Source organism: Mya arenaria, chromosome 16, assembly GCF_026914265.1.
Source record: "Mya arenaria isolate MELC-2E11 chromosome 16, ASM2691426v1".
Lineage (NCBI taxonomy): Eukaryota > Metazoa > Mollusca > Bivalvia > Myida > Myidae > Mya > Mya arenaria.
Genome location: NC_069137.1, coordinates 39,029,390 through 39,299,560, shown reverse-complemented (window position 1 = coordinate 39,299,560; position 270,171 = coordinate 39,029,390). Strand labels below are relative to the sequence as shown.

At 34.6% G+C, this 270,171-nt stretch overlaps 12 protein-coding genes and 4 long non-coding RNA genes across 26 annotated transcripts; 8 read left to right on the top strand and 8 right to left on the bottom strand.

Moving 5' to 3' along the window:
- Positions 1–29,023: 29,023 nt before the first annotated feature.
- On the bottom strand, positions 29,024–34,781 carry LOC128222457 (uncharacterized). Its single transcript, XR_008259145.1, has 4 exons — positions 34,668–34,781; positions 32,001–32,164; positions 31,113–31,184; positions 29,024–30,910 (listed from the first exon to the last, which is right to left on the bottom strand). It is a non-coding gene; the product is annotated as an uncharacterized LOC128222457 (long non-coding RNA).
- Positions 34,782–34,848: 67 nt separating this feature from the next.
- On the top strand, positions 34,849–37,539 carry LOC128222456 (uncharacterized). The gene is made up of 4 exons (XR_008259144.1): positions 34,849–34,958; positions 35,908–36,001; positions 36,813–36,915; positions 37,365–37,539. It is a non-coding gene; the product is annotated as an uncharacterized LOC128222456 (long non-coding RNA).
- Positions 37,540–54,934: 17,395 nt separating this feature from the next.
- LOC128222339 (interferon-induced protein 44-like) lies at positions 54,935–61,902 on the top strand. The gene is made up of 3 exons (XM_052931318.1): positions 54,935–55,092; positions 59,571–59,742; positions 60,830–61,902. The coding sequence occupies exons 1-3, from the start codon at positions 55,036–55,038 to the stop codon at positions 61,150–61,152; spliced, it is 552 nt and encodes a 183-aa protein (XP_052787278.1). The 5' UTR covers positions 54,935–55,035; the 3' UTR covers positions 61,153–61,902.
- An 857-nt stretch (positions 61,903–62,759) lies between these two features.
- LOC128221260 (interferon-induced protein 44-like) lies at positions 62,760–69,288 on the bottom strand. Its single transcript, XM_052929799.1, has 7 exons — positions 69,134–69,288; positions 67,448–67,974; positions 67,092–67,189; positions 66,490–66,687; positions 66,190–66,333; positions 65,559–65,730; positions 62,760–65,417 (listed from the first exon to the last, which is right to left on the bottom strand). The coding sequence occupies exons 2-7, from the start codon at positions 67,971–67,973 to the stop codon at positions 65,098–65,100; spliced, it is 1,458 nt and encodes a 485-aa protein (XP_052785759.1). The 5' UTR covers position 67,974; positions 69,134–69,288; the 3' UTR covers positions 62,760–65,097.
- A 595-nt stretch (positions 69,289–69,883) lies between these two features.
- Positions 69,884–76,644, top strand: LOC128222196 (interferon-induced protein 44-like). Of its 4 annotated transcripts, none has more exons than XM_052931106.1 (7): positions 69,884–69,952; positions 72,083–72,625; positions 72,800–72,867; positions 73,057–73,254; positions 73,557–73,700; positions 75,071–75,242; positions 75,547–76,644. In XM_052931106.1, exons 2-7 carry the CDS (start codon positions 72,097–72,099, stop codon positions 75,867–75,869), a joined length of 1,434 nt encoding a protein of 477 aa, XP_052787066.1. In that variant the 5' UTR covers positions 69,884–69,952; positions 72,083–72,096; the 3' UTR covers positions 75,870–76,644. The 4 variants fall into 4 exon arrangements, with proteins under 4 accessions (XP_052787066.1, XP_052787064.1, XP_052787062.1 ...); XM_052931104.1 differs by lacking the exon at positions 69,884–69,952 and adding an exon at positions 71,529–71,595; XM_052931102.1 differs by lacking the exon at positions 69,884–69,952 and adding an exon at positions 71,808–71,903.
- Positions 76,645–84,646: 8,002 nt separating this feature from the next.
- Positions 84,647–85,425, top strand: LOC128221624 (uncharacterized). The gene is made up of 2 exons (XM_052930228.1): positions 84,647–84,944; positions 85,211–85,425. Exons 1-2 carry the CDS (start codon positions 84,647–84,649, stop codon positions 85,423–85,425), a joined length of 513 nt encoding a protein of 170 aa, XP_052786188.1.
- Positions 85,426–94,996: 9,571 nt separating this feature from the next.
- Positions 94,997–107,310, bottom strand: LOC128221171 (homeobox-like protein HDP1). Of its 3 annotated transcripts, XM_052929643.1 has the most exons (8): positions 107,064–107,310; positions 102,408–104,266; positions 100,800–100,924; positions 100,214–100,325; positions 99,444–99,575; positions 97,723–97,830; positions 95,637–95,844; positions 94,997–95,326 (listed from the first exon to the last, which is right to left on the bottom strand). In XM_052929643.1, the coding sequence occupies exons 1-8, from the start codon at positions 107,140–107,142 to the stop codon at positions 95,046–95,048; spliced, it is 2,904 nt and encodes a 967-aa protein (XP_052785603.1). In that variant the 5' UTR covers positions 107,143–107,310; the 3' UTR covers positions 94,997–95,045. The 3 variants fall into 3 exon arrangements, with proteins under 3 accessions (XP_052785603.1, XP_052785606.1, XP_052785605.1); XM_052929646.1 differs by lacking the exons at positions 94,997–95,326; positions 95,637–95,844 and adding an exon at positions 95,872–96,030; XM_052929645.1 differs by lacking the exons at positions 94,997–95,326; positions 95,637–95,844 and adding an exon at positions 96,040–96,215.
- A 3,524-nt stretch (positions 107,311–110,834) lies between these two features.
- LOC128222424 (solute carrier family 46 member 3-like) lies at positions 110,835–129,302 on the top strand. Its single transcript, XM_052931410.1, has 6 exons — positions 110,835–110,905; positions 117,629–120,705; positions 121,037–121,134; positions 122,718–122,801; positions 123,921–124,077; positions 124,985–129,302. Exons 2-6 carry the CDS (start codon positions 119,597–119,599, stop codon positions 125,064–125,066), a joined length of 1,530 nt encoding a protein of 509 aa, XP_052787370.1. The 5' UTR covers positions 110,835–110,905; positions 117,629–119,596; the 3' UTR covers positions 125,067–129,302.
- A 1,308-nt stretch (positions 129,303–130,610) lies between these two features.
- LOC128222286 (solute carrier family 46 member 3-like) lies at positions 130,611–138,264 on the top strand. Its single transcript, XM_052931250.1, has 5 exons — positions 130,611–131,719; positions 132,018–132,115; positions 133,952–134,035; positions 135,121–135,277; positions 136,768–138,264. Exons 1-5 carry the CDS (start codon positions 130,611–130,613, stop codon positions 136,847–136,849), a joined length of 1,530 nt encoding a protein of 509 aa, XP_052787210.1. The 3' UTR covers positions 136,850–138,264.
- Positions 138,265–143,825: 5,561 nt separating this feature from the next.
- LOC128222035 (coronin-2B-like) lies at positions 143,826–195,367 on the top strand. 6 transcript variants are annotated; one of them, XM_052930783.1, is made up of 19 exons: positions 143,826–143,880; positions 145,189–145,229; positions 159,161–159,355; positions 160,853–160,969; positions 162,784–162,933; positions 163,693–163,857; positions 166,510–166,632; positions 171,037–171,141; positions 171,554–171,650; positions 172,091–172,203; positions 173,498–173,611; positions 174,978–175,034; positions 176,421–176,617; positions 178,301–178,404; positions 179,217–179,335; positions 179,977–180,228; positions 182,180–182,269; positions 184,541–184,561; positions 187,708–195,367. In XM_052930783.1, exons 2-19 carry the CDS (start codon positions 145,215–145,217, stop codon positions 187,852–187,854), a joined length of 2,181 nt encoding a protein of 726 aa, XP_052786743.1. In that variant the 5' UTR covers positions 143,826–143,880; positions 145,189–145,214; the 3' UTR covers positions 187,855–195,367. The 6 variants fall into 6 exon arrangements, with proteins under 6 accessions (XP_052786743.1, XP_052786744.1, XP_052786746.1 ...); XM_052930784.1 differs by lacking the exon at positions 145,189–145,229; XM_052930786.1 differs by lacking the exon at positions 179,977–180,228.
- Positions 195,368–216,207: 20,840 nt separating this feature from the next.
- Positions 216,208–216,986, bottom strand: LOC128221623 (cilia- and flagella-associated protein 251-like). The gene is made up of 2 exons (XM_052930227.1): positions 216,983–216,986; positions 216,208–216,575 (listed from the first exon to the last, which is right to left on the bottom strand). Exons 1-2 carry the CDS (start codon positions 216,984–216,986, stop codon positions 216,208–216,210), a joined length of 372 nt encoding a protein of 123 aa, XP_052786187.1.
- Positions 216,987–218,600: 1,614 nt separating this feature from the next.
- On the bottom strand, positions 218,601–219,804 carry LOC128221170 (uncharacterized). The gene is made up of 2 exons (XR_008258907.1): positions 219,698–219,804; positions 218,601–218,713 (listed from the first exon to the last, which is right to left on the bottom strand). It is a non-coding gene; the product is annotated as an uncharacterized LOC128221170 (long non-coding RNA).
- A 553-nt stretch (positions 219,805–220,357) lies between these two features.
- On the bottom strand, positions 220,358–229,139 carry LOC128221621 (CD109 antigen-like). The gene is made up of 14 exons (XM_052930226.1): positions 229,085–229,139; positions 228,249–228,392; positions 227,923–228,058; positions 227,148–227,324; positions 226,491–226,572; positions 226,207–226,363; positions 225,519–225,599; positions 224,760–224,931; positions 223,465–223,607; positions 223,087–223,149; positions 222,171–222,280; positions 221,746–221,801; positions 221,003–221,094; positions 220,358–220,468 (listed from the first exon to the last, which is right to left on the bottom strand). Exons 1-14 carry the CDS (start codon positions 229,133–229,135, stop codon positions 220,358–220,360), a joined length of 1,575 nt encoding a protein of 524 aa, XP_052786186.1. The 5' UTR covers positions 229,136–229,139.
- A 602-nt stretch (positions 229,140–229,741) lies between these two features.
- On the bottom strand, positions 229,742–231,042 carry LOC128221168 (uncharacterized). Its single transcript, XR_008258906.1, has 3 exons — positions 230,938–231,042; positions 230,034–230,151; positions 229,742–229,851 (listed from the first exon to the last, which is right to left on the bottom strand). It is a non-coding gene; the product is annotated as an uncharacterized LOC128221168 (long non-coding RNA).
- Positions 231,043–241,652: 10,610 nt separating this feature from the next.
- Positions 241,653–248,421, bottom strand: LOC128222653 (uncharacterized). The gene is made up of 11 exons (XM_052931749.1): positions 248,400–248,421; positions 247,977–248,032; positions 246,929–247,086; positions 245,694–245,719; positions 244,507–245,044; positions 243,898–244,023; positions 243,601–243,640; positions 243,226–243,310; positions 242,589–242,679; positions 242,163–242,407; positions 241,653–241,803 (listed from the first exon to the last, which is right to left on the bottom strand). The coding sequence occupies exons 6-11, from the start codon at positions 243,901–243,903 to the stop codon at positions 241,749–241,751; spliced, it is 522 nt and encodes a 173-aa protein (XP_052787709.1). The 5' UTR covers positions 243,904–244,023; positions 244,507–245,044; positions 245,694–245,719; positions 246,929–247,086; positions 247,977–248,032; positions 248,400–248,421; the 3' UTR covers positions 241,653–241,748.
- Positions 248,422–256,037: 7,616 nt separating this feature from the next.
- Positions 256,038–260,088, top strand: LOC128222065 (uncharacterized). Its single transcript, XM_052930846.1, has 5 exons — positions 256,038–256,237; positions 256,788–256,934; positions 257,723–257,809; positions 258,567–258,691; positions 259,121–260,088. Exons 1-5 carry the CDS (start codon positions 256,129–256,131, stop codon positions 259,457–259,459), a joined length of 807 nt encoding a protein of 268 aa, XP_052786806.1. The 5' UTR covers positions 256,038–256,128; the 3' UTR covers positions 259,460–260,088.
- The last annotated feature ends 10,083 nt before the right edge of the window (positions 260,089–270,171 follow it).

Sequence of the window (270,171 nt, the reverse complement as noted above, 5' to 3'; positions counted from 1 at the left end):
GCAACTCGTAAATTTTGGAAATACATCAAAATGTTCAGCAATTCTGCTAAGTCATCCACTAATGTATTTGAAATGTATCTGAAAATTCGTTTTTTGATCATTTTTCAAATATTTCAAATGAAGCTGAGGGTCAATTTAACATTAGAGACCATAATATATCGAGAGACGAAACTCTCTCCATTGATTTTCTCGACTGCGAAATATCAATAGAAGAAATTGTCAAAACCATAAAGTCGCTGAAGCGGCACAAAGCCTGTGAGTTCGATAGAAATGTTGAGGATTTTTTTATTGACAGTAACGATTTTATTTCGCCTTATTTTTGTACTCTGTTTAACTATATATATGATAATTGTATTTATCCGAAATGCTGGACTTAAGGCGTGATTGTCCCTATTTTAAAAAAGGGAGATAATACTAATCCGGCAAATTATAGAGGCATTACTCTAGTAAATGTCACTGCCAAAATATATTCACTAATATTAGGAAATCGAATTAACAAATGGTGTGAAAATAACAATAAATATTATGATGGTCAATTTGGTTTTAGAGATGGTCACTCTACAGCTGATGCAATTTTCCTTCTTCACGCTTCTATACAAAAAGTCCTTTACAAAGGTTCCAAACTGTGGTGCGCATTCATAGATTACCACAGAGCTTTTGACACAGTTAATAGAGATGCATTATGGGTAAAATCGATTAAATCAGGTATCAGCTGTAAAATGATCAACATGATCAAGTGTATATATAGCGACATCCAATCCTGTATAAAAATAGCTAGAGACAATAGCTATTCTCAAATGTTTGATGTTACAATCGGTTTGAAACAGGGGGAGCCTTTATCCCCCCTTTTATTTATATTATTTATAAATGATATATATAAAAATATTGATTTCAACTCACTCTGTACTAAAGACCTTGAACTGCTATCTATGCATATGATACTATTTGCTGATGAAAGTGTGCTTTTTACTACTGATGCAGCCAGTCTTTAAGCTCAGATTAACTCTATTTTTCATTACTCTATCAAATGGGGTTTGGAAATTAATGTTAACAAAACAAAGGTTTGTATATTTGAAAAAAGGAAGCAATATATAAATATTGAGTCTTTTATAGATAATGAGATTATTGAAGTTGTTGATAATTTTACGTACTTAGGTATTAATTTTATGTATTCAGGAAATATGTCTAGTGCTGTTAAGATGTTACATGATCAAGCCCTTAGGGCATATAATAGTCTCCTGATTTTGTTCGATCGAGTCAAATTAGATGTTAAGACCTTGTTTTCGTTGTTCTATGTACTATGATTGTGCCCATTCCTTTATACGGGTCAGAAGTCTAGGGAGTTAATAATTTTGAAGAAAATGATAAACTGCAAATTCGTTTTTTAAAGCATTTACTTTGTGTCAAAAAACAGACTCCTAAATATGCTGTATACGGTGAATTTGGAGAAATACCATTATCTATCGTTTGCAAGGAAAAGGGCAATCAAATTCTGGTTAAAGATTATGAAAAATGGTGACTCTCCAATAAACTATATGTATCTCGATCAGTGTAATAATATTAATGGCCCTTGCAGGGCAACTAAGATGAAATCTATTATAAACCATTTAGGATTTAATTTTCTTACTGATAATTTTAATGTTAATGCCGAATACTTTCCTTTGTTAAAAGCTTGACTCCTTGACCAGTTTATCCAAGATTGGCGCGGATCGATAAATAGCATGACTGAATTAAAAACATATTGCTCACTGAAAACAAATTTTGAATACGAAGAATATCCTGATAGAATTAAAAACGATAATTTACGCAAACATATTTCTTCCATGAGGTTGTCTGCTCACAAGTTAGAAATTGAAGTCGGTAGATATACCGGTATTGCAAGAGAAAACAGACTTTGCAAATGCTGTAACGCTAATGTTATAGAAAATGAATACCATTTTGTATTATGCTGTAGTAAATTTAGATTCTTACGCTTAAAAAATCTAGGAAATATATCATGGCCAAATTTAAATATTTTTAAACGACTAATGTTAAGCAAAAGACAAACTAAGATAGCCACCTACATTAAAGAAGCCATGAATTTAAGAAATACTTTCCTTGTACAATAGTAATGCTCCTTATGTTAACCTTTGTTTATTTATGTTTTTTCCTTCTAAGTGTTTAACAATTTATATTGTCATGTTTAATAACATGATGTATATTTATTATTATTCCGTTACTCTTTATAGTTGATTTATGTTTTTGCCATATTTATGTTGTTAATGGCCAAAGGCTATTTTATGCCGATCTGCCAATAAACTTTGAAACTTGAAACTTGAATTAATAAATTATACTGTGAGATACACGGCGGCTATATGTTTTGCTTAGATCACTTAGTTCAGTGGTAATTCAAAACATTCCTTCACTTGGATGGTAATGATGCTTCTGCTGCTGCTGCTGATGATTATGATGATGATGATGATGAAGATGATGATGTTGATGATGATGATGATGATGATGGCGACGACGACGACGATGCTGCTGCTGCTGCTGCTGATGATGATGATGATAATGTTGATGATAATGCTGCTGCTGCTGCTGCTGCTGTTGCTACTGATGCTGCTGCTGCTGCTGATGATGATGATGATGATGTTGATGAAGATGATGACTATGATGATGATAATAAGCCCATTGGAAAAGATAAACTTATATATTTATTTGGCTAAAGCCCAAATAAGTTATACAGTTGTATCTCTAGTCAATTCACATTCAAAAATTTTGACCTATGAAAGTGAACGAAATCCGCCAATTTGTAATATTTCAGACTTGTTGATGACGCCAACAGGAAATAGGAAAATAGACTGTTCATTACTCTATTTTTGTCAGGTGCATAAAGATACCGTCTGGATCACAGTTTAATCAAAGAAATGCCTGATGACTTCTAAAGTTTGCTAGTAACTTCAAAAGCTGTATTTTCAATGTTATTACACATTTTATTCTAATTTCATTTTCTATTTTGTTTTAATATCAATCAGTGACGTATAATGATTTCGTCTTAAACAACATTTTAGCTTTCAAGTTCATTTGATTTGCGATATTTAATACTGGAGAAGAACAAATTATTTGTTTTTATGGCAAAATATTAGTATACTTATCCGTCTTGCAAAGTCGACGATTTTGCTCAACTTCTTACAGAAAACATCAAGAAGCGCAACTCTTGCCTAACTATAAATTTTGTAAGAAGTCGTAGTTGTCCGTTGTTTATCGGTTTATGAAAACAAAGTAGTCAGACTTTCATCGTGGCCTGGTTCTTATCAATTAATAATACAGTACACATTCCTTTTATGCCATGTTGCCTGATATTATCAACTTAAAACGTAAGTGATACTCCACATACATGTTAGCCATGTTTGTTTGTTTAAGAATGATTCATAAGAGAGGGAAACTTTCTATTCCATGAAGCTTCTTTATTTGTAGGTTCACAACTTGAGGTTTATATGTCGTCCATATCAAGTGGTACATGCCCATGGGACGTACTCACTTTATTCGTCCATTATGCGAGCAACATCTGAAAATAGTCGTAGCACACCGTCAGGAATTTGTAGTAGTATTATAGTGGACAGGTCACGTGAAGTAAACGGAGACCATCGTTTTCCTGTTATGAGGTCATCTATATATTAATATCTAAATCATTGTGTACCAGCCAATTAATCAGATAAAGAAAAGCAAACTATTTTTATGAGAAAAATAAGAGATTATTTTTAAGTGAGTCTGCCAGATTGTGGTAATTAATATTTTTAACAATGCTACCTTTTGCATCTTCCACATGTGTTTATTCAAATTATAAGATTATTTGCAAACGGCCCATTGATAGATCTAACCTTACCAATTTCACCTTCTGGTTAGTTTTGTTTAACTAGGATTGTCACATTTGGGAAGTCATTTCTGATATCATAAGTAGATGAATTCAAAGTATGGTGGCCCATTGCTCAAGCGTGAATTTGTCACAAGGAAGAATGTATGCAGTAACAATTATTTTCCAAAGCTAAACATCTGTATCAGGTGTGCCTCTCGTTCAGTGTCAAGTTCAAATGTCGATGCAAATTTGTGTCAAAATACTAGTTGAATTCATTGGCATCAGTGCACTACATTTTTTATTTACAATTTTAAAGAAAAAATAGTATTAAATATCGTCAAACTAAAGAAACAAAGACTGTATATTATAGTATTATTGCATTGAATGAAAAATGCAATGTTTAAGAATGAACCATTTTAAGTGATATGTTTGATAATCTTCTAGTTCAATGGCATGATTAGCTAGTCTAAACACGCGACATTTTACTGAAGATATATTTTATCTAAACATGTTTTATTAGTGTTAGTTATCTCAAGCTGTCTAGCCAGTATTTACGCACAATGACAAACCGACAGTTTAGGAATTTAATGCGCATTTAAAATCCTGATATCGAAGATTAAAAAGGGACAGATAATTCGACCATCGTTTCCAGTCCTCAACCGTGCTAATGTCACAACACATATGGTATGTATCTTCTGGTTATACCAATATCACAACAGATCCAGTTTTTTATCAAATCATCTGACGTACACTGCACAAAGACCTATGTTGTCTACACTTGCATCTTCAGACACCATACCTTCCCTCCCTTAACCTCTTCACTCCTTTTTCTACATAGTTCTTACGTCTATTTCCCAGCGTCTTATCTGCTTCTCCACCTATTTTAGTTATGGCTTCGATATTGCAGTCTTCAAGAAGGTCTTCAAAAGACCTGAAGCGTCAGATACAGTTACGAATTATTCCATCAGTAAGTCATTCAATGGCTGAATTTTATGATTAACTTACCTTTGATTTAAAGAGATTTATCAGTGGCAAAAATGATATTTAAAACAGTTAAATAACATTTTTGTATTTTTTTAACCTGCTATCAATTCCAAATCGAACGTCAGCGCGCACATAGGTGATGCACAATTCAACAACGTCATTTCCGAAATAACGGTAACTTTGCTTAAAAAGAGCGCGCTTTTATGACAAACCACAATTCAATGTCATGTTATGTCCCTTTAAATAAGTATTGGATATGAGTGAGTTTAAAAAGATAAATTATCTACTTGTAAGTGGTGCTTAGCACACGTCGAGTAGGTAATAAATTGTCCACTGTACATATACTAAAAATACAAAATATGTCCTTTACAAATAATCATTATGCATGAGCATACAGATACATGCAAATACGAACAATAATTGACTGATTTCAGCTTGTTTATGAGCCATATTTAATAATCTTTTCAAATCATAAAAAAATATTATTATTTTTTTTATAAAGCACGGCCGGCACTTCAATTCCATTTGAAAGATCTTAAATAAAGAAGAGCAAAACAATATGAAAAAAAAAACAATTGGAGTACAGATACTTGACTTAAGAGCACCGCGAGCGGATGTCAACGCTTGTCTTATTCTTGCCGATCAGTGGTCATCGAAAGCCATATGCATGAGCTTTTCAACACATCTGCAAATAAAAGTGAATATCTGCTCATTTTGTTTTATTTTAATATCTTTAACCGTTTTGTATTGTCTGTATTCTATATTGCTGATGTGTATGCACAAAGACTCGGACGAAAACCCAAAGGCTTTGGCGATACTTTTATCCTAACAAACATAAAACGAAATTAGATTAAAAGGGTTTTTAACGCTTTTTGGCCAGTGGGTTCTTTTGTATCGTTTTTATCTTATTTACTCAAATCTGGGGAACAATCTATGGTTATTCCATATATTGAAAATAACGAGACTGGTTAATACAACATAATTAGTTCGACTAAAAGACATTATTTAACATGCACTTTAATATGCACTTCGTTGCAACAATTAAATTCTATTTTTTCGTATTATACAGTAGTGGGAGAGAAACTTAAGCACAATTTAATTTTCCTTATGTTTGACAACATGTTTAATGAGGGTCAAAGTGTTTCCTTAATACCTTTTTTATCTCGGTGAACAAGCATACATATAGGTTATCATTCAAAGTGTTACCTTCGATAACGTAAGGACGTTTATCGAGGTATCAGGTAAAGAAACACGGAAGTTTAAATAGACCAGGGCTACTTGATATTTTGTTTTATCAGAGGTCGCTTTACCAGGTTTTTAAAATCTTGAATTAAATTATAGTTGAATCAAAGAATGAATCGATTTAGTTATTTTATTGTTACAATTTTATATTGTTTGGGAGTAACTAAGAAAGGTACTGTCCTATTTCATTATAACAATTGTTTAACTGAATTATCCGTAAGTTCCTCATTAGCTTGACTTATAAAAAAAACTTGTTTGTTTAAGTATTCAGTATGTAGCTAGTGAGAGCCAAAATTCATATTTTACGCTTGGCAAGATAAATCGTTTTCTGTTCAATTGTGAAATATCTACTTTTGATGTTTACATGAGAAATATATTACGGTCTTACACTGCAATGAACACATTTTATCTTTTACCTTTAAAATCTTTTTATTATATATCTTAAAAGGGTATAAAATGACAATGATTCACATGCTACGCTATTAAGTAATTTTTACTATATATACACGCTCAACATAACGTCATTTTCACAATATAAATATGGTCTAAGAATACGCGGTAGGCGAAAAACACAAGCACAGCATGTTACGGAATTTTAAAGGAATAATCGATGAAAGGAAAGCAAAATTAGTTTTGCCGTGAATAATACGTTCCGCGTTTTAGTTTCGAGTACTACCACGAACTGCAATATAGTACCGGAAGTTTACAGTCGGTGAAGTCGAAATTTGTTAAAATTGTTGTTACTTACAAAAGAACAACATTGAATAAAACATGTAGTAAAATATACACAAAAGGCTATGTGGAATTTTAAAAAAATAGATTTAGGAAGAGTTATTTCTACCACTACCGTAGCTGTTCATCATCATCATCATCCTAAATAAAATCCGAAATGTCAACGGATTTTTGCCAAAAGAGCAAGAGGCCGAAAAAAGTGTTTTTAACCATGGGCCTGAAATAGTGAGGGGCCGAACTGGCCGTCGTTACCTAATGCTCGTATACGGAGCTTGTTACCAGTCAAGGTTTTACTATAGAACAGTTACATAATAATTGGTTATCTAGATATTATTTGTGTTACCAATTATCTATAATTTCACTTTTGGCTTCTAGCAGTTATTGGTTATCTAGTAATGGTTTGCAAATTCAACTTAAAAGTAACATATTAACTGTTTAACTAGATAAGATTCGTGTAACCAGTTATAATAAATATATTTATAGTAATCATAATGATAATCAAGGTCGTAAATTTGGAGGACGAGATTGATTTCTGTATTGAAATAAGTTATATATGTATATAATGCGAAGAACTACAGAAAAAGCGCAGTAGCAAAAAGTTTAAATATAAACCCGTTTTAATGACAATGGTCGATCCCAAAGACAAAGAACATAAAAACAAAATATCACAAACAAGAGATATGGACGAACAGCACAAAACTGCACAAACGGCACATTGCATACATACTATAAATATAAAACTAGGTTTGTTTATCAAAATTTGTTAGGATAATGAATTTACAACATAAATTCAGTAGGCAGTTAATTAAAAGGATACGAAAAACACTACTGCTACAGGTTCGTGTAATTGTGGGCTACTTTTGTAAACTACATTATGAAGATGTACAATGTACATGGTTAAGAATGACATTTGTGATAGAGGACGATAATAAATCCGAGTATTAACGACCCTACCAGTTCACGTTCGTAACCTCCCTTATTACTCTGTATGTAAAGTTTTTTTTCAGGTTGAATGAAATATATTTAACTACCGCATGACCAAAAATTTGCAATTACTGCTTCTGAAATATTATTTAATCATAGTGAATTGTTTACACACACATTGATGTTGAAAACAGAAAGAAACACTATGCTCGATTATGTTAAGTTGCTCTGGTGAGGCCGATATTGCTTTAATTTAGTATAAATTGATGCCTGTTTCGACAAGTGTGAGCTTATGTGCCAGTTTTTTTAACTGGTCCCTGTAGTTATCAATGTTTGTTTCGTTATCTGTCTTGCAGATCATGAAAGTCCTTGTTCTCAGCTATGATTGAAATTTGTAAATGAGAAGCAACCTTCGTCATTGATAGGGGAATATTATATGGAACACGTTTTTGTTTAATTTGTAACTTGTCAGTATTTGTTATAAGTGCTCTAAAAAAATAAAATATTTAAAATAATTATATGCATATCAACATATTTTTGTGTTTAAATTAAAGGTCAGGGAGTTTTTGTTTCACAAAATGAAACGGGATGGGACGAGTCTTCATGTACATTGGCGGAACTAGATATAACCTGCAGTGATGATGGTTCTTGCGTTGTTACAAATGGTTCGGATTTTCTTATCAATACAAACGTTCCAGACAATGGTTTTTGGATTGGATTTATCAAGACATGGATAAGTTATGCTTATGTTGGTAAGTAAATATACGAAAGCGAATAGATAAGCATATACGTAAGAAATGAAACCTCTCGTCCGATTTTATTTTTTTTACTCTATTCACAATATGTTCTTTCAGAAACGATCCAAGTAAATCAAATAATTTCATTTATGTAGAGTGTTAACAATTCAAACTTTGTATTTCATTCCTTTTGGTGAAATAACGTGCCTATCAGAGGAAAGCCATCATTGAAAAATAGAAGTGAATTACTAGGGAGTGGAAACATCAACTTTAAGTTCTACTTTTTTAATCAATTATAGTTGCTTCCTTTAGATCAGAAAGGAGTGCATCACTTCCAAACCAGTAATTCATGTCTAATGTTATAGTTTAATATTGCATTAAAATTTCAAAAATCAACCACATTTTTTTTTGAAAACATATCTACTACTGCAACATCAACACCACACATCTTTAAGGTATTGTCCCGAAAGGTCTTCATGAAACGGGTCAAAAATGTCTAAGGCGTAGAGCCGAAATATCAAGGGACCAACATGTCTTAATAAAAGTCTAGTATCCCGAATGATGATGCACTTTTGAATAAACAGCTAGGAAGGTCTGGGATATAAAATTGTCAAAGGTAGAAACAAGACATATCCCGTTAAAATCTGTGTTGGTGTGCCAAATTATCATACAGTTGAACATCGCTATTCAGAATACCGTGTATCCGAAATTATCATCTATTTCGAAATTACTTTTAGGTCCCAATTTTACTCCTTGTTTGTTTATCTAAATTTTTAATCTTTTATTCGAAATCGCTAGTTCGAAATAATCGCTATTCCGAAGTAAACATAACGGTCCCGATTTGGAATTGCACACCTACTTATCAATTCTTATTTCGAACTCGATCATGTCATAGTTTTTCACACCAAACTTTTAACGCACTCAGGCATCGGCTTGGGGTGACAATGGATCACAATAAGCGCTTGTTGAAGAAATTCATTGCACACGCGCATGTTACAAACATCGTTGTCAGAAAATGAGCGATTCATTTGGGGGGATGAAGTGTGTATAAATTTGCTAGTTAACATTATTCGAAAATGATTCATCAGATTCGATTGCCGCATTGCTTACTGGACCCGCTACCGAACAATCCGTGCTATTTTCCGAATGCATTTGCATATGTTGTTATTTTGTTTTAAATGTTTAATGGTGTTTTAATAAAGAAGTATAATAACGAATTATTTGTCATTTATTAAATATAAATCAACAAATAGTTTTGTATACGAAAGATCATTCAAATCGTATTGCTAACGTGTAACCGACATTGCAATCTTTACGATATAGTATTTCATGTGATCTATAATTCGCGAACGCTGTCATTTTCTGAAATTTGTGTTTTACACTGTATCTTATTCCAACAGATGAAATGCCGTTGGTTTTGAATCTCTTTTTGCTTGACCTGGTCAAAAGGAAGCTTTGTATTAGTATTTGCTGAAATGAATTATTCTCCACGGGTGTTACTGATGTTTCTTTATCTTACATTTCATAGAGCAAACTTCTTTGTTTTGAAGGATGTAACCAAGTGAATGTTGGATTCGAATACTCTGTCCCAACTCTTGGGGAATGTAGACGTACAACAGGTTGCCAAACGTTCGGAATCAGAAATTCAACAGAGGTGAGTAATTCATGGTCAACTTAGCATGGCATTGCATTGTTTATGGCTATATCGGATTATATCCAATTCATAAGATGCAAAACATTTATACAAATTAATTAGCCACTTAGTGCACTATATCTATTCAACTAATGCCTTACCTAACATAACATGTATTTATTTCATACATGATCTCTAGCAAAAACTACAAATAACATAGCAAAGTTAATGTGAAGAATATATCCTATTCATAAAAAGCAAACATTTATACAAATATAGGTCATTTATTTACCGTTATACGTGTCTTTAAAACAAAATTGAATACATTTCCCAAGAAAATCATTCAACTTCGTAGATGCACTCACTGGCAGAACAAGTGCGTTTGCCATATCCATAGATAATTGTATAGAGGAAATATTGACACTTAATGTAATTATTGAGAGAGTCAGACCTTTCTTTGGAACTATTTCAGGGATTACGATGTAAGTGTGCCAGTAATAACCATGTAGATTCGGGAATATGTAGAAGTATATGCGAAGAAGCGGATCAATATCCTTGTGGCGACACTACCGACACAACGATGTTCTCAATTTATACGATTGAAAAAGGTAATTGGAACGATTGGTTATTATTCTAAGGTCAATTTTCAAACTACAAGATTATATTATATATAAATGATTCCAATGGGAAAGCATTCTTGTCTGTTTTGTCGTTTAAGTACAAAGTTTTTTGTTCTCTCTCCCCTAAACAATCACAATAGGCTTGAAAGACTTGTCAGTCATATACAACATTAAATATCGCTTAAATATTGATTTCACATTGCTGTGTAAAGTATTTTACATTTAGGAAAATACATAAAAATGATTTCTGGAGTGCGTGTGTATACATTGAAGGGAAGCAGCTAAGCGACTTTCACGTAGTCAGAATCGCATTTGAGTACTTTGTATGTGCCTGTTATATCAACCGTTATCTTTCAGTTCCTCCAAGCAGCCATTCACAGAACAATACAAACAACTGTCTTCTGTCCTATTTTGCACGAGCAGATTTTGATTGGGGGTCATGCAATTTTAACTCATCACCAGCGCTATTATGCAGCGACACCAACTTTCTAGGTAACTAGTTTTACTTTTCATTATACCACATAAGGCAATTCTTGAATGATAACAATGTATATAGTAAGCATCTGATTAAAATTTCAAAACGTATTGACCTGGTGGGAAGGAATAAAAACAAACAGACTACTGTTTTCTTCGTTGAGGTAATTTATATGGAACATGGTGTTAGATAACAAATTGAGCCAAAAGCTTTACACTTGCATTCCTTAAACAAAATTTGAATGGTGAAATACTCCTTAATATGTTACATACTAGTAATTGTACATTTAAAATCATTATAAGCCTCACTAACCAAAATAACATAGATCCAATTGAACATGACCTGTTGTTTATCAGTTCCGTAGCCTAACAATCGTACACCAATACGCAACTCCCTTACCCCCTCCATTCTGAAAAAAAATAAACAACAACAAAAACAAATTTCAGTCAGTTTATAGTCGGCTTGTCGGATGGGCGATCTGTTGCAATTTTAACACAATGCTTACATCTTTGGTATGTATAAATGACCAAGTGTTCTTTTCCTCAAACAACTGCCGTAGATTTACTAAAATGACGAACGATCTAAAACAATCAAAAATTGATTTACCTCCAACTGATTGAAACCTTTAACAAAAATGAGTAACAACGCGTAACATTATAAAAGCTATGTGATTTATGACAAAGAAGACGGTCCAAAGCTCGAGGAACTTACGGAGAGCCTTACTAGCACCCAGCCTTATTTCGCCCTTGTGAAGTTGCTATGACAGTATAATCAAATAGTATATATACATACATTCACTAAAATGACAAACTCGGTACTAATACCAGACAAATGACGACAATATATACCAAAACTCGCACAATATCGACCAAAGTTAGCCAATTGGAGTTTCTGCGGTTTTAATTTGCTTAAACATTTGCCAAATATAGGATAAGGTTTTTGGACAATTTCCATTGGCTGTCGATACTCGCCCTTTTTTGTCATCGATCTGCAGTATTGGCCTCCCCCCTACGGGATCAGGCTAATACAACAAACCTCGGACAAATAACTGGGTCAATATGAATATGAGAGGGGAAATACTTACCATTTTCATTGGATGACGAAACTTGCACTCTTTTATCATCGATCGGCAGTATTGGACCTTCGGGATCAGGCTAATGCAACAAACCTGGGTCGATATGAATATGAAAGGAGACGCACTTAGATCTGCGCCCCAAATTACACCTTATTGAACGTCAAACCTGGAACCGCTGATATGTGTTTTATACTTTTAACTTTCTGTATTAGAAGCCCAAATCGAGCATTTATAAGTCGAGCACATTGTAAATTGTTATTCAGATACATTCTTTTGTTTTAGATCAAAATCAAAAGGCGCAGGCGTATACATGTTTATATCAGAAATGGGTTACGGCTGTTGACGAATGCTTCGTTGGCAACCACTTCCCTGCTACGATACAAAGTATTATAAATGCGCAGTTTACAGACCAGGGCGTCCAGTTCTACTGGACAGGAATAATTAAAAAAGAATCAATTATATCTTCGACTTACAAGTTAGGTATGTTCATCATTCCAATTATCAATGCGATCAGAGTTATTTTATCTTCAGTGAGAACATGTCGTCACCTTAGTGCAAGAACTCAAGATTTGCTTCTATTTCTATATGCAGTTATTGAGTTATTGCCCTAAGTTGACGATGTAAAGGCTATTATATAGTTACATCGGTGTTACGACTCTCTTTCCACATAATGTTCATGTCATTATTCTTAATTTTGATAAATATATTTAAAATGGTGTGTAAGCACTTGGACATTGTTTTGTTTATCTAACCTATATTATTGTATTTTTTTTACATTTCTTTGGATTAAAGATAATTAAGGTGACGTTGTCCAAAAGCAAGGCAAACATAAGGGCAATGATAACGAACAGACTCAAGTTTTCATAAAGAAAATTGCAAATCTTCATTTAGTTGTAACTTTCCTTCTATTCGAGTATTAATGATGAACTTTGTAACTATCATAACGAATGGAATACAGATGATTATTTGTAATCTTATAAAAGTGTTTTTCTGAGTCGGTTTTTCTTTTTGGGCTCCAGACTGTTCGTTTGCAATGTATATATTGAACATTTTTAAAGCTATTCGAACGATTAAATAATTATTATACATGTATATGTGCAAATATTGAGAGTTTCCACGATAGTTTCGATCATCCTTCGTGGTGCCTTAACTGGACAATTACCTTACAGATAATAGCACCAATCCACCTGTGACGTTTGCATATGTGGAAAAGATAAACCAGACCGTTTACGTCAGATTTGCTAACAAAACTGAATCGAGAAAAAGTTTGTGCGCAGGAGGTAAAGGTAGGTTCAGTATGAGGAAAATATGCACATACTAAATATTAGGGTGTGTAAGAGGTTAATGTTTGTTATTTTGTAGCGTTGTGTTGTTCGGCCTGGTCGGTCCCTTGACCTTTAAACAGAAAAATTGTTAATCATTATATAACTGAATTTGTCCCTGTAGTTGCTATTGTTTGGCTTTGCATATACATATATATTTATTTATTATTTATATGTATGTGTGTCTTTATTTACTTCGAAATTGAAGAGAGTATACATAATGAATACACTGTCGTAAATGCACTACGTATATGTACATATATAACGCAACACTTACAAGTACAAAACAATTATATACATCAATCTTATCTCGTAGATGCGTATTGTGGCTTAATACATTTTATTCATAAACACCATATTTTTGACAATAATTTGATTCAATTTCATGGAACGTATTTATTTAATCCTTATATCATGTATACGTAAAACCAAGTATACAAAACTACAAAACTAGTCAATGCTACTTGAAAGATTAGGTGTAAATATATAGTTATATATGAATATATTGTGTTTTAACGAATTGTTTTCACTTCCGTTGAATTCCAGCTTTTCAATTATTAAGATACCTTAAGGCGACGATCATGTGACATTGACAGTTATAATATTTTAACAAAATAAAACTTAATATTATCTTATCATATTACCGTGTTTAATATATTTTGTGCTTTTTATCCTTAATCGTCTTATTCTCAATAAAGCTTCATACTTTTAATGCTTGTCAAAAGGAAGCACAACTATAATAAGAGAAAGAAGCGTTCCTACGTTTCCCAAATTGGTATTGCATGTGCTAAAAATGTATAAAATTCCTGTTGTATGACTTGCTTATGTAATAAAGAGATTCCTATCAAGAAAATCTACGCTTTGCTTGTACCGTTTATTCTTGATATTGTGCAAAACGGTAAACCAGATTATACTTCAGATGGAAGAGCTTTGTTACCGTTTTTACATTCCTTCGTTATTTGTAGACTTGTGAAAAACTAGTTTGATTGCATTTCTTTGTAGGAGTTTCCGGTTATTATCTTAGCATTATATCTGAAATGTGTGTGTGCGTGTGTGTGTTTGTGTGTGTGTTTCATATCATGGTGTGGATTGTTAAAACGTTTCATCGAATAGTGATTGACCAGACTCTGCGCATAATATTTGTGCACTAAAAGTTTGATCGACTTAGACTTTCGTCCAAATGTAACTTTCGGCTGGCAATACACTCATTAGGAATGCACTTATAGTCAATAATGAATATCCATTTTAATTAACACTTTATCCAGGAATGACTTCTTGTAGCAGTTGCCTATTGACATTCTAGATTGTTTAGTACGATACACTCTATCAAGTACATAAAAAGCATTCAAGTCAAAAGTATTTGCAACACATCAATAGAAACAATAATAACAACCAGTAGCCAGATCTTCAACCTAGATTCTGTTTAAAGGCACTAAGATCCAGGCCCAGTCTTTACACATTATATGATTACTTGATTTCTCTCAGATGACGCATCGCCAACACCCTCGATAACGACAGGAGAGACACAACCAACGTATTCTGGATCGACTACAACACCAGTCAAACCTACAAAAGGTATTTGATATATTTTTTTAAAACTTGAATGAATAAGCATCTATTGTGTTTAGAATCTACCTTGCATTGTCCAATGATAAATAAGTTGAATCTTTTAGTTCAAGAAATGTGTATGGTAGCGTGCTTTCTGACATTTTAACTGAGCGGTGTGTATTATGTGATAACGAGCATCGGATTAATTTTATCACTGTAGGTTTGTCGGTTAAAAAGAATAAAAATACTTCTGAATTACAATCATCAGAATAACGCATACTTAGATTTGTTTTAATACAAACAGATCATAAAAAATAATTCAGTAAAAAGACTATATGCGAAAAGATGACGCCGCAATATTGCTATATGGTCATCGCGTCATTTCCTATTTCAGCGCAATAAGAATCCAACTGATTAAATCGTTTGATTTAAAAATAAAAAGGCAATACGGCTATTTTTTTTCTTGAGATTAAGATGCAAAATGAACTTCTTTATTCAAATAAAAATGTAGCATAACAACAAATTGAGGAATTACAGTATTGTTTGTTGGAGTGTACCAATTTAGAAAATAAAACATCCAATGAAGTTGTTTCCAGGTAGTGAAGCATTTTGAACCAATTAACATCGTATATCAGATATGTGAAATAAATAGAATAATAGGTTCTAAATGTAACCTTAATTGCCATTATAAAAACATTTTATAGTTATGAAACAATTTAATATACCGTCTAGTAGGTACATATTGAACATCTTGATTAGCGGCAAAACGGTCCAGGCTTTTTGCTTAGCATGGGATTCAAACTTTATACAATTTCATCGGAAACAAGCTCAATAAAGACGCAAGTCACACAGCCAACATATTCGGAATCAACCGCCACACCGGTCAAAAGTACGAAACGTTATTGAATTATTACTTAAAACAATCATCGTTATTGTTTTCCTAAAGATATTGAGAATCTATTGCGTTTCGATCAATAATGAATACCTTGATCCAACAATTGCAGGAAATGTTTCAGCGAGCATTTTAGAACTTATTGACATATTCCCTGGAAAGTTCAATAGAAATGTGTTTTATATTGCAACGAATGTACTTTTCAAACAAGCTCTTCCGTTTATACATAACTAAAACATATTTCGGTTTCACCGGCACTACTTACATTTACATTCGATGCGCTTTAATTCCGTTTGGAAAGAAAATATCAAATACTGAGATAATATTATCCTTTGAAATTGTTTCGTCTTACACGTTTAAAAGAAGTCGTGTCTTTTGTGAATGTATCAAAACATCGTGTTTAGTGTGCCTTATTTAAGCTTCAAGGGTAAAGTATAGAGGATAATTGTTTTAATTAAGGATCGTCACATACTTCACCGAGTGAGCCCTCAAAACTACATTTTACCAGCGGTGTATCCACAAGTGATGTTTGATTTGAATTGAGACCGGGCTAAAATAACAAAACTGTGAGAAATATCAAAATGTTATTTCTCAGTGAAACATTTATTTCGCCGATCAATCTATAAAAACAACCAAGAGCAAATAATAATAGAATACAGCTGAAGTAGTTAAAGCATAATAGGAAATTTCATTGTAATTCAATATTTTCGATACGTGATTTTTACCCATTGTACTTACTGACGTACCTGTTATATTCAATTCATGAAACACATATCAGAATATATATTTCGTAAGTTGTTATTAACCTGAGTTTTGATTTACCATACTAGATTCAACATCGCGTGCAACGTCTACTGTTTTATTGACATCAACAGATAGCGTCGAGATATCAGATACACTTCCAACAGTGAATTCAACTACAAAGGCAAAATCGTATCCCGTACCCGAAGGCAAAGAACAAGGGGGTATATATTATGGTTAACCACATTGTTTTAAACTCATTAAATTTTTAAGAACATATCATTTTAAGAACATATCATTTTTAAACGAGAAAGTATCAATCCAGGTGAATTATTACATACTATGCATCAAATCGAATGATATTAGTTTACATTCAGAATATTTATGAATATGTATTGAGCAAAACTTTCTTTCTTATGATAAAACTCATAAGCAATAAACAAAAATGGCATGTAGAATGCATTTCTTTTATCAAATATTGACTGTGGAAGATTTGTTTCACATCCACGAACGATTGTGACGATATAAATTTACTATTTTATATTATTTTACAGGATCAACAGCAGGTCTAGCTGCTGGTCTGTCCATTTCTCTGGCATTGCTTTTCGTTGTCACGATTATTGTGCTGCTCTTCTTAAAAAGAAGGTACATTTATTTGCGGTATTTTATTTTTTTATTAATGTCAAAATGCATTACTACGCACCAACTTAAAATGGTGTTTCCATAAAACTAATGTAAATAGGTTTTTTTATATCAAAATAATTAGGGCGACATGTCTTTACCAGTCCTTATCAGTTGTATTCATCATAAAATGTCCACATCCCTTATAATGATCTATATACTGTTGTAGTAAATCAAAGAAAGGTTTATCTAAGTTATGCCAAGGTTTTGTTAAAAGGACAAGATCTAAAACATGACGCAATGCAGTTGAATGTTGAACATGATTTCATAGTTCAAAGTGTATTTGTTGAATGCTTATGTTACAAATAAATGCATTTTGCTCGTTTGCTTAAAACAAGAGATATTTTCGAAAATATACTTGATGTCGTCGCACGTGGCGGCGGTGTGGTGGTAAACCTTTGTCACAATAGTTGAAGTCGTCAGAGGTAATGCAAAGGTCCATAATATGTAAATTAATGTTCCTGACTAATATTTAAAACCCTTAAATAAATGCTACGTATGTTTGACCTCGCAGGGGACTTAAACCAAACTTCTGCAAACATAATGATGACAAGAACACCAATACTGCAGACAATACGACAGAAGCATCATTTGTAACAACATCGATAGGTGAATCTACTAAAGACACAATGCAGGACTTAACAGCATCAAATCACTCGTACTTTGTGCCTGAGAAAAGATTTGAAGTAACAAACAAAGAGGAGATCGATCATTATGCAGACCCAGATATATCCGATGCTGACCATCATGATTCGACGAAAACGTCGCAGAAAGATACTGGTAACAATTATGACACAGTCGATAGCAAACAAGCCTCAGCTAAGTCTGGACTGACTAAGCTCAATAACAACTATAACAAAGTAACTTTACATCAAACTGATGTTTACGATCATATTCATCTCAATGGTAGGCCGATTATGCACGACAAGCAGACGGAAAATGAATACGATATATCGAATAACGTTATCGACGGCAAACGCGATAAACGTTATGATGATGACAGTGACACCTATAACCATTTGAACAAGCAAGATTTGAAGAGTTCTGGCACAGGTGAAGTTTATGGAATGCCAAATACAGACGCCGACAATGATTATGATACTTCCGGTGCACTAAAACATATCAATACAGCTACAAAAGATCAGCAGCCTGAATATGCCGTGATTAAAAAGAAATGGTAGAATTATGTTCCAGTTTAAGGAAGTTGATGTACACGATATAATAACTTAACATTTATAAAATTCCATGTCTGATGGAAAAAATAAACGTTGCCTGCCATAATTCATTAATTGCCATCTTAACCATGACAACTGTTTATTTTAAGGAGAGGACAGACCCAACTAGATATCTCTTTAATTCCATTATTGTTAATGTGTCGATTGGATAACTTACTGTTTGGAAATTAAACTTAGTAAACCGCGCTCACCAGTCAGTTAAACAAAGCATTTAATGATTGTAATGTCATTTTGAACCGAAATGACTACCAATTTGTATCAACCCAACAGCGACTACGGTTAACCAGTTTCAACTATTTAAAGAATTATGTTTTGCACCGTTTTGTTTTTTCGAGCGTTGTTTAAAGCTTTGACTGATGTGAAACCAACAAAGGCAAAATTGACCATTTATGGAATGTAAAGGTTATGCGGTAGTTATTGTCCGCAAATGAAATATCTGTCATCGTTTAGCCAATTGACAATCAAAAAACTTTGTGTAAACAATTATGATGTTGCCAAATTAATACCTGAAACGATCAACCAAATCACAAAACGACATATTGTGTATAATTTTGTCTAAGTAACATGATCTTAACTAAATCTTAATGATAAAAAATGGGCGGAGTGAGCGTAGAAGTGTAGAAGGTGCGTACCATTATCATAAGCGAGCATTCGATGTTCTAGCCACACATTTGTTATAATAACTTGTCGACATTTAGTGATTCCAAGAGAGGACTGAATAATATAAAGATATTTGTTAATTTTGATATCCGATGTGTAAAAGATACATACCATGTATGATTTTAAAATATATGATTTAAAATTGATGAATCAACATGATTAAGAGTAACTGTGAATTAATTGTTAGAAAACACAACTCACGTTTTTAAATGTTTGTATTCTTATGTATTATTAGTGTTCGAAGGCCATTTATTACAAAAGAAATTTAAACTTGAACTAGTAACCAAGAAATATATCAAATGTCAATGACATAAACACATATACCACTCTAGGCGCTCACATCACCGCCATTGGTCTAATGGTGTATACTCAACAGCGCACGCGTTTCATATTCATGTCGCAAATAGGAGCATCGCCCCGTTATGTCACGTTTCGGAGAATGGTTTGCAGATATAGTTACATTAAAACATTGTATATGATTATATAACCATGCGTTGCTCTTGAGTGAAATAATATTTATTTATTTCGTTAGTCAATGTATTGGTAAAATCGCAACCAGCATAGTGGTTATTTTAAATTGTTGGACTTTAACACAGATCATCATCCTTATCGCTCTGTTTGTTTCACATTATTATATTACATTGATTCTTTTGATGTTGATTATTTTAATAATTCATTCTAGTTGTATTCTAAAATGCATATTTCTATGTCAGCGGCCAGGTGAAAAAAAAATAACTAGGTATGTAGCCCCCATTATATTTAGCGGGGCCAATCTAGTTTTACAAGCTTAATACATTTAATAATAACATAGTTTAACACTTTATATCGATTGTGATATCAACTGCTCATTATCTTTTCTTTTTTCAGGTATTCATACATTTATTTATTTATTCGCCATGTATATATGCATAAGATACAATATGTCATAGATCAAGGGTTGTTTCTGATTTATATCATTGTGTATAGTGTGTGAGCTGTTCAATACGCAATAAAATATGTTCGATCCTGTCCAATAGGGTAGCATTGTTCGAACCATTTCGTTAGTCGGAATTTAGTAATGTTTGAATATCTTTATGAAAAAAAACATATTTGAATCAAAACAATATAAGCCACGTTAAATCGCTGAGTGGATTTAAGCACCATGCTTACGTGTGGGATTAATTTTGAGACTACTTAAACATTTGCACATGTATTTCAGAAAACGGCAGTTCTATTTATCAGTGAACTTTTCACATAAGATTCCGCAAAAACAAAATACGTTGGTCAACCTGTATTTTACTAATGCTGCAAATGTCTTTAGTAGGCACCGTCTCCTTTTTACATATGAAAGTCGTTCTTGTTTTTACTATATCTATAAATATTTTGATTAAATCTTAAATTGAACGACCTAGTAAATCGATTATATTACAAAAGTATTGTCTCATTCATCTGTGTAGCCTTCATGCAATTTGAAACTATCTTACGAGTTTATATTACAAACGCGGTCTTCGTGTGTATTAGTAATGTAGGCAACTAATAATTGGTTCTTAAGAGGAGTACCTTTAAACATTAACCGTTCAACGGTTTTGATCATCAAGTTTTCATGAATTACGAAACTCATTGTCGATACAACCTATTCATTTCATTTAATATAAACATCTCGAATAACTTCCGGAAGATTTACACCTGAGCATTCCTAAACTATAGTTTGGCTATGGAAATAGTACCCCGGTTGTATCAGGCGTGCAATTAAAGTTAATTCGATTCAACAATGGTGTAATTTTAAGCTCGAAGTTATCAAATATATAATTGATATAATTTCTTAAATTTGCTAGAATTAATTAAGCAACGACAATACGTTTTCAAATAACAAATATTATTTATTTTTATTTAACGAAATTGTAATTGGAAACGGCTGCACACAACTAAAAATGTCAAGCAATTGGTTGTAAAATTCAAAGCATTTGTATGAATATTGTAATTGAATATAGGGTTTATAAAATGACGCGGTTCCTGAAAAACTAAACATTATTTGTTTTTTATTAAGTATGTTTTCATATCTCGGATTATAAATATGTACAAAAAACACTAAACCTAGACACATGCCTTCTGAATGCATTTTATTCACGCCATTGCACTTTTAATACATTCCTTCACAATTGTTTGTCTACTATCCATGCACATTAATACATACACACACATGCATCTACTATGTTACACACATTTGTACACCGTCAATCTCTAATTTGTTTTTCCACTAGCTAAGTTCATGTCGTCATCTGAGTGCAAGAACTCAATATCTGCTTCTATTTCTAAATGCAGTTATTGAGTTTTCCCACTAGCTATGTCCATGTATGAGTTCGCCAATTTTGCGTCCTGGCGTGAACAACACCTCATACATAAAGATCCCTCTTCGAACGAGAAGTGGCTTCCACTTTCGAAGAAAAATATAAAATCTCGTTTTAGACCGTATCTCCTTGGCATATGTAAAGAAATTTCGACAAATGCTTTTCTGTCTGGACGCGTAATACGGATGCCTTCGTGGTCGATGGACATGTTAGCTTTCCCAACTATTCCGTATAATGTTGTTAAAGGATTATCGAGATCTTCACTGACAATGTCCCTAGCTGAAAGAAATAAATTCATATACAGTTTAAAATATTTCTTCTGGGAGAATAATTGAGGGGGCACTTAAAGGTGAATATTTAACTTAACCGGTAATGCAGTGTTTATGAGTTAAACACGTCTGGGTCTTTACATTAATACAAACACATATTTGTATAACTGTAGGAATAATCAGTTTAAATAACCAGTTTGTTGCATTAAACAATGTTGATCATTATAGCATAACTGTTAATTATATTAAGCATTTTAGTCCAAACAGAATTAATTCAAAATCAAAATCATGACTTTGTGACAACAACTAATATTTTGATATCACATGTATTTTGCGCGAGTTGTCGCCCTTAAAATGCAGGGTTCAAGCACAAAGATTCTAAAGTATTTTTCTATGCATGGATAATATTCCATCGAACGTGTATTCAATATTTACAAATTATTATTTTAAATAATAGTTATATTTTTGTACAAGCGAGTAATATGTGCTTGGTCAGATGTTAGAATTTGAATAAAAACAAGATCGTTTGGCAATAAGGTTTTAATTCAGTATTAAAGATGCCACCTTTGGAAGATTCTCGAATATTACAATCTTGTTTCCGCACGATGTCCTTATTTCCATCATCCTGTCATAAACACTATCCGTTTCTTTGATCCATGTTGTTTGCTCTTGTCAAGAATTGTGTGGTATTTGAGGATGCGGTCATGCATTTTCACACAAATGGTACAGAAGCTCACTGAATCCGAGTTAATTTCATTTTCCTGGCAACTTGTACACGGGAAATCATAAATCATGTCACTATCCATCGTAATGTATAAGTACATAGTCGCGGTTCAATTGATTTCATTGCATTCGATACTTTTCAGTGTTTGTTCATTGCATGAAATTCAGAGCTAAAGATACCATTTTTCAAGCAGATCGATGACACGAATATTCAAAATATTCAAGAACAATCTTAAATATTTTGATTTACAAAAGCTGAATTGAAAGGGTATGGTTTACCATTTTTCATTAATGTTTATTGATCGTTATTCCAAAGCATTAATCGACCAATTAACCCTCTATATGAACCCTATAAATACAATCAATACATTCAAAATACGATTCAATCATTTAATAAGGCATTCACGTAATAAATATTTGCAAGCAAATGTATGTTTCTGTATGAATTAATTATTTAGCACCCTTAATTACATGCTCAATGCATTTAATAACTATAAAATACAACACGTTAAACAAATAAACGTTAGCGTTCTTGTCAACGACGCTCACGAAACGTTAAGTTTTAATTTATTTATTTTACAGCCATTGTGAAGTAAGTCGTTACAACATTATATGAATCACTCTAGTTGGCACGATGTTACGTCGGAGTGTGGTCTTGTGATCTGGGGGAAACCAAAATACCCGGAGACAACACACTTGTCCGGCTTGGTGACCACAATCCAAACTCCCAGGCCTCGAATCAAACCCAGGTCGCCTAGGTAAGAAGCGAGTGTGCAACCATTGCGCTGAACAGAAAATCACAAAATGTTTAAAAATTTGAGACAATTCATGCTACGTTCATATGGTATGGCTAGTATTAACCACTAGTAGTTTAAGGAAACAGTAGTCGCGTGCTCAAGTTAACTCGTGTTTCAGTTTCAATGCATTAATCCCGGTGACCGTTTCGAGTTACAGTAACGAGATAATTGCTAATATGTGACCTTTGTCTTATAGTTATGAAGTTATTGTAAGTTGGTGACCGTTTTCATGTTAAAGACTCGAAGTTAATTTGTGGGTGACTTTTGGTTATATAATAGGCACTCGTAATACACCACAAACAAATTACACTTGCATCAAAATATACCAATGAAACAGGAGGTTTCTCTTCTACAAGTCTTTGAGATATTGCACTTTGATTAAAAACAAAAAAGAACATACTATTTGATACTATTGGATAAAGTACCCACACTAATTGAAAATCACCGTTATGAAACGAGTCCTCATTATAAAAAAAATATATCTTAAAACTGGTTGATTTCTAGCCTCATGTTTTACAGCACTAATTCAGTAAACTGTTTGTGCATACCATCAGTGGATTTGTCATCATAAACAAGTCATCATTAATCTCACTAAAAGAGCTTCTTAAGTCACACTTTACATGAAAAACAATTCTAATTCTTCCAAAATTAAAATGTAAACTATCGGTGGCATTACATCCCCTTGTATGAAACAAATGAAAAATTTAAGATATTCAGGAGTCGTCTGTTTTAGTTCATACAATGCTTTAGATTTCTTGCACAATTTAAAGTATGTTTTGCCACAAATTCCCACCTAAAACAAGTTTACCCATAGACACTTTTTACAATATTTTATGCATTTTAATATATAGAAATGCTCGTTTAATTTTACTCAGCATGTAAAAATTGCACCATCCTCGCAGATTGCTTTGAAAGAACATGTAGCCAGAAATATCCCAGAATGCGGCAGAGTTGGACGCCCGCCCGTTGTTTGACTGGATTGTGCCCCACTCAGTGAATGTCACATCAGCTTCATCCAGATAATCCCATTTTCCGTATTTGTGCAACAATGAAGAATACATGCTAGACTCCCCTACGTTTAAATTTAACTTCAGCAAATGGAATGGTCGGCTTCGTGTATGGAGTCGTCGAGGCGAGCATCATGCACACGTTTACGAATAGGAAAGTGAAAGATTGGGATGCTGAACGGTTTATATTTGGGGAGGTATTACAGTTCGGCATAACTGAATAACAAAATAATACGCCAACGTCAACATCCATCGTCTAACGCAACCAAATAAGGCAACGCGTTAATTAAAGAGAGGAACGAATTGTTACTTATCAGACCCTTACAGAGGCACTGACGACATACCTCTATAGGACTTTGTCTGAGGAATTCGGTTTGACGGTGTTGCTTTTCACGATTAATTTATTTAACATCTTCATCATTGATTTCTCTATACCCTGTTTAATTTGACAGAAAATATATCAAATACTTACGCCGACCATTTTGTGAACATTAGTGTATTAATTGTCTAATTAAGAAGACTATACTAGCTTTTGTTGTTCAGTGTAAATAGTGTCACTGAAGAACGTGCTCGATCAACAAACATAGTTAAATGGTATGAATGGCAATGTCAAAACATGTGAAAAATGTCTCATGACCAGTATTTAACCCTTATCGATTTCGAGATCAAAATGTCAAGATCACGATGCACCTGAAGTGATATATCGATTTTAACTCAAGAAATGTAGATTAATCAGCTAAAAAATGATATGTTGGCGCTACCATTCAATAATTTGTTTTATATAAGAACTTGATAGTTGGTATGTCAGTTGGCCATGACTGGTAACTTATATTGATTTGAAATCAGTAGGTCAAAGGTCAAGGTCGTGGCAACCTTCATGTGAAAAATATATTTCCGCTCTATTCATTTAAAACACAAGTACCAAGGATCTTAATAATATGTATCCCAGCTGATGATGACTAGTTGATGACTATTGCTTTTGGGATCAGACGGTCAAAATGTCAATTGCAAGGTAACCTTGAAATGAATAAATCAGTTTCCCGTTTAATAACTTAAAAACTCTTACATCAAAGAACTCCATACTGTGTATGCCAGTTGGTCATGATAAGTTGATGACCCATATTGATTTTGGGTTCAATATGCCAAAGATCAAGGTCGAAGTAATCTTAAGTGAACTAACAGTACTTGCGCAATAACTAAAGAACACTTGCACCCAGGATTTTTGAACATAAATGGCCCTATTGATTTTGGAATCATGAAGTCAAAGGTCGAGCACACAGATGCATTGAGGGAAAGAACAGTTTCCAAAAATATCTCAAGAACACTTACACCCAAAAACTTCACACAGATCCCCCTTTTTATCATTACGGAAGTAGATAAAAAAAACTTCATATTTGGTATCTCATTTGGGCATTACTAGTTGATGACCATACCCCTTTCGATTTTTAGATCAGTAGGTCACAGATCAAGGTTGCAGTAAAATATCGCAATGACCGGAGGTTAGCGCTTCATAACCATAAAAACTTCATTTTTGTCAGTTGACTGGTAGATGACCCCTATTGATTTTCTATTGAATTTAGGCCATAGGTCATGGGTTAAGGTGACCTTGTGGTAAAATATCGGTTTCCACTTAATAACTTAAACCGCTTGGACCCACGAACTTCATATTTGGTTTGTTAGTTTGCCTTGGTAAGTAAATGACCCCTTTTGATTTTGAGTTCTGCAGTTTAAAGTCACAGCGACCTTCAGGTTAAAATCAATTTGTCGGTCACTAATCTATACGTCACCCTTCTTTCTGCTCAAAAACTAAATAACGATTGGATTAGACCTTCATAATTGGACCCAGGAAGTTCATCCTTAGTATGCATGTGGGTCATGACCAGTAGATGACCCCTTTATTGGTTCGTCTCCTGTCCATAAGTATAATTTCCATGTCAATACTTGATTATTCCGCACAAACGACCACGCAATAAGGGAGGCAAAACAAATGTTTAGTTGTATCGGGATTTTACAGAGACTAGCTCACATTTATGTCTACATGTATACAATAATTTAACAATGAAGAATATTCTTATATTCAGAACCCGAAAATAAACTTGCACAACGTTTCATAAGTCTTTGTCGGGTTTTTATAAAAACAACTCAATTAAATCGTTATCAGAAAAGCAATTATTGTCTTGTTCTTTTGATGGAGCGGAGACAGTCAAAGGACGCCGGATTTTGTTTGACAGAGCTTTCACAAACGTCGGTGAGGTCAATGTACATTTTCGGACAATTTATAATACACTTGGGACTTTGATACTCTTTTTATTGCTTTACAAATAGGTTATCCATTGTTGTTGCTATCAATTGCTATTAATTGCTGTCCATACGATTGGTGTGTTTGCATTTTTATCTTTGAGTTATCTTTTAGGATGTAGAGAGCAGATGAATGAATTATATACATTCGCAATCGTTTTATTGTAGTAACATTTTGATATTATGTGACCTTTAAAAAGTACGGATCAATTGCTTCCTACTGATAACAAATTTGTTTGTTATAGTATAATATGTACACAAGATTTTTAACTCTGCACAAAAATCACCCTTTCAAATGATAACAAAAAATACGAGATAACCGAGCTTCTTACAGTCCCAAATATTGGGTTTGATACCTAGTCTCGATATATATTTTTTTATAAATGTTATTTAAATCTGAATAAAGTTTAATCATTCGTTTTTTTTTTTTAATTTGAGAAATTGGTTACATGTATAATGAATTTAGATAAAATAATTTTCAATTGAACAGGTTGTTCAATTAGGTAATACATATTGGACCGCATAAATACAGCTTCAAAATGGAAAGCTCTTCACTCGGACAGTGAATGACAATTAACTGAATATAACATCACGAACGTATACATCTTGGGATAAAAATTTGTTAACATATCAGCAGTGTTTTCACTAACCAAGCTACTGACAGTCCATATCCGATGACGAGATCCTTCGTGTATTAACGCGGGTCATTACCATTGTATATTCGATTTATATTCCTAACATGATCATTAAAATATAAAAGATATGAAGTTATTGCTCAATAAGATATGTACATTTTGGGATAACGTTACTTACATGTCTGTACATTTACTCTGCAAATTATTATTATTCGTTTTTACTATAAATTAAGCAGACTTCTTTGATGTTTACTTCAATGCAGTGCGTTTGACTTCAGTGAGTGTATTGGATGTAGTGTGGCAAAAACTATAAATCTCATATAACATATTCCGACACCTGGTGTAAATATTATGGTTTAATTTAGTTTGAGATTTTTTTTTCATTTAAGATAAAATTTATGCATCGGAATTGTCAAGAGGTAAATTTGGGAATTAATTACAACAAATTGTATTTCTCTCTTATATCCAATATTTCGGAAACATAATAAATACGTTCTTTCAGACAAATTAACATGTATAAAATGATATGCCAATTAACAAAGAAGAATTTGGCTCAATTGACTTTTAATTTTACACAAAATTGTTAATTTCATTTGCCAAAGTCTGACATAATCCAGTCAGCAAAGTTATGTCGCTTCCATATATGGAAAGTAAATAGCATTTTAGTAACCAGGAAATGCATTTAAAAATATTTTTTGGCAACAATATGAATATTCTCAAGATATTGCTAAAATATGTTTTACTTTTCAGTTTTGTTTTAACTCAAATTAGCATAATCATAATCAATTGTTCAAAAGTCTTAATTGTTGGCATTCTTCATCACTATCATTACTATCCGCTTTTGTACTCGATTGACATGTTCGGTATTTTCGATCGACATTGCATGCCATTGCAATCATCAGCGTAAACATCTTGTCTGTAAAGTAATCAAAGCTATGTTTACTTTCTGAACTTGTACTGTCATTTTGGGTTCAAAACATAACGGTATATCGTTTTTATCTGGCCTTATATGTCAGATGAGGGCTTTGTTGACATATCTTGTAAACTGACAAGTGGGTAGCATTTTTGCATCGGTATTTGTTGATAGTTGTCACTCAAACGTGTTTATCTTTATTCTAATTGGTCTATCACTTGGGACTGACTTTGTATTAAAATGATAAAATGCAGAGTGTATTACAACGGATACTATGTACATGACCTTATTCTTTACCTGCTGTTTTTGGCTGTAGCTACGCAAACAATAGCGACATCAAGTGTTCGAATTTAACTTATAGAATGAACAAGTGCATTCTACTAAATAATACATAACATGTTTATGTAGTCCACCTTTTTAATAATGTCTACTTAAGTTTATGCTAGCCATTTACTTCGTGCCACTAATCTTGCGTCAATGCTACAGTGGGGGTTTCTGTTTAGTTCCTATTGAGTTTTTTGGTCAACTCTATCCGTTTAACGCAAGATAAGGATTGCAGAAACGTATCAGTTGTCATTGCTTAAGAATTTACTAGTTTGAATGAAATAATTTCTTTTCGACACATCCTTTTCGCTCATCTCTGTTTTAACTCTCTATGTCCATCGTATCAAAATACATAATGGTCATACATTAAAAAACAAACATTTTAGATCTGATATTTATTTACCAATGTCGATTGGGCATCTAAATAACAAGCTCAAGATACGATTCAATAACATTAGAAATGCTCAAAGGATAAAGTTTAGTCAGACATTTCGATCTCATCATGTGAATAAGTAATCGATGTAAGATAAATGAAGATAACAGTCTTAAGAAGTACAAACATTTTATATTATTTTATACGGATGATGAAAACTGTATGTGTCAATATGAAAAACACTTTCTTATATTCGTGTCAAAATCGAAATTCGGATTCGAAACTTTTAACTAATGTAGTTGTTTCTGTATTTTGTCAAATAAATATTTAAATGAAAATAAATTAATATTTGTATTCCTGATCCTATCGCACAAGGCATATTTAACAATATCACTTAAGTGCAAAGGCGCTGTATCAGGTAATCTGCATTAATTAAATGTTCCTAGCAAAAATACATTAACAGCTGCTTGATAGATTGTGATGATTACAAAACGGTTTGATTAACACATTACAACGTCATAGCACCAAGCGAAGTTTTATAGAATAGAATAGAATAGAATCAGCCATTAGAAAGTAAATTATGTTTATAAGGTTATAACGAAGCAAACATGTATTATTTTTAAATTTCACTCAAGGTAGTACTCAAATTTATCAAACCTTGAACTATTAATAATACAAGAAAAAGAAATAAACCAGCAGACATGTTAAGATATGGAACCTAGTTGCTTGTTTCAGTGGACGATCTTTATAAACTCCACTAAGAGAACTCCTAAGGTATGTTTCTCAAATGATCAAACCAAGAGTGAACTATTTACCTTTGGTGGTAATAGGGTGGATATTAAAAAAGAGCCACACTATGGGTTGAGGCAAAACATCCTTTAGCTTTAATGCATCATTATAGTGCTCATTTAATTATTAAAACAAACAATAAAACTACGATTTGTGTACAGAGAAGAATTATAAGTGATATTTTGGCATCTTTATAAGAGGAGAATTTGTTTCCACGTAGCTATTAATTGAAGAAAGAAAACATTTATAAAACATTATCTATTTGTATCTTTTCACAGATCATATGTTTGTTTATCATTGAAATCAAGTAAATTAAACATGATAATAAATTAAAAAATAAATCCAAATAACCTTCCATCAACCTAAGGTGTGCCTCTTTAAACTGCAAACCACATTTGTTCTCCTTAATAAAGTCTAGTTTTAGAAATATACCATGTTTAACTTTATAACGCGTAGCGTTTATGTTCATAGTTTTCGCGTATCAGAATGCTAAAGAAGAGCTTGAACCTGTTTATTCAAGGTCTAAGTCGAACAGCAAAATCATCTTAGTGTCTTTTAATCATTAGTGCAATTTTATTTGTATTTTTGGAACTTGATATTACAGAAAAGAAAACTAAAACTTGGAATCTGTGACGTTCCTGTAGATTCATGCCCTTTGGTGTTTCGAATAATAATGTCATCTTATCAACGACCGTTTCATACGATGGTCTTTTCGAATCCTTAATTCTTAGTCTTAGAGTGATATATTGTTGAGCTTTGTTATTTCAATTTGCATCATAAAACATCAATTCGATATCTAAATCTCGAATCTGATATCAAATATAAAATATCTGATATCTGAATATCAAAATATAATAGCTTATTCAGACAAATTACATGATATTGATATATTTTGTTGTACGTTCGTTGATTATGTGGCTTAAATATATTTTAATTCAACGGGCCTAACAACATGAATATGACAGCATTATAAATGTGAGTTCAGTGAATACATCAATTATATCGTGTTGAAACCTGCATCAAACTCAGTATCTCGATTTGACATTATCCTGATGTTAGAACTGAAGCATGTTTGATACATTTTGAGTAAATCTGTCATATATGTCTCCATCCGGTGTTCTGAAAACAAATCATTGTTTCTAAAACAGGTTTGACTTAAAGTGATAATTTAAAACATAAACGTTCCATGAATTAACACAAAACATACAATCTGAATAACAATCGATTTTAAAGAAACTTGCCTTATGAGTACAGACGAAGCTTTCTACAACATGTTAAGTATTATGCAAATCATAATAAAAAAAAAACACATAAAACTTACCCACTGAAATTACAAATACGCCAGTCCTTTTCTGTCTCATGTTCGTGCCCTTTTTGGCAAATAAAAATTTGTCTGAAAACATGTAAGTCAAATTAGGTACAAAAATTGTACAATAAAAGATTTAGAAATCCCGTGTTAAAGTTCGACAAAAAAGTAACTTTAATTTTAAAGTTGTTTTCTTGCTCTAGGCATGCTTCGGACTGGAATGTTTCTCATTCACCTCGAATTAACACATTATGGCGTGATAGTTTGTTATCGCTTACCAAAAATCAAATGAATAACCAAACTTGTTCATTCGTTACGCTTGTTTGCTTTAAAAAGGATCTAGAGTAGATGCCGTAGTTTGTTAAGTCAGATATCAACAACGACATTTGTTCAAAGTACTTATTACTATCTCAGTTTTCTATTTATCGTTCACAACTACATGGCAAATGTATAGAGGTGTTTAAGTTATGAACTTCAATAATAATGTAATCGTAATGTACGTTTAAGCCATGTTTTACACATTGTACTTATGTTTGTCTAATGATCTGAAGTAAAACTATGGTTAGTATGCTTAAGTTTAGGAGGAATCGGAGATTGTAGTAATATATATGCACAATTCATTCGAGAATACAATTTATACTATTAAAAAGTACACAGCTCAATGCAATTAAAATTCTTTTATATGCGTCTCAAAATATATATCAGTTTAAGAGAGCAAATCGCAAAATAACATTTTTTAAAAGCATCTATGGAAGAGAAACAGGAATTGAACAAATATACTTGAACATGTAGAGAAACAACTTGTTTTTAAAAAAATCGGTAAACGACTTGACTAATAATTACGTTCAAGTTAATATCAGAATTAATTATATATTTCTAACAGCAACGTAATATATCCTTTACCTGTTACAAACGTCAACTTCTCTTTTTTGGTGATGAGTGTGCCCCTTTTTACAAAGGTATCCATTGCAATCATCACGTTCTTTTGGAGAAAGATGCGCATGGTTTTGTCGGCATCTGTATTTTGTCTTAAAGATACTGAACATTGTTTCCTTGTCTGAAATTGTCTGAAATGATAAAGTTGTATACGAACTTTGTTTTGAAATGCATACTAAGATTGGTGTATAAAACCTCAAGATGTCTTAATGGTGTTCTATGACACAAACATTTTCATTTTAACAGAATACAAAGGTTAAGATATTAGTTTGAAATTTGACATTGGGTGACAATACATTCATACCAGGTTTAATACCACTGTGTAAATGCGATTATTTAGTTGAGTTTAGTGCTCTTTCGAAAGTTGTTTGACTAAATCCGAATGTTTGACATCAGGCGTTAAATGGGCTTGAATTAATTACAAATTGATCTTTCTTGAAAGTTTAAGTCAACGGCTGAAGCATGTTATATTTGAATTGGGAATGCACAGTTTTGTGTATGCACATATCCGTTTATTTTATAATCATCAACTGTTAAAACATGTTGAATCTAACTTCTGTAAGAATAATATAAAACTTTATTTTCAAGGAATATTTCACTTATCTGATATTGGTAAGATTTGTTTGTTTTATGTAAAGAGATAATATTATAACATGAAAAATAAACATGTATAATTAAATTGGTTTTAGTTAAATAAAGCCTTGTCAATCGATAAATCATAAAAGTGCCGTCATGCACACGCTCAACGAACTTAATACGATACAAAGCCCGTATGGTCTCCGTACAATCGTAACTTCTGTTCATATGCCTTTGGGCCTAGTACACTCTTTGGGAAGATGAAATCGTAGCGTATCCGTGCGGACATCGCTGACAATTTGTGCTGAGGTCGCAAGGATCTCAGTTATACACCACAATGACTCATCAATAATGTCGCAAGGAACTCGTTTGGCAGTCATTGCAAATTCCCCGCCCGTCGTCCTTTCTATAGCACGAATTACTTACGTTGACCATGCGTTCACCTGCGATGGTTCGACGAGCGCCGTGTTCCTAACCAGCACGGTTACATGCCTATTGGTCCCGTATTGAGTTGTTTCGAACGTTTGCCTGCGATAGTCGTCCAAGCGCCGGCTGGTTATTACGGACCTTTCGGTGGTCCTATCCACAAGAACATCGTGCGATGCCCGTGACAGCTCTAACGGGTCCTTGAGAGCTGTTCCCGCATCGAGAGCTCGGCGAAACAATTTCACTAATCCGGGCGATGCTCGCAAATGTCAACGATGTCCGAACGGATCCGTGCGATTTTACAAACTTTCGACTGAACACCTTTTCCCACTAAGCTCAACGCGTGGATGTGATCAGGGTATTAGTAGATAGTAAAGATGGCAACGAGTAGTAAAATTATTACTCGAGTACTCGGACGATCGTTTGATCGAGTACTCGGGTACTCGATTACTCGGAAAAAAATGAATATGTGTTCGCGAAGACAAGATTGTGTATACATGTATCGTTAATGGCGTATATTGTGCGTCCGTCGTATTATTGGTCATTTTCACCTTTAAAGTAAACTTTCATTACGTATTTTAACAAAAAATGATATAAAAATAAAACAAATGTTGTTTCAGGCTTTTAATTTGTTTTATTCGTTTCATTTTATACAAGTATGCACTGCAGAAATGAACAACAATCAGAATTACAATGAACGGAAATAAATAGCATATATAAAAAAGTGAACGAAATTCAATACGAAATTCAGTTTTTTAGTTGTTTACTCTACAATTTTATTTTTTTGAAATGATAGTTTTTCGTACTGTGTAATTGTTGTTTACCTCATTAATATTCCTACTTCTTGATTGTGATAATCATTGCCAAAATAGTTAAAATACGTCTATTAAGAAACCAATTTTCGTAACGGTCGATACTCTTTCGCTCGTTAGCGTCCATTGTTTAGTGAAAGGTCTCTAATTGGTATACAATAGAATTGTGTAGGTCAAAGTACCGCTATGAAAACTTCGCTAATTGATATCAGTGCTAATTTGAAATAGGGGTCCTTTGATGACAGTTTGCAACTATCCCAACACTTGTCAACTAATTGATTGAGGTCAATTGTATACACAGCGGGGATTAGATGGATCGTAAATTGTCCTATTGGCAACTAATTAGATCTGATATATTATCTGTAAATCGTGTATTTGGTTATTTTTAAAGATTTTTTTTTTAAAAATTCCGAGTACTCGAGTAGTGATTCGGTACTCGAGTACTTGGACGTTCGATCGAGTACTCGGGTACTCGTTGCCATCCCTAGTAGATAGCATTGAATTGGATGAGGATATTTAAACGTAGCTCAGAACAGTGTCTGACTAACATTTCCGACCAAAACATATCCAAATCGAAGAAATAAATTCAAAAACTCCGTCCAGTTACAGCTCTACTTTACAACCCCTCATTTCCAACCTCAACATACAACAACATTTAGGCCGATAATGTGTAAAATAAATTAAATTGAAAAGGAACACATTTTCGTATAGGATAGTTTTTAGCTTTGTTAACGTCTATTAAAAAAGTTTATTAAATTATGAAACATTTTTATCATAAAACAATAAATTGAGATACAAAAAACTTACGATACAAACGCACCTTATCACTCTCCAGAGAGCGCGTCCATAAAGGTGAGTTATCTAACGTATGTAGCCACTTGTACCTGTCAAAAGATAACGCTTAAATTTTCTTACTTGCATAAATGTTTGGCATGTGAATCACAGTTCCTTTTACGCCGGGCAACCTCCGCATGCACGAAATTATTAGAGCAATCCTTTATGCATAGTGAGCATGGTAGTTTGTCCGAGTTGAATTGGTTTAAAGTCAAATCGAGGTAATGAACACACATTTGTTTCATGTAACTCACTGGATCGTGAATAAGCAAAACAGGTTTGTGAATTACTTTTACAATTTGTCAGTTTAAAATAATAAACTTCAATTTTGCATAACAACAGAAATTTTATTGAACTTGTAATGCAACAACGACACATATGTATAAATAACACAAATATTAATTTATTAAACTTATTGTAGAGATTTTGATAAAAATATTAGATATTGCTCCTTTAATTAAAATTGCGATTTATGATATGATGAAAGACATTACGAAACTTAAATTGCTTATTCATACATATTAATGTTTATTTTATTTATTGCGGATTATATACATGTGTGTGTGTGTGTGTGTGTGTGTGTGTGTGTGTGTGTGCGCGCGTGCGCGTGTGTGTGTTTGTGTGTGTGTGTGTGTGTGTGTGTGTGCGTATGCGAGCGCGCGTGTGTGTGTGTGCGTTCGTGCGTTCGTGCGTGCGTGCGTGCGTGTGTGTATGTGTGTGTGAATTAAAATTTACTCCTTTGAAGTCGAATTAATACTTGTATAGGCTCTGCTCATACCAATTTGGACCTTATTCTTATACATAAGGGATCATAAATATAAATGTAGTGCATTCATAGTGTCCGTTTCAAATAGAGCAACTGTGACAATACCACAATGATTCCTCAATTTATTTAATATTCCATGATTCTATTCAAGTAACACACGTGTAAGGTAAAAAAGCGAAATTTGTATCTTGCCATAATACAAAAAAATCATCAATTACCAAGCGACCTTTAGAAATCCTTTCAACATCCGACTATGTTATTATTTAGTCATTTCTTTTTATTTCGGGGAGCAATAATATAGCAATTAAAACAACAACAACATATTAGATCTGGACGAACTCAGATGTTCAACAACAGTTGTTAACGCCGTCGAAAAGGTATCCTATTTTTTAATTCGTATGCGTTATCATTAAACATTTACCAAAAATGAAATTTTGTTAAATTGGTGTTTCTTTTTCAGCATTTAGTACAACGATGCCGTTCGTCTGTGCACAAGGCCACGAGCATCAAGACAAAAAAGGAAGAAATGACTGTAACAAGTACCATACAAAAAAGTGTGTTAATGTTATAATTGGTTGCTTTTTAAATTATAAATCATTATTTATGTACGATATAATTTCAGCCTGAACGATTGTAAAACTTGTCATGAGCCCTCAATTAATAATGGTAACAGTATTTGACAAAGAAGACAAATTTATTAAACACATTATTTCAAAATAGCCTCTGCTATAAATGGAAGGCAGCTACTAATATTATAGAACTCTTCTAATTACGGAATTGATCAATTAAAATCACATTTAATCTTAATTCTGGAATTTCGTAAAGAAATACGAGGGAGATGTTTCCCCAGACTCGAAACAAGCACCTTAAATCTTTAATAGTAGTGATATAATGTTACTGAAATCTTGCTGCATCATACAAACTCGATTCACACCTCAAGCATTGCTGATGTTACCTTTGAATTAAGGCATGGTTCATCTATCATTGAAAACATATGCAATCTGTATCAAAATGACTAAACACTTACCGGCAATTTTGTCAATAAGTATCCACATGTTGACCATTGGAAGATACACACGTAGCACCGTCGGCACTACAGTTGTGCCTCAAGCAGATATATTCATACTGGGCCTTAAGCAGATATATTCAGATAAACATATGTAGATGATGAGCCTTACTTCAACTACCTTAAATTAAAACTCTGCTCATTTATGTTAATGCATATTTCTGTTCATAACTTCAAAACACGTAACTATTTAATGATTATAAAAAAGCAAGGTCAATTCCAAATTTTGCAAAACATATTTAATTAAATCCAAAATAAGATTTAACACTTTGTGCTCTAATCAATGAATGTTAACACAGGTTAGATCATCAACTGGAACTGAATGAACAGAAATTCAGACATACCAAGGAAATGATTGGTTGTCATCTACCTGCTTCTTTCATGATAAACCATGGTAGAAAGGTATGTTTATCATCATCATAAAGTAAGGGAGTATTCTTGTCATCTAATTAGACCATTCGGCGAGCTGTTTGTATGCACATTAAATGATATCACAGTGCACGAGATACCAGATGGGATTTTATAGTCCGACAAAATTAACTTACATTTAAGTTCTTTGACTTAAAAGTCCATAAATATCATTCGCTCGGGTTTGGCTCTATGATGATACTACTTTCTTTGTTTAATTGTGCAGCCTGGTTACACAGATGAATACACAGTCTTAGAGACTGTTTTTTATCATCAAGCGAACATAAATTGTACTAAAACATTGATGTCAACTTCAGATGCTACGGGCAAATGTTAAACGCAATAATCAATTAGAAGTTCTGCTTAGCAAAGTTAACAAAGTAATGTTTGAATTGTCTTTGTACAAAAACATATTTTAAAGGAAGTTATTTCTTTTATTTCAGTCCAACGTTCAGGCGATAGAGTACTAGATCATCGTGATGTCGTAGACGGAATTTAACAAACCCACATCAGATAAATCATTAACTGTTATTAACATGCTGAAAACGTTTGCTTGGTCCGCAATATTACCATTTAACTGATATGTGTTTAGAGCCTTTCACACTGTATAAGTGTTAGGGGTGGAGGTTGGGGGGGTAAGGGGGTAATGCTTTAAGATTTCATGTTTTATTTAGTTTTATGATCACAAAAAACATGCTTTGAAATATGTTTAGGTGCGCTAAAACATTAAACAAATTTTCCGATGTTTTTTGTTCTTCTGTTTGCTCAAAATGCATTTTTTTTACGGAATAGTCTGTTGACATGTGGTTTAAGAGATGAGATGTTTTCAAAGTGTTAACTGTTTAATTATATGGAACACCTGGCACTCTTGGGCCGGGTTCAATTCTTATCACAAGGATATTCTTTGTAAATGACATCTACATGAGTATGTATACCAACTACTTAGAGTCTTGCGGTTTCAAAGAGAAAGGTGATAAAACATTTTAATATAGAAAAATATTGATTTTGGTGTGATCCCTGGAGCAAAACACCTTTTGACCCAAGGGACATAATTTGAACATTTTTGGTAAATGATCGCTACAGGTGGATGTTTACTATATAAAGGGTCTAGCCTTGATGTTTTAGAGAATAAGATATTCAAAGATTTTTATAAAACATTGAGTAAACTTTTGAAGCCTAAGTCTGGGCCACTTTTAACCCATGGTTCTTAGTTTATACACTTGAGTAAGCCATGCTGCAGCTGCTTGGCACAACCGAACTTGCAACTAACAGATAAACAATGTTTTACACTGATAACCATGCAAAATGCATGTAAACATACATTTGAGGCCTACACAACTCTATTTGTTTTAATTATACCGTGTTTGAAATGATATACCCTTTGAAAACACCCTGATGAGAAGCCGATAAAAGAGTGGTTTATATGCGGGTCGATTTTAAACGATATGATGCGATATAAGGTAAGGAACAGTATTTAACAATTATATATCAATGTATTCATGTAGAAAACATATATCGTATAGCTAACCGAAATGATTGCACTCATTAATAAATAATCGGGTTGTCACATATGTTTGCGTCTTTCTCGAGTGGTAAGTAATAAACAATTATCAAAACAAATATCAAGACCAATCGCGACAAAATGCTTGATTAACCGTGTTTTCTGTTAATATTATGTTGACACATATTATAGCATGATTTTTTCTTAATGTTTGCAGTCAAAGAGAATATGTTGTATTCCTGAACCCCATACAACTGGCTTTGCTGAATACGTTGCAATTGAAATACATTGTACTGCAAGTGGACAAAGTACTGCAGCTGAAAAAATGATATAGAAAGATATGGTAAGGAAGTTTAATAGATAAATCACTTTCACATCTTTAATAAGATGATTCGATGAGTTTGGTTATTGTGCCATGCACATTCTAATCATTAGATCTTTCATTAAAAAAGTTTTTAAATCAATAGGTTGAGAACTGCTCTGGACAATTAAGTATGTACATAAACAAAGGTCAATAACTAAAACAATACTACAGCCTGAGTAAATAAGCGTTGCGCTTCTGCTCAATAAGATTTATCTTTATATACAGTTTGAAGCCAATTCCTGACATTATTTTTGAGTTATGCTTCAGACAAAAAAATAAGAATGCAAAAAACAACATCAAACGACAATAACTTAAACATACTGCAGCCAGAATAATGGGTTTGCCTTAACTCTCAATGCGATCTATATGTACATGAAGTTTAAAGTCAATACTTAAAATACGTGAAGCACTTGTGTATGCCCCAGAAAAAGTGTAGTGTAAAATGAGTGAAAAAAAAAGAAATTAGAATCGTTCCTATATGTTCTACATGAACATGCGTTTACAACATATGTACCAAGTTTAATTTGAAAATCCTGAACTGTGTTTGATTGTGTTGTGATTGTGTTATGCGTGTATGTTTAGCTTAAAAAGGAGAGTACCTTTCATAGCTAGACTTACGCGCTTTATATAGCATATATGGAACTGGTAACCTTAGTTAAAAATGAATAAATGAAAATATTGTGCCAAACAAAGCTTAAGGATACATGAAATAAGTTTAATTTGCACAGAATGAACCATCAACACATCCATTACAATTTTCACACACATGGGCATGAATGTTACCACAAGTTAAAAAATGAAAACAATATGATTATAAATAAAGGAAAACATATTAAAATTAGGAAAATTAATAAAACTGCTTTTAGAAAGCGTTAAACAAAGTATATTAGTACATCTTCCAAAGCCATGTTCATGTGGTTTTAACTTGAACACAAGAAAATTCCAAGGGGAGGCAGAAGCACTAACAATAAAATAATGATGGAATGAACAAATTTCAGAGCAAAAATACAGAACAATTTTCAGTGAAATAATTATGGCATATATACATTAAGTAAAATATTTACCACACATAGAGAGTTCAGGAAAATAATGACATTACATCTATTATTATTATTTACAGCACATATATATTTATTTATATAAATAAAAAATTCTGAAACAAGAGGAATCGAATTGGACCAAGAAGATTTACTATCGGAAATGAATCGAAAGCTTATAATTTCATTTACGAATTATTCATATTTTAAACATAGTATTACCATAATTTAAATGATTTAACCTAGAATCAGAAAGTTTTATCCCAAAATACTTATGGGAACATTTCTAATCACGCATAAGGTGTTTCGTCTTATAAGCAAAACAATATATTATAACAATAGGAGACATATAATAATTACACATCAGCTTCAAAATGATGCACAGCACATGATGTAAGTCGCTTTAGCAATAAATCATTTTAAAGGCATATCTTAAAGTTGTTGAACTTCAATAACCTGTTATACCAAAAGTTTCAAGAACATATCATATTTAATTGACTGTTCACAAGAATGAAATTTACATAACATTACAAACGATATCAAAAATGCTTTCATGCATCGAGCCGGAATCCCTGGATTTGCAGATGAGACATGACCCACTTTGCCATTGTAATTTTGAAAGAATTTGTATAGATTTTACCATTTACCGCCATAGTGTTAGAGAGTTTACCTTTATACAAAATAAAATGTAATTACCGGAAATCACATAAGCCACATCGATTTTGGACAACAACTATCGATTGTCGCCGACATCAAATCGTCAATGACGATTTATTTATTTTACTCGGTATTCGCTGAACGCTAATATATATATATATGTATTTATTTACTTGAACTGGTAGTGAATGAAGCAATGCATGGTAGAGTTATAAAATGTATATTAACGTTTTATCTAAATAATAACACCCACATCTCTTACAATCATTCCATTCATTTCGAGTAATTACCATTGAAAAGCAATAGTCTAGAAAATATCTGAAATCCAAAATCTACAACGATTACGTGATTTCTGATAAAATACAAAATTCATCTTATTTGGAGGCGTGGTTTATTAAAAGAATATAATGGCAAAATAAAATGAAAAATATTACCCGTTTCGACCTGAAATAAAGCGCATAACATTTATTTTCTGTATATTTAGGGATAATCCAAGCATAAAGAAAATCAACGATAATTGCTGTCTCGGAAACATGTTGTCCCTTATCTTCCTCGTCTCCTGTGCCAATTAGTCGATCAACTGAAAAGGTGTACATGTAGTCGTAAATCTGATCAAAATGCAGATAAGTATGTTAATCAAAATCTTTGAAAGTGTATTAATGTATAATTATGTCATCTTTTGGATTTTTTGCGTATATTTAACTCCATACATATACAACAAAAAAGCATTCTGGGTAAGTTAAAATGTAAAGTATTGCGGGAATGCCGTACCGAATTTCACACAGGGCCATTGTTTGACCAACACATATTCTTGTCCTTTTTAGATTCTCCAAATCAGACTAGCTTTCCAAATAAACAATATATATTTGCATTTTGAGTCTGTTTTAGTGCATTTAGGATGTATGTAGGGAAAAGGCGCTCACCTTAGTGTATCAACTTTACCCTGAGAAATTTGAAGAAAATCCCCTGAATAAATGAAATATGTATGAATGAATTAGTGAAATTTAACAATATTTCTTTTAAGTTTGACTTTCGTTTTGTTATATGTGTTGCGGTGGATGTTTTTCTTGTCCATGACTTGTAAATCAAATTCACATGAAAAAAACACACATTATTTTGCTGCATCAAATGCGTAACAGTAAGTCTTGTTTTATTGCTTTATACAATTGCTAATACAAAGAGAAAGCAAAATGTGTAAATACATTCAAAACAAAAATCAATGACCAAACCTAAGAGGTCTTCTTCTACTATGTCATTAGAAAAATGACCTTATTTTCGAATCAAACATACTCTCACGATAATTCAGTTTGGATACATTTCCATAACTTGATCCTGAAATACTAGATAATTACCATAGGTTGCCGTAAAAGAAATAAAGTTGGGCTGGCTGGACCGTCTTTATGTCTCCACGGGTTTGTTCCCAATAATAATGACTTCTAATAAGAAATGGAATAGTTTGATAAATGGCGATCCTTACCACAAAATACAAATAATTAATATTTCATATCTGAATTTTAAGTAATATTCATGTGCGTCAAGGTGCTTTTATGGGACATGCAATATCAACGAGACTAGTAATATTCATGTGCGTCAAGGGTGCTTTTATGGGACATAAAATCAACGAGACTAGTAATATCATGTGCGTCAAGGGTGCTTTTATGGGACATACAATATCAACGAGACTAGTAATATTCATGTGTGTCAAGGTGCTTTATGGGACATGCAATATCAACGAGCTAGTAATATTCATGTGCGTCAAGGGTGCTTTTATGGGACATGCAATATCAACTAGACTAGTAATATTCATGTGCGTCAAGGGTGCTTTTATGGGACATGCATATCAACGAGACTAGTAATATTCATGTGCGTCATGGGTGCTTTTATGGGACATGCAATATCAACGAGACTAGTAATATTCATGTGCGTCAAGGGTGCTTTTATGGACATGCAATATCAACGAGACTAGTAATATTCTGTGCGTCAAGGGTGCTTTTAGGGACATAAAATATCAACGAGACTAGTAATATTCATGTGCGTCAAGGGTGCTTTAATGGACATAAAATATCAACGAGACTAGTAATATGCATATGCGTCAAGGGTGCTTTAATGGGACATAAAATATCAACGAGACTAGTAATATGCATATGCGTCAAGGGTGCTTTTATGGGACATAAAATATCAACGAGACTAGTAATATGCATATGCGTCAAGGGTGCTTTTATGGGACATAAAATATCAACGAGACTAGTAATATTCATGTGCGTCAAGGGTGCTTTTATGGGACATAAAATATCAACGAGACTAGTAATATTCATGTGCGTCAAGGGTACTTTTATGGGACATAAAATATCAACGAGACTAGTAATATTCATGTGCGTCAAGGGTGCTTTTATGGGACATAAAATATCAACGAGACTAGTAATATTTATGTGTGTCAAGGTGCTTTTATGGGACATAAAATATCAACGAGACTAGTAATATTCATGTGCGTCAAGGGTGCTTTTATGGGACATGCAATATCAACGAGACTAGTAATATTCATGTGCGTCAAGGGTGCTTTTATGGGACATGCAATATCAACGAGACTAGTAATATTCATGTGCGTCAAGGGTGCTTTTATTGGACATGCAATATCAACGAGACTAGTAATATTCATGTGCGTCAAGGGTGCTTTTATGGGACATACAATATCAACGAGACTAGTAATATTCATGTGCGTCAAGGGTGCTTTTATGGGACATACAATATCAACGAGACTAGTAATATTCATGTGCGTCAAGGGTGCTTTTATGGGACATAAAATATCAACGAGACTAGTAATATTCATGTGCGTCAAGGGTGCTTTTATGGGACATGCAATATCAACGAGACTAGTAATATTCATGTGCGTCAAGGGTGCTTTTATGGGACATGCAATATCAACGAGACTAGTAATATTCATGTGCGTCAAGGGTGCTTTTATGGGACATGCAATATCAACGAGACTAGTAATATTCATGTGCGTCAAGGGTGCTTTTATGGGACATGCAATATCAACGAGACTAGTAATATTTATGTGCGTCAAGGGTGCTTTTATGGGACATGCAATATCAACGAGACTAGTAATATTCATGTGCGTCAAGGGTGCTTTAATGGACATAAAATATCAACGAGACTAGTAATATGCATATGCGTCAAGGGTGCTTTAATGGGACATAAAATATCAACGAGACTAGTAATATGCATATGCGTCAAGGGTGCTTTTATGGGACATAAAATATCAACGAGACTAGTAATATGCATATGCGTCAAGGGTGCTTTTATGGGACATAAAATATCAACGAGACTAGTAATATTCATGTGCGTCAAGGGTGCTTTTATGGGACATAAAATATCAACGAGACTAGTAATATTCATGTGCGTCAAGGGTGCTTTTATGGGACATAAAATATCAACGAGACTAGTAATATTTATGTGTGTCAAGGTGCTTTTATGGGACATAAAATATCAACGAGACTAGTAATATTCATGTGCGTCAAGGGTGCTTTTATGGGACATAAAATATCAACGAGACTAGTAATATTCATGTGCGTCAAGGGTGCTTTTATGGGACATAAAATATCAACGAGACTAGTAATATTCATGTGCGTCAAGGGTGCTTTTATGGGACATACAATATCAACGAGACTAGTAATATTCATGTGCGTCAAGGGTGCTTTTATGGGACATACAATATCAACGAGACTAGTAATATTCATGTGCGTCAAGGGTGCTTTTATGGGACATACAATATCAACGAGACTAGTAATATTCATGTGCGTCAATGGTGCTTTTATGGGACATAAAATATCAACGAGACTAGTAATATTCATGTGCGTCAAGGGTGCTTTTATGGGACATAAAATATCAACGAGACTAGTAATATTCATGTGCGTCAAGAGTGCTTTTATGGGATATAAAATATCAACGAGACTAGTAATATTCATGTGCGTCAAGGGTGCTTTTATGGGACATACAATATCAACGAGACTAGTAATATTCATGTGCGTCAAGGGGGCTTTTATGGGACATACAATATCAACGAGACTAGTAATATTCATGTGCGTCAAGGGTGCTTTTATGGGACATACAATATCAACGAGACTAGTAATATTCATGTGCGTCAAGGGTGCTTTGATGGGACATACAATATCAACGAGACTAGTAATATTCATGTGCGTCAAGGGTGCTTTTATGGGACATAAAATATCAACGAGACTAGTAATATTCATGTGCGTCAAGGGTGCTTTTATGGGACATGCAATATCAACGAGACTAGTAATATTCATGTGCGTCAAGGGTGCTTTTATGGGACATGCAATATCAACGAGACTAGTAATATTCATATGCGTCAAGGGTGCTTTTATGGGACATACAATATCAACGAGACTAGTAATATTCATGTGCGTCAAGGGTGCTTTTATGGGACATACAATATCAACGAGACTAGTAATATTCATGTGCGTCAAGGGTGCTTTTATGGGACATACAATATCAACGAGACTAGTAATATTCATGTGCGTCAAGGGTGCTTTTATGGGACATAAAATATCAACGAGACTAGTAATATTCATGTGCGTCAAGGGTGCTTTTATGGGACATACAATATCAACGAGACTAGTAATATTCATGTGCGTCAAGGGTGCTTTGATGGGACATAAAATATCAACGAGACTAGTAATATTCATGTGCGTTAAGGGTGCTTTTATGGGACATACAATATCAACGAGACTAGTAATATGCATATGCGTCAAGGGTGCTTTTATGGGACATACAATATCAACGAGTCTAGTAATATGCATATGCGTCAAGGGTGCTTTGATGGGACATACACTATCAACGAGACTAGTAAGATGCATATGCGTCAAGGGTGCTTTTATGGGACATAAAATATCAACGAGACTAGTAATATGCATATGCGTCAAGGGTGCTTTGATGGGACATACACTATCAACGAGACTAGTAATATGCATATGCGTCAAGGGTGCTTTGATGGGACATACACTATCAACGAGACTAGTAATATGCATATGCGTCAAGGGTGCTTTGATGGGACATACACTATCAACGAGACTAGTAATATGCATATGCGTCAAGGGTGCTTTTATGGGACATAAAATATCAACGAGACTAGTAATATGCATGTGCGTCAAGGGTGCTTTTATGGGACATAAAATATCAACGAGACTAGTAATATGCATGTGCGTCAAGGGTGCTTTTATGGGACATAAAATATCAACGAGACTAGTAATATTCATGTGCGTCAAGGGTGCTTTTATGGGACATGCAATATCAACGAGACTAGTTATATTCATGTGCGTCAAGGGTGCTTTTATGGGACATAAAATATCAACGAGACTAGTAATATTCATGTGCGTCAAGGGTGCTTTTATGGGACATACACTATCAACGAGACTAGTAATATTCATGTGCGTCAAGGGTGCTTTTATGGGACATACACTATCAACGAGACTAGTAATATTCATGTGCGTCAAGGGTGCTTTTATGGGACATACACTATCAACGAGACTAGTAATATTCATGTGCGTCAAGGGTGCTTTTATGGGACATACAATATCAACGAGACTAGTAATATTCATGTGCGTCAAGGGTGCTTTTATGGGACATACAATATTAACGAGACTAGTAATATTCATGTGCGTCAAGGGTACTTTTATGGGACATACAATATCAACGAGACTAGTAATATTCATGTGCGTCAAGGGTGCTTTTATGGGACATAAAATATCAACGAGACTAGTAATATTCATGTGCGTCAAGGGTGCTTTTATGGGACATAAAATATCAACGAGACTAGTAATATTCATGTGCGTCAAGGGTGCTTTTATGGGACATACAAATGTGCGTCAAGGGTGCTTTTATGGGACATAAAATATCAACGAGACTAGTAATATTCATGTGCGTCAAGGGTGCTTTTATGGGACATAAAATATCAACGAGACTAGTAATATTCATGTGCGTCAAGGGTGCTTTTATGGGACATGCAATATCAACGAGACTAGTAATATTCATGTGCGTCAAGGGTGCTTTTATGGGACATGCAATATCAACGAGACTAGTAATATTCATGTGCGTCAAGGGTGCTTTTATGGGACATGCAATATCAACGAGACTAGTAATATTCATGTGCGTCAAGGGTGCTTTTATGGGACATAAAATATCAACGAGACTAGTAATATTCATGTGCGTCAAGGGTGCTTTTATGGGACATAAAATATCAACGAGACTAGTAATATTCATGTGCGTCAATGGTGCTTTTATGGGACATAACATATCAACGAGACTAGTAATATTCATGTGCGTCAAGGGTGCTTTTATGGGACATACAATATCAACGAGACTAGTTATATTCATGTGCGTCAAGCGTGCTTTTATGGGACATAAAATATCAACGAGACTAGTAATATTTATGTGCGTCAAGGGTGCTTTTATGGGACATACACTATCAACGAGACTAGTAATATTCATGTGCGTCAAGGGTGCTTTTATGGGACATACACTATCAACGAGACTAGTAATATTCATGTGCGTCAAGGGTGCTTTTATGGGACATACAATATCAACGAGACTAGTAATATTCATGTGCGTCAAGGGTGCTTTTATGGGACATACAATATCAACGAGACTAGTAATATTCATGTGCGTCAAGGGTGCTTTTATGGGACATGCAATATCAACGAGACTAGTAATATTCATGTGCGTCAAGGGTGCTTTTATGGGACATAAAATATCAACGAGACTAGTAATATTCATGTGCGTCAAGGGTGCTTTTATGGGACATAAAATATCAACGAGACTAGTAATATTCATGTGCGTCAAGGGTGCTTTAATGGACATAAAATATCAACGAGACTAGTAATATGCATATGCGTCAAGGGTGCTTTAATGGGACATAAAATATTAACGAGACTAGTAATATGCATATGCGTCAAGGGTGCTTTTATGGGACATAAAATATCAACGAGACTAGTAATATGCATATGCGTCAAGGGTGCTTTTATGGGACATACAATATCAACGAGACTAGTAATATTCATGTGCGTCAAGGGTGCTTTTATGGGACATACAATATCAACGAGACTAGTAATATTCATGTGCGTCAAGGGTGCTTTTATGGGACATAAAATATCAACGAGACTAGTAATATTCATGTGCGTCAAGGGTGCTTTTATGGGACATAAAATATCAACGAGACTAGTAATATTCATGTGCGTCAAGGGTGCTTTTATGGGACATACAATATCAACGAGACTAGTAATATTCATGTGCGTCAAGGGTGCTTTTATGGGACATACAATATCAACGAGACTAGTAATATTCATGTGCGTCAAGGGTGCTTTTATGGGACATACAATATCAACGAGACTAGTAATATTCATGTGCGTCAAGGGTGCTTTTATGGGACACAAAATATCAACGAGACTAGTAATATTCATGTGCGTCAAGGGTGCTTTTATGGGACACAAAATATCAACGAGACTAGTAATATTCATGTGCGTCAAGGGTGCTTTTATGGGACATACAATATCAACGAGACTAGTAATATTCATGTGCGTCAAGGGTGCTTTTATGGGACATAAAATATCAACGAGACTAGTAATATTCATGTGCGTCAAGGGTGCTTTTATGGGACATAAAATATCAACGAGACTAGTAATATTCATGTGCGTCAAGGGTGCTTTTATGGGACATGCAATATCAACGAGACTAGTAATATTCATGTGCGTCAAGGGTGCTTTTATGGGACATGCAATATCAACGAGACTAGTAATATTCATGTGCGTCAAGGGTGCTTTTATGGGACATAAAATATCAACGAGACTAGTAATATTCATGTGCGTCAAGGGTGCTTTTATGGGACATACAATATCAACGAGACTAGTAATATTCATGTGCGTCAAGGGTGCTTTTATGGGACATACAATATCAACGAGACTAGTAATATTCATGTGCGTCAAGGGTCTTTTATGGGACATGCAATATCAACGAGACTAGTAATATTCATGTGCGTCAAGGGTGCTTTTATGGGACATGCAATATCAACGAGACTAGTAATATTCATGTGCGTCAAGGGTGCTTTTATGGGACATGCAATATCAACGAGACTAGTAATATTCATGTGCGTCAAGGGTGCTTTTATGGGACATAAAATATCAACGAGACTAGTAATATTCATGTGCGTCAAGGGTGCTTTTATGGGACATGCAATATCAACGAGACTAGTAATATTCATGTGCGTCAAGGGTGCTTTTATGGGACATGCAATATCAACGAGACTAGTAATATTCATGTGCGTCAAGGGTGCTTTTATGGGACATGCAATATCAACGAGACTAGTAATATTCATGTGCGTCAAGGGTGCTTTTATGGGACATGCAATATCAACGAGACTAGTAATATTCATGTGCGTCAAGGGTGCTTTTATGGGACATAAAATATCAACGAGACTAGTAATATTCATGTGCGTCAAGGGTGCTTTAATGGACATAAAATATCAACGAGACTAGTAATATGCATATGCGTCAAGGGTGCTTTAATGGGACATAAAATATCAACGAGACTAGTAATATTCATGTGCGTCAAGGGTACTTTTATGGGACATAAAATATCAACGAGACTAGTAATATTCATGTGCGTCAAGGGTGCTTTTATGGGACATAAAATATCAACGAGACTAGTAATATGCATATGTGTCAAGGGTACTTTTATGGGACATAAAATATCAACGAGACTAGTAATATTCATGTGCGTCAAGGGTGCTTTTATGGGACATAAAATATCAACGAGACTAGTAATATTCATGTGCGTCAAGGGTGCTTTTATGGGACATAAAATATCAACGAGACTAGTAATATTCATGTGCGTCAAGGGTGCTTTTATGGGACATGCAATATCAACGAGACTTGTAATATTCATGTGCGTCAAGGGTGCTTTTATGGGACATGCAATATCAACGAGACTAGTAATATTCATGTGCGTCAAGGGTGCTTTTATGGGACATGCAATATCAACGAGACTAGTAATATTCATGTGCGTCAAGGGTGCTTTTATGGGACATGCAATATCAACGAGACTAGTAATATTCCTGTGCGTCAAGGGTGCTTTTATGGGACATGCAATATCAACGAGACTAGTAATATTCATGTGCGTCAAGGGTGCTTTTATGGGACATACAATATCAACGAGACTAGTTATATTCATGTGCGTCAAGGGTGCTTTTATGGGACATAAAATATCAACGAGACTAGTAATATTCATGTGCGTCAAGGGTGCTTTTATGGGACATAAAATATCAACGAGACTAGTAATATTCATGTGCGTCAAGGGTGCTTTTATGGGACATAAAATATCAACGAGACTAGTAATATTCATGTGCGTCAAGGGTGCTTTTATGGGACATACAAATGTGCGTCAAGAGTGCTTTTATGGGACATAAAATATCAACGAGACTAGTAATATTCATGTGCGTCAAGGGTGCTTTTATGGGACATAAAATATCAACGAGACTAGTAATATTCATGTGCGTCAAGGGTGCTTTTATGGGACATGCAATATCAACGAGACTAGTAATATTCATGTGCGTCAAGGGTGCTTTTATGGGACATGCAATATCAACGAGACTAGTAATATTCATGTGCGTCAAGGGTGCTTTTATGGGACATGCAATATCAACGAGACTAGTAATATTCATGTGCGTCAAGGGTGCTTTTATGGGACATGCAATATCAACGAGACTAGTAATATTCATGTGCGTCAAGGGTGCTTTTATGGGACATAACATATCAACGAGACTAGTAATATTCATGTGCGTCAAGGGTGCTTTTATGGGACATACAATATCAACGAGACCAGTTATATTCATGTGCGTCAAGCGTGCTTTTATGGGAAATAAAATATCAACGAGACTAGTAATATTCATGTGCGTCAAGGGTGCTTTTATGGGACATACACTATCAACGAGACTAGTAATATTCATGTGCGTCAAGGGTGCTTTTATGGGACATACACTATCAACGAGACTAGTAATATTCATGTGCGTCAAGGGTGCTTTTATGGGACATACAATATCAACGAGACTAGTAATATTCATGTGCGTCAAGGGTGCTTTTATGGGACATACAATATCAACGAGACTAGTAATATTCATGTGCGTCAAGGGTGCTTTTATGGGACACAAAATATCAACGAGACTAGTAATATTCATGTGCGTCAAGGGTGCTTTTATGGGACACAAAATATCAACGAGACTAGTAATATTCATGTGCGTCAAGGGTGCTTTTATGGGACACAAAATATCAACGAGACTAGAAATATTCATGTGCGTCAAGGTGCTTTTATGGGACACAAAATATCAACGAGACTAGAAATATTCATGTGCGTCAAGGGTGCTTTTATGGGACACAAAATATCAACGAGACTAGTAATATTCATGTGCGTCAAGGGTGCTTTTATGGGACATAAAATATCAACGAGACTAGTAATATTCATGTGCGTCAAGGGTGCTTTTATGGGACATACAATATCAACGAGACTAGTAATATTCATGTGCGTTAAAGGTGCTTTTATGGGACATACAATATCAACGAGACTAGTAATATTCATGTGCGTCAAGGGTGCTTTGATGGGACATAAAATATCAACGAGACTAGTAATATTCATGTGCGTCAAGGGTGCTTTTATGGGACATAAAATATCAACGAGACTAGTAATATTCATGTGCGTCAAGGGTGCTTTTATGGGACATACAATATCAACGAGACTAGTAATATTCATGTGCGTCAAGGGTGCTTTTATGGGATATAAAATATCAACGAGACTAGTAATATTCATGTGCGTCAAGGGTGCTTTTATGGGATATAAAATATCAACGAGACTCGTAATATTCATGTGCGTCAAGGGTGCTTTTATGGGACATAAAATATCAACGAGACTAGTAATATTCATGTGCGTCAAGGGTGCTTTTATGGGACATACAATATCAACGAGACTAGTAATATTCATGTGCGTCAAAGGTGCTTTTATGGGACATACAATATCAACGAGACTAGTAATATTCATGTGCGTCAAGGGTGCTTTTATGGGATATAAAATATCAACGAGACTCGTAATATTCATGTGCGTCAAGGGTGCTTTTATGGGACATAAAATATCAACGAGACTAGTAATATTCATGTGCGTCAAGGGTGCTTTTATGGGACATAAAATATCAACGAGACTAGTAATATTCATGTGCGTCAAGGGTGCTTTTATGGGACATACAATATCAACGAGACTAGTAATATTCATGTGCGTCAAGGGTGCTTTTATGGGACATACAATATCAACGAGACTAGTAATATTCATGTGCGTCAAGGGTGCTTTTATGGGACATACAATATCAACGAGACTAGTAATATTCATGTGCGTCAAGGGTGCTTTTATGGGACATACAATATCAACGAGACTAGTAATATTCATATGCGTCAAGGGTGCTTTTATGGGACATAAAATATCAACGAGACTAGTAATATTCATGTGCGTCAAGGGTGCTTTTATGGGACATAAAATATCAGCGAGACTAGTAATATTCATGTGCGTCAAGGGTGCTTTTATGGGACATACAATATCAACGAGACTAGTAATATTCATGTGCGTCAAGGGTGCTTTTATGGGACATAAAATATCAACGAGACTAGTAATATTCATGTGCGTCAAGGGTGCTTTTATGGGACATAAAATATCAACGAGACTAGTAATATTCATGTGCGTCAAGGGTGCTTTTATGGGACATAAAATATCAACGAGACTAGTAATATTCATGTGCGTCAAGGGTGCTTTTATGGGACATAAAATATCAACGAGACTAGTAATATTCATGTGCGTCAAGGTTGCTTTTATGGGACATAAAATATCAACGAGACTAGTAATATTCATGTGCGTCAAGGGTGCTTTTATGGGACATAAAATATCAACGAGACTAGTAATATTCATGTGCGTCAAGGGTGCTTTTATGGGACATACAATATCAACGAGACTAGTAATATTCATGTGCGTCAAGGGTGCTTTTATGGGACATAAAATATCAACGAGACTAGTAATATTCATGTGCGTCAAGGGTGCTTTTATGGGACATAAAATATCAACGAGACTAGTAATATTCATGTGCGTCAAGGGTGCTTTTATGGGACATAAAATATCAACGAGACTAGTAATATTCATGTGCGTCAAGGGTGCTTTTATGGGACATAAAATATCAACGAGACTAGTAATATTCATGTGCGTCAAGGGTGCTTTTATGGGACATAAAATATCAACGAGACTTGTAATATTCATGTGCGTCAAGGGTGCTTTTATGGGACATAAAATATCAACGAGACTAGTAATATTCATGTGCGTCAAGGGTGCTTTTATGGGACATAAAATATCAACGAGACTAGTAATATTCATGTGCGTCAAGGGTGCTTTTATGGGACATAAAATATCAACGAGACTAGTAATATTCATGTGCGTCAAGGGTGCTTTTATGGGACATAAAATATCAACGAGACTAGTAATATTCATGTGCGTCAAGGGTGCTTTTATGGGACATACAATATCAACGAGACTAGTAATATTCATATGCGTCAAGGGTGCTTTTATGGGACATAAAATATCAACGAGACTAGTAATATTCATGTGCGTCAAGGGTGCTTTTATGGGACATAAAATAGCAACGAGACTAGTAATATTCATGTGCGTCAAGGGTGCTTTTATGGGACATACAATATCAACGAGACTAGTAATATTCATGTGCGTCAAGGGTGCTTTTATGGGACATACAATATCAACGAGACTAGTAATATTCATATGCGTCAAGGGTGCTTTTATGGGACATAAAATATCAACGAGACTAGTAATATTCATGTGCGTCAAGGGTGCTTTTATGGGACATACAATATCAACGAGACTAGTAATATTCATGTGCGTCAAGGGTGCTTTTATGGGACATAAAATATCAACGAGACTAGTAATATTCATGTGCGTCAAGGGTGCTTTTATGGGACATAAAATATCAACGAGACTAGTAATATTCATGTGCGTCAAGGGTGCTTTTATGGGACATACAATATCAACGAGACTAGTAATATTCATGTGCGTCAAGGGTGCTTTTATGGGACATACAATATCAACGAGACTAGTAATATTCATATGCGTCAAGGGTGCTTTTATGGGACATACAATATCAACGAGACTAGTAATATTCATGTGCGTCAAGGGTGCTTTTATGGGACATACAATATCAACGAGACTAGTAATATTCATGTGCGTCAAGGGTGCTTTTATGGGACATACAATATCAACGAGACTAGTAATATTCATATGCGTCAAGGGTGCTTTTATGGGACATAAAATATCAACGAGACTAGTAATATTCATATGCGTCAAGGGTGCATAAATGGGACATAAAATATCAACGAGACTAGTAATATTCATATGCGTCAAGGGTGCATAAATGGGACATAAAATATCAACGAGACTAGTAATATTCATATGCGTCAAGGGTGCTTTTATGGGACATAAAATATCAACGAGACTAGTAATATTCATATGCGTCAAGAGTGCATAAATGGGACATAAAATATCAACGAGACTAGTAATATTCATATGCGTCAAGGGTGCATAAATGGGACATAAAATATCAACGAGACTAGTAATATTCATATGCGTCAAGGGTGCATAAATGGGACATAAAATATCAACGAGACTAGTAATATTCATATGCGTCAAGGGTGCATAAATGGGACATAAAATATCAACGAGACTAGTAATATTCATATGCGTCAAGGGTGCATAAATGGGACATAAAATATCAACGAAAATAGTAATATTCATATGCGTCAATGGCAAGAGCAAATGTTTAAAAGTGCTGAAATAGGGCATTACATTTATTTGGGATATTATATATGTGCTTTAATGGGACATTAAATTGCAATAGACTTTCAAGAACATTTGCATAAATGTTGCTTACATTTGGCAATAAGTTTGCAAAAAACGTACTTTAGGGGAGCGTGAATTGGACACAAAATTGAAATCAGAATTGAAAAAACATATGCTTAAATGGTGCTTCAAAGGGACTCAAATAACTGGCGTATGCAGTGTCAAGCTTGAGAATGTTGTTTTAGAATGAAATCCTAATAATACTCAAGGTTGGGATTGGTGTAATGATTTAGGTGTTCGTCTTTTGCCAAGGAGAGTTTGAACTCCACTATGGATACTATTCATTACATCACAAAATAGACACAAGAACAGGTTAAAACCCACAGTAAACGGGATTAAGCTATCAGCTTTCGCCAAAATTGAGCTTAAAGAAACGCGTATATTCTAATAAAACCAAAACCGTATACATAGTTTTCATACTTTGTTTTGGTATTCTACAATGTACTTGTTGATAATATGTATATCATTTCCAGTACAAGTCTTACCCAGTTCGTCAGGGAGACGGATCTTGTCTCAAAATCCGGTTATGCGATACACCAGGTATCGGCGAACATTCGGCAATGGACATTGTAAACCTGCACTTCCTTCTAGACGGACACTTACCGAATTTATTTCAGGTTAGAATTTAAATAAATCAACACACTCTTATATGCTTAATGTTATTATGCGCCCCTTCGAAGAAGAGGGGTATATTGCTTTGCACATGTCGGTCGGTAGGTCGGTCGGTAGGTGGGTCGGTCGGTCGGTCGGTGCGTCGGTAGACCAAAGCTTGTCCGAATGATAACTCAACAATTCCTGGATATATGGTCATCAAACTTGACATGACGGTTGGGCCTGACCAGTAGATGACCCTTATTGATTTTAGGGCTCATCGGTTTAAAGGTCAAGGTCACAGTGACATTTAATTGTAAAATAATTTTAACGCTTGTCCGAGTGATAACTCAGCAATGCCTACACCTATGGCCATCAAACTTGATATGGAAATTGGGCCTTTTTGGGGGCCATCCGGCCAAAGGTCAAGGTCACAGTGACCTTGAATGGTAAAAGGTTGTCCGTGTGATAACTCAAAAATGCCTGCACCCATGGCCCTCATACTTGACGTGGATGTTGGGCCTGACCAGTAGCTGACCCCTATTGATTTTGGGGCTCATCGGGTCAAAGGTCAAGGTCACAGTGACCTTGAATGGTAAAAGGTTGTCTGAGTGATAACTCAAAAATGGCTGTACCCATGGCCCTCATAATTAACTTGGAGGTTTGGCTTGACCAGTAGATGACCCCTTTTGTTTTTGGGGGTCATTGGGCCACAGGTCAATGTCACAGTGACCTTGAATGGTTAATGGTTTTCCATGTGATAACTCGACAATGCCTGCACCCATAGCCGTTAAACTTGAGTTGGAGGTTGGGCCTGAACAGAAGATGACCCCTATTGTTTTGGGGGGTCATTGGGCCAAAGGTTAAGGTCACAGTAACCTTGAATGGTAAAAGGTTGTCCGAGTGATAACTCAACAATGCCTGCACCCATGGCCATCAAACTTGACATGGAGGTTGGGCCTGACCAGTAGATTGCCCCTTTTAATTTAAGGGGTCATTGACCAAAGGTCAAGGTCACAGTGACTTTGCAGTGATTTTTTTTCGTCAATTTTACTGCCGAATATCGGCTGTTTCCCCTCGCCAAAAAATGTCCATTTTTCCCAAAAAGTCGTCATCTATTCCCAAATTTTGTTCCTTTTTTCCCAAACTAACTGAATAATTTTAAATTGTAACTGGCAAATTTTATTTGAAATTTGTATTGATGTTATTTCTATTGGAGACGCGATTTTACATAAACGATTTTATAAATTCGCGCAGACGCTTTATTTTGCACGGAATAATCGCCCAGATGACAGTGACGTTTGTTTTTGTTCCGGTTTTAAAAAGACGCTTTATTTTGTACGATAACATCGCCCAGCTGACCTAGAGTTTGTTTATATTCCGGTTTAAGCTGTCAAACGTTTAAACATGGTATAATTTCCAAAATGTCCCACAATAGCCATAGAAATAGAAAGCTGAGATAAGCAAAGAATATCTGAAACAATGAGTCAAGATCATTCCATTTAAATATCTATATGAAAAAGTTTTACTACATATACACAGTGCTGTTTTAGTACAGTTTTACTGAGTGACAATATGTGACAGTTGTATTAGAATTTATTGATAATGTTCATTAATGTGTTTCTCTGTTAGACCATTCCATTTGATGAGAATATGATTTCTTACTGAAATATTGCTGTGTTTGTATTGAGCAACAATAGAAGACATTTGTATTGGGGTTGTTAATAGTATATCCATGTGCTTCTCTGTTAGCCTCAGTAACAGTATTGGATGGCAAAAATGAGAAAGACTAGTCTTAATGTGTAACACCTTGTGACTTTTGTTTTATGTAGTTCTGTATCTAAAGTTTATGTTTTATAAAGTTATGAATGTGTAGCACCTAGTTTTAAATGTATTTCCCCTTTAATGTATTAAATGACATTAGTAAGAGCAAAAACATAAGTAATTACAGTATATGTTTAACAACAATTCCTTTTTTCCCAATTTGGAGACTTAACGCGCTTATTTTCCCAATTCAAAAGGCACAGGCGGTAAAATTATTTTCAAAAAAATCACTGCTTTGAACGATAAAAAGGTTGTCACAGTGATAACTCAACAATGCCTGCCTTCATGGCCCTCAAACTTGACTTGGAGGTTGGGCCTGACCAGTAGATGACCCCTATTGTTTTAAGGGGTCATTTGGCAAATGGTCAAGGTCACAGTGACCTTGAAAGCAAACTTGATCGTTCCTGGACCTATGGTCATCAAGGTTGGGCCTGACCAATAGATGACCCCTCGAAGACTTTGGGGGTCATCGGGCCAAGGTCAAAGTCACAGTAACCTTTAATGCAAAAAAGTTAACAAATCTTCTTGCAGTGATATCTCAACAATGCCTGAACCTATCATCATCAAACTCGACATGGAAGTGTGGCCTGACCAGGAGATGACCTTTATTGGTTTTAGGATTCATTGGGTCAAAAGTCAAGTTCACAGTGACCTTAAATGCGAAAATGTTTCAAGTGATAATTCGACAATGCCTGCACCCATGGCCCTCAAACTTACTTTGGATTTGTGTCTGACCTGTAGATGACCCCTTATGATTTTAGGGGTCATCGGGTCAAAGGTCAAGGTTACAGTGGCCTTGAACAAAAAAGCTTGTCTGTGTGATGACTTGTCAATGCCTGCACCCATGGCCCTCAAACTTGACATTTAGATTTTTGATGACCAGCTGATGACTCCTATGGATTTTGAGGTCATAAAGTCAAAGGTCATGGTCATAACACACTCTATCCTCAAACTATGAATGTTCATAATCTTAAAACTGCCTCAACGGCATCCAATGTCAGTGACAAATCAGCTGTCATTTCGGTATATGCATATTTCATTCAATTGTCCATATAATCCTGATAACATGGTGCTCAGGGGGGAGGGGCATAATGTTTGACAAACATCTCTTGTTTTTCTTCCTTTTAACCAACCTATATTTGCATCGCTATTAATTGTTTAAAAGTCAAAGTTTCTTGACAGGGTTATATATGGTAACCTTTCAATGCAGCTGGCGTAAATGATAACTGGACCTGTCCTTCGTCCCCCGTGTAGTCATTTACGTCCTGTCTTTCGTTAACATTGTAGTCGTTTAAGTCCTGTTCTTCAGTCTGAGAGAAGTTGTTTATGTCCTGGTGCGTGGTTCTCAGAAAAATCGTTTTTGTCCTGGTTCTTCGTTCACAGTGTTGTCATTTATAAATGTCCTGTCTTTCGTCCACAATGTAGCAATACATGTCCTGGTTCATCGTCCACTGTGTAGTCGTAAATGTCATGGCCCTTCATCTACAGTGTATTCGTTAATGTCCTGGCCCTTCGTCCATAGTGTAGTCGTTAATGTCCTGGCCCTTCGTCCATAGTGTAGTCGTTAATGTACAGACGGTTCGTCCACAGTGTAGTCGTTAATGTCCAGGTGCTTCGTCCACAGTGTAGTCGTTAATGTCATGGACCTGCGTCAATAATGAAGTCATTAATATTTTAGCTCTCCGTCCATAGTGTAGTTGTTAATTCCCTGAACCTTAGTCCAAAGTGTGGTCGTTTATGTTCTAGACCTTCGCCCACAGTGTATTCGTAAATGTCCTGTACCTTAATCCACAGTGCAGTCGTTAATGTCCTGGACCTTCGTCAACAGTGTAGTCATAAATGGCCTGGGTCTTCGTCTCCAATGTAGTAATTTAAGTCATGGACCTTTGTCCAAAGTGTAGTCCGTTAATGTCCTGGACCTTCGTTCACAGTGAAGTCGTTAATGTCTTTGCTCTCCGTTCACAGTGTAGTCGTTAATGTCCTTGCTCTCCGTTCACAGTGTAGTCGTTAATGTCCTTGCTCTCCCGTTCACAGTGTAGTCGTTAATGTCCTTGCTCTCCGTTCACAATGTAGTCGGTAGTGTCCTTGCTTTCCGTTCACAGTGTAGTCGTTAATGTCCTTGCTCTCCATTAACATTGTAGTCGTTAATGTCCTTGCTCTCCGTTCACAGTGTAGTCGTTTATGTCCATGTTTTCCGTTAACAGTGTAGTCGTTAATGTCCTTGCTCTCGGTCGTTCAGAGTGTAGTCGTTAATGTCCTTGCTCTCCGTTCACAGTGAAGTCGTTAATGTCCTTGCTCTCTGTTCACAGTGTAGTCCTTAATTTCCCTTGCTCTCCGTTCACAGTGTAGTCTTTAATTTTCTTGTTCTCCGTTCACAGTGTAGCCATTGATGCCCTTGCTCTTCGTTCACAGTGAAGTCGTTAATGTATTTGCTCTCCGTTCACAGTGTAGTCGTGTATGTCTTTGCTCTCCGTTCACAGTGTACTCGTTAATGTCTTTGCTCTTCGTTCACAGTGTAGTTGTTAATGTTATTGCTCTCCTTTCAAAGTGTAGTCGTTAATGTCCTGGTTCTTCGTCCACATTTATATAAATGTAATTATTTTTTCTATTAAATGTTGTACGTATAGTGTTTGAATTTCTCTCGTATGTATATGTATCATTATTTCAAATGTCATTTCAGTTCATTCCTTCTCGCCATGTGAGCATCAAGACAGCTGGACTTATTCAACAACCAACTCTTTCCGACGAAGTCCACAGCGTTGCTTTTGTATTAGATGCCTCAACCCTCAGCGATATGTCGCCAGCAGTCACAACTTGGCTGAATGACTGCAAGAAAATGGTACAAGAAAAAGGTATTTTAATTGATACGATACAGTATACACTTGGGGAAATACATTATGAAGATGAAAATACGAGTTTTCGACTGTGGCTTTCTCTCGTACATGGTTGTATTTTCAAGTATTTTTGTATTTTTCATCGTAGTATTTAATTGTTCTTTCTGTTTTGTATAAAAACAGAATTTCCTAATTTTCATGTCTTACATATGTGTAAAATAATACGGTAAGTGTTGTGATATTTGAGCGAAACTTGTTTTATTTGTTATATTTTTATGTCTTGTTCCAATATTCATTTGTTGGTTTCCGTCTTACCATAATGTCTCTAGGTTTATAAAAAGTGTTTGGCAATTAGGCTTGCCCCTGTAGTTTAATGGTTAATCTAGAATTATTGATATTAAATCTTGGGGACTGACGTTTGAAAAGCGGTAAAATTCTACTTCAACATCTTTATTCATTTCCAAGGCATGTCCCTTTAACTGACAGTCCTTTTTGTTACTCTCTTGGATGCGATCTTCCTGATTCATTGCTGATATTTCTAGTACAAAGCAACAATAAATGCGATCTAACAGTGAAACAACAAATCCGATCTACCTGTTTCACTGCTTATATTACTAGTTTATGACAAAACTAGATGTGGTCCACCTGGTTTAGACAACTAGATAAACATAATATAAAGCATTTACCTTAAACATCTGAATAACACAATGCTAGGTACACTATAGGTTTTGAAACGGTTATATGTCGAACGAAAATTATGTAAAAATGCTAACAAAATGATTGTTTCAATGATAAACCGTCAAAGATTTATTTCAAAGCTGTATTGATTCTAATAATTTAAAAATCCTTTTTTGCCAACAAGCATTGGTGAGGCAATTGAAATTTTATTTTTGGGCTTGTGTTGATGGATTTATGTAAATAAGGAGAAAGCTTTAACTCTGTCGACACTAGGTAGTTAGTCGGAAGCAGTCAAATGGCTTTTAAATTCAAACCTTTGTTTCTTTTCTTTACCAATGCAAGGAGAGTTGCTTTTGAAACAAACTAGGCATTTTAGCCTCCTTCCTTAATTTACCTTAACATGATTTCATATGATTTCGATTTTCAGGCATACCACTGGTGGTAATTCTTACACAAATTGACAAACTTCACGAAGAAGTAGCAGACAATCTGGCAGACGTTTTCAATCATTCAGACGTCAAGGCCGCTGTAGACAAAGCATCCGAGACGCTAAGTATTCCACCAAACCACGTGTTTCCGGTGAAGAACTACCACACTGAGGTAGAAACAGAAGTGTCAATAGACTCACTTGCTCTTATGGCGCTCCAGAAGATGATTTTCATGGCCTCGGATTTCCTGGAGGAGCGCATGTTCAGCAAAGAAGAATGTCCAACGGAGCCGAACGAAGTGACCGAGTCTGATACTGCATAGACTTTGAACAGTCTTGGAGATGTTTGGTAAAGAGATTACCATACCCTAATCCAAGAGACATATTTCAGTACACAAAACTTAGTATTATAGGGTAAGGTGATACCCGATCAGTGATTTTTTTTGTATTGATTAACTGCCCATGCCTTTTTGAGTCGGACAATAAGTCTTTAATTTGGGGAAAATAAGATTTACTAAATTAAGATACGTTTTAAAAATATTTCATTTACTCCATTGATAAACATTTTAAGAATTGTTTACTCGCATAAACATAATACCCTTGTCATTGGACCATTTTAGAATATTTACACTAAGTATGTTGATTTACAGATCTAGATGAAATATTTCAAATGACATGATTCCATATATTTCGTAAATTCCAATATAAGCATAAAAGTAAAGGAGCACTAGGTTGTCTGTGACTGTAAACGGAAATCCCGAATAGAAGACAGATGAAATGTTCAACAAACGGATTAGGTTTTTTTGCCATTAATGGTACATCGTATTGATCATTTATCATGTATCGATTAAGCTATTTTAATGAGTGTGTGGTCTGTGTGTGGTGTTCATATTTGTGTGTGTTGTATGTTTGTGTCTATAGTTCATTGTCATGTTTTACAGGTTTTATTTTGAATGTTTGACTAATGAGCTTGTCTATGTAGTTTTTGCTGTATAATTGTATCGTTGAAATGCCTTTAATTGTGTTTGCAGTCTTTTTGTCTTTTTCGCCACATAAAGTGATATCGAACACTGCTTGTTTTGTAATCAAATCATTTCTGCTTAAATATGTAATTTAAATTAGTATATGGATTATGCAATGGAAACATCGTCTCATCAACGGAAATATAAATAAGAAAACTTAAATGTTTTCATTTAACAATAAGATATCACAAACATAAACTGAAATAAAAATTATCATCTATGAGAAGTAAATAATTTGGAGGATTACACAATCACGTTGCTGCTGCATTTAAAGGAACTATTTAAAATTGGCAAATACTCTTGAAAAATAGTTCTAGGCCCAAATGCCAGTATTACAAATCGGGCGTTGTAGTTAAGCTCAATAACTGAAAAATTTCGCCATGTAGAAAATTTCTAAAGATGTTAAAATAGTGTCTTTGAAGTCATTGACTATGAAGTTAATTGTCTTTGAAAGACAAATAATTCGCACTCGCACAAGTGAAAATACTTCGTATATACTGTTAAAGCGTGTTTGGATAGCGAAATTGTTGGGACCCCGATATGGCCATAGAAGTGCAACATAAACCTATTCCGTCCAGTCTCCGAAAGTGCTGACGTTTTAAACGGCTTCAGTATTGCATATATTCTAAAATCATCATCGAGGGTAATATTTGGTCTAGTGGTATGAGTGTCCGCCACACACCTAACAGGTGGACTTTATCCCCTTCAAGGGTAATCCTCATTATTTCTAAAAATAAACACAAGTACTGGTTTCTATCTAGGAAACGCACTCGAGCATGACATCACTATAAACCTGTCAGCTTTCATCAAAATCGAGCTAATTTAGAATAAACCTTAAAATAAACTTCATTGTTGTCTAAATTAAAACTGAAAGGTGCGAAAATGGAACGAATAATATATTGCACTGATGCTTTTCAATTTTTATCTTAATATTTTGAACATCCGAAATAAATAACGCACTCAAAATTTTAGTCACCCAATCGGTAAAATACCATTGTCTAAAACAAGTGAGTACTGCGCACAACAGCAACACTGACATTGAATAATTATACAGCGTTATCTGCACGACTTATTCACATGTTAAAACGTAAATAACATCAAACTTATATTCCAGTCTTCAGATACGAAATTTTAGTTTATATATTAGAATGTACATAAAACACACAGTTATGCGAAAATACATAATAATGGAAAACACATAGTTATGCGAGAATACACAGTTTTTTGAGCGTGAAGAAGAGTGCATTGAGAAGTAGTTGTAAAACATATCTAAACATTGTAAAAACTGTAAACATACACGCAAGTGCGTTGTATGCAAACTAATCAAATTATTTTAATTATGAAAACAATACTTCAACACAGTTTTAACATTATAACGTATATAAAACTGTAGCCACAACATTATGGTTAGATTTTTCTTCAAATATGTTAGTACACATCTTACCAATGTTAAAACAAACGCAAGTACAATGTATTCAAATTAACTAACAACTTAATTATGAAACCAAGCTTTATCTTTTAGCTAGTATCTAAAATTATAGACAATACATTATGGTTAGTAATATTTCTTCAAATATGTTAATACATATCTTACAAATGTTAAAACAAACGCAATTGCAATGTATTAAAATTAATTCAATCGAACTAATTATGAAAAGAATGCTACAACATAGCTTAAATATTAATACAGTATCTAAAACTGTAGCACAGCATTATGTTCTTTACTTCATCTTTTGAGTACATATCTTACAAATGTAAAAAAAAAACTCAAATGCAATTACATCAACTAGAATGTAAAAATAATGCTACAACAAAGCTTTAACATAGCTTTAACATTAAAACAAGTATCTAAAACTGTAGCCACAACATTATGTGTTTTTTACCTCAGCTGTTTAAGTATATATCAACAAATGTTAAAACAAACGCATATGAAATGAATTCAAATCTAAATTATGAAAACAAGACTACAACACAGCTTTCAAATGAAAGAAGTAAAAACAAACGCATATGCAATGTATGCAAACAAAGTAAAGCAACAACTTTATCATGAAAACGAAACTAAAACAGCTTTTGTATAACAAATGCATCTATTATCTCAGCAACAACATTATGATAAGGGTTGTTTACTCCTCTCCTTCAAGAGGATTAAATAAAACCCAAAACAACAACATTAATTAAGTCAGAACCCTGCAAACCAAATACTATGGAAATCTGATCAGCAAAATAACTTTAAAGTTACGTTGAAAGTGATATTTTCCGTCACGCATACTTTTAAATAAATCACGTATTTTCCTGTATTACAAATGTGTACATTGCTTTATTTTTATTGGTCAGAAAACATATAAATCCGCATATTTGTGAACAAACAAGAAATTTTTTATTTGCAATATTCTAGTAAGTCAAAAGTGTAATTTCTTTCTTATTTTAACGATGAAAGCGTGGTATTGTGTCTTGGTGTTTTGATTAGAAACATTTTTAGACGTTCGAAACTTAATGTGTTCAAACTTGATATGTCACTTTTTGAAGTGAAAAAAATCGTTAAAAGTATAGGGTTTTTGTTGTAATTCTTACTTGATGTATGTTAAGTATGCATTTTACGTATTAACGGATTAAAATAATATCGGATGTATCCATGATTCTAAATTATTCCGGGTAGTACATTTCTGCAATGCATGTAGCGCGGAAAGTGGCACTGCTTTGCGATATTCGGCACATCACTAGAGCAGATGAAACAGGTAAGTCGTTTTTGCTATTATTCACTGGAAAACGTCTCTGATAAAAAGAGTCTGACACTCGTCATGATATAAAATACACACTTTTATTCAACTCGTCACGAAATTATGTAAGGCTCGCTTACTCACATAGTGCTTGACCTCTGTGAAGAACATTGTCTATTGTATAACGGCACACACGCACGCACGCACGCACGCACACACACACACACACAAGACAACATATACAACTTAAATGATTTTTAAAGCTTCTACAAAACAATCAGGTTGCTTAGAAACCATGTCATTGATTTCGGTAACGATTGATGATGTGGTTAAAACGATACCTTCGACTTTTCTTTCTAGAAATAAATACATGTACCATATTATGTATTTTAGGCTGAACTAATATACAATGGTTTCCTGATTTTGTGGACGGTTTGTAATGGATTGACAAAACATCCAGAAATAACATTTTTTTAAGTTTTGTCTTCATTGTTAATTGTTACTGTCGCTTCATCTGTAAAAAAACAATTTACGCAGAATTAGATTCTGTCACGGCTAAATCCGCTTGATTTTCTTTGCTACTGGAAGTGCGTACGTCCAAAACATCCGATGCCAACAGTACCATCTTCCGAAGCGCCATAAGAGAAAGAGCATTAACTGACATTTCTGTTTCCACCTCGCGGTAGTGGTTTTTCACAGGGAAAACGTGGTTTGGTGGAATACCCAGCGCCTCGCTGACCTTTTCTACAGCTTGGTTGACCTCTGGACGCTTAAATACGTCAGTTAGGTTGTCTGCAATTTCTTCGTGAAGTTTGTCGATTTTGGTCAAAATTACCACGAAAGGTATGGCTAAAATTAGAATCATTGTAGCGATCTTAATTTCGAACTGAAAAACAATACTGACACATCAATTTATTTAATTCACGTCTGAACATGTGATAGAATCTGCATCTCTACAGACTGTGTACTCAACAGAAAATATGGTCATACCTTTTTCTAATATCAATCTTTTGCAGTAGTTAAGCAAAGATGTGTCTGTTGAAGACATTCCATTGACTGTGGAGGCGTCTAGCACAAGAGCAACGCTGTGAATTTCTTGTGCTAGTGCAGGTTTCGAAATATAGCCGACAGTCTTTGCGCTCACATGTCGCGACGAGGAAAACTTAACAAAAAAAAAGATATGCAAGAGTGATTTAAGATTGAAGCATCGAAAATGGCAATTGTTTCGTTAGAGTTAGCTGCTTTGAAGTTCCACAATATAAAAGTAGATTGGAAAGGACATAGTGATGACGCTTCATCGATCTTATAATTTCACGCGTTCCTTTGAAAATATAAAGGTAAGAACTTTGATTTTATCAAACAAAGTTTAAGATCTTCGTTTGTTTAATACTAATTCACACAAACGGAAAAAGCGATTTAACAGTTTAAAAATTGTAAATCTACAGAAAGAATTCTGCCCAACCTTCAAAGCAGTATGCTTTTTGGTTTAAAATGAAAAAAAAAACATTGTAAAGCTTCAATTCATTTCCAGGTTACTAAGTTGAATAATCTATGTTGTAAATCAGTAAAACAGAACTCATTTTTTCTAAATGAAAGAAATCAAGACTAGGATCTTAATGACCTCAAATGATGGCGGTATATGTCCGTCCAAAAGAAAGTGCAAATTGATTGCATCTATTGAGGAAGTGTCTCCAAGGCCAGGCGTGTCACAAAGACGGAAGTGCAAAAGCGAACCGTCCGTCTCGCGTACTTGATAAGGTATGAACTGAAATTGATAAATGTATACATTTAATATATGGACATATATGCATTGAATGGATGAGCTATCTCTTTACGTAAGGTGTACATCTATATAATAGTATGTTATACATTGACTATTTTCTATCAGTAAAGGGTTATTACTTTGAACATTTTGTTGTACCTGTTTGGTAAGCCCAGTTTCCGAAGTACCAACAGGAGCCTTGTGCATGACCCTACTGGTGAAAGCGGACATGGCAGTATTGATGAAGCTTGATTTTCCGGCCCCGATTGGACCAATCAACAGCAAACGAAAGTCTGTGACGTCAGTTCCAGTCTTCGGTCTGACTTCTCTGATTTCCTGGCAGAGGGATTTTACTGTCTGCAAAATAAGCGTTACACACATACTATTTAAGATAACAAAACCTTTTTATTTAAATGAATGACTGTTTTGTTAAGATTCTACAATGATTAGTGCTTCCGAAAGATTTCTCGTTCAGAGTATATTTGAATGTTAATACATTTTGATAATCTGACTTCATCCTATGTTTGAATTGAATTATATATTTCCTAAATAAAGGAATATATCCATAATTAAATCAAAAAGTACTATTGTTAAGACAAATACATAAAATATCATACTATAATAAATCGACATAACACGATACACATATTTTCATAGACTATTTGTCGACAAATGGCGACTGGCTTATCCCAATTGACGTATTCTCTTAAAACGTTATACTGTTGTCCTTTATACAGTTCCACCAACTATCAAAACTGTACCTCATCAGTTAAGTCCAAAGCGTTTCTCCAAATGTAACCTGTACATTGCGTTTTCTTGGTGCTAATAAAAGCTTTCGTTTCCGGGCGTAGTTTAACATCTGTAGATAAGTTGATAGTTGGTAATGTTAAAACATAATTTAAAAAGTTCTTTTCAAATAAAAGTGTTAACGACAGCTATAAGTTATTATTTGGACAATATTGTTTAGTTGCAAAATACATACTATATCGTTAACCGGTTCTTAAAACATATGAATCAGAAATGAACAGAAAACATTTTTCATCGATGTGAAATAAATGAAAAGTGAATGAACGAGCATTGATTGAAGCTAAATAGCAATGTTTTTGGGGGGTTTTACCGTTGACAGAGTAAACCTCAATCTCAGCAGTCTTCATATGTCCGTTGTTTATATTTGTGTTTGGAACACTTTTGTCCTTAAAATAATTATTTAGAGAAACTCTTCCATTTAGACAGAAGTATCCTTCAACAGACATCGCCACGTCACCGGTAAATGTTAGTAAATCTGGGCAACCAAAACAAGGACCGTCCTGTGCTTGAAACCGCAACGCCTTTGAAGCGTCTTTGGGTCGAAATGTATTCAAAACAAGTTTTCCTGAGTACATCAATTGAAAGATAAACGCGCTCTCATCTTCCATGTATCCTCCATTGCTCTGCCAACTAATACCAGCGTACCCGCCGTACACGGAGCCCTCTGGGTTATAGAGAACCGTCACGGTGGGTCCCTGGTTGTCGCATGTTCGGTGAAATTCTTGGGCACTGCATTCGACCCGTGTGATGTTGTATATGAGTTTAAAAGTCTTGGGTCCAGAACCAATCCAAGTTTCGAGTTGATCCTTTTGTTTTTCAGTTAGCCGTCCCGCCATTCTGAAACCAATATGATATAGGGCTCAAAACGAGCCTCACATGTGTATTGTGAGATTCACAATTCAAACTATTAAAAACATTTCAGGCAGTTCAGGTGAACTGAGTGGCGCTTTAAAGAACAATCAAACCCATCCGCCCGTGCAAAACTTAACTTTAAATGGGTATTTTTAGGCATGCGTAAGTCTTCAAACCATTTTCAAACATGTAGTGGACATTAAGAAAACAAAATGTGTCATTCGTAAATTGTAAATTAGTCACACTTAATGTGCCCCTGATAACAATGCTAAAGTTTTTAAAAAAAAATTCAGTTGATCCATCTCATCTTGAGGCAGTTTCCCGCCATTTTGAAACGTTTACCTGGTAAATATCGAGTACCACTTGCATGAAGATTAGACGTAGGCAATCGCAAACTGTAATCTTATGTTATTTTGTTAAATGTATCATTAAACAAAGTGTTGATCGATAGCACTATCAATTACAATAAAATCTATCAGTAGTAATTTAAATTACCTACTTGCTTGTATCAGTATCAGTGCTTATATCTTATCATGCTAAAAAATTCAAGCACGGCTGTGAAGACGATTCAAACATTTCTTATAACAATTGCCTGGGCTTGAAACCAGTTATGATGTGTTTGAGAGCACCAGTGAACGAACGTTTTCATGGTTGGGAACTATCCCATACAATGGTGACCTTTTTGATGATATACCAACATATTATTTACCTCTAATCTGCTCAATAAGATAATGATCGAACGCAAAGAGCTCACCTAATAAGGCCACATATACGCTCCTTTACATACTATGCATTTTGTACACATTATTAAGCCTAGAGTATGAACAATAATCTATTTAAATAATATTGGCGTAACACGTAATAAATCAAATCACTTTAGATATTAATACAGTATATACACTTAAACGAAATATTATAACGCTTAGGAGTTATTGCCTTCCCCTATTGACACAGGAGATTGTATTTTATATACAATCGCAATCAAAAAACAAGGCAATAACCTATATATTTTAAACTGTACATATAAGTTCAGATTCAAAACATTTACCAATCGTTGTAGGACAGGTACTATCGTAATGAAGCATTTAATCTGGGAAAGCTTTTTGGCAAATAATGTTTACTATTAAATAACCAATAACAATACCTGTTTTTTTAGATAAGCCCTTAAACACGTTTCTTGTTCAAACTAACTTCCAAGCGTTATTTTTCAAAAGCTTAATCGGCACTGCAATGTATTCCAATTAAATGTAATTAAATATCTTAAATCTCGAAATTCGAAAAATGTATATGCATGACAAAAGGTCTTCAATCAACTTTAAAATTTATAACTGATTTGGAAGCTATTCAAAAACTTAATACTTCTGTTTTGTTCAATTGGTTGGCATCATTTGCAATGTGAACAAAGGCGTCAATGATCGCGTAGAAGAAAGAAATACCCTGCTATCTAAATATAATATTATCACATTTTACGAATGAATAAAGAAAGGATTGAAATTTGAAGCAAACATTCAAACAGAATCAATAACCGAAGGTTGAATACTTTAGGAAACGTTACAAAAGTCTATCATAGATTAAGACCATTGTTGCCATAATAATCAGGGCGCTCGGCTTTATTACGCCGCTTTGAATATGAGATAAATAACTAAAAAGCGTGCATGATTAATTAACTATTTGCATGATAGCGATATAACAATAAGTAAAATTCAAAAGATGCCTTACTAAATTACTTGATCTTACTGGCTTACGCAAAGATATGACGCACATGTATTGAAATTTATGTTCTGAATGATTCCCAATATTTTGAAAACTATAGCATTATGAGCAATAGCAACATTGAATCACTTTTACATTTAAAACCCATGATTACTTATCTATAATCAACTGCAAAATGTTTGCTATATTTTTTAAATAATTGATTCAGAAAAAATTGCCTTAAAAAGGATATCAATATTAACAGACAAAGGTAGGCAAATTTGACAGCTTATACATCAAACTCTTCATTGGAATATGAAACTTTTCAAGGTATTGTGAAAATCTTAAACAACTTCTTGCAAATTATAAATCCTCAAATGAGTGGAACTATATCCGAAATGAAGCATACAAAATAAGGGGCTATTCAATTTACGGGAGTGCAACTTCGGGCGTAACTTTGTCTGACACACGAAAAATATATAGACTTGAAAGTTGGGGTGAGGTCCTTCACTCTGTGAAAGGCTATTTTTAGTGCACTCTGGTTGTAATTTGTTTATATCGTTTTTCCGGTTATGACATAGTAGTTTGCTAAGGCAATGTTCGTGACCTTGCTACTTGTAATTACAAATGACCTATGGCATATTACTGCTCAATGAGATATGTTTAAAATAATCAATCTATTTAAAGATGCACTCTTACTCCCAAATAAGATTAACCACAATTAAAGCAATTGGATTGAAAGGATACCGAGTTTAATTTGAAAGAAAGGTACAGGAAACAAGGTTTTTCTACCTTATGAAACGATTGTCGATCACAGTAAATATTTAAACACTCACCAACCTTTTTTTTGCTTTTTTAGCTTTTAAATACACTATTACAATCTTGTTATAAGTTATTAAAATTTTCCATAAATGCATTATTTAGTAAGTGATTAATGTTTGTTTCACATGTGTATGTATTGATTTTGAATAAGAGTGTCACTTTAAAGTCTATTTAATGCTGCAATATGTTTAAAAAAGAAACTAAGAATAAGCATTTTTGCCTTATTCTGAACCTTATATCAACAAGTATCTACCATGATAAACGTCGCTTTTCTCCACGAGTCACATCAGTTAAATATTGTATTCTTGTCCTTACACAATGTTATGCATGTAATTGTATAATGAATAAAAACATAAATAAATTTGATAAAACAATATTTGGCCAGCATAGGATACATACGTTCTCAATGCCAAACTGCGAAATATAAGTATATATACATGAATATGTAAATAATGTTTCGTTTCAGAGGGCTTTGATCGATATGTTCCATTGTTTGAGAACAATCAAAATGTTCGATCATTTCGACAACAAAACTACTAACAATTATAGATCATTAACGGCAACACGCATTACAAAGATATAATATATACGTAAGTTTTCACGATAATACATAGTACTAGTCTCGGGTTCGATTACCCACTAGATATTGACCTAAAGTGTATGGAACATTTTCCACACATTTATTGTCTGCAATTTGGTTGTTGGGGGGAATACGTTTTTTATTAAATCCGTAACATGTTTCTGGCTTGATATCATAATTTATTGTTCTGCCGAGGTATACCAACTCATCAATTATTAGAACGTTAAACCTTTAGAACTCTATTTACCATCATTCGAAATGCGTGATAAAACAATGTATTCTCACTTGAACATATATTCACAGATGCGTCTTTTATGTATTACATCCAATTTCGTCTTGCTAAAGTATTTGAATAATCAAACTGTAACGAACAAAAATCCAGTTGTTCTTGGAAGTAAAACCGATATAACAAATACGACATAAAAGAGTAACGTCCCCTAAATTTCTGAAAGTGTACTTTCGCTTTCGATTTAATTACAGCGGTGGTAAAGATTTAATTAACATAAACACAGGTAATGTAACACTGATGAATGCTATGAAATATTAATTTCCATTATGCTTACGTGTATATATATGCACATCAATTGATTGTTTATTTATTTACTTATTTTATTCATTTTTATTTTTAGAAATGCACAAATTTCAATTTACAAAATCATAGTTTTGTTTTGTTTATTTATTTTGGCGAACAGAATACATATATTTAACACAGAGCGGGTTTTAAAAACATTTACTGGAATGAAAAGGGAAAAATGCGTGATAGGAATTAGTAATATCTGAGTCTGATTTTCGTTAATAATGGTCAAGTTCATAACAGCAGGTCAGTATCAACGATGTAGAATGACATTTGAGGCTTACAAATGGCTGGGTTCCCGAAACGGCAGTGATTCCATGATCGGGAAGGTGTTTGGCTTTTTATAGAACAGTTCCAATAACCGTGCATATATACTATACCAATAGGCAATACTACACATCCTACATAATTTTATATATTTACAGCCCCGGTTTTCAGAATGACAGGAAAACTTACCGAATATCAGATGGACCAACTGGAAGCTTTTATTGGATCTGGACCAAAGGTATTCCGGCTCCTGTACAGCATAACCAGGGACGGTTGCACCGCCACTGAGTTCCACCGGAAGTGTGACAACCAGGGACCGACCGTGACGGTTCTCTACAACCCACATGGCTCTGTATATGGTGGGTACGCAGGCGTCAGTTGGCAGAGCAGCGTCGGTTTCCACACCGAGGATAAAACTGCCTTCATCTTTCAATTGATGAACTCGGGAAAACGTGCTGTGAACATATTTCGACCAAAAGATGCGTCAAAGGCCATATATTGTAATTCAAATGACAGCTCAAATTTCGGATATCCAGATTTTAAAGCCTTTTCAAACACTGTGCCTTTGAATAACGACGGAACATTTAGTCTGAATGGCAGTATTTCTCTTGGACACTTTTATCATAACAATAACGTCTCGAACAAAGACATAAACAATGGAAGCATGGTTGTCACGGAAATGGAAGTGTATGCTGTTTTCGGTGAGGTTTTTCTCTTGCTTTCCATTATTTTCAAACTTTAAAATCTCAGATTTAAGTGGATTATGTTTGTAAACGTAAGTCAATCCTCTTAAAGTTTTTTCTGGAACTATGTTAAACTTATGTCGCAGCCTAGAGCATAAACTGAACACACTTAAATTTGGATTTTACCATCAGCAGATTACCCTCGAAAATCAACGGACACGCACAGAACATGGCGAAAAACACCTGCTCTCACTGATGAGGTATATAAGTACTATCAAATTGTTTTATTTTCGATTTGATGGATGTATATAATAGTCCCAATGCTTCGGTACACGCCAGGTTGACCGAAGCGTTCGTTTTGGATAATGTACGTTTTTGTAATAGTTTACCATCTCTTTAACCTGTCTGTGCTATTTTTCTTAATGTTAATGGTTCTTGTCCTGTTTTAGTACATTTCAAAGTTAAAAGAAGAGCTTGCGTCAATAACTCCACCAAAAGGAAGTGGAATAACCGACTTCCAGTTATTACTTGTTGGCCCTGTCGGCGCGGGAAAATCCAGCTTTATCAATACCGCCATGTCCCCGTTCGCCGACAGAATTATGCATAAAGCCGCCGTCGGTACTTCATCACAGAGCGTCACCAGAAAGGTACGGAATGGCACAAAACGTTTTTGATGGTTGTCTTATTCTTTGAAGCTAAGATATGATAAGTTTGTTCTGGAAATGAAACAAAGTAAAGAGTCTTAAATAGTAGTGGTTCTAAAGGCCATAATCTAAATGATGCTGATAAATCAAAAGTTCCATAAATGAATCAGAAATCCTTGTATACGCTCATGATAATGCATAAAACGACATTCGTCCAAACAAAAACTAAACAAAGAACATTCCAATGAACAGGTTTCTGTCTTCAACATAATGATAATCATGACGCATTAATATATTGTTTACAGTACATAACTTACCCAGTACGCAAATCTGGCGGCTCTTGTCTCAACCTCAGGCTTTGTGACACGCCAGGTATCGGGGACCATTCGGGATTAGATGCGTTAAACATTAACTTCCTGCTAGATGGTCATGTTCCCTCCTCCTTTGAGGTACTATTATATCATCAACGAATCAAATAGTATGAAGCTTCCGGTTAATTCATATGTAGCAAAGCTTAAAGCTATTGTTTTGATTAATTTGTCGTTTGAGCTAATTTCACAACAGGGGCTTCTATGAAATACCATTGCTGAAAAAGAGTGACACATTTGCTTTCCCAATTTTAGCTCTACTGGCCAAAGGCGAGAAGAGCTTATGCGATGGTAATGTGCGTCCGTGCGTCTGTAAACAATTGTTTGTGAACCCGATACAGTCTTCAGTTGTATCTCGATGGAACTTGTACAGTATCTAGATCTCCATTAGAGCTCGGTTCCTTTCGTAAACCAGCCAGATCCGCCCATGCATGCCTAGATTATTGGCCTTGATAGTATAAAAATGCTATTGTGTAAACAATTGCTTGTGAACACGATACAGTCTTCAGTTTTGATTTTAAGTCTATTATTTAGCCAGGTCCATATGAGCGAAGTCTATTTTTATCCAAGTTTACATGTCAAGTCACAATTGCGTGTGAATGTTTGTTCAAATTATGCCCCTGGGGTCATTACTGGCCATGTCCCCGGGTTCACAGGTTTGGTATACTTAAATTGGGAAATGTTAAAAACCTTTTTGTCTGAAACAGCTGTGCAGATCCGTGCTATTTTGAACACGGCTTACATTCAGTGGTCCACTACCATGGTTGTTCAAATAATGCCCCTTGGGTCAAAACTGGTACTGCCCCGGGGGTCACAAGTTTCCTAGAGATTTATTTAAGAAATATTTTCAAAATCTTCTTGTTTCAAACACAAGGCCCATACCTTTGCTATTCGTTGTGGAGCATCATATGATGACCGTCTAGCAAAACATTTAAAATAATGCCCCTTGGGCAAAAGCTGGCCCGACCCCTTTAGACTTTTTTATTTTTTAAAGCTACGGCAATGAAATTTTGACCATGTGTACAGTTATGCAAACGAGCATCAATGTTGTCCTCGGATGTCCTTGACTTTGACCTTTTATACCAACTTTTTATTTTTAAAGCTACAGAAATGAAATTATGACCATGAGTACAGTTTTGAAAGCAAATATGTTTTACCCTCAGATTACCTTTACTTGGCACATATTAAAATAGTTCATGCAACTGATCTGCTTACAACACTCTGTCCTCAGATGTTGAACGTGCAGCGTTTTTAGCTAACCCAAACACAAAAATTGAACTATATATTTGTTGCCTATTACCCATACGTACAATTCTCTGGATTGAAAATGACCACAAGAGCCATGCCAGTGGAGCATAGGCCCTCTTGGGCCTCTTGTTTTATGATTGGGCATGTGTACCCTGTTCTAAAATGTAAAAATAACACGTGTTCACGTGTATATGCTCTTGCAGTTCTCTTGTTCGCGCCACATATCAGCAAAGACGCCTGGGTTTGTACACCGCCCATCGTTAGCTGAGGAAGCCCACTGTGTTGCTATTGTGCTGGATTCTTCTACAATACGTGACATTCCCGCAGTGACCATGACCTTGTTAAACGACCTCAAAAACCTTGCGCTAGAAAAAGGTACGATGTTCATGACTTATATAGATATAAACAAATTATTGATATTAACATATTATTGCAGAAATTAATCCGTCATTGTAAAATTTTATTTTTTTCAAATAATATGATACAAATTTAATAATATGCAAATTAAGGCTGTTTTGATGTGCCATACTTTACATGGTCCTCATACTGACTTCTTTCGAATTTCAAACCTCTGTCACGTCCACTGATCGACATGTAGGTCAACACGTTTCTCTTCAACTAAAGTATCCACATTGTTCTCTTTTATGCCTTAAAATCAGTCTTGTTTTATCATGTATAGGCATACCACTTGCGATTATCATGACCAAAATAGACAAGCTTCACGAAGAAATTGCAGATAATCTTGCTGACGTTTTCAAGCGTCCAGAGGTCAAGACTGCTGTTGACCAAGTCAGCGAGGCGTTTGGTATACCTCCAAACCACGTGTTTCCGGTGAAAAACTATCACAGCGAGATGGAAACCGAGATCGCAGTGCACGGGCTAGCACTCCTAGCGCTTCGGAAGATGCTTTTTATTGCTTCAGATGCCCTGGAGGAGCGCACTTCCGCTAATGAAGAGAGGCAAGAGGCTACCGCCGACGTGACGGAATCTGATACTGCCTAGCGTGTTAAATCTTGGCCTCAGATATATTCACAGTTAACAATAGCGACATATACTAATGTCTTGATGCATTTTGGCAAACTGCCCACTTAAGAAAAATCGTGTTATTTCATGCACAGAAGGGTGCAACAAAGTTATATTTTATCAAATGTAGGGACATGGAAGTTTGCAAACAGACATTGAAGATGTAACTTGTTTGTGATAAAGATACAGTCGACATGGTTAAAATCATTTGATTCCCCTTAATCCACCGTCAAAAAGTGTCAACCACATTAGTCGTTGAATGAGTCCTTTAAGGTCCTCTCTATTTATCTATCCCGATATGGAAGAACTTCTTGTTTGTGTAGCTACTATTTTACAGAAGTATTGAAGATTTTGTGAAACACTTCATGAACTTATAAATGTAGGTACTGTTACACAGGGGTATTTTAGTGGTTGCTAAGGATTTCTTGGACTTTGAATTGTACGTGTATGTACCCCTTAACAGGAATATTAGAAAGGGTGCGAAACATAACTTCTACTTGTACAAGTAGCTACGCCTTAACATATATTACCATTTACCGGCAGTGGGTAGCGAGACATCGACGTTGAATTGCGGCAAACGGCTCTTACTTTGAGAAGTAATGACGTTGACGTCAGATTCTGACGTTTGAACTGCGGGGCGATACTGACCTCATGTTAATGAAAAAGCTGTAGTTTCCATTATATTGTATGTATCAGTTTGAAATTTTATATGTCATTTACAGCTGAAATATATTTTATAGCGAGCTGACGTTCGTTGAAAAATGTTAAAATGTGTTGATTTTATTAAGCAATTCCACGAACTTCTGGTTATACCCTCGTATGTAGCTATGCTGTAACTGAGGTACAAGAGAGGTTGTGGAAATTCTCAACTCAACTTTATTTAGTACATAAAGACATCCGGCCCAAAATACATACTTTTATATATATATACATCATTAATTACAATACAGTGGTTTCATTGCTTAATACAAATTGTAAACAAATTTCAATATTAATCCGCCATTTTTACTAAGTAAAAAATAAATATTGTCACTTGTCTAATAACAAAACTATTATCTGAATGTAGGAGTCTGTAAAAGGCATGTAGGTCAGCTTCGACCCCTATACCAGCCATATAAAAACTGACTTCTTGCAGTAGAGAATCTCGGGCATATCAAAAACGCATGAAATTCATCTGCTAACAATAGCCTTTTCTCGTTGATTAAGCAGGACGCACATATTCTGTCATTTCTTTCTATGTTAAGATGCCGGCCAACTTCGATATTTAACCGGTGACTTGAACACCTAAATCGCGCGAGCGCACGAAAACAATTATGTGACAGGTTTATGGTAATATATTGTTCCGTATTGAGTAAGGATTTAACATGTTTATAGAGATCGCATCATGAAGATGTACTAACGGTTTCGCGCCATCCCTGATTCATACAGTTGATTAAGCGAAGTTTAAATTGCAGTTGAAAGTATTAATGTCGCCTACGTCTTGCCATAGCCAGACGTAGCCAACTCCATACGGAAATAATATTTCTCTTTTAACTTTTGTTACCCAATTGATTCTTCCAATATCGTCTTGACGTAGTGCAACATAATTTCTACTTGCACATGTAGCTACGCCTTAACAGAGGTATTAGAGAGGTTGTGAAACATTACTTCCATTTGAATATGTAGCTCTACGCCTTAACAGAGGTGTTAGAAAGGGTGCGAAACATGACTTATTTTTGTACATGTAGTTATGCCCTAACAGAGGTATAAGAGAGGTTGTGAAAAATAACTTCTACTTGTACATGTAGCATTTAACTGAGGCATTAGAAAATATACCGAAGTAACGATCGTTAAAGCAAACATGGCGGCGGCCAAAGTGACCGCCATGATGGTAGAAAAATGCGTCCATGGCCCTTCAAAACGGTGTACGAAGTCAGTTATCAACCCATCTACCGTCGGGGAAGTTCTTGCCGAAATTAACGTGGGGCATTCGAACTTGGAGACTGCTGGATTCACATGTATTGCCCATCGGGAGATTGGTGACGAAAATCCATTTGAGGTATAAACAAACACGATCAACAATGAGTTTCAATATAGAAATATTGCTGCTACATTGTGTAAACTCCTCGAATAAACAGACTGTCAAGTCTTAATTCCAGTCACACTTGTTGACATCGAATTCGATCTGTGGAAGTTGGTCATCTCTTCTTTCCAAGCATGTTCGGAAATTGTTAAAAATGCACTTGTTGTAGATCACCATAGACTCGATAGATCCATTTCCCAATGAAAGCTTCTCTGGTGCAATTGTTTGATGGTTTGTGGTGCTTTATGAAAGTAGTATGCCCATGCACCATTTAAAAAACCCCAGCCCATTCAACCTTTTTTATTTGCCATTTAACAGGTTGGATAAATATTCCCGATGAAGGAACATACCTGGAGTATTATATCCCGATGCAGGTATTTTAAAAATAAAGAACTGTGTGTATTCTCACTTTGATAGCCAAAATCCACTACAACATGAAAATGCATGATCAGAGTAAAAGAACATTACACCAGAGCTGTAAACCTATCCATAAACAGCGGTGACAGACTCATCCAGCCTGTCCTTGGAAAAGGTAGGTCGCTAATGCAATATAAGGGTACGGCGGACATGCGCTTTTGGGATATATTTGCACATGTTTGACGTTTCACGCGCATTCTTTTGTTCGCAGTATATTGGTGTATATTTATTCATCGGGAATACACCCAAGCCTGTTAAACAACTAACTAAAGTTTGAAAACAGCCACACATTGCCCTGTGTGTCCATTTTGGCTCACCTGAAGCTATCACTGATGTGGACTTGAAACGAATGTACAGGACAGCTTTGCTCTTATTTGATGATTGTTAAATGAAGGGTACAACACCTGAGTTGTACAAAGGAAATATGGGAAAATAAATACAGGCATTGAACTGCCATTTCGATTTTTAACAAGGACAACAATTTAGAAACTATTAAAGGGACCACCACACATTGCAGTTGTCAGATGTTAAATTTGTATCAAACTGTTAGTAGTGTTCTGTTTTGTCAAGCAAAACTGTATATAGGATCACGATTCGAACCTGGGTTTAAATCTCAGTACGCGGTTGCGTCGCGAGAACTAGACCATCCTAGCGATATAATATGATTGAACATCTTAGAGAAGTTTTATGTGATATAATTAATGACAACTTAAATTGTTCCACTAAGATTTACTGCATATATAGAAAGAATGTATACAATGTGAATATATACACATGTATGACCTCTGATGTATGTAACAACTGTAGCGACTGGAGGAACAAGCCTACCTACCTACCATTTTTCTTTGACCAATGCTGCCTAATCCGCACATACTTTGTCAGCTTTATATTCCTCGCAATGTCAACGGTTTTTTTTCTAGATGACACGTTAATTGTAAATTACCTTGTTGACGAATGCTACCTAAACCACACATTGTTTTCAGCTTTATATTCCTCGCAATGTCAACGTTGTTTCAAGCTAGAGATGACATGTATATTGTATATGACCTTGTTGATTTTCTTTTTTCATGTAAAACGTAACTCTTTGCATTTCGAGCACAATTAGTATTGGTAACAAAGATATATTGGCACAATGAGTATTGGTATCGTTTATAAATTGACATAATGAGTATTGGTATCGTAGATAAATTGACAAAATGAGTATTGGTATCGTAGATAAATTGACACAGTGAGTATTGGTATCGTAGATAAATTGACACAGTGAGTATATGTATCGTTTATAAATTGACATAATGAGTATTGGTATTGTAGATAAACTGACACAGTGAGTAATGGTATCGTAGATAAATTGACACAGTGAGTATTGGTATCGCAGATAAATTGACACAGTGAGTATTGGTATAGTAGATTAATTGACACAGTGAGTATTGGTATCGTAGATAAATTGACACAGTGAGTATTGGTATCATAGATAAATTGACACAATGAGTATTGGTATCGAAGATAAATTGACACAGTGAGTACTGGTATCGTAGATAAATTGACACAGTATTGGTATAGAAGATAAATTGACACAATGAGTACTGGTATCGCAGATAAATTGACACAATGAGTACTGGTATCGTAGATGAATTAACACAGTGTGTATTGGTATCGAAGATAAACTGACAAAGTGAGAACTGGTATCGTAAGTAAATTGACATAGTATTGGTATCGAAGATAAATTGACACAATGAGTACTGGTATCGTAGATAAATTGACACAGTGAGTAAAGGTATCGTTGATAAATTGACATAATGAGTATTGGTATTGTAGATAAATTGACACAGTGAGTACTGGTATCGTAGATAAATTGACACAGTGAGTATTGGTATCGTTGATAAATTGACACAGTGAGTATTGGTATCGTTGATAAATTGACACAGTGAGTATTGGTATCGTTGATAAATTGACACAGTGAGTATTGGTATCGTTGATAAATTGACACAGTGAGTACTGGTATCGTAGATAAACTGACACAGTGAGTACTGGTATCGTAGATAAATTGACACAATGAGTATTGGTATCGTAGATAAATTGACACAGTGAGTATTGGTATCGTTGATAAATTGACAGAGTGAGTAAAGGTATCGAAGATAAATTGACACAGTGAGTACTGGTATCGTAGATAAATTGACACAGTGAGTACTGGTATCGTAGATGAATAACTACAATGAGTACTGGTATCGTAGATGAATTAACACAATAAGTACTGGTATCGTAGATAAATTAACACAATGAGTACTGGTATCGTAGATGAATTAACACAATAAGTACTGGTATCGTAGATGAATTGACACAGTGAGTACTGGTATCGTAGATGAATTAACACAATAAGTACTGGTATCGTAGATAAATTGACACAGTGAGTACTGGTATCGTAGATGAATTAACACAGTGAGTACAGGTATCGTAGATGAATTAACACAATGAGTACTGGTATCGTAGATGAATTAACACAATAAGTACTGGTATCGTAGATAAATTGACAGAGTGAGTAATGGTATCGTAGATAAATTGACAAAATGAGTACTGGTATCGTAGAAAAATTGACAGAGTGAGTACTGGTATCGTAGATGAATTAACACAATGAGTACTGGTATCGTTGATAAATTGACACAGTGTGTATTGGTATCGAAGATAAATTGACAGAGTGAGTACTGGTATCGTAGATAAATTGACAAAATGAGTACTGGTATCGTAGAAAAATTGACAGAGTGAGTACTGGTATCGTAGATGAATTAACACAATGAGTACTGGTATCGTTGATAAATTGGCACAGTGTGTATTGGTATCGAAGATAAATTGAGACAGTGAGTACTGGTATCGTAAGTTAATTGACACAGTATTGGTATCGAAGATAAATTGACACAATGAGTACTGGTATCGTAGATTAATTGACACAGTGAGTATTGGTATCGTAGATAAATTGACACAGTGAGTATAGGTATCGTTGATAAATTGACATAATGAGTATTGTTATTGTAGATAAATTGACACAGTGAGTACTGGTATCGAAGATAAATTGACACAGTGAGTACGGGTATCGTAGATAAATTGACACAGTGAGTACTGGTATCGTAGATAAATTGACACAGTGAGTACTGGTATCGTATATGAATAAACACAATGAGTACTGGTATCGTAGATAAATTGACACAATGCGTACTGGTATCGTAGATAAATTGACACAGTGAGTACTGGTATCGTATATGAATAAACACAATGAGTACTGGTATCGTAGATAAATTGACACAGTGAGTACTGGTATCGTAGATAAATTGACACAGTGAGTACTGGTATCGTATATGAATAAACACAATGAGTACTGGTATCGTAGATAAATTGACACAATGAGTACTGGTATCGTAGATAAATTGACACAGTATTGGTATCGAAGATAAATTGACAGAGTGAGTACTGGTATCGTAGATAAAATGACAAAGTGAGTACTGGTATCGTATATGAATAAACACAATGAGTACTGGTATCGTAGATAAATTGACACAATGCGTACTGGTATCGTAGATGAATAACCACAGTGAGTACTGGTATCGTAGATAAATTGACACAATGAGTACTGGTATCGTAGATGAATTGACACAATGAGTACTGGTATCGTAGATAAATTAACACAGTGAGTACTGGTATCGTAGATGAATTGACACAATGAGTACTGGTATCGTAGATAAACTGACACAGTGAGTACTGGTATCGTAGATAAATTGACACAATGAGTACTGGTATCGTAGATAAATTGACACAGTGAGTACTGGTATCGTAGATGAATTGACACAATGAGTACTGGTATCGTAGATAAACTGACACAGTGAGTACTGGTATCGTAGATAAATTGACACAGTGAGTACTGGTATCGTAGATAAATTGACACAGTGAGTACTGGTATCGTAGATGAATTAGCACAATGATTACTGGTATCGTAGATGAATTAGCACAATTAGTACTGGTATCGTAGATAAATTGACACAATGAGTACTGGTATCGAAGATGAATTAACACAATGAGTACTGGTATCGAAGATGAATTAACACAATGAGTACTGGTATCGTAGATAAATTAACACAATGAGTACTGGTATCGTAAGTAAATTGACAAAGTGAGTACTGGTATCGTAGATGAATTACCACAATGAGTACTGGTATCGAAGATGAATTAACACAATGAGTACTGGTATCGTAGATGAATTACCACAATGAGTACTGGTATCGTAGATGAATTACCACAATGAGTACTGGTATCGAAGATGAATTAACACAATGAGTACTGGTATCGTAGATAAATTAACACAATGAGTACTGGTATCGTAGATCAATTGACAAAATGAGTACTGGTATCGTTGATAAATTGACACAATGAGTACTGGTATCGTAGATGAATTAACACAATGAGTACTGGTATCGTTGATAAATTGACACAATGAGTACTGGTATCGTAGATGAATAACCACAATGAGTACTGGTATCGTAGATAAATTGACACAATGAGTACTGGTATCGTAGATAAATTGACACAATGAGTACTGGTATCGTAGATGAATTAACACAATGAGTACTGGTATCGTTGATAAATTGACACAATGAGTACTGGTATCGTAGATGAATAACCACAATGAGTACTGGTATCGTAGATAAAATGACACAATGATTACTGGTATCGTAGATAAATTAACACAATGAGTACTGGTATCGTAGATGAATTAACACAATGAGTACTGGTATCCTAGATAAATTGTCACAATGAGAAATGGTACCATAGACAAATCAAACACAATGAGTACTGCTATCATAGACAAATCAAACACAATGAGTACTGGTATCATAGACAAGTCAAACATAATGAGTACTGGTTTGGTTGATAAATTGACACAAATATTGATTTCTTAGATAAATTGACACAAATACATGTATTGGTTTTGTAGACACATATATTGGTATCGTAAGTAAATTGACACACGTTTCGAATAATAAATGTGTTAGCATCTAAGAATAGGGTTAACTTGAAGATTCATATAAGTGTGTTTTTTTAACTATCTACAGTGGTGGATTCTTTCTTTCGTAATTAGTTATAGATAAATTGAAACATAATTTATTAAGTAATGCTGTTGGTAACTAAGAGTCTGTTAGCTTGAATACATATACTTTTGGTTATATCATCACTATCGAAAGTAATAGGTACCTTCTTTTTGACTTACAGCGCCTTACAAAATGTATCCATACATATTCCGTCAATGGGGTCTATTCATGATTGAGTCAACTCAGGGTAAATAGTGTTCCGACGAAACTTTCTTTCAATGGTATTCCAGGCGCATCTGTTCAATTTTGTCCTCTGTTCCCGGACAGAAATGCAGACACGCCATCTTGAGAATTTCCATTCGACATTCCCGGAACCACAACACGTAAAAACAGGTGTCGAGTACACAGTTAATTGTATAAACACTGTCAATCAATAGCCGATGCAACAATGTGGTGATAAAACCAAGGGATATAATTATACTTATAGCAATAGACGTTGAAATTATTACAAGTAAATATGCGAACACAATCATTGTTGCCTTATAATGTTGTAGGAATTTTGTAGTACTCTTGAATCGTCCAGCTTTTGACGGAATATGCTCCATTCGCACAATTCAATATATGTTTATGTAGCAAATGATTGACAAAATAATGACGCTGAAAATTGCTACAAAAAACATTGTTAAGGTAGCTTTGTAACATGATCCGATGACGTCGGACCACGTAAAATTTGGCGTCGTAAGGTAACATGCACCAATACGTACACATTAATATAAAATCGACATAAGAAGCAATATGCAAAATACAATTTTCTTAACATTTGATGTGGTGAATATTCTCATATAAGAATGTGGCCAGGTAAAAACTACAAGTCGTTCAAGACACATTATCCCGACCATTAAATCGGCTTGAAAGGCAAAGTTGCCGCTGATCAATTGAATCATTATGTAAGCGGTTTGGCCATCGTTGAATGTTCGAACGGTAAATCCGATCACAGCTAATACATCCATCGTTAGCAGGACACTGGACACGTAACAATATTTACACCTCAACTTCCATTCCTTCAATGAACTGCCTTTGGGCAATTGCGTTCATCAATCGATGAACGCAACATCTTCGGATATGTTGGGATCGTGAGTCATCGCGTATTAATATTAACAGCGTACTACTTTTATGAATGAAAAGTTTTGCTGCAGACGATTAAAATGGCTGACGCTGATTTCGGCACATTTGACACTGATTTCGGCACATTTGATGTCGATTTGTTTAATATGCTATCAGAACTAGATCTTCCATTGGTTTTGAATGAAGTTACCGGCTTAGAAAATGTAGACGCCATACACACAGGCAAGGAAACCAAAAGCGAAACTAAAAGTGAACCTGAAACTGGGTCACTCAGTCGATTTAAACCAAAAACAGAAGAAGAGGTTAAACACATTGAAGACAAAAACCATGCAGCTGAAACAAAGAAAAATACTCAATGGGGCCTCAAAATAGTTCAAGGTTTATTTCAATGACAGATTTATAAAGTTCACAATAAATATTTGCATGTATGTGTTTTATTTTTTTTAATGTTTACAACTTTGTGTGCACATTTGATTAAACGATAAAAAGAAATATACACACATCAAACTTATTTTGTTTGCCTTACATTTTATGTGATTCTATGGCAGTTTTTTTATCACAGAAGGTCCTAAAGTTTTGCTTAAAATAACACACTTCCACTAAAATTATTTAATCAAAATGGTACATGATTCTTTCTTCCCCAGACTGGCACTTGTCTGTACATGGGGATGTCGTTGATTTGGCCACAGTTGAGGAGGAACGTCTTAACAACCTGTTGAGGAAGTTTTACTGCGAGGTAGCACCTCAGGAGAAGAAAATCAAGTCTGCTGAACTGCAACTGAAGGTTTACCACAAGAACACCATGAAAAACATCAGGGCTGCTCTCAATCGTCACTTGAGCGATATTGGTATGACTTAAACATACTTATACTAAATCATTTTCAATAATAACACTTTTTTAATCAAATTAAATTTATTTACTTTGTTTTTAGTTTGATTGTGTAAAATTTATTTTTTTAAGAGATGTTCATGTTTTTATTTCTAAATCCGGCATCGAAAACCCTGATTTTTTTTAAATCTTGCAGGCAGCAATATAGATATTGTCCATGGCCAACTGTTCAAATCAGCAAACCGCACACTCAATGGCCTCCTCAAAACCCAGATGCGGGAAGGCCTATCTCTACCTACAAAGCACAAAAGTATTATCAGCAATGGTGATTTGTCAAGACTTGCTGATTATATCAGGTAAAAATTCTAGCATACCCAAGGGCGGTTATAGGATTTTATATTTTACAGTCTGAAATGGCAGATTTCGTTGTTTTCTGTTTAATTCGGGTATATAAAAAAATACGCATTAAGTCTGTTATAAAAATGACACTAAGTATAATAATTGGTAAAGAAATATGATTTAACATACAATATATCTCAATATTAGCATATTATGTCCTATTTAATAAATCATTTTGCAAAATTGTGAAAATATACCCATTATTATTTGCAGCAAAGCCGAGACTTCACCTTCAACACTTAGGCATGCAGTCTGGTATAACCTTGCGATTCACTTTGTCAGCAGGGGCTTGGAGTTCCATCAACAACTGAAGCGGGACTCGTTTGAGTTTCTGTTTGATGAAGATGGTTTGGAATATGCGCGGCTTACACATGAAACACAGCAGAAAAACTTCCAGGGAGGAATTATCAAGGATGAAGCGCCTTCTGACAGGAGGATGTACGCCACTGGGTCCGAGGCATGCCCGGTCGCTCTACTAAAGGCACTTGTTGCGAAAACAGATCCATCTGCAGAATTTCTTTTTAATTCATGCAATAAGAATGCTTTGATGTCACCCACCACAACTTCCATCTGGTATATTAAATCACCGCTCTCGGCCAGAACATACAGCCTCTTCATGGGAGATATGTGCAAGCAAGCACGCACAAGTGTGACCTACACTGCCCATAGTCTAAGAGCTACTGCCATCCAACAGCTCAGTGACACTGGTCTGGATGCCAGATATATAATGTACATGTCTGGTCATCGAAATGAAGCCTCCCTGCGGTCATACACCAGGGAACCAAGCGCCGATCAGAAACGCTTCATGAGCAATGTCCTCCATGGCATGAACGCCGGAGCTGCATCAAATTCATCTGGACCTGCCGTCCAAGCTCTTCTTTCCCCACCCACTAATTCATTGTTGCCACGTCCGACTGCCACTGCCACTGCGCCATTCCCTAGATCTTAATCTGATGAATCGTCCCAGCTTGCTCAGATTTTCACCAATGGCACATTCAATAACTGCAGCATTCAAATAGCAATCCATAAATGACACAATAAAATGAATAATAATCCCATCCGGCATGTGTACACTTCGTTCTTAGCACAACCTTGACGTTGAAATGTGTATTTCTTGTTATTGTTTGAATTATATGAGCAGACGAGGATGTATGTTTAAAAGTGTTACCTTATGTTTTGTTAAACTACTTTTTGCCATTAACGTTTCCATTTCACGTAAAAACCTAGTTATATTTTTGAAATTTTTTTTTTACCGTAACAATAAACGCGTTAAGGCCACAACAAATTGATCATTTGTTCTACGGATTTTGCAAAAAAAAAAAAGTAGGAGCGAGCGAGCGAAAAAAAAAAACTTTTTTATATTTAAGGTATTTCAGAGGCGAGCGCAAAGCGAAAAATAAAAAATAAATAAAAACGTTTATTTCTTACCAAATTTATCATACAATTATGTCAAGAAATGCTTTTTAATTGCAAACATAGGTTCTCAGTTATAAATGAAAAGGTTTAGATCGTATCACATGAAAATCTGTCTCAATATTTAACAAATGGCAATAAGATCCAGTGCTTAACTCTTAAGTTCAATTTAAACGTGGATATATTGTAAAGACAACATTCCTCATAGTTAACGTGCAGTTATTCGAAGACCAAAACTTTTGTATTCATTCCGTAACTTACTATCACAAGAAACATTTTAGACTTGCCAGAGTAATTCAACATTTGAGCATTTCCAAATATTGGGTCAGGTCTAAATTTGAACCTATTAAAGCACATGATAAGGTTGTAGTTACTTTGACATTGCGGAAGATCGAAAATGTAAATAACACAGAGAACAATTTAAAAAAAGACATTGTGGATTAAATTGCGGTACATCATAATTAAAGCAGCACCAAACAAATCTGCAAATGTTGCACCGGTCATTATATAAGAGCAGGTGGTGGAATAAAGACGTTTTCCTTTCAAGACCTCGCCTTTGCCATGAACCTGCGGGTTAAAGGTCCGTGCCTTGAAAAAGAATATCATGACGGCCTCCATAGCTTTAATGCCCGTAAGAAACAGGCCACTTTAATCACAGGCCACTTTACTGGACTTTCAGTCCAGCCAACCCCTGGTAAATCCACCACATTCACCCGGCTAACCCTGGTATACCCCCGGACACTGGATGGGGGGATGGGGGAATATTTTAAAACATTGACAAGTCCTACTATTTTTATCTGTTTATAACAATTATGAGTATATGAAAACTGAGAAATGCATTTTAGAATTAAAAAATTACTCACGAAAACATGTTCAATTGTTGTAAGTCGTGTGTCCAAGTATTTTAATATAAGTTTTGCACTCAAAATCCGATTTAGTTATTATTTAACACTAATATTTGAGTACAAAACAATGAATTACTAAAACACACTTAAATAATTATTGCCTTCGGCGCTGTGAAACTGTTGTTGTTTACTGAAGACTATAATCCATTGACTATGACACTGATTTTCATTTAAAAAGTGTATTTTACATTACGATAACTGAAAGTAACCTGAATAATACCGGAAATAAATAACAACGGTGCGACCTGAAAAACATTCCCAATAAAAAAGACTGTCAACAAATATAGGCTGTTTTGCGGTTATCCGGACCTGATTTTGTTCTGACACGAGGAAAGTTTGCTCACAAAGAATGTAAAGCATGGAAATACCTTCAAAAAAAGGCGAAGTCGACGTTGCAAGTTTAAATTCTATGTAAAAGAACTTCAGAAAGTAGAGGAAATTTAGAAGTAAACAAAAAAATAATATGCGTGGCCAAAAAGTATGTGCGGGCGCAAAAAAATGTTTTGTTTTGTTTTTTCGTTTTTCGAATTTTAGGTGCGGCAAATCCGACGAACAAATGATCAATTTGTTGTGGCCTAACCGGTCGGGTTGTTCTATTTATGGAAAGGGTAAGAAGAATTACCGAAATGTTTTTAAGGAATGAAAGGAAGTTTTTTTAAAACAATTTTTAATGAAAAAAATGAACTATTGGTGTAAATATAAGTAATGAATTGCGGGGTTGATGTCATTATCGGGGATATGAACGCAATTGGGATGGTCAAAGTACGCGTGGAGTCCTTCGGACTCCACACACATTCATTCCTTAATTAAACGTCTTAAATCTAGTAACATAACGGATGCAATCAAATTATTATTCCGTGTTGATCTATTGTGTTTTCATCTATAATACTGGCTACATATCATATGAGAGTTTTGAAAAGAATAATTCCATTTTACGACTAAAACAAATAAAACGAATCGGGGCCCAGGTGCAATTATACATTCGATTTCCATTCCTATAAATTGTGTTACTCGTTATATTGACCTATTTTACCGCAAAACAACAAGAAAACCCTATAAAAATTATTGACGAAAAAAATATTGCAAACGAGAAAAGAAAACAGCCGTTACTTCTAAGTAAATAAATAAATAAATAAAATAAAATAAATAAATGAATATATATATTAAATAATTGAAAACAAACTTGTTTTAATTTTGCAAATTCACATGTTTCCATTGGCAAATCGGCATCTTGTCTTTGGCCATTTACACATAGAATAATTCTTAATATAGCCAAGACACAAACATACAGAAAGAAATAATACAAATGTGCTGGCAAAATAAGATTAAATTAAATAAAAATTTACCATTATCATCACCTTTTTGATCAGTACTATTATCACTGATATCAGCATTAAATTTTTAGAAAATATTACCATGGCCAAGATTATCAAACACACATTTGATTGATGAACATTTGTATTATTTTTTATTTCTATTAAAATCATTTTACAAATTTCATTGTTCGATAAAAACGTTTAACATATGTTAATCTGGGTTATTCATGATCTTAGCCCGGTAGCCCAAGGCTCCATTTTTAAAAAGAACAGAGTGGGAATCTACCCAGCTCACCAAACACAGCTGCATTCGAAGCCTTGGGCGTACCTACTAAAAGCAATTTACAAAATTTGAGTCAACTTATCACAACACATCATTTGAGTTGTTAATCCCCCATACCTCTGAGCCATACAAAATATTTGGTATGACATTTACAATCATTACCAACATCATCACAATTTTGATCATTACTATTATTTTTTTATTTTGTTGATAACCTTAACAATTTGACAAGACAACGAATTATTGAATTTTATTTTATTCCATGCTTTCTACGTATATCACTTTAAGACGGGAAACATAGTAAAAAGTGAAATGCTGACTCAACAGTATTCTGTGCAAATTATTAACATTTACGTTATGCGCTAAACCATTGTTGAAACTACCTCTTTCAATTTACAAAAAAATGTGAAACTCTCAATTGTGCCAAATTATGTCTTAGTCTATATCATAATCGCAATCTATTGTTTTCGTATTTAAAATAGCATTTAAATATTTATCATATTCCGTTTTGACATGGACAATATGTCACTCCTTTGTTGTACGTATTGATATCTGAGTCTTTGCAACAAATTAGTTATATATTTAATATCAGCATTAAAATCATAGAAAATATTACAATAGTCAAGATAATCTAACACACGCTTGATTGATGAACAGCATAGGTTATCATTATCATTAATAGTTCATAGAAAATATTACAATAGTCAAGATAATCTAACACACGCTTGATTGATGAACAGCATAGGTTAGCATTATCATTAATAGTTCAATTAATTTCATTATGGAACATAAGAAATCTGGGCTATTCATGATGACATAGTACATATAACTCCACACATGCACGTACCCATTCGCAACCGAAGAGGGAATGAAATAAACAGGATATATTCGCATGTGCCAATAATATATTGCAATACCACACAACACAAAAGCAACATATTTAACTATTGGTCTCGTCTTGTCAAAGAATACTCCGAAATGTAAACTTTATTTAATTTAAAACAAGTCATTCGTCCCTTTATGAAAGAAAGGGCTAAGTCAAGCAGTAGGAACAATTTCAATTGATCTGTAAACTTGACTGTTTTCTCTGTAATTATTGCGGTTCCAATGAAATGCGTAACAATTGTATAAAGATGTTGAATAAATACCTGGCGTTTTTCGGTGTTCTCTTGGTCCGGTTGAGTGCGATGAGAGCAAGCAGGCTAAAGGCGATCAGCGGAATGTTGACACACGTGAACAACACCTTCATCCACGTACTGTAGTCATCCAAGCTTGACAGAGAGGTCATGTTCACTGCCTGCGTTTCATTTGTCAAATACATCGTCCAGTTGCTACTTGTACTATTAGTGATAGCCATAACCGACGTTTAAACGTTCTGAATTGGTTCACGTAAGAATCCTGCTCCTAAGTTCAATTCAAAGTTAAGTTAATTTATTGTTTATGTCTTTGATTAGGGCACAGCAGCTGAATATGCCGGAATGTACTGCCGCATGTAAAAAAAAATTCCGTTATCATAGTCTTTAAGAGAAATGTCTTGGTTTCACATATTTACTGTAAATTACAAGGAGTACATAACTCCTTTTTATATACAAAGAATTGTTGAGCATGTACCACCCTAAACCTAATTGCCTTTTATAAAAATCATAATAATCACAACTTATACCGTGAGCATTGTTATTAAGTATTGTGTCCACACACTCTGTGTGTGATAAATGGCAACTTTTACAAGAACCGGCAGAAATGTTAGTCAACCAACACATTTGCATTATAAGCATACTAAAGATATCACTAGTTGTTAACTACAAACTGTGGAAATAGTATTTCAATGATGGACTTGTGATATACAGAACGCATATCAGGTACCTCATTAGCACATTTTCACATTCAAGACACGTCAACATTTGTTACCATGATCATCAAACGTTGTCAAGTACAGACTGTAATTTGTCTATGCTATACTGACATCATTACAATACGCATCCATTCTGGTATACGCCTTTTTACAATTCTTGAAAGAAAATGACATGGATGAAATAATCCATACACTGCCAACTTCGCGTTTCTTTGCAGATTTCGCACATCGCTGCGTTTTACCTTTACCGCGGACATTATCTTTTTAATATAATTTTCACTACCCAAGATATAAGCATAGATTTTTAACTCGACCCAAATCTACAAATCACTTGGTTCGTACACAAAACATAGTTTGATCCATGAAAATTATGCCAAAAATTTGCAACTGTGAACGTATTCAGACGCTAAACAATTGTCACCTTATTCGTAAGAATCTACATTTCGAATATCCTCGTTAAACTTGTGTGCTTGTGAATAAATAATACATTGAATAATCCGTTTTTAATCGTTTTACTGTGCTTTGTAATCTAAGTATTTCCAGTTTTTGTATATGTGACACTAAACCATACTTGTAATATTTGTTAAGAAGTAAATGAATTTAACAAATCACATTTAAACAAACACTTTGCGCAATGATAACTTTTTTGAATACAAACTAAATTCAATTTTGTTTTAGTAATTTTGACACTTACAAAAACGTACAAGTATCTCTATTCTTCCAATAAACCCCCGTGAAAAACAAACGGAGCTACTTGTACAAACTCTTCCTAAAGCCCTTTCGCAGATATGTTTTGGTATCAATGTCCTTATTGAACATACTTTCAACAGAATAGAACAGACACTTTATTCGACTTATACGATTGTACATCGTCGTAATACAAAACGTTATATTTAACAAACACTACGCAATCGAGTGAAATCCTTTTCTCGAGCACGCTTCAATTTACCTGTACAATCTTCTATTTGTACCAACGGTACCTGTTAAAATACATTCATATCGCGGTAAGCCGCATCAAAACGATATGCCGCGTGCATGTTTTCGGAAGTCGTACGCGGTAGCAGCAGATGTACGCGATGATAACGCACACCACCGCGTTGGATACCGCGGAATATATCGCAGCGATGATGTAATCTCGCCCGCAATGGCAACGCGTTTTTTTGCAAAAAAACAACAAAAACGTTTGGTTTGTAGTGTAGTGCTAGGGGAAGAAATATGTAGCATAGTGATAGGGGAAGTCATCCAGACTAGTTTCACAGTTAAAATCGAAGCGTAAACGCACACACTGGGCTGTGCTTCGAGGAAAAATAAAAGTTTATATGTATTACTATATGTTAATAGTTGGTTGTATTCACAGGGTGGAGCATATTAATTATAGCGTTATATATACTATTTTTAGTGTTGGCATATACACAATGGAGCTCATCTTCATTATCAACTTGGTCACAAATTATACAATTACGTTCAATTTATTGACAATTATGGGTCGCATATCGGCCAGTGCTTAATGGATGTACAGACATAAAATTGAAAATAAAGATTTTAAGTTTCAATCCTTATCAAATGCGTAGTTCAATATTTACTGGCACACATCCAAAGGTCAGTATTTTTGCTTTTCGTTATCGTTAAATATGAACCCACTTTTAAAAACACAAACATGTAAAGTGTGTTACATTCAAGATTTCTTGTAATGATGTTGAAAGGGCTAAACCCTGTTTCAAATTATGATGTTCAGAATCTTACGAACAATTCGAACGATGTATTTTAATTTTCTCGTTGTAGGACTTAAAAGTTTTGAAGCATTTTTATAACTTAAACACAAAAGTTTAAGAAGTTTACATTCATGTGACCTACTCACTGATTTCTATTTAAAGTGAGGGTGTCAACCCCCGGTCCATGGAATCCGTAGAACCATTTATAGAAGGACTGATACCAAGGAGTCGGTTGTACGAAACCATTCGGAACTCCTCGGCCATTTTTTTCAAAAAAAATTTCGGATGTATGCAGGTACATCAGTTGAAGTAGTTCGTAAAATTTTGAATTATATCATTAATTAAATGTAGTGTTTTAGAGTTGTATTTATTGATCTAAGTTTAAGTTGATTGCCATTGAATTGAATTATTGCAAACATAATTAAGAATTCCAAGAGTTAAGTCACAAAGTTTAACTGCTAAATGAAATTACTACGCGATCTACTTGCAGCGGACTTAAACGTACCACTTTTTGAGTATGTAAACCGTCCAAATACATCCGAGGTTGTTTTCGATAAAATGGCCGAGGAGCTCCGAATGGTACGAAACTTGGTGAACATGTCCACATGTTATCTTTTGGTTAGTTTGCACATATCAATGATTTGATTGGTTGATATTATTAGTATTAATATCTTCTAATAAATATTGACCATTCAAATGTTCGGTTACATTTAAACAACCCAAAGAGTTAACTAGTTGTATACAACTGACCGCTAGATATGGAATAGTATAGTATCCAACAACAATATATGGACTTACAATCGTCTTACACTAAGCCCGCGAACATTAATAATGTTGATAAAATCTTGTGTATTTAATCGTCGTACGAGACTTATTTCCACAATGGTAATGTTTTTCATGGCTCGAGAGAAGCCAACCATGTAGTCAGTGTTGCAAACATCTGGTAAATGCTCTGATAAACAAGTCGGTATGTTTTTCGTGGCTCGAGAAATGCCAGATGTAGTCAATGGTGACGAATTACTATCCACTCTCTTGAACGAGTTGGTATCTGAGCGAAATGTCAAACGCTGCCCGTGTACAAAATCGTAAATCCACAGTGCGGGCCAACGACATGCTTAATCATATTATGAGTCGAACAATTTCCACTGTTGACCAACATTCCTACGAAGTTTCATATGTGTAGGTCTACTACTAGTGTAGCCATATTTATCGCAAGACTTTTATACATCTTTTTCAGCCATGGTTTTTACAAGTCCAGGGACATAACTCTAGTTTCAGGTGTGAAGGTGCAATACATTTGGAGCTAAATCCATAATAAAACTTTCAGATATTTTTTAATAAGTCAAGGGCCATTACTCTTGTTATATACAGTCGAACCCCTTAGCCTCTGGGACCGGTGAAAATACATAGAGCCTAGGGGAATGCGAGCCAAGTGGGAATGCTTACTTAAAGTATAAAGAAATTGGTTCTGTACATCCATTCGAGCCAACGAGGAAATCGATCCAAACGATGTCGAGCCAACAGTGTTCAACTGTACGAAGTAAAATGCCGCAATAGTTGCAGGTGAACAATTTTACATGATGAATAACATTACAGTGTAGTTGCAATTGAAGTCGCTATTATCTATTTATGTAACAGGACGACAAAAATACCACGCAAGGCTAAGTACATTCCCGACTGTTTTTCTATGGAAAACATACTAAAAAAGAGCAAGCAATCAATAAAGTAAATCTCATTTAATAACAATAAATAAATTTGTTCCCCATACGTTCATTTTGAAATTTCAACATCAAAAACGTATCCCTCCCTTCTTGCCCGCTCTAGCAATCTCCTCGACTCCAAAATGAAAGTAGAAAAGTTAACTCTTGGATATTTCAACACCAATTGTTCCATAGTTGCCAAGGTAACCTTGTCACAACGAATAAGTCCGAGGTATTCCAAATACGCACACTGACTGGTTACACTTTTAACACCAATGTCAGTAATATCCTGACACCAGCCTATGTCAAGACACTTCAGGAACGGGCAGTTTGTGGCTACTGCTGCTATGCCTGCAATGTAATATTATTATTAGTAGTAGTACATTGTAGTAGTAGTACTAGTTGTAGTGGTAGTGGCAGTGGCAAAGCTACTATAGTCAACTTTGATCACACAAGGACGCCTGGAGCCGAGCTAGAACCTCCAGTGATCTGATGTTTCGAACGACCCATTTAAGTCTTTTATAAAATGTCTTACAATGTATTTGCAAACATGTATATACACATATCAAGCAACCTTAAAAGCGAAGCTACTATATACACATAGCATGTACATCGTTATCATTTTATTATAAAATTAAGTAAAACCATAAAAGCAACAAACCTCTATCACTTATACAACAGGAAACACAGTACAGCCTCCATAATCCCGGCAGATTCTTACTGAGAGCCTCCAAGCAGTCATCATTAATGATTGCATTGAGAGAGAGGTTCAGACATCTGATATTCTTGCAATGGGACGAGATATAGGTCACAGTGTCTGGCGTCAGTCTTGGCAGATTGGAAAGGTCAAGGTTAGTCAATTTTGGCAGCTGAAACAAAAGAACATTGAATGTAAATTGAGTTTATCTTACTATCCACAGACAGTCAGCATTGATGATTGATTTCAGGGAGAAGTTCAGACATGTTAAATTCTTGCAATGGGCCTAGACATAGGTCACAGTGTCTGGCGTCAGTCTTGGCAGATTGGAAAGGTCAAGGTTAGTCAATTTTGGCAGCTAAAATAAAATAACATTGAATGTAAATAGAGTTTATCGAACTATCCACAAGCAGTCAACATTGGCAATTGCATTGAGGGAGAGGTACAGACATGTGATATGCTTGAAATGGGCTGAGATATAATGTAGGTCACAATGTCTGGCGTCAGTCTTGGAAGATTGGAAAGGTTAGTCAATTTTGGCAGCTAAAACAGAAGAAAATTCAATGTAAATTGAGTTTATCCAACTATCCACAAGCAGTCAACATTGGTGATAGTGTTTTGGGAGAGACTCAGACTTGTAATTATACTGATATCTTTGCAATGGGCAAATGTCTATAGTGTCAGTCTTGGCAGATAGGATAAAAGGGTTAGCTAATTTGGGCAGTTGAAAAAAAATAGAACGTTACATGAAACCTTATGTTTATCTAACTATACACAAGCAGTCAGCATTAATAATTGTGTTCAGGGAGAAGTCCAGATATTTGATATTCTTGCAATGTGCTGAGATAAAGGCCAAAGTGTCTGGCGTGAGTCTTTGCAGATTTGATAATAGGTTGGTTAAATTGGGCAGCTGCAAAAAGAGACCAAAGTTATTAATATGAATATTAAATTTATCTTAATATCCACAAACAGTCAAAATTGATGCTTGCGTTCAATACAAGTATGTATATTAATATCCACAAACAGTCAACATTGATGATTGTGTTCAGGGTGAAAGGGGAGTTTTTTACTGGACTGTAAAGAAACTTGAGGATTGTGAATTTGACAGAAAATACTAGGGATTATGTTTAATATAAGTAATAAGTTTCAACTTCCAAATGTTTAAAGTTTGTGTGTATTCATAACCAAATTAACCAAAGTTTGAACCAAAGCAAAAGACAAACTTTACAGACTTGAAAATTAAATTCATAAAAGGCAGTAAACATAACTTAGCCATGTAATATCTCACTAATCTTGGTTCTTACCTTGCCAGGAATAAACAAACAATCTCAGTTCTTGCCTTTGCCAGATATAATCAACCAACCTTGGTTCTCACCTTGCCAGGAATAAACAAACAATCTCAGTTCTTGCCTTTGCCAGATATAATCAACCAACCTTGGTTCTCACCTTGCCAGGAATAAACAAACAATCTCAGTTCTTGCCTTTGCCAGATATAATCAACCAACCTTGGTTCTCACCTTGCCAGGAATAAACAAACAATCTCAGTTCTTGCCTTTGCCAGATATAATCAACCAACCTTGGTTCTCACCTTGGCAGAAATAAACAAACAATCTCAGTTCTTGCCTTTGCCAGATATAATCAACCAACCTTGGTTCTCACCTTGCCAGGAATAAACAAACAATCTCAGTTCTTGCCTTTGCCAGATATAATCAACCAACCTTGGTTCTCACCTTGGCAGAAATAAACAAATAATCTTGGTTCTTGCCTTTTGCCTGATATAATCAACCAACCTTGGTTCTCACCTTTCCAGCAATAAACAAACAATCTCAGGTCTTGCCTTTGCCAGATATAATAAACCAACCTTGGTTCTCATCTTTCCAGGAATAAACAAACAATCTAAGTTCTTGCCTTTGCCAGATATAATAAACCAACCTTGGTTCTCACCTTTCCAGGAATAAACTAACAATCTAAGTTCTTGCCTTTGCCAGATATAATAAACCAACCTTGGTTCTCACCTTTCCAGGAATAAACAAATAATCTCAGTTTTTACCTTTGCCAGGTATATTCCGCAATCGTCGGAGATGCCGCATGACATCAGGTTAAGGTTACGCATGTCTGTACAGCTTTTGGTTATCGATGAAAGGCCAGCATCTGTCACCTAGGCATGTAAATAAGGGATTGAAAAATGGTCTAAAATCATAATCAATCATTTGAAATTATTGGTAAACAAAAACCAATTTTTGTTTTAAATAATTGAAAGCAAAATTTTCTGAAGATGTTAAAAAGAAGATACATTTGTAACTAAATAATAAATGAACATGAATGCAAATTCCTACGTTGTAGTTTTGTTATCTTTAAATTGAATATTTTTCTCAGCAATAAAATATAATATATTATAATTACTCATCAGCTGCCAATATTTATCCTTGATAAGTTGTCCACAGGTTATCTTTTGGCTAGGCAACGATTTGATTGTTTAGTATTTATTATTGGATATATAGTGACTAATCAATATACATTTTGGACAACATTGTCCAAACCAAAAAGTAACCGGTTTCACACAATTGTCCATGATAACAAAATTATGCATACAGTATATAACTGTACACAGGGTCGTCCTACATTTTTTTTTAAACGGCCATAATTCATTCCAAGTTTATGCAATAGATTATTGGCAACCTCATGCAATCTTAGGCCATCGACTCACTCACTCATGAGAGCTTAAGCAATTAATTAACAGCAAATTTAATCTTTAACGATTTACTCTCAAGATTTATATAATTTATGTAATTGATTATCAGAGACCTCAATTGTAAACTATCAATTCCCAGGTTATGCAATTGATAATTGGCAACATCAATCGTAGACCATCAATTCTGAGGTGATGCAACTGATTATCAGGGACCTCAATCGTAGACCATCAATTCCGAGTTAACAATTAATTATCAGCCACCTCAATTGTAAACTATAAATTCCTAGGTTATGCAATGATTAACAGCAATCTCATTCATAAACGATCACCTCTGAGATAATGCAATTGGTGATCAGTGACCTCAATCATAAACAATCGACTCTGTGGTTATGCGATTGATTATAGGTGACCTTAATAGTAAATAATCAACTCTAGTTATGTAATTGATTATCTGCTACCTCATTTGTAAACTACCACCTCCAAGGTAATGCAAATGAGGATATGAGACTTCAATCTTTAACAATTGATTCCAAAGTTATACAATTAATTAACGGCAAATTCAATCGTAAATGATCAACTCTGAGAATGTAGTTGATTATCGGTGACCACAATTTTAACAATGAAGGTATAAATCAGGAAAATTTACCCTGCAACTCTGATCTAGCTTTAGTTTTTATTATTTTGAGCAAAACATTGAAGATGTTATTATTGTCATATCCGTAACCATTGGACATTTTTAAAGATATATATTATATGTCAGAACTGCAAATCCTAACATATAGGGAAAATCTATAAATCACGAAAAATTACTCTGCTTCAGTGACTAGACAGCTTTAGTTTTTAGTATTTTGGGCAATACAATGTGGAATTAATAATTGTCATATCCGTAACCATTGGACACTTGTTAACATATATACAGTACGTAATAACTGCAATTCCTAGCATGTAGTGAATCAGAAAAATTAACTCTCCTACAGTGACCTACTTTTGATAAAAAAAAATATATTTTGAGCAAAACATTGTAGAAGTAATTATTGGAATGTCTTATCCGTAACCATTCACAAATCAAGTAGACATACCCTGCTGCAGTGATCAAGTTGCAGCTCTTGAAGTTTGGAGCAATACCTTGCAATGATCAACATGGTCCTGTCCGTGATTTTGGGGCACTGGTTCAAATGAAGTGTACACAGTTCAGGACATGATGGAAGCAACTGTAAAATAAACGTGGCTTATGATTAATTGAGATATGTCACAGAAACATGACAAAGGCCCCAAGTTGGACCCAATTATTGTATGAATAGCCATTTGTATTTGTATTTTTTAATATATATACAAGGGCATGAACTTCATGAAAACATGGCTAAAACCCTATGATGTGATTTACCTTCATGCCATGAAGGTAAATCACATCATAGGGTTTTAGCCAGGTTTTCAAAAAAAACAGGGTACTGTAGAAAAAGGACAGTGTGCTAAGGTAGAAAAGGACATAATAATTATAGTGTCTGGCATTGCAGATTTCGAAAACTATGAACACAAAAAAGAGAGAAGGAAGTGTGCTTTATTTAAGTAATAATAAGTTTAAACTAAGTGTGTATAAGTTTATAATAATATTTTAAGCTTTAATCAAAACAAAAGATTTCTTTGATTTTCTTAAGCATTTAATTCTACAATTCTATGATAATCTGGACAACAGAGGTAAAAACATATATGCAAAAAATATAAATTCATAGACATAAATTTGATAAAATGTATGGGATTTTTGTAAAAAAAAAATCAATTACACAAAGTTGAAATATTTCCCTTATGAATATGACCCAAGGCCTGCCAATCATTTGAATGTATCTCTTACCATAGTGAGTGCATCATCTGTCACTTTACAGCAGCCATCCAAATACACATGTCGTAAAGCCAGGCTCTGCCTTTCGGCACTCTCAAATGCTGAGTCCATTATGTCAAAACACCTTAAAATACAAAATTGTAATTTGAAAATCCAAAAGAATATGTCCTTATTCCTATGCACAAAACAAGTATCACAAAACCTATTCACTTCTTCAATAGCTGAGTATATATGGTCAAAACACATGAAAGACAGACCCAGCTTGCAACTGCAACTCCCTGTACACAAATGTAGATTGCAAACAAACACACTTATTTGGAGTATAGCAGCCTGAGCATGCGTGCTGTAAAAAAGGCGCCGACATTATTGGCTTTTCACCAAGAAATAAACTTTATTTTATTTAAGTTTAGAGTTATGGTAAGCACAAAAAATATCCTGGGCTTTTAATAGGACATGCGCGCCTAATAGGACATTTACGGTATGAAATAACTTTTGTGGAATAAAATAAAATTGGAAAATTGATATTGCCTCTTCAAAAGAAACTTTCGCTACAACTACAAGTCTTCATTTCTCTTTGCACAAACTAAAAATCACTCACCTGATAAGTTTTAATGTAGTCAATCGAGTGGCGAAGTTCAACAGGTGAAGTACCCCATAAGATGAGATCAGTCGACAGTCTGTCAGGTTGATGGTTTGAATCCTGTCATTGCTTTGCCTAACCAGCTACAATGTACAAAGTTGGAACATAATAACGTTTACACTCAACTGGGCAGGCCACATTAACATGCATGTATTAAGTATGTTTTATGCAATTATGCAAGTATTGAGTATAAAAACTTCCAGCAATTATCACATACAAATTATATTTTACTGTAACGACCATGTATGAACTATAAGAGAGCTGCAGAGTGAACATCAATGCTCGTCTGTTGTTTCATTTGATCAAGGGGCATAACTTAACAATTATTCATGCCAGAGTAATGGCCCTTGATGAACATACATGTATGTGTGTATGCTTATATATATAGAGATATTCAAACGGATTTTGGTACACATGTTGCAAGACACATTATATGTATATTATATACAAAGTGTGTCTAGCAACATGTGTTCCAGGTCAATATCCATTTGAATATCTTGAGAGTTCCTTAGCTACATGTATAGCCAAGCTCTTATACAACAACGCCGACAATGAAGGCTATAGGACAATACCTCAATTTAAAAAAAAAAATAGATGTGCTAAAGATTATAAGAAATGTTGAAAACTATATAAATCTCGGCGGATTAGATTCGCCACTAGAAAGTTTTGTCAATGAGTATTGCTGACTTTCATTACCACACAGGAATGGTTAGCTGTGGTGCCTAAATAACAATTTTATTAACATGTGCATGAATCACGATATTATACTTCAGCAAAAAAAATGGTTTAGTTAGGTTAACATTCTTTTCAAAAACAGGTAGGCTTTTTTTTAAATTAGCCTTTTAATATATTAGAACGTAATTGTCATAAATGGAGAATGGTGTTAAAGTAATCTTCAGTGTAAAGCTTTAAAGGTTTTTAACTACATATCAAAACAATTTTTTGTAATATTTTCTTTTCTTTTTAAAACAACTGACTATAAAATCGGTAGGGTCGGTGCCTATTTTTTAGGTAGGGTCGGGTAACCTGAACCAAATGTTTTTTTAGACCTAAGTTAAAGTTACTCAAACATGTATATCTGTTGTCTTTAAATGCGCACAATATCTATAGGTCACAGGTGTCCGTCACGTAGCTTGATCACTAAAATACATGGCCCTTCAGTTCTTTGATAAAACAAAAAATAATTAAAATTGATAAAATGACATTTCAATAAGTTTATTATATACGTATATATATATATATATATATATATATATATACTTGTATATAATGACATTTTTTTAAGTTATACTCTTAGAAATTTATTGAAATGTCATTTTATTAATTTTAATTATTTTTTGTTAATAGTTTTTTTTATCTGGCCTAACATTTTTTATCTGCAGTCAAATTATATATTTTTTGTAATCATCATTAAAGGTAAATGAGTTAAAAATGATAATGCATTAAAATAAAAAAAAAACAACCTATAATGAGGCTACATTGTATATTGTGTGCCTTTAAAGCCTACTTTATGTCTTGTGGAGTTTAATTAATCAAAATTTAAATTACAATAAGATGTTACCTCACCTTTAGGAAATTTTCATCTGTAACTCGATGTTGATTGGTCAGGTTGACAGCCAACCAGAGATCAGCATCACGGGTTACATTATACCAAGTTGTGCAGACACGACAAACAACCCTTAACAATTCATACACATTGAAGTTCTGAAAAATTTGCACTAATAGAGGGTAATGTAGATCATTTATGTTAAGTTTATTAGCACTTGCATCATTTTCTTTTGTGCCTAACAATTCAACATTCAGACTTGAGTCTATTGCAACTTCTGAATATTCTGCAGTTTGACTAGAGTAGGATGATGCAGTCTTGCTCTTTCCTATTGAATGCAAAACATCCTTGGAGGTTTTTGGCCTTGGCAAATTAAAATCTGAATATGATCTGCTACTACCAGGATTTTGAGAAGTAAATGTTTCAGTCACTCCACTCCTTTCAAAACTTGGATAATTTCTCCTCGTGTTGTCGTGCCTATTTATTGCATTTGCCATTACACTGTTTGAAAACATTTCAATGAAACCTGAGTCAGAAAGCATGTCAGCAACATGGCTAGTGTTACCTTCAAGCTCCACAGGTCTCTTCTGAATAGGTCTAACAGTTTCATTCCCTTTGACCTCATTTAAATTGTCATGCTGATCACTCTCAGGCTTTGCATTAACGAATTCAGGCAACCTATTGGTCTGTCTGCTTGAAGCAGATGGATGAATACTAAATTTAGGTTTTTCTAATCTAACATTATTACAATTGTTCCTGTTTCTCTCTATTTCATTATCATCTTTTAACTGATTCTCAAAACTTTCAACTTGTTGTTCATCATCATCTTGATGAAATAATTCTAAATTTACACACAATTCTTCTCCTGCACTTGTCTTAAAACCTTCTGCACTATAAGTACCTAATGTCCTTGTCCTTGAACTGTTTTCATTCACATTAGATGACCCTAATTTTCCATCAAAACTTTCTAAAGTTCTATCATGTATGGTATGTTCTTTGTCATCACTTTCAAGCTTAAACAAAGATTTCTGAACACCACTCTTGCCTATTTCCTTAGCACTTTTCAGAATCTGATTGCTCTCAAATGTATCTTCAACAACACCATACAAATCATCACTAGCATCAATAACAGCTTCATTTTTCTCGAGTTGTTCACCTCCTCTAGCGCCTAAAGACTGATCCAATCTTGTACCAAAGGTGCCAATAGCAAGTTTCTTTCTTTGATAATTATTCTCTGCCATAGCTTGAATATTTTCAACAGAATTAGAAGAAACTGGGCTCCAGTCCGGAGCCAACTGTGGTTTGAAGCATGTGTTTTCATTCACACTGCTACTTTGCATTCCTTTAATGGCTTTCTCTGAGTCTCTTAATTCTTTATTCACTTTAACATTTTCACCACTTTCAGTTTCATCTTCTCCACTATAATGTATGTTAACATTGTTATCATGCATTTCTTCAGTTCTTCTTTCATTTTCTTTACAATCATGTAAGTTAACATTCAATGTATTAAAATCATTCAATTCTTCAGTTCTTTTTTCATTTTCTCCATTATCAAGTATGTTAACATTGTAAATATCATTCATTTCCTTCGATACCTCGATCTGTCCACTACCCCTTTTTTCATTCCCTTTACTATCATGTTCTTCATCATTGTTTACATCATTCATATCTCCAGTAACTCCAACAATATCCAAATTATCAGGCCTTTGAATTGCATTATCATCTTTAAGAATAGAACAATTTTCTCTAGATGAAGCAACATCTACATATTGTTTTTCCCTATTACATAAGCTAGAATGACCAGCTATGCTTGCCACAAATCCATCCGATAGTTCTGAATTCCCTTCGGCTGATAAGGAAGTGATGGCCATACCAGTTTCTGTAACAAGAAGAATAGCATAGGAACATAACTATATGCACAGATTGGTACATGTTTATAAGTGCTTCAAGTTGCAATCGACCAATGACCTCTAGCTTTGAAGGCAAAAAAAATTTAAAAGTCAAGAAAATAGATTCAAGATCAAATATGAGACAACTATTTTTATATCTAATATGAGTAACAAAAACATTTTAGAGAGAGAGAGAGTGGTCTAGTGATATAGGTGTGTGCCTCTCACCCAAGAGGTTATGGTTGCAAGCCCCACCAGGTTGAGAGTGGCCTAGTGGTATAGGTGTCCGCCTATAACCCAAGAGGATGGGGGTTCAATACCCACCAGGGTGAGAGTGGCCTAGTGGTATTGGAGTCTGCCTATCACCCAAGAGGATGGGGGTTCAATACCCACCAGGGTGAGAGTGGCCTAGTGGTATAGGTGTCCGCCTATCACCCAAGAGGATGGGGGTTCAATACCCACCAGGGTGAGAGTGGCCTAGTGGTATAGGTGTCCGCCTATAACCCAAGAAGATGGGGGTTCAATACCCACCAGGGTGAGAGTGGCCTAGTTGTATAGGTATCCGCCTATAACCCAAGCGGATGGGGGTTCAATCCCAACCAGGGTGAGAGTTGCCTAGTGGTAAAGGTCTGCCTATCACCCAAGAGGATGGGGGTTCAATCCCAACCAGGGTGAGAGTGGCCTAGTGGTATAGGTGTCCGCCTATCACCCAAGAGGATGGGGGTTCAATCCCAACCAGGGTGAGAGTGGCCTAGTGGCATAGGTCTGCCTCTCACCCAAGAGGAGTGGGGTTCAATCCCCACCAGAGTGAGAGTGGCCTAGTGGTATAGGTGTCCGCCTATCACCCAAGAGGATGGGGGTTCAATACCCACCAGGGTGAGAGTGGTCTAGTGGTATAGGTGTCCGCCTATCACCCAAGAAGATGGGGGTTCAATACCCACCAGGGTGAGAGTTGCCTAGTGGTATAGGTACCCGCCTATAACCCAAGAGGATGGGGGTTCAATCCCAACCAGGGTGAGAGTGGCCTAGTGGCATAGGTCTGCCTCTCACCCAAGAGGAGTGGGATTCAATACCCACCAGGGTGAGAGTGGCCTAGTGGTATATGTGTCCGCCTATCACCCAAGAGGATGGGGGTTCAATACCCACCAGGGTGAGAGTGGCCTAGTGGTATAGGTGTCCGCCTATCACCCAAGAAGATGGGGGTTCAATACCCACCAGGGTGAGAGTGGTCTAGTGGTATAGGTGTCCGCCTATAACCCAAAAAGATGGGGGTTCAATCCCAACCAGGGTGAGAGTGGCCTAGTGGTAAAGGTCTGCCTATCATTCAAGAGGATGGGGGTTCAATACCCACCAGGGTGAGAGTGGCCTAGTGGTATAGGTGTCAGCCTATCACCCAAGAGGATGGGGGTTCAATCCCCACCAGGGTGAGAGTGGCCTAGTGGCATAGGTCTGCCTCTCACCCAAGAGGAGTGGGGTTCAATCCCCACCAGGGTGAAAGTGGCCTAGTGGTATAGGTGTCCGCCTATCACCTAAGAGGATGGGGGTTCAATCCCCACCAGAGGAACTATCACCAGGCATCTCAACAAGTACACAGTATTGGTTTCTATGAAAATTTCAGAAATGGACTAAAAAATGATTCATATCAGCTGTCTTCAAAATTGATCTGATAACCATTTAAAAATGTACTAGGATATGCTTTTTTGACAAGGGCCAACCATTGGAAAACACTTTGATAACTCAGGAGTAAAGTGTGCCACTTGCCAGGTCAAACCCAGGAACACCTGAACATTAGCATGATGCTCTATTGACTCTTGACTTTTTTTATAATAAACATTGAATCATTGATATATTGCCTTTGTTTGTATTTCATTATAAAACAGCTGACATTTTACAAGGTTTTAAACCATGACCTCTGATGTCATGCTCATGAGCAATACAATGTAGCGTATAATTATTTGACATTTTTTATAAAGGGTAAACAATAGTAAGTGATGTTTTGCGAAAAGAGGCAAAAAGGCCTTTAACCAGGGCTGTGAACATTGAACGCATGTGTGATCACAGTCTCTTTCAATATTGATTTTCAAAATTTAAATAATAACATGTTTCTGGAGAAAAGTACAACGTATAATCAAAAATTGTCAACAAGAGCAAAAGTCACGTTCTGAATTTCTTATGGTAAGCTAAACATTGTATTTGAAACTTTTTCAAATATTTTCTTGGAAGTAGATTTATTGATGCTATAATAATAGAAATTATTATTCAAACAAAATTAAGTTTAGGACAGATCATTATCAGATGTCAGCGGCATAAACCCATCAGAGGAAAGCCGAGTTTGTAATTCCTCAGTCGCCTGATCACCCTCCAAGGGTCTAACATACAAAATATTTGGAACGTGGACAGACTAAAAAATTCATTGTGTTGGGCTGTTGGCAGTGATAGCGAAAATCCGCTGAGGGAAACAGAAAGTTGGTCTTGTTCATTGAGTGTACTGTAAATATTGAGTTTTACTCAGTTTATTTGAAGATATATTAGCCTCTTTCCGAATACTAATCAATATTTACCATCCAAATAAATTTCACAGACAGACACATTTGATATGACACCTGACATTCCACACATTATGCGACCCCACATTTGTCATTTGTGAAATTTCTGTTGTTTGTGCATCCAGCCATCTTAGTATACCATGACAACCAAGGAAACAGAAAGCTATGATAACCAATGAAACAAAAAAAATACACACAGGTATCAAACAATGTTCATGCTTAACATGTGCAGTTTATTTACCTTCATCTGTGTTGACATCTTCCATTTTTTGTCTTTTGACACTCGGAATCGTCCGATTAGATTTTCTCGTATTGTTCATGACATTTCATTTAACTTATCAATTTATCCTGAGTGTGGCAAGTATAATGCGCTTATGGCATTATGAATAACACATATTCATTTTTCAACCCGGTTCTAAACTAAAACAATGCATATTTTAAGTTTTCATCTGATATTTTGACCTTTTTGGTTATTTTTCTAAACCGGATGTGTGAACTACGTCATCAGTTTGGGAGTAGAAAAAGGCCAAACCCGGCGACCGATTTCTTAAACTTAACTTCGGTTCAATCTCACACCCGGTGTTCTCCCCTGACACTTGAACCAGATGTCAGAGACTTTGACCAATATTATTACACAGTATAGGAAAAAAGCGCTGCATAGAGTTAAAAAAGCGGCCATTCGTACAAACACTATACAATACCGGACCTGAACAGAAATAAAGATCATAATAATAAATTAATTAAGCCATAAATCGTACAGCATGAGTTTGAAACATAAATGTTGCATTTATGTTACAACACTGTTACACATATAATTGTCATCTCATATAAAGGATTGGTTACTGACATCATAGATTGTTTTTATACAACCATTGTATTTAGAATTTCCTTATTGAGTACCAACGGAATATTCTTGTGTTACCTTTCACTCTTATGAATATGATCCAATACAGCAATATCAAGAGGGCCAACGTAAAATATTTTTGCGGAATCATAAGTGAGGGACATACATGTTAGATGTGGAACAAAATGGAGGTATGTGTTATCGGAGTATATTTTGACATGGTTAGTAAGTGTATGTCACTTTTATCGCAATATAAATACGCCTACCCGGAGGCCAGACGTGTTAAAGCTTTTTCGTGTTTGAACCTATGTTTCTAGAGACCACGAACCAAACTAACATGCGCTAAGGCCGGGAATAGAATCCGGAACGCCTTGCGTGAATCGATCACGCGCTATAACCATAGCGCTTACCGGACAATGATACATTGTAGTACAAAGCAAACATGCATTTTTTTCTTTCGTAGATATTTTTAATACTTATAAAATAATATTTTTTTCTGTTGAAACATTTTTCGCTTGACAATCTTAATGCTATTTTTTATTTGCTTAAAATATTCTTAATTCATTTTGAAAATACAAATGGTATATTTCACCCATTTTGAATTGAAAAAAAGGTTATATTGACTAAGATTTATATATTTAAGTAAGTAGCTCAACGAGTCTAGGCGTGGTGGTGGCGCAGAGTGTCTCAAATGTTAAAATTTTTAAAACTATATACAGTGTCATGTCTGGTGAAGAAGTGTCAGATTACTCCGCTAAGAGCAACCTGAATGCATCCATGGTGGGCGCAGATACTGTGCTAGCAGGTAAGAGGTTCCACTGTCCGTGGGAAGGAGTTTGCCAGTACCTGGTCAGTAATTCGCTCCTGGAATAGCCGGTGTTGGCCCCTGGTTCGCGCATCGCCACTTTGGAGGTACCTGTCTGCGTTGATGTCTACAAGGTTATTTCGGATCTTGTACATCATGAGCAACTGGCTGTGTTTTCGACGCTGTTCGAGGGACTCCCAGTTAAGGACTTTTATCATGTTGGAGACGCATCCTGGGGTCTTTGTAGAATAGTCGTTGAAGACAAAGCGGGCTGCTCTACGCTGGACCTGCTCAATGGCTTTGCTGTGGTTTTCCTGGTGTGGGTCCCAGACGGTGGCTGCATTTTCAAGTGTGGGGCGGACCATGGCCTTGTATGAAGCTTCCTTGACAGGTGGCGTGCATTCCCTCAGGTGTCTGCGTAGGAATCCCAGTGTCCGGTGATGCTTTTGATGTTGACTATGTGCTTCTCCCAGGAGAAGCTTTCAGTGATGGTGACTCCAATGTATTTGCTGGCGTCAACTACTTCAAGTGTGTGGCCATGGAGACTGTATTTGGTGTCTATGATTTTTCGACAACGAGGGACGATTCTGATGACAGTACACTTATTGGGGTTGAAGCTCATTTGCCACTTTTCTTCCCACTTTTCCAGTGCCGCGAGGTCTTCCTGGAGGAGTTGTACATCATGGTCGTTCTCGATCACCTTGAAGACTGCACTGTCGTCAGCAAATAACTTAGATGATGATGATTTGATCACCTCTGGGAGGTCATTGATGAAGGCTAAAAACAACAGAGGACCAAGGATTGTCCCTTGCGGAACGCCGGATAGTGCATCTGCTGTTCTTGACTTGGCACCATCAAGAACGACTTGTCGTTTTCGGTTACTTAGGAATGACCCATCTCTTGACGTTTCCCCTAACACCGTAGTGGTCCAACTTGTGCAGTAGGCGGGCATTGGGGACTTTGTCAAAGGCTTTGGCAAAATTCAATAGAATGACATCTACTGTCTTCCCTTTAGCAGTGTTTGAGGCGATTTCTTGGATTGTGGTAAGGAGCTGTGTCTCACAGGAGCGTCGCTTACGGAAACCGTGCTGGCTGTCGCTCAAAATAGTGTGCTCGTCAAAGTGCTGTATGACATTGCTGTGCACTATGTGCTCCAAGAGTTTGCACGTTATGGACATCAAGGACACTGGTCTATAGTTAGATGCTTGGTGTCGGTCGCCCTTCTTGAAAAGTGGGACTACCGAGGCATCCCGCCAGTCTTGAGGTACTTCACCTAGGTTGAGCGAAAGCTGAAACAGCTTTGCTAAGGCAGGGGCTAATTCTGTAGCAGCTGCTTTCAGGATGATGGCTGGAAGCTCACCAGGACCAGTGGCTTTCTTGGTCTTGAGGTTCATCAGCAGCTTGTGTACACCCTTCCAGTCAACTGAAATGTTCGGCATAGATGGTAAGCCGCTTTGTCACATGTCTGGAATGTTGGTGGTATTTTTGCGGGTGAATGCAGAGACAAACTGATCGTTAAGAATGTTAGCTCTGGCTGCATTGCCGCTCTGGAGGAAACCATCGTTGTTTTTCAAAGGTGCAACACCAGTACTCTCCTGTCCCTTGCTTTTGACGAAAGCCCAAAACTTCTTGGAGTTGTCCTTGAAGTCGTGACTGACTGTGTCAACAAGGAATTTCTTGTTGGCCTTGTGTATCTGGTATTGCACTCCTTTCTGCAATCTCTTGTACCTATCTAAGTCCCGTTTCTGGTTTGATCTCGCTTTTTTATATGCTCTCTGGTTTTTTTCTAATTGTTCTTTTAATTTCGGTGTTCATCCATGGGTTGGTGTGTGGTGATGTTGTCATTTTGGAAGGAACCCGTTTTTCAATGGTTGTATGTATGGTGTTCTTTTATCTTGCCCATGAATCTTCAATGGAGGAATCATTCATGTTTATTATGTTTGATAGGTCTGATAAATCGTCCTTAATGCCTTGGAGGTCAGCTTTCTTCCATAAAAAGATCTTCCTTCTTGGTGGCTTGGGATGACTAGCACTGATGGTAGTATCAAATAGAACAAAATCGTGGTCACTGTTGCCAATGGAGGGCATGGGTTTGCATCGTTGTTTGAAGCTGGGGTGTGTTGTGAGTATGATATCCAGGGTGTTATGTTTTCTCGTGGGAAAGTCTACGATTTGCTCAAAGCTGTTGTCTAATTGACCAAGCATACACGTTCACCAGGTGTAAGTTATTTTTTACTTTGAGTTTTGTAGTCTTATAACTAATCTACCTGAGTCTAGGAAGGGAAAATAAAAAGTTTGGGGCCTTTCAGTATCCGGTTACCGGGTTATAGAAAAGTATGGTTCCCTGGGCATTGGTTCCCGGTTTTATCAGGAAGTGAAACCAGCAAAATGTAAACAAACAGAATGATGTTGCATATGAAAGAAACAAACTAAGGTATGTGTTGATTTGTTGAATCATGTATTGGTTGCACAGCAAATTACGTGGAACTTACGATATTTACATGAAATATGTAAGCATGTTCTGGGCACAGACTTCTGAATCTTTTGTTAAACTTAGTTATTATATAAACTGTTAAACGAAACACATGATCATGTACACAGTATGTGACGATGTGTCATTTTGTCAAACGTTACCAACACATTGATTGCATTCTCTCTAGTTAAGTTAAGGCTTAACACTACGGACACTATGGGCTATTTAGGATTATTCAGATTGATGACGGACAGCATATTAAGCCCTTCACCCCAAGTCCAAATAATTGTACGTTGACAGATTTTTTTTACGATTTTTAATATATAGCAAATCCTTCACGTACAAATTGTTTTATACGAAAAGTGGGTAGTTATTCTGATCGGGATTCCGGGTTAAAGCATATTGCTTTTATAAAATATCATAAAAACAAGAAATAATACCAGATAATGTAATTTTATATCAGTTCCGTACACAAAAAATAAATATCCAACGAATAATTATGAGTTTGACGGGGTTTTCTTCATTTCATTCTGTCAAAACATAGTGATACACATGAAGGGCACCTGCAAAGCTGCAGTTCACAATTTTACAACAATCGGAACATTTCGGCCATGGCCAAGTCGTTACAATTGTATTTATGGGGTCTATCTCCAAGCTTATCAGAGGTGGCCGAATTATTACAATTGGGCCGAGTTGTTCCGCTTGGCATAATTGTTGTCTGTGTCAGTCAACTTTTGTATTATTGGAAAGGTAAATAATGTGTTTTAATGCATTAAATGCTTGTTTTGTGCCAAATAGCTTTGCACTTACATGGTAAAATATTAATATAAACCTTTATTATCCATTTCAACCATAAAATACTTCACTTAATACAATTTCAATATTTTTCAAACCCCCCTATTTTTTGCACAAACCCGTTTAGACGTTAGGGATTGGAAGAATCCTGTATAACACGTCTATTATTTTAGACTTCTACTTCACCCCCTACTATAGTCCACCTAAATGGCTGTCAATCAGCATTTTGATGGGTTTTTTTTACTATGGCAGACTCGAGACACAGTTACTGGAACACAAAAGCAATGTCAAAATAATAGAAGAGTTTCCTAATCGCTCATTATTGCAGCAACCCCTTAACCCCTTCAGTTTTTATTTCAAATTCCTTATTCAGGTTTTTCTGTATGACAAAAACTTTGACCTATCAAAATTTCATTACACAACTGCGTATTTGCATACAGTTATCTATGCACTTGCACAGTATTTTCTGTACAATGACTGTAAAGGCATTTCATGCGAAATAAAAGTTTTTTTATATATATATAATAATATATATATATATATATATAATTGCCCCAAGACAAACTGACTGCGTGACAAAATGTCTTTAAGACGTTGGTTGAAGTGATTTAACGTCTCCCTTATTTGCTACTGTAAATCTTCATTTTATTATTGGATAAAGGGGCTATTTCATGTTTTGTTAAAATGCAATTTCTTTGGATTTTTTTAATACCAAAGGCAAATAAATAAAATCATTACAGTGTTAAAAGTAAAACTAAGATACTGACAGCTAGAATTCTTCAACAAATGATTTTGAACAATGTTAGTAATGCGATTCAGCAAAATGCTGTAGCATGATTGGTTGATATACATTATCAAGTGATGCTACCAATGTATTCAATAAAGGTTAAAATATCTGTCAGCTTATGTACTTATCCTTTTGTGTGAGTGGATATGGTATCAGTTTTCTGGAGAAAAAAAATACCAGCGTGAGTTTGCTCCCCACTACTACTAGTCTACAACTGGGTTGTATTTTATACTTTATTTTATCTTCTCTTTCAGTATCAAAGAGATGTATAATTTAAAATATAAATACTTGTTTTTTAGATGCATTTATGGAAAAACTCATTTTTGGTGCCAAAACATGAGCGAGTCCCTTTAAAGCATCATAATAATTTATAAAGAATGTAAAACATTTTCTTCCTTTGCTCTTCTTGTGATTGGTTTGGGCTGGTTTTTCCTTAAATTTAAATAAGGCCAATATAAATTAATTGCTAGATTTTTATCCAAAATTTTATGTATTACAGTAAATGGGGGTGGGGGGGGGGGGGCTTATTTTCTTTTTCTTTGATAACTTACTATTTCATCATTGAAATTCATTATTGCATAAGAGACCATATACATGATTCTCTAGATGAGCCACAAACACCATTGTAACAATTCTCCATTTTTACAGGTGAATGTTTACATTGACACTGGCTGGTATGAATATAAGTATGAATATAAGCCATTCTTGGACAGTACCAGGCCGATACGCAAATACAAGGCCAATTTCAATATTTTTATTGAACTGAAATTTAAGGAGCAGCTGGAAAGATTTTAGGGTGTGGGCGGGGATGAAAATCTAGCAGTCAATTTATAGTCGCCTAACAACATTATAAAGGATTTATTGATTCAAAGTTTTGGAAAAAAAGAGTATAATTTTGAGCAATGACAAGACATATGACTTAGGTTGTTTAATTTAATTGTGTTATGAGGTTTTGCCTTTCTATCCTCAGGCTTAAATTTTATTGTCAGTGATGTGGTTGTGCGCAAACAAACCAGTTTATAATCTATTATAGTATAATTTTCCTTGAATGTTTTAAGCCGGTATTGCCCTTAGCATTGAATAATATCAATCTTACAGATGTTATCTTCATTGTACATTTGTGTATGTGGATTTTCATGTTCATGCTTTGCTTGTTTGGTTGTGTATGTGGTACTGTTGTGACCTGGTATTGCATAATATTATATAATAAAATTATTATTATATAGCGCCACATACTGTTACATGTATACTGACTGGTTTATGAAGCTAGCTATTTAATCAATTTGATGGTCAGCCAGCAAAGCATTAGAGGCCATGCATTTGATCTCCTCCAAATGCATAAAGCATATTTGTGCTGTATATGTTACAATACACTCAGCAACTAAAATAATTAAATAACTTCCTTGGTACCATAATATGAAGCAAAATCCAATTCCAAATTAGAGGTGTTACCAGTTCTTGCATATCTATTGGTTTTTCTACCGGCTCGCTATAGAGCTGTCTCTTATATAGTGACAATTGAGATGTCTTGGGCTTAATATTCACCAGATGCATAATGTATACGTGTACAATCTTTTTGGTGTCTTGTGTATGATCATTTATTTATAACTTGACATTCATCATGGTCAGTTCTTTGCTGCTTCGTTTGTTCCTGTAGTTTCCTGTGTAATCCCACCCTTGATTCCCCATTGCATACTGTGTATTCCTTTATTTTGAGCCCCAATCCTACGTAACATGTAATTCTAAAAAATTGTATGAGACTGCATAGCAAATTATGCGCATTCCACATTCTTGATTTCCCAGTATTCCGTAAAAAGCAGGTGAAATTTTGAACAAAAATGCTCAAACTCCCTAGAATTCTGAAGAAAAGTCAATTCCCCTGGAATGGTCTCAAGAAATATGGCATGTACATGTATGTACTGAGTGACTCCAAGCACATTTAATCATTTGCGTGACAAGTTAAAACAAGAGCTTTATGCGAATGAGTTTAATAATTTTTACAAGAAGGCCCTCGAGTGATACTTCTGTGAATCTGCAGGAGCAATGTTATTTCCCGCCAAAACTTTGAAATTAAAATATATCGTATAAATGCAAGCTGTACATTATACTTTAGATTGAGTTTGGATTGGGTGTTTGTAGACTTTAATCTAAATTATCAAATGCATCGTAAAAAGGCAAGTTTTACATTAGATTTTAGATTGAGTTTGGATTGGGTGTTTGTAGACTTTGATCTAACTTGTCAAATGCATCGTAAAAAGGCAAGTTTTACATTAGATTTTAGATTGAGTTTGGATTGAGTGTTTGTAGACTTTAATCTAAATAATCAAATGCATCGTAAAAAGGCAAGTTTTACATTAGATTTTAGATTGAGTTTGGATTGGGTGTTTGTAGACTTTAATCTAAATAATCAAATGCATCGTAAAATGGCAAGTTTTACATTAGATTTTAGATTGAGTTTGGATTGGGTGTTTGTAGACTTTAATCTAAATTATCAAATGCATCGTAAAAAGGCAAGTTTTACATTAGATTTTAGATTGAGTTTGGATTGGGTGTTTGTAGACTTTAATCTAAATTATCAAATGCATCGTAAAAAGGCAAGTTTTACATTAGATTTTAGATTGAGTTTGGATTGAGTGTTTGTAGACTTTAATCTTTATTATTAAATGCATCGTAAAAAGGCAAGTTTTACATTAGATTTTAGATTGAGTTTGGATTGGGTGTTTGTAGACTTAAACCTAAATTATCAAATGCATCGTAAAAAGGCAAGTTGTACATTAGATTTTAGATTGAGTTTGGATTGGGTGTTTGTAGACTTTGATCTAACTTGTCAAATGCATCGTAAAAAGGCAAGTTTTACATTAGATTTTAGATTGAGTTTGGATTGGGTGTTTGTAGACTTTAATCTAAATTATCAAATGCATCGTAAAAAGGCAAGTTGTACATTAGATTTTATATTGAGTTTGGATTGGGTGTTTGTAGACTTTGATCTAACTTGTCAAATGCATAGTAAAAAGGCAAGTTTTACATTAGATTTTAGATTGAGTTTGGATTGGGTGTTTGTAGACTTTAATCTAAATTATCAAATGCATCGTAAAAAGGCAAGTTTTACATTAGATTTTAGATTGAGTTTGGATTGGGTGTTTGTAGACTTTAATCTAAATTATCAAATGCATCGTAAAAAGGCAAGTTTTACATTAGATTTTAGATTAAGTTTGAATGTAATGTTTGTAGATATTAGTCTTACCTGTCTTGACTGAATTTTCGTTGTTTATTTTAGGTATACAGCTATCAAACTATGTACCTGACTATGCATTTTGATTTAGATAAGCATTAATGAGCAGGTACATTGCTTAAAGTGACCCTCTTATTCAAAATCAGTTCATACACATGCATATCAAAAACATAAATTTTGACTGATAAACTAAATAATGCATTTATGAAAAATATTAATTACTGATAACAAGATTGTAACCGTGTGTACAATAGCATAAAACGCAAAATTATTATATGATTGGTGAATGCTCAAAGATTTACTGTGATCCACTTTCGTCTCATAAGGTAGAAAAACTGTGTTTTCTGCACCTTTTTTCCAAATTAAGCTCCGTATCATTCATAAGAACCATTGTTTTCGACATTTATTCATCCTTTTTGGTGTATTTAAACATTTGTATTAATTGTGTTAAAGCTAATTTGAGAGTAAGAGGGCACCTTTAAGCATTAATGAGCAGACCTGTATCAGCGAGATCGTTCATCGGGCACTTTCAGAGCTCGTGACTCATTCGGAGCTCCTCGGCCATTATTTTCAAAAACAACCTCGGATGTATTTGGACGGTTTACATACTTAAAAAGTGGTACGTTTAAGTCCGCTGCAAATAGATCGCGTAGTAATCTTATTTAGTAGTTAAAATTTATGACTTAACTCTTGGGAATCGTAATTATGTTTGCAATAATACACTTCACTGGCAATCAATTTAAACTGAGAGCAATGAATACAACTCTTAAACACTACATTTAATTAATGCTTTTATTCAAAAAGAATACGGACTACTTCAACAGATGTTCCGGCATACATCCGAGGTTGTTTTTGAAAAATTGGCCGAGGAGTTCCGAATGCTCGTGACTGTCACTAGAAGTTTGCAACACGAAATTATTTAGAATGTAGGGCAGTATCTTTGTGTATGCAACATATATTTTAACATGTTCAAATATGTTCTTAAGGATGTTGGTATGTTTGTTATTTGTAATACCTATCCAGCGGGGTTTTCATAAGTCACAATAATGAGCGTAAAGGGATATTTTTTAACATTACATTGGGACATTCATTATGTTCCCGTAGCGTAGAGTCGCCAAAACAAAAACAAAATCATCAAAGACTCTGAAGCGGCTGCTTGTATGGACTAGGTTTTCGTATACATGCGTATGGTACATTTTTGACAGTTCATGTTATTATGGAAAACAAAACTTTCGATATTCAGTCAGACCGATTTACGGTAGAATGACTTTTTTTCTGGATATACATGTACATTTAACTAGAATTTCTGTTACATTATATAGCGATCATTTAGGTCACTTCCAGTTTTCTGGATAAACATGCACATTTAACTAAATTTTGAGTTACATTGTATATAGTTAACTTTGAGTTATTTAGATTGACATGTACATTGAACTAGATTTTGAGTTAAGTTGTACATCGATCATTTAATTCACTTCAAGTTTTTTTACCAAAAAAATCCGATAGGTATTGAACTTAATTCATTAAATTTGATTTTCCATCAAAGCAAATTTACGACGAATTTTAAACTCACGATTTTAGACACGAGTTATAAAATGGGACCTCTGATGATAAGCATAGGGTTATAATTTAGAACATTACATCTGGAACGTATATACATGTACTCTATTTATTACCACTTGACCTTACATAATATGAATCATATATACTTGTTTAACTGTTCACTCAAAGACGAGACGGTAAAACGTTATTGCATTTATTGCATTTGATTACTTTCGATATATCATGTTTAAGACACTGGTATGATGATACTATGTATTGCTGTATTGTTTTACAACCTATTAAACAAGAATCTTGTGTCTACTTTCAGATGTGCCGTTTTATTGTTTGACAGGAGAGTAAAGGACAGTAGATCTTTACCTGATATGTCTAATGGATCTCAAAATATGACTCAAGATTCGTGATATTTGCTCTGAAAGGATCGCCCTTGGATTTTAATTGAAAGACCATTATTATATACATATACTAGTTATATACAGTTATGACCACTGGCACAAGGATATGAAGTAAACTAGAAAATCTGAAATATGGACAGTCAACAAACTGGATATTTTTGATACGAAAGACCTGCATACGCTTCATAAACATTTTGAAGAGATCAACGGATAGGCAGACATAATTGTGGTAAATGTTTTAATAAAAGTTTCTTGACAAAACATGATATGCATCAGAAAAAAGATAATATGGTCACAATGATACAGGACATACTACAAGGAAAAAAATCTTAGCATTGTTCAGTGAAAGTTTTACAGGAAACAGTGGAGTAGTTTGTTTTTTGAAAGAAAATTATCAAGTCGCATGATGCTACCTATTGCTTATACAGTGAAGCTTAAGAAATATAAACTTCAAAGAACGCTGTTGTAAGTAGAGGTTCGTGCTATGGAACTGTAGAAAAGAACGGACAGAGATGTATTTATAGTTGTGCTTAACCTCAACAACAAATAATTTACAACTGTGAATTTATGCATATGAAAAAATCTGAAGAAAAAACGACCAAAGGAAACTGCAGATGATAGTAAAGTATTAAATGAAATGATTTGAAGACACATTGACAAAACGCTCATCCTTAACAACGAATGAATTATTACAAACGTGCATGTGACTGAGTATAAGTAGAACGCTCTTAAAAAGGAAAGATTAAAGAAAGATTGCAGCTGTCTATGTTATCCACATCATTGTCATGAACTTTTAAATGCGTTTGTGTATGGCTATATTGAATACTAATTTGAATATGATTACATGGACATGATTTTGATTTGAGCTTTGGACGGAAAACGAAAGTGAAAAACCAGGTTTTTTGGAATGCCTTAACATTCAAATGACGTCACAGGTCACATGTCCGAAAATCTCAACCGCGGAACTTGCAAAAAGTTTCAGTTAGATTGGATTTGAATACATGCACAAGTTACTTGCAAACACGATTTCAAAATAAAACCGAACCATGAAGACAAATTGGGTACTAACTTATAACTAAAATACACAGAACTTTGACAATTTTTATTGGTTATGATAACTTTTAGTAAAAAAAACATGAACAAGAAATGAAACTCCTTCTATCAATAAGTACAATAAAGTTATAAAAACACTGAATACTTTAAAACGGAAGACATTAAGTGTTACACAATGAAAAAAACTTTAAGCTCACTCTGAACGTTTAAGTATCCTTATACATGTGAACACATCCCGGTTTAATAATGTTAAACCCTACAAACTACCCGAAACTAAGGAAATTAATTCTGCACTCGTGCACATAATGAGCTATTCTGAATGCTGTATTATGACTCAATGCTCAATTATGACTTGATGGCCTTCGTTCCATTCGTGTCGTCTACTTGTGATATAACGTAGTGTCTTAAAGGTTTTCTTGAATTTGAAACACTTGTTTTAAAAGTGGATTGAACTGCATTTAGAATATCAGTTGTTGTGAGAAAATGAAATGGAGATTGAGGTAGTGAATACTATTTGTTTAAACATTGAACATTGAATTGAATGAAATAATATTGTTTAAGTAAATGGAGTCACTGAATTGATTGTAACATTAAATGCTTGGATGTACCAGATATTGTTCCAGTGTTATAGATGTCTTTTAATAGACACCTGTTATCGGACTTTTGAAAATTGAGACCGTTTAATGAAAATATCACAAGGAAACTGTTAAGATACACGATAAAAGGCACTTGCTAAAACCATTTGGATAAATCAGAATAATAATTAGTAGACTTCGGAATAGAGCGAAATTAATGGTTGATTGAATTAGTATTTCTTAGCTTATACAAATATGGAATTAGAAAAAGAGGGCGAACCTTTTGGTTCAGAGAATGAGAGCACACCGCTTCTTCCTGAAAACAGAGATGAAACTGCAACAGAAGTTCCAAGTAATGTAGAGTTAGGCTTTACCCTGCGTCGATGTATGCTTTTGCCTGTTATCTTGGGTTATTTCCTAGAAGGAGGCATGTTCATGTTTCTGTTGCCGCAGTATACGCAGCACGTTTTTAAAGAGAAGTACACAAGACACGACCAATTCAGTTTGAACACAACTTACAACGCATGCGCGAATGTCAACCAATCGGATCCCGAATACCAGATATACTTGAAAATCCAAAGAGAAACTGCAAAATGGACGATATATTACGCAATCGCTTCACTTGTGCCTACGATTGTGGGAAACATCGTTTGGGCGTCATTGTCTGACATTCTTGGACGAAAGTTTGTCCTATACTTGACAATAGCTGGCGCAATCGTGAGCATTGGATCTTTTGCACTAGTAGCAAATTATAAATTGAGTTTATACTATATAATAATCGGTAAAGTTCTCGACGGCTTAACGGGATCATATACTGCTTTTCTTGCAATGATGTTCACTTATACTTGTGATATAACTGTAGCCGGCAAATCTAGAACAATTGCAATCGTGTTCATGGAACTATTACTCGGACTAACCGTAACATTAGCGTCCATGTATACAGGTTATTTTATTGAAGCGGCGGGATTTTTCTGGCCTTCATTTATGGCAACATGCTTACTTGCAGCTGCATTTCTGATTCTTGTAATTTTCGTCCCAGAAACTAGTGGTATTCAGCACCAAAGAGGTTCACAAACAGAACAATTGACAGCTTCAGCAAGGGTAAAACGTGCAATGCTTAGCACCATAGAAGCCTTCAAGTTTTATTTCACGAACGATTCCAAAGTAAGACGACTGAAGTACATCTTATTGATCCTTGGATTTTTGTTTTTGACCATCCCATACCTCAACCGAGGAAGTATGGAGATTTTGTACCAGTTGGGAAAACCATTTTGTTGGTCTTCCAGGAAGATTGGATGGTTTGCTTCCCTGAAAATCTCTATAGCTTCTGTGTTTGGAGTTGCGGGCACATATCTTTTACAGAGGTACTTAACATTTATTTTTAAGTGTTTTATTTGTTAAGGTTTTATTCTGCTATTCAGAATTGTTACAAATATCTACACTTTCCGGTAAAAAAACCCCAATGAAAACATCGTTAAAATTAGTATTCACTGTAATCCAGACATTTGCTATTACTATCACAGTTTGGTTTTACGTATTTAATTTTGAAAGTTAAACTTACTGACATTCAAAGAAATGTACATCTTTAGTTCTCTTTAAACATCTGTATATCTAATAATGTATTTCCCAACATGCTTTTCTTCATACACGGGTCAAATGCAACAGTTGTTGTTCAATATGTTTTTGTTCATACAGATGTATGAAAGATGACATTATTGCCATGCTGGGAACGGCCATCGGGATTGCGTCCTATGTTGTGGAGGGTTTCGCACATGGTTCCATCATCTGGTTAGGTGAGTCCTGTAACATTCTCTCTGTAAATATTTGTCTTTTGCAGAAACTACAAGGCTTCAAATTTAGCTGTGTTGAGCGTTTGTTATACCTTGTGTCCATGGACAGTGTTTCATAAGCCTTATGCACCTAAACAATGTCAGCAAGGCCATGTGTCTCTATATGCGTACTCCTACAGTGTCTGTTAGGCAGTGTGCTTCTATACAGTGTCTCTATATGCGTACTCCTACAGTGTCTGTTAGGCAGCGTGCTTCTATACTGTGTCTCTATATGCGTACTCCTACAGTGTCTGTTAGGCAGTGTGCTTCTATACAGTGTCTCTATATGCGTACTCCTAAAGTGTCTGTTAGGCAGTGTGCTTCTATACTGTGTCTCTATATGCGTACGTCTACAGTGTCTGTTAGGCAGTGTGCTTCTATACTGTGTCTCTATATGCGTACTCCTACAGTGTCTGTTAGGCAGCGTGCTTCTATACTGTGTCTCTATATGCGTACTCCTACAGCGTCTGTTAGGCAGCGTGCTTCTATACTGTGTCTCTATATGCGTACTCCTACAGTGTCTGTTAGGCAGCGTGCTTCTTTACTGTGTCTCTATATGCGTACTCCTACAATGTCTGTTAAGCATGTGCTTCTATACAGTGTCTCTATATGCGTACTTCTACAGTGTCTGTTAGGCATGTGCTTCTATACTGTGTCTCTATATGCGTACTTCTACAGTGTCTGTTAGGCAGCGTGCTTCTATACAGTGTCTCTATATGCGTACTCCTACAGTGTCTGTTAGGCAGTGTGCTTCTATATTGTGTCTCTATATGCGTACTTCTACAGTGTCTGTTAGGCAGTGTGCTTCTATACAGTGTCTCTATATGCGTACTCCTACAGTGTCTGTTAGGCAGCGTGCTTCTATACAGTGTCTGTTAGGCAGTGTGCTTCTATACTGTGTCTCTATATGCGTACTCCTACAGTGTCTGTTAGGCAGCGTGCTTCTATACTGTGTCTCTATATGCGTACTCCTACAGTGTCTGTTAGGCAGTGTGCTTCTATACAGTGTCTCTATATGCGTACTCCTACAGTGTCTGTTAGGCAGCGTGCTTCTATACTGTGTCCCTATATGCGTACTCCTACAGCGTCTGTTAGGCAGCGTGCTTCTATACAGTGTCTCTATATGCGTACTCCTACAGTGTATGTTAGGCAGCGTGCTTCTATACTGTGTCCCTATATGCGTACTCCTACAGTGTCTGTTAGACAGCGTGCTTCTATACAGTGTCTGTTAGGCAGTGTGCTTCTATACAGTGTCTGTTAGGCAGTGTGCTTCTATACAGTGTCTGTTAGGCAGCGTGCTTCTATACAGTGTCTGTTAGGCAGCGTGTTCGATACAGTGTCTCTTAGGCAGTGTGCTTCTGTACAGTGTCTGAAAGGAATTGTACCTATATACAGTGTCAGTCTGTCTTTATACAGTGTATGTACGTATTTTCATCAGTGTGTGTATCGGCAAACGCTGTCTGTTCATTTTCAAACGTTTATAGATTATTATGGAATTTAATGATTCCTCATTTCTTAATAAATTACATTTACCTTGAACATAACAGTTCCCGTCCTCAGTGCCCCTACCGGACTTCCAATCCCGATGATTCGCAGTCTGATGTCGGCTTTGACACCTGCTGACAAACAAGGTAAGTGGAATGTGATCGACCCATACTTCTTAAATACTTTACATGCAATTGTTTTCCCTAATGAAGAAGCGGGTGACATTCATGTATTTCTATTTGTTGAAAATACTTCCTTGATTTCGTTGAAAATACTTCCTTGATTTCGTTGAAAATACTTCCTTGATTTCGTTAAAAATACTTCCTTGATTTTATGGCGCTCTTTGTTGCATGGAGTTGAGTTACCTGGAGGGAAAAAAACCTTGCGATTTATGTATTTTTTTTTGTTTGCTATTAAAGTTTTATATGCACATACATTGGGTACTTGTACGAAAGTGTAAACGTGTATGACTTGTTCTATCATATGAGTTATGTGCAATGTGTAAGCAGCCGGCTTTCGGTTAATCAATCCTTTCTATGTGTAAGTAACTATTCTAAACGACAAAATAAAGTTATTGTCAACAACGACACATTCAATCATTGAGGGTTTTTTCACAAGTTCTGACACTGGTTCATACTTACGAATTACAATTTTACGGAACAAATAACAATTTTACTGAACAAATAACAATTTTTAGACTGGTTCCTATTTACGAATAACAATTTTACTGAACAAATAACATTTTTAGACTGGTTCCTATTAACGAATAACAATTTTACTGAACAAATATTTTTTTAGACTGGTTCCTCTTAACGAATAACAATTTTACTGAGGAATTATCATTGTTTTCACCGGTTCTTACTACGCGCGAGATTGCGTCATTGCGGTAAATCCCGGGGATATTTTCCGTGGTATCCAACGCGGTTGCTACGCATACCACCACGTTTATCTCCTGCTACCGTGTAAGACTTCCGAACAGCTACCTTGATTTCCTTTAATAAACTCCTCGCAACGCCGCGTAAAGCGTTGACTCCACGATGCGGGGGAACGCGTGTCATATTATTGTAATGAACGGCGTGCGATATGCTTATATCGTGGGTATTGTAAAAAAAATAGAGTTTTAATCAGGTAACGTCCTCGGACAGGAAATACCACGGCGCATAGCTAAAACCTGCTAAGAGCGTGGTTGGTAGTGTACTTACGAATTACAATTGTTTACACTGGTTCTTCCTTACGAATTACAATTCTATACAATTCATTTACAGGTGCGTTGTTTGCCAGTATCGGTGCAGTGGAGACCTTATGTGCTCTGATAGGATCCGTGAGCAACAACGCCATCTACTCAGCCACTCTGACGATTATGAATGGTTTTGTGTTCGAAATCATGGCTGCCTTTACCCTTATAGGTGTTATTTTTCTTGTGTAAGTAGTATCAGCGGAGGTTTCAATCTTTAATTGTGTGTGTTTTATGAATTGATTTATGTTCTAGTTAATTGTTCCTTGACGATGATCATTATCGTAGTCATTTTTTAAGGAAAATGGCACGCAGCCAGATATTAGTTAGGACCTATATGCCATAAGTAAACGTTTGATATGGGTATAGCTTCTCTTCAGCGACGTTGGCCATATTGTGTTCGAGATAATGACTGCTTTGACCTTGATTTGAGTCTTTATTCTTAAGTTGAACCTGACATGGCAAACATAGGAATACATGTATATACAGTCAGGATTCGATTAGTTCAAAGTATTTGAGTATATATATATGTATAAAGTTAGTGGGAAGGGGAATTTCGAGATCATGAGTTTTTTTCATGTTTTTTTTACTGAAATTGTTTTGAAATGCGGCTACCAAACCCCGATATCACAACAAGACTCGAGTCGAATTTCAACCCCAATCTTAACTCATTTCAACGCATAAGGTCTTTGTATGATTAAATTTACTCTACGCTTTTTTTAACCCCGTTTTTTACTCACATGATGTCTTGTCTGATGAATTGTTTCAGGCAATATTTAAAAAAAAACATTCTAGAGCAATAGATGTACTTGAGTTATTGCTTAGAAACAATGAGTTGTGCGCAGATTTAATTTTGCTGTACAATAATGTTTCTTTGGAATCTTTTAGTTGTGATCATTAAAGTTCAACATAATAATGCATTGTAATAAAATAAAAATGAAACAACCTCAATTGTGCGTCTTTAACACCAAATGGATTGATCTGATGTTTTGGGAATTGTTTTTATATTTATTTCATATTAGTATCATTTATTTCCACGAACAAAATTAGTTTACATACATATGTACCAATTTGTTGTTTGTTATCTTGTTTCAGAGCGTACATATTCGTAGCACGGCTTATGAAAGACACAGACTCGAGGGATGATATCACCATTACTGTTACTGCAGATCAGTGAATGGATGTGAAATATGGGGAATTATTAGTAATCACGAACATATAAGACAGCTGCATGTATGGGATGTTCTTTTAAGCTGATATACTTGGACCTGTTTCATTAAGATATCTAAGTCTTTAGCCTGCCGCTGCATCAGAGTGCTCGAGAACACCCGTATAGTTACTGGCAGAATACATTCCAAAACTGTTCTTACGGGTATCTGTATTGACCAAAACGAGTTTACGCCTGCGAATAAACGCTCTTAAGCCTTACTGTCTTATGGCCGGGTCCCGTTTCAATACAATATCTTAGTCGAAGAACGTTCGCTGCTTAAGAGTGCTCAGATACCCTCGCAAAGTCACGAGCAGAATCTATGTTATTAATGTCCTTACATACTTTTATTGAAACGCAGTTATGCCCAAGTTGGGGTTACACCTAGAAAGTTACGATCTTTAGCCTTCTAATCCTTATTTAAAAGGGGCCGTCGTGAACAATGCCGTTGTCAATCGGAGTTACGCCTAGAAAGCTACGATCTAAAGCCTTCCGATTTTTATTGAAAAGGGGCCCTGGTGAATGATGCAATTTGTAAGTCGGGGTCATGCATAGAAATTTACTGTTTAAGTCTTTCGATATTTATTGAAAATGGCCCTTGTAAATACATGTTTGTAAAAATATTAAAGCTCAATTCTTGTTTTGTCTTTGACATTAAAACTTTTTTATTTATACTAGTTTAGTTTATCTGTTGATTTAATTTGCATTATAGTTTTATTTTTACATTGTTAACCGGAGTAGTGATTTGCTTGAAATTATGATCTTATTATTTATTTCTACAAATTAGTTATTTTTTTATTTATTTTTGTTTTTCGTGTTGTTTTTTTTGTTCAATGATTTTATTATTTAGGGACAATTAATGAATAAAATTATTCACACTCAATAGATTTTTTTAAAACTTATATTTTGACATTTTTAATATTCAGGGACCAAAATCAAACATTTATTTCAGAGGGGTTGTATAAATACTATAATACCACATTTATTTAAATATATTTGTTCTACGGTAGACGGTCAGTTTTATGTTTTTGGTTTATATATCATATTATAGTGTTTCAAAACCGAACTCCGGTATAGAAGCAACTGTTGATCTAAATGAAATGTCTATAAAGCTGCATTCTCACAGTTTGACAAATTTGACAATTGTTTCTAAGAGTCAGCTGATTTTTGCACCAATGCTTTCAATTCAGACATATGTGTTAACTCACAATAAAACAGATCTCAATTGGTCGGAAAGCTGCCAAATAGTTCATTTTTCTTAAAGCGTTAGTTACCATTTTAATCATAAACATCAAATTTCGAGCGTAAATATTACATTTTTATCAGCACTCTTATATCACCAGTTCTCTGACGTACACGTAAAACTTGGCTCTTTCAATGACAAAAACAATAAAAAGTTGTCAAAACGGTCAATCTGTGACAGTGCAGCGCTAATATCTTTGTCAATATCAATAAGTTATAAAAAAAATACTTTTTAAAGTCATTTATATTTATGAGATCTTGCACTAATATTCATATCTAATTTTGAATTTCTTTTAACACATTATTGATATGAAAAACTGCCGTTGATGATATTTTTTATTTATTGTTTATATATTTACTTGCCTGACGTTCTCACCAAATTTATTTAAAGTCATTTGGCCTGTATTTTTGTTTCTTGCTGTTTCATGCATTATTTTCATACTGAATACATTCTGGTTTCTTTTTTGTTTCTTGCTTCTTCATTAAGTATTTTCATAATTAATGTATTCTGGGTGTTTTTGTTTCCTGCTTTTTCATTCAGTATTTTTATACTTTATGTATTCTGGTTTCTTTTTTTTGTTTTTTTCTTGCTTCTTCATTCAGTATTCTTATAATTAATGTATTCTGGGTTTTTGTTTCTTGTTTTTTTTTCATACAGTAATCTTATACAACAATGTTCTGCTGTCCATGTAATGATGTTGACAAAATAAACCTTTTAACTCTCTGTCAAAACCAATCTGAATTGTTTTAAGTAAGCAATGTTGAACACGTATAAACCTTTTAACTCTCTGTTAAAACCAATCTGAATTGTTTTAAGTAAGCAATGTTGAACAAGTATAAACCTTTTAACTCTGTTAAAACCAATCTGAATTGTTTTAAGTAAGCAATGTTGAACACGTATAAACCTTTTAACTCTGTTAAAACCAATCTGAATTGTTTTAAGTAAGCAATGTTGAACACGTATAAACCTTTTAACTCTATGTTAAAACCAATCTGAATTGTTTTGAGTAAGCAATGTTGAACACGTATAAACCTTTTAACTCTATGTTAAAACCCATCTGAATTGTTTTAAGTAAGCAATGTTGAACAGGTATAAACCTTTTAACTCTATCTTCAAACCCATCTGAATTGTTTTAAGTAAGCAATGTTGAACACGTATAAACCTTTTAACTCTCTGTTAAAACCAATCTGAATTGTTTTAAGTAAGCAATGTTGAACACGTATAAACCTTTTAACTTTATATTCAAACCAATCTGAGTTGTTTTGAGCAATGCAATGTTGAACAGGTATAAACCATGTAAACTTTATATTCAAACGAATCTGAGTTGTTCTGAGCTATGCAATGTTGAACACGTATAAACCTTTTAATGTTATATTCAAACCGATCTGAGTTGGTCTGAGATGTGCAATGTTGAACACGTATAAACCTTTTAATGTTATATTCAAACCGATCTGAGTTGGTCTGAGATGTGCAATGTTTAACACGTATACAACTTTGTTAACTTAATATTAAAACCAATCGGATCTTAATTATGCAATTTTGAACAGGTATAAACCATGTTGACTTTTTTTGAAACCAATCTGAGTTGTTCTGAGGTATGCGATATAGAACACGTCTAAACCTTGTTAACTATGATTAAACCAATTTTATTTGTTTTGAGCTATGCGATATAGAACACGTCTAAACCTTGTTAACTATGATTAAACCAATTTTATTTGTTTTGAGCTATGCGATATAGAACACGTCTTAACCTTGTTAACTATGATTAAACCAATTTCAGTTGATTCGAGCGATTTATGTTCAACACGTCTAAACCTTGTAAACTATGATTAAACCAATAACTATGATTAAACCAATTTCAGTTGTTTTGAGCTATAAATGTTCATCACATATAAACCTTCTTGACAATATATTAAAACCAATCTGATCTGTATTATGCAATTTTGAACACGTATAACCATGTTAACTTTATGTTTAAACCAATCAAATATTTTCACTTTTGCAACGACTGGTTATGAAGCTTATTGTCGTAAATTTTGTTTTGCTTTTAAAGTCGCGTGCTTAAAAATAGTGGTTGTATTTGTATGTTGTATATAGATGATAATTAGCAACAGAATATTGAGGGCTCAGCGAAAAACAGTCATAACTCTCGTTAACGGCTCAATGGAAGGGGATCTAATTTTCATATAAATTTGGAGATTTGCGTCCTTTTTGAGCTAAGGCCTCGAATTTTGTTAAAGAACTGGTTATTTATCCCTCTGTATTAAGATTTTCTGGGTGCTGGATATTGTTGTAATTATAACTATTTATCGATTTCATTGTCAGAGCTTGGGTCATCATTTTTTACTAAGAAGTGTTCATACATAGATAAAAATAATCGGGTATAGACCTTCATCAGCAATTTATGAAACACTTTTACTCTGTCCATCTTGGGCGCAGCCGATTTGAACGTAAAGTGTACAGAGATGTGTACAAAAAATGTTCCCCGATCGTGACGTCAATGACATCGACGTCATGTACAACGTCAAATGTATAGACTAGCTATTTCGCAAATTGTTGATGAAGGCATATGCACGAACTATTCATCACATATATTCAAATGGCATTGTGATAATCCGTCACTTTCCTATGGAGAGAAAACAATAAACATTTACAATTTTAAAAATATTTGAAATTCTGTATGTAAAACAGCCTACATTTTTGTCCATTTTGTTTGATATTTAAGTTATAAAGAATATAATTTGTATTTTTTGCACAAAGAGGGCTGCAAATTACAGGAATTGATGTTTACTTTATTTATTTTAACATTTTTCGATTATACTGTTTATCCATTTCTTGTTATGTTTTTTAATGTTATATTAAGATATATGCAATTCCGTTCTTTTGTATGATTCATTGTATTTTAGTAAAATTTGAGGCATTCAATGCATTTTATAATTTGATCTGATGAAAAATAAATGACTGACCTGCAATGCTTTCCATGTTTTGATTGATTTATACTGATTTTATTTAGCTCGATAGTGCAGATTGCAGTAAGTTGGTGTGAATCATTGTCGCGTCAGTTTCCACTGTAATAACCCAGTACTGATGCGCTTTATTTAGGCCAGACAAACCCAGGGTCTTGAGTACCGAACACTCCTTCAGCTTTAATACTAAAAATACGTGATATAAAATATTAAACGATTTTGTGATTCTACATACTAAAATATGCCAAATTATATCGCGTACCTTTGTGGATTTTTTTCAGAAACTTTTTTTTATTAATCGAAAATCCTCAGCCATTTTCCATCGAAAACAACCTCGGATGTATGCCGGTACATCAGTGGAAGGAGTTTGTTCATTTTTAAATAATGGTGTTAAGTAATTGTAGTGTTTTACATGTTTGTTGTACATATGTATATCAAAGTTTAAACTGTTTGCCAATTAATTAAAGTATTACTTAAATAATTAGGATTCCCAAGAGTAAAGTGATTAAGTATTACTACTCAATTGAAATTACTACGTGATCTACTAAAGTGTAAAGATTTCTGACATTGTAAACCGTCCATATACATCCGATCTTGCTTTTGATGGAAAATGACAGGAGTTCCCAGCACAAGCAATGTTATTTCCTGCAAAAACTTTTAATTTAAAATCTTACTTATAACGGCAAGCAGTACATTACCTGTGAAATAAAGCTTGAGTTGTATGCTTGTCTTAACTGGATTTTTTTTAATTGTGGAGTTATGTGTCAGAATATTTCATCTGGAACGAATAAATGCATTTTGTATGCTACAACTTTAAGTTCAAATATGAATTATACGTTGTTTTCTTTAGACATATTAAGTTTTATTCATTGACTGGATGATACTAGTGCTGTATGAGTTTTCTAATGAACACGTAAATGCTGTATCTACTTTCCTATGTGCCAATACATTTAACAGGTGCATTATTTACAAGGAGAGTACTGGCCTATTGTTTGAAATGGATCACCAATTGTGACAGTGGCATCGGAAGCTCGCATGGACCGGAAGAAGAAAAAATTTAAGTCGAATAAAAAGGGATATCCTTGGAGTTGGATTTTGATATAAAGTATAATTACAAACAAACGCTGATGCCTATCTTGAACATCAAACACTTATTTGAATGAATAGCACAAGTAAATGTTTAGATACACAATATAAAGACACATGCCTACACCATTTGGATAAAATCAACACAAAAATAAGCAGATTTCGGAATTCTGCGAAATAAACAATAGATTGTTTTATTATTTCTTAGCCAATACAAACATGGCTGTAGAAATAAATGGTGATTTACTTAGTTCAGAGAATGAAACAACACGACTTCTTGTAGAGAATGGGGGTGAAACTTTAACGGACGTTCAGAATGATATAAAGTTAGGCTTTACCCTGCGTCGATGCATGCTTTTACCTGTTATCTTTTGTTATTTCCTAGGAGGAGGCATGTATATGTTTCTGTTGCCTCAGTATACGCGACACATTTTTAAAGAAAAGTACACAAGACACGACCCATCCAGTTTAAACACAACTTACAACGCATGTGCGAATGTCAACCATTCGGATCCAAATTACCAGATATACTTGAAAATCCAAAGAGCCACTGCAAAATGGACTATATATTACGCTATCGCTTTACTTGTGCCTGCGATTGTAGGAAATATAATTTGGGTGTCATTGTCGGACATACTTGGACGAAAGTTTGGCTTTTACTTGACACTATTTGGCGCAATCGTAAGCAATGGAACTTTTTCGGTGGTTTCATACTTTAATCTGAGCTTATACTTTATAATAATCGGTAAAGCTCTCGACAGTCTAACAGGATCGTATATTGCTTTTCTTGCAATGATATATTCTTATACTTGTGATATTACTGCACCCGACAAATCCAGAACACTCGCAATTGTTTCCATGGAGCTATTAGTAGGAATTACCGTAACATCAGCGTCCATGATTACTGGTTATTTTATTGAAGCAGCGGGATTCTTTTGGCCTTCATTGACGGCAACATGCTTACTTATAATTGCGATTCTGATTGTTCTATTTTTCGTCCCTGAAACTAATGACATTCAGCAACGCAGAGGGTCACAAACAGTACATTTGACAGCTTCAACAAGAGTAAAACGTGCAATGCTTAGCATTCTAGAAGCCTTTAAGATTTATTTCACAAACGATTCCAGAGTGAAACGAATGAAGTATATCTTACTAGTCCTTAGCTTCCTGTTTCTGACCATCCCGTACTTTAATCGAGGAGGAATGGAGATTTTGTACCAGATGGGGCAGCCATTTTGTTGGTCTTCCAAGAAGATTGGTTGGTTTGCTGCCCTGAAAATCTCTACAGCGTCTGTGTTTGGAGTTGCTGGCACATACCTTTTACAAAAGTATTAAACGTTCTTTGAGAAGAGTTTTTTTGCATTCTACCATGCAGAAACTTAACGAATATCTGCATTTTTTTCCGGTCATATACCACAACATTTATCGTTTATATTAATACTTAGGCAATTGTTCATACTAGTCCAGTTGGTTAGAGTATTTATTTCTTATTATTTAAAGTTTAAGATAGACAATCAAAGAAAAGTACATCTTTCGTTTTTTAAATCATTCATATACTTTAAAATGTTTTTGTCATACACGGGTCAAATGAAATATGTGCTGTACAATATGTTTTCGTTTATTTAGATGTATGACAGATGACATTATTGCCATGCTTGGAACAATCATCGGGATTGCCTCGTATGTTGTGGAGGGTTTTGCAAAACAGTCCATCATCTGGTTAGGTGAGTCCTGTAACATTCTCGTTTAAGTTTGTCTGTTTTGTTGTTGGTTTTTATGAAGAAAAGTCGAAGCATTGCCTTTGGGTCGACGGATTCATCATGTTATAATCTTAATCACCCATGGCAATAGAAAGAACGTAAGCTTTATGTGTTATGGCTGTGGTTTTTAAGGTTTGAAGAATTTCATTGAAGTAAAGCAGTACTTGAATGACAAAGATTTTTTTGTGCAAATAACCAGTGAATATTTTTGTGTTTCAACGAACTATCGGATGAGATAGGTTTTACGATACAAAGTACAGATTCATCTACAGTTTGCTCTGACCTAATATGCTTGGTAAATATTGTCTTATGTCTGAAAAAAAAATAGCGGACACAATCAATAGTGTGGGCAAGCCCAGTTCAGACAGCCCGTCCGAACATTAGTTGGACATCCCACAGCTTCATCTTCATGACAGAACAATGTTTCACAAAAAAACCCAGCTGAATTAAAGGAAATAGTTCATCCTTGATCAACTCCTTCTCAGCATAACGGACATTAAGCGCTAGATTTACTGTACGTTTGTTCGGTGCTGGCTATTTTGATAACCACACGCTTTAAACAAATGCGTTTGTATGCTGTTTTAGTAACTTAACTGTTTGCAATATCCTTTGTACAGCATATAGGATTTAATAGTTAAACTGCATTTTAGCATGCATCCTTATACAAATGCGGTTGTGGTGACAGTTTAGCGAACATATTCCCTTCCGCATTTAAATACCATAAAGGGATCATTGTTTATGTGGTTATTAAATATACAGCACTGTACGCCTACCGGCTATATTTTATATATAACATCATTATCTGGTACAATGAAACAACGAGTAAACATGTTACTTTTATTTGTCCGTTGATAAACGCATTAAATGAAAACTACTCAACCGATATCTTTGTTGCGGTAATGCCGCGTCTCATGCAGTAACAAGCAAGTATAGTATTTAACATTGATATATTTTACAGTCATCGATTTGTAAATAATAAAACTAAATATCTTAAAAAAATCCGTTGCGATACGCATTCAATAAAAAAATATTTAATTTATTTCTAAAGGATAATCTTTTGTTAGATGTCTTAATGCAAAAGCTCTGTACACTAAATATACTATTTAAGTATTGTTTGTTTCTGGTGTGTCTTGAATTTTGCTTTTTGCATATTTCGCCTTTGTTTACGGTATTATATATCGAATAAGCAAAATATACAATACTGAGATCAGAAAACAATTATAATCGTTCCGATATTCAAAAGAAACTTTGTTTTGTCACAGACAATACGCGTATGTATATAAAACCCCATTACTCTGGCTTTAATAACTGTCCATAAATATATATGCCCCTGTCGACTACAGCCCTTTTGTACCTTTTTTGCCTCACACAAATATATCTAATCAAATATCAGTGTCCCCAAGACCATGTATACTTAAACGGTGACTACATGGCCTTGTGCCTTTAACCAAGTGTGTCAGGTCTTGTGCCTCAAAAATTGTCTACAAGGTCGTTTACCGTTAAACAGTGTATACACGGCCTTTTTCCTCTTAACAGTGTCTGTTTGGCAATGTACTTCTATAAAGTGTAAGGCAGTGTGAATCTTTAACAACGCACGTTAGGCAGTGCGCCTCTAAACAGTATATAGAAGGCCTTTGGAAACAGCTTCCATCGTTAAATCTCAATAGTTACAATTGTATTATTGTCAGTGTATGTATAGACAAATGCTATTAGTACATATACAAACGTACAAACACTAAAACGGTATTCAACCATATAAACTCTTTATAGAGTAAACAGTATTCACCTTGAACATTTCAGTCCCCGTTATTAGTGCCACTTCCGGACTTCCTATCCTGATGATTCGCAGTCTGATGTCGTCTTTGACGCCTGCTGACAAACAAGGTACATGGAATTACTCCTAAAATATTTCACGTACGGCATTAAATCTACATTTTTCACGCAATGCATTAAGTGTACTTATTTCATGTAATGTATTAAGTATACTAATTTTATGTAATGCATTTAGTAAACATATTTCATGTAATGCAGTAAGTATACCTATTTCATTTATTGCATTAAGTATACTTATTTCATGTAATGCATTAAGAATACTTATTTTAGGTAATGCATTAAGTATACTTATTTCATGTTATGTATTAAGTTTACTTATTTCATGTAATGCATTAATTATACTTATTTCATGTAAGGCATTAAGTATGCTATTTTATGTAATGCATTAACTTAAGTTAAAGGATACATATTTCATGTTATGCATTTAGTATACTTATTTCATGTATTGAATTAATTATAGTTATTCCATGTAATGTATTAAATATACCTATTTCATGTTATGCATTTACTTTACTTATTTCATGCTATGCATTAACTTCCAGATGTTAACTGAATAAATGCAATTGTGTAACCAGGAGGAAAAATCACACGGAACTAATGTTCATTTCCTAATAAGTATGATAATCGTGTTTTCTTGTGGACATGCATGGGTTAATTGTACGAAAACGTTAGCATGCATGACTTTCGTTCTTTCATATTTTAATATTGTATTTGTAAGTTACCATCGGTTAATCCTTTCTATGTCTTCCTTAGTTAGCTATTCTAAACGACTCTCTACTGGTATTGTCAACAAGGACACATTCGAACATTGATGAGTTATTTCACCAATTCTGAAACTAGCTTAATCTCGAGCCTGGAACCCGAGGTACCTGGTCAAACGCGACACCAATGAACGGTTCTCAACAATACATATTTCCAACGGTACATGGATAGTCGCGATCGCACTGCGGGTTCGTGAGTGGCGGCCGTTCAAAATTCTCCCGAGCATACCTGCTGACCTCGAACCCCGCGCCTGCCTGCTGACCTCGAACCCCGCGCCTGCCTGCTGGCCTCGAACTCCGCGCCTGCCTGCTGGCCTCGACGAGGCGAGATTAATACTGAATACAGTTACGAATTACAACTGTTTTCATTTGCAGGTGCATTGTTTGCCAGTATCGGGGCATTAGATACAGTATGCACTTTGATCGGAATAGTGAGTAGCAACGACATCTACTCAGCCACATTAACGATTATGAATGGTTTTGTGTTCGAGATAATGGCTGCCTTTTCCCTGATAGGAGTTATCTTTCTCGTGTAAGTAGCATCCGGTGGAAGTTATAGTTATAGTCTTTGTGTGTGATGTTAGTGTGTTGTTATAGGTACAGCAACTTATAAGCGGTTTTGACCCTAATGATTCGTTTTGTGCTAGAGATAATTGCTGCTTTGACCATTTGACCTATTTGTTTAAGTGGAATACAACCAATAATATTTAGGAGTTATTGTCCATGATATTACGTTTGGTATGGATATGGCATCTCATTAGCGCTGATGACCTTTTTGTTTCCGAGATCATGGCTGCCTTGACCTTCAATATAGTAATCGTTGTTATGTAAGTGGAATCCAACAGGAAATGTATAGAAAGACAAATAGTCTTTATTTGATTTGTAAATAGTCATTCAGTATGTAAATGTTTGCATTTGTTACAAAATTGTTTTTGAAATGTGACTACCAGAATAACAGGTTATTTGTACATTTTGGGATGTTCCCACAAAAATCAAAAGAAGCAAATATACAAAAAGCATCATTTCTAGATAAAGCTATTTTAATTCGAAGTGTGAAGTCTGTTTGGTGTGCTTGTACGTCTATGTTTTTGTACGTGTGCATGTCTCATTCATTAACGTTTGGGTCATACATTATGACCATAAACAGGGTTTATATGAAAAATATAACTTGGCTTTTCCCTGTAGTTTTTTATATTGTTTTATTTGTGTCAAATAATATTTCACGTGAAAATGGTCATGTAAGTTTAAATTGATGTAGATGCTTACACTGTGTTTCAAAATTACTGCGTATTTGTATTTAAATAGAAATGACAGAATTAGTGTAGTGTAGTTCATATAATATATTTATGAAACGCATCAGGGAATTTTGTATCTTGTGGAAATAAATTGACTTTTATATTTTTATACATATCAAACGCAAGATAAGAATTTGGACGGGGGATTAGAGATGTATAAAAGAAGCGTTTTGTTTATTTTAAATATTTTATTATTCGCGTACATAACCATTGTGTCTGTGAAGAAATAAATGACAGTTTTGCTTATTAAATGCACCGAAGTTTAAAGCTGCACTCTTACAGATTGAACGTTTAGACAAGTTTTTTTTATATTTTGTCTTGGATGTTTATGCGAAAATGCATGTAAACCAGTCATATAAGAAGGCTGACAAAATAGACCGCAGATGTTTACATTTAAGTTCAAAATTTAAAGTTTTGTGCATTTTTCTTAAACCGCTAGTTACCCGTTTAGCCATAAAACATTAATATTCGAACGGAAATATGAAAATCTGCAGTCTGATCTTTTGGCAGCAGTCTTTTATTACTGGTTTGCAGATAATTTCGCAAAAAGTTGCTTATTCCAAGACAAAAAAAAAAAAAAAAATATATATATACAATTCAATTCAGACGCTCAATCCTTACAATCTGATTCCAATTTTCCCTGGACATGGCTCATACATAAATTAACAAAATGCTTTGATTTGAGATCATAATTATGTACCAAATTGCTGTTTGTTTTTGGTTCCAGAGCGTACATATTCGTTTCACGGCTTATGGTAGACACAGACTCGGAAGATGATATCACCAACAGGGTTACTGCAGATGAGTGAATGGATGTGAAATATGGGGAAATATTTGTCATCACGAACATATTATACATCTGTGAGATTTGCTTTCAGGCTGGTGAATAGTGAAGTGGTTTCAAACATGTTTGTAAAAATATCAAAGCTTTATTCGTGTATAGTCTTTGACAATAAAACTTTTAACCCTTTTAATTGTACGTGTGTATGTTTTGAATACTGTCAATTTTATCTGCGGTGAAAGTTGATTTTAATTATAGTGTTATTGTTAAATTGTTCACCGGAGTAAAGATATGCTGTATTAATGATCTTAATATTTAATTATTTTAAATTAAATACAAAATAAATATTTATTTTTGTTTCCCTGTTGTTACCAGTTCAAAGATTTGATTATTTATGGACAACTAGTAATTAAAATTATACATACACTATTGATCTCTTAAACTTTAATATCTAAACGATTTTATTATTCAGGGAACAAATTCAAACATTTGTTTCAGAGGGGTTGTATATATGTGTGTGTGTGTGTGACATTTATGGAAAATATTCATTATTGATAACAAGTTTGTAACCGTGTATTTAATAGCAGAAAGCGCAAAAATATTATTAAATGATAGGTGAATGCTACCCGATTGACTGTGGTCTAATATAGTATTATAAGGTAGAAATACTGTGTTTTATGCTCATTTCTTTCAAACTCAACTCGGTATCCTTCATAAGAACCATTGTTTTCGACATTTATTCATCCTTTTTGGAATATTAAAACAATATTATTGATTGTGGTAAATCTTATTTGGGAGTAAGAGTGCACCTTTAAACAACTAAAACCCTTAATGAACAAATGTATTGTACAGAGTACGTCGGCCGGGGTTTAGTTCTAGCAGAATATTATACTGTATTAATGTTAACCAATGATGTCATAATAATGACTTGATTGTAATAATGAATAGTAATAGTAAATTGGTAATCATAGTTTAATCGACAATTTTAATATTATTTTAATATATGTCAGGTTATTATATAGATAAATTACGTTTGAACGGTTTAATATTTTTTTAAATGTAGGTTGCACTATAAACATCAGGCCAAAAAAGAATAGCGTCCATTTCATGTAACACTGCAATTGAATAGGTGAAGTGTGCCGTGTACATATAAGCTACTTAATAAAAAAGAAAGACATGAACATTTGTAAATAAGTTTAAAAGTAAATAAAAATATTTTAAGATTGCTTTATGCAATAATATGTTGCTTGATATCCAATTATAGACATCGAATAGTTATCTACGACTTAATCTCTTATTAAAACTGTTTATCCATATAAATAAAACACGCCTTCGATTGCATTTAATGGCTTCATCGTGTGTATGGTCACATGTTTCGAAGTTGGAATTATTTGTTGTTGTATTTGTTTGTACTTCTTATCAGTTATGACTTAGCCATCCCTTATTCAAGGGGTATCCAGTTCAGGTATTTATGAATACCAATAAACCTGTTTTAGTTAGATGTTGTCCTATTCATGGATGCATGCTAACACGGTCCGTCCACTTCCTATATCCATCGTTGGTCAATTCTCGGTACAATAATGTAAACGTGCGCGAAGCATTACAATAGTTATTCACCTGCGACAGTAATAATAGATACAATAGTACTTTAAATTACATGTGCTGGGGCGGTATTCAATATAGATTTTATCCTTATCCTTAGACATGCCTCAGTGATTCCATTCAGTCGATTGGTCAATTTATGTTACAGTGCAATCAAACAGCTTAGATTTCACTCTTAAATCTAAGATTGATACAAGTTGTTTATGGAATATGACCCCAGGGTGCGTTTTTTTACTAAGCACGCACCTTGGTTTCATATAATAGTAGAAATTAATTTGCTTTCAATGTACATTCACATATCATTAAGGACATAAAAATATATAATACTATGTTTACATTTTTGAGTTGTCAAAATCAAATGTTCTTTCAAGGTTTAGATATTTTTCAAAACATAACATTGATAAATTATTAAATAGATCACACATGTATTTGTTCTTTCACCTTCACGTTACCTTTCCACAGGTGACCATTGGGCAGAAGAAATCTTCCAGAAGAGCCAAATGACTTCAACAAAGTGCTTACATTTAAAAGATAAAAGCTTAAATAACCTAGCCGTAATTGCGAAATTAATACAAAATACTGCTCTTTATGCCAAAACATTCTGTGAAAAAAATACACCCTTAATTCTTTGTGTGAAAAGTTATATTTGTATGATCAAGTGAAAAGAAACAAATATGAAACAATCTTATTCCCTAGTTTCTAGTCGAACTAAATCAAAAGCGTTTAAATATTTATTTTACACGGATTTTATATTTATGATGAAAGTAATTTACATTGTGCAGGTGCAATCAAACATTTGTTTGCATTTGCAATGCAGTTAACTATTTTGTGGTTATAATAAATCTTAAAATTAACATAACCGCAACACTGCTTCTTGATAGTTTTGATATAAAAAAAATAATGTAAAAATCTTTTCATGATTGAAGATGCTTAAGTGGGGTTTCACCACAAATATAGTTTGTTGTTTTACCTGAGCTTAAAATGAGCCGTAAATGTTACTGAATTTGATTTTTGAATAATTTAAGTGTGTAAAAGGTAGGGTTTTACCTTATGGAAGGATGCTGTTCCCTAGGCTTGTATTCAGTATAGTTCTTAATTGGATCTAAGAACGATGTAGCTAATCGGATTACTTGTTTATAGTCACTGACCAATAGAGTGAATGAAGTCAAAGATGCATTACCCTAAGATTAACTTTAGTTGCATATTGAATCCCTGTCCTACATTGGTAGCACCTCTCTGTCCTCATGGAAAGCAGCATGTGCACTGTTCTGTCTTCGTACACTAAAATGCTATCATAATCTTAATATCCTTAGTTCTGATTAAAACATATACTATTAACGCCTATAAATACATATATTTTTAGAAGTTAAAACATAGTATAACTTTTATTAAATACCATTTCTAACATTTGTGTCGGATTTTGGTTGAAGTTCGTCTTAGCCAGATACAGTATGTCACTTTTCTGCAGCACCCTGCCCTTTTCCGAAAAACGTTTACATACGCTTTTATAATTGAAATTCTATGACTTGAAATAGCTTATACTTATAAAGCAAGTCTTTTTGTATTACTTTAAAATGATAAAGAATGAAATGTGTACCTTTTTTGCTCAAAGATGGCTTCAAATGAAAGGAATTGATGTTAACTATATCAATTTTCCCATTTTGCGTTTATATTGTTTATCCATTTCTTGTTATGCATTTGAGTGTTATATTAAGATATATGCAATTCCGTTTTATGTCTGTTTCATAGTGTTCTGTTAATAAGCTAAATTTAATTGACCTGCAATGCTTTTATTTATTCCCATGTTTGGAATGACTTATATAAGGTTCATTTAGCTCGATACTGCAGTAAGATGGCATGAATCATTGTCGAGCGGTGTCCAATGCAATGATGCCCAGTACCGATGCCCTATATTTGAGACCAGACGAACCCAAAATATTATTTAAGACCAATGGAGATGGACACCTTTGTATACCACTTGACCATCGTCTATCTAGCTCTAAAACTAGATATCTCAAATGCATCTACATCTATTCAGTCCACTTCGTCGGCAGTCCCGATTCTCTATTTCGTTTTCACTACATTAGTACCGTGTGAAAATCAACGTTTTCGTGAATATTAATGCGGTAGGGGAGAAAACTCTTAGTAATGCAATCGTAAGATTTACGCTGAAGGTATACACGGGTTTTGCTAAGAAATAGAGAAATGAAAACACACAATTTCATTGGCTTAGATTTCACTACTCGGTGTAAATAAATACTACCTCTTACATTAATTGTTCATAATTACGGTATTTTCCTCGAGGATTAAAAGAGCGTAAATGTGTACCGGGAGTATCCGATCATTATATTGGTTATACACTACTAATTCATTTCATTTTATGTACATAGCCTCATAGGCAGCACTTCAGATTGGAAAGAAATCCCATTTCTAGCATTCCATGTTTATGACAATCTATCATTTTCTTTAAATTCAGTTTAAAACTAATTGATTTAAACAATACAAAGGTAGGTATACGTGTCGCGTTTACCCTAAGCAAATTCACTCTCTTTGAAGTTAATAGCAGTTATTTTAATACCGGAATCCATGTTGCATCAGGCCGTAAGTAAGCACAGTTCTAGTCCAACAGAAAATATTTTATCTCCGAGATATTCATGATTTTTATTTCTGTCTGATTGCATGTATTGAACTGAATTCAAACAATAACGACTTTAAATTATATGCATTGCTCAGACTTAAACAAAATATCAGTCTGAAGTAGCATTGAATATCTTAAATATCATATGCCATGTTTCTGAGAGGCTTCCCAATGGATTTTGGTATGAATTCCATGTGATTTTGATATTACACCAGGGGATTTTTACGCGGCAAAATTTTGCGCAATATCAACATTTACAATATAAGAATAAATACATAAATACACTGGAATTAGTCACCATGGATTTTCATGGAATTTCACACTCATAATATTTTGGATGCTTTCCACTGTCAACCTTAAGCAAGTTGGTCGGAATTCCGGGGGATTCCCCCCCCCCCCGCCGGGGGATATGGCATTTATGAATATGGAGAGTGCATGGACCACATAAGGGTTCTTGTCACTAGGTATAACGTATCTATTTGCAGTTCACACGATTTAAATTGTTCCACGTCCTTCAAAATAATGCAAACCCCGGTTTTAAACGTTTGGAAAACATGCGAGATTTGTCTGTTGTTATGTGGAGGATCTGTAACGAGTCTTAATATATTGCACGTATATTTTTTCAACGAGTTCAGGAAATTGCTAGTTAGCGAGCCTTACTAACATATTTCCTGGACGATTTGAATAAAACTGTGTATTTTATGATGACACGTGTCAGATTCCTTTATCAATGTATATAGTTGCTCCTTTTATTGGGTCATTCTATACCTACATGTAACCATCTTAATCTCTGCCGGGCTACTCTCCTGACAATATCACTGTAACGAGCATCGATAAACACCAACAGATCCCTTCAGAGAAAAGCATGCTCAACCCTGAAGAGGCCCGCTGGTCTTTATATACAGTAAATTCTCAATACACGCAGAGCCCGGGCTTTGCTAATTTGCATATTACCAACCAAGTTAACATATGTACTATGAATTAACGTACTTCCGTTTATAACGGAATGATTTTATGAACGCACATCCGCCGCCTACAGCGGACCGTTACACTGATCCGCCGCCTACAGCGGACCGTTACATCACTATCAGCATCAACCACTGTGTAGAAATGTTAATTAAATATATGCCAAAATCCAGTGTGTGTATACCACGTGATAAATTGCGTCATAAATGCTGCGTCGGAAGGCAATATTTTGCTCTGAATGAAGACTTTAAACAAAGATAACTTCAATATTTCTTCCCCATTTTAAATGAAACATAGCACAGTCTACGCTGCTTACGGAACCCGGCATGCGGTCTTTTACCAGAGTTTGATTGAGAGTTTAGTTTCTTAAAACACTTCGACAAAACTTTTCACAGTACGGCCGTCTGACGGAGCACTGTCAAAACGTAATTTAGGGAAAAGGTTTGTCGAAGTGTTTATTGACACTAATCACCTTATCAAACTTCGGTAATAAAACGAAGGCGGGGCTCTTTAAGCGGCATAGACTGCCCTTTGTTTTATTTAAAATGCTGTAGTAAAAGAAAGTGATTTAAGTCTTTATTTTAAGCAAAATGTTGCCTTCCGATGTAGCATATATGATGAAATTTATCACGTGGTATACACACACTGAAATCGTTACATCTCACAAACTTGCCGTAAAAACACAAAAGTTGTTGTATGACACTCGAAAGATATTTATGATATAGAAATTTGAAACAAAAATATAACCATGGCATTAGCCCTTAAAATTTAAAATTGATAATTAATTTTTAAAATGCCGGCTGAACTCTCTCTGACTTTTGAATACCACATATTGTCACGGACCTATAAACCACTTATAGGTCCGTGATGTTGTCCATTGGCAAAAATAGGACGAGGATTGATGTTCTAAAATATGGGATACACACATTTATGAGGCTCTAAAACGTCAACTATTTTTTGGGCCGTAATGTTACGAAGTCTTTTATCGGTTTAAACGTTGCCCAGCATACGTCATATGTATGTATGTATTTCTTTAGACCTTGCGATCAAGGATAACCCGTGAAAGTGCAAGCACTTATTTCCAACGGGGTCCTTTGTTTTTGCTGAAGGGACAGCACGCTGAAGAGACAGTGGTGGGATACAAGGAAGTCCGGGTGCGAGACCCTAGCTCTTTTTCGAAGAGACCCCTTGGTTCTTTTACGTGCTCGGTGTAAAGCACCGATACACGGGGTACAACTTTCCTGGGTTAAACCAGTACTGAGTACACCACTTTTCCAAGCACTACCCTTTAAATGCCAAGCGCCAGGCAAGGGAGCTACTTGTACCAACTTTTAACGTCTTTTGGTATGACGCGGCCAGGGATCGAACCCACGACCTCCCGCTCCGTAGGCGGACGCTTATCCACTAGGCCACGGAGACGGTTTAAATATACAACATACACATATTTATTTGGCTCGAACACGTAAAATCATAACCTTTTGGAATGTAACGGTACGAAGCGTATCATAACGTAAAATTAACGAAGCTCAGGATTCCGTACTTATTGTTTGCTTCATTTAGTCATGCGGATTAAGAAATGTGAACGCGCAGTTATGCAGGCTGTATCAAGCTGGATTACCCTGCGTTGCTCCGTTAGAGCAGCACCAAGAGTGCGTTCCCTGCGTTCTTATATTCTCCGAACAGTACCGATAACGATTGAGTTAGGGGAAGGAACTCCAGACTAAAAGAATGTGTTGCACCGATAGCGTTTGGAAAACTATTGTGTGCTACCAGCATATAGCCTAACGATAAACGCCGACGGCAATATTATTCCGAATGATATCAACAAAAATCGATAGGGAAAATATTGACAGGTATTTATCTTGTTACATTATTTTATAGTTCTCATTGGATTGCATGTGATTTAATAGTTTAACTAGTCGTGGTTGTTGATCAAATCATACGCATTATAATTTTTTTTATAAATATTCTGCAGTAAACTCGATAAGTTCTCTAATATCCAACGCAACCGGTGTTTACGTGTATGTACGCCCTAACAATTGGTCCTATGGACCACTAGTGTTTACTTATTCTGATTGGTGTAAAGGCATTGAGCATTGTGTTGAGCAACTTAATTTTAAAACACTTTTCTTTCCAGACAGTGTTGTTATTAAAATTTGCGATTGACAGTGCTAAATATTAGTATATAGAACTGTAGTTCTCTATATTACTATTAGTATGCTCGCAAACCCTGTTCTGGTAAAGAGGTAAAACTAGCCACAATAATGCGGGTTAGACAAATTTTTTGAGCATTTGAATTTTTATTCCCTTTCATGCTCTATGGGTACATTGAATCATACCAATGTAAAATATATCCATTGAATGTGACTCACGAATAACACTGAACTGAATTGTTTGATAAAAAACATAACTATATATTGTGATGCATTCTAATATAGTAGGATTCAGGTACAGTATAAAAATTTTTGGACACAAAAAAGATTTTTTGTGAAATATAGCATTGAGGTATTGGCTAAAATTTGTTTAAATGCCAGCTGAGCTGGTCTGACGATTTTAGAGGCCCAACAAGTTTTTATTTATCACAGACATTCAGCATATGACTTATTTTGCAGACTGCTATTACTTTTTACTAATGTAGTAATTACCTGAAGAACTTATACAGATCAGCTTCTGTCAACTTTTATCGCTGTTTTTGGGTGATAGTGACATTTTCTATTTGATATTTATTGGGTGTTTTATCTTTCTGCAAAACATTCTTAGCGCCTCAATTTTGGCTACGAAAAGATCAAGGGCACTATAGGCACGTAAAGTCACCAAAACAAAAACATTGTCTGAAAATTCTGAAGTGGCTGTTTATATGGATTATGAAACATACCGGGCTAAATGTTCAAAGTTTGAATTTAACTTAAAACCCTTAATCTTTTTCATAAGCATAATTTAAAAAAAAAATTCTTTTTCCGACTTGTTCAGTGGTCGAAATCAACACAAGCTAGCCCTGCACTGGTAAAATGTCTTCCGGGCCTGCTCAAGTTCTGAATTTTATATAGCAAGGCTTGTTCAAATTTTTTATGCCAAGCAATGATATCTGAATCTGGGCTTGTTCATTCAGAGTCTTTTCTAATTTCACTTGTTGTTCATATTGGTTATTTAAATGGTTTCAGATACAGAAGGCACAAATCTCTCAGCCATGAATCAACAAGAGGTTTTTCAGCTTTTGAATTTGATTGATTTGATTTCAATGTTTTTTAACTGTTGCTTGTTTTGTTTAAGAGACCCAATGATACTCAATTTAAATTGAGTAAGGGCCCTGCATGGCTGCTTGTTTCGTTAATAACGAATGTTTCTTTCGCTTATTGTCAGTATAATACTTATCAATATAAATGACTTCAAGAATGCTAGAAATGCATTTAAATAGCACTGTGCATGAAGTGTTTCAAAGTCCGTGAAATCTTAAGTAGTGTAAAAATTATGTTAGGATCAATTATTTTTTTTCAATGCTGTGTTATGGCTAGCATGATTGTGTTTGGCCTGTTATTTAGGCTTATAAGTATGTTTTGCTGAAGAAAAAAAGTAAAGGATTTGTCATTGGAGGGTGCTCATGTATGCTGGTCTCCATGAGGGCAGAAGGGTGTTTCCAACATACATGTAGGACAGGGGGAAGCACTCCTCCATTTAACTCTACAGCTGAAACTCTAACCAATTACCCTGTAGTATAATTGTCTAACATTGAACTATGATATAAAAAATACATATCTTTAAAGGAGTGATTTATACCAAGCCTTTTGGGGCATGCCATTAGCAGGAAATTCTCAGAAGATTGATTACAGAGTTATGGCCCTTTTGTTCCTATTGTGTACATAAAGATCATGTTTCATCATAAATTTTGGCCTGATCAGGATAAATTTTCACAGGAGTGATTAATTTCAAGCCTTCTGTATGAAGTATGACAATTGTCAGGATAGTTTTTTTCCAGTATATATCAGTCTTAATGATATAATGTGCAAGTCTGTGAAACATGTTCGGCGAATTTTGTATGGGCCCGCAGCTCTTTTGTAAAAAATGGCCTAGTTGACAGGCATATTTTGAAATTTGAGATGAATTAAAAGCGAAAAAGACCTAAAAATGAACTATATGTGAACTTTTCGTTGTTTATTTGCCTTAGCTGTAATTAATCAATTTCTCCTGGTTGATGGCACGAAATATCAACAGAAGTCTGCCATTTCCAATATGCAATCATGACGTAAACTGATGGATATAGCTATATGAGTAAACATGAGTCAACACTCTATGTATGTTCGGACAGGCAAATATTTTTTGGACTGGCTAAAACTTCCAACATGCCCATTATGGACACTGGCAGAAATTGTACAATTTTGGAAAGATTGAAACATTTTATTTTTTTTTGGAAGAAAATCATAATGGTTTTAAAAACATATGGTAATTGTTTATTTTATTAAATATTTTTTCGAAAATATATGTCATATAAAGACTGATATGTTTAAAATACATTGTTTACGACTGAATTACAAATGTAACTACATGTTTTTCTTTTTTCGCATTAAACTACTTGATCTCCTTTGATCACAATGGAATGCTGACACATCAGTATACATGCAAAAAAACTTCCTCACTCTATTCAGCATTTCAAGTGACTTGTGACTAGTGAAACTCTACTTGATTCTTAGTTTGTTTTAAAAATGTCATAACCTTTCAAACGTAACTGAAAAGATAAAACTTCAAGATTTTAAACAAACTTGTAATACTGGAAGGAGAGGAAATGTGACATTGATGACTTTTATGTCGGTTTATCAAAATGTTTTACTGTATATGTACATGACTAATAATATTACATACAATAAAACTTATTTCTTAAGAAGCCTTTTCCAAATCAAACCCAAATTTTTTAAGAATTTTACTAGCATTATATCTTGGACAATTTCGATAATCAGCCATATCGCCATTGCCACTAGAGAGTTATTGCCCTTTGATTATAGGAATTACCTAAAATTTGTTTTGTCCTCTAAATAAGTTTAGAAGCCTTCAATCATCCAATCATCACTAAATTTGCTAAAATTTAATGTGTATTGGTATTGTTAAATATCTTGGACATTTTCGATAACCAGCCATACATGTATTTGTTTGATTCAGCCCAAGTGTTATCACCCTTTAATTATATAAGTGCCCGAGAATTGGTCATGTCCAATCAATAACTTTAGAAGCATTAGTCCAATCATCAACAAATTTGGTCAGAATTGGCATAATTTTTCAGTCAGTTTCGTTAACAGTTATGACACTTGAATTGCCAAACACTGTATTTACAGTGTATTGCTCTCTAAACTTGGCTTATCATACAACCACTTATCACTTAACTTGGTGTCCTAATAAGGATGAGGTATTTTGTGACAGTTAGCGCTCTCGTTATTTACTAACTACATGTAACTTGACACCATCGACATCGTTTTGTAATTAACTAATTAATGATACCAAGATTTATAATAATACACCAGGATACATTGTAGATGATTATTTTAACACAGGCGTACCCAGGCACATTGTGATTTATAATAGTAATTGTATTGGCAATCGAATATAGTCAAAATTGCATAGTTTTCAATAATAAACTAAGGAACAGCCAATTTCAAGCAAATTATATACAAATGATTCTTCACTCTTACAAATCATCACTCTTTGTTTAATCATCACTCTTTGTTTAATCATCACTCTTTGTTTAATCATCACTCTTTGTTTAATCATCACTCTTTGTTTTGTTTGGAAGTTGCTTCATGTCTCAAAATAGATCAATAGACTGCAGTTATAGGTTGACTCATCTCCAATAATATCTATGGCGATCGATCCGAATGATTGATCCAAAGATTTGCAGAATTTCCAAGTTTTCTAGACTAGCTGTTCCGAGATTTTGTTGTTTATCCATAAGAATTATTTTCTATTTTTTTGTACTCTATAAAAATTTTATAAAAATATTTTTAATTAATTGAGATACAATTTTTTTTCTGTACTTATGTACAATCACTGATGAAAAATAGGTTGATCATCAAGTCAATTTATATGAATGAACCTGCCAATCAATTGATTTTTGAAAATTATTATCCTTTTTTCTATTCTATTAAAGCTGGACTCTCACAGATACCATTTTTACAACTTTTTTATGTTTGTCTTGGAAAGAGCAAATTTTTGCATAAATATCTGCAAACCAATGATATAAGATTGCTGGCAAAAAATCAGATTGTAGATTTTCGAAAATTAATGTTTCTACAGTGTACGAAATTCAGCTTTGAATCCACTAGCCCATTCGGGCTACCAGATAGGAAATTTTACTAGCCCGAAACCAATTTCACTAGCCCAAACTTAAACACTTAAAAATTTCAGTCGTTCGGAATAAGTTTTGGAAGTTTAATTACGATTCCGCAACGAGTCCGATCATCTAATCTAGCACGCTCATACAGTTTCAATAAATGCTTCCAAATCTGAACAATGTGTCAATAATAAATTATAGTCATACTTATATTAGTGTAGTCATCAAAAGTTCAGTAACTAATAAAGTTTTCAAAAAGGTATTACGAGAAAAAAGAGAAATATATTTTCTGAACATATCATTTATTTAATGGAAAGAGTTATGCATGTTCTGTAAGTTCTGTTATCCAATGCATCCTTGTCAAATCTGATATGCACCAGCGATTGTGCAATGACATTTTTTTCTTTTCAACTTTCAGTTTCACTTTCAAGTTTCAGAAGTAACAACAAAAATATATGGATGTTCATATTGCCATTATTCCTATAATTGTTCTTTAAAAATTAATGGCAAAGCTATTCAGACAACGAGTTAAGTATATCCGACAGTTCTCCTTTCACTTTGATTAAATTTGTCAGGAAGTAAGCGGGCACCTGTTTCCTCCGCATTTCAGACAACTTTTGTAGAATGATTATGTTCTGTTCGCATTAAAAACTAAAATATCTTTCTTTTAGCTAATAAATAAAATATATTTAAATGAAATAAACAAAACATCAATGTTGATATTGCTATTTTAGCATTGTTGATTTTCATAGCCATCGTTGTTGTCAAAAACTGCCGACTTTATCCGTTAATTTACATAATGGGTGGAGTTTAAATGACGTCATAGAGTTTGACTGCTGCTATACAGTGTTCGAAATTCGCGGTAGCCCGATAGCCAGAGGCTACCAAATTTCAGCTGGGGCTACCGATTTTCCACAGAAACTAGCCCGACAACCACGTAGTCGGATTCACCGAAACATTGAGCACATGGCTTGAGCCCTGAATAGCAGAGCAATTAGCTTTTTTATCATCGTAAATTTCGGCGAATCCGACTACGCCGTTGTCACTCCAGTCGCCTTGAAGGACGCATTCTTGAATAATAAGGCTTTGCGTATAAAAAACACGATGCGTAACACGTTTAATTGGCAGGTTTTTTTTTAAATCACAAGGAAAAAACGGTAGCCCGGTCGGGCTAGTTTCTGTGGAAAATCGGTAGCCCCAGCTAAAATTTGGTAGCCTCGGGCTATCGGGCTACCGCGAATTTCGAACACTGTTTCTAATGGTTTAAGAAAAATGCATAAAAGATCATATTTTAAAATTAAATATAAAAATCCTCTTGAAATCTAATTTTTTGTCAGCAGTCTTGTTATAGTTAAAAATGAAGCACTGTGATGATGCAGGCATTTATTTAAAGATGTACTCTTAATCCCAATTAAGATTAACCACGATTAAAACTTTTGTTTTAATTTACCCAAAAGGAGGAATAAATATCGAAAACACTGGTTCTTATGAAGGATACTGTGTTTATAATTTGAATGAAAGGTGCAGCAAACACGGTATTTCTACCTTATGAGACGATAGTTGATCACTGTAAATCTTTTAGCACTCACCAGTCATTTAATATTTGTGTGTTTTCAGCGTGTAATCAGTATATTTGATATTTTCTATAAATGCATTATTAAGTAAGAAGTTAAAGGTTTATCACTCAAAATATATGTTTGTTAGATATTAGTATGTACTGATTTTAAATAAGAGTGTTACTTTAAGAAAAATCAAAGAAAACATCAAATTCAAACGACAGCAGATATTCAGCTGCAAAACATTAACACTATGGTATTTTACCAAAGGGTCAGTGAAGGGGAATTCTGGCCCCAATTTCTCAAAAGTTCTGAAGCATAAATGGCTTAAGTACCTTATAAATTTTATTATTAATCCAAACTCCTGACTTAATCTGGATTTTACTAAATTCAAATTTATAGTAAATTGTGACAATTATTATGAAATAAAGTGTGGCAATTAAATGATTTGGACTTGTTATAAGCTAAGAAATATTAACTGACAGCTGGAATTCTTCAGCAAATGTTGGTATTTGATCAAATATGCTCTTTAAAGATCACATTATTTTCATAAGCGTTACTAACAGTTTTGAGCGATTGTAATGTTGCAAGGTTGAATAATAAACATTATCATGTGATGTTATCAATGTATTGTTAAAAGGTTCAACTATCCATGACTGCTGTATAAAGTTGTAATGGCTTAATGGTTAAGCTAGGCATCGGTTTCCAAATATTTTCTAGACAATCATTTAATATACATATAATCAGCGTGAGTTCGCAACCCAGTAAAACCAAAAGATATATTTCAAATTTTTTTTGTGCAATTTGGATGTACCTTAGATCAAAATAATGATAAAATGAGTGTTTTCAGATGCATTATCAGGAAAAATAATTTTTGGTCCAAAAACACGAGCAAGTGACCCTTTAAGAAATTTAATTATTACACAAATTATACAAAAACAAAAACCATTCAGCGTAACTTAATTAATTCTGTTTAATAGACTTAAGATGCCTCAAGAAATTAAGACCACACTGTTTAAAAGTGTTAAAGGCCGAATATTTAAAGTGACACTTGTATTGAAAATCAATGCATACACATGTATATTATAACAAACATAAATTTTGACTGATAAACTTTTAATTACTTACTAAAAATGCATTTGTTGAACATATTTATAATTGATAACAAGATGGCAACCGTGCATTTAATAGTTGAAAACGCACAAATATTAAATTACTGGTGAGTGCTAAAAGATTTACTGTAATCAACTTTAGTCTCATAAGGAAGAAATACCACGTTTTCTGCACCTTTCTTTCAAATTAAACACAATATTTACTCATCTTTTTCGGTTTATTAAAACAATTGTATTAATTTAGGTACATCTTATTTGGGTGTAAGAGTGCATCTTAAACATTTTATTTTCACAAGGAGTTGTAAATTTAACTGAAATTTCAACAGGTTAGTCTAGATAAGAAAATAGCATATTATTCATATCTTTGTTATTTGGGGGTACCACTTGACCTGAAATTGTCTAGCTTAACTCGCTGAAGTGCCTTATTTGGTCACTCCAATATTATTTATATATGTCTCTGAGTTTAAGCTTTTCCATGATATATCATTTGTTAAATTGTCATGATATAAAATAAGAAACACAGTCAAATATATTTTTGTGTTTAGAACATGTATAGTTACAGGGTATTAACAAACATACCTTAATTCCCCGATGGGGGGCAGGGGAAAAAATCCCCCAAATTCATCCCCCCACTACCCCCCCATATCCCCTGGAATATTAACAGAAAAAAATACACATCAAAAACTCCTACAAATTCTTCAATTTTATGGGTGACAACATCAATTTTAATTTTCTTGAGCTTTAAATCAAGCCAGTTTTAGAAGGGAGATAATGATGCCCTGCCCTTTTTTGTAGCCTTTCTGATCCCATTGGGATTAGCATTTTTTTCAGCAGTGTCACACATTAGTCCTATTGATGTTAATAAAAGAAATATTTTGTTTTATTAAAATGTTAGTAATTACATATATATATGTATGAACCCTACATATTAGAAAGCTGAAAACATTTCATTCAAACATTCATTCAAACACACATTCTTGTATTTCCTTTCAAATTCATTATGATTTATAAATATGCATGATCTAATCACAGGCTGATACAGTGTGCTGTTATTCTGCAGCACCCCGCCCATAGTCTGAGTTGATCCATTAAATATTATGCATAAATTTGTTTTGCTGTGTTTGTTAGTTCACGATAATAATGAAAATGTTCTTGATATTATGTGCAGGCCCTAGAGTCGAGATTTATAATGTGGTCTCTGTCAAGTGCATCATTTGTGGCTACGAAATAAGAGAGTCATAGTTGACTTTGCAAATATGATAATATACAAGCATACAAATTGTAGTATTTTTATATAAACAAAAAATATTTGAATAGAAATGCATCTCCTTTAAATAATTTTGGCAAGTTTCAATTGGGTACTTAAATCTCAGTGAAATTTAATGAAAAATAATTTGTTGTTCAAAAAATTGTTTATTGTGGCTTGAGAAGCAATATTGGCCCAGTTGTCTTTCTACCATATTTGTCCTAATAGATCTAGACCCACCCTGTTAAAATTGTCTTTTTACCATACATGTCCTTAACGACCCACCCTGTTTGAATTGTTTCTACCATATTTAGCCAAATATATCCACCCTTCTAGTATTGTCTTTCTACCATATTTGGCCGAATAAACCCACCCTTCTGGAATGGTCTTTCTACCACATTTGTCCTAATAGACCCGTCCTGCTAGAATTGTCTTTCTACCATATATTTGTCCTGTTAGACCTACCCTTCTAGAAGTGCCCTGTACCATAATAAACCCTGTAACCCTGCTAGAACTGTCTTTCGACCATATTTGGCACAATAGACCACCCTGCTAGAATTGTACTTCTACCATATTTGTCTTAAAAGAACCATCCTGCTGATGTCCTAGGTTGTGTTAGGCTGCTTTGACAAGTAAATGAAGTTGAGGTATTGTCTTCAAGCCTCTAAGCATCTTTTTAGCTCACCTGTCACGTAGTGACAAGGTGAGCTTTTGTGATCACTCTTCGTCCGTCGTCCGTCCGTCCGTCCGTCCGTCCGTCCGTTCACAATTGCTTGTGAACACAATAGAGGTCACAATTTTGACCTAATCTTGATGAAACTTGGTCAGACTGATTATCTCTATAAAATCTAGGTCAAGTTCGATATTGGGTCATCTGGGGTCAAAAACTAGGTCACTAGGTCAATTAGTAGAAAAACCTTGTGAACACAATAGAGGTCACAATTTTAGCCTAATCTCAATGCAACTTGGTCAGAATGGTCATCTCTATAAAATCTAGGTCAAGTTCGATATTGGGTCATCCGCGGTCAATAATTAGGTCACTAGGTCAATTAGTAGAAAAACCTTGTGAACACAATAGAGGTCACAATTTTAGCCTAATCTCAATGCAACTTGGTCAGAATGATCATCTCTATAAAATGTAGGTCAAGTTCGATATTGGGTCATCCGCGGTCAACAACTAGGTCACTAGGTCAATTAGTACAAAAACCTTGTGAACACAATAGAGGTCACAATTTTAGCCTAATCTCAATGCAAGTTGGTTAGAATAATCATCTCTATAAAATCTAGGTCAAGTTCGATATTGGGTCATCCGCAGTCAATAACTAGGTCACTAGGTCAATTATTAGAAAAACCTTGTGAACACAACAGAGGTCACAATTTTGACCTAATCTTTATGAAACTTGGTCAGACTGATCATCTCTATGAAATCTAGGTCAAGTTCGATATTGGGTCATCTGGGGTCAAAAACTAGGTCAGTAGGTCAATTAGTAGAAATACCTTGTGAACACATTAGAGGTCACAATTTTAGCCTAATCTCAATGCAACTTGGTCAGAATGATTATCTCTATAAAATTTAGGTCAAGTTCGATATTGGGTCATCCGCGGTCAATAACTAGGTCACTAGGTCAATTAGTAGAAAAACCTTGTGAACACAATAGACTAGTTCACATATTCTTCTTCAGTTTGCTGTAACTATATTTATTGTTCCATATTTTTTTTATAAGCAAAATTTGCTGTAACTTTGTGATTTGTCTTTAGGCTTTTCAAGCATGACATGACGTTGATTCAATGTATCATAATGTGTCATGTGCATCACTCTGGTTCCTAACTTGAACATTAAGGATTTAAAGTTAAATCTGTTTCATGTCAATAACATAAAAAGCCTTCAATGTCAATAACATAAAAAGCCTTCATCCCAATGGCTTGTAACTGCCTAAGATGATTGAATACAAAATACATGACCATCCCCTGACTATTAGTAGATTAAAGGTCCTTTGTCTTGAAAATGTCAATTCAGTTTCTTCTCAGTACCTCTAGAACCAATTGTCATAGAATCTCCTTAGAAACTTTTACTTTAAACAACATATCCTCTGAAACCAATAAGCAGATTTTGACAAACCTTCACAGAAATGTTCCTTAGGTGGTCCGCTGCACAACATAGCTGCCAGAGCTGAAAGATGAAAAAGCCTTTAAACGACTTCTCCTGAGAAACCAATGATCAGATTTTGATGACACTTTGACAAGTGTTCCTTGGGTGGTCCTTGACCAAAATTGCTCAAATGGCTCCGGTTGGCTGCACAACATGGCCGCCAGAGCTAAAAATAGAAAAACCCTTTTTTGACTTCTCGTCAGAAACCAATGATCATATTTTGATGAAACCTGACAGAAATGTTCATTTAGTAATCCTTAACTCAAATTGCCCATATGGTTCCAGTCCACTGCACAACATGGCTGCCAGAAATAGAAAAATCTTTAAACGACTTGTTTTCAGAAACCGATTATCAGATTTTGATGAAACTTTGCAGAAATGTTCCTTGGGTGGTCCCTGACCAAAATTGCTCAAATGGTTCTGGTCAGCTGTACAACATGCCTGCCAAAACTAAAAATAGAAACCCTTTAACGACTTCTGGTCAGAAACCGATGATCATATTTTTATGAAACTTGGCAGAAATGTTCCTTGAATGGTCCTATACCAAAATTGCCCGAATGGTTCCAGTAGGCTGCACAACATAGCCGCCAGAACTAAAAATAGAAAAACCTTAAATGACTTCTCCTCATAAACCAATGATCAGATTTTGATGAAACTTGACAGAAATGTTCCTTGGGCAGTTCTTAACCAAAATTCCCCAAATGGTTCCAGTCCGCTGCACAACATGGCGGCCAGAAGTAAAATAGCAAAATCTTTAAACGACATTTCTGAAACAGATAGGCAGATTTTAACAAAAACTTGACAGAAATGTTGCTGGGGTGGTCCTTGACCGAAATTGCCTAAATGTTTCTGGTCCACTGCATAACATGGCGGCGCAGCTAAAAATAGAAAAAGTTTTAAACGACATCTTTTCAGAAATCGATGATCAGATTTTGATTAGACTTAACATAAATGTTCCTTGGGTGGTCCTTAACCAAAATCTATCAAATGGGTCCATTCCGCTGCACAACATGGCCGCCAAGACTAAAAAATGGAAAAACCTTTAAACAACTTCATCAAAAACCAATAATCTTATCTCAGTAAACTTGACAGAAATGTTCCTTTGGTGGTCCTTGTTAACTCAAATTGCCCAAACCGTTCTGGTCCGCTGCACAACATGGCCATCAGAGCTAAAAATAGAAAAATCTTTAAATGACTTTTCTTCAGAAACCGATGATTGTATTTCTATTTAACTTGGCGAAAATGTTTGTTAGGTGGCCTTTGCTTGAGCCTGTAGGCCAGTGCAGCACAGGCACTGATGTGCCTCTTGTTTGCAAAAATCTTAAAAATATGTCACCAATGTGCTACTATTCAATATAATTTCATGTTCTCATTTGCAATTGGCTGACTACTATTGAACGTTTCACATTTGTACTCAACAGTATGTGCAGTCTACACAAATAATAGTGTACATATTTGTACATTTTTGTTAGCCTATCTGTCTGTCATAGTTACCTTGGCACAAGAATACTATTACTGACACATTTAAAACATTCAAAAACCAACGAACTTAGAGCTCAGTTGTTTCCTGGAAAAAGTAAAAATGTTGTCACCAACTACATTGTGTCTGCATTGATGTTATCATTGTCATTATTGATGTAGTTCCCATTCACTTACAATTGTGACCATCACCTTCATGTTACCTTGACGTTAAAAGTCCAGTGTTAGAACTGTTAATGCCCTCAGTATTTGCAGCTAATACCAATCCCTATTCAACAAAACATTTCTTCATATCATTCCCTTGAACCCATCTTTTCCATCATACTTTTCAAGGTTTGTTCCCACAACTTTTTGATGCATTCTGTTGATTTTGAAGATGTTTGTTTTTATAGAAAATTTGGCACAAGTAAATGTTTAATAAACACATTAATAAAACCCTTTGAAGATGTTGTTTGTATTTTGTTTGCTCATTAATATACTATGACAACTTCCATTCATTCATGATTGTTAACAACAAAGTAAACTTGTCGCCTGGTGGCATCCATTAATTACTAACAATTAAGGAAGAACCAGTAACTCAAAATATTGATGCATTGCAATCCTGAAAGTCCCAATAGTATGGATCGATGGCAGGTAAGCGATACAGGGCCACCATGGCCCTATGGTTAGCTCACCTGTCACGCAGTGACATAATGAGCTTTTGTGACCGCTTGATGTACGTCGTTCGTCAACATTTTGCTTCGAACAAAATCTCCTTAACCCCTTGGCCAATCATGATGAAACTTGGCAGGGATGTTCCTTGCATGAAGCTCTACCAAAGTTGTTCAAAGACATGGATTCCATGCGAAACTCTGGTTGCCATGGTAACCGATAAGAAAAACTTAAAAAAAATTCTCCTCCAAAACCACAAGGCCTAGAGCTTTGATATTTGATATGTAGCATCACCTAATGGACCTCTACCAAGATTGTTCAATTTGTGCACCTGTGGTGAAAAGAGGCCTCACCCTGGGTGTCACAAGTTTTACATAGGCTTATATAGGAAAAAACTTTAAAATTTTCTTGTCTGAAGCCACAAGGACTAGGTCTTAAATATTTGGTTTGAAGCATTGCCTACTGATAGGGTCATGTGGGGTAAAAAACTAGGTCAGTGGGACAAATAAAAGAGTGGCCTCTAGGGGCCATACTTTTCATTGGATCTTTATGATAATAGGTCAGAATGTTCACTTTATTTAGCAAAGCTACAGGTGAGCGATACAGGGCCATCATGGCCCTCTTGTTTGTTGGCTTGGTCGGCATGCAAAAACTAATTAACCTTGGACATAATAGTCAAAAACCGTTCAAGATATTCAAACAAAACTTTGTACAATGCTGATGTTGCCTGAGACAATACGCACATACATGTACAGCAAGACCCATAACTCTGGCTTGTATAATTGTTGAGTTAATTTATAATGCCCTTTTCTCAACTGAAATACAACAGACATAGTGTATCATCCTGTGATGCTCTTGTTTATTCTTTGAATCAACTTATTTTGCACTCATGACTAAACACTTAAAAATAATATTATCGCAAGATAAGAAAACTTGATGGTACAATTTGTAACGTTTTTTATTCCCAAACCAAAATGCTAGTTTGCGGCATGGTTGTCACAAATCTGCCACAAGTTTGCACCAGCTTATTGCAATCTAAACATGATCGCATTTCCTAGATATTATGGTTGTGTATGCGAGCGTGTGCGCTTGCATGGAAATTAAGGTTGCAGATAAGTGTTGTTCGCAAACTTTCCGCAATCTTAAATATCATTGAAAAACGTTCAGCCCAAAGTTAAGGAAAACCCTGAGAAATTATGCCTTCAAAGAAAAGACCCCTTAAACATGCCCTCTGCTATGTGGACAAGTACAGTACATTAGGCTAACTATTCAGGCTACCTTATAAGCAATGGAAACCCTATCTTTAACCTGTCATTACAAATATTTACCCAAGATATACAGGACTTCAATTATGTGTAAATTTGGTGATGTTTAAAATGAAATCTTTTTGTTTTATCAAACTTCTCTGACAGGTTAAGATGTTAAACTTAAAAATTTTAACACCGTAGTTTTCTTTGAAGGATATAAATTGCGACTTTTATATAAACAGGTAAACAGTAGCGTTTGTTTTTGTAAATGTTGTATGAATGTTTCTTTTCAAGTTGAATTGTTAAGTCGATTTTGTTGAACATTTGATCAGATGTTTAATAGTCGTATATAATTTTGCAGTTGGGTGACTCCCATAATTTGACAGTTAAAAGTGTAAATTCATAAATGTGCATACAGAACATCCTTGTTGAGAAATTATTGATTAAATTGCGATTTTTATAGCAATTTCTTTACAGTGCATTCTTGTACATTTTCATTTTACGTTTATGTTTAATGTATGCTTTGTAATGTTTGTCAATGGTGGAAGAATTCTTAAGATCAATTGAGAATAGATAGTGATAAGTTAAGTGATGTTTTACGCTTTAATTTACAGGGAATTATAAATGGTATTGTGTTAAAAAAGGAAAGTATTTGCATCTTTTGTTTGAAGTGCTGTTCATAATTCAAATATTAATTGCTATAAATTATAGTGCAGGATCTTATATAAAGTTTTTTTAGTACTTGTCTGTATTTACCCAAGTTGATCTGACACAGTTGCTTAATCATTTGATTTGGGTAATTACATACTTATATAACTCTTAAACCAGCTTAGTGTTTGAGATTATATTTTGTCTACTGGCCCTGCTTCTGTTGAAATCTACTGATTCTACTGTTTAAAATCACTCATTGATGCTGCATGACTATTGATTTACCAAATAAAAAAACAAAACAATGACAGATATGGAAAATACTACGTTACAATTCCATTGGACAAAATATAATTGTGAACACTAAATAATTAGTGATTTAAGTAAAGTACTTTGTGAGGTTCAAAAACAGTATGATGTTAAATGAAGAGGAAAAATAAATATTGCAGTTTTCATTCTCTATAAGAAATTGCGGCGATTCATTTTTTTTCTAAATGGCTAAAAGTTAAAATCTGTGAAAATGAAATATTTTCATATTTCTAAGTTCTGCTTTCAATAAGTGAAATATATGATCAGAATTGCAAATGTATCTACTAGATTTTTGCCTTATGCAAGCATTATTTTTAGAACATGCCTTTTCAAGCTGTAAGACCATTTTCATTGGTTGGAATGTTTTAGCCTACAGTTGGTAAAATGTACATATGAATAACTCAAGGACGTTTTCCTTTTCAGATGGCATTTCGAATACGATCTTCAAAGTTTCGCCATGTTTATGGCGTCTCACCAAGGAAAGATAAATGTTTTGAGAATATTCGGCTAACGAGGAATGCCCATGACAGTAACTTTTGTGCGGTGAACCCCAAATTCCTCGCAGTTGTTACAGAATCTTCAGGAGGTGGCTCTTTTGTGGTCTTGCCTGTTAACAGGGTGAGTGCAACTAGAAATGCTATAAATAGCGTACTGGTAGGACTGTGTCAAAAAAGGGTTAAAGGGTTAAGGGGTCATGAAGGGCGAATACTGTGGTCATTGTTTCTACAAAGGCCAAAGAAGAAGATGTGTGGTTACGATTACTGATCTTGTCCAAAAGAAGGTAGGATAGGAAGGATTTTTAATTTTTTATTTCAATTTATTAAACAGGTTTTCACATGTTGAAGTACTGATTATTAGAATGACGAACGTCGTTGTTCGGCGGGTGGCCGGGCAGCGTTAAACTCACCTATGAAACTGAATAATTTCAGTAAGGGTTGATATATCTTGACCAAACTTGGTCTATAGGAAGAGTGTATGGATGCCTTTCATGGGATTGCTTTTGGGGTCCCTAGTTCATTATGTTTTATGTTTAGAACATTATTGTCAACGTTGAGGAATGGTGTAAAAGTCTTCAGTATATAAAGCTTCAAAACTACATATTAAAACACACGATTTTTTATCTTATTCTTTTTAGTATTATAAAAATTATTTACGACTATAAAAATAGTAGGTTCGGCTCCTTTATGTTAGGTAGTGGTCAGGTAGCCCGAACCAGAAGTTTTTTTTATTGGCATATTACTTTTCATTATCAGTTAGTTTTAGTGCATTTTAAAACTCATTCTGTAATATGCACAGAAGCAATGCATATCGTCAGATGTGGAGTTCTGCTATGTGATCAATAAATCTAAACAATTTATATTGGCAATCACCGATGTTTATTTAAACCTTCGCAGAATCCAGCAACTCTGTGAAAATTGGCAGATATAAAGCCCTCATCGTTACCAAGGAATTAGGTTGCAGTTACGAGTGCAGTGGACTGTATTATAAATACAAAGAATTGCTTGTAAAAACATTGTAAACTTATGTATTATGCTGTGTTTTCATAATAACCTGAGTTGACAACAACAAAGCTTCAGTATCTCCCCGTATCAAAATCTTCCTGCATCAGAAAGAGAATTGTCAGTCTGAAGTATAATTTCCGTCAAAAGAGCTATTTGCAAGCTCTTAGAATTGCTTTACAAGGGAGATCACTGCTTTAGAAATTATCCATATCGATCACTGATATGGATGAGAAATTATCCGAAAGTCGGTAAACCGTGTCGGTAAACATTGACTCGACAATTTTTTAATCATCAAGCCCGATGATTTCATCGCCAATCGAGCTATCTTAAAGATTTTTTTTGTAGCCTGGTTCTTTTTCGTCGCCTCGAGGGTTCGGGCAACAATTTATTTCGCACACTGCTTCCTACCCTACTTGTGTCAATTTTATAAGTCAATAGGATATTCAGTATGCCGGCAATCATTTTAATCATATTTAGGGGAGAATATCTGTATATTTTACCGTAAAATTCACTATATCGTTAGCCATCATGATGAAATTTAAAATTCATAAGTAGTGGCTTTACTAAACTAAATTTCAAATTTTGTTTATTGACAAGATAGCTGTATTTTCAGACTGGTCGTGTGGACATAAATGCCCCGAAGGTTTGCGGCCATGCTGGGAATGTCCTTGACATTAAGTGGAGCCCGTTCAGGGACAATATCATTGCATCAGGATCCGAGGATAACACTGTAAGTTGATATTTTTCAAGTATTCTCATAGAAATGCCATTGGTGTTTTTTTCTGTTAAGGTGTCGTCGGGGCAGTGTTGTCTGCATGCATAAGCTTAATTAACTTTGGCCATAATTCAAAAAACGCTTAAGGTATTCAAATGAAACTTGGTATACATGTACATGTTTGCCAGAGACTATATACCCATCATAAATCCACACGCAATACATATCATAAAATACGGTAGTCTGTATTCCACTCTTGTTACATCACGTCATAACAAGTATTGTTGCGCGATGTTAAAATGACGTCACAAAACAAAATAGTGCGTTGTTAAAATGACATTTATTATGAAAACATGTGGCATTTAATTGATCTAACCAGTAATGTATATAATATAGGGTTATTAGCAGGGCTTCTAAAATTTTGGAACCTCAATCGGTCCGGACCCGGCCACAATCGGTCTGGACGCGGCGACACCCCCCCCCCCCCCCCCCCCCCCAAGAAAATAGATAAAAATAAAGGCCTTTTCAAAAGTCTGATTATTTAAAAATGTCACACATTTTCGCGACGTCTTTTTTGTCAATATTTTTTCCCGATATCGCAATTCCTAACAGGGTTCTAGAGCTGCATAGCCGATTCAGATAGTCATTGATTCAAGAATAATTCAAATGAGATTCTCATCAAGTTCTGCAGCGTTTCTAATAAGAACGACTGCGATCGTAAATAACTGTGGCTGTCGGGAAGCGGTCAGACGACAAAAAGTGGTATATGACTTGGTTCGCATTAACAATGACATATGCAATTTACAAGAACAATTTAAATTTAACAGTTTGGTAATCAACAAACGGATATATCATGTAATTATAGACGACGACATAGCATATTCATATTGCCATGTGGAAATATGGACCGATTTTAACACTTAATCAGGATAGCTGCAAGCACACAATTAACACATAGTTTGTTTAATTGTGTCTTTTGCGACCTACCAATACACGTGATTAGACCGATTGCAAGCGTCTGCTAATTAACAGATAGGCTATGGAGTGATCAGTGTAGCGTAAAAAGCAGCTGGTCGCATTAGTCACATGGTAACTAAGACACTTTTATGACCTATTGGGGGTAGTTTTGAATGTGTGAATGACTCATGAATATTTGTGTATTACAATTTCTGCAACTTTTACTGGCCTAGTCGTTTTGGACCGAAATTATAAAAAAAGGAGAAAATTTCGGACCAATTTTTTTTGCACTTTTTGTAACTGAAATCGGTCTGGCTTGGTCAAAATTGGTCCAGACCGTCAAATTGCCGGTTTTTAGAAGCCCTGGTTATTAGTACCGCATTTTGATCCGGAATGTCGTATTCCACTCTCATTGATTTTTGCAGATTTTGATTTTACTCGGCTTGTGCCTCGTGAATCCGAATAAGACCTCCCGCATCAAAACGCAGTACTAATAACCCTATTGTATTGTAAGGCCCATAACTCTGGCATTGATAACTGTCAAGTTATTTCCCAACATCCAACAAGTGACCAGCGGGAGTTAGGTTCCCATATGCGACATGTCAATTGTGTGATAGGAGAAAGATGCATACACATAAATAGAATTTAGAACTTATAGTATATTAGTGTGGATTTGTTAAGTAAAAATAGTGTTTAATCCTAACAATTTTGCAAATGGAGCTTGTGGACTTATATGGCAATATTGACTGCTTGGCCAGTGATAGTTTTTGAATACAATTTTGCGAATTTTAAGATGATAGTACACAAATGTACACTCAAAAAAAAGTTCTAACAAATGTTAAATCTGAAAATAAAATAACTTCATATTATAGGTAAAAGTGTGGCAGATTCCTGAGACCGGGTTGTTAGCTAACCTCACAGAGTGGCAGGTTGATCTCCATGGACATGGTCGAAGGGTCGCATACATAGACTGGCACCCAACTGCTGAAAATATCATACTTAGTGCTGGGCTGGATTTTAAGGTGAGGTTTGGTTAGACATAGACTGGCACCCAACTGCTGAAAATAACAAACTTAGTGCTTGGATGGATTTTAAGGTGAGGTTTGGTCAGACATAGACTGGCACCCAACTGCTGAAAATATCAAACTTAGTGCTTGGATGGATTTTAAGGTGAGGTTTGGTCAGACATAGACTGGCACCCAACTGCAGAAAATATCATACTTAGCGCTGGGCTGGATTTTAAGGTTGGGGTTGTGTAGCTAGACTGGCACAAATGAGGGTAAATATCATACTCAATATCAGATCAAAGTTTTGTATGTAGACTCACACGTGTTAAGTGAAAGGTGGATTTAATTGTTAGATTTAACAAAAAAAGGTGTTGTATGTAAACTAAGGCACCCCATGGCCACAATTACCATATTTAGTGAAGAGTCTGTTTTAAAGGTGATTTTAAGGTAAGCTTTTGAGTCAGTTTTTGTATAAACTGTACTATACATTTATAAGCTGGCACCCAATAACTGAATAATATACTCATTTTGGGGTTGGATATTAGTAAAAAGTAAGGTAGTTAATACAGGATGGCATCAAATGGCTGCGATTATATTTATTTATTAGTCAGAGTAGGGCTGGACTTTAAGGCAGTTATAAATCATTTTTATAACAATTTATAGGAATTGATGTTTGGGCTACTAAAAGTATAAAATATAAATAGCCCAGAACTGGATTTTAGCTGAAGTATGGCTGACGCAAAGAATATACAATATTGTTTCTCTTTTTTTCAGTGCATTATCTGGAATGTAGAGCAAGCAGAACCAGTCAACGTTGTAAACTGTCACACAGACCTTGTCCAGTCTATATCCTGGAATCGCGATGGTTCGCTATTTTGTACAACCTGCAAGGACAAGGTGTTCCGCGTCATAGATCCCAGGGTCGGCGACTGTGTCTCGGTGAGTTGACTTGTTTACAAAATTTGATGTTCATTTTTCAATGATAAGGAATTCCATAACGGGAATGTGCACTGTATTGTATGTCATACATGGTTAAAGTGCTTGATTTAATTTCAACTTGGGTCGGATAGATATTGACCATTCGATACACATTTTGGCCAACTGTATGCAAACCAATGAAGTAAATACAGTGGAAACTCACTACACCGGATCTCCACAAAACCGGAATCCTCGGGATACCGGACTTTTTTCAGAGTCCCGGTTTTCCCCTTCTATTTTCAATGTAAAAAAATCCCTACAAAGCCAGAACCCCGGAATTCCGGATTCCGGACAAAAAATCGAGAAAATTTGTTAGTTGTCAACGTAAATTTTCCTCACAAAACCGGACGTTTATTTGTTCAAACATGTCAAAATAATTTTGTGTATTAGGAATTTGCGAATCGTGTGTCACTTTGTTTTGACGGCCGGTGTGTTGTTAATATTGTATTACACCTGCGATGTTGTGTTAACTCGATAATCTATAATGTGTGATGATAGCGCTGTGGAATGACTGTCATGCGATAATCAAACGATAATCAAACTTGTAAAAAGAAAATTGATTGAAACATTTATTTGTTTGTTGCAGAACATAAAGAACTAGAAACGGTTATTTAGTGATCATTTTGGAGGGTTGTTTTATCTAAAGACTTCTATGATTTTATCAAATTAGAGCGGTGCGTTAATTAAACTATCAAACATACTAAACAAGCATTAAATTACCCGAGTTGTTTTATTTTAAGACTTGGAAAAAAGATGAATATAAAAACGCAGAAATGTTTTATTATGCTTATCACTTTTGCAAGTGCTTTAATCATGTCTCAACCGCCGTCTAAACGTCGGAGAATTGAACTGTCCCTAGAGGACAAAAGCCTTTAAAGGTTAACTCAGTTAATATTTTGAGTAAACTTACTCCGTACATCAAATCATCACTAAACCGGAATCCTCACTAAACCGGAAATTTTGCTCAGTCAGGACCTTGTCCGGTTTAGTGGGTTTCCACGTTATAAATATAAAACACATTTTGTGTTATCAATGTTTTTTTTCAGCATAATTCTATGTTCTAATTGTAATCTAAGCAAACGTCTATGTTCTCAATGTAATCTAAGCATAAGGCCTAAAAAAATAAATTGTGTGGTTCGGGTCACCCGACCCTACCTGGAAAATATCGCTGACCCTACTGTTTTTTTGGTGCGACTTGTGAAAAAAAAATACTCCAGAATGGCGGGAGTTTAAGCTCATAACACCCGAGATGAGTTTCGAAAATGTAGAAATAATGTTTTTGTTCGAGCCGGGATCTGTATCCGAGATTGATATGTCAACATCCAACAAGGGGCCATGGACCCGTTTGTATGAAGAACAACTGTACGATATTCCTGTCGTACAATTTATCAGGAAATTCTCAAACTTTTCGCTCTTCTGAGTAAGGTATATACAATGGAACAAAATGTCTCTTGGATAAAAGTATAAGTTTTCCCACACATAAGATTGAATGCCGGTCTAATTTTAATATACCCCACCCACCACTGCAGGACAAGGTGTGACCCATTTCACTTGTCATGTTGTCAGATGCAATCATAAAAAAAATAGTTTAAATAAAATAGCAGCAGGGCAAACATACTACGTAGTATTGAAAGGAAATATAAAATACTGGGAGTTCTGACATAGGCTGGTGCCTGACAAAATGTGACTTTCTTTTAAACTGGGACTGAAACCTGTGTCAGTTGCCATTTGTACAGTTTATAAATTATTCCTTACTTTATTTCTTGGAGAATGGCAGAGAAATGTTTTTGAGATGCTGAAGCAGGTCAGTATTGTCACATATAATTATCAATGTTTTGCTTTTGGAAGGTGTGTGACGAATGACAACAAAACTGGCAATGACACACCACCTTACTGCAGCGATGCTCAGCAATGTCCTTATATAACTGAAATTCTGTTGAAAAAGGACAAAAACAAAGCAAACAAACCTGTACCAAACTCAAAAAAACTAAAAATATATAAAAAAAATCCCAACCTACCCTACCTATTCTTGGGGACCATGTTACCCGAACCACACAATTTATTTTTTTAGGCCTAAGCCTGTTATCTCAATGTAATCTAAGCATGAACATTTGTCACTGTTATTAATGTAATCTAAACATAAGTCTATGTTCTAAATGTAATTTAAGCATAAGTCTATGTTCTCAATGTAATCTAGGCGTAATAAGTCTATGTTCTCAATGTTATTTAAGCATAAGTTCTCAATGTAGTCTTAAGCGTAAGCCTGCATTCTCAGTGTGATCTAAACGTAAGTCTTATGTTCTCAATGTTATCAAAGCATAAGTCTATGTTCTCAAAGTAATCTAGGTGTAAGCCTGTAATCTAAGCATAAACCTATGTTCTCAATGTAATCTAAGCATTAACCTATGTTCTTAATGTAATCTAAGCATAAACCTATGTTCTCAATGTAATCTAAGCTTAAACCTATGTTCTCATTGTAATCTAAGCATAAACCTATGTTCTCAATGTAATCTAAGCATAAACCTATGTTTTCAATGTAATCTAAGCTTAAACCTATGATATCAATTATAATCTAAGCATACGCCTGAAGTATGTTCTCAATTTAAATTTCAGCAAAAGAAGTGCATATTTGAAGGTATCCGACCCTCCAAAAGTGTGTTCGTAGGGGATACTGGTCAAGTGTGTTGTACCGGATTTACAAGGCATGGGGAACGGGAGATTGGTATCTGGGATATAGTAAGTGTAATTTATTATATTATTTCTTCTCCTTTCTGTAAGTTTTCATTGCCTACAAAATATATCAAGGGCGTAGCTAGGCCAAAAAGATGTTACACTGAAGCTTGGGGTCAAGACCTTATCCCCTTGTCCTCAAATATATCACATGAACAGGGGCATAGCTAGGCCAAAAAGATGTTACACTGAAGCTAGGTGTCAAGACCTTACCCCCTTGTCCTCAAATATATCACATAAGCAGGGGTGTAGCTAGGCCAAAAAGATGTTACACAGAAGCTTGGCGTCAAGACCTTACCCCCTTGTCCTTAATTATATCACATGAGCGGGGGTGTAGCTTGGCCAAAAAGATGTTACACAGAAGCTTGGCGTCAAGACCTTACCCCCTTGTCCTTAAATATATCACATGAGCGGGGGTGTAGCTTGGCCAAAAAGATGTTACACAGAAGCTTGGCGTCAAGACCTTACCCCCTTGTCCTTAATTATATCACATGAGCGGGGGTGTAGCTTGGCCAAAAAGATGTTACACAGAAGCTAGGCGTCAAGACCTTACCCCCTTGTCCTCAAATATATCACATGAGCAGAGGTGTAGCTAGGCCAAAAAGATGTTACACAGAAGCTTGGCGTCAAGACCTTAACCCCTTGTCCTCAAATATATCACATGAGCAGAGGTGTAGCTTGGCCAAAAAGATGTTACACAGAAGCTTGGGGTCAAGACCTTATCCCCTTGTCCTCAAATATATCACATGAGCAGGGGTGTAGCTAGGCCAAAAAGATGTTACACTGAAGCTTGGCGTCAAGACCTTACCCCCTTGTCCTCAAATATATCACATGAGCAGAGGTGTAGCTTGGCCAAAAAGATGTTACACAGAAGCTTGGGGTCAAGACCTTATCCCCTTGTCCTCAAATATATCACATAAGCAGAGGTGTAGCTAGGCCAAAAAGATGTTACACAGAAGCTAGGCGTCAAGACCTTACCCACTTGTCCTCAAATATATCACATGAGCAGGGGTGTAGCTTGGCCAAAAAGATGTTACACTGAAGCTTGGCGTCAAGACCTTATCCCCTTGTCCTTAATTATATCACATGAGCGGGGGTGTAGCTTGGCCAAAAAGATGTTACACAGAAGCTAGGCGTCAAGACCTTAACCCCTTGTCCTTAATTATATCACATGAGCGGGGGTGTAGCTTGGCCAAAAAGATGTTACACAGAAGCTAGGCGTCAAGACCTTACCCCCTTGTCCTCAAATATATCACATGAGCAGAGGTGTAGCTAGGCCAAAAAGATGTTACACAGAAGCTTGGCGTCAAGACCTTATCCCCTTGTCCTCAAATATATCACATGAGCAGAGGTGTAGCTAGGCCAAAAAGATGTTACACTGAAGCTTGGCGTCAAGACCTTATCCCCTTGTCCTCAAATATATCACATGAGCAGGGGTGTAGCTAGGCCAAAAAGATGTTACACTGAAGCTTGGCGTCAAGACCTTATCCCCTTGTCCTCAAATATATCACATGAGCAGAGGTGTAGCTAGGCCAAAAAGATGTTACACTGAAGCTTGGCGTCAAGACCTTATCCCCTTGTCCTCAAATATATCACATGATCAGAGGTGTAGCTAGGCCAAAAAGATGTTACACTGAAGCTTGGCGTCAAGACCTTATCCCCTTGTCCTCAAATATATCACATGAGCAGGGGTGTAGCTAGGCCAAAAAGATGTTACACTGAAGCTTGGCGTCAAGACCTTATCCCCTTGTCCTCAAATATATCACATGAGCAGGGGTGTAGCTTGGCCAAAAAGATGTTACACAGAAGCTTGGGGTCAAGACCTTACCTTCTTGCCCTGAAATACATCACATGAACAGGGGCGTAGCTAGGCCAAACAATATGTTACAGTATTGCCTGGGAGTTGCAGACCTCTTCCCCACTTTCCCTAAAATAGTTTACATGAACAGGGGCGTAGCTAAGCCACACAAGATGTTACAGTATTGCTCGGGAGTTGAAGGCCTCCTCCCCACTTGCCCTCAAATAGTTTTCATGATCATGGACGTAGCTCAGTCAAAAAAGATGTTAGTATTTCTCGGGAGTTGAAGGCCTTTTCCCTACTTCTCCACAAATAGTTCACAAGATCATAGGCATAGCTAGGCAAAACAACATACTACAAACAAGCTAGGGGTGAAAGGACGCACGCCCACCTTCTTTTGCCTCATTTTTAGCATGCCTATTTGAAGAATAAGGTGACTTATACTACTCTGACACCCTAGCATAGGCGTCACACCTTGGTTAAGGTTTTCATGTAACCACATTTAAGTCAATATCTCAGCAAATACATCATGTCTTGCATTAAAACTTAAAGGCCTTGAAGCTTTCTATAAGTGACCCCCATAATCTGTGCACAGTACACAACCTCTGTGTATTGATCTTAATCTCTTTGCCTTGATCCCTCTTATCATATCTCTGATCTGAGTATCCTGCTGTGCAGTTTCTGAGGTTTTATTATAGAAATGGACCCTAAATGGCCCTGATCCAATAAACAAATACACAGGAAATTGCCCCCTACTGTGACATCAGTGCAATTAGCAGAAGATGCACAGCAGGGAATTATCATGCCAAATATTCCTTTAACTAGGCCTTTAAAACATGTCTTCCCAACTATCAGACACACTTTAAATAATCAAGTTTGAAAACAAATTGGATTACTGTATCTTAAATATAATGCAAATTATCACCCTTTATTATTTGACATAGATAATAAGGTTAAGGTTTTGCATGTAAGCACATATAAGTCAATAACTCAGCAACTACATGACATATTCCATTGAAACTTTAGACAACCCAGACTTGATCATGCATTTAAGGCTAATTTTGTCCCTTTTTAGCTCACCTGTCACGTAGTGACAAGGTGAGCTTTTGTGATCACTCTTCGTCCGTCGTCCGTCCGTCCGTCCGTCCGTCCGTCCGTTCACAATTGCTTGTGAACACAATAGAGGTCACAATTTTGACCTAATCTTTATGAAACTTGGTCAGACTGATCATCTCTATAAAATCTAGGTCAAGTTCGATATTGGGTCATCTGGGGTCAAAAACTAGGTCACTAGGTCAATTAGTAGAAAAACCTTGTGAACACAATAGAGGTCACAATTTTAGCCTAATCTCAATGCAACTTGGTCAGAATGGTCATCTCTATAAAATCTAGGTCAAGTTCGATATTGGGTCATCCGCGGTCAATAATTAGGTCACTAGGTCAATTAGTAGAAAAACCTTGTGAACACAATAGAGGTCACAATTTTAGCCTAATCTCAATGCAACTTGGTCAGAATGATCATCTCTATAAAATGTAGGTCAAGTTCGATATTGGGTCATCCGCGGTCAACAACTAGGTCACTAGGTCAATTAGTACAAAAACCTTGTGAACACAATAGAGGTCACAATTTTAGCCTAATCTCAATGCAACTTGGTCAGAATAATCATTCTATAAAATCTAGGTCAAGTTCGATATTGGGTCATCCGCAGTCAATAACTAGGTCACTAGGTCAATTATTAGAAAAACCTTGTGAACACAACAGAGGTCACAATTTTGACCTAATCTTTATGAAACTTGGTCAGACTGATCATCTCTATGAAATCTAGGTCAAGTTCGATATTGGGTCATCTGGGGTCAAAAACTAGGTCAGTAGGTCAATTAGTAGAAATACCTTGTGAACACATTAGAGGTCACAATTTTAGCCTAATCTCAATGCAACTTGGTCAGAATGATCATCTCTATAAAATTTAGGTCAAGTTCGATATTGGGTCATCCGCGGTCAATAACTAGGTCACTAGGTCAATTAGTAGAAAAACCTTGTGAACACAATAGAGGTCACAATTTTAGCCTAATCTCAATGCAACTTGGTCAGAATGATCATCGCTATAAAATGTAGGTCAAGTTTGATATTGGGTCATTCACGGTCAATAACTAGGTCACTAGGTCAATTAGTACAAAAACCTTGTGAACACAATAGAGGTCACAATTTTAGCCTAATCTCAATGCAACTTGGTCAGAATGATCATCTCTATAAAATCTAGGTCAAGTTCGATATTGGGTCATCTGCGGTCTACAGGTGAGCGATACAGGGCCATCATGGCCCTCTTGTTCATTTGACTTAGACATTCTGGTTATGGTTTTGCATTTAATCTATTTATACAGATCCATGCATGGTTTTTAAAAAAAAACTCAGCTGAGACAGTGACAAAATATTCTTATAATCATGTAAAATGACGTATTATCATCCTCATTCTAGCTCGTATTGACAATTCTAGGTTTGTTTTGTGGAAATGATGTATTTGCGAATTTTTGGACCATTTGGTGTCTACCTAGTATAACAGTCATAACAACAGTCTGGCATGAATATTTATTATTGTAACTATCCTTTTCAGCGAAACCTGTCCAAAGAGTTAAACAGGCGGAAGGTGGATAGCTCCAATGGTATCCTTATGACGTATTACGACCATGACACAAAGATGGTCTATGTAGCAGGAAAGGTATGTATTGGCATAAATTATATATAGTCTATCAAGCCAATCAGTGACCATTGTTGCATGTTATAGATTGTCATTCCAGCAAATCAGAGCCGAGAGTTTCATGTCATTTTTTGCTATTTAAGCTTATCATCAGCCATAGTTGAATGTCCTCTATTGCCATTCCAGCTAATTAGCGTCCAGAGTTGCATATCTAGCTCTTCTGTTGCCATTCCAGCCCATGGCCATCAGTGCTCTGATAATCATCATTTTTATCTTTTCTGTTTTTGAGAAAAAAAATCCTGGTATTGTGATAACCACATTTATCGTTGGTGTTTATACCTTAATAAGTGTCACTAACCCACAAAATTTTACCAACAGCCTGAACATGACTTGCCTGAGGAACTTATCTCAGAAATATGCTCCTTTTTTTCAGGGTGATGGAAATATCCGGTATTTTGAAATAACCAACAAAGACCCGTTCCTTCATGACCTGAACAATTATGTCTCATCAGAACCACAGAGAGGCTTGGGTAAGTACCTCGTATGTATGAAATATTGATAATTTTATAAATAAACTAATACCCTACTCTATAAATAGTGTTGTGAATATGGCTCTTGTAGTAAGACAATTGACTGTCAACCCAGGGGACGCAGGTTTGATCACCCATCTCATCACTAAAATTAGTTTAAATTACTAACCCTTCTTTTGAGGGATATTAAACATTGACAGTGCTATAAATTTGAAAGAACAGAGTTGCTCAATCTTGGATTAGGGCCATATTCGCCTCACTTTTTATAGCCTAGGGTATTGGTTTATTTATATGAATGCCATTAGCTTCTGTGATGTTAATAAATTGCAAATCCAAAATGGAGTAGAAATTGTTCTATTTCAGATTTGATGTTCAAGCGAAAGGTGTGACTCAAGCAGGACAGTGTGTCGTAATGATGTTCTACAATTGTTTTATTTCAGGTGTGATGCCTAAGCGAGGGTGTGATATCAACAGGTGTGAAATAATGAGATTTTACAAACTTCATGCCGCCAAAAACTTTGTGGAACCAATCTCAATGATTGTGCCTAGAAAAGTAAGCCTGGCTCGTGTTATTTCCTTATTCTGTTCTATTGCTTGATGGACGTAAATCCTGATAATTATATTTGTCAACATAGTTGTCTCAGTTGGGGATGTTATTTAGGCATAAATACTTTATTTCATATTTCTCAGTCAAATGTGTGCTAAGAAGACATTAACCCTTCTATAAAAGTGAATGCCATCTGAGCTGAACTCCCACAATACTGAAAATGGCATACAATGACCAAATCAGTAAACCCATTTTTGAACTCTCCAAAATATACTCTTTTTTTGTAATGTTTTTTTTCTTTGTCCTATAAGGCTATGTTTAACAGTCAAAAAACTTTTAAAAAGACATATATCTATTTTTTTACTGCTTATGATTTCACATAATTTGTTGATATATATCCCCTGTTGAATGTTTCAATAGTTATATCTATTTCTACAACTTCTGTTTCATACTGGAATGCATTATATTGCCACATCAACCCGCCATGACTAGTGCAGTTCCCCTCTCAGTCACTGATTATTCAGATAACTGACTGAAAACAGAGACTTCATGTTGAATCTTTCAATGTGTGCCATTTATAATCTGATCAACCCATGTTTTACTATCAAACACCTTTGGTCACATTCACTAACGCAACTAGTGCAGGTCCCCTCTCAATCACTAATTATTAATAGTGGCCAGAAACAGAGACTTTATGTTGAACCTTTCAATGTGTGCCATATTTAATCTATCTGAACAACCCATATTTCACTGTTAAGTATCTTCCAAGAATACTTCTACCGAAAACTGAAAGTGCCATTCCCTTCTTTTGTGCAGATGAATGGAGTTAATAATTTATTCTTTCAATGTGTACTGTATGCAATATTATTTACAACCTCCATATCTAACAGCCTGATATTATACAAAAATACATCTATCCACCAACAGCTTGGTCATTGCACCTCTAAAAGTTCCTGAAAAGATAACAGGCCAAAGAAATATGTTCTTTCAATGTGTTTTGTATACAGTCAATTTATAACAACCCCCTACATTTATAGGCTGAATACATTGACTTCTTGGATTAAACAATATCTATTTTAATATCATATAATACTAAATAACTACAATATAGCAATTGCAATGAGACAGTATATATAGTCTGATTGAATTGTTAAATAAGAAAGAAAATTGACAGAATTAGGAAGAAAGCTAAAACCTTAATATGTGATATCTCTCTTCTGTCACTCCTTGAAAAGACTTCATGTTGTACTCTTTCAATGTGTTCTGTATATAAATTAATTTTTCATCCCATATTTCACAGTCGAACATCTTCCAAGAAGACATCTACCCACCAACTGTTAGTGCCATCCCATCTCTTAATGCTGATGAATGGATAAGTGGGCAAAACAGGGACCCAATACTGATCTCAATGCAGGTAGGTAGAATTGACAGGAAAGAAAATCATGCCTCCTTTTACTGCTTTTGATGTTTTTGAGACTACTATTGGCCTATTAATGTGCGTTTAAAGGGACTATACACCAGATGGTCAAAAATAGTTAAATACAGTTTTTCCTCAGAACAAGCCTAGAACTGTCAATGTGAGCTGGTAGGAGGCCGATCATACATCATTTTACATTATTGAAATAATTAACATAACAATGAAGTAGCTGTCTCATTTGTGTTTCCCTGTTTAAAAATAGCGCATTATGGTTTCCTAGTTTAAATCAGATTTGTTTATGAGTACAGATAAATATATCAAGGCTCTTTTTAAACTTACTGGGATTTAGGTGGTAGACAAACCCAGTAACTTCTAATTGGAAAAAATGCTCAAAAACTGCGAAAGATGCATGTGTCGTAATAATGTTGTACGCAATGATGTCAATTTTATGTAAGTTTTTGACAATATTCTGTTTCTTTTCAATTGTATCAATTGGTGTCTAGTCTCTTTAAAACAGTCACCATTCAGGGACCTTTATTCTGTTTCATTGCAGGTATAATATATGCATTTTGTGTTTGACCTATAATCATTATTGAGCTTTACACTTTAATTTGTTTGAAAGTTATTCTGTTTCTCTTGAACAGTATCTTACATGTTCACTTAAAAATCAGTTTCAATACTGCTCTTGCATCTCTGAATGTTGTCTATTCTTATCACGTTTTAAAAACAGCATACTTTATTCTTTATAAGTTAAATGTAATACAACTCTATAAATGTTTCAGATTCCCCCTACATTGTTGTCAGATTTCTAAGTATGTTATGCTTTTTTATTTGCAAGCCAACCATACCTGCATTAAACATTTAGGTTGATTATTATACTGACCAGTTTTCAATGACTGAAAGCTCCATTAACCATGATGTTAATTTCGGATACCTGATACTTATATATTGTAACAGTCAGTTGAAAGGATATTATTTGCAGTTATTAATATGAAAATTAATGACCAAAACTGCATTATACATCAAGATATTTGTGTTTGTATTTTTTTTCCAACTTCAACTGAAATTAGACCTAGAAATAACCCTTTTTGCCAATTAAGCTTTTATTTATACTTTTTTCAAGTTTTGTTTTTGTTTTCTTTGTCTGCCCATGAAACTCTAAATTTTGGTCCCAAAAAAGGGCCAATAAAAAACACTAGCAGTATGTGCCAGAAAAAGGGATGAAAAAAATAATGGGCAGGGGATGGAGTCAGGGAGGGAAAATAATAATGATATGGTATAGATGCAGGTATGGTTACACTAAGTTATGTCGCAGTTTCACGGTATGTTGTGATGCAATGTTGTGTTTCCATGGTTACCGCAGGACCAAAGAGTTGTCAATGACCCTTCAGTGCTTCCATCCAAGGCCAACAGACCAAATGTAAGCTGATTATTTTGTGGGATTTTTTTTTCACAAAAATTATTTGATTTGGTTTATAGCTACCGGTAGTTTGGTTTTTAGCCTTGTTGTCATTGCCAGTGGCGGTTGCGGCTATGCAACATACAAGAACTTAAATGGACCCAAAATGGCCCTGAGCCAATAAACAAATAAACAGGCAATTGGCCCTTACTGTGACATCAGTGCAATTAACAGGAGATGCACAGCAGGGGATTGCCATGCCAAACATGCCTTAAAGCAGCTGCACTCTCACAGATTTACCATTTTTACAACTTTTTTATTTTTTGCCTTGGAAAGGGCAAATTTTTGCGTAAATATCTGCAAACCAATGATATAAGATTGCCGACAAAAAAATCAGATCATAGATCGTCATATTTCCATTCGAAAATTAATGTTTTATGGCCTAAACTGTTACTAACGGTTTATGAAAAATGCATAAAACATCATTTTTTAAACTTAAATATAAAAATCTGCAATCTTATTTTTTGTCAGCAGTCTTATCTTACTGCATTCCATGGATGTTTGCGAAAGTTGGCTTGTTCCAAGACAAAAAATAAAAAAGTTGTCAAAACGTTCAATCTGTGAGAGTGCAGCTTTAAACTAGACCTTTAAATGTTGGACATTACTCTAATACCTATTCTTGATATGCAAATGAAACTTGGTACATATGTTGACAAAGACAAAACACACATGCAAAGCAAGGCCCATAACTATGTATTCAATACTTGTTAAAGTTATAACCATTTTTTACCAAAATACAACGGCTTTTGCTCAATGGTGCATCATGTTGGTGATTATGACAGTCTTTGTTATGAAAAAAGTACACATTTTCCGCTGTAGAATTTCCCATTTTATAGAGTGTAACAAATGTATTTATACACTGTTATAAGCTTTTTGCATTTGCATTGCATGAATTCAAAACCAGTTACACATTATTATGTAAAAAAATCTTACAGAAAGCAAACTTTCTCAATAATTATTTCAAATTTATAACCATATGTTTAAATTTCATTGAGATTTGTTGAAATACAGGTTGAAAAATTGCTTTGAAATTATAACAGGAAATTCTTTTCTGTTTTTTAAATGAATATATTTCATCATAGAAGTTGATGCACAAGGTTTATCTGTTTGAATTTACTTTATATTACAATGTAATATAATAATGATAATAATAATAATAAAACAGTCACATTTATAAAGGTTTTTTTCTAGCTTAAACCATGAGCAAAGAAAGTTAAAACTTCCTTCTTAAACCTCCATAAGTTCCTAATAGTATGGTTTTCAAAAATATTGTTAAATAGATATTTCATTTCTTATGAGCTTTATATTTGATTCATTTGTATATGAAACCAATTTTTATTCCAACAGGATGAAACGATTAACCACACCCCAACCATCACCACCTATAAGGTTATGCCCTCCTCCACAGCCTCCTCACAGCAACGAGGTAGCCATGGCGAGACAACCCATTCAAGACCAGAGATGCAGAAGATGCCAGCGTCGTTGAAGAACATCAAGAGGCTGAGCACTTGTGAGGATATTGTGACATTGAATCCTACTCCTAGGTAAACTACAATGTTTTTTTTTTGTTTATGAATATTATACCTTTTAATAAATTTAGGGACATGTGTAAGGTTTAGCACCCCCAAACTTGTTTGGGACTTGTGAATTCTTACATAGTTTTTACTAGTGATGTTCCGATGATCGATTATAATCGAAAATCGATTGGTTGGGCCTGAAATCGGCGACAATCGATAGTATTTAGTTATAAACGATTATCGAAAAAATAATAATAATGCAAAAAAAATAATATTAGTAAGTGTTCAGATGTTATCTTTAACAAAATGCCTGATGAAAGCCACAATGAGCAAGAAAATGAACAATTTTTTATATAACAACACTTAATAACTTCAGTCATAGACATAAGGTATATGCATATAATGATTAAGAGTTTTATACTGTACATGAATAAAACTAAAACTCAGTTACTATCTAGTATTTTAAAACCGATTGTACTATCGATAATCGGTTACTTGAGTGGAACCAATCATCGATAGTAAAATTGCAACCGATTCCCAACACTAGATTTTACTGATATGGCAAAGTACATGTAGTTTCCTTATATAAGATATGAAATATTTTGATAGTTGTTTTTTGGTTAAATAATAAAGTACTTGGACTTACTTAAAGCACCAGTAAGGTCTTGTTAATAATATTTTATCATTGACAACATTCATTAAACAATTTATTATCTGTAAAAAATATATTCCCTCAAAAGGGGTATATAAATTTGCACTTTTCCAGTATCCCTAAAAAGGGCCAATACAAGTAAGGACTGCTTATCAGCAAGTTGGCTATTGACTTGGATGGGTTATCTGGACACCGGCCTATGTGTAAATGTAATATTGGTTAAATTTTAACCTTCTGGGCTTGTCTTTGTAATTTTCATGGCTGTATTATTGAAACCAAGAAATAGTTATTTTAAGACTATACTCATACATTGTGTCAATCTTTCTCCCCCTTAAATTGAAGAGACAAGATTATGAAACTTCTACAAAAGCAGCAAACAACAATGTTAACAGAATCTTAAATGCATTCGTCAGTATGTGTATTTTGACGGTTACAGACCATTCCATACCGATGTTAACAGGTGACTCCAAGTAGATTCTGAGCCAGTTATCCTCGGATATCAGTCAGTCAATCACTGTCTGGGGCTGTGTGTACAAACAATGAGCAAATGCTTATGATTGTGTATGGAAGACTTCTATTAGTTATTATAGTATTTGCCAAATAACTTATTGGTTATAAAAATTGCTTTTAACAAATGCTAGTTATAAGACCTGATCAGAAAATTTATACAGCAAGGTGATATTTGTCTGCTTCATGAGCAACACAATCATAGACCTTGGGCTGAACTCAATAATTATTTTCAAGCTCCCCATTAAAAAGTTTTATTGGAATGAGAAAAAAAAATAAAGATGTTGGTATGGAAATCATAGGAAGTCAATTTGAAAAATAGCCTTGGCAAGTTTTATCAATTTTTAGTAATGAACTTTAGTAAATTTATATTGAATACTCATGTGTATGATATTTTATTTATATCATAAACAGTTATTTTATGAGTAATTGTCCTTAATATATAAAATATGATTGTTATTGATTTATGACACAACATTAAAAGTAATAACACTAGTAATATATAAAAAATATATAATAAATGACATTATTTTGTACTATTAACTTTGCAGTCAAAATGAAACAAAAAGCAAGGAAAACCAGACACCTGATGTTGTGGATGTTCAGAAGGATAAAGCCTTTGTCAACAGTAAGATTGCAGCTTTCGAAAATAAAGGTAAGTGCCAAAATCTGGAGAAAATTTGGTCACAATTTAGTACCAAAATTCGGTGACAAATTAGAACTAAAATTTGTTGACAAATTAGTACCAGAATTTGGTGACAAAGTAGGACCAAAATTTGGGGATAATTTAGTTCTTAAATTTGGTGACAATTTAAGAAAAAAATTGAGAGACAATTTAGTGCAAAAACTGGCAATAATTATGTAACAAAATTTGGTGACAAATTAGTACTTAAGTATGGTGACAATTAAGTACCACAATTTGGTGAAAGTTTAGTATTAAAATTTGGTGACAATTTAGTACCAAAATTTGAAGACAATTCGTTACTAAAATTTAGTAACAATTTAGATTATGTTCAACTTCTTTGCTTTTGATGCATTGCTTAATGTAAAGGGGTCAATGCTCCCCCTCCAAAAAAGAGAGAGATAATGGGAAATTTTTAGCTGGGTAAAGGAAAAATATTAACTTTTATAGAAGGGGAATGAGGCGGAATTTTGGCCCTAAAAACCAACTGCTCAAATACCCTGTTCAAGCATTCTTTATGCTAACAATCAGACTAAACTTACAATTATCTGTCACCAGTTAAATGATGCATGTATATACCCCCTTAGCCATCTAGTTTTATTGCTTATTTCGAGATATAAGCACTTGTCTTTCGAAGGAACTAAAATTGATTTATACACCAGGACTTACTGAGGTGTGCCTTTGTACGCCCCTGAATGTCCCATCATCTTGACAGAACATCAGTGGAGTTATACCCCTTGGATTGGCGAAAAATGAATGTGCATATGCTTACTGTTTTTCCTCAGGGTCATCAGAAAGCACTGAAGTGACCTCACCAACCAGAAGAACAGTCAATAGGTCATGGTCAGCCAATCAAGAACCTCCACCAGATGTAATAGCCAATGGGATTAAAGGAAGCAATGAAGTAAGATGCTATATTTGGAAAATGACATCATATTCTAGTATTACCAAGTTCTTGATGGTTTATGGATGACATGTATGTTTGAGAAAGTATATTTGGTTTAAAGATTGCATGGTTTTGCTAGGCTGCTATTTCTTTCTCTTAACTTGACTGCTTATAAGATATAGTGCATCCTATAAATGATTTTTTTTATCAAACAGAGTCTATTTAAAAAAAATGGAATTGTTTATTTTGGAATTAAATGGAATTTTGTCTATTAAGTATTGTCTTAAAATTACCAGCTTTTATGTATGAGAAAAATGCATACTTTTCCAGACAATTCCTTTGAAAAACCGGTCTGTGTAAATGCTTGGTGTTTTCTAAATGCAATGTGTTCTAAGAAATGGTTGCTTTATTTTTGTAATTTGAAAAGATAGATTCAATGCCTGCTTGTTTGAAAAGTATTATAACTAAATGTTGTTTTGGGGGTAAGGATTAGAATAACAATATGTTACGATAATATGTCAGATTGCAGTGTATTGTTTTATGCTTGTTTTCTTTCTTTAATGAACTCAAACTGATATAATATCTAGACTATTTTCATGTTCTAATGCTGTGTTACTCACAATTTTTCTATTTCTCAACGCATTGTGATCTCTTTTTAGCCGTCACACAGCTTAAGTGTCCAAAATGCTGCAAAATTCTTCGAACATCGTGAAATTGAAATTATTGACATTAAACATGTTGAAAGTAGCAGCAGCCAAGGCAAGGGAGACCACTCTAATTCATCAGTATCCAAGGGAGATCACTCAAATCCCAAGGGAGACAATTCATCACCTATTAATAAAAGTAACAACTCTCCGCAAGGGAGGTTGATACTAGGGGAGATTAAAAATGATGATCAGAGCAAAGCTAATGTGAGTGGCTTTTTATTCTGCTAGTTAGTGATATCTTGTAGCATGCCAAATGACCTCCAAGTCTCTACTTTTGTGTCAGTCTAAAATGATCATCAACCCAAAAATATTGCAAAATGGAAAAAAATATTTTTTTACATTCAGTTTTCGGGTAATTTGAAGGTGGAGGAATTTGGCATGTGTTTTATGCTCACAACATATATTGTAAGAGGTTGTGGATTATCTTGATTTGAATCTTGATCTTGAATTATTACAAGACTGAAACTGATTTAAATCGTGGCTCCTGGAGCTCCAATACTTCTGGACAATGCAAAAATCTAAAAGAAATCCACAACTTTTTGCATACTCTGGAGATGGGTAAAAGTTTGACAGAAATGGGATTGGTTAGTTCTATGTAAGAATATGTATTATTAACATTCAAAGTAATATTAATGCACTAAGTAAATGTTCTAACTAATTAAAACTATATTTGTAGTTACATATGTATGTATAACATTTATAGAATACTTTGGGGGGTTTTATCAGTTTTTTAATGAATTAAAGGCTAAAATACATTTGTAGTTTCTGATACATGTACATTTATCTCATATAATTTATATGTAATATTTTCTCACATATCTTTATATTATAAAGAAAATAGATTGCTACTTATATCTCTTCATTTCTTTCTTAAATCTCTTGTATTTAGTCATTAAAAAAGAGTTTAATTGGAGTGACTGAAATTGAAGCGAAGGAATATTTCTGTGACCAGTTTTGATTAAATTTAGAATTTCCACGGTATCTTAATGAACCCTTTTCATTGATAAACATATATATATATATATATATATGTAATATAAATGTAGAATTCATTTTCCTATTTTAATTCTTTCTGACTTCTATAACTACACTCACAAGATATGAAAAAAATAGGATTTAAAAAAGACATCCATAGTGCATGAGACTCTATTCTTTAACAATTCAATTGCCCATTACTTTCCAAAATGGCTTATCAGTCATCAACCCTCTAATTGCTTTTTTGGTTTTGATAAACAGAGGAGGTATTGTGGTTACATTGTCGTCATCTGCAATGTTGTTACAGAAGATTGAACCTTGGCCATAACTCAAGAACTGTTCAAGATAATAATAGACAAAACTTGAGACACATGTTGCCAAATACATAACGCACATGTATAGCAAGGCCCATAACTCTGGCTTTATAATTATCAAGTTATGTCCCTTGTTTTTCATGAGAAAAAACAACACACTCAAGCGTTGGCTTTTGCTTGGTGGTTCCCCTTGTTTTCATATGGCACACGATGGAAGGTAATGGTCATAAAGGTCACCAGTCAACGTTTGCAAAATAATAAGTTGACTTTTGTAATAGTTATAAAATAATTTATATTATTATAAATTTATTTATTTGCATAGAAAATATGTTTGTGTTATCAAATAATTTATCTTCGACACATATAAATATTTGCTTTGGCAAATGGTCCTGGCTTTTCTCAAAATGACATTTAACCCTTTCGATTGTATTGTTAATATTTTTGGTGAAACTCTGAAAGGCGCCCGCTCAATATTAAGGTCACAGAAAGAAATTTCTCAAACTCTGTCTATAAGATTTTAGATTCTTTAGACTCTTAATCCATATTGCTGTTAATCTTTTCTACAATATCTTTTATAATCCTTGGGCCGGTTTTCAAAAAGCATCTTAAGTGGATTTCTTTACTTTTTCATAGTGAAATAAAAAGAATTGTAAAAGTGGTTTTTATATACAAGTATTTTTTTTTTCAATAAGGTCAATAACAACTTTAGATTTTTTTTTTATTTCATATGACTAAAGAGATAATAAAAATAGGAAAGTGACTTAAGTAAGGAAATGACTTAAGAAGTTTTATGAATATGGCCCCTGTTCTACCAATCTACTGCTACATGCAAATGATGTACACTATCCTCTCATACCTGCTTGTAGACTGTACATGTAAAGAAGACATGGTCACCTATTACACAGCCAGAGCGCACGTTGGAAGAAGGAGTAATGTCCCCTGATACTGACCCAGAAGTAAGTTGGTGTGATGTGAACTCTTGTTTTGTCCCTCTAAACTTTAAAATGCATACCATAGAGGTTTTTTGTGTTCAAAATGGGTTAGAGTTAAAGAAATAAAGGTACGAAAGATGTACGATTTTGTTATTAACAGGTGATGTGGCTTTGGTTAAATTTTTAATATTTGATTTTTTACTTACAAGGATTGCCATAGCCATAGGTTTTATCAATTCATTCTCAGTTATCCCTACACTCTCGCTCAAGGTGGGTTAAGGGGATACATATTCAGCCTTTCCGTCTTGTATGTTTTTGATTTCAAAAACTATGTTTTTGATTTCAAAAACACAATGATTAAGTTTTCTTATATTTTTATTGAGTGTAAATATTTAAGGATTTATCACATTTTTCTTGCTTTTATGCTGTATGAACCCAGTAGGGCACGCGAGCAAATTTCCTGAAGTGTGCCAGCAAGGAAAAAATACTTATATAAATTTACATTTTAAATAATTTACATTTTAAATAATTATTCATTATTATAAAAATAGCAGTATCTCCTGCAATTGAGTATTTGTTTTGAAAGAAATGTAACCAACAACTTACATATGTATATAAAAAAAATCTGATTTTTGTAACGTTGTATATCAGTGATCAAATGACGTAGCGCTAATCCAATCGGAGGGCAATATTGAAACAAACAATGATGTTACAACTCCTTGTGTGTTTTACAATATAAAGGCCAATATTTTTGTAATAACTACAGAAACAAGTTTCATCTATACTAAGGGCTGAGCAAATGTAAATATTTTGCTTTATATACATTTTTTAAAACATATTTATGCCCCCCTTCGAAGAAGAGGGGTATATTGCTTTGCACAGGCATGTCGGTATGTCGGTCGGTCGGTCGGTCAGTCGGTCGGTCGGACGGTCGGTCCGTCGGTAGACCAAAGCTTGTCCGAGTGATAACTCAACAATTCCTAGACGTATGGTCATCAAACTTCACATGAAGGTTGGGCCTGACCAGTAGATGACCCCTATTGATTTTGGGGGTCATCGGGTCAAAGGTCAAGGTCACAGTGACCTTTAATGGTAAAATAATTTTAAAGCTGGCCGAGTGATAACTCAACAATGCCTGCACCCATGGCCCTCAAACTTGACATGGAGGTTGGGCCTGACCAGGAGATGACCCCTATTGTTTTTGGGGGTCATCAGACCAAAGGTCAAGGTCACAGTGACCTTGAATGGTAAAAGGTTGTCCGAGTGATAACGTGACAATGCCTGCACCCATGGCCCTCAAACTTGACTTGGAGGTTGGGCCTGACCAGTAGATGACCCCTATTGTTTTTGGGGGTCATTGGGCCAAAGGTCAAGGTCACAGTCACCTTGAATGGTAAAAGGTTGCCCGATTGATAACTCAACAATGCCTGCACCCATGGCCCTCAAACTTGACATGGATGTTGGGCCTGACCAGTAGATGACCCCTATTGATTTTAGGGGTCAAAGGTCAAGGTCACAGTGACCTTGAAAGCAAACTCGACAATTCTTGGACCTATGGTCATCAAACTTGACATGAAGGTTGGGCCTGCCCAGTAGATGACCCCAATCGACTTTGGGGGTCATCAGGCCAAGGTCAATGTCACAGTAACCTTTAACGCAAAAGAGTTAACAAATCTTCCCCCACTGATATCTCAACAATGCCTGAACCTATGATCATTAAACTTGATATGGATGTTAAGCCTGACCAGTAGATCACCCTTATTGATTTAGGATTCATAGAGCCAAAGGTCAAGGTCACAGTGATCTTGAATGGTAAAAGGTTGTCCGAGTGATAACTCAACAATGCCTGAACACATGGCCTTCAAACTTAACTTGGAGGTGCATCTGACTTGTAGATGACCCCTTATGATTTAAGTGGTCATCAGGTCAAAGGTCAAGGTCACAGTGACCTTGAACGAAAAAAACTTGTCTTGTGATAACTTGACAATGCCTGCACCCATGGCCCTCAAAATTGATATTTAGGTTTCTGGTGACCAGCTGATGACTCTGGATTTTGAGTTCATAGAGTCAAAGGTCATGACGGTCATAATACACTTTATCCTCACACTTTAATGGTCATAATCTTAAAACAGCAACAAATCAGCTGTCATTTCGGTCCATGCATATTTCATTCAATTGTCCATATAATCCTGACAACATGGCGCTCAGGGGGGGCATAATGTTTGACAAACATCTCTTGTTTACAAATGTTCGCAATCTTTATGCTGTATACAATTTACTATATTTTTTCAACAGTTATTTGATAGAAATGAGAAAGTAAGTGTTTGCACACTCTGTGTTTGGAATGAGTAATGTGGATTTTGTTGCTAGATAAACTTCCTTGGTGTTTTCATACCCCACAGAGTTCCGGGCCGCAATATCACAAAATGTTTTTTTGTTTGTTTTTTTCAAAATATTTTTTTTCAGCGATTATTGTGATTAAAACCTTCGGTCAAGATTCCAAAGAGAAAAAAATGCAGCATAAGATGTAATTGAGTACATTTCATTGGTCTTTTTAACAATTTTTCATGTACATTATTTTCACTGGTATGATATTTATTTACAATATTGACAAAGCTTTTAATCAACACCTATGAAGAAAATGATTTTAAAAAGAGTTAAAATAATCAAGATTTTGAATCATAGTATGCTTTTATGTGGTAAAATGAGTTGGGATTTAGATATGACTTGAATGTTTTTGTGATGTTGGCGCCTGAGTTTGCAAATGTTTGAATCACATAACACATTTTTAAATGAAAATTAAATATGGCATGTACTGTACTGGACAAAGGTAAACTAATAGGTTATAGGTTGTCCGGTAAGTGCAGAGTTTTTTTTCCTGATCTGGGGGCATGTGATTTTGGTTTGTGGTCACCAAGCTGGACAAGTTGGTTTCCTCTGGGTACTCCAGTTTCACTCAAACAGAAGATCACACTCTCCTGTAAACTCTTAACAAAGAGATTTATTGTTATAATCTTCTTTCACAATTGTTGTAAAAATAATAATTTTAAACTAATCTAAACATGACTGGCCTAATAAACTTGGCATGTTCTATTCTTGACAATGACTCACTCTTTTACTTGCCTCATGAACATGACATAAACTTTTTTAGAAACATTTACATAATTCTACTTTTCTGGACAAAATTGCACATAACTTCCCCAACACACATGGCACGTGTTTTTTTAAATGATCAAAGCATGCATAATCCTGGGCAATGTTATACAATTTATTTTTTATATGATCTAAGTATTCATTATCCTGGACAAAATTAAACAATTGAATTTCCCTAATAATCATCATTCATTATCCTGGACAATGTCACACAATTTAATTTGTCATATGGTCAAAGCATGTATTATCCTGGACAATGTCACACAATTTAATTTAAATTAGTCATATGGTCAAAGCATGTATTATCCTGGACAATGTCACACAATTTAATTTGTCATATGGTGAAAGCATGTATTATCCTGGACAATGTTACACAATTTAATTTGTCATATGGTCAAAGCATGTATTATCCTAGACAATGTCACACAATTTAATTTGTCATATGGTCAAAGCATGTATTATCCTGGACAATGTCACATAATTCAATTTGTCATATGGTCAAAGCATGTATTATCCTGGACAATGTTACACAATTTAATTTGTCATATGGTCAAAGCATGTATTATCCTGGACAATGTCACACAATTTAATTTGTCATATGGTCAAAGCATGTATTATCTTGGACAATGTCACACAATTTAATGTTTCATATGATCATAGCATGCATTATCCTGGACAATGTCACGCAATTAAACTTTTCAAATAATCACAGCATGCATTATCCTGGACAATGTCACGCAATTTTAAGTGACACTCATAAGTGACACTCATATTCAAAATCAATACATACGCTTGTATTGCAACATAAATTTTGAGTGATAAATCTTTACTACTTATTAAATATGCACTTATGAAAAATATTAATAACTGATAGCAAGATTGTAGCCGTGAATTTAACAGCTGAAAACCCAAAAATATTAATTGATTGGTGAGTGCTAAAATTTTACTGTGATTTACAATCGTCTCTTAAGGTAGAAATACTGTGTTTTCTGCACCTTTCATTCAAACTAAGCTCGGTATATTTCATAAGAACCATTGTTTTCGACATTTTTTCATCTTTTTTTAGCAAATTAACACAATTGTATAAATTGTGGTAAATCTTATTTGGGAGTAAAAGTGCATCTTTAACTTTCCAAATAATCACAGCATGCATTATCCTACACAATTATTAAAATACGCAAATGATCAAAGCATTTACTATCCTGGACAATGTCACACAATTTAACTTCCCAAATAATCACAGCAAGCTTTATCCTGGACAATGTTACACAATTATTAAAATACGCAAATGATCAAAGCATTTACTTTCCTAGACAATGTCACACATTTTTAGTTTATAAATAAACAAAGTATGCACCAGTATGTGACTTATTTTAGAGCTATTTCTTATATTTTGTTAAATATAGAAACATATTTAGAAAACAATCACAGACTGTGTTGTAGACCAAATCTACCGTTACTTATTTTATCCATAATTAGTTAATTAGAGACAAAAGTTATATATGTTTATGTACTTGTATATTGATAATCCCATTTATTGCCATTTACTAGACTAGATTTGCTAGATAGTTTTCTGTAGTACAGTAATTTGAAATATTTAAGACCTGGCATGGCTGAGTAGAAAAGAATAAACCATATTATGTCTTTAAAAGTGAAGAAAAAAATGTAATACTTGTATGTGAACATTTATCACTTTTGTAGGTAGTCAAAGAACAATGAAATAAATATATTATAAAATGTCTATTAAGGAATGAACACAAGAATGATTAAGTAATCAGAGCTTCTTCAATTTTCTTCTATGATTTAATAATTAAGCATTTATGTGATCATTTACTGTATAAGATTCCTTCTCTCTGCGCCTTTTCAACCTCTTTAGCAGCAGCCAAATACGGCTACTTCCTAATTGATAAGAAATTGTTGTGTTTTTCCAATTTATAGACACTGTCTTATTTTCCAAAATTTATTACGAAAAAAAATGTTTTTTTTGGGAAGGGGAGTTTAACCATGAGATCGTTCTATGTACTAATGCTTGAATACTTGAGTTTGTTTTCTAATTGTTTGTCAATCTTATATAAAGTTTAATATAAAGTTATATATAAAGATTCAATGAACATAAAATTGTTAAATTTTCCCATTTTGAAGTGTTTGCATTCAAATTTACAACAAAAATGAATATGCCAGACATCTTCCTAATCTTTACTGAAAAGACCCTGTCTCTTCGTTAAACCATTCTATGATAGAGCAAACATTTAATATATCTGATTGTACGCCTATCTCAGTACTTAAACTTTAACTTATCCCCATTTCAGTTGAGGAAGGCGTATTTTCAACAAGTGAAAGAGATCAAGGCTTTAAAGGAACAACTAGCTTTGAAAGACAAGAGAATCCGGCAGCTTGAGGACGAGGTCACCAAGTTACGCAGCGGGAGTCACCAAAATGGGGAAAGCGAATGCTAGGAGTAGAAATTTATTTTGTTTTAGGCAATTTTAGATGATTTATGCCTTTTCTGTAAATTATTACAATTCAGCTTGCTGGATAGTGGTAGCTTGATAAGGTTAAAACTAACATGACAAAGAAACATGGAATGTGCTATTCCTGACAATGTTAAGCTATTTTAATATGCTAAATAAATATGGAATGTACAATTCTTGACAATATTAAAAAAAACTTTTCCAGTATTAAAACATGACATTTATGATTCTGAAAAATGTTACAAAATTTCGAAAAGTGAATGCTAGAAACAAAATTTCGAAAAGTGAATGCTAGAAATTTAATTCCAATTTAATTTCAGCAATTTTGGACGATTTTTGCCTGGTCTGTTTTAGCAAACATGTTTATGTCTAGGTATATGTTCTATGTATGGTCAAAACCTTAATGTTGTAGTTGTCATGTTTAAACCTCTGTCATTACTCAAAAAATTGTTTGAGATATTCGGATTAATAAAACATGGCGCACATTTTGCCAGAGACAAAACACGCATGAACAGCTAGGTCTGTGGCTTTGGCTTTAATAAGTTCTAAGAAAAGCCCCATTTTGAACAACTTCTTGTGAAGTTTTTAATGGAATTGTTGTTGTTTGTATATTGTTAGTTATATAAAACTGCAAAAATGAAAATAATTGACGAGTACCTTGTTCTAAGTTACATGTACATTGTTCTAAGTTACATGTACCTTGATCTAAGTTATGTGTACCTTGATCTAAGTTATGTGTACCTTGATCTAAGTTATGTGTACCTTGATCTAAGTTATGTGTTTCTTGTCCTAAGCGATGTGGACCTTGTTCTAAGTTATGTGTACCTTGTTCTAAGTTACATGTACCTTGATCTAAGTTACATGTACCTTGATCTAAGTTATGTGTATCTTGTCCTAAGCGATGTGAACCTTGTTCTTAGTTATGTGTACCTTGTTCTTAGTTATGTGTACTTTGATCTAAGTTATGTGTACCTTGTCCTAAGCGATGTGTACTTTGTTCTAAGTTATGTGTACTTTGTTCTTAGTGATGTGTACCTTGTTCTAAGTTATGTGTACCTTGTTTTAAGTTACATGTACCTTTATCTAAGTTAAGTGTACCTTGATCTAAGTTATGTGTTTCCTGTCCTAAGCGATGTGGACTTTGTTCTAAGTTATGTGTACCTTGTTCTTAGTGATGTGTCCCTTGTTCTAAGTTATGTGTACCTCGTTCTAATGTTATCCATATTTATTCAGCTATATTACAAGACCATTATGTTTTTTCGGTCAGTGCCCTCCAATTTTACCACGCTGTTTGTTATACATTTTTTATGTTTATTGAAATGATGAGTTAAAGATGTTTTTATTTTGTTCGTAAGATTAACATACATTCCATTAATTTAAGATAAGCAATTGTATTAATACCGTGTTTTCATGGAGTAACAAGACATTCCTCTGAGAGATTTTTATAATTAGCAAATATATCTATTGTATTAAGTATAGAAAATTCTAGCAAAGGCATTCCAAAATTGGTCTAGAAGAAGTATACATTCTAACAAAGGCATTCCATGATTAATGTAGTACGAGTATACCTTCAAACAAAGGCATTCCATGATTAATTTAGTACGAGTATACATTCAAACAAAGGCATTCCATGATTAATTTAGTACGAGTATACATTCAAACAAAGGCATTCCATGATTGATTTAGTACGAGTATACATTCAAACAAAGGCATTCCATGATTGATTTAGTACGAGTATACATTCAAACAAAGGCATTCCATGATTAATTTAGTACGAGTATACATTCAAACAAAGGCATTCCATGATTAATTTACTACGAGTATACATTCAAACAAAGGCATTCCATGATTGATTAAGTACGAGTATACAATCTAACAAAGGCATTCCATGATTGATTTAGTACGAGTATACAATCTAACAAAGGCATTCTACAATTGTTCTTGTAGGATTATACATTCTAACAGAGGCAGTCCATAATTAATTTATTTGGAGTATACATTCTAACAAAGACATTCCATGATTGATTTAGTAGGAACATACATTCTAACAAAGGCATTCCATAATTAATTTAATAGAAGTATCCTTTCTTACAAAGGCATTCCATAATTGATCTTGTAGAATAATATTTCTAACAAAAGCATTTCATAATAGATCTGTTAGATTAATTTGACCATGTACACATTCTGTTTAAACATAATTCATGAGTATATGATTTTTTTTTCATATTGTATGATATACCTTAAATTATAGTTTCACTTTCGACTGGATTTTACAATGTATAATTACCAGTATCATCTTATGAAAGTAAAACGAACAACAAATAAGATTAGTGTGAATAGTAGTGAGTATGCTGTTATCTCTTTGTGCAAATTAATGGGTGTAATTTGAATAATTATGCCATTTTAAGGTAATGGTTTTTGTTTGGGATTACCGAACTGATGCTAATTTTTTATCGCTGTTGATATTATGCTTGACCCACTGCTTACAATTGCTGGTTATGGGTATTTGCCTTACAGACTTCAGTTTGAATATCATTGTCTGTTGCTTAATGTGACTCTGAAAACCCTCATTTGATGTACACTAAGCAAAATCTACAAAGGCGAATAATTGTTTTCACAATCAGATTTCATTAAAACGTTCACATGCACCGGTACCTTAAGGTACACTTTTGACCTCTAATGACTTTTCACAATCAGATTTCATTAAAACGTTCACATGGATTGGTACCTTAAGGAACACTTTTGACCTCTAATGACTTTTCACAATCAGATTTCATTAAAACGTTCACATGGATTGGTACCTTAAGGAACACTTTTGACCTCTAATGACTTTTCACAATCAGATTTCATCAAAACAATCACATCTACCTTTAGGTCCTCTCCTCCTTAAACTCGTTATGCATATTAGGCAAACTCCACACAGCGGTTACTTCCCTTTGCTGTACGAATATCACTGCTATCACGCATATCAGGATATTTTTAACCAAATCACATGACCTCATTCAAAATCTTAAAATAATAGTTTTTGAATTTCAAATACGAAACATACTTAGTCTTAAGATGTTAACAAAACAATCCAACAATGAATTTAAATGAAATTATTTCTTTAAAAATGTTTTAAGCTGAAATCGAGCTATTTTTCCTTGTTTGCGGGTAGCTTTTGTGCTTGTCAAGGGAGATAACTGTGTAGAATATTGGTAAGGAGGCTTATAACAGAATTCAGTTGTTTTATATTAATATTGAGAATTGAATAAGTAACCAATTTTTGTTGAGTGCAAATGTGGAAAAATAGTTCATATTGTTGTTTTGGGGGGAGCTTTTTTCATCAGTATTTGCAATATTTTATTTGTAAAAAGGGCAGTTGTATGGTCAAGTTTTAGCGTTTAAAAATGATAGTTAGTTAATTAAAAGCTCAAAAGCTTTAAAATGTAATTTGAGTTTTTGTTGTCTTTAAAATGTCTTATAGTTAGTTAATTAAAAGCTCATTAGAGTTAAAATGTCATTAGAGCTTATGTTGTCTCTTATAGTTAGTTAATTAAAAGCTCATTAGAGTTAAAATGTCATTAAAGCTTATGTTGTCTTTAAAAGTCTTGCCCAATGGAAATCTATAAAATAATAAGTGCAATTCATTGTAATGTAGACTTATTTTTGTTGGTTTTTTTCATTACCTCTTTGAATGAGATGTATCTGATGCCATTAAGTCTTAATCCATTAAAAAAATATTATTTACAATCATTCTAAGATCATTAGTAATTAATTTAGTGCTTCTTTATAAAGTATCGATGCATGTTCCTCACGGTTGTTTCTTTGTCTTAGGCGTGTGAAGAAAAAAAGAGTTTTTTTCGGTTTCCGGACCAACCCTATTCCTTTGCACTTAACCCAAATACTTTATTTCAGTCAGACAATATAGTTTTATCTTTTATCTTTGTACTAAAACAAATGGGGAAATGAAATTTGAAACAAAAAAAATTGCAACAGTTTTTAGTGTGATACAGTTTTGACAAAACAAATTAAATGAACAGAAACAATTTTTAACCTTGGTTTCGTAGCATCAGCTGCAGTTGTTTTCTTTGGAAATACCTAAATATTGTTATGTGTCTGCATGTTATTGTAAGGTTTGTGTTTATTACTGATTAAGATAAGTGTATTTATTATATGCAATATTTCATGCCAGTGTAGACACGGAGAAAGTCGGTGCCTATGTTCATGTTTCTGTTGTTGTTGTTGTTGTTGTTGTTGTTTTCTAAGAGTATTCTCAATTTTATAATTGTTGTGTATTTCTAAAATTCAGGCCTCTTTATTTCCTTATACTGATTAAAAATACCTTTCTTATTTTAGATAGTATGAATTGTTTTAGCTAGAGTTTGGAATCAGGGTCAAAGGTCATGGTCACAGGTACTTTTTGAAGAAATGTCTGAGGAAAAAATTCATAATATGACAATATGACCTTGGAGCATGTAATCTAAACACTGGTAGATGGTCCTTATCAATTTTTAAAGCAACAGTTAATAAGACAATGTTTTACTTCACAAGATTCTGCATGTAATTTGTATCGTCAATCGTTGACCCTTTTAGTTTGGGAGGTCGAGGTCACAGTCACAGTTATTGCACATTTTTTATTAATTTGGTTGAATGATTTTGTTGTCATATAAATATTAAATATCATAGAGGTGGTTACATATAATTTTAAAGTTATTATCAATTAAGGTTTTAAGCGATTTATTATACCGTAAAAATATTGTTTATACTGATTACGTCTGCGAAACGCTTAGAGTATACTAAAGCGCTAAGAGTCTACTTTAACTATATTTTACAAACGCCTATTCTGCTCAGGCGCTTGAGAAAGTAACAAATTAATGTTTAGACTGTAATAAGCACATGATTCATTACAGAATACCTAATGATGACTAGAATATTGAATTTTATAAAGGCAAAGTCAGATGAGGTACATTTTTATAATAGAAGAAATTGGCATCGGAACGTACACTTTTTACAGTGTTTCAATGTTACTGTATAGCTAGTGTTTCAGGGTTGCTTCAGTGTTTCTTTTTGGTTTCATGATATCTTTTTGAGCTTTAAATAGTAGCTTTGATCACTTACGCCTATACCATTATTGCATTATTTGTATTGTTATAAAGTAATCACACCAAATATGCTTATATTAATTTTCGTTTTTAATTTAAAATTGTTTACATTAAGCAATTTGATGCAGGAAAGGTCCGTCCCTTATGTGAAGATCTGAAATGTAAATCGAACCTTCAATCATTTAGTTAGTAAAATGTGTACTTATACCAAGTGACACCAGTAAATTGGGGTGCAATGTAAAATTAATAGCTTAATTGGTATTCATTTGGCATTGCCTGTGTTATCATGCTAAGGGGCCTGTTTCAATAAAGATATCTTAGTCGTTAAGTGGAATGATTATCTTTGTGTCATATTTTCATTATTTGGCAAAACTTTAATATGAAATAAATTCTCGCTAAGTGGAATTAATTTTCTTTGTGTCATATTTTCATTATTTGGCACCGATTTTTATATTAAATAAACTCTAGCCTGTATTAAAGATAAAAACAAAACAGAAAGAAACGAAAAAAAAAAGACTTTATGCCATCTATGATGCTAATACAGATTTTAAATTTTCAAAGTTACGATTAAAACATTTTATTGAAACTGATCCCAGGTGTTCTATCAAAGGTGATTATACAGCACACTTGTGCTCTATATGCAATGAAATTTGCAATCACTGTGCTAGTTTTGTTTTCCCTCTTACTGTGTATACTGCATTACTACTTAGTTGATAATTACATGTATGTTGTCCTGTGTTAAACATTAAATAATATTTGTTTTATATCAGGGTTTAGATAATTAGAGTGGTAATTTGTTGTTATATCATTGTGTGATCTACGTTATATTTGAACATTTTTTCTCTTTAATTCACCTTCTCTAAACTGTGATCTTATTTGGTTGTATTGATTTTATTTAGATTTCGTTTTATCATGAATACATAATATTAAATATTATGTTACCATACTTTTTATCTTTATTTCTACTGCATTATTTTCTCATATTTTTTGTTTCAAAGAAATCCATACGTTGCTTTTATTCACATATTATGTTTACATACTCTCAGTTTGAATACCTATTAAATATAAAAAAATTTTTTTAATGCATTCATGCTTCTTCATAAAGTGCACGTGCTTGAGAAACTTATAAACCTCACAGTTTTAGAAAGTAAATGAATGATATCTCAAACAGTAAATTATGGACATTTAAACGGCATGACATCTGCAGCAAAGTTATGTTCTAATCCGCTTTTCATTATTTTATTTTTTTAAAGATATGGCATTTCTTAGCATTGGTGTCGTCGGCCGCGTCATAGTTAAAAGAACATTCAACCTTAACTCAAAAAACGTTCATGGTGTACTCATGCAACTATGTAAATTTGTTTCACTCGTATATCAAGGCCCATAAATCTGACTTCAATAATTATCATGTTATTACCCTCGTTAAACTGAAAAAACCCCAGACGACCATAGATGTTCGCTCCGCGGCCTTCCTGTATTAAAGACCAGCAAATAAGGGAATTGAATGAGATAAAATGAGATTGTCGGCGTATTTCTGCGGATCTTATGGCACCAGGAACCGAAAGATGTATATCTAAAAATGGTTGCTTTTGTTTACTGTTCATAATGACACTCCAGTTCGGTTCAAATTTGGTTCGGTTCAAGTCAGGAGAGCCATCAAAAGTGCTTCTAAAAAGCCAGTGCTTCTTCAGCAGTGTGCTTCACTCCTTTGGCCCGCATTGGGAGCCTAAAGTGCCCCCCCCCCACCCCAAAAGTCTATATCAGCATATGTATGTAGTTTTGATTAGTTTCAATTGATTGTAATCAGGATTGATTAGATCCTTTTTATAGATTTATAAGCTTATAGCATATTAGAGTTTCACGAGGTGTATATTTGTGTAACATTATCATTTTTGAAGCAACTGAACATTTATTAATTGCAACACTGTTGTAATTGGATTTGACCGTTTTAAGTAAGACGTGTTGGGACTTGCCTGAATAGTTTAGCAATGCCCGCTTTTTTAACCATTATAAATTTTAATTAAACAGTTAAGCAATTTGCTGATAAGAATCCTTTTTTTCAAAAGGTATTTTTATTTTTGAATTACTTGATTTGTTACAAATGTTTGGTTTATAAATATGAATATACAATAGCTTCAGCAAAAAATCTTACGAATGGCTATTTTTTACAAAACAAGATACCTGTTGTTTCAGCATTAATCATGCTTGTCATGGCGTTCTTTGAAAAGTCACATTTGCAATACTTTTATAGCTGACAAAACCAGTGCTCTTCTATGACTAACGTTATTTATATTCATGTTATCTGTGTTCTAATTTCTGATCTTCAAACATTGTAAAAAAATGTATTGTTGTAATTTTAAGATGTTTATTATTCTTAACCTGAACTGAATGTCACAAATAAATGTAGAATCGTTCCGAAATGCGTTTGTGTTAAAATTCAAAATGCAATATTACCCATTTTTTATGTGAATAAAAAGATCGTTGGCCCTAAAGATTTTCTGGCGGATTATTGGATCTTAAAGCTGCACTCTCACAGATTGAACATTTTGACAACTTTTTCATTTTTAGCTCGACTATTCAAAGAATAAGGAGAGCTATACTACTCACCCAAGCGTCGGCGTCGGCGTCACACCTTGGTTAAGGTTTTGCGTGTAAGCACACATAGGTTTATATCTCAGCAACTACTTGAGGTATTGCATTGAGACTTTATACAATGGTACTCAACCATCCAACCTACCTAATTAACTAAGTTAGATAACTCTAGTTAGTTTGCATTTAATGCAAATAATAGGCCTTTATTAATAGACTTAGAAATTCTGGTTAAGGTTTTGTGTGCAAGCACACATAGGTTAATATCTCAGCAACTACTTGAGGTATTGCATTGAGACTTTATACAATGGTACTCAACCATCCAACCTACTTAATTAACCAAGTAAGATAACTCTAGTTTGCATTTAATGCAAATTATTGCCCTTTATTATGTTACTTAGAAATCCTGGTTAAGGTTTTGCGTGCAAGCACACATTGGTTAATATCTCAGCAACTACTCGAGGTATTGCAGTAAGACTTTAAACAATGGTACTCAACCATCCAACCTACTTAATTAATCAAGTAAGGTAACTCTAGTTTGCATTTAATGCAAATAATTGCCCTTTATTATTTGACTTAGAAATTCTGGTTAAGGTTTTGCGTGTAAGCACACATAGGTTAATATCTCAGCAACTACTTGAGGTATTGCATTGAGACTTGATACAATGGTACTTAACCATCCAACCTACTTAATTAACCAAGATAGATAACTCTAGTTTGCATTTAATGCAAAACAATTGTCCTTTATTATTCCACTTAGATATTCTGGTTAAGGTTTTGCATGTAACCACGTTTAAGTCAATATCTCAGCAAATATATCATGTATTGCATTGAAACTTTAGATATGTATTCCCAACTATCTAATCTACTAAATAAATGAAGTAAGATAACATTTTTTTTGTATATAATGCAAATTATGGGCCTTTAATATTTGACTTAGAAATTCTGGTTAAGGTTTTGCATGTTGGCACACATAGGTTAATATCTCAGCAACTACTTTATGTATTGCATTGAGACTTTATACAATGGTACTCAACCATCCAATCTACTTAAATAACCAAGTAAGATAACTCTAGTTTGCATTAAATTCAAATAATGGCCCCTTTTTTATTCGACATAAAAATTCTGGTTAAGGTTTTGCATGTAACTACTTTTAAGTCAATACCTCAGCGAATACATCATGTATTGCATTGAAACTTTACACACAGGCTCCCAACCATTTAACCTTATTTAATCAAGTAAGATAACTCTATCTTTCATATTATATAATTTTTGCCCCTTTATCATGTTACTTAGAAATTCTGGTTAAGGTCTTGCATGTTGGCACACATAGGATAATATCTCAGCAACTACTTAATGTATTGCATTGAGACTTTATACAATGGTATTCAACCACCCAATCTAATTGAATAACCAAGTAAGATACCTGTATTTTGCAAATAATGGCCCTTTATTATTAGACTTAAAAATTCTGGTTAAAATTTTGCATGTAACCACATTTATGTTAATATCTCAGCACATTATGTATTGCATTGAAATCTAATCTTACAGTGATCCATGCATGTTTCGCCAAAACTTTTCAATCCTTACACTGAAAAGCGGCGGAATAGTCGAGCGCGCTGTCTCTGTGACAGCTCTTGTTTGTCTTGGAACCCAATTTCTGCGAAAATCCATGGAAAATATATATAAGACTGCTGACAAAAAATAAGAACGCAGATTTTTATATTTAAGTTCAAAAAATGATGTTTCATGCATTTTTCTTAAACCGTTAGTACGCCACTAAACATTGTTTTTCGAACGAAAATATGAAAATCTACGATCTGATTTTTTGTCAGCAATCTTATATCATTAGTTTGCAGATATTTATGCAAAAATCTGCTCTTTCCAAGACAAAAAAATAAACAGTTGTAAAATGGTAAATCTTTGAGGGTGCAGCTTTAACTATTACGCTAGATTCAGATTGTATCACATGCTATACCATTTTCGGTTTATTATGACGGTCACGTATTTTTGGTATAGCACATGTGTTATATAACATTGATTTCTATTGGTCAGAAAATATATCACTCCACATGTTTGTAAACAGATTAATTTGAAAGTGTTTCTTACATAAATAAGAAATATTCCAGCATTTCATAAATACATTCTTATTTGTTTTTATGATTAAGATTTATTTTAAATCACGTAGTTATTTTTCCATTTAAATCGTAGAGGAAAAACCGTGATATTTTTTTTTATTTCATGCAAAATATAAAAGAAATTAGAAACTCTGAATGTAAGTATTTAAACAGGAAATGGCGTCGCGAACATATTACAATTTAAAACGTCATCCAACCGGCCTTGACGTTTTAATTCAACAAAAAAAATAGCTAAATATAGTTTTTATGTTGAAATTCTTACGGGATATCATTTAAATAGTCATTTTACTTATTAAACGAACTAAAACGATAAGATGTATATTTTGTATTTAATTCTTTCGTGTATAACAAAGGCTGCTTGACTTACCTATTCCCTAACTATGTATTATATGACTAGACTCGTTACATATCGTATGGTACATTTACTTAGCATTAATGGTATTAATAAATAAGTCAATACGCCAATGTACTTCATTTAAAGCGGGTTATGCTATTTAATTTAGAGGAATGAAACAAAATAAACTGTTCAATACAATATAAATTTGCCGAACGAAGTTAAAAAAATCGTTATTTCCGCCTATTACAGGTTGAAATTAATAAGAAATCAACATGTTTTTGGGATTTAAATCTTATAACGAAGGAACCAAAAGCTACTTTTGAACATTTAGAAAAAAAAGTATGATAACCTCCCTCGCCGTATATTACTATCCTTCCAGCACTGTAGGCGTTTTGATTTTAATTTTTTTTCTGGTCGAGCTATATTTGCTTTGTCAATGGGTATACTTGTGCGGTTTCATCGAAATGTTGTTGCTGTTTTTTTGCAATTTTGCAAAACGGAACACCGACTAGTTGTTTCAATCAACTTTGTGATTCTTATTTTTCTCTTTATGAACCTATTTAGGACATTAATGATATAAACCGCGCAAAAAATATGATAAGTTATGCAATAATTAAATTATTTAAAACGTTAATGCCAAGAAAATTTGATATACCAAATGGTTGTGCATTTTGGAAAAGAAACAGAAGAAAAAATCACTCGTAAAAACTAGATTATCGAATGGTTTATTGCGGACATTGGAGTAAATGCAGTAAAATCACGTTCATTCATGTAAGATGTGTGAAAAAATGGCTGAGGCGTCCGCAGGAATAACCTGCGGTACATGGACGCCTCGCGATTTGAGTTGAGAAAACTTTAAAAGGCACCATGCGGGATCGTCGAAATTTTGAATGCTATACGGATGCAGCTGACCCCTGTGATATCCTGTGTGACCGTGGCATAAGAACCAACCTTAATGGTCTACATCAACAGGGGATGGGTTAGGGCAACCTTAACGGTCTACATCAACAGGGGATGGGTTAGGGCAACCTTAACGGTCGTCATCAACAGGGGATGGGTTAGGGCAACCTTAACGGTCGTCATCAACAGGGGATGGGTTAGGGCAACCTTAACGGTCGTCATCAATAGGGGATGGGTTAGGGCAACCTTAACGGTCGTCATCAACAGGGGATGGGTTAGGGCAACCTTAACGGTCTACATCAACAGGGGATGGGTTAGGGCAACCTTAACGGTCTACATCAACAGGGGATGGGTTAGGGCAACCTTAACGGTCTACATCAACAGGGGATGGGTTAGGGCAACCTTAACGGTCTACATCAACAGGGGATGGGTTAGTTACTATTGTAATCCATTCATTTTTTTTTTATGTTCACACTTCGCGATCTTCTTGTAGTGTAGTTCGATGAAAGAATTCTGACTTTGTAAACAGTCCATATACATCCGAGTTTGTTTTCGATAGAAAATGGATGAGGTGTTCCGAATAGGCCTCTCACACGTATGCATCAATGGCGGATGCGTATTTCTCCCACGGATGGCATAATTCATAATACTTCTTGTTCAATGGTTATTCAATTATTATCTATTCAGATTAGTTTTGCATGATTCATGCTTAGGGAATGATAAAAAAATCAAATTTAAATTGACACAATCGGATATTTGTTAAGCGTGACCAAAAGCAAGAAAACAACAACATGGATAATTAAAACAGTATTATTATATAACTGATCACACAGGGAATGGAAGACAGTGTGTATAGTCACAAAAATGATAAAATGAAATATTTAAATACAACTCTTGCTAATGCATGATAAAATACATGTGACAAATTAATGAATATGCCCTAATCTTAATACATAAATCACTTAAAACATATATAAACAGCAAACACATTTTAAAGCACCACTCTCACAGATTGACAGTTTTGACTGTTCTTTTATTTGTTTGTCTCAGAATCTGCTTAGTTTGGCATCAATGCCTTCAATTCAACCCTATACGATAACTCACAATAGAACAGATCTAAATTATTTGGACAACTGCTGAAAAACTATTTTTCTTAAAGCGTTAGTGAAGCATTTAGTCATAAAACATCAGTTTTGAACGTAAATATTAAAACTGCGATCTGATATTTTTGTCAGCAGTCTTATGTCACTGGTACCATATTTTTACTCAATTTTTGGCTCATTCCAAGACACGTACAAAAAATGTCAAAATAGAATGCAGATTAAACATCTAAAATATATCATCAATATTTTCTTCACAAGTACATAATAATGCATATTTTTTTCTGGTGTGTGTGTGGGGGGGGGACTTTGTATAAAGCTGGATAAGCTATTAGAAAGGTTGTCTTTTTCATATGCAAGACATTTGATTGGGCAACAGTTATTATTGGAAAAGTATATTGACCAATAAATAAACATTTTTACTATCTGTGAGTAAACCAATGAATTAACAAGTCTTATTTAATCGATGGCAGGTGTGTAACTGAGATAATTTAGTATGACAGTATTCTAGGAAAAATGTTTTTAAAATTACACGTATGATATCCAAATCATATAAAGGCAGGCAAAATGGTACATATAAGGAAACATGGAAATGTATCAACGTTAAAATGGATGTGCATACATCTATGCATGCGTGATTAACCATTTGCTTGACAGGTGGAGGGAACGTTGAATAAACACATGATAAAGTTGTCAACAAAGCCGTCAGTTGTTTCAATATGCTTTCTGATTTATACCTATATGAACTCGTCCGTAAGGAGAACGAAGTACTCCTTTAGGCAAAACAGACCCATTTTTTATATCATTTAATGTGACACTCTTATTCAAAATCAAAACATATTCATGTATAACAAACATAATTTTTGAGTGATACACCTTAAACTACATACTTAATAATGCATTTATGGGAAATTATAATTACAGATAACAAGATTGTAACCGTGTATTTAATAGCTGAAAACGCAATCTTTTTTTTAAATGATTGATGAGTGCTAAAAGATTTACTGTGATCTACTATATTCTCATAAGGAAGAAATACAATGTTTTCTGCACATCCCTTTTAAATCAAACTCGGTATCCTTCATAAAACCATTGTTTTCGACATCTTTTCATCCTTATCAGTATATCAAAACAATTGTATCAATTGCGGTAATTCTTAATTGGGAGTAAGAGTGCATTTTTAAGGAACAACAATTTTCAAGGTATATGAGGTTATTAGCGTATTCTACATTAAATGGTGAAAATAACACGTATGATAATAAAAGTCACAAAAGTTTAGTCAAAATAATTTTAAAAAAGGGAAGTAACTCAAATAAATCAAGGAAGATTTATGGAACCTTTATATAATATACCGAATGTGTTGTTTGTACTATTTCGTTTAATCCGACATAACACAATTTATCTGGTTTCTGCATGCTATAACAACCCGAAAAGGTATACTCTATTATTATCCCTATATTTTTGAGGTATTTCGGAGTTTTTGCACATTTTTTTCGATTCGAAATTTACTGGGGTTGTCTACCACGTAAATCCCAGTGAGTCTAAAAATAGCATCGCTATATTTATCTGTACCCATAAACAGATATGATTTAAACCAGGAAACCATTATGCGGTATTTTTTTCTGAAATCAGATGATACCGCAACATGATTGATGCGTTTATTCGTTTATGCATGTAAAACTATGTATTATCGTATTGACAATACTAGGCTTGATTTGAGGAAACACTGCATTTGCCGATTTTTAAAACATCTGTCTAGTCCCTTTAACTTGAACTTCATACTCCAAAAATTGCATAACATATAAAAACGAATTAACAAGCTGATAAGAAACAACGCATTACCAGAAAACACACTCAAAACATCTACGTATGCACACGAGTTTGTATGTTCTTCTGATGGATGGAATCTACCCGTATAACATTATTTAGGGTATGCATTTAATGAGTATGTCCTACTAAGGCAGGTTTTTTTTTCTTGTCCAAGAACACCAATTAGCACAGTACTGCTTTCTATAAACTCTCAAACGCGACGTGTTACAACTCCCTCAGGTCTTGGAAAACTTTCCGTTAGAACATCCAAGGCAGACAACCGCCTGTCAAGTATCACTGGAACAACGTTCCTCGCTTCACTTCGAACTGGTCCGAATTCCCTTTGTATTTCCCGGAAGTCATCTACAAATACATGAATTTGAGACGATGCTTTTCAATACCGCTGATCCCAATCTTAACAATATAACTTAATTTAAAAAATTGTGTGAGATTTAATTAACTTTTAAGAAGTTGAAAAAAATCGTGTTTGCCCACAGTGCTCAATTGTTTTCATGTTAAATGTGGTCCGAATTTGATCAAACTACACTATATCAAAGATTACACCCTACCTAATCCTTGCATTCTCGAGGGTTGGGTATTGGAGGCTAAACGTTCGGCAGTTGATAGAAGACTAGAAATACTGGGGTCACCACCTATTGCGGGGTCTGGTCCAAATAGAATCATAGGCACTGGAATACCCCCACCATCTCTATTGATACGACGGGCAGTAGTCCCGCCTGTTTGCCTTTGTTGTTGTGGTAGTGAAGTTTGGGGTTGCAGTAAGGGACCAGTTTCTGGGGGTAGTAGAATTGGTGGCTCTCCGGCGAGTATGTCATTTATACCCTGTGGACCAACCAATAAATTCAAATCTGGCTGAGCAATTAGTGTCGCTAAAACGTCATCCGCAAGTCCAAAATTTAAATTCGACGCTGTACCGTTTTGTAAAAATTGTCTGCCAGCAGATCTTACGTCGTTCACACGTGAACCTCCCAAGGTGCCCTCTCTCGCGAGATTTGATCCTGTACCACGTCCCCGGTTATTTGTGGTACCAACGGTCTGCACTAGTCGCTGGTCAGCAGGTCGAAGTTCCGGAAGTATGATTCTCCCAGCTTGCAACAGACGAGGAAGAAGTCGTGGATCCACGCACGAGCACTGGCATGGTAAGACACAATTTCCTGTAGGACACTGACCCGTGCACCTAAAACCATGTAGAACAATAATTATTTTGTTGTCCTGTTAACGCAGTGGTTAGCGCACTCGCTTATCACCTAGGCGACCCGGGTTCGTTACCCGGCCTGGGCGCATGCGAGTTTGGTTTGTGGTCATCAAGCCGGTCAAGTGGGTTTCCTCTGGTAACACCGGTTCTCCCCACAGCACAAGACCTCAATCTCGCGTAACATTTTGCCAACGAGAGTGATTAATATAATGCTGTAATAATTTGTTTCACAATCTTTGTAAAATATTTAAGTTTAAACAAATACTTATTTTGTAAATGTATTTATAGATTGATAGTGAATATGATATTTGAATATTCAAACAATTGTTCATTTTTCACTGACCTGTAAGCTTCTCTTGTGGGTCTATTGGCAGGCCATGTAAAACATCTAACAGTTCTAGGTCTCTCACACGTTCGCATCAATGGCGGATGTGTATTTCTCCCGCCAATGACCTGACCTTGAACTTCACCCGCTACATTGATTTCCTGTGTACGCATGTTTTGCTGGTTCCCGGCTGGCATAACGCGTCTTAATCTGCCCGTACGTGGATCAAATGTGAGTCTACCGTGTCGCATTAATCTTCGAGCTCTCTCTGCGCGGACTATTTGAACAAGCGGCTGTGATGTTGGTAGAGGGACCTGAAAAAACCCACAACGAAATAGGTATCATGAATTGTGATCTAATATATTCTGTAAAGTAAAGTACTAGTCATATTAAAATTAAAGATATTGTGATATGCATTTTTTTGGCAAATATTTATTAAATGTGTTTTTTTTTTACTTGTATCTCATTGCAATGCGAAAGAAACAAGAAAACAATAAAACGCTTAGCATTAGAATTATAAGATTCAAGATTCAACTCATTTATTAAGTAATTTGAAAACAAACGTATTATTATTACCATCATCATCATCATCATCATCATCATCATCATCATCATCATCATCATCATCATCATCATCATCATCATAATATCATCATCATCATCATTATTATTATTATTATTATTATTATTATTATTATTATTTTATTATTATTATTATCATTTTTATTATTATCATTATTATCATAATAATAATAATAATAATAATAATAATAATAATAATAATAATAATAATAATTATTATTATTATTATTTTTATTATTATTATTATTATTATTATTATTATCACCATGATTTTTTTATTATTATGATTATTATGATTATTTATTTATTTTATTATTTTTTATTTATTTTTTTGGTATTTGTTTTAATTTCAAAATCGTGTACCTGGTTTCCAATCCCAGCAAGCGGCTGCTCTAGCTGTTCTAACGTTGATTGGGTAATTCCAGCGCCTTGGCCAAATCCAGCTCCTTGACGTAACCCCGTCCTTTGTCCTATTTGGATTGCACGAAAGTTCCCCACACTTTGGCCGAGGTTTCCTGCCCCTTGACCAATGTTTCCTGCTCCTTGACCGAAATCCCCAGGAACTTCACCCTGTCCGAAGTTTCTTGGCCCTTGAACAAAATCTCCGACTCCTTGTCCAAAGTTCCTTACCTCTTGACCTAAGTTCATTGCACCTTGACGTAAGTTTCCTGCACCTTGGCCGAAATTTCCTCGACCTTGACCTAAATCTCCTGCGCTTTGTCGGAAATTAACTGCACCTTGGCCAAAGTTTCCTGCATCCTGAACTGGACCAAAGTTTCTAATTCCTTGACCGAAATTGCCTACTCCCTGACCAACTGGGCCTTGCTGAAATCTCTGTCCGCCGTTAAAAAATCCTCCCTGTTGACCTAAATTTCCACCACCTTGACCTAAGTTTCCTCCCTGTTGACCGAAATTTCCAGCACCTTGTCCAAAGTTTCCTCCCTGTTGACCGAAATTTCCACCACCCTGACCAAAGTTTCCTCCCTGTTGACCGCGATTTCCACCACCTTGACCAAAGTTTCCTCCCTGTTGACCAAAATTTCCACCACCCTGTCCAAAGTTTCCTCTTTGTTGACCGAAGTTTCCACCACCCTGTCCAAAGTTTCCTCCCTGTTGACCGAAATTTCCACCACCCTGTCCAAAGTTTCCTCCCTGTTGACCGAAATTTCCACCACCCTGTCTAAAGTTTCCTCCTTGTTGACCGAAGTTACCTTGCTGTTGTAAACGTTGATTTTGAAACTGTCCAAATGTCACAGGAACTAGTGTTAATAATATCACAGCTATTAATTTGTAGTATGTCATTTCACGTCGCATATATGAAGGCATTTTTCTTCCAATTAGGAAAGCAATTTTCCTTTTAAATCATTTATCTGACAAAAAAGACTAAGTGAACCAACTGTATGAAATTTGACACGAAACGGTATGACCTTTCTACCTTTGTCATGTATAATTCTTAAATGAGTCGCATCGTCAGTTAATATAAGGAGGTTTGTCAACAAGATTAATTATAATGCTGCCTCTTCTTTGAAATAATCTGAGTGACTGCACAATTCAAAACTTAGTATTCCATTCAACGAATTAATCAGAATTGTATTTGGTGTATAATATGATATTATTAACAACAAATTACCAATTTAAGTCCATTTCCTGAATTGCCCTAAATTCACTATCAAAACCTGCTTAAATCACAATTTGCAAACATAGTATAACCGTGATTGACCGTACTGGTACATGTACCTATAATCGTGTCCGAAATGAATTAATTATCATTTTTTTATCATATCTATCAATTAATGCATGTTTATTGCCATAACTGCTTGTTTGACAACCTGGCCAATCAGCGGCGCCCAACTCACTCGCCCGTACGACACGTTAGTATTCCGGAGCGCTGTATAAAATACACTGATTATGGCATATTACGATCATATGTGTCAATTATTTAGCTGGTATAGTTTTGAAAGACGCCTTTTTTGCGCCGTTTTAGGTAATTGAGACACAATTAAGTGTTGTAGTATATCATACTGTTTTTCTTTGTTAGATATAGTATATTTATCTGGTTTTAAGTGGTGTTGTTTAGTGTATTATGTTATGTGTGAGTTTGGTAAGTGGTCAACAAGCCGGGCAAGTGGGTTTTCTCCCGTAACTCCGGATTCCCCCACAACACAAGACCGTCCTCTCGCGTAGCATCGTGCTAACGCGAGAGACTATGTATAAGTTATTATAAATTTCTTTACAACCGTTTTAAGTATATAATGTTTAAAGCTGCACTCTCACAGATTGAACGTTTTGACATTTTTTTTTATCTTTGAAAGAGCAAATGTTTGAGAAAAGGCATGGAATCCATTGATATAAGACTGCCGACAAACAATCAGATCGCAGATTTTCATAGTTACGTTCAACAAATGATGTTTTATACGTTTTTCTTAGTAACGCTTTTACCCATAAAACATTAATTTTCGATAGGAAATATGAAAATCTGTTACGCATATTTACGCAAAAATGGCTCATTTCAAGACAAAACATTAACAAAATGTTCAAAACGGTCAATCTGTGAGGGTGTATCTTTAAACCAAGCATCGAGGATGTCTTAGAGCGAAACAACGACAAAAATATTATGAGGTGTTATATGGGTTAAGAAGTTATTGAATTTTAACCATTTGTACCCAACTCATCTCTATCAACTCAACTTGTTCAATTATTTGCGTTAGACATTTACACATGGTTATAAATAATACAACTTATGTAAAGGCATGAATTTAAGCAATATCAAGCAGTTTTTTTGCAGAAGGGGAAACAATATTTTTATGGAGAAATGGAAAAAGTACTAATTTAAGATGTTTGCATAGTAAAATGATTTTGGTTGTTTATTCAGTGATTTTTTTTCAGATAACAAGTTTTGCTTTATTGGCCACGTGTCATAATATCATTTTATGTATTTATTGGCTCTTAAGTCTGAATATTTTGCGAATATGAATGGAAAGTGGTTTTTACAGTCAATCATCCTTTTAAGTTTTGGTATATATATGTATCGGACACGTCCAATGTGTAAATCATGTGATAATATCCTAAATTCACTTAACAAATGTTTCTTGATTTCCCCCATTACAATGTATTTTTTAACCAACAAAGAGCTTTACTGCACAGAGTTTCTTAATCGGACATCTCAACAAATCAGGAAATATCGTAAAATAACTTGTAAAAAGTGTACGATGTATCTACTCTCCAAATGCTTCGGCGGTGGTGGTCATGGTGGCGATGCTGGTGATGGTGGTGGTGGTGCTGTTATGATGATGATGATAATGATGATGACGGCGACGACAACAACGACGACGACGACGACAATGATGATAATGATGATGATGATGATGATGATGATGATGATGATGATGATGATGAGGTGGAGGATGACGATGATGATGATGATGATGATGATGATGATGATGATTAAATTTTACCATTTTATATTTAAATTTTTCTCGAAGTGATATACCCTGATATAAGTCGTTTTGTTTCAGAACCCGGTTCTCCAAAAACAGAGAAAAAAAGCTAAGCCTGCCTACCAACCCTACTTTGTGGATATGTTAGTGGAAACAAAGAACTGTTATTTGGCCTTATGCATACTTATGCTAGTATATATTCTATGTAAATTGTCAAATCAGAACTTTAAAGTTGTTACGCCAACATTATGTAAATAATTTATTGAACGGAATAATACATTCATCACAAAAACTGTATGTTTCACGCTATTTATTCTCAATTGTTTCTGGGAGGAATTAGCACAGCCTGCCTCGAACCCGATGTACATCAAACTTTTCAGAAAGGTACCGGTATTACCACAGCACATGTTTTTGTAAAGTAGATTGCAGTATAAATATATACAATAAATAAAGTGAGAAGGTTTTAATTGAATGACAAAGTTTTGGAACGTTTTTTTTAAATTAAAAACTCTTGGTACATTTGGACAACCATGTATGTTTGTGCATAGAGATACCATCTTTAGGTAATGCACAAACGTAACGGATAAGTGGCCATGGCACCTTCAATTTATCTAGTTTCATCTCCTTAAGATACACATGTAATCATTAAGTTCATGTGTAGATAGTTCGCTGTCAAATTAACACAGCAGACGCCGCTGTTTATTCAATACGAACAAGGACGTTACGAAACTGACCACGCCCCATTCAGAACGTACAAACTGACCGAAGACCATGCCCAAATCACATTCACCTTCACATAGACAACCCCTCAATCAAGACGTACATATTGACCGTTAAACAATACACACACAGAAGTGCACATTCACCGTTAGACCACAACCCAATCAGTAACCGTTGGAACACGCCCAAATTAGAACGTACTCGTTGGCCGTAAGGCCACGCCCAAATTGGTGCGTACATATACATCTTTAGACCACGACCCATTTATGACGTACACATTGACCGTGAGACCATACCCCAAATAGAAAGTACACATTGACTGAAAGACTCCACCCCCCCCCCTTCTCCACCCCCCCCCCCCAAAAAAATAAAAAAAATAAAAATAAAAAAAATGAATAAAAAAAAATAAAAAAAAATAAATAAATAATTATTAAAATCAGGACTTACAAATTAACAGTTTGACCGTGCCCCTTTCATGACGTACTCAATGAGTAAAACATCGTTGTTAATTACCCGAATAAGTTTGAATACCGTTTAAACATCGGCGGTGGATATATCGTTAAACTGAAATGTTACAACATGGACCTCTTATTTACAATTTTAACCGCTTAGGTGATGTCAGAATTAAATAAAACCATAAAATAATTAACCGACAAAAGAACTAGGCATGGGTCTCCTTAGGGTTGTCTTGTGGCCTCATGGGTCTCTGAAACTTAAGTCGTTAACAGTTTTATATAATTGGCAGCAGTAGACAATTGTATAAATTGGTTGATTGTTTAGCTTGGTCAAAGTTAGCCAAAACGTTTTTTGATTGGCCAATATTTATCCAATAATATCTTTCATCTAATCAAAATAATTTAAACGTCCAAACCTACCAAAGATATCCAAGTTTTATTTAATTGCCTGCAGATTTTTATCTCGTATTTGCCCTTTACATAAGACCTGCCTGGTTCGTTATGAATGCAAAAACGACAATAAACAGTTCATATCAGGCTAAAACCCTAAAAATACACCTATTGTTACATACAAATGGCTATAAATGTCATCACTCAATGCAGTAAAATAAGTATAAATAATATTAATGTCTGGATTTACAAATGTTAAAACTGCAAAAGTCATTGATATGTAAAGTCAATATTTTCATTTAGCAATATAATATATACTTGCGTGTCCAAGCATTCTGTGTTGATACTCGTCAGCCTCTAAAACGAAACTACCATAAACAAGTAAATACCAAAAAAACCCAATAAAATAAAACAAATGAGGGAAAACCAATGTTTCTAAAGTATAAGGATGTAACACTTTGTTCTCCTCCACATACACATATATTTATATATGTTTGATATTAAAGTTTCAATAACATAAAAAATATTCATATTTAGAAAATCTGTATTATTATGTCCAATATATTTTGTAATGCCTCATTATGTTGTATTGTATATGTACCCATGCTCTTTTTGTCATGTACTTATGACATTAGAGATATTAAATAAACTTGGAAACTTGGAAACTAAACCGCTTAAGACAAGTCTTTGAGACTGTTTGTAATACTCCGGCTTCACCATTCGTAAAAACAGTAAGTTCTGATTTGTCCGACTTTATGCTTCCATACCCGTATTTGTGCACGCTATCATTAGACCGTTTTCGGATTTATATCCCTGTTTCAGCGCAGCTAGCTACATTGTCAACCACAGTAGCCATATCATATCACAGATTTCGTTTGAAGAAATATCTCTGATCCACAACACTCTCGTTTCATCCTTTATAGTTCGGTTATATACAGTGAAAAAAATCAGCCTTCTTGATCTCCTTGCCGGGTCCCTATATTACATTTAAATAACGCAGTGACCGTTATCAGGAATTAAATGTATTCCTTTATGCCACGTCTCACCATTTATGTTTTTTTTTTTCGTAACTCTGGATACAGTATTTGGCGTCGACATACAATCAATAGAACCTACCTTTATCTTTAGAAATAAATTTCTTAACCATTGCTTGGACACAAAATATATTCGCCATTGCAAAATAGCCGAAACGAGGTCCTAACTCGTCAATGTCAGCCTTACTAGAAAATATCTTATACATGACATTAATAATAGACTTGTAATTCATGTGATCCTTAAATTGTTGAACCATTTTGACAGCAGCCTCCTCTAGGTCCTTTTTGAAACACATACTCATTGACTCACGGTCCGGATTATCCGGATCTACCGCGCTATATATTCTGACCACTGATGCTACCGGACTCGGCGAGGTTGTCGGGTGAAATGCCAGTCCTATGCTAATTATAAAGCACTATATGAGGAGCAGGTTTCTGATAAGGAGACGAGCGATTTTCCTTCCGTTCTAAAACATTTAGAAGGCCACTGGTTGCAGCATTCGGTGGGTGGGTATGTAAGGGAAAACATTGTTATTTGTCGTTATTTAGGGACAACAGTCGATCAAATTCTGACTAGATAACATACAACATAGTTTGTTGACACTTACTGCATTGTATGTATAACAACTGGCGGCTGAGCTATGTGAATAAATTACATTTTGTGGGGTCGACAAGGAAGTGGCTACTAATTCCCCAGTTTTCAGTTTGTGTATACCACGTGATAAATTACGTCATATATGCTACGTCAGAAGGCAACATTTTGAATAAATTATAGACTTAAATCAAAGATAACTTTTCTTTTACTACACCAAATTAAATAAAACAAAGGGCAGTCTATGCCACTCAAAGAGCCCCGACTTCGTTTTATTACCGAAGTTTGATTAGATGATTAGTTTCCTCAAACACTTCAACAAACCTGTTTCAAATATAATGTTTTGACAGTGCTCCGTCAGACGGCCATATTGTGAAAAGGTTTTTCGAAGTGTTTGAAGAAATTAGACTCTCGATCAAACTGTGGTAAAACAACCGAAGGTGGGGCTCCTTAAGAAGGGTAGACTTCGCTATGTTTCACATAAAATGGTGAAGAAATAGTGAAGTTATCTTTGTTTTAAGTCTTCATTCGAAGCAAATATTGCCCTCCGACGTAGCATTTATGACGCAATTTATCACGTGGTATATACACATTGGTTTTGAATGCGCCAGAATACCCCCGAAACATGGCACAAGACTGCTGAAGTTTCCGGTCATGTGATACTTTGAAAACGTCCCAGCATGCAATGCGATATTTTGGCGATATTTTTAACTGAGGAAGTGTGGCCACGTAGCTATTAATTGAAAACCCCATTTATTTATTTTTATCTGTACACTTATTAAAGATTTTTGTTATTTCGTATGTACAAAATGTTGTTTCTTAAAAACGAAATAACGTAATACGAAATAAAAATAAATGTCGGATGTCACTTTAGAGACACCGCAAATTTGAGCTCATTTTGACGCACGATTGATTGAAGCTGAAAGGGCCACAATTTATGTTACACTTGATTTTCATAATTTAATAGATTATTTAGTTGAACTTATTTTACTTAAATGATTTAAACGAAAAAGAAAATGATTTGTAAACAGTTAAAAATATTAACTATATTTTTGCGCTCTTTTAACGGGGGAATTTGTGGCCACGTAGCTATTAATTGGAAAAAAATATTTATAAAGGTTTAAACTTTTAACTGTTAATTGTTTTTTGTGTTTTTGTTTTGTTTTGATAATTAAGAAAAAAAAATTAGTAAAACATGATAATGCATTAGAAAATAATGTGTTTATAAAAAGTGCAATCCTTTAACAGTTCACGCCTCTTTTTATCATGACAATGCTATTTTTGATGACACGTTGACGTCTAACATATGTTTTATACACCAAAGGTGAGTGAAATATTAACGTGAATATTTCAGTGGTCAGGCATCTTATTAAACTACATGTAGTGTACATTAAGCGGTCAGTAAACCACTCCTACACATGCTACGAGTAATACAAAATACATGACCTGAAAAGTAATAATAAAATGTGTGTAGTACATGTTTATCTTCACTTCATTTACAACAATACATTTTGTTGTCCTTTCCGATAACTCATTCATCTATCATTGAACACACTTCATCTGGGAAAAAATGAATAGACAAAAATTATAATTTAGATTTGCTTTAATTTTGGCCAAAGTTTCTTGCATGATTATATGAATTTAAACAAAGAAGTATGCAAGAAACATTAGCTTCACCCAAAACTATTTGAATTGTAACTGTTCTCCTTCCGGGGACTTTATTTCCTGGTTGAAGAGTATTCAGGGGTTGAAAAACGAGTTATCGAAAAGAACAATTGTGACAACGAAAGTCAATTGTAAAGCCTGTGTATTCTCATCCCCTTTACGCTTGTCAATCAGAACGCTGTATTGCATGATGTACGTGACTGAATTCATTCATATATTGGGCGTTGACACCAATAATATAAGTCGGTTACAAATTAAGGGCCTTTGACTGTGCAAAAGTGCATGGGAAAGACCAAAAATTGAAACGTTTCAAGAACACTTTTTCGTTTTGAGGAAAACTCTTTTTTCGGGAGTAAAATATACATTCTTCGCGAAATGTTTTGTGGTAATAACGTGTTGACCAAATCTTACAATAGAAAATTTTATCATATTTTTTATCACAAACGATATGCATTTTATCAAAAATGTCTGTCGACAATATAACTATTTTTGTTGTGCCTAATGTTTGTGACCATCAAATCAATAATGTCTTTTGGATATATAATAACTATTTTTCAAAGAAGATAAATATTCAACAAAATAATGAAAACTTATGTATTAATTCATTTCCTGGTTAAACATACATTTTTCATGCTTAAAACAGCTGCGATCACCAAAAAGCCACAATACGATGATGATTGGGTAAGACTGGCTAATTTGACGAATAACAAAATTTTATTGTATAAAAAGCATTTTCGGAAAAATGTAAACGCTTTTTAATGGAATTCTGATTAAATCTTCTTTCGTAAACAGTTGCTCAACTCTAAAAACATTTCTACACATATTGCAAAAGATTTATGTATAAGGCTTGTGAATTTTCGTTTTGGTCATCGATACGACATTTGCAGTGGGTAAGGCCCTTACAGTAATGCAACATCGCTAGTGAAATTTCTGTCGGTGTAAAATTCGTAAAAAGTCTCTGTTAATCAAGCTCATTTTTGTATTCTCATCGCATTTAATAGGCCGATCAGAACGCAGTATTTGTTTGTGTACTTAACGGATTTGGTTCATATTAGTGATGAAACGATTATCGAGTACAATCGATAGTGGTTGTCCACAATATTTGTGGCAAGGGTCGAGTAAATGTTAATTTTTCTTTCAGGTAAATTCTCGTGAAGTTCATTTTAACAAGGGAGGTCACTCTCTTATACAGATGCGGTGAATGTAAACACTTGCTTGAAAACTTAACAAACTCTCCCAAAATTACAAATTGGTTTAAACTGTTTATATATTTCATAAAACTTTCTTCAATAACTTGTCTATATGATGTAGTGGGTCCGGTCTTACCTGTAAATACCGGGAATCCCGGCTCGATGCATTCTGTTTTTGAAGCCTTTTTTGGTATAGTTTGTAATAACAAGGGTTGTAATGTCAGGTGCGTCCATGTTTCCTGGTTCATTGTTTGGGGTGAAAAACGTCCTCGATTCGGTCAATATAACCATTGTTTTCTTTATGTTAAAAATATATTTTTAGAAACGACCTTGTGCACCGAATGAAGAGCACTTGCTAATTAATGATGAGTCTTGTTTCAGATGAAGAGCATGGCCGTATCTATACCTATACTAACGCGTAAGTCGCGATTCACCTACGATAGCACGGAAGCCGTGATTCACCAACGATAACGCAGAAGCCGTGATTCACCTTAGATAACGATGAAGCCGTGATTCACCTACGAAAGCGAGGAAGCCGTGATTCACATTCTATAACGAGGTAGCCGTGATTCATCTACGAAAGCGAGGAATCCGTGATTCACCTTCTATAACGAGGTAGCTGTGATTCATCTACGAAAGCGAGGAAGCCGTGATTCACCTTCTATAACGAGGAAGCCGTGATTCATCTACGAAAGCGAGGAATCCGTGATTCACCTTCTATAACGAGGTAGCTGTGATTCATCTACTGTAAAAAGGTAGCCGTTATTCACCTAAAATATTGCAGAAGACGTGATTCACCTACGATAATGAGGAATCCGTGTTTCACCTACGATAACGCGGAAGCCGTGCATCACCTAAGACAGCGCGGTAGACGTGCTTCTCCAGACGTGATTCACCTACGATAACGAGAAAGCCGAGGAAGCCGTAATTCACCTACGATAACGCAGAAGCCGTGATTCACCTACGAATACGAGGAAGCCATGATTCACATACTATAACGAGGGAGCCATGATTCACCTGCGATAACGAGGAAGCCGTGATTCATCTATTGTAATGAAGTAGCCGTGATTCACCCAAGATACCGCAGAAGACATGATTCACTTACGATAACGAGGAAGCCATGATTCACCTACGATAACAAAGAAGCCATGATTCACCTACGATAACGAGGAAGCCATGATTCACCTAAGATAACGAGGAAGCCATGATTCACCTAAGATAACGAGGAAGCCATGATTCACCTGCGATAACGAGGAAGCCATGATTCACCTGCGATAACGAGGAAGCCATGATTCACCTGCGATAACGAGGAAGCCATGATTCACCTGCGATAACGAGGAAGCCATGATTCACCTGCGATAACGAGGAAGCCATGATTCACCTATAATAACGAGGTGGCCATGATTCACCTACGATCACGAGGAAGCCGTGCTTCTCCAGGGTTGCCACCGAAGTCTTGCACGGCTAGATCATCACAAAAAGCCTCCGATTCAGGCTCAGCGAGCGTGGTAACCTTTTGCATGGTAGGATTGTATACAAGAATGGAGTTTTACACAACTAGTTTATGTTATTAAGCCTGCTAGATATGATGTGAAATAAAATTCACAAATTTGGCGTCCGATTTCGAATCATAATGAACATAGGACAATTCTTTACAAATCTCATTTCCGTTTTCCTGTAATGATGCATTTTCTGCATTAGGCTAAGCAAATTTATTGTTTAGTTTCTCAGCCTCTATATTTCTTTCTCATTTCCTTCATGTTTGTATCAGTTATTTGCCCAAAACTGTATCAACTATTGACCCAAAACAGTCAATAATAAATAAACGAACATCTTCATACGGTGTTTAAGTATTTCAAATGGTGCTTTTTGCGGGGCAATGTAACGCGACCTAAATGCAGTAATTTGTCTGTCGCATACTGTATGCGGCGGCGGGGTGCCTCCATGTCGCAATGTATTCGGCACTCTTTCAGACCATTTATATTTCAAGAGTTAATCTTTTATTTTCTGCGGGTATACAACTTACAGTAATATTTTCATTCATGGCCATACGTTCGCACCTTTTATTGTGATGGCAAAAGGCGTTACTGTATATCATTGATATTATAATAATACACCTATTTATAGAATAGTTAATAATAATATAAATAGACTGAATAATCAATAAACGGAAGGCATAAAAATAATACTAAATAGCTAATTAAAGGCAATTAACTCATTTTTGAAGAATTGTCATTCCAATTTAAAGCTCTTAAAATATAATATTATAACATGTAGTTTTTTTTTCGTCCCACTGCATGTATTTATACAAATAACATTTCCACGGAAATGTAATATAAATCTACCATTTAAACCTTCAAGTTTTGTATTATGATAAAATCCCAGGGTTTCAAATCTTGGGTAAATTTGTACGGGAACTAGCGGTGCTGGTTCTCGAGCCTGGCTCTCAGAGCCACCGCTCGTACGTGTGGTCGTGCATGGTACGAGATCTGTCTCCTCTCTCTTCTGTCTTTCCTTCTGGCTCTATGAGCCTCCATCGTACATGTGTATGTGGTCGCACATGTTTCGAGATCTATAAAAACTTGATTACTTTCTTATCGTTGCCTCCCTTCCCCGAACTTTAGTTTCCCCTTATACCCCCTTCCCTCTTCTTAAATCTCAAAAACTTATGTACTTTCAACCTCTCAACTTCCGCGTCTTATCTCCTTCATCGCTCTTCTTTCCCTGTCACTTCATACTTTCGGCTGTATCTCTCTCATACCTCCAACAATATCTTTACCACATTCTCTTCTCTTTCTTCTCTATCTCAATTCCCTTCAAACTCATATCTCTCTCCCACCACGTTCTTCCCCTCTTTACACTCCAACCTCCCCTGTATATCCTCTCTTTCTCTCCCTCCTGTTTTCCCTTCCCCTTTCTCCCCTCTCTCTTTTCACCCTTCTTTCTCCACTCCCCTTTCTTTCCCCCTCTTTCTCTCCTCTCTTTCTTCCCCTTCTCTCTTACTTCCCTCCTCTTTCTCTCCTCTCTTTCTTCCCCTTCTCTTTTTCCCCTTTTTCTCTCTCCCCTTTCCCCCTCTTTCCCTCCTTCTCTTTCTCTCACCTTTTCTCCCCTCTTTCCCTCCCCTTCATCCCCATTTTCTCTCCCTTCTCATTTTTCCCTATATAAATTTATATTACAATTTTAATCACATAATTTCAATAGAACACAGGCGCGGAAAAACATTTTATTTCATACATTTTGTAAAGGGTGCTTATAACTTATGAACTCCAGACGAATGGTAAAAGACACTTTGAATATATGGCTAAATCAAGCATGTCAGATGAATAGTTTAGACAGTCAACAATTATTATTTATGTTATAACATAAGAGCTTATTTTGAATAAAGCACTGATCAATAATATATTACAGTTATTGTTTATTTTTGTTAAATTTATAATTCAACATTGTTTTCTTCTGTTGAATTCCGAATAGTAAACATTATGAAAATATTATATTATTATGTATATATCATGTCAAACATGGAGTACTGTTGTAGTGTACGAGGACTTACACATTTCTCAGATACCACAAAATTCACTTATATACAGGAAAGAGCGAGTAAGCGAATAATTCGGTAACTAGCCACTGTGGAAAGATATTCAAACAGTCAGGGTTGCTATCATTTGAAGACAGGTGCTATTATCATCTTTCATTACTTGTTTTCAAAAGCATGAAATGTTTGACTCCTTCGTCCTTCACAGAATTGTGAACATTTGCCAAAAATGAGCATTTTAGCTTGCGTTCTTCAGAAACAAGGATCTTTTTGTTGTAAAACCTAGAACAAACTATATCAAAATACATTTGCCTATAAAGCAATGAAAATTTGGAAGTCTCTTCCTACATATATTAAGTGTCAAGAAAAGCTGCCAGCCTTTAAACGTGCATTAAAAGGCTTATAGTATTGACAGAATAATATTATAAAAAAATCTTGACACTTTGTTTAATTCACATTATAATAAGTAGTTCATTGTTTACATAATTTTTGTTAATGTACGTATATGACATTCTTTCAACAACTTATAATGGATAGTACCAAATGTGTAAATGTTGAAAATATATTGATTGAATGTGGTTTTACTAAATATATCTACATTATTTACAGGATGAACTTATTGTAATTTATAATCATCATATTAAACTGAGATGTGTTTGTCGAAGAAATGTTGAATTCATCTATAATTATGTTTAATTACATGAGAAAAATATGATAGTGTGATTGTATGTTTTGTAAGTTGCTTAATATGTAAGTTAGTATATGTGTTTTGTAATACTTTTTGTGTGAAGGCCATGCTGGAAATAATTAGTATGTTTGTAATGAACTGGCCATGCTGGTTCTCGAGCCCGGCTTGTCACGAGAACTGAAAACTTTTCCCCAATTCACACCCCCACTAATCATTTCTCGCCCTTAATCCTCTATTTCTACTTATATATTTCTTTCTCCATCCTCACCTGCCCTCTTCAACACCTCCCTCTATGTTCCTCATTTGATCTCCCCCAATTCTCCACTCACCTCCCCAAATTCACTTTCCCCGCTATTCATTTGACTCACTATTCCCTCTAGCCCTCTTTGTCTGCTGTAATAATTTTCTCTCTCTCCGTATATGTCGCATTGACATCTACCCCTTATTCCTCATTTAATCTCTTTCCCCCCCTATACACCCTTCCGCCTTCTTTAACCTTCGCCTAATACGAATTCCTGTTAGGGCCATCGCGATCCCGCATCACAGCTTATTGATTACTCAAGACAGAAAAACGCGCCATTTCTTTGTTACATTTTCGCACTGTTTCTTTCAAATATTTAGTACTTTGTATAGGAAATCTGTTATGGAATTCGATAAATAATGCTAGATTTGAAAGTCGGTATGGTAAAAAGGCAATATTTTTTGTTGCATCGGCACATCTTTTATCATTGGCTTATTCCCATCTCATCGTCCTTTTCGCCATCCTCTCTATCTGACATAAATCATAATAGATACATCTTATATATAATTCATTTAATAGTATGATACTCTCGTATTGAGCACGTTCATACCTAACTACTGCGCTTGCCTATATTCTTCCCGGCTTCGCCATGTATACACTTTTAAGTATTTACTGTTCTATACACTATACAACAGGATATTCCAAAATAAAGACATGCTAATGCATTTAATATATTGAAATTTCAGAAAAGTAAATTACAAGTCATTACATTCCAATGGTTTCTTTTTGAGCTCAGAAACGGTGTTCGCTAACCAACAATCTGAAAGTAAACATACTCCTTATTAGCAAATGTTTAAAGGTACTCGCTCATGTTTTTGGACTTTAAATTAGTCTTCCCGGTTATGAATCTGAATACACTTATTTTTATCGTTGTTTTGATATATGATATCGAAATTGCATAAAACGATACGATTATATATGAAGTATAAAAAGTTTTTAGGTTAAAGTGGGGTGCGAACCCACGCCGGTTACGTCAAGAAAAAATAGAAAACCGACGGCTTAATCACAATACTATAGGGACTTTAACAAAAGTAGTAGACATTTTGACCTCTTAACAATACATTGGTAACATCACGTGATAACCAATCACGCCACAATAAAGCTGTTGTTGTGGCGTGATTGGTTATCACGTTGTTAACGCTATTGGAAATTGTAATCTACAAAGACGATATTTGCAAAAAAATATCAACATTTGCTGAAGGGTTACCTTATGATTTGTCACACTTTATTTCGTTTTACAGAAAAGTGCATTTTGCAAAAACATGAGCGAATACCTTTAAGTGATTATAACTCAAAGCATAGGATCTACAAATTTGATACAATTATGATATGTACGTAGTGATGTTATTCAATATAAAACTATCTACCTAAAATATATTTGAATAAAAAAAAAAGCATTTCTATGGTAGCATAGAGGTGACAGGTGTGTTTTTATGTCGTCCCCACGACTTAATAACTCGTTCCAATTACTTTCTATGTCGTAGTCAGGAATTCTATCTCGTTCGCACACCTTAGTGATCTAGTTGCCACGACTTACTATCTCGTTCCCGCGACTTTATTATCACTGAGTTGTGTCTACGATATTCTAAAAATCACACATGTCACCTCTTTGCCATCGCATATTTTAGTTATCGAATAAGAATCTTTATTCAGTGGTTATACACAAAAATGTATATTAAAAAAAACACACACATTATTTTGAAATTAAAATATGGCCGTTAGAGTGATGCCCAAATTGCCTTACCGGAGGTCGGTTACCGCTTGTACAAAAGCTGCAAGCCGGGCACACATCACATATGTTGGAACTCTTCAGAACACCTGACTCGTAGACTGCAACCGACTGGCGAGCTGAAATGTATATAACATTCATTATTGAAATTGTATATTAAGTTGGGGTTGTGGGGAGGGATCGGGCGGGTGTGGAGGCACCTCGTACCATCTTCTTTCAAACTTTCAAAGAAACCATTATGTCCAACTTGCAGAATGCAAATGTCTCTATGAAATACAATAGATGCCATTTTATTGACAAACGCCCGTTTCCTTTTCCAAAGTAATAAATGCATTGGTCAGTTTGGATACATTTCATTTGATTTTGCAAGTTAAACCTTCAATTCTATTTGTTGCGCGTATTTAGAATAAAAAAGTAAGACTTGATCTTACGATATCGTGATGGCCCGTAAAGCATAAGGAACCGATTCACATTATTTTTGGCAAATGAGTATAGTAAATGTTACGTAAAACATTCTTGAAAAAAAATCTTCTTTGCAGAAGCCGGAGGAAACGAATAAAAAAACACAATCTATTGACCCATGCTGTCACTAAGTAATCCACAACCTTTAAACCACTGAAAACTTCTGCGCCGGGTACGGGAACGAAACCTTTACAACACTTAAATAAAGTTGAACTAACTGGGCTCGTAATAGTCGTAAGCGATCACGTGGCAGGGTTGACTTCTGACAACTGGATCAGCTCTGTTAATCTTCACGTTGACACAAACCTGTTCTTGTGATCGTAACTGAAAGAAAGCATTTAGTAAGATCATAAAAGAACAGAAAACAAACACAACAATAAAACATTAATGGCCAACCCTGTCTATCCAAATATTTTGGTCGAAAATAAGGAAGGCAATGACATGTGGTTTTGCTGAAAACATTTGGAATATCAGAGCAGACATATGAGTCACATGTAAACATAATTAAAAACTAAAACTGGACTTCCGTTATACATTTAAAACTTCAGGGACAGGCCAAGTAGCCTAAATCCTAGCTAATACCGTGTTTAAATGAACAAAAATAGACACTTAATGAAATAAAATAAAACATTTTACTTACAGGAAATGTAAGATTATTGTAGAGTTGTTTGATATGTATGTTTGTAAATAGAAATGATTGAAATTTGGTTCACGATGAAGAATATCCTACGGCATTGGTGTTACGAGTTTTGTTTAATACAACTACGAATTAATGTAGGGAAACCTGAAATAAGACCGTGATTAACGTGTTTACACTATTGTATTTGTTTTTATTTTAATAAACAGAAAATTATTTACGCCATCGAAATATAGTGGTACGTATCTTCCTCGCTGTTCAAACTGTTTGATGGCAGCCTGGGCCTTCAGTGTGTCCACATCAGGGTTGAAACCTGGAACACATGGTCAGATACACTGTACATGATTATTATTAAATTGCATTGCACAAAATGTGATACAAGATGAACAAGTTTATTCAAAGGTATCAGTTCATGATCGCATGACAAACAACAACCTATTACCAATTTCAAAATCGTGAATCTGTGTATTAATAGTTTCGTCACGCAAATACCACAACTTGCATTAAATACCCGAACAATAGGTATACATTTTGCCGCGCAAATATTTGTTTTAAATATTAAAAATGACACTCGTATTGAAAATCAAATCATACACATGTATAACAAACGTACATCTTGAATGATAAACGTTTAATTACTTACCAAATAATGAATTTATGGAAAACATTCATGATTGATAACAAGATGGTAACCGTATATTTAATAGTCGAAAACGCAAAATTATGAAATGACTGATGAGTGCTAAAAGATTTACTGTGATCAACTATCGTCTTATAAGGAAGACATAACTGTGTTTGCTGCACGTTTTTTACAAATTAAAAACGGTATCCTTCATAAGAACCATTGATTTTTATTTTTATTAACCCTTTTCGGTATATTAATACAATTGTATTTATTTAGGTACATCTAATTTGGGAGTAAGAGTGTATCTTGTATAGTTGATAAGAGTTACCAAAAGCTCACCAGTAGGTAATTCAACCTCCATAAGCAGCATGCCACTATCGCTTGGATCTGTCCACCTAAGATATTTAAAGAACGTTACTCTTTCACACTATTTGCGTTATATTTTTCATATCTCTCTGACGGCTTAACCCTTAGACAGACTTAAACCGTATAAGATATAATGACACGATATTTATTCTTGACTAACAGAGTATCAAAACACAGGCAGGTGTTTAAACAAGCAATAACTGCTTTTTCATTTAAAGAAAAAAAACCATATGGCATGAGTTAAACATTGTTGTGGTTTTTAATGCATATCTGCCAATTTGTAGGATTTGTGGCACTGTCAATTTTTAATGAAAAAGATAAGTGATATCTTTTTTAAATTAAAAGTGTTATATGTCGATCATTGTTCTATCTTAAGAATTTTTAAACTAAATACATACCTCATACAGGATTTAACCGTGATGCTGTTAAGAGTCTCATGTATAATGCCAACTGTCACATTAATATGATTGTCAGTCTGCGATCCCTGGACGTAGTACTCAGACGTGACCTTAAGCAAAGTTACACATTGTAATGATAATTCTTCATTATGATATTCAATATAAGTCTTAATTTGAACTTACTGATCGATGTCGCTTATCGAATGATGTGATATGCATAACCAACATGTACAGTTAATTCAGTCGTTTGTGTTTGACGATACGATTGTTTCAAATTGCATATAGAACCCATGCACCGGTGTTGGTTTGCAAAGATGTTGTATATGACCAATACCAAACAGAGAGCGCTATAGCCTCCTTTGTTTGGTTTAAGTACCAATGCTTTTATTTATGCATACTTTGATATTGAGACAATATATTTTCCAACTCGCCACTCCAACTCGCCAACATCTTTAAGATATGCAATGCATTTTGCATTTGTTGTAGGTTTACTCATACAGTATTTCGTGGTACGGGATTTCAGACGGTGTACACAATTATATCTCCTATGAAATTATCCTGCTTGACGCAAGGTAACCGTCCTTTCCTATACTTGGTAACAGAGAAAGTTTCCTCGTTTGAAATATAGGCTTATAATGTTAAGATATAACAGAATATTTTTTTTTTATACCAATTTCATTTACCAACTCCATAAGTAATGCATTTAAGAAAACTTGTCTGTATTGGTAACCTTTTTTCGTATGTATGCCTTGCAGTTATGCCGAATAGATGCAATCTTTCATTGCTTCAATATCATGGCAGTTTAAAGAAAGCATAATAAATGTTCTTACGAGGTAAATGATAGCTCAATAATACGTTAAAATTGTGTTCGCTTAGCTTCCTGAGAATAATTTTCCGTTTAGTGTCAACTACTTACGTCAAGAACCGCCACTCCTAATCCCGAGACGTTGACGTCGACCTGAGAAACGCCTGTAGGAATCTGTCAGGAATATACAATTGTGATTTCATGAAACGTTTCAAAAACCGTTAAAAATGCTGAATTTTATCATTTAGCCTCGTCAAAATATAAATAAACAAATATTTGGGAGGTTTAATGTTAAATTTGCTGAATAAGTCAGACACAAGTTTTTACATAAAAACAATCAGTAGAAGTCCTACCTTGCACATTTTAACAGTCACTAGTGATTTCAATACTAGTTCTAGTCCTAGTTACCAGTGATACCGATTTTAAACAGTGACGTCACTTAGTAAAAGGTATGCATGTCAAAAGCTCTCTTATCATAGACCTACATACCTCAACTCTGTGACTGACGTCATACGTTTGTGAACTGACGTCGTAATCATGGGCAAAATTAGAACCAGTCGCGTGAAAATGAACTCCATATCCAGGTGTAGTGGACGGACCTAACGCAAACCGTGACGAAAACTCTGACAACGCTTGTAAAGAAACCATTGTGTCCTAATAAGAGAGGAAATAGAAACAGCAAAAAAGTATATTTACTTCAATTATAACATGTTAAGTATACACTTGTTTAAGATACATTATTGTTGATAATACGGTTACAATTGTGTTTGTTTTTGTGAACTGTTATGAGTAAATAGAACGAGGATAAAAAAGACTATACATTATAAGGGAACAAGCTTTCATTATTTCAAATGGCATTTGCGAAACAAACAATTAAGCTTAATATTACTTTTTTCAAACTCTCCTTTTCGCTGCTCGCCAAGGGAAATTACTGCGTGGGAGTTTGAGAAACATTTTGGTAACCGTTTAATCTTCTTTCGTTGTGAATAACATGGGCTACCCAAGATCGCTATACGTTTATAATAAGTTACACTATAAGTAGCTGAGGGTAAGTAACTATTATGTCTCATCGATATACCATGGTATTAAAAAAACTGTATATGGCCAAAAGATACACAAATGGTACACTTCAAATTGCTAAGATAATGATAAAAAACAACGAAGTTATAATAATAATAATAATAACAATAATAATAATAATAATAATAATAATAATTATAATAAAATAATAATAATTATAAAAATACTAATAATACTAATAATAATACTAATAATAATGATATTAATAAAAAATAATATTAAAAATAAACAAAAATGTTACATAGCAAACCTGTGTTGAAACAAATCCTCCTGTTGGGTTTCGTTGAGATATCAACCATTTTACTATCGAAAAGGCTTCCGTGACCTTTCCCATTTGAACGTACGTGAGCAGCGCATATGAGGTCGTCTCAACGTCTTGAGGTGGAGCACGGGCGGAAAGCTGATTGTTAGCAACTCTTTTGGAAATGTGACTGGTCTTTTCCCAATACATCTTTTCTCCTTTTGTTCCAGGTAATTTATTTAGTAGGTTGTTTTAACATGTTATGATGATATAACAAAGACTAGAAAATAACAGTTCTCGAATAGAATCCATTTTAATTTCCAATGCAAATGTATATTGGACATAATATTTCGTCTTGCGTATATCTATTCATTTATATATTACCAAGAATGTGCTGTTTAATGTACTTTTTAACTTAAATAATATATGATAGATAGTAACACATCGCTATTTAAGGTGTTACCGTCATGACTTGCAGCGTTCTGAAGTTTTGTAAAACAGGAGTTGGCCAGACTGCTATTGGCCTTAGCAAGTGCATAGCAGGTTACCGCGGTAGAATAGGCGTCGTGTAATGTGTTCAGCCTAGCCTCGAGGTATTGAACACTTTTTTTAATTGCCTGATCAACTGTTCTACCCTGAAAAACAGATATAACATTATTGTATTGTCAGTCAGTTACGATAACTTAAACCCTTTGTAAACCGGGATTTGTCTTAATAGTTCCATAGAGTATAATGGGAGTCTTTGGAGGTTGTATTTTGTTGAGTGTTAGTTGAGCTTTGATCTGTGTACTTTGAAATGAAAATATAGCTTATCGTCTTCTTCTGTGCATAAACATGCATCCGCCTCGACGAATACGCGTTTACACACCGAACTGACGTCATACTGGGCGTAAGAAAAGCGTCCTGTCATAATATCTCCTTTTTATTATATGCATAGAAATGAACAACGCTCGTACGGTACAACCACTCTTCCGTGAAATTAAGACAATATATTTTTCTCAATAAGTGAAATTGTTTTCTTTCAGTTCAAATATAGTTCATTTGATTCTCCAAGCAATGTGTTTAATCCATTTGCAACACTTAAATAAAATTGAATGAAGCAACTTGCGTACGACATTATATAGTGAAATCTTTTCCACATACTACTTATACTTTTGAAATAGATGATATCAGGCCACAGAAATATCGATCCAATCTTTCATAACAATGCCCTTCCTAGTACCTGTATCAAATGCAGTTGTTGGTTTTCAAGGAGAGACACTAGAGTAAAAGCTGTCATTGGGACTCCGTGACCCGATCCGGACTAAAATGAAAACACAGGTACATATAAATACGATATATGTCGATATTATATAACGCTGGATTCTTGTGAATTAGACGAGTGGAGTTAAGTAAGATATTTTGATAAACAGAATAAAGCACTGAAATAGAAGACACATGTCATATCTAAACTATAAGATGATAAGTTTTATTATAGAAATGGACCCTAAATGGCATTGAGCCAATAAACGAATACACAGGAAATTGGCCCCTACTGTAACACCAGTGCAATTAGCAGGAGATGTACAGCAGGGGATTATAATGCCAAACATTCCTTAAACTAGGCCTTTAACAACATGCGTTTTCTACAAAGGCTGGATAATTAATATACATTAACCACTAACCACTAACATTGTGTAACTGATCCTTTAAGTGACAATACTGATGTATTTTTCATGATAATACACCAAAATGCACAATGTCAGTATAAAATTAGCCGAAAAACAACAACAAAAATCCAAAACCAAATTTAAACGTGATAATTTGCTAATATAGGTAGGGGCGCAAGTCTAAATTTGCACCCCGAAGTTGCACCCCCTTGAACGCAAAATTCTGGATCCACCCCTAATTTAAAACACATTTTGCATTACCTGCATGTTGGTATGTATTATTCTTCCGGGTTCACTAAACGAACCATCTGCCATCTGATGGGTGAGAAGCCACATCATTGCTTTTCCCATAACGTTGTCGTCAATAGTTATTAGATCCTTTGCTTGGCCGAAGCATTTCAGGACAAAAGCAGTCAACCTTGGTTCAAAAAACGTTTTTAGAAAAGTCACATTCTTAAACATTTCAACAATGTTTTTCCTTTCGACATATAATTTCGCAATTAAACCAAAGTGGCAACAATTATATAAAACATGTCCATACATACCAAGTGCTGCCTGAACTGTCGCTGTTTCCAAAAGCACTAAATGATCCATCGTAGTGAACTTTGGTCATCTCATTTTGGTACCCTAACCAAATTATACGACATGTTATAAAACACTATACATCATCACAACTGTATACTTCGAGTTTCAAGTCATTTCAAATAAACTGTTATACCGTTTTTGATGGTGTACTAACCTCAACACACTATGTCTCGATCATTGAAGCTGTTTAAAACGTTTTCCACTTAATATTTATGCAAAAAGCTACAGAAACACGCTCAGTAGCAAAAAGTTTAAACATAAACCGGATTTAGTGGCAATGGGCAAACGCCAAAGACTTAGAACACAAAATCACAAACAAGAAACATAGAACAGCACAAAACTCTACAAACAGCACAGTGCATAAATACTATATATATATATATATATATATATATATATATATATATATATATATATATATATATATATATATATATATAATTGGTATGTTTATCAAGAATTGTTAGGTACGGTCAGTAAAATGTAAATTTACTGGGGGTTTAAACCAGTTTATGTGCACAAACCTCACTCTTATCCCAACAATCCTTAATAACACTTACTAGAACTCATCTCACCACCAAATTTAAAAATTCAATGACCGTATTAAAAAAACTTACCGAATTCCATTTGTCCTTTTGCCTTTCTCTGAATATCACTGGTGAGTTTGCCGACGACCTTAAGATATTTTGTGATGTATACATCGGGTGCAAAATTCATCATATTTTGCTCACCACACCCGTAGGGTTGTTGTAAAAGGCTGCTCAGACCGTCTATGCTTGGGACCATAAAGTCACCTGGAAACGAAATCAAAATTTCGGAAATAGTTTTGCCAACCTTAAGAATTAAAGGTATTTACGTGAATGATTGAACTGAAATTGAGCTTAAATTGACTAATTGTTAAATTATGCACGACCCAGAGGTCGTGTTTTTTTATTTGATAAACTCCTCACACACAGAACTCATTTGAAACATGTATCAATGCCCTTACCCTTATTTTGGATATAAATACAATTAATAAGTTTCTTGCGAAGAATCCGTATCGAAATGTATTTCACGTTAGCAAGGAGTAAAGATACAATCCCATATAACAACTGACATAATCATATTTTAAAAAGTAATTATATCTACAAAACAACATAAAGTTTTCGTTTAACAACACTTAAATTCTTACGACAAAAGTATATTTCCTTTCGTAAGTATTGCGTAGGTAAATATGCAGGGAAAAGGGCGTTTGTGTGATCTGGGACAAGTTAACACAGTATGAAATAAGGAATTTCTGTCGTATGTTGCGTTTAAATCATGTAGTATTTTAAATGGACACTTTTAAGTATGAAACACTTATTTGATATTGCAAACATTACCGTGACATTATTATTAGACACACATTGATACCTGATATCGTCATTGATGATTTCTTGGAGCCCCGGACAATGTTTGGTGGATCGGTAAGCCGAAAGGTGTTCGAGAAACTTGACTGTTGCACATGCACTAAATGCTGTTCGTTCATCGTTTTGTACACGCCATTCGGCTAAATAAGGAATATCGGAATAAAAGCAGTATTTGACTTGTGTGACGATGTACAAATATCTATCTATACAATGAGTAATTCTTATAAGAGTTAATGCTGTCACATTGAACATGAACTATAAGGGTGTAGCTACATGTAATGGTGAAATGTTACGTCACAATTGATCAAAGACTCTATATGTTTTCTTTACCTTTACTTGAATTGTTCTTTGAACCTTGTCATATGCGATAGTCTGGAAAAAGTCACCGATCTTTGCCATAACCGATACATCTAGATCTCCAATTTGTGATGGCAGAACTTTGACATAGGTAGAATGACCCTGTCCTGAATTGACCTGTTTATAAATTTATAAGAAGGCATAATGAATACTTGCAAAACAGAAAGGTAAATAAAGCAAAGATAATGCTGCAAAGTATGTATATGCTTCTAGAAGTATAATTTAGAAGGAAAGTAAACAAAGAATTTGGAATACTACTTCGGACGCGCAATAAAAAGTACGAGTATCATGTTTTTATAAAGTACAGCAGTTATTAAGCCCAAACATAAGAAAAAAAACAAAACATGTCCATTCGGCACTAAAGAGTGGCGGTCGAAACTTTTTCAATTATACAAATAATGCTACAAGGACAAGCCCAAGTGTAACACATTCGCGTTTAGACCATAACATGTCGAAGTTGTTTGGACTTAAGTGGTAAATGTTGTCTGTGGTTAATAAGGTCTGATGCAGGACAAAACGGCAACCTTATACTTATTGGAGCATAGTGACTCCTAAGTTAAAAAGAAATAGAGAACTCGGGAAGAGTTGGTGCTCATTTGAGCATAGTTAAAATATATCACGTAAAGTGTAATGGAGCGGGCAGAATAACTGACAATGTAATGGAATCACGTGCTGACAAAATAGCAACAAAATAGCGAGAATTATTACCAACGATTACTATTGCAAATTCAATCACCCTCACAAGAAGCAAATTGCTGGCCGTACTTCAGCTATTAAAGCATAAATGTGCGATTTCCAAATAGTCTTACCAGCGTCACTGCAGGTACTTGATGAATACTACCGTCTTTATATTCCACCATGACATTGACCTTGAAATTAGAAAATACCGTCAGATTGGTTACATCCAAAATAAATGTGTTAATATAAATGATTGAGACGGTATAAAATCAAAATGATTTTTTCATCGAAAGTGAAAATATAAACACGAGTGAAAATATAATTTTCTTTGATCAGGAGTGAAAAACATCTAGATCCTACACCAAATTTAAAAAACAACAACATTAATTTGATTGACTATAAACACAACCTTATGATTACATCATATCAAAAAATCCCTGGCATAGTGAACGCTACGTTAGTGATATTAAGCATAATTGGAACCAAAATGTGTAATCAATCGTGAAAGAAGATACGGTCTTACACTGAAATAAACAGTTAACAACTATAATCTATATCTTCCTAATATTATATGAATACCTCTATGCAAGCTTTTGTGTGTCGCATTTGTTAGCATTATACACTTTTTAAAGGAGCGAGCAGAGGTTTCCCAAAGTTAGGCTTATAAGTGCGTACACATATAAAAAGAACGTGGCTATTTTGTTACCCACAAAATTCATTTTAAACTGAACAGTATGTCCTTTAATTAGTGTTTCGCCGCATTGAATAGACAAATGAATCTTACCGTCTGCCTGCCAGGTAAATAGGAAAACGCTGTTACTTGAAGGAGAAACTCTTCCCCAAGGATAATGCTTGTTGGTGCATCCAAAGTAATGAAGAAGTCCTTCCTTACTATGATCTGCATAACATAATAAGTATTACCCTCGAAAAGTTATTTTAAAAAAGAATGTTGAGTATTATACTAAAGCCTTATGTTAGATGTAAAGAAAAACTCTTATAGTTTAGATGATCTAATCAAATCCGATACTGACTTCTGCTATAAAAAAATAGCAAATAATTACCATAAATATGTTCGTTTACCTTCGGTATATTGTCAGCCATGCCGAAACCATCATTTGAACTCATTGCGAAAGCAGAAGATATCCATGACGTCATAGTGTCCGGAACTGTTTTGGTAACGCTTGTTTCGCCCGAGGACCTTAAAATATTTGATTGATTATGAAATTGATTAAAACATGATGAGTCAGCATGATGTATGTTAAGGGCTATGTTCTTCATAATTGTTCAGGCAAACGTAGTGAACGATATTGGGGTAAAATCGAATAGATACAGCAATGACTGTGAGACTTGTATGAAACAAAATGCCTGCCTGTAATAATTAGATCACACCAAATTGATTCTTGTTTTAGCGCCATGTTTCAAAATAATGTTTGGAAGCGAAACTACCCAGGCGCGAATTCGCTTAGGTATGAATTTGTGATTGAAGACATTTCTACATTAACCCCTTTCGAGATTGAATATATTACAGAACTTCCTTTTATGAAACAACATGACATTGCTCTACCGTTTCGCTCGCAACTCTTAAAGAATACAGCTTGTAGGTTAAATAAAATGTCGTTAAGACACATCAAATGAACCAAAATAATTATGTCAACGACGGGATATATATTATCTCTGTATACAAGTACAGTTAATTGAGAGTTAGCAGATATACACATTAAGGAAAAATCGTCAATATTTGGCTTATATTATATTTACAAGGGTAGGATTTCAACTGAATTTTTTTGTAAATTTCATATGAAATACTAAATGGTTCTTATCATTCAATTTATAAATAAAGTAATTGTCGACATTGTTTCATCAAGTTGATAAATCAGCATATTGACATCACTGAAATGCAATAATTAAATGGTTTATTTTGATTGTTTGTCTTACAAGAAATTAGTTCGATCACTGATTAGGAATCAAACAATTATTTACTGACCCGACCGTGATCTTCTCCCATAGCCATGTTTCTGGAAATTTACTTCGAAGCAGTGTAGAGAGAGAGACTTGTGGAGGAGCTATTGTAGTACCTTGAGAATATTAAAATCAGGCATTTTATAACGTGGAATATGTTGCACCATTTCCAGCTGCTAATTTAATTATAGCGTACATTGGAAAAATGTCACACCTAGGGTTGTTTGTCATGTGGCAAATTAAAGAAGGGCATACAAAGACCATATGTTTTCAAAATGTTACTTATTAATTTAATGCCTGACAAGGTAATGGATGCATTTGATTTCCAGTTATATTAGTTTTAAAGTGTGTCCAGTCAACACTTTCCATTTCAATATATCATATCCTAAGGCATGTGGTTTGATATATGATATTATGTTGAATAAGTTTTCGTTGTTTAAAACTTTTGATAAAGAGACGATTGATTGAGTTAACAGAACACGGACAAACTACAGGCGATGACAAACAAACGTGTTTCGTTGTGCTTCAAACAAACAAAGAAATCTTATGTTCGAATGACTGAATTTGAGAAAAAAAGTTTACAGATGTTTTATCTGTTTAGGAAGCAACGTTGTTGCGAGTGTTTGCTGCACTATACATAACGTAAATGTACTTACCGATCAAATGGGGAGCAACTAAAACAATAGAAATACTAAATGATGTCACTTATGTATTTAAAAAAGGTTTGTACTTAATGCATTCGTATACTAATATTATTTTCGGTTCTATATACAGAGGAAGAAATAGAGGTGAGAAATTAATACATTCAAATGATAGTTAAAATGTGTGCAGTTATTTATCGAGTACGTATTTACCAGTACATCAAAGGCTGCAGCTACTTACGTGCAAATCTTAGAAACGGTAGCTTGTTTATGGCACTAATATGATACTCCTGTTTTGCTTAAGGATATAAAGGTGTAACCACACCATTAATATATATATATTGAAAGCATTGTCTGTTCGTTTTATTTGGTAATGCTGTGTGTCACTCGTAAAGTTAAGTGTCTATACATGCCATAGTCTTGTTCTATTAAACAGGGTATGGCATTAAAGTGTGTCTTATGGCCTTATGGCATGTAGTTCCCTTTGAAGTATGGTTAGTTGTTAGAATAACAGTATGAAATATGTTACTTACATGTCACCCCTGAATAAAAATTAAATTTGTAAGGTTTATATATGGTTAGGGGAGTTCATTCAGCGTAATAACAACTTAAATGTAAAATAACAATTATGCGATATTATTAATAGATGACAAATACAAACAAAACAAAATACTCCATTCTCTACCAGTCCAACATTTAAACATTATAATTTTCTTACCGGGTGCAGGTGTTGCTGAAAAAAAATCAACAATAGTGCATTAAGCCGATGACGTTTACAGCTTTGGCAAGACAGTCGTTTTCTTAACAAAACATATAGTCAAAACATTCGTTTTCTTATATATTCCCCCCCTACAGAAATAGTACATTGTGTTCATTAATTTGATATTTAAAAAATAGTTAAAACTTACTACAAACTTCGGGTTCACAATTGATATATAATGCAATTCAATTTAGGCTAGGCAATACATAATAGGATTATATCATTAAAAAGTGTTTTCGCCTGTTTAGATACATATCATTTATTCGGTGTATGGTATTCACTTCCAAACATGCTTGTGTTTGCATAGCTTTTTTGTTGTAAGATCTGCTATGCAATACAATTCTATACAATGACATTTAGACATATCCCTTTCTGTTAAGTCCTGCATATATGACAACATGAGAACTCTTTGACTCAAAAATTAAAAATGAACCGGATTAAAATATACTTACGGACCATTCCAGGAACATCTACAACAATGAACGCACGGCTATAAATAATATATTGTAAAATTTTAATAATATTGTAAACATATATTTAATTCTTAAGTAATTCCCCCAATGCTTCATATATATACTAGGTGGTCTATTGTAAGTATTTAAGATATTGATTAATTCATAGAATTTAGACTTATCTAGCTATCATGTGTATAGATTTATATATTGGGAATTATTTCTTCATTATCAAATATGCATTAGGAAGTGCATTTAAAAGTAAAACAATTTCATATTTAGGTATACATGTTAAATGAATTGTCTTTTTCTTCCATAAATAAATACTTGAGATACGTTAAAATTTGATCATCACCATTATGTACTCATACGGCGTCAAACTATCAGACATATCAATTACATGTTCTGCATGACAATGACTCATAAGAAAATATTGTTTAGTCTTCAAGTGACTGTATTAAATAAAGGGCTACTTGACAATGACAATTTCATTCAAGCTTTTAGGTGTTAAATAAAGCAACCTACATTTCTTAAGGCTTTGCTAAAGAATATGTGCGATGACCAAAATATCATATTTTGTATTGCCATTTGTTTATTTATATCTTATTCATATGCCATTCAACAAAGAGTCAAATAATAATGATGACACAATAATGGAGTATGTATTCGCAGTGTAGATTAAAATTTTCTAAGAACACGGCTGTTAATATCACCGCAGGCAATGAAAACCTTGCAATCACAATAGTTCACATTGAGCACAATTGTTGTTCTAAGTCTTATGTAGGGCTTTAGCAATATGCCAAACACAATATTGTAATATAATGCATTCTATGATTAATCATAACTTTCAATACAGAATAGTAATATTTACAATGACTCAAGCTGTAACCTATCTTATTCCTGACTGTTATGCGATTGGTTTAAAATAATTATTCTTACATGTGGGAAACTGTCCAGGCGCATCTGAAACAGAAGTGATAGATCACCTTAAAAAAATCTTCATTCTATACATGTACAGAGAGCACGGGTCTGTCCTATTTCTTTATACTAACAGTCAATACGTGGTTATTGTGCAACAGTCAAAATGTAACCACGTCCCCACGGTCCGGGGAATAGCGGGGACTTTGACTTTTGGTCCAGCTAATTTTAGGTAATATCCCCGCCCAACAATTGACTCGGGTGCATTATATTTGAACGATGTCTAACGTAAAGTTTTATCTTTTAACTGTTAAAAACATTCAAATTACAAGTAATCGCATCACAACGATTTGTAGATAAAATTGAAGAAACATAAAATTCCTTATGCTTTAAAACCTTAATACCGCATTGATCACAGTTGTGGTGTCACAAAACATTAGTGTTTATATTTTGAATATCAATCGTATGAATCACATATAAATGTATTGTTTCTCATGTTTTAAGAGTAAAAATAGGTTACTTACATGTAAAACCTGCAAAAAGATGATTATAAGATAAGCATATGACAATGAAAACTTTACGAAACCTAAAACACAATGTGAAATAACCATTTAGCGAGACCGTTCACAAATAAAAAAGGTAAACGTATTTCTAAAACAGAGGAATAGGTGAGTTATTGTTATCAAACTATGGTACATAATCACTCTCAAAGAGTATACTTCAATCGCTTTTACAAACAGTATGTGCACAGTCTGTGAATGCAACTTTAAAGCATTCAAGATAAAGCACAAAGCTCTTTAAACAGAATTGTTCAAAACAAATCATCACATTAATTAGTACCTATTATGTTACACATATAATCATATAATATATATTTTAAGTGACTACAAATCCCTTTATTCCAAATTGTTTATGACTTATGAAACAAAATCAGTATCAGTTTTACATTTATATATCTTACCGGGTGAAGGTGTTGCTGAAGAAAAAAACATCAAAAGCAATTATTATTATGTATTATACAACTAACAAACATTAAGAATTTAAATAATATGTACAGCAGATCAGAACATAAGTATATGTTCAAGTTAAACATAATTGTTATATTCTGTTTAATATTTCCGTTTAAAGGTGCACTCTCATAGATTGAACGTTTTGACAACTTCTTTATTTTTTGTCTTGGAACGAGCCAATTTTTGCGAAATTCCGTTGAAACCAGTTATATAAGACTACTGACAAAAAATCAGATCGCAGATTTTTATATTAAAGTACAAAAATGATAATTTTTGAACGGAAATAAGAAAGTCTACGATCTGACTTTTTGTCAGCAATCTTATATTTTTAGTTTGCGTTAGCGATATACATAAACCAAAACAGGTTCGAACTACAAAAAAGAGTTTAAAACTGGCATATTATACAAAAACAGTTTCAACTGGGATTGGATTGTTGTTGTGCGCAATATATTTAACGTAAAAATACTTACGTATTATGTTTGGAGCATCTAAACGAAAAATAAAAGAGAAAAGTTTTGTTTTTTAAAAAGTATGCACGAATTGAATATATTATATACACTGTGGCTCTATATACAGACAAAGAAGTGAAGGAATATGTGTGGAAATAAACATCCACATTAAAACTTTCAAATAATGATTGATACAAGTGCAGTTATTTTTAAATAATGTATATTCCATAGCTTGCTGTGTTAAATTTAATTCCAAATGCATATAGACAAATTGAAAATCAAATATTTGTATGTAGGTGAAGAAATATAAGTTATAATATTTGGAAACTATTGTAAGGTGGTTGATAGAATATAAAATATGCTACTTACATGTCATTCCTGCATAATAGTAAATTTATAACTTCATAGGTTAACATATGACAAAGAGAAGTTATGCTCATTAACAACAACTTGAAAGTAAAATGACAATTCTGGAAGATTATCACAGATGAAAAATAAACTATATGTATTATAATACAAACATTTTTGCAACAATTATGATTAATTTTGATATTTTGATCTTTTAATTGCTAAAATTAAAGTTAAACTAAGGAAGTACACACGAAATCCATTGCCATTGACTTTAATTATGGTTACAAAACCATGTCATATTTATATTTAAAGAGACTAGTAACCAGATGATAACGTTGCATAAAAGCGAGACAATTGTCAAAAACTAACATAAAACTTATATCGTTGTGTACAAGGCATTGAATCGTACTTACTGATGTATGACATCGCTTACGTCACATGTGTCTTTCGCAGTGTTTGTGTATTTTTCCGGTTCGAAATTTACTTGTTGTGTTTACCACGTTTTTCTCAGTAAGATTAACAATAGCGTCGGTAAATGTATCTGTATTAATTACGTGACGTTCATATGCTAAATACACACTATAAACTGGGAACACGTTATTCGCTATTTTTAAACGGGTAAACACAAGTGTGACAGCGACAAAAACGTCTTTTAATCATGTAAAATGATTATCGGAATCATACTAGCCCGTATTGATCATTCTTAGCTTGTTTAGATGAAATATTCTGTTTGCTGATTTTTGGACCATCTGGTGTCTTGTCCCTTTAAGGAATTAGATATCATTAATCACAAATTGCTTATGACCCCCATTCTTTTAACTACGCAAAATCTTACCTGTTGCAAATATTGCTGAAATAACACATAAAAAACTATATTATAATTTTAGCATTGACACGGTCGTTTTCTGTTCAAAACAAATATATATTTGCGTACTCTATGATATAACAAAAAGCAACAACGAAATATTGTAAACTTACTTTTAAACACGTGACTATTCAGTGATAGACGTGTGAAACAAATATTGGATTTTTTTAGATCTATGCTATACAAATCATTGTATGAGATATCATTCATTGTTATTTTATGTTACGAAAATCAATTTATGTAATATTTTATGAAAATGCACATAAAGATATTTAAGCACATACATTGAGTCGTCGTCGTTGTGGTTGTTATGATACCTAAACAAAAGAAAGGTAAATACGTCAACGAAATTATGGACAAAAACGAAACAATTTACTGCAACCTTCAAAACGCAAATGATAGAGTTGGACAAGATGACAGAAACACAAGTGAAAATGATACAAAAGGTAAAAATATGGTTAATTTTTTTCCTTTTTCCTGGCACGTTGTGGTTGAAATTCCCATTGAGTTGTATAAATGAACAACCCAGACTTGGGACATTGAACACTAGAAGGTTTTCACCGATATCACATTGACGATTATACAAAGCGATCGGTTATTACGTCTGCGATTTGATTTATGATTTCATAAAAAAATGACATTTTAATGACACACTCTTTTGTATTAAGACGTCGTTCTAACAGTGCTTAATGATACGCTTATGATGTGACGTCAGAAGAATGGAAATGACAGTATTGTACTGGAGTGGAATACGGACTACACTTTGTGATATGTATTGCGTGTGGATTTGTGATGGGTTTTAATCAAAATGTAATTGAATCTTACATGACATAAATATATATTAGTACGTCAGAGTTGCCTGTAAATCAAGTAAGATTGTGATATAAATCGTTAGACATCGAATCCTTTCAAATTAATAATGTGTTAATGCTATTATAAAAGGTTTAAATTATCATTTTAATGGTACACTGACTAATAAAGTTTTGGTCAGATAATAACAAAGAACTTACAAACAGTCAATGGATTGCTGAATATGAAGAGATCTATTAGCCCCTGTCTTTCAATTACTTTTGCGTCTGTTAACAGATGAATTCCTGATTGCTGTAAAAAACGACACAGATCCATAAATATATATAGAGAGAGCCTAAAACAATACATAACGAACAAAGTACCAGGTGATATATATATATATATATATATATATATATATATATATATATATATATATATATATATGTTAATAAAAATACATTGTTATTTACTGTTGACTAAGAATAATATTGATCATAAAGTAGTTATTCAATCAGTCTGAATATTTTATTGACATTAAACAATGACGGAACAAAGAATGATAAGAAAATTACTTACAATGTAACCATCGTCCGTGTCACCGTATTTTCCATAACTCCGACGAGAACTTGATTTTTGCTTCAAGTTTTTGATAGAAAAAATATAAGATTACTGTTTACACTTGTGAAAACAAGAAAGACATACATAAGCGTTTTTTAAACGGCAAAATGGCACCGATACCATCTTCTTTGACACACCGAACAGTGTGTACACCTATTACAACAAGTAAATGGATTTACAAATAGGATTTTCTATGCTATTTGTAAATATTAAAGCGGGAATTTAATATCTTGATATTTTTATGATTAATCTTTATTGGTTTATTTTCAGTTTCAGCCAGTGAAAACCTAATAACAGATGTAATTTTAGTGTTTTGATTATCCATATACTATCAGTTTAGAAAAATCATACTCATCATACTTAGAATAACTTACATATCTAAAATACTTTTCATGAAAGCCTCGTATTTCCAGAGTTCTAAATGCAACGTTCGGTTGGATATTTCTCTGCAATTTGAAATCACAATATATCAGTTATAGTAGTCGCTATCATGTATATTCTTGAGCATAATAAACAAAAACTCGTTGTCTTGGCACTCGATTTTCCTCAACTGACCGTGTGCACATTTATTTTTCAACATATCAGTAACGTTTAATATTCAAACATTTTACTGTCGTTAGTTCAATTGATCTAACTCAAGAACGACTCGATCTTAGGGACAATCACTTTGGCAAATGTTACCATCGCCCTTCAAGGTCAATATCATTTTTGCATACCGCCATTAATCCCATTAAAATACATCATAAAAATTAATTAGTTGCGAACACGATCATGGCATAACATTTAGCATAATACCGTAAATATCGATATATTTCCACATACTACTAGATGATAATACTAAGCTGTCTTACTACCGTTGTGAAAAAGTTAGTATTTTCCTTTTTTCAAATGATTTCTTTTAATAAATACTACCATCAATAATCACATGTTTATATGCTTACCTTTCTGTTGCTTGGATACTAGTTTATATTTTGCATCCAACTTCGTGCAAGCGACAGAACATCTTCAGTGACCTGTTGAAATATTTATGTTTGTATGTGTTGTGCTTCTGCTGTATTAAAGTGACCCAATACAATTTTAACTAAACAACCGGTCACATTACCAAAGATTCGGGATAAGGCGCCCGTGAGGTCGTACATTACAGGCAAAATGTGCGTTGATCGCCCCGGGAGCTATAAGCGCGGCGATAAAAGTTATCGATGTGTCAAGGAAAAACACATTGACCGTAAGCCTGTAGGCATGTCTGAAAAGAATCGTACGGGCTCCTCTCGTCCCCCTCAGCATTCCCACGAATGCCGAACGATTTTTAAACGGGATCATAAGGAATCTCACGATGTCCGTGTAAGTCACTTACAAGCCCCGCACGGTCTGTTAAAATCGGCAAAAAAAACACAACAGGTACGCCGCAAGAAAGACATGCGGCGGTCGCTGTATGTTCCTTCATAACCCCCGAGGCTCACACACGGGTGCACGCAGTTGGAGCTGAAAAAGACCACCGCGCAGGCCCCGTCTAAAATGTGACTAAAACACATGGTTGCAGACCCGACTGATTCCCCTAAAGTCATAGAAATCTGTCGAATCGTGGTGGAAATGTGACCGTAACATAAGTACGCTTTCAAAATCATAAAGGATAGATGTCAGCTTATTTATATTTAAAGCGATTCCTGAACTTGGGAAGATGAACAACATGTACATTGTAACAAACAATGTTTATTCAGCGACTATGTCTTAGAAATTGTTCTATCTTAAACCATTGTCATTGCAATTGCAATTTCATAAGCAAAAAAGAACATAAAAGCCCTGTTTACTATAATATATGTTGTCTTTTTTAACTTTAAATTACTCCTACTGATCGAATGTAGCAAAACTATAAATGATACACACCGAATTATGTTTAATTTCTTGAAAATGTATTTAAAATTCAGCACAATTATCTGCTTTTACTGTTATTTGTAAGTAAACAGATATTGCATATTCGCTGTAAATCACATAGTATTCGTCAGTCACAATGCTCTAAAATTGTATAATATTGATGTCAGAAATAGCAATAAAAATGTGGGCAAACCTCAACGCTTTCGATATCGTTTCCGCTTGCAAGAAGTTGGTTCCGTTCGTCCACCGTCATGTAATACACCGTTGAATTAGGAGCTGCTCGAAACGACATTGCAATAGGCTGCCCTGGTTGAGCATTCGTTGTGTTAAAGGACACGGACACCTAGGGCATTTCCGTAATATATGATGAATATATTGAAGGATTGAATTAAGTGAATAAGGAAATAATATGTCTACATCAAGTTTTGATTGGTTTATATTTAAAATCATAAACGAGGGTGATTAAAAAATAAGTAACTGAGACGGAAAAAACAAACAAGTAAGAATAATCAGTCGCACCATTTAGAAAAAAAAATATGAATAATCGAATGATACATGTGTTACATCATATATAATGATACTTTATCCGTCACCTGACAATAATTATAAGAAAAAACTTTTGAAATAACTTATTCGACTAAAAGGGAAGTAAAAAAGTCACCTGACAATAATTATAAAAAAAACTTTTAAAATAACTAATTCGACTCAAAGGGAAGTAAAAAGGCAGTACCTGATTAGCAAGGGGACTTCCACTGACATAAACAACTGCATTATCTGATAGTATTTCTCCCGTAGCAGTTATATGTGACACTATTATGACAGCATGCGGAACCATTTTTTCAGTAAGGTGTACATTGAATGGCACGGAGGAGGAATGTGATAAGGATGACTGCAAAAACGCCACCATGTCCCCTCTACTGTACATCTGCAATCGGAATGACGTAATATCGCCTTGAAACACTCAATGTACTAGTATATATATGTATACGTGTATGCATATGTAAAAGTTAAAGTTTGACGTAAAATGACGTTTGAAATGGCTATTTGTAGGATACTGATAATCACCGTATCGCTTTTCCCGGGATTGTGTACACCATATAAGTGTCGTGTTTGAATATGTTAAATTACAACATACGTATAAACTACATATTAAGTTAATTTGTATAATTGTTCTAAATCGTCTAGGGGATAACTTTACCACATGCAGCATTTGTTGTGTACGTCACCTATGGTAATAATTATGCAACTAAAATGCCGAGCATACCTCAAGTGTCAACACGCCACTCATTGGAACATTAGCCTCTGCCGTCACAACTAGGTCATGTCCAACCTAACGTAGTTAAGAAAGCTTTTTTTCAATGATCTAGTCAAACAAAAGTGACGTACTTGCATATTATTAATAAATAAGTACACGTGTTATTGTAAAAAATAGTTTTACCATTTCGTTGTTGTTATTGTTTTATTGTTAATGCGTATTATCAAAATTGGGTTAACCCTGACATGGTGCGGCTACTTTTTGTATAGACTTTATTTAACATAGATAATTGATGAAACAATGTAGGACTGCACGTTTCAAACTAGCTTACAGCTCAGTTTAATTACATAAGCTGTAGAAATAATCTTAATAATCATAACACAGTTATCTAAGTAGGACTAGTTTTACGTACCCTAACATCCGGTTCGCTTATATCGATGCGTAACATCGGTTCGTTACCTTTAGCAATGGCATAAAGGGTTTCTGAGAAACTAACGCCCGCGGCTGAAACCTTTGGAGAGAAACAGTTGCAAATTTACTGTTATACTGTTAAACCATGTTTGAGAGATTTCATATGAGAACTTAATATAAAGTATATGACGTATTGAATGCTTGAAATGTTTGATGGTGTGAATTATGAAAATACCGCAATGAAAGTCATGCAGTTAAACAAGTCTACTTTAAACAATCTATACCTGCAGTTCGATCTTTTCAGTAATCGTAGGTACGCGGAATGACAATAAAGCGTATCCATGCTCTGTATGTTGTGTCGTGAAAGATATGTCCGATTGGGAAGATTCAACATAGAACCACGTACTACATTGCTTCCGGGCTGCATTATACAGTGTGGCATTTACTCGCATTTGTCCAACCGTCCCTGGCGAGTCGGCATTGATTGTAAAACGAACCTAAAAAAACATTAGAATCGCAGCTTTGGATTTGGTGTTTCAAAACAAAGGTGTTAAACTAGTCACATCCCTAGTACATTTTTTGAATACTGCCACTGTTTCTAGGCACAGACGTCACATCTATAAAATGCAGACAAAATACTTTACCTCTTACTTACCAAACAATTTATTAAGTGTGCTTTTGGTGAGTGGCTTAATATCTGTGTCTTATAAATAAATCGATTACTGGACGGTGCTTTCCATTTATCCATATTAATTTTCCTTCAATCTTCAACCTGGCTATATGAAATAAAATCATTATTTTCCCTGAAATATGTCTAGACTTAACAAACACACTTTCGAGTAAAAAGACTACATACAATCGTAGAATAATTGACTCCTGGTACGAATCCTTCGCGATGGAGAATCTGTTCAATCTTGTAGTTGTTGTTGTAGTTGTAGTGGTTGTCGTTATAGGAGAAACAATTGGCAGGTCTTTTTCCGTCGCCATTGTTAGCGCTGTTGCATTATCGGTGACAAGTGCACGGATTTTGATACTTCCATACATTAAACTTTGAGATCGAATATCCGACATGGGTATTGTGAATGATGTGTTTCCTATTATCTAAAAAGTAAAGATAGACATTTCACATACGCGAATAGGTCCAATAAAATGATTTAAAGCTAAACAAATGTGTATGCTAATTTCATGCTATGCAAAACCGTTTGATTATAAACCATTATAATAAATGACATTACTTAATGAATTTTTTAGAGTACCGTGCAAGAATTTAGCGTAAAATTACCTCTCTTATTTGTTCATAGAAGTGTTGTAAATTGTTTTCGTCATATATTTGCAGTTTACACGATCCATACACGTCGGTATTGAAGGTAAACCTGGAACATATGGTAACTGCATTGATCCAAGGATGGGCCACCTACACATATAAACTGAGATGAAATACAATATGTCAATGTGTCCCCGAAAATTATGGAGAGGAACCGTATCAGACATCTTCCATCATTCAAAGCGGCGGGAATTTTGTTACTTTCCGATCTCATGTTGTTATCTCATACCCATTTGGCCAGCAATATTAACTGACAATATTTTGCCTGCAAATGAGTTCTTTAATCGTTAAGCTTTCTTTCGTTTCCGTTTATATTTATTGTTCTTTAACATCCTGCTGTCATTTGTTTATGTCCAGTTGCAAAGCTGTTTCTTACCAAGGCTAGTTTTATACTACAATAAGCAACAGTACTGGGTAAAATCCGTAAACTCGATTTGGAAAGGTGAGCAACTGGCCTTGGTAAATCACTTTTAGACATATGATGGTTCATAAATCATAATAATAGTTACAACCCATGTTTGACCTTATACAACCTCACACTTCTTTGTAAGTTATTTATTCCAAGCGGTTAACATTCACAAATGTATGTACTGACTTTGACGTCACTTGGACTGATATGGATGTGTTTGTTGTGTAAATCTTTTCCGGAAGTATAAGTTCCACGTTGAACTTCGGAAGGACTGAAATAATAGTAAGGTGATAGAAATTCAACACTTTGTTTGGGTTTTAATATTGAAACGTTATACAAACATATGTTAACCATAACAAATTGGCGGAAAATGTTATACAGTATGATTCATGAATTTTGAACGCGAGTGAAAGAAAACAAATATCGTACATTATACGTGTCATAAGTATCGTAACAACTTACCCACATGACTGCTGATATAGGGGATAGTTTGATAAATATGTTACCACACAAATAGATTAAAACAAATTTTTGTCTATGCAAATAGAAGAAACAACTTACCATAGTCATCGACCGTAAACCCTTTGGAGATGGTCTTGTCCTGCAGAGTAAAGTACCCTTAGAATTTCCTATACCTCCTAATTATGAACATATTAACATGTGAATCAAATAGAAGATTGTTTATCTGGCCGAAATTCTGAATATTCACATAATCATAGTGAACCGTTAATGTTATATCGGCCTTTGCAGCATAACACAAGAACTTTATCAGTAAAGATATCGTTATCTCAACATTTATATCAATTAATTGGTAGAACTTTATAAAAAACATAACTATATAACAAACGTTGATCTTACCATCATTTTAACTTCAATTTTCCAGTCACCGAACGCTGGACTGTTGCTCAATGTTAGCCTCTCCTCAAGCACTCCATTTGGAATGTTCAATGGACCAACAACTTTGATTCGGTTATTTCCACCATCCTGATAGCATTTTAGCATTAAAAAACAATCGGACTTAGGTTATATTTTTATGCAAATAAATCATTTCGAATACGAGTATTGAGCGTGGGAATCATGGGTAACTTCCTCTGTAAATAAGTATTTCTATTTACCAATTAATAAATCATATCCTTGTGCTTTGTTTGTGAAGGTTCGACACTATTAATTTAATCATTTTATGGTGCATTACATTTATTTGTTTATTTGTGCATATTTATCTCTGAACATGTTTTTTTGCCTTTTTCTATCCTTGTAGATGAATAATTGTATTAAGTGTGTTCCTTATGACATGTAATACCATTTTCTGTGCATACAGTTATTTGCACCTACCATGTATGAATGTACTACTGTTATGCTTTTCTATCCACTTATTATGGAGGCAATAAAGTTATTGAATTGTTTTAAATTGTTAAAGACTGCTTAAGTATCATTGAACATAAGGTCAGGACACTCGTTAGGACTTACGTATATTGAAATAGTTGCTGAACCAGTGTATCCTTTTGCATTCGGCAACAGAAATACTGCACGGTATTTCACTACAATTAAAACCTTACATATGTTAATAATTGTAATATATACTGTGTTGTCATGTGTTTTGGATCTATATTGAATGAAGGAATAAACAATTAAGCCTCTTTAAGTTCAACTAAATACATTCTATGAACTCTTAATCAATATCAGATGTCTGATTTTCTGAAATGTTGTGACCTAAATAAAATGCCGCGCCTGTACTGACACATCGCAGATAGGGATTTTACATTCTATTTGGACTTAATATAGCCTAATATGTACAAATCTTATCTATAATAATTGTCTGAAAAGGGAACAAGAATGAAAACTTAATAACACGACCTTGCTGTCCTGCCGAGTAACGTGACTTATCTGTCTGAATGTACACCAACAGGCTGTCATCATATATCAACCGCGACTCGTTTTGGAAAGTTAGGCCGCCGGTTCCTGTCACTTTCATTCTGTATTGACCTTTAGGGAGATCTGTTGGAACCTTAAAACATTTTGATACGTATGTTAGTACATAATTGTGCAATAACAGTATAAGGTCTCGTGGGCACCTTGTGGTACGAACGTCTAAAGAATGCCTTACCGCTTTTCTGACCTTAACCCTAGACAAATTTGCTATTTTCAGTAAACCTTCAATGTGTGTTACAGTATGGTTTATATACAATATCTTATTGATTTCTAAAACATATGTGTTACATACTCTAAACGCAATGGTCTTGGCAAGACTCATTAGGAATGGGTCAATCTTAATTGTTTATCTACTGTTTTACTATATGTCAATGCGTAATACAGCAGATGATAGAATCTAATGACATAAAAATCTCATCCTGCATATTTACTGTTAAAATGAAAGCATTGTGGAAAAGGGTTTATTTTAAAGCACACTAAAAATTCGCATTGTGAAAATAGCAATGGTTGTTTGCTTTATACTATACAGTAGTCATAGGGGCATCACTTTTAACATCCATTACACAACCCAAACCTTTAGTCTAACTACATAGTCATATTGAATGTCAAACGGACCAGTAAAGGACAAAAACTACGACGTGGAGCCGAAATACAATCTGCCAAATGGTGGCATTTAACGCCGGCAGTAGTGATCATTTGGACAAGGAGGTACACGTATAGCATACCTGCATGGCTAACTGCTCCGGATAACCTGAAATTCGAAATAATTTAAACAATTGGAAATATTGCTTTTATGTCACTATGAAAGAGTGTTCCTAATATGCAATAAATACGTTCACCATTTCAATACCCCTATATTAATAGAATAAGCCTTTTGATTGCCACTGAAAAGAAATCGTAGTGTTTGAAAATATTGGAACATATTTTAACAACTCATTTCAAGGCCCATAAGCGTCAGTACTGGGGACGTAATCGTAAAACTTCTAAATTTAACTTAATAAAGTTTTCCGACTTTAAAATACTCTCTAATGACCATATTCATTTGCAAAATGCAGCTATCGAACTTGGCAATCTAGGTAAGTAGAAAAGTTGTGGGCCATTGGGTCTCAACGCAATGCATCAGGTAGTTGCTGAGATAGTAACGTATGTGTGCTTATTTGCAAAACTTTAACCAGAATTTCCAAGTCGAATAATAAAGGCCAATAATTTGCTCTAGGCTCAAAGTATCTAGAAACGTTTAAAAGCAAAACCGTAACAAGGGTGTGACGCCGACGCCATAGAAGTGAGTAATATAGCTGACCTGTTCTTAGAATAGTTAAGCAAAACAGAAATAAAGAAAAGCTGTTTTATTGTGCTAGTGGCAGAACCCGACCTCTGGTCCTCTCATACTGCAATAGGGGAAAACACCCACTGCACCACGATACAGATATTTACAATGACTGATATGAAACATACAATGGTGGCGGGGCTCATCATCATTTCAATTTTAATATAAAACATGGTACATTATATACGGACAAAAAAAAACAGCCAAACATGTTCTGTGTCGCTAATGATTCACGTCCAGTATTTCTTTGCTGTCTTTTCACGTGTTGTGTTTCTTGATAAGTGTCAGTTCAATCGGAGCACCTCGGCCATTTTCCATCGAAAACAACCTCGGTTTACAATTTTAGAATTCTTTACACTTAACAACGCAGCAAGCAGATCGCAGAGTATTTTCGATTTCACGAACTACGTTTACTATTGCACTGGCATAGTTCAAAGGCTCGTCGCATGACGGAAATGGCCGAGGAAGTCCGATATGCCTTAATCCTGTGCTTATAAAAAGCGAGTTCGGTAATGTTTGACAACTCGGGTTGACCCTAAGTTGTTAACTAAGACTATTCAGTGACTTTCCTGTCGTCTTTACCCAAACTACATACTTAGTCATATAACGTAGCATATAGAGTATAATATATACCAGCTTGAAGTCTTCTACTCGTGTGTGTATACTCTTTCAACGAATTGTCCATCAGAACTGCGACCATATCTACTGGCTGGGCCGTATTTGTGATCAAAGCATGGAGATCTAGGTCCATTCCAGGTGTGATTCGGTTTGGAAAGGAGAGATAGTACGTGCTGAGAAGAGATAATCGAGTTAAACGTTATACGAATACATTCAAATTGATTATGAACAATGCAGACAATTATATCGCCCTTTAGAATTAACCAAATTCGCATTTGCATAACAAACGCGTGCTATTTCTCGGTATGGACAATGCCAATTCCAAAGAGTGAATGGGCGCCGCCATTGTGGTTGTCACGTGACCGCGAGATGAATTGATTAAACTTACACTACAAAATATGACACACGTCCTTGGCTCCGTGAATATGTCTCTTATTTTACAATATTATACTTTATATTCACAAGGCAACAAAACAGCTAACAGCTTTTGTTATTTGCTCGGTTGCAAAGGCGGCAAACCACTAAAAGATTATATTATCAGGTCATTCGTTGAATAAAAATACTGATGATTTTAAAATTAATTCATTTCTATTGATTTGATAACACAGACAATATTCATGATCTGATGTATGTTTCTTTTTTCTCTCATGTTTAGCGCAGTTTTTTTTTGTCAACTTCGGAAGAAACATTATACTTCCTTCATTTCGTATAGGGCCATTATCTCATTTTTATTAAGCAAACTATTTCCAAATCAAACCCTTTGTCATCTGCATTAAACCGATTTTGCTAAAAACATTCCCTGATATATTATATATGATACACACAAGTTTTAAGTATTTCTGATGCGCAGTAATCCTCGACCCCAGGTACAGAATTCGCTCGCGCAGGGGTGTTATGGAGACTACAAACTTTTGCATTTTTGTCTTTATCCCATGTGTGTTCCTGCCGCCCCATTTATAGGTATTCTTTGCAACTCAACGAACGGTTTAAAGAAAAGGGGTTTGTCAATAACCAATACATATATCTACCCAAACAAAGTACGATACGTAGCATACATTATTACCTGTATACCACGCCTGGTGCCAGGACCAGGTGTAGAAACAAGAGGAATAACATAGCCTGAAAAATAAAAATCATAGATGCGTGATAAACAGGTGTCGGGTATCAATCATCGTATCACTGGTTAATTAATATTGCATACACTATTAGTATTCGCCTGATCGCCTTTAAATCACAATGAATTAATGAAAGGTTAGGACATCACTTATTGATTCATGGTCGAAAACAATAACAACATCAACTAGTACAATGCAGTGGGTGCAGCATCTAATAATTAAATGGTATCATACTTAAACATTGTGAAGATGGCGGAGTAACTGTTTATATTTGTTCACATTTATATTTTACTTTCAGTATAAATCAACACGTATATTCTAATTCAATAGTTTACAAATTAAGAAATTATACTTAAGAAAGTTGAACAAACCTCTATAAGAATTTCGTCTAGTCCTTTTGAATGACAAATTAATAATATGCACAGATAAGGATCCCTCTCACGTCAAAGCGTGCGGTCCTTAAACAAGATCACCTTAATAAAGCTTAATTACGCAGTTCGCGATATCTTTCGAAATTTGCAACCAAAAACATGATCGACAAAATTCTAATTTTCTTTACTTTAAACGAAGTGTTTAATTGATTGGTCATTGTCTATTGTTTTTTTTAAATATATCGAACATTTATAACGATTGTTTTTTATGCAGCTAATAATTCAATATGCTTTAAAAATTAGTATGAACAACTACGATATTATTCCTTCAGTTTACTTTATAAATAATTTTAAAGAAGACATTGTATTACTCAATAACTGTTTAAATTACCGTACTTGTCAAATATCAAAAGGAAGTATATGGTTGAAAATACAATGTGAACACTCACTGCACTTCGGTGATGGAGATCTGCGTTCATTATTGACAAAAGTGTTGGTAGGTTTCGCCAGTGTTTTAATTATGTTATAAATTTACTATAGCATTATGTTTACTCAAGCCGAGTTTAAATTAAGCAAAGAATCTACGCACGAAGTACATTCGATTTATTGAAAACAATAAGAAAGACATCGCAAAATCCCCTTTAGCTAGGATGTTTAAAAATAGCTCAATCATTTATCATTAGGATTCGGTTTTGATCTTTATTGTACAAAACCAATTTCAATTTATTATTTTGCATTAAAAGGACTCACCGGAAACGTTTAAGAGCAAACATGTACGGTGATGGAAATGAGCTGAGATTAACATTTACCTTCAGTGTTGTCGATATGAACACACAACTCCACTCCCTCGTCTAGCAGGTAAAGTAGGTATCTGACTCCATCATCTAGCAATCATCGGGGTGATCATGACAATCATAAATACATAGATAACCAGTGGCGAATCCGTCGTCAAATGTTAGCACACTCGACCATCAATATAGGTGTCGCAGGTTTCATCCCGGTTCCACGCTTAAACTTTACTAGCCGTCTCCTGCGAGGTACGTTAAATAAGGCTGTGATAGTTCAATACGACGGCGCACGTTAAGAAATCCGGATAGACTGTGCTCTTTGCTCAACAATATAACGCGTCTAAGACTCTTACCGGCGCCGACGCTCATGGGTATTCCGGTGGCGTCGTACATAAAAGGTAGACTCCCATAAATAGCCGGGTAGGATACATGACAAGTCCGATTTTGCCACATGTCCTGAAATTGGGAACACGTATTGAACTATCATTAAATATTGATTGGAAGCCTTTCTAGGTGCATCTTATAATTACAAAACTAGCTGGCATGGAGTACCTTGACAGCGTTATCGCGTATGGAACTAAAAGTTATCTCTCTTTATCCCGGTTTCTCATATGATTTGACACCAAATAAAAAGTCATATAGACTTAAAGAAATCCTATTTTTATCAATTGTTTCTGTCTTCTTTGTTTGTCAATTATATAAGACAAAGTGGAGGTTTCGCACTGCTAATGAAAAACTCTCCAGTGATTGATCATTGCACGTATTTTGATTTGATTTGTAATGAAAAATTATAACTTACGTAATTGAAACGTGAGTCAACCAATTATCTATTTTTCTCAAAATACCCAACAACACAAACAATGCAGGATGTTATATTTGCCCAATCGCCCCGGTATCGAACCGCATTGATATGCCAACATCCGGAACGGCTGATGCCTTTCATATTTGCCCAATCGCCCCGATATCGACCCGCATTGATATACACACATCCGGAACGGCTGATGCCTTTCATATTTGCCCAATCGCCCCGATATCGACCCGCATTGATATACCAACATCCGGAACGACTGATGCCTTTCATATTTGCCCAATCGCCCCGATATCGACCCGCATTGATATACAAACATCCGGAACGACTGATGCCTTTCATATTTGCCCAATCGCCCCGATATCGACCCGCATTGATATACTAACATCCGGAACGACTGGTGCCTTTCATATTTGCCTAATCGCCCCGATATCGACCCGCATTGATATACACACATCCGGAACGACTGATGCCTTTCATATTTGCCCAATCGCACCGATATCGACCCGCATTGATATACCAACATCCGGAACGACTGATGCCTTTCATATTTGCCCAATCGCCCCGATATCGACCCGCATTGATATACCAACATCCGGAACGACTGATACTTTTCATATTTGCCCAATCGCCCCGATATCGACCCGCATTGATATACCAACATCCGGAACGGCTGATGCCTTTCGTATTTGCCTAATCGCCCCGGTATCGACCCGCATTGATATACTAACATCCGGAACGGCAGATGCCTTTCATATTTGCCTAATCGCCCCGGTATCGACCCGCATTGATATACTAACAACCGGAACGGCTGATGCCTTTCATATTTGCCCAATCGCCCCGATATCGACCCGCATTGATATACCAACATCCGGAACGGCTGATGCCTTTCATATTTGCCCAATCGCCCCGATATCGACCCGCATTGATATACCAACATCCTGAACGACTGATGCCTTTCATATTTGCCCAATCGCCCCGATATCGACCCGCATTGATATACCAACATCCGGAACGACTGATAATTAAGTTAACGGTAACATTTACGTTTTGCCGAAGCATATCGAAGACAATTTCCATTCACGACGTGGAAAATGGAAAAATACATATGGTTAAGAAATTGAAAACCGGCTTTAAGCAAAAGCCCTCTGAAAATTCAATGCATGGTTAGAATAGGTGGGAACAAGACATGTATTGCAAATTGTTTTCTTGACTTTCGTTCATTTTCAAATCTTTTTTCAACAAATACAAAGCCTCGAGTGAAGAACTAGTAACAGTCCTACGGTATTAACTAAAAAACCTCGAAGCATGTTTATATCGAAACGTAAACACGTTTATCTACTCATATTAAACGTGCATCAATCAATATATGACCACCTTTAAACACATAGCAACACAAACGGTTTAGAAAATGCTATGTGTACTTGTTGAAATACTTCGACACAAACAAAGAGGGCCAAACATTTCAAAAATATAAACAGCCATGAAAATTCATATATTTCCAAACTTAAACCATAGTGTAAAAAAACCTGTTATACATAGACCATAATCAATCAGAATCCACTTAGCAATGTATGGATGCTTGGATGCTCAAACAGTTTCGCGAAAACGGTGTCTTAAAAATATCGGCCTGATATACCTTCTTAGTAGTATTCAAAATCACCAAATATCATTTAAGTTTATAGTTTAAGAACCACTTTCTTTAACTGATACAATCACCAAAAGATGAAGCAATTACATGAATAAGATACATTCATGATCTTCGAGCTGGTATTTTCAAACTTTGTCATCATTTCAAACGCATATTCCGCACAGTTTCATCTGCTGGTTGGTGTGAACGTTCCAATGATTCTGAATTTTTTTACTGCTGTCTACAACATTTTCATTCAAAATGCTTACAATATAAGTGACCTTTGTGGGTAGATAGATATTTTATTTTCCTCCAATAAATGAGGAGCAAAGAACATCACACTTGAAAAACAAAATACGATACAATGATACTCACACGCACGCACGCACGCACTCACGGACGCACGCACGCACGCACGCACACACACACTCGCACACGCACACACCCACACGCACACACACACACGCACACACACGCACACGCACACATACACACACACAAACACGCACGCACACACATGCAATGGTACGCAGAACATAGTTCAGATACAAAATTATTAGGCGAAGGCTAGACCGAAAGCGAAATTTTAGAATCCACCTTTGCATCACACTTAAGTTATAAGTCAATCATTTAACATATTTTTCATCAATATAATTATGAAAGACATCACAAAATGAAGTGTTATCTACACATTAATGCAGGCCTAGCCCGAAAACGAAGTTACTTGGTATGCAAACTGTAGTGTTGATAAACACTGCCTATTGGCTTTCTAATTTCGACTTAAACAATATTTTACTTGCCCATGGTGCAAATATTTTTTGCAAGATATACATCACTTGGTAAATTTGCTGCAAGTGTTAACAATTGTACTCATTGATTGGCATGGCTTTCCATCCGCAATCCAATACATGTTCTAGTGTTATATTTTGACATTACATAGTCCCACATCATAATCCTCGTGCTAAATATGGTTGAGCAAAAACACAATCTATGCACAATAAGTCTTTCAGTCAATGAATCGCATTTACAACAACGCTGTATGAAGTTATTGGACAGTAAGGTGCACATCAAGCACATCAACATGCGACACAAGGGAGATTATTGTGGTTGCCTTCTGGAAACTTCCCACGGGGTTGACCTAGTTTTCTCCCTTAAAACACTTCGGACAAACGGCCGGCAACAGGTTTGAAATTGACATTGAAATGCTGTGGCCTTAATGAATCCATCCAAAATCGCCTTCCACGTATACGTTGGTGGAAATGTCCCAGTCTGTAAATAGTTGAACAGAATATGCAGCAGCCCATATTTTGACTATAGCCCATACATTTCTGGAATAGTTCCCCTGGACTGGTTATCATAGCCACTAAATATGCATTTCCTACTATTAAATACTTGTTTTGCAAGATATTTATTTGGTAACCGACACAATTGTCCAAAAAATTGCAGCTTCCTCACATCAATGGAATTTTCAATGGGAGCAATCCCTATTGCACAAAGTGACCAGTCTGTACTGCTGCTTCTAGGTAGAGACTACATATACTTCACACAAAACCTGTGCGCTCTTTCCAACTTTAGTAGCAGCGAGGGTGAAATATTTGACCACAACTCGCAGCCATACAAACACTTCGGGAAAACAACAGACGTATATATTGTTTTGACGTCAACGGATTTAATGTATCTGGGTGAACACAAATATTACAAATGCTTATAAACGTACCGCGCATTTTAACACACGCGTCGTCGATGGTGTACGAAATATTGAGATATGCGTCACATTTATTTCCAAGATGGGTATAGATTTTTTCCTCATTGATGATTTTCCCTCCCAGTGTCATTGTTCTCATCTCTCTTTGCATTTAAGTATCTGGCTCCAATTTCTCGAAATGTTTTAAGCTTAACAGGCTTAAGTAACTTATTTAAATAAGTCAGAATACATACTGAAATTGAATTTTGATAAAATAATAAATTAAAATGAAAAATGGTTAATTGTTATTATCATAAAGATAATTCGTATCTAAAGTATAAAAACACTGAAAAGGTACATTTTACTAAAATTATTGAAAAACAAAAATAATGAGCTGAGTTTAATCCCGTTATAAGGGATTAAGAAGTTTCGTGAAATTGGGGCCTGAAGTTTGCTTGAAGTGTGTAAAATCTCTGAAATAAAAGGGACACTCCATTTCTCAGGTCCGTATTGTTTATGGTAAACAATTATCTACATTTTGAATTTTCAAACGGTTGATACCCGTTTCATGTGTAATCAGCAGTATAATATTCTTTCTTTTGATGAAAATGAAATTGCAATTTGGACGGTGAACAAATAGATAAATAATTCCCATAATTTTGTTGCCAGCACCATGGAGTGTATGAGTGCAGTTCAAAAATAAATCATTTATTTAATATCATCAATATTTGCGATAAGACATTTTCAAATGCTAGTTATATTTGTAAAGCTGAAAATTGAAAATTCCACGTTTATACAGTCGTTAAGACTCTTACCAATGCAAAAAATGTTTGAAGGACCAAAACATAAATGATGAAGAAAATCAATTTATATTTATTCTACCCGTAATTCAGCAAATATGCGCGGGCAAACCCTGATAAACTCTCATTAACAAAAACAACAAACGACGAAACCAACACAATGTTATTTAAGCGTGCTGTAGGAAAAGGTATATATATTTTAACGGTAACTTCAGTTGAAGTTATTATATCAATCATGTTGCATACTTATAATACTGAGCATTATTAGCCGGAAAGTAATTCATCCGACCACTTATAAAGAAAGAATGGGAAACATGGACATCTCTTTGTAAAGATTATTGTTAGAAATAAGCGAACAATATCAGATACAAACGCATCAAGTGTCATGATCATTGTTTTATTCAAGTTGACAATAAGTACTACATCACGCCACTTAATAATACAATCACATCATATGAGAAAACACATTTTGTTATCGCTTAAATTTAATTGTTTTTATGAGTGTTTCATAAATTCTCGGGACATTGTTTTTTTTTCGACATCTCCTGCGTACTTGACAGCATGAGGGTACGGAAAAAGGCAATTAAACATTATATTGAGATATTAAATAAGTATTCTTGATTTTAAAGGATAGTGAATTATTCCGCTGCTAAGTAGTCATTGTAATAAAATTAAAAGGATATGCATGTTTAAAGATTATCTAATAATGCATTAACATTACAAGACATTAATGGACAGAGCCATCATAGACAAAGATACATTGATCCAAGTATAAAACAGATCAGAGTGGTGTCAATAATGACATATATTTATAAGTTTTATGATTCTAATGGAGATATTCTGTACACAATAGTCAGTTTTTGGAAATACTTTAGTTTTCAATATAACAGCATTGTTTTTGGTGTCATGGGACAAACCAACACTTAATAATACATCCTGTTTTAAACTATTTTAACCTTAACCTATTTCCGTCTGCCCTTTTATTTTACTGCTGCATTTTGTTCGTTTTGCTTTTTGGTAATTCTATATTATTTTACATGGATTACATTTCAATAAAATAAAAAAAATAATCAATTTGTTTTCACTTGCCAAAGCTGTTATTCTTTAATTCGTATTTGTTTTCTTTCAGTACATTTATTTGGTATTTCTCGTATTCATACATCTTGCAACGACACAAGAGTATTTTCAACATAACCATTTTGTTATTTGCACGTTGCATCGTACATTTTGTTTTATCATGGAACTTGTCTTAAGCACCATCGACTGACTCCACCTTTCTTTGTCGGTGAAGAGACATTTGCTTTCTGGTGGTTTATGTCTATTTATCAGTTAAACAAAGTCAATTTTTCAATTTTTTAAACATTAAAAATATCAAAAATTTGTGTTTCCATGTTTTGAAAATTTAACCCTCTCACGGTTCCAATTCAAACATCAACGCGCACAGGGCTGCGGCAAAATTTCAATTCAGTTCGGAATTTCGAAATTTCTCAAAAAAATGTGATTACATGTATATTACTTTCAATTCCAAATGAAGGCATGTAATGAAAAGAACCATTTTTGGTTCAGTGTAAGATTACAATATATTTCACCTAATAAACACAAGAAGTGAATATTTCACTCGTGGCTACACCACTCGTAAAATATAACATTTGGTGCTCACTCGGTGAAATAGTTTACGATCTTACACCAAAACAAACACTATATATATTCATATAAAGATGTCGTTATGAAAAAGTCGCACAGTCTTACTTGCACTTGATGTTTTTTTTATCAAGTGAACAAATTCCAAGTACTCAACAATAATCATTGTCTTGGTTGAACAATTTAACCACTTAAATCTGAAGCACGTGAGGTATTACATAAGTACCAGCATCATTGTTTGATCGAAACTGGTACTCAGCCATGAAAGTATAAAACAGATAGTCAGTTAACAACTGAACAGAGCCTGCTCAAATGGCATTCGTGGTTTAAACCGAATAGAAGGATTATTCTGAGCAATATTTGTTTTCAACTGCAAATATGTCGATAATCCTTAATCTCGTTATTCTTGCCATGGTCGTTCAGGTGTCTCAGGCCGCCTCTCTCACGTTTGAATGGGAATCTCTTCAGGTCACGAAGGACACTCAAGGTAAGATTTTATGGTACTATTTTGAGGTTAAGATTTTTTTTAGATTTTAATCAAATTCATGACTTTAATAATTTCTATTTGATTCAGTCGAATAGTCGGGATATGGGGATTAATATTAACGTATAAAATACATCAAAAACAAGTAGATAAAACCGTACAGTGTCCGGAATAAAATGAAATGTTTTACGTTATAGAATGTACTGTACTTAAAATTTAACATTTAATTAATAATTCATGTTTCCGAACTTAACGTTGAACTACTGTTGTTAAACGTAACTCCATTGACAGACAGTTTTTCCATTCTTCGTAGGCAAGTACAATTTTATGGATTTACGGGGGATACCACAATACAAGCAAATGTTTGTTAAAGCGACACTCATTTCAAAATCAATACATACACATGTACGAGTATAACAAACATACATTTTGAGTAATAAACTAAATAATACATTGATGAGAAAGATTAATTACTGATAACAATATTTTGAACATGTATTTAATAACATACTGTTATGCTTTCTGCCTTTAATTGGCAATGCTCTTGTTTCAGTCGGTGAAGAATATATTCCCATCCATGATATCAGTAGTAAACATAGCTTCGATGATACCCCTGAAGTCGTGGACGATGACACTGACGGAGGCCCCATGTGTCACAAGGAAATATGCAAGATTTGTAAAACTTACACTCGTCATAAAGGTAATGATCGTAAAATATGATTGTGCTTTTGATTGAGATATCTTTGTACAATTATGTGTATTATGTGCCTGCTGACCCTACACCGGTTCGGTATTATTTGAAAATATCTTATTCCGGGTCTTATGCGTAGAGAAAGTATATCTAACGGCTCGATAAACATGCTTAACATTTATTGATAGCTTACATTGAATATATTGGATATTTAAATTGATAGTTTACAATAGATACACTGGAAACCTTAATTAATAGCTTACATTAGATAAATTGGATATTTTAATTGATAGCTTACAGTGGAAACACTTGAAACCTTTATGGATAGCTTACATTGGATATATTTGATATTATAATTTATAGTTTACAATGGAAACACTTGAAACCTTTATTGATAGCTTACATTGGATATATTGGATATTATAATTTATAATTTACAATGGATAACTTAATTGATAGCTTACATTGGAATTGATGGATACTTTAATTGATAGCTTACACTAAAACACTGACTACCTTAATTGATAGCTTACAATGAATACACTGATATCTTAATTTGATAAATTTGTCAAACACTGCCATTTTCATTAAAATTTGCAATTTACTGATATTTTGAAATTAATATGCTACTGCAATAACAGTGTAAATAATACGCATAAATAACAACTTCCCTGTTGTATTTTAGTACTACATAACATAATCACGTATGAATATCCGATGAAGAATAATATTTCTCACCCTAATAAAAATCCGCTTTATTCAGCATGTTCATCGTATATCTTGTTTGTCATATTCAGCGTGTGTAATTGCAAAGGCCGTACACAACGCGATGGAAGTAAAGCTGGTTGCCAGCAGACATGTACTTGTAAAAGGGAAGATAACAAGTAAGTTTATGTATGTTTTGGTTAAAGGCATGTTTGTCATGTTCAGCGTGTGTTATTGCAAACGTCGTACACAACGCGATGGAAGTAAAGCTGGTTGCCAGCAGACATGTACTTGTAAAAGGGAAGATAACAAGTAAGTTTATATATGTTTTGGTTAAAGGCATGTTTGTCATGTTCAGAGTGTGTTATTGCAAACGTCGTACACAACGCGATGGAAGTTAAGCTGGTTGCGAGCAGACATGTACTTGTAAAAGGGAAGATATCAAGTACGTTTGTATATGTTGTGGTTGAAGGCATGTTTGTCATGTTTTATCCCTGCTCCCTTGTTTATTTACATGGTGACATAGCAGGAGTAGATTTCCTGTGTGCATGTTTATTGGCCCATTGCCATTTGGAGTGCCGTTTTTAGAATAGATAATCGCATTGTTCCACTTCTGCATTACACATTATTGAATGGAACTGAATGGAACTGATAAAATAATAAGCGATTTTGATTTTTACATATTTATACATAAACTATTTATAGGTATGCAAGTAAACAACAACAATGAATATTTATGTAATAAATTTACTACTATTTGCAAATAAAGTCATCGAAACGTGTATCCATTCAGCTAAACAAAGAACTTGATATATTAAGTCGGAAATAAAGCCAATATCTTGCAAATGCTTAGGAATTTTGAAACGCTTAATCAATTGCAAGGAGTAGCATCCTTATTACTATTGTTTAAAGTCTGTATCGTTTTCCTCTTTCCAGACAATACGGATGTCTCCTTCTGTGTTAATCACGTCATGAAGCACCCTGACATCAAATCTGTCTGTATTGTTGCCAGGAACATCAGTATTAAAGATATGTCAGCCTGCGTCAATATCACAGCTCAGGTAAATTTGTTTTCAACGTGTTTACACACATATATTTGTGCAATAATTTATTTAAGACCCAGATAACATATAAAAACAATCAAAGTAAAAAACTAAAGAAATACTTCAAATATAATATTTTATTTTTTAATAAAATACGTGATTTTGTTTATCAATACGCCGTGTGCGTTATGACAGTGTTAACTGTACGGCAAGTGTAGTAACTGCTATGTCAAGTTTGATATTTGATAAGCTTATTGAGAGCTGAATTTTCTACCTTCTGTACCCTGTGCGTAGGAGTGCTAAGCCAAATTATTTTTAAACAAAACAATTGTCATTTTGAAATTCAACAGAATTGTGTATGTCATCTACTTTAGATCCAATTGTATAAAACATGCATGGTTAAAATAAAATTTGTATTATACTATTAATATACAATCAATATTTAAGATAAAACAGAAAACATTCAACGAGGCATTTGGCTGTTTCAAAATACCAAACAAAGTTGACGAGATGCAGGCGTTTGACTCTCTCGACTCAGAGGACATCGATGTGGTCACAGAATATCCTGACTCAGATGACAACGACGTGGTAACAGAATATCCTGACTCAGATGACATCGACACGGTAACGGATTCGCTCGGCTCTGACGACGAGGATGCCGAGTCTGCTACGCTCGAGTTGGACGCATTCAGTCCATTTGAAACAGAGGACAATCATCCTTCGGCAAGGCTCCTGAAAGCGATGCTGACCTTCTTGAAAGATCTGAAAGAAAAAAAGGCAATGTAGCGAGGACGTATTGTTTTGAACATCCAGTTCTATCAAACATAACTCCGAGACTGCTGTGTTAATATTATTGTTGAAGTTTATGCTTCCTATGAAACTCTTTTCTTAGAATGTAGTCGTCTGCATGCAATCATTCTGAGAGTCAATGAAGGTTTACGTGATATAATTCAATCAAACCGAGACTCGAGACTGCTATGTGTATAGTTTTGTTGATGTTTGTGCTTCCTACAATACTTTTTCAAAAATGTACTCGTCTGCTTGCAATCACTCTAAAGTCAATGAAGTTTCACATTAAAACCCCTGTTTGACATCATTCGATCATTCCGAGACTCGAGACTGCTGTGTCTATACTTGTGTTATATAATGTGTTTTTCCAATAAGGCGATGTGTCGTAAAGATTCGTTATTTGCTGTACATTTTGCAATACTTCAATGCATTTTGTGTGTTCTTAATACAGAATGTCTGAACTGATATGTCTATTGCTATAAATATAGTATATATTGTGTTGTGTGATATCTTGCACACATATTACGCATGTACAAACTGGACATGTGCTTCTTTACACGCTTATTTGTACCTACACTAAATAAAGATAACAACGCATAAAATGCAATAAAAATGTTTGTGTTTTATTACGCTGTATCATGCATATTGGGATTATATTAGATTAGCTTTAAAGAAGCTGACGTACACTATTTCTAAATCAATGATGTCATTCAAAATGGTCGCCGAAGTACACGATTTCTTATTATTATGTTTTAAAAATAAATCAATGATCTCGTTCAAAATGGCTGCCGAAGTACACGATTTCTTAAAATAATGTTCTAAAAATCAATTAATGGTCTCATTCAAAATGGCTGTCGAGAACATTCCCACCATTGAAGTTTGTATATGAGCAAGTCATGTTGGGAAGGTTTGAAAATAAACACCCCCAACAAAAGGGCTCTAATGAACCGTTACTGACGTGTATATTTATGAATATGACCTATAAAAGTTATTTTGGTTCGAGTAACCCTAACCTACCTACAAATAAATGTAGGCGGCGAACATTGAATATTGAAAAAATGTGTCAATAATTATGTAGTTTAAAAAGCTTTGTACTGATAAAAATGATATGCTGATTTTAAACACCATCACCAAATGATGACAATAACGTTGCTTACATAAACCCTAATTAAAAGGGCTACATACCCTATCAGTTTGTGGACAAGATGTCATTCTCGCCACATAATTGTATTTTGGCCTATTGTGAATTATGGCTCGGAATTGTTGATCTGTTGAATTACAAGTTAATTGTACTACGCAATGGACACAGTGAATGTCATACCAAAGGAAATATTAGCACAAAAGGACATTGATTTAGGCAGACTGTTAAGGCTACTCATGAACCTAGAGGGAATGGACCAATATAGCACCACCATGGTTTCAAATGAAATTTGTTTCCGGCGAGAATCGGACAAATAATGCAAACATTAGGCTTAAAGAATACTGTGAAACAAGTGCTTTTCCCAACCCTCTTGCCCTCTTTTTAAAGCAGGCATGAACACTAATAGTTACAAATACAATGACCCTTCACGAACGTAACGCAAAACGTTCTATACACGATTATGAAATGTCACAAACTACAACAATTTGGAAATGTCCACTCTATTTCATTTTGTCAGGTTCTTATTTAACCTGATCGTATTAATTATAGTCAAAATACCCGCGCTCAATTTCGATCAACCTTTTTAAATTTAAATTGGTAAGTTTTTTTATGCAATTGCACACATGGCCTTTCAGAACTACTCTTTTTTTGTTTTCTGTACATCTCAAATGCATTTGGAGCCACTTAATGTTTTATATGCACAAGTATAAGCATTAAACAAAGATGTCATGGGAGTCATAACATTGAAAATGGAGGCTTTGAGCAGAAAGATAATCTACATTGTTAGATTTGATCTACCCAACAACCCAAACAGCTCGCCATACAACTAAATGATTAAACTATATATTTACAAAAGACCTGTGCACGAAATGACATATTTTTCAATCTGTGTAACGAAGGAAGTCTTTGCATGTCGGGGTGATGTTTTCAGGGTTAGTCCGGACGGTGTAATGTGACTCACAGCAGAAGGTCAATTCAACGTTCGCACTCAGACACAGTACGTTGACATGAGTCACGTGTATATAGGATGACTTTACATATTGTTAACATATGGACACCAGCGGACTTAACACGGGTCTCGGTCTTAATTTCAGTGTTATTTTTGAAAAAAAAATAATGAATTGTATGCCTACCTGATATTACATGATTGTTTTGGTTTGTCCATATTTTAAGTTTTAGTAAAATATTTGTACCTACTACACAATCATCGGGATTTAGAAGCACACCAAGCTTTTAAATTATACTGATTAAATATTGTTGTTCGATGCGCTCATTAATCAGGGGATCGGAAATTCAACTGATCAACTTTTATTCCATTTGGTGGACATTTTACTGCCCGTACTTGTTGGTTGGATTGCTAACACAGTGACCTTTCACATGGAATATGAAACACAAAAACTTGTCTTATCATGTTTTGACTTAAGCGTCTAATTTTTATAACAGTGCTGTAAAATGTACGAGGGTATTTGCAATAATGCGGTTCTGCTTAATAGAAAACATATTATTTTAAAATACATTTTTTTTAAACCGACTTTTAATACTGCGGATCAATTACCAAAAACCAAGAGCATTGCATACAAATGACAACATTCGTCCATTATTCAAGGAAAATACAACATCTATTTTAGTCTGATAACTGATTATAGAACACTTTAAATGGTATCGTTGGTCTTAAGATCAGTATTCAGTTGTGGGAGCAGTCTTTGTAGGTTAATAATTAATTTTCTCAATATAATTCATAACATCGGCATTGCCCCCTTAGCTGTCATGAATTGAAATCTATTATCCAAAAAAATAATCAACAACACAATGCGGTAAAGTACATTTGACAACTTATTTCAGCTTAATAAATGAAGAAGAAAGAAACATGTCAAAAACTAGATATTTTGAAATGACAAAATCAGAATGTATTCATTTTGGCCATCTTTCTTAAGTTAAGCGGTAAGGGGTAAAAGCATGCTGGATGAAATGTCAGTAAATTAAAATTATTTCTACTATTATATACGTTATCATTTATGTAAAGGTCTGTATGCAGATTAAACGTTCGTATAGCTGTATAAGGGTTGAACGTTTATTTTCCATTAACTTGATTAAAGCTCCTTAATTAACAATATCATTGGTATTATAGAGTCGCTAATCATACAAATGCAGGGTTTATACAACGACAAAATCTACATGACTTGTATTCATTTTGTCCCACTTTCTTAAATTAAGCGTGCATATTAAAGCGTTTAGGGCATAAACATACTCGATTAGATGGGCGTGCCAGTAAACTAAAATTATTTCAACAGATATGTACATTATCATTTATGTAAAGGTCGTTATGTGAATTAAACGTTTGCCTAGCTGCATTAGGCTTGAACGTGTATTTATCATTAAGGCCTCCAAATTAACACTCAATTGCATTGACATGATAGAGTCGCTTATCACACAAATAAAACATTAATACAAACATATTCCGCTAGTAAGCTTGACGACGCAGTATTTCTTCATCTGTTTTATTTAAATAAGATGATCCCGCTTTTACTGTTTGTTTTAACATACTGCATGCTCTTTTACGGATCGTATTTAATAGTGCTAGTATTAGCATTTTATTTAGTTTAATCAGATCCGTCAAAATAATAATCGTTGTACTGTCTCTTGTAAAATAACCCGTATAATCTTTTCAGTTTGCATCTTGAAACTTGCAACGTGTGTTCTAACAACCCTGGTTGGTGTATTCCATTGCCAGGCTTTGTTTAATGGCGTTGTTGCGGACGTACGATTTGGGATCCTTAAGCTGATTATATTCATACCTTGAGTAAGCTATTTCACAAGATTCTGTGAGGTGTCTAATAGATTAATTAACCAATTACTAGTCGACAAAAGGCAGTTAAAAACGGTACACACTATATTTAGAACAATATTTTGTCAACTACAAGGTAATTTATTTATGCACTGTGTACAAACCAAAGCCTAAATTTCTAGGCAATAAGATCAAATATATATATGGTATGAATCTGTACACATTGATAAGAAGTATAACAAAGTTGTAATCATTTAGTCGACAAAAGCATTAAACGGTCACTAAATGGGTTGATGCCAAATTTGCCTTCATAAAAATTGATTTAAATTGGTACATACGTGGCTACACATTCCCCAGTTAAAAGCGCAAAAATATCGCTAATAGCATTTTTATCCGTTCACTTATCAAATTTGTTTATGGTTTGATCATAACAATACTTTAACATGAAACAATTATTTTTGACATCAATCTAAATTGTGCTCCTTTAACTCTTTGAAACAGCATAGGTTTTAATAAGGCTATATTTGAATTACAACCATCGTGACTGATTGATCCCTTTTGTACATGACTCATATAGTGTGATTCACATCTCGTATATTACATGTCTCACGGTTAGAAATAAAATTTATCTAATCTTGTGTTTTCTCATCACATCATACTAATCTAACACGTCCGTTAATACTGTTTTGTTTTTACTATTTATGTTTATGTTGTTTTGTTGGCTTCAAAACGTTTACCTAAAATTCACACACAACCAGGAGTCGCTTAATTTTATCATGTTAGTTTACCTTTTAAGCTCATCAGTTTGTATACGAAATACTAGCCAAAAACTTAGCCAATTTGATTTATTCCAGTGTCAGGGTAGCTCAAGGACTATGCCGTGGTGGAACAGTTTGTTGTTTTTGTTCCGAAAATAGTACTATTTATTCCATAAGTCTCTCCGCATGTTCCCCTTGATAGGCACCCAGGTGAGGTGTCGGATAAATTCATAAGGCAGTAGCCGGTCGACAAATGGCAGCCGTCCACACAGAGGTCATTACAGGGTACTAAGCAAGTCCCATTGTGCCGGTCACATGCCCTGCATTTGCATTCGCAATTTTGGTTGCAGAATTGTCCCCATTTGCCTAGAGGGCATTCGCTTGTGCAGCGACATAATTCGTCACCTTGAGAGCCGTCTGGACAATCAGCTGGACAGGGTTCACACCAGCCACAACCATAGTCGCATTTCCAGTAAGGCCATTTTTCCACACAACTACCACACATTCCAGTTGTTGCATACACATAACACCCTTGATGATTGAGGATATAAAATGCACTAATCGATACAAGTATTGTCAAGTACATGCAACAGGAAAGAAATAGTGCGCTCTTGTTATTCCCCATGTTTAATGCATCTGTATCACTGTATCCGACTAGTTTGTAAAGCACAATTCGTATCCCTTTATCGCGACTAGTTTTACACCATCTCTATACGAGGGATGGGCCACGAATGATAAAGACTTGCTCTTCCAGAGCGAATATTACATTAAAACACAGATGGCATCTCACATTTTTGTCACGTTTTAATTGTTAAACAGAAATATACAAACGCTTCTACATGCCTATAAGTTTAAGTTTAAACATATTTATTTTACAACGATTGTGAAAACAAGTTATTACAACATTATATTAATCACTCTCGTTTGTACGATTTTACGCGAGAGTGTGATCTTGTGTTGTGGGGGAAATCCGAGAACCCGGAGAAAACCCACTAGTTCGGCTTTCTTGCAACGTTGGAATGTGACGTGTTTGGTGTCATTTTCAATATCAATCTAAGATTCAACTTCAAACTAAAATTAGAATCCAAGAGCTTAGTCTGGAGAGTAAAAACAGTTGACCAATATACTGAATGCAATCCATGTGGCATGTCTTATTTGAAGAATAATAACTATATCGAAAATGGGAACTGGGACTTTATTCATAAAACGATTATTTTAAATACACTATACTGCTTCTCGTATTTATTCATGTGCATATATTGTTAAGACAATTTTTTCGCTAATTTTTATATTTTTGGTGTTAAAACAGTGTTAGTTTTTTTTTTTTAAATTTAACATAAAAAAGTAAATTTTCCACTGAGTTGAAAATGGTCATTAAGATGGTTTATGATGATAGCCCCTCATCGAATATCATAAATCATAAAGTTCCTGCTATCAATTTACCTTTATACATCTGACCGTACATACAAGGTATATACAAGCTATCAAAATGTGTGTTTCACCAAAATACTACGGTTTTGTTGACCACTCCTCGTTAAAATAACTACTTAAATGAGGAAACAGCATAGCCATGCATTTTTTAAACAAACTAAAGTTATCTTTTGAACTTCTTTCACATTGAATAGAACGCATTGGATTTTTAGTGATGACATCATCCTATGAGTCATTTGTTTCGCACATTATGCACCTACATGCAACGTTTTGTTATCAGTTTGTTGTTTTCCGCTATGTTTTGACATGCGGAACTACTTAACGGATCTCATTAACTGTTCAATTGTGTTTGAATCAACGGACATCAACCCTGAGATTAGCTATGACTAACAATCGCTTACGACTCTACACAGGTGCCTAACTAGTGTGCTTCAACGTCACTCGGAACAATAACAACTCTTCGATGAACAAAGAAAAATCTTCGATATTGAACCAATGCGTTTATAAATAAGCAAATGTTTGTTTGAATTTCATTGTCTTTAACAATATTAATTAAAGAAAATCAATATCCAGATAACAGTAATAAAATTTTTGAGCCAAATCGAAAGATTAAATGTGGTAATAAAATGTTAAAGGGGCAGTACTCCATATGATAAAAAAGCGGAAAAAAAATGTCGAAAAATGTCATCAACTTGGCATCGATGTTTACAATGCATTAAAACTTACTAACTAAAGTACCACATAGTTGACAATTTATTTACGTTTAGCATTTATTTCGTATTTTTCCATTATATAAGATTACTGGGTATGTCTACCAGGTAGAAGTCATTCCTTATGCGTGATTGTCTAGTCGGCGTTATCACGTGATATTACCGAGGTAGGTGAATAGCTTAATTGTGTCACCCGATTTGAATAAGCCTTTGTAGCGCAGTGAGTAAGGCGCTGGACTACTATTTTGAACCCGGTCTCCGACACAATTATTTTTTACATTTTGTTACTTTTTTACAACTATGATATCAAAGCGTAACACGTTCTATTAGATAATTGTCCTGAGATTCGTTATAGAAAAAAAACTTTTTTGGTGCCAATCTGTGACACAGTCCCTTTAAGTAGACACGTGGTACAAATTAAAACCCAAAAACAAAAACAATCACAACAGAAAATATATTGAAGACCATGCCTCGATTCTGTCTTATTTCAAGCTGCTTTTAATATGTCTCAATTATGCCATCCTTTCAAGCTGCTGATATTCTATCTCGCTTCTTTTAATCTTTTAAGCTGCTTAATAATTTATACTAAGTCCGACTTCTTACATTAGTTCAGGCTGCAACTACTGTCTTATTAGATAACTCGTTCAAACTGCTTATAATATTTCTTGCTGTTTTCAGTCGTTCAAGCTGATTGAACTGTCTCGCCTTTTTGCACTCTTTTAAGCTGTTTATACTATGATTCGCTTCTGTCAATCTTTCAATTTGCTTATACTAGTGCATAGGCAGTTATGATTTGACTATTTTAACTCGTCATCAGGTGGTGGATAAGTTGGAAGTTCTATGACAAAGTAAGTTAGTGGGACTATCCGGTGGGGTAAGATAATGTCTTTGAGCAAATATAAAAGTGAAGAAGAAATGTAGCTATCTCCAATCCCTCCACATTGGCAATTATGTCTCATTACTTTATTATTGTATGTTACTACGCCATACTGAAATTAACAGCTGTATGTACCTCACACATGCTGTATGTAACTCATACATTTGTATTTACTGCACACTTCAGGTACGTTAAGCACACATGTGCTATGTACATCATACATGGTGTGTGTACAACACACATTGTGTAAGTACCTTATACATCATGTAAACCCCCAAGCCATAGTGAATGTAACTCTCGTATGCTGAAAGTACCTCACATATGGTGTTTGTCCTTTATGCGTGATTGCACAGTAGTGCCTTAACAAGTCTCGTACAATCTTGTGCAAACGGAGCAAACTTTCTTGAAAGAAATTCTTCAAACCAATGTTCACGGTGAAATTGAGCTGTGACGTACTGTTACAAACTTAAAAGGGGTCATACTCTGGTCGAAAGTTCTTTACATCCGTCCTCTTGTGAAGTTCAATGAAACAGTGATTTTCACTCTGTTGGCGGTGTGAGTTGAAAGTATTTCGATCATTACAAACAAATCTGATAAACGATATGTTTAATTACATAATGAATCATTTTTTAATTTTTATTTTTTGAAGAAAAAAAATGAATAAATTTCTGCCACGAAATGACCACACTGTTTTGTTATTGAAAAAACAACTATTTGATCACAAATGTTAGTGACATTATTTTTATCAAATTATCCTGACCATTAAGTCCGGTCTGTGTTGCATGAGGCTCTAGCGCTACATATAATAATCCTGATACTAATATATAAAGCAAGTAATTTCACTTTACTTTTTAAGAGATCTTATTTAACTTTTGATGATATTTCATAATTATAACAAGTATTATGTTTGCCTTTCAAATGAAATGTTTTGGAATGACCTATGAACGAGCTTTTTTTGTAAAGTTTTGATTGTTTTTGCGTGTTTGCTACTCTCGCATTTTGCAACATTGTTAATGTGTACCTTTTGAACTTTTATCACATGCCTGGAAACTGTTATTTATAAAATCACTATTTGGAATAAAACTGATATGGAATTGTGAATGAGTTTGAAATGAAATACCGAGTGTTTTGAATTAGTCTGAATAGTGTGCTTTCCAGCACTCCTACATTTCCTTCTTCTTCCCACTTGAAAGGTCTCCTATCTTTTCCTACAGTTTGGTAATTCTTTCATAAAATCCGTCATAGCTGTGAAAAACATCAACATCATGCTATATAGAATATATAATAGCAAGTTCTTAAATAAATGAAAAACCCTATGTTTCCGTACCTCTCACGCTGGATATGTTTATGTAGTTTTTCATATAAACATTTATACCAACTGTATAAGGGATACCAACTGCAAACCCCCGATTATATTAACCATAGAGTCACAAAGTATTTTTTTCATTAGCAGCATCCAAAAAGGTAAATGTATCATTTCGTGTTTCCTACGGTGGAACATAGGTGACATCCGCAACACTATATTTATAAAATGGCCATAACTTAGTTAATTGAGACCACAACTTAGTAAATTGTGGCAAAAAAATAAGTAACTTGTGGCAACAACTTAGTCAATTGTGACCACAACTTTATAACTTAAGGCCTCTGTGTCACCGTTGTTTCCTAAATGAAATGGGTTAAAGATGTATGAAACACATCTGACATCTACTGAATTAATCAGACACAAGAACTGAGAATTTAAAATTATAATGCAATAGGAACACCGATATCATTCGTTTCTGTTTTGCTTTTCTCGCCTAAGTGAAGTGATCACTCCAAATTGAAGACAAAAGTTTTCATGATGTTTAAAATTTGTTTCACTCGGTTGTTGGATAACAAATGGTCATTTCTCATATACATGTACAACTAATTCCAGTTTCAGATTTATTAAAAAGAAGGCAACAGATGACAAAGTACAAATATGCATAATCAATAGAAACAACAATATACATTTGTATAAGAAATGTCTCATGAAACACAATCAGAAGCAAAATATACAAGAACTATATGTCAAAGTAAATAAATACGAGAATAGTTTTTAGCTAGACTAAGGAGGTCTTTACTACTCGCCCCAGCGTCGGCATCCGGTTTAAAATTTAGGGCAAGTTCGGATTTTCACTTATATCATCATTATCCTTCATTCATTTCACTTAATACTTCACACAGTTGTTCAGGGCCAAAACATAATGAGGTTAGATAACTCGATATCATCCTTTATACAAATTATTGCCCCTGATTGACTATCATATATAGGAAAATGTTTAAGGGCATGTTGGGATATTTATAAATTACTTCTTTCCCACTCATTCAATAGACTTAATAATTCACACAGTTGTTCAGGACAACGCACAATGAGGTTACACAAATCCTTTTTATCCTTAATTCAAGTAATGGCCCCTGATTGACTAAGAAACTTCGGTTAAAGTTTCAAGGCAAGTTAGGATTTTAATAAAAATACTTAATACTTCGCCGGTTAATGACGACCATCTTGCAATAAGTTCACACATTTTAACACTAAATTATGACCCTTGATTGATTTCTTTGATTTTTTGACAGGCACATTTTAATATTCTTAACCAGGTTTTCATAAAAGGAATACAAGTTATAAGACTGACTTGCGTCATTGTTCGGGGCAGTCTGGTGGGAGAACAGCGTCAAAGTCACCTCATCTATCGAATAGTTTCAGTAAGGTTTGACTTAAAGTGACCAAATTTGGTATATACGAAGAGTTTATGAAGACCTTTCATGGGAATGCCTTTGAGGCACCTCGAATCAAGGTCAAAGTTACTATTAATAGAAAAATTGTTGGCATTAACACAAGTAAGGGTCTATATATTGAGACCAAATATATATATATAAATATATAAAAGTTTAAAGAGACCTTTCCTGAGATTGTGTTTTGGGCCCAAAATGTTATGGTCTAGGTAAAGGCCACTTTTGCTAAATATAGAAATATGGTGAGTATTAG

Bases quoted from the DNA above. Each gene is read 5' to 3' on its own strand.
- LOC128222286 (XM_052931250.1), top strand. From the start codon at position 130,611: ATGGCTGTAGAAATAAATGGTGATTTACTTAGTTCAGAGAATGAAACA. The intron at 131,720-132,017 runs GTATTAAACGTT...TCGTTTATTTAG, and splicing joins GGCACATACCTTTTACAAAA to ATGTATGACAGATGACATTA. The intron at 132,116-133,951 runs GTGAGTCCTGTA...TGAACATTTCAG, and splicing joins ACAGTCCATCATCTGGTTAG to TCCCCGTTATTAGTGCCACT.
- LOC128222339 (XM_052931318.1), top strand. From the start codon at position 55,036: ATGGACATTGTAAACCTGCACTTCCTTCTAGACGGACACTTACCGAAT. The intron at 55,093-59,570 runs GTTAGAATTTAA...ATGTCATTTCAG, and splicing joins ACTTACCGAATTTATTTCAG to TTCATTCCTTCTCGCCATGT. The intron at 59,743-60,829 runs GTATTTTAATTG...TTCGATTTTCAG, and splicing joins GAAAATGGTACAAGAAAAAG to GCATACCACTGGTGGTAATT.
- LOC128222196 (XM_052931102.1), top strand. From the start codon at position 71,882: ATGGTCAAGTTCATAACAGCAG. The intron at 71,904-72,082 runs GTCAGTATCAAC...ATATATTTACAG, and splicing joins GGTCAAGTTCATAACAGCAG to CCCCGGTTTTCAGAATGACA. The intron at 73,255-73,556 runs GTACGGAATGGC...TATTGTTTACAG, and splicing joins CACAGAGCGTCACCAGAAAG to TACATAACTTACCCAGTACG.
- LOC128221171 (XM_052929643.1), bottom strand. From the start codon at position 107,142: ATGAACAATACGAGAAAATCTAATCGGACGATTCCGAGTGTCAAAAGA. The intron at 104,267-107,063 runs GTAAATAAACTG...TTCTTGTTACAG, and splicing joins AGATGTCAACACAGATGAAG to AAACTGGTATGGCCATCACT. The intron at 97,831-99,443 runs GTATGTCTACTT...TTACATGCCTAG, and splicing joins AACTTGATCACTGCAGCAGG to GTGACAGATGCTGGCCTTTC.
- LOC128222065 (XM_052930846.1), top strand. From the start codon at position 256,129: ATGTCGATAATCCTTAATCTCGTTATTCTTGCCATGGTCGTTCAGGTG. The intron at 256,238-256,787 runs GTAAGATTTTAT...CTCTTGTTTCAG, and splicing joins GGTCACGAAGGACACTCAAG to TCGGTGAAGAATATATTCCC. The intron at 258,692-259,120 runs GTAAATTTGTTT...TCAATATTTAAG, and splicing joins GCGTCAATATCACAGCTCAG to ATAAAACAGAAAACATTCAA.
- LOC128222035 (XM_052930783.1), top strand. The intron at 160,970-162,783 runs GTAAGTTGATAT...TTCATATTATAG, and splicing joins CAGGATCCGAGGATAACACT to GTAAAAGTGTGGCAGATTCC. The intron at 175,035-176,420 runs GTAAGCTGATTA...TTATTCCAACAG, and splicing joins CCAAGGCCAACAGACCAAAT to GATGAAACGATTAACCACAC.
- LOC128222424 (XM_052931410.1), top strand. From the start codon at position 119,597: ATGGAATTAGAAAAAGAGGGCGAACCTTTTGGTTCAGAGAATGAGAGC. The intron at 121,135-122,717 runs GTGAGTCCTGTA...TGAACATAACAG, and splicing joins TGGTTCCATCATCTGGTTAG to TTCCCGTCCTCAGTGCCCCT. The intron at 124,078-124,984 runs GTAAGTAGTATC...ATCTTGTTTCAG, and splicing joins ATAGGTGTTATTTTTCTTGT to AGCGTACATATTCGTAGCAC.
- LOC128222653 (XM_052931749.1), bottom strand. The intron at 243,311-243,600 runs GTAAGTTGTTTC...CTATTATTTCAG, and splicing joins GTTTACGGTCGATGACTATG to TCCTTCCGAAGTTCAACGTG. The intron at 242,680-243,225 runs GTCAGTACATAC...CATATGTTCCAG, and splicing joins TCAGTCCAAGTGACGTCAAA to GTTTACCTTCAATACCGACG.
- LOC128221624 (XM_052930228.1), top strand. From the start codon at position 84,647: ATGGCTGACGCTGATTTCGGCACATTTGACACTGATTTCGGCACATTT. The intron at 84,945-85,210 runs GTTTATTTCAAT...TTTCTTCCCCAG, and splicing joins GGGCCTCAAAATAGTTCAAG to ACTGGCACTTGTCTGTACAT.
- LOC128221260 (XM_052929799.1), bottom strand. From the start codon at position 67,973: ATGGCGGGACGGCTAACTGAAAAACAAAAGGATCAACTCGAAACTTGG. The intron at 66,688-67,091 runs GTACAGTTTTGA...CTTATTTTGCAG, and splicing joins CTTTGGACTTAACTGATGAG to ACAGTAAAATCCCTCTGCCA. The intron at 66,334-66,489 runs GTACAACAAAAT...TATCAATTTCAG, and splicing joins AAACTGGGCTTACCAAACAG to TTCATACCTTATCAAGTACG.
- LOC128221621 (XM_052930226.1), bottom strand. From the start codon at position 229,135: ATGGTGGAATATAAAGACGGTAGTATTCATCAAGTACCTGCAGTGACG. The intron at 225,600-226,206 runs GTAATGCAAAAT...TTTTCATTTTAG, and splicing joins TAATACATACCAACATGCAG to TCCGGATCGGGTCACGGAGT. The intron at 220,469-221,002 runs GTAAATAATTTT...GCTTTCTTTCAG, and splicing joins TACCACTATATTTCGATGGC to TTACGATCACAAGAACAGGT.